The following is a 256,051-nucleotide window of genomic DNA, read 5'->3' as shown; positions in this document are numbered from 1 at the left end:
TCCAAAGAAGAAGAAACAAACTCGACGCTCAGATGAAGCAAACAGTCTGAAAAGGAAAGCGACCGTCAGCCAGGAAAATCAAGAGTTACAACCGGAGCCGACCGTGGACGTCTGGTTAAACTGGGCTGAGCGTTCTTGTAATTTCTGATTATCGCCAGTCGGAGACGCTCAAAAATTGAAATCTTCAAAATTGTATCTTTGAAGTTAAATATATCATAAAGTCATAAATTTACAAGAACAAAACTCACATGAATCCTCTCTGGACACCGACCCAAGAGCGTAATGCACTCAATATAGTCGTCAGCCACGAGCTCGGGGTGGTTGTTTGTTGTTTAAGCCTCCATCCACACAACAAAACAACTGAAACCACTGATTTAAAGTAGTTTTAAAAAGGTACTGAAAGGCACTCTATGAAGTCTGCTTCTTGTGTGCAGAGAAAACTAAATCTGCTCCGAGCTCCGTGCACGCCTGTGTGAGCAGAATATCTCTTTTATTCCCAAACTATTTTCCTCTTTTATTTTTCTCTTTTTAATTCCAAGTTTTTATCGACATATTGATTTACTGACTCGTCCATCTTTATTTTTATGGCACTCCTATGCCTCCATACTGGAGATCCTCTGTAACTTTAGTGGTTGAGTTAGAAAGGTCACATGGGCGTGCACCACAGACGGCTCTTTCACTTCCTCTAGACGTCACGTTCTCTCTTCATCACGAAGCACCTTTGTTTCACCATCAGTGTTTTTACAGTTTCAGACGTACATGTACATTTTTATAGGCGGGGGAAAAACTGTTTACATCACCACAGTGTTTACACCGTCGACTACTACCACCCACGCAGGCAATGTTTCACACACATACACAAACGCACAATCAATACGACGGCTGCAAAACAGGAAGTGGGAGTCAGTAATGAATGGACTAACAGCAGACGCAGTGGCTTAAAGAGTGCGAGCAGCTGCACGAGCAGAAAGAAGGACAACAACAAGACACTTTCAAGATTTTCCATTCCTCCGGCTCGGCTCATGAGCACTTTTTTTCACACAGAACATGATGATGATTTTTTTTTTGAGGAAAATAAGAGCAGCAGTGGCCATTCATTCTTTCCCGTCTGTCCAGCCTACTCATCTCAGCTCCATTCATCTGCAGCAACACCTCCTCCACAGCGTATGAATCAAAGAGTTCACAAAAATCCGTCAGGGACACTCTCCAGAGCTGTCGCTAACATTTGTGCACATTTCTTACTCACGGCTGGTAAAAGGCTGAAAACTTGATCACTGAAAAGAGCAGGTTGAGTTTTCTCTTTTTTGCACGGTGGCCTTGACATCAGGCATTCATTCCTCCATCAGTTGGCAGTCATTGAAAAGAGATACACTTATGGAGGATTATTTAAAAGGCTGCAGACAAGATGAGATTTTATAAAAGCATGCAACCTTTTTTTTTTTTTTGCACATTTTTTCCAGAAGAGGCGACCTCTGAGTTAAACAGAACTAGAAATCAGACGAAATGAGCATCAAAGAACAACTGAACTGCACATTTCAGCTGTCAGGGTATCAATCCTTTCAGCCAGTGTGTTTCAGCACTACGTGTCCTGGAGTTCTGGATGCTGCAAACACACTTTTAGCTGCTACTTTGTGCTAAATACAAGAAAAAGTGCGGCTGTTGTTTGTGTTTATGGTGCAGCCAAACAAACAGTAATGTGATTTGTTGCTGCACACAGTGTAAGAAGTCTTGCACACAACAGCATGAGTTGTTACAGGTGGTTCCCCTGTATAACTTTGGTTTGCACTTCTTATATATAATCTTATATTCTGTATTTGCTCGTAAGATATTTGCACTTTTTCCTACTTTGTGCCGCAGCTCCTGCAAAGCTAGATACAGTATATATCTTAAGAGTTTCTTAACAATGAAGCCAGCCTATGCATTGCTAGCATTAGCATTAACTTTGCACAGTGCTAAAATGTCATACAGAGAATAGTTACAGTAGAGATTCAGGCTGTTATTGAGGAGAGAAATGATGCTGGATTAGATGCATGTTGTCTGTGAATCCCTTCTGCTTCTGCAGGTGATTTAAATCAAACTCTAGAATGGTGAACTCTTCCAAGTGAAGAGTCCTGCATCACGTCCAGGTTAGCTTCTGTTCTGCTTCTGTAACTCAATGCAACGTCTCATATTAGCATTCCTCTTATTAGCATGCTCCTGGGGTTTACTTTACACACTCTAAACTTGGCATCTACTTCAGACGTTGTAAGAAACTGAAACCTTTCTGATTTTAACAAAATTAGGCAACAATAATTTTACATGTTTCAACAAAATCCACAAAAAATAAAAGGTCATTTCTTCCCTATTGTTGCTCTAACTCTGGTTGCCATCGATTCTCCACTTCACCATGGACAAGAAGTCAAGGGCTCATGGGAAATGGGGTTCTTGAAAGACCACCAAGTAACAGAAATATTAAACAACAAGTTTTAAGAAAGAAGAACAAACTACCATCCTTATCTCAACATATGTATCCTTAATGGTACATTTTAACATATCCTAAAGTGTACTGTAAAACAGATGCTCAAACAGATGCTGAATGCTACCTTACAATAGTTGCAACAGGTAAAGCACGTCGGTAAACGGTTTTAAGACACTTTTCACTTTAAATATTTAAAGGATAACTGCGGCTCATTACAGCTCAGATTGTATTCATGTAGCGTTAGCCACTGGGTCTATGATAGCAATGTACTCGGCTGTTTAGTAGCTGAGATCTTTGAACACCTCAGATTTGATTAAATGAAGTCTCCTCCAACGCGAGCCACAGGCCGTCCTCCTGCATGCTGACCTGCGCTCTCACGTCTTTAACGTCTGTCAGCTGAGGTTCACCTCAACACTTAATTCACGTCTCTCTCCTGTTCGGAGCTGCCGCTTTCACACCGCCATGACAGGAAGTAATATGTCTTGACGTAATTGGAATAGCAAATGTCACGTCCTACATAAGGTGAAGTCAATCAATACATGGATTCTGTGTGATTCACTTTCTCTCCGTTTGGTCACATGTGTGGAGCCTGTGTGGGATGAACAGAGGAGGAAGGTGTGTGTTTCTAAAGCAGCAGACAGACGTTCACTCACGCTGCACTGACGGAGCATGTGAGCTAATTAATGAATGAACGACAGCTCCAGAGAAGAATCTGCTCGTCTCTGCTGATGTTGACGTCGTTTAAAGATGCATGACCGCCTGTGTCTTCATTCAGTTAGGAACACAGAACAATTCACACCGACTTTTAATCAATCCCAAACATTTCCTTCTCTATGTTACCAAAGCCAGATATTGTAGACACAGTGGGATCTCAGAGTGATAGCTCAGCATTAACTCCTCCTAATGCTTCTTCTCCCCAGAGGAAGTCCAGGCTGCTCAATATTCCAAAAATAAATCCCATTATTGGCTGGCTGTGATGTATCTGGACCGGCTGCATACATTACAGCAGCTCAGCCACCAGAGACTAAAAGGCAGAGCAGAGAGGCAACTTTCACGTCCTCGGAGATGTTGCCCTTGGACTGTTTTTTTCTGCAGAAACCTTTAAAACATTTTTATGAAATGAAAGCTCGTTTTTTTTAGGGCTCTGAATGGCTGGGTCGGATTCGGGGCGATCTGCAGACGCCCCTCAACCAATTCAACCAGTTACAGGAGTCATTGCTTGTATTTTGATAGATTAGACGCACAGTGAGGAAAAATCATACATACATACGTGTGGTCACAGTTTTTATTAAAGACCTATTTTTAGCTCGCCAACGTCTCGTCTTCGTCATGGAAAAAAAGGGGTATCATAATGTTCATTAACACAATTAACACTGGTATCATTAAACATATCAATCAGCTGTTGTAAAGCATCCTTTGGCCATGTTTAAAATGACATACGGCCCCCTTTTATCGTCTCTTTGAGCGGCTGTGTTGAGGTACCCTTTAGCATCTGCTTAAGCCTCAATTTTAAGGTACCTCTTGTGTTTAAGGGTGTTCTCACATCAGGTACGATCACTTCGTACCGTACCCGAGTATGGTTGCCTCCCCTCTCTCCTCTCCCCCGCCGGTCAGCTTTCACATTAGTAATTTTGTTTCGTACCCGAGCACACTTGCGGTAGGACTCCGAAGCAGAAGGTGGCGGTAATGAACCTAAAAAACAAGGAGAAGAAGAAGAGTATCAGCAACTACGTAACATTGTTTATGTTGTTGTTCCAGTGTAGAAAACTGTGTGAATCACACGATCCCAAGCCTGTACACTGGAGCCAACCTTCGCACTATGACTTCTGTTATTCATATCCATATTATTCATGAGCGTACCCTGATCCGGGCCTGAGTCCCGAATGTGAAAGCACCCTGAATGCACCCTTTAGCATATTGTTTTAAAGGAGACAAGGTCCGACTTCGGAAACGCAGCATTAATACACATGGGTTAATCAGACACAGGTGAGACTAACCAGACAGGTGAGAACAAAGGGTGGAGCATCCAATCACAAAGAAGGAAAAACACACAAAGGCAGGAAGTGATGCAACACCAGAGGGACGTGTGAATACCAAAATAAAACAAGACGATCCCTTAAGTCAGCCTTCAGTGAGAGGCTGCTACTTCGGTACATGGTTAACAAATCAATAGAGCGGGGCGACAGTTCTGGTTGCACATAATCAGTCTTCACCTGTCACCTTTTAACTAGGTGGGATCAATAGCTATAGCAGCGAAATGATAAATGTACATAATTACCCATCAATCACTTAACAGCCTTCTACAGACCTTCACATCATCCATAACTCCTTCGTCTGAACGGTGGCACCGTGCACACACTGAAACTCAAAAGGTCAGCCTCGGTGCTGCCGCCGACTCAGACTACTGATGGCTCAGCTGAAAGCATCCGACTATCAGGCAGTCACATTCAGCCCAAACCTCTGCCTGTCACATGAATACACTGTATATCAGACGTGGACGCAGCCTTAAGTCTGCATCCTGTCTAACGGCCATTCAGTAAAGATTTTCCTAACCAGTTTATGGTCTCCATCTCTATTTTAATCTCCTTTGATACTTACCATTTTCATTTTTAAATTATGGTCCCATTTAGGGCAGTGTTCATTCTGTTCACACTTTTGTCCATGACGAAGACGAGACGTGGACCAGCTAAAAATGGATCTGTGATCATAAAAACTCTGATGACACGAATGTTTTGTTTTCGTTAACGAGACGAGATGAGACTAAAATGTTGGTGGTGGGCTGTCGGACATTTAAAGTCCATCATATTTCCCCCTCTGTGCGTCTAATCTGTCTCTCAAAATACAGGCAGTGCATCCTGAATTGGTTGAGGGGCATCTGCAGATCCCCCTGAATCTGACCCAGCCATACAGGTGAGGATGTCTCAAAGCGGCAGCTTGATAACAATGCACACAAACAGAACAGGTATCACGAAGGTGGTTATGAACTTTCTGTGTTAACTCAGGCTTTCTGCTTCAGGCTCTGTGTGACACAACATTTGATGCTTCTTCTGCACAAAAAGGAGCGATCATCAGCTGTCTGCTTTACATAGGAAGCGAATGAAACTGCTGCTGCAAATAAGGAAAGAGAGGAATGTGCAGACTATGCTGCTGTAACTGCACGGCTTCGTTCTATAGCTTTACATGCAAGTTTATCTTTGCATAGAACCTCTGAGGATTTATATTACCTGTGCAGAACACCATCAGGAAACACTGAAAGCACGGCGCTTTACAGCAGATTAAACTCACTCAGTTAGCCTAAAACAGGTTCAAAGGGAGAAAACATTTTTACTAATATGTGATGACTTTTATTGACTTAAAACGGACTTAAATGTTTTGAGTTTTCGTCGATTAAAACAAGACTAAAAGTGACTAAAATGTGGCTAAAATAAACATTTTAGTTTTCAGACTTAATCTAAAATAGCTGCAGCTAAAAGTCACTACCACACCTGTAAACCAGGACAAAGACCTAACAATGCGTAGCTACCCTGTGCTCCAAATCACTTCTGGTTCCAAAAAGCCAAGATGGCGACCACCAAAAATGCACAAGCTCATGGCTGATGTAACAGTGGCTACGTTCACTTCTTACCAATACTTATATACGTCCATTTTCCATCTCTGCTGTATCTTTTCACCCCAAAGAAAAATCGTCTTTGGATTCAACAAATCCTCCAAAAATGGCACGTTCATGTTCGATTGCTAACCCACAGCCACCCACCGAACGAGCGGGAGTAAGGGCCGGCTAACTGGCTAACTAGCATGGCTAACGAGCATGTACAATCTGCATCCGTCTGAGAGGAATTAAATGTGGGTTTAAATGGTAGCATTGTAGGAATGTAGTCACTGATCAGCAGCATGTGTCTTTAAAATGGTTTATAATTTGCTCTTGCACAGCGGTCCACCATCACACAGGCCTCATAAAACCAACATGGCGAATAAAAGAAGGTGTTTGTGCCTTTTCTACATGTGCACATGACACAATGCGCTGGTTCCCGGGCTCATTAAGTCCTAATCTTGAGCACACAGTCTCTTGAAATCATCCCAGATGGCCGCCTCGTGCGGGTGGAAGAGGGAGCCGGGATGCAGAGGAGGCGGTGAAGGACACTAATATCAAGGATGGCTTTGATCCTACGAGGTAAATCCCTCTCTGATGTCACCGAGCCACTCCACACGCTGACTGTCGATGAAAACACACCAGCCGTGTTACTCAGTCATGCTGCATTGAGCGCAGAGTGGAGCTAATTTAAAAACACACTCAGATGAGGAAAGCATGTGTGATGAGCTGTGTGCTAATCAAAGTAAATACATATTAATGTAGAGGTGTAATCTCTGTTCTGACCTTTTCATACGATCCCACAAGAACAGCTCAATGTTGTTCTCTTTAATCATCACGACAGAAACAGGCAGAATAAGAACCTTTAGAAGGAACGTAGAAACTCATTGACACTGTGTGTAATGGTGCATGATGGGAGAAGAGGTGGGTTACATCTCCAGTTATTAGCAGTAACAGACAGAGCAACAAAAGAAAGACATTTTAAGAAGCGGTCAGACCGTTTAAAGCGATGATGAAAATATAAAAGTTAATGGTGAAAACGACACTGCTGCTGCGAAAAGGCAACAGAGGAAAGGAAACCCTCAGGAAATAATTAATGAAAGCGCAGCGCTTTACAGCCGATCAGTCCCGACCAGGTTAGCTTTGCAGAGTAAGTTACCATGGTGATCTAGCCAGGTTCAAAGAGAACAAGCTGCGTGACACGGAAAACACTGGGTTTAGGCTCAACAGACCCGGTTTACCCACTAATCCCGCTTCGCGGTGCACCCCTGAACTCCTTTAGGTTATTTTGAACGACACCATGATGTGTTCACTGAACTTAAAAAGTTATTTTTTTTAATCAAGCAAAGAAGAAATCAGAAGGGTAATCTTAACAATCTTAACGGGTTCCTGAAAGCGTTACTGTTTGACGACTTGACAACTTTTAATTGTCCTCAGCAGCAGCAAACAGTAGATAGACACATGAGAGACTAGCTGAGTTATATAGTGGAACATTTAATAGCGCCCGTGAAGAGTTGGTGGAGACCAAAAAAAGGGCTTAAAGAGAGTAAATGTTCGGTTTATATAACAGTATATAACTTAAAATACATCGATCCAACAGGATCCGTGTCCGGCGTGTTCCGTCTGTGCCGCGGTTCTAGTCTGTCAGACGGCATGAGCCCTCACCCACAGGAAGCGTGTCTGCTCCGCAGCGCAGTGGAGCGCTGGCCCAAGCAGCTGGATTCACGAGATCACAAGATCGCGGGAGAACTACAGAATCGCGCGAGATTGCGAAGTCACGCGATAACATCAATGTTAAACAGAGCAACACACAAACAACCGTTCAGTTTGCATCTCCGAGGTTGATTATCTGCTCATTTGGAGATCATTCCATGATTTTTGTGCTTCTACCGTGGCTGAGTACACTACTCGAGATTTCAGCGTGTTGTTATGGAAACGGAAAAAACGGGAGTCTGTACCGGTCTGAACATAGTGTTTTATTTTGAAATGACCGGATGCTGTATGCTGTTTTCGTGTGTGACTTCCTGTTTGGAGCGATCTGCTCTGTTCAGCTTGACGCGTGCTTGAAGCGGCCTCCGTCAAAAATAGACCCAGAGCGTATCTTAGCGGAGCATAGCGGAGAGACGTGCCGGAGACGGACTGCGGCGCGTGCTGTGGAATCACGATCATTGACTTGAAGGCACACGGAACACGCCGGCAACGGATTCTATTGAATTTGAGGGTTACTGTTGCTGTGTTGCTGGATTTGTAAATAAGTGACATTTACTGTAGACATCTAAACTTAATAATGTCATACATATGAGTGTTTGCTGCTGTTAGTGCAGTTTTGTTGAGTTGGCCAAAATGAATACATTTAATGATTCAGTTTCCGAGACCTCGTTCTGCAGCAACAAGGACGCGATCCCTCACTGGCTTCCCACCAATTGTGTGAATGCACAGCCAAGCTGAAAGAAATACTGCAGCGGGATTAACAACTGTTCTATCCCAGATCCACCGGGTCACCGCTTCCTTCTTTCACATAAAGACACAGGTTCTCTCTGGTCTTTGTACATCATGGTGAGTGTGTGTGAAAGTTGCTCTACAACTGTTCGTATTATCCATCGGCAGCCTTATCCTGTTGACCTCAGCTCCCAAGAAGCATCTGAATTATTCAGAGGTTCACTTCAATTATTTAATGTTTAATTCCAAAGAAAATGCATAAATTGGGTTTAAAATATTCAAATGCATTAGACCTCCAGAGACGCTGCTGCTGATGTACGTACAGATATTAGACTAAAGACGAGTAAAGTTGGTGTTGCCTTCTATTACCAAGACAACTGTTTGCTCATATTTTAGCACGAACAGTTTTATTCTTTCCTCTTTTTTTACCGTCTACGTATGAACTCTGAAACGTTGCAAATAAGTGTATTTTCTGCAAGTTGGACAGTGTGCAGGAGTGTACCTGCAAACATTACAAGGAGTCAGTTAGCTACTGGGGACAATGGAGGCCAGTGGGGAAACAAAGATGGGCTCAGGGGACGTGCCGCAGTACAGGATTGACCCGCAGCGTGGGATCCTTTCATTCCAGCAGGTCAAAAACAAACTCCTGCTGCTTCAGACGACCAGTTTCAGCCTCAGGTTCACACACATCACCTCAAATCTGCTCGTGTTGTTCTGCTGGGGATTTTGTATTTGTCCCTCCAAGTCATATATTTTTCATTAAGCTTTGTAGCATTTAGAAAACATTCCTCACACTCCCCTGAAACACCGTTTTAAGGCCTTTCATAGGACGTGATAAATTATTGAGCTGAGCCAGACCCTGGAAGTACAGACACAATTATTGGTCGCTCTGGAGGAAGGTTTTCAGCCACTTTATCAAGCTGTAGACCTGCAACCCGAGAGCTGTTGTTCCTCGGTTCCTCACTTTAAGACTCACCTTTCTTCACCTCACCCTCTGCGAAGGTGTGGAGGCAGGAGCTGCATGTTCTCTATAATGTGAAAATGAAGTGAGATGAGCCGACGCGAGGACTCAGCAGCAGAGGGCTGAGCTCTATCTGTGACATTAGCAGACATGTGGGCAGACTGTAAAGACTTCAGCAGGCTGCAGGGTGGCAGAGAAGTCACTGCTCTCAAATGGAAATGTCACCAAGACCTTTGTGCTCACAACAATTTGACATTCAAATCAGTCAATGCCATTTTTCAAATTGATCCCCCGTGTGCCGCACGGACACCCACAGCCACGCAAGGACAGGATGCACACCAGCTGAGAAATCTGACACAATATGCAAGATGCAAAACAAAGGACATATATATTTCTATGAATATAAGTTTACTTTATAGTCTCGTGACATGGCTGTAGAGATGTTATCATTGATTGTTGATCCGTCCAACAGCATAAATATCTGCTGGACACTGCTTCATTTTGACACCTGCAAAACTGACGACATCATCTGCCTCGCGTTCCTTCCGTCTGTTTGGAGCGTCGGCTGCACTTCCTCAAATTTACACTGCACATACGCAAGATGCAGTCTGCACATGAGCAGTAGGGGCAGTGTAGAGGCAGAGGGGATGTGACAGGGTCAACACAGCAGCAGGGACAACAAGGGCAGAAAGTTCTGAAGACAAGCTGATGACCTGAGGACCGTTACGTCCGTGCACGGAGGAACATGTTGGAGAGACGGAGCGAGGCGGAGCAGACGGTGTGTTCAGTCCACCGAACACACAGAAGCTGTTCCTGCTGAGATCTCAGAATGAACATCACAGTAACCTCCTCGAGTGTCTCCATGTCTGTTGTTTACATCCCGCACATATGGTAGTTGCATACTGCCTGAGCTCTCTGGTGCGCCCTCTAGAGGTATCCTCCAGTAACACACGTAGTGTACAGACAAGTAAGTGAACAATTACGTTCATGACGCAGCCGGTTGTGTACGCGAACGCAATTCCATCGATGTATCCTTCATGGCCCAACGCATCCTTGAAACAAATTATCTTTGACATAAAAGGTCAAGTTACGTGACGTTTGTTATGATAGCCAGCTAGCCAGCTAGCTTCCTGTTGCTAGGTGACAGGAGTGGCGTTTGGTGGCGCGAGGGTAAGGGCTGGTGATGCAAACAGGAAGTCCTCCGTACACCAGGCCGTCTCATTTCACTTCGGCCTTAGCGTCGACGCAGGCTACGGATGACTCATCCTTGGAAGGATGCAGCCCCTGAAGCCCCATGAGCAAGTATTTTAAACAGGAAGTAGGTTAGTAAAGTTTTCTGGTTATGTTCAGGCTCTTGGTGAATCTTAGGGAAAGTTTTGGTGTCGTTTAAATATAGAAAAAGTCTCCAGTGAACTGAAACAGGAGACGAGACGCGTTTACTTTTTTAATATATCCAAGAATAGAGCCGAATTGTTGATTCAGGTCAACATGTGTGATTATGTAGTAAAATGTCTTCCTTGCTTCTTGTTCGGTTTCATGTTTGAGGATCTGCTTCAGTCTGTGAAATGAATCAGGGACGTTTAAATGCATTATTAATCCTGTCTGTATTAATTCATGTTTCTAGAGATACACTTGATATTATTTATAAACCATGAAATTTGAATAAACTCGGTGAGATTATTAATTTATCATCGTTTTCAATCTTTCCTGAATAAGTTAGATATTTCTAAAATTAAACTACTGAACATAAATTATTACACACTGTCACAAGTTTACTCTGATGGAGGTGATGCTGCACATCTTGTCCAACTGACAAAGATTGAACGATATTCATGACCTTGCAGAGCCAATTTCTGCGACCTTATTTGAGTGTAATCAATAATAATCTATTCTCAAAGTATCAGAAAACAGAAATGAGACCGGCCGAGCGAGACGTCAGTGAAACACACGATTCTTTCTCGAGTCGTGAGACGAAAAGAAGCCCAAAGAGCAATTAGTGAATTAGTGAATCCCCCGCTGAACAGTCATCTGATTAGCTCGGCCCCTCAGCCTGATGTGATCATCCCGATCATTCTCTTTCATTTCCGCTGCTGGTCATGGACGCCGTCCAGCTGCTGGGAGTAAACACACTGATGTGCTTTTCTACAAAGCCGTGCTCATGATGTGATTAGCATGCTTTAGCCTACAAACCCCACTGTGGAAGTCTAAATGACCAATTACAGAAGGGAAGGACGCCGTGACGGACATATGGCACAAACAGAGGAGAGAAACAAACAGGAACAGCGACACTTCACAACAAGCTAACTGTTTCTTTAACTGTGTTGAGGATGCAGGCACGACTTTCTTTCCTTTCCTTTGTTAAGACGACGCTCACTTTGATAACATCCGTGTGCTCATCCACATGTGGTTTAATCAGAGGGATTCTGAGGGTTGAAAAGATTCAAGGAGTAAAAATGCTCAATTCAAAAGCTTAATTTAATCAGGACTCTGAAAGAGCAGACGAGTGCACGGACCGTCTGCACTGCGGCACAAAGAGCTGATGCTCACCCAATCTCCATGTCCACTCAAAGACTTTAATGAGACCCACAAATGCAACGAAAAAACATGTTCGTCCTTTAAAGAAGTCGTGAAACAATTGTAGTCATAATGAAAAACACTGTTGATCGGAAACAGGAAACGAACAGCTGTCTGACACCAAAGTCTGATGTTTTGTTGACCCAATAATCCAGGCCCACCTCCTTCCTGTACTGACTTTTTCGCTCTATAACAAAGTCAAATTTCTCTCTCCTTTTGGAACCTTTCCCGTCTCTACCAGTCAGCCAATACGATCTGAATCCAGCATCAATATTGTGGCTCAGGTATGATTTCAGAAACCCTAAAATCACTCAGCATTTTTGGACTTCCAGTTCTTCGTCACCGAGTGTTCTTTCACACCTCAAGTCCGTTCGTTTGATCCGGATCAATGTTGCATTTTGCCTCGAGTTTGGTTTGTGTTCACACGGCCGCTTTTACCAGCAAAAGTTTTGATGGGCGAAGAAACTGATCTCTGATTCTGAGAGAGAACAAGAAGAGAAGGAATCGCGCTCTTCAATGTTTTGTTGTTGTTTACTATTAACCGACATCGTTCCACAGCTCAATCAGTTCCATCGTCCTTTAGTTTTTCTCTGAACACTTTGAACACCTCCAAGCATGTGTGAAATAGTTTGCTCAGCCCTTATTTCTGTCAGAGCCCTCACCTCGTCGCTCCCCCACGTCTGTCCTCTACTCATCTTGCAGCCTGTCCGCCACTGCAAGTGTCAACACCCCGTAACAGCCCTCAATGCTCAGTGTTTTGGTTTGCTTCCTGTATTAGATCATACTTTAAGTCTGTTTATGTTCTCACCTGAATCGAACTGGGCCGTGTTCATTTGGAACGAGTCCTGTCTTTTCTGGCGGGCCATGGTCAGGTGGTTTGGTCCGCACCAGAGTTTGAATGCGTGTTCTCACCTGTCCAAATGAAGCGGAGTTTCAGTGTAAAGTCTGAAAGTTTGGACCAAAGCTGTCAGGTGTGAATGCACCCAGAATCAATAGATTCTTTTGAATGGGTTTTGGGTTAAAGGCCTTAAATAAGCTCTGTGGGTAACACCAGCTTATGGGATTTCTTACGCCCTGTTTTACAACAAAATATGTCAGTTACTTGTACATGTTGAAGCTTGATCAGTCCTAAAAAGGCAGCTGCTAAATGAGAATACAGATAATGTGCAAGTCATAAATGTGGAGTTCATTTGCTGAATAAAACTTGTTGGTATTTTAAACTTTTCTTCACCAAGGGAGCTTACTGTCTGGAAACATTCGTGCTAACTTCTGGGGTGGACAACAACAATACGTCACAGCAGCTCTCTGAGGAACCATCTTTTCTCTCTTGCCTAACACGGGGACAGTGGGCGAGACGTCGCATCAAAACAGGAAATACAGGCCTCAATTTCAGAGTTAAGCTTCAATTGAAGTCAAAGAAAGATGAATATTTGCTGAAGTGTAATGTGAGTGTACCATAAGTGCCTCTCTATAAGAGGATGCAAATGCTGTTTGAGGAATAAGCAGCACTTTGTGAAATCATGTTACCCTGACTGAGGCTGTTCTGAGGCCACAAGGCTCGTGTTTCATGTGGCTGTCGGTCGCTCACAAACATACTTCTTTTATTTTGTTAACTTGATATGAAAATACTGATATTAATTCAGAAAAGCTCATTGATAGAACAAATATTAGATATTTGTGTTATGTTTTGTGTTTAAGCCAACCCTTTTTGAATCATCCAATAAAACGTGTGATGGTAAGCAGTGCTCTCAGGAAACGTGACAATTCTTATTATCTCACCATGTATGCGTGATATTACCTCGCCGGCCACAGACAATTTAAACAAACCAAACTTTAAGCATTGGGTTAATATGGAACAGGAGTATGGCTGACCACGCTGGAAGATAAAACATGTTCCGTTCTGATTGGCCAAACTTGAAGGCAGACTGAAAAGGCAGCCGTATGAAAAAAGGGGAGAGATGCAATATTTAGATTTCGGGATCAGAGCGAGCCGTCTGAGTCAGCCTCTCCTTAAAGACGTCATGATGATGCTCTCAGTTGTAAAAATGAAAAAGAGTGAGTTTAAACCTTGGCTCCTGTCTCGCCTCACAGCTGGGAAACATCATCCAACTGTCAGTTTAAGAGAGTTTCAGAGATTGTCGGACAAGGCTCACAAGATAAATACTTGTTCCTGCTGCACAGTCATGCTTGTATTACTCTGACTACCTCAAACGTCAGGTTAACCAATAGTGTTGAAATGAAGTGCTGACAAATGAAGGATGTGAGCGACTTTGACAAGGACCAAATTGTGACGGCTAGATGACTCGGTCAGAGCATCATCATGGGCGGCCAAGGATAATTGACGTGTGTGTGGAGTGAAGGCCGGCCCGTGTGGTCCGACGAATCACGTTTTCTTTTACATCATGTGGATGGCCGGGTGCGTGTGCGTCTCTTACCTGGGGAAGACATGACACCAGGATGCACTATGGGAAGAAGGCGAGCCGGCGGAGGCAGTGTGATGCTTTGGGTGATGTTCTGCTGGGAAACCTTGGGTCCTGCCGTTCATGTGGATGTTACTTTGACACGTACCACCTACCTGAACATTGTTGCAGACCCTTCATGGGAACAGTATTCCCTAATGGCAGTGGCCTCTTTCAGCAGGATGATGCGCCCTGCCACACTGCAGACATGGTTCAGGAATGACTTGAGGAACGACAAGTTCAAGGTGTTGACTCTGCCTCCAGATTCCCCAGATCTCGATCCAATGGAGCGTCTGTGGGATGTGCTGGACAAACAAGTCCAATCCATGGAGGCCCCACCTCGCAGCTTACAGGACTTAAAGGATCTGCTGCTCACGTCTTGGTGCCAGATATCAGATATATATTATGATCATCATCATAAGGCAGGTGCTGTCCCTTTGACAGAGGAAAAGAAGGTTTGGGTTAAGAAGACACAAACATACAAGAGGAAAGTCCTGTGCTTGTTTGCTCCACCCAACCACCCCAACATGTTCCCTTTTCTACAGATTACATTTTGAGCCTGTTTCAGGAGCAGCCATGATGCTGGGTCGGGTTACAAGGATGGAAATCAACGAACAGTACAATGAGAAGAAGCACAGAGGCCATCGATCAGTCATGTCATGTATTCTTACTCATCGAAGGGACACAACTGTTGGAAGTCTCATCTTAAGAAACTGCTTCATTTCTTTTCCTCCTGCACGTCACAGGCTTGGCGTGAAACACCTGCTGGACACGTTTTTGTTCGTCCTGTAACAACTCTGAAAGTGAGTGAAATAAACTCACAGTAACAGCGTCTAACAGGAGATCTGGGAGAGAATTTCGGCTCCCTGTAAAGGTAATAATTGGTTTCCTGTTATTGGTTTCCCTCGACTGTATTAGTGTGTGAGCTGCCTACACGCCAGAGGAATGGGAGGACCTGTCAACGTCTGCCAAGTCTTCTTCTGTGATCGCTGTGTCTCAGCAGTTTTTAATTAAAACGCTGCATTTGTGCCACCAATCCCCGCTGCCTGGGAGAGGAAATACAGGAGAATGAATGACGGCATCCATCCCTGCCGGTACAGCGCTCTGCTGTTTCGGGGCATTTCATTAGGACTGATATGCCACGTTTAAACAGCATCTGATGATGTCATTTACAGAGAAGACAGAAGGTGTGTAAAACAGGAGTTATTTTAACAGTTTGAAGAGGTTGGATTGTGCAGAAATTGACCATTCAGATTAAAAATGTGTAATCCTTCAAACATTTATTTTCCTTTCTGTGACACGCACAAGAAGCTCTCTCCTCCATCACATCAAGTTCTTATATTTTAGGGAAACATGTACAGCACCTGCTGACAGTGTACAGTGTTGGTGATAACACCAGTGTGGCCTGTGTTCACACGCAGACTGACAGGAAGTGCTGTCCTTTGCTCACGTACTGTACAAACTGTGTGTTATATTTATCTGAACACAGAGTGAGACACAGGAAACTTTGGGTTTCAGCTCTCGGCGTTATTCTGGGCTTATCTCGAGATCGAGCTCTCGAATGGCTTCACAAAATAAAAGACAGAGGTCACCGTTCAACAAACTGACTGTATCTTGCTGGAGTCAAACACTTCATAAATACAAACACAAACAATGTGAATTGTCTCTTCTATCAGGTATGAAAGTATTTAACCAACATATGCTCAAAACAAGACACAAAGCAGCCATGTGAGGCTGTACTCTGTTAACATAGCAGCAACCTAGCAACTAATGTTTGCCATGCTAATCTTTTTAGCAGGTAGTATGCTAACATTTGCTAATAAGCATTAAAAACGAGGCGGAGGGGAATGTTTTTAGTTTGAGAGACTTCAGGAGCAACGTGATGAAACGATTCAATAAAACATTTTTACAGTGTATTTTATACTTAAACATTTCTTTTATATTTTGCTCTTGAGTTGTTGTACTGCTACAATGATCGGAGATAATGTAGACATTAGGTTTGTAGTGAAAAACAAGATTTTGTATCCATAAAATAATCCATCAAATAGCCTCAGTATCAAATATAAAATATTTAATTTAAAGCAACTGTCAGGGACTTTCATTTTGTGTGGAAGTGAGGAAGTAACAGTAGACATAATACACAAGCACAAGGACTACAAAATAAAACAGGAAGTGAAACATAATAACAGGCTAAACAGAATATCACACAAACAATATTTCAGTTTAGACTCACAATGCTATGCCTAGCTCTCTCGCTAACATGGCTAACCAAGGCAAACGTTTAATAAAGCTTAAGAGCAAAGCCATTTTGTCCAATATAAAAGGGCATCTGGGGCATTGTACATTTTAAAGAGGCTAATTATACTGAGGAGAGCATGTAGGCTAACCTCGACTCTCGCCTGGTTGTTATGCTCCCTCCAGGAGGTCGTCCTTTACCTCCTGTCTCGCTGTCGGCCATTGCTGCGTTGCACGGCCTTGTTATTTTCCCTGCATGCTACAGTGCTACACAGGAGCCGTGTTCTCCTCTTCTTCTCCTCGTCTTCTCCTGTTCATCCTCACACTCCTCACCTTCTCAGCCGTGTTCGAGTGATGGCACCTCCTGAGTGGGTGAGTTGACCCCCCATCTCCTCAGGAACCTGCCATTAATCTGCCGTGTGAGCGGGAGAGGAGCTGGAGCATAATTGTCTTACATTGTTTAGGACCGGTGGCTCCACGTCTCTTGTCTGTTGATGCTTCATTAACACTTTGTTGACAGAATCTCACTAGTTCAGTGTATAAATGCATCCGAGCAGCTACACAATGTAAAACGGCCCTCATGCATCATCCTGTGGACGTTTTATAAACACAGCAAACCTCTCTTTAGTTCGTGTGACTCATTTTCCCATCACACCCAGGAAATCAATTCCACATACATTTAAAGAACAAGAATGCACCAGATTTATCTCTGAGACGGGACGACAGAAAGCAGAAACGGTCTGCAGCTCGGGGGAGATGAGGTGGCCGACAAACTGAACGCTCTTAAACACAGATGTTAGAAAAGTACAGGAGAAAGAATAATGAGCCGACAAAACAAACAGGGAAACAGATTCATCTATTGTTGAGTCAAAGACACAAACTCTGCCTGCATTTCACCTGCTAATGCTGCAATGCTCCCTGTGCCCGCCATGACCCTGAAGATAAGTAGGTTTACTTCAAGTCCAAAGTATTAGACATGCTGGCGTTGCTAGCCAATCAAAGCAAAGGAGGGCGGGAGAGATTTACGCTGGAGCTAAAGAGGAGCGAGGGGTTAGCAACGCCAGGTTTTCAGCTACCATAGTTCACAGTCACTGTGATTTTAATTGGGATGCTAATTTTAGCTTGTGAAAACAGTATGTGGTGCTGCATTGGGAAAGGCGGACTATGTCTTAGCGGCGCGTTGATGCGTCCTCCTTTTCCCGGGCCACGAAGGATCCATCGGGTGCGTCCTTTGCGGCCCAACGTTTCCAAAGATTCATTATGCGCCAATTCAAACAAGAAGCGAATGTGTTTTTGGTTTGAACTCAATCAATTTATCTTATAAAATAATATTAAGTTCCTGACATCAGTTATGTTAGATCACGCAAGGGTAAGGGCGGGAACAGCTGGTGACTCAAACAGGACATCCTCCGTAGACCGGACCGTCTCATTTCAGTTCGGCCTTTGCGGTCTACGAATGACGCAGCCTCTGAAGGATGCAGCCCCGGAATTGAGACACAGCTCGTGAAAACTGGCTTTAAACAAAACGTACTTACAAAATAGACTTAGACTTAGACAGACTTCTTCTCTTATATAAGAGTGTGAACGCTAAATAAGACATGTGGGTCTGATGATGATATAGGGCCTGGAACTCTTCCATTGTTGCCAGGTGAGCGAAGCCAAGACATCCGTTTGTGCACTCCATTGTTTACAGACCAACTAGCAACTTGAGAAGCGAGAATGAAGTTGTATTTGAGATACGCCGTCCAAGAACAGATGCACTGTTATGTAGATGTTTATAGAGATTAATAGCAAGCTCAATCATCGTCAGATGACTGCCGATGGGCGCTGGGTGGCTCCCCACTCTTACTGTTTTTCCTGCATGTAACCAAAGCCTGCTCATCCGAGCACACTTTGATACCAAAATCCTGTGAAAGTAATTCATTTATGGTGCAGATGGTGTATTTTTCAGTGTCAGTTGGTTATCATTCAGGTTAAGAATGAATGGCAGCTGAATGGTGTCCTATGAACGGAGGAAGGTCAGTCTCGATACCTCAGAATAACCTCGCTACGTGTATAAAAATCAGCACTGAAAAAGGAGAGCGATGACCTGAATGGTTGGAAATAAAACTGCCACTTTATTCTGTATTTCAAGAGGCACATCTGTTGAACCCAGCAGACATTAGTCAAGAGGCTTTCTAGCGTAAAAAAAAAACATTTTCTCACAAGATGGAAAATCTCCGGCATGTATCACAGACGAGCTGCTTCTTCTCACTTTTGACTGCTGGCCCTGGTTCTGCCGTTTATCTGCCACATGTAGTGCCTCCTCAGCTCCACCACAGCACGCTCTCACTGGATCTCAATTAATGTGACGCAGCCGGCCTCTCTAAACAAACCGCACTCGGCTTCTTTGGAGCAAAATGCAGTTTATATTTCCCAGAATAGAAGCAGAGAGTAGCATGTAATACAACACTGGTGACGTTTAAGATGACTGCAGTTACGTAAAAACACGGGGGGGACTGGGGGGCTGAGATGAAAGGTTGAAGAAAGGAAAACACACCAGTTTATCCCAGATATGTCCGTTTTCCACTCCGTAAGGGCTATCAATAGACCGCGCTTTGGGAACCTCTGATTCCTTTAAGAGCTTGTTTTGCTGTTTTGTCTCCATGACAATCTCCCTTCAAACAGAATGCTACAGCCAGCTAATTTCCAAAAATATACACACATTCAACCGAGAGGACAGAGAAGGCAGCCGAGGTCTCCTGGTTCAAACCTCATTTCCTGAGGATTGTCCTTCGTCTCTGTCACATCCCGGGCTTCTATTTGGAGAGGGTTTCAGAAATACTGACTCCCCCCCCGGGAGCAGAGGAACAAGCCAACGAGTTCTACAGTACTGCATATGTCCTTAAAACGCAGGTTCTACGTAGTTCACATACAATTAGTACATACTACTTCATCATAACATTGTGGCTGGAACTTTGAACATCTTGCTCATGGATCAGTCAATCTGTAGTGCATTATGTAGCACACTTTGTAGCACACTCTTTAGCACACTCTGTAATGGACCCTGTAGCGCCCTATGTAGTGTACTTTGTAGCAAACTCTGTAGCACACTATGAAGCACGTATGTAGCCCTCTCTGTAGCGTACTCTGTTGTTCACTCTGTAGCACACTATGTAGTGTACTTAGTAGCAAACTCTGAAGCGCACTTTATGAAGTGCCCTCTGTAGCCCACTCTGTTGTTCACTCTGTAGCACACTATGTAGTGTACTTTGTAGCAAACTCTGTAGCACACACTATGATGCGTGTTCTGTCGCTCACTCTGTAGCATACTCTGTTGTTCACTCTGTAGTGCACTATGTAGTGTACTTTGTAGCAAACTATAGCAGACACTATGAAGCGCCCTCTGTAGTGCACTCTGTACTATACTCTGTAGTGCACTATGTAGCGTACTTTGTACCAATCTCTGTAGCTCACGCTCTAGCACACTATGACGCATCTTCTGGAGCGCCCTCTGAATATTGATGAAGAAGATACAAAACAGAGCTTACCAGAGCTCAGTCAATGTTACACTTCTTCTGCTGCCAAGGTTTGTAGGTCAAAATAGCTTCATAAGTATGTTGCCTTCCATAATAATAAAAATAAAAAATCTGATGTAGTAGAACAGCCTAGTATTTTGGCTTGCTACATTTGACGTACATGTATGGGATATACTGAATGTTTTCTGGCAGCCATGGAAACGGAAACACACGAAAATCTTCTTCTGAGAAAGCACCGTAACCAGGGGTTATCAGAGCTTTTCAATAGAAACCTGCTGCAGCTGGAAGACAGGTTGATGACAGGTGAGAGCAAAAGAGGTGAAAGTGAGCAAAACAATTTGCATTACACAAAGAATGCAAATTTAGAGTATATGTTACTTAAAATATAGAAATATTAGTTCGCACAGCTGAAGACTAAATGAACCCAGAAATCTACAGAGGACATGATTGTTGCAAAGTGATTGTTTCTCATTGGCAGCTTCAGTGTGGAACATGCTGTTGTCCACGTAATCATTGGTTTGTACAAGTTGTACTGAGGGTAGAGGGGTGAAATGGGGGGGTAGGTTGGGTCTGGATGGGGGGGGGGTTACACAATGTAAGACATTATATTGTGAGTCTGTTGTGGCAACCCGGGCAGGAAACAGCGTCCGGCTTCATTGATAGTTCTACAGCATCAGACTGACTGTTATCATTCCCTTTATTACACCACAGGCTGGGACTCGAGTTCACCGCCTGGTCAGGTCACAAACGTGTGCTGGAGCTCGTAGCTCATGCAAGTTTAAAACTTCCTCCACACAGGATTTCACTTCATCCTGTGTGGGTGTGGCTGATCAGGTTTTGACTGACATCTGCCCGGTCCCCACGCACAACAAAGGCTCATGTGACAATCATTGTTTCAGAGTAAATCAGTTGGTAGTTTAGGAATAAGATAACATGTGCTATAGACCAAACATACCTTATACCTGGACAGTCCCACTTTACATGTAAACAGGTACCCACTGCATGATTACATACAGCTTTCTGTAAACCTGTGCCGGTTTATCGACCGAGCTGTGGAGCCTTTTTCTCTGAAGCAAACAGAAGGTGTTTTACTGCCATCCGGTCGTCTCTTCATTAGAATGCAGCTCCATCCTGCAGCTGCACGCAGAGCGGAGAGAGAGGAATGATGAAACCAGAGCTAAAAATAGCCGCCTCCCAGGATCCCCCCTCATACGGCAAGTAAACACTCAGAAAGCCAGCGACAGGCAGCACCAGCCCAGACCTCAGTGTGTGTGTGTGTGCATGCACGGCTCAGTGTGTGTTGGACACTTTGCAGTCCTCCTCGCCCTCCCCTCCTCAGTCATAAAGCAGTGTTTGGTTTGGCGGGCATGCATCATCGAGCTGCTGTACAATTAAAGCCATCTGTGGGGTTTTTTCCTTGAACAAGTCTGGGGAGTGTTAGAGGCTCACAGCTCTGCAGCAAACACAAAGAAACGCTTCCATAAATCAGCCACCGGTCCTCGTTCATGTTTGGAAATGACAAATTATCATCAGATTAAAAAAATAGGGCTTTATGTAAGCACGACAAAAGGTAACACATTGTTCAAGGGCAGACACCTTCATCACAAGGTCTGTTATTACACGACAGGGTGTCCTCTTTTTACACAGTGTGAGCACACAGTGCCAAAGTCTGTGCACACATACAGCCAGGTTAGCTTCCTGCTAATCTCAGAGTCAATAAGGCGTCATCGTAAAATAAGATGTTATGAAAATTTACCTCAGCTGATGGAAAAGATGATTAGATCTTATACTGATGCCACAAAAGAGAGAATAATGTCTCTTAGTTTAAAATCCCTGCAGCTGATCCACAGAGGAATCCAGGCACCAGGAGGATTTTATTCAATGCAAAAGAAATCAGAAGGATGATGTCACCAATGCAAACAACCTCTGAGCCCCACACATCACAACAAATCCACGTGACTGAAGAGGACGACATGTGCAGTTTGGTGAAGCCTCCCTGGAGATGTCGACAGTACGTTTGGACCAGATGAGACTTTGACTCCAACACTCTCACACACTCTAGCTGGACGATGTAGACCGCACATAAAGCCCTCTTTTTCAACCTCGATGCAGCTACACGATGGAAATGGTGATATTGGTAAGATTTGGATCGTTCACTAAGGCCTGCATGGGTCAGGGATTTAGCCATCTTCTTCCTACGTGCACATGATCCGCCATAAAAACGTCCCTCCTGCAACCATTTTGCACCCTTCTGCAACAAAACATTTCTTCCCTTGGTGCAGAATGAGGATGGGTTAAGCCAGGCTTTTCTCCAGCATCGTCACAAAGGTGAAACATCCTGATCATTATAGTACAAGTACCACTGATAAAGAGGCACCTTGAAACATTTGCTTTAATAAACTCAACACAGCCAAATGAAGAGAAATAAAAGGTGTGAGTTTCTCTTTCTCTCTCTGTGATCTATTTGTATTTCGTCTCGATCATCTTGCAAAGATTTCTGAACGATGCATTTCAAGGGAAACTACATTAAAAACCGAGGCTGCAGAGAGCAATCCCTACAAAACATGACTTTAATAATCTGTCAATCACACATCAAAGTTGAGAACAACCTTTACGTATTGCAGTGAAGTATTTGACTTAGCTGTTAATGTTTCGCAGGAGCTCAAAGCCTCAAAGCAAGATAACCAGCACATGCACTGACCTTGCTTTCCCAGGCTGCATCCACTCAGGTGGTTCCACTCACAGCCTGATTAGATGTCTTCTTAGGACTGTTGTATACAAACAGTTTGATTGACATCTCTCCAATCAGTTACACCCACTGAAAGCACTGTTGTGTTTACCGTGTATGAAAGCCTCTTTCTCGTGTTTCTCTACAAGTCATATTTGGGCCTTCACTGAAAGTTGTGTTTGTGTGCTTGCAGACGTTTTCAGAGATATGAGAGACTCTGCATATTTTTTAAAGGTTGACATTAAGTTCATTGAGGCTAATTCTTCAGAAAGAGAGTCAAGAAGCAGCTTTAAACGGTGCCAACACTTATATAATAACAGTGCACAATAACAGTGCAGAGGACATAAAGTCAGGAACACATTTGTTATGGACAGGCGGTGTCATGAGATCATGTCATGGTCCCCTCAGTTACGGTCAAAACTACAAACTAACACAAAATGACGATGATGGGAAACAAGGCATGATGGGAGGAAGTCACTACGATATGTTGGCCAAGTCCCACAGTCCACCCCAAAGCTTGAACTCTGAACCGGCATGGATCTTAGTGACGTCAGGCGTGCAGTGCGTGAAGTCCTGCAGCAAAGTCTGCAGATATGCGGTCTCATGGAAGCTCTAAGCACTCACACACTTCCCAGGAGCGTGCCTGTCTGTGAGAGTGTGGAGAGTGGGGCTGGGCCTTTGTAATTTATTCTTACATTATATATTTTTGTTAATATCTCTCTGAGGAAAGTGTTTAGTGTCCCTGTGGTTTCGTCTTTTTCCCCTGTCATCTTTCTTTTGTACTTCCTGCATCAAACAACCTGCTAACGAGTATTCTGGCGTCCATGTTGCTGTTGCAAAGCACCATTTTTTCAGGATTAAACACCTTAAACTCAAGCATATCTTGTTTAGACTTCCTGTCTCATAATCACAAACAAACGCTTTCCTTTTTCCACCATCGTCTGATCCAACTGACTGTTAAACTCCGACACATCTCCTAAAATGCCGTGTTTACCTTGAAGTTCACGTTATGAGTCTATAAATGGAACTAATCCTCAGTAACACTTCCACCAGGCAGTAAAAGCTGTTCATGAAGCAGTTTGTCATCGAAGATAAACACGAGCGCCGTCCTGAAACATTTGAACATCTCTCCTCTCTGCGTTCACGCAGTGACCTAAAAGGATTCTCTCTCTCTCTGCCCGTCTTTGTGCAGAGCTGCATGTCTGTGCAATAATACAGCCTTCATGTTCTCACATCCACGCTGGATCAGAGATCATAGAGAAACTGAGGGAGACGGGTTTCCATGGCAATGCTGTTTCTTTTTTCCTTCTCCCCAGCTTGACGTCACATGAGGCTCCCCGGTAAACCTTCAGCACAAAGGTGTGTTACACAGAGAGCGGGAGAGGGGATGAATACGGGCTGCAGAGATCCATATTCAGGGTGAACGTGGTGGAGGTGTGAAGCATCTATTGACTGCTGAGGCTGCTTCTCCTCACTGGCCTACTTAATAACACTGTGTGTCTGACGGTTATCTTATCTCTCATGTTTTATATACAACTCTGCACCAAAATAATCACCTCTGAGAGTCCTATCTGCTCCGGGATCCATTCAGACTAAACAGAATAATCCATTTTTACTCTCCTCTCGTGTTTTGCAAAATGATCTCAGCATCGAGTGAAGAAGGAAAAACACTAACAGCTGCTTTAAACTGGTTCTGTTCCTTCAGTGGTGACTTCAATCAGCCTGCAGAGGTTATTTGGTTGTATAAACTGAGCCGTAGCCTACTTTCAAACTCTGTGTGCAACTCTGCCACCTTGTGGTTTCACCTGAAACTTGTGCTTGTTTGTGTTTGAATGTTTAAAGACTTATAGATAGTTTAGATTAAAACTGAACTTAAGCTCTGTAAATATATCGTAATTCTTGTGATATAGTCACATAGATTTAGTCACTAAATTCAGTTTATTAAAGCACTCAGTATTAAAGGGATTGTATGTTTGCCATCTGTGTTATTGGACGAGCTTTACACATGTTTGCACACAATCAAGTGTAGAATAGTGATATATCTTATATTGTATTGTATTATTATTAGATTACATTAGATTGTCTACATAGTAATAATAAACACCTATCAGCCATAACATTATGACCACCTGCCTAATATTGTGTAGGTCCCCTTTTGCTCAGACACAGCCCTGACCTGGGGGGGATGTTTAAGAAACGATCAAATCAGGCCCGCCGCCACGTGACTATGGCTTAGCTGTTGTTTCAGAACCACGGACAGCGCCAGACTGGCACCAAGACGTGAGAAGCAGATCCTTTAAGTCCTGCAAGTTGCGAGGTGGGGCCTCCATGGATCAGACTTGTTTGTCCAGCACATCCCACAGACGCTTGGTTGGATTGAGATCTGGGGAATCTGGAGGCCGAGTCAACACCTTGAACTCGTCGTCGTGTTCCTCAAACCATTCCTGAACCATGTCTGCAGTGTGGCAGGGCGCATCATCCTGCTGAACTACCATTAGGGAATATTGTTTCCCAAAGCATCACACTGCCTCCGCCGGCTCGCCTTCTTCCCATAATGCATCCTGGTGCCATGTCTTCCCCAGGTAACCAACGCACATGCACCCGGCCATCCACACAATGTAACAGGAAACATGATTCATCAGAGCACACAGGCCAGCCGTCATGACGTGTGATATTTGTAACTGTAATCCCTGCAGTGCATCATTCTGTCGTAGATAAGAAGGTTTAATAAAACAATTATAATAAAGGAAAGAGAAGCACAGAGTCATTCTTCTCTGTGGTCCATTTTGGGCCCATCATGACAGGGTGCATACTCCTCAGGTCCAAATTAAGGATCCCAGCAGGTCTGTATGTGGGCGAGGTGCACGCTGGGAAAGGTGTGAGCGAAGGTGCATGTGTGTCTGAGTGGCAGGTGTGTGAAGGAGGCTGTGAGGATATGTGGGCAGAGAGCCACATCACAGGGACACGACCTCTCTGCAGGGCGACTCCTCAGAGGACGAGAGGGTGACAAGAGACCGAGAGCAAATGTATCTGGAGCGGCCGCGGCAGAGACTCTGAGAGGATGACAGACTGTGATGCTAACGCAGTCACTTCCTGAATCTTATGAGGATGTTTGAGCTGTTTACCCAGAAGGTCAAAGGTCAGTCTCACTGTTTAATCATATCGTCCTTATAAAACATTCTCAGGCCTTTGACTCTGTTTGTTGTGAATGCAATATCACAGAAAAGCATGAAGTATGGCACAAACATCCACTTAGACTCAACGAGGCACTGATTACAATATTGTAGTCAAAGGTCAAAGGTTACTTTCCCCTCAAGTCCTTTTTATTCTCTTGAATGCAACATCTCAGAGACGCCTGGAGGGATTGTTTAAAATGTTTCTTATATCTGTCCAGAAGAACGACACCATCAGCGATCGATTCGTCCCTCACTCGATCTTTTACAAACATGTATTGATTAGATGTTTTTCAGACGTCCCTGTGATCTCTGAAAAACTCCTTTTTCCATAATTTAAGAATCATGAAGCTAATTAAGACACATTTGCTAACAAATGTCCCACATTATAAAGTCCTGGCTGGTTCTTGCACGTCCCTGTGAACTCAAGGAAGAAACAATTAGATTAAGTGCTCAAAGGTCAAAGGTCAAGGGATCTGTAACAGCACATCCGTATCATTCCTGTGAAAATTTCCTAATTTAGGGGCTGCATCTTTTGACGTATTTAAAGGCCGAATGCGTCACAGCAGCGCGTCGAAGGCTGTCCCATTTCGAAGGCTCCTTCTGATGCGACCTCCTTTTCCCGGGCCGCGAAGGATCCATCGGGTGCATCCTTCCTGCCCAACGTATCCCGAGATTCAGACTTTTAAGCGGCCGAGGAGAACACTTTGATGTGAAAGTTTTTGGTTTCAACTCAATCGTATAGCTAGAGATCAAATGTTAAATAACTAAAGAGGCCTTGAAACAAATTATCTTTAAAATAAAAGGTTAGTTACAATGTTAGTTATGATACCTGGTTAGCCAGCTAGCTACCTGTTGCTAGGCGACAGTAGCGGTGCTATGTGACGCAGGGGTGAGGGCGGTAACAGAGGGTGATGGAAACAGGAACTCCTCGGTAGAGCACACCGTCTCATTTTAGCTTCTCTTTCAAAGTTTGCAGCTCAAACTGATGTTGTGTAAATGATGTGCAACCTCTCTGTTTATTGTCGGTCTACTTGTTGATTACTAATATATCTAAAAATAAATCCCCTCTCCCACAGTCATACTTCTTTGATTCTGTGGGAAACCCTGATGGATGTAAACTGTGACTTGGCTGGTCGACTGTATTTTTAACCCTGCCGTATATTTTGTTTAATGTGTTTGACTCTGTTTCTGCTCGTCTGTCTCCTCTGTGTGTTTCTGTCTCTTCTCCCGCTCACTACACTCTGTCTCTCCTCTCTCATCCATCCATCGTTGCCTTACAAGGTAACTCCTGCAGCCAGAAACAACATTCTTTTCCTGGGATTAACATAGCTCCTCTCAGCCTCGGAGACTAATCATATCCACAAAAGTTATAAATAACTGAGCCGCAAGAAACGTGGGGCTCCGAGGGAAGACGTCCTGCTGCAGACATGTTAGAGGACCGTAGCTTTAAAGAAGGTTTGTTAATGCGATAAAAAGAATCAGAAAACATGATATGTGAAACAGAAGACGAAACAATTCCCGAAGTTAATCGATAAATGTGCTGTTGGATCGAAGGAAGAAGAGTCCAGGGTGAAAAAGAGGATCAATAAAACGAGACGTCTATATTCACTTTGAATTGAACAATAAATCGATTCCACATGTCAATATCCCAATATGTTTACTCTCATGTGTGGCTGTCACTGTGATGTAATGAATTATTGATTTCAGAAGTTGATCAATGTTGACACTTTGTCCTCATCGAGTCGATCCATGTTTTTAATTATCCCAACAGCGAACCTGAAGTTTCAGGGACTGAAGGACTCGGACTCGAGCACTGATGAGTAGGACTCAGACTCGGACTCGAGCACCGATGAGTAGGACTCGGACTCGGACTCCAGCACTGATGAGTAGGACTCAGACTCAGACGAGTAGGACTCAGACTCGGACGAGTAGGACTCAGACTCGGACTCCAGCAGTGATGAGTAGGACTCGGACTCGGACTCCAGCACTGATGAGTAGGACTCGGACTCGGACTCCAGCACTGATGAGTAGGACTCGGACTCAGACTCGAGCACAGACTGCATTCGGACCCAGAAGACGAAGAGGACTGTTTTGTTGTTTCTAATAATAACATCTTCAGTTTGGAGCGAGGGCTGGCTCCTGTGTTCACCTGCACGCACGTTCCCGTCTTGTTCAGCAACACTTCCTGCCAGGACGCCTACAGAGGCGCCACGAATCATGCGTTTGCCTCCAAAGATTTTACAGCAAATGCAGCGAGAGCAGAGCAACATGTTCGATATGTAAAAGAACCATCGAGAAGAAGACGGGGACGACCTCAAGCTTTAACAGACATCTGTCCAGGATGCTCCCAGAGAAGTAAGGGAGATGTTAAAGTTACCTGCACCGTCAACTAACTGCTAGCTAATGCCACTAGCGTTAGCCACTAAAGTGACTCAGTGATTCTTGGACAATAGTTAAAACAATCAAGCCACATGTAAATGCATACTGTTATTTCTGAGTACTTCATTTGTTACTTTTCCAAACATTTCATGGACAGATGTTTGTGAACAACACTGCAGGTTTTTGTGCTGATTGAACACGTCCTCCAAATAAGTATTTATCTGCAGCTAATCCAGTTTTCTGTGAACACTTTCAGCTGGTTGTTTACTGCAGAGATTTGCTTTCATTCATTTCTAAACTGGAAAAACTTCTTATTTTTGGAGCTGGTTTTGTGCACGAGGACATTAGAAGCACACAGGTGGCTGTAGCGTAAACATTACTGTTGAGTGACACTGAAAGTTTGAGTGAAAACCATGAAAGAAGACCTTGGCCCTGCACAAAACTACCTGGACTGCAGCTCCAAACATCCTCCACAAGAGGGTGCACACTGGCCCGATCTATATCCACCTCTCTCTCTCTCTCCTGTCTCCCTCTAAAAGCATCAGGAGCTGCGGTAAACAAAGAGGCTTTAGAGGTGAATAACCCCAGCTGGGAGAACGTGCTGGCTGGAATCTCTTTGTGTTGTCGGGGGGGTCACAGTGTTTTCAGTGAGCCGGGCGTCAGCACTAACAGCAGCTGGCATGCTCCCGGCTCTTACCGGCAAATCCCACTGAGTCATCAGCGGGCTGCGGCTCTTTGTCTGCAGGTTTAGCTGAGCTCTGTGACCTCTCTGCTGTTCTCCTGTCGGCTCGCTGTCACAGGACTGTCTGCACCCACATTCAGCTGCACCAGAGACGGACACACAGCGGCATGAAGAGCAGGAAGAGGACAACAAATATACAGTGTGTGCATGCACCTCAGGATGCAACTCATTAGAAGTTGACACCTTTTTATTTTTGATGTGGTTGCACGCTCCTGCAGACATTAAAGGACTTATCAGTGCATGTTCAGGCCAATGAATCATGCTCATGTTTGCCACTTTGTGTGTTTGGATCTTTGCAGGGCAGACACGATTAGGGTGCCAATAAGTATTAATAGTTTTAATGAGCTTTATCCTAAATGAACAAGTCTGATATTCTCATGCAAACATGCACTACTGACATCTTTACTTATGACAGTAATGCTTCAAATATTTGTAGTTTTATCAGATGTTCAGAGGGTTTAAAAGGGATTTGTAGTTTCTCTGTTTCATGCATCATTGTGTAAAAGATCAGATTCAATCAAACCGCTCTTGGGTTAATTGCATTCAAGATAAATTTGGTCAAATACGTCAAACTGTAAGTAGAAAAGTTCTGCAGGGAAAACAAACACCTGGGTGTCTGAAGCTCTTTTTATAAGCTGAATATTTAAAATGATGTCTGTTTAAAGTTTGTTTACTTCATACCAGTGTATCTGTCTTGTTTGCTTTGAGAGATGCATCATCACCACTTGCAACTTGTAGCCCTGTTAGATCGAAGCTAAACGAGTTTTTTTTAGCATGCAAATGTTTACATGCTGCGAGAAACATGCAACACCTCTGCACTTTTCTATATATTCCCCTTCATGTCCTAAATGTTTCACTCTCTGGTCTTTGATTCTGTGACGTGTCTCATATCTGGATGTAACAGCTGAGTAACAATTGCAATCCTTTAACTACTGCAAATGATGTGCCACTGTAAAGGATCAGTTAAAACGCTGGACCAGCGTGTAAATGAGCTACTGTTTGGAGCAACATTTTCCACATTTAGCAACCAAACAAAAGGGACTGTACTGCGTGATTTTATCAGAATATAACATCAGATTACAGAAACAAGTGATGTCATATTTGATCATTTTAATTTGCATTTTTACTTGTTCTTTAGATGTTTAACGTGCATGCCATCAGTCATTGCGCCTAAACAAATGCAGGAACGACGTTTAAAGAAATTCAAAATGTTCGTTTTTGGGAAACTTTGTGGTGGACTTCTCTCCTGCAAAAAACTGACTGGTGGTCACGATGTCACGGATCCAAACATGTTTGGCCTGTATACATAAAACAACAGAACTCAGTCAGGAAACATGCATGTTTTCTGTGGTTGGTGCAGCTTTATTCATTTAATTTTACAGCCTTTAAGTCTCAGCATCTCCGCTGTGGAAGGTTCAGTGAAAGCAGTCTATTGGAAGAGATTCCGATTTGATCTTAAATAAAGCAGCACAAAAAATCTTTGTAATTCATAAAACCTCTGAAGATCAGCAGTCAAATACAAAACGAGAACATGTCGGGAAGAACAAACTGAGCACGATCTTTTTTATTAAACTTCCAAACAACAGTTATGAAAAACATGAACTAAAAGGGAGACAGTCTAGAAGCCGTGGACGCGGCGGAAGGAGCCCACGTTGGGGTTCATGGCTGCCCACTCGGTGAAGCGGCGGTACTCTCCTCTCTCCAGCAGGTACTGCCGGCCGCGGTAGTTCGGGAGCTCGTAAAAGATCCAGGCTCCATCCTTCACCTGGGCAGAGTGAACCTCGCTGACGTGCCAGTGGTCGGGCAGGTTGCTCAGATCTTCAGTGGACTCCAACATCTGACCACCGAAGTCTGGACGCTCGTAGATTCGGATTATGTACTGACCGGAGACCTGCAAGACAGAGAGCATGAGTTCAGTCCCGCTCTGCAGAAGAGATGCCCCAGAAGAGAGATGTGTTTTGCATCATGTGAGAATATTGTTGATGATGAAGGAGTGTCAGAAATGTTCAAACAAATGCGTTTACAATGTGTTTGAATTTAGCAATGTCACTATTTGTTTTGCAAAAGGCGTTAAAACAGGAATCACATCCCTACTGTCGCTCCCGTGTGCGACAAAATGAGACGTGAGTTGGACATCAGATTCCCGACTTGAAAGTTGACATTCAAGCCAGAAAACTCTTCAACAACTCAGTGACATAAATCCTTGACTTGTTCTTTGTTTAGGCAACAATCAAAGGGTTAATTTTCAAAACAGATATCTCCATCGTCCATGTTTTGTTTTGTGCATTCTGGGAAATGTCACTCAAGATGCTGCGTGGCTTCTTTCTTATCCTGCATTTGCATTTTTTAAGACGTGGTTTAGGTTAAATGTCGATTAAGTCTCCTCCATGTCTTGCACTAACTGCTGAATCCAAAACGTAACCATAAACAGATAAACAATGCTTTACTTCATACGAGGGGATCTGGCTGCCACCTGCCAAATCCTATAAGTGACGGATTTCCTCATGTTGATAAAAATGTCCTAAATGTTTCGCTCAACTTGTATTTCCTGTTGTAAATCAGTAGCATAGAGACGGCAGGGTTGATGAAGCATTCTAAAACATGTATATTAACACCATCATTATTCAGGTTAACCATATTTACTATCTCTGCAGGCTTCTTGTGTAATTCTGAAGGAACTCACGTTTCGTATGAGCCGACAGGACCGGATGCTGTCGTTGTAGCCCATCCAGCGCTGGTAGTCTGGGTACTCCCCTCTGGTCAGGACGTACTGGTAGCCCAGGTAGTTCGGCCTCTCGTACAGCACCCAGGCCCCGCTCTCCACACGGATGGAGTTGCAGCGGCTGAAGTGGGTGTTTAGCTCGGGACAGTCACTGCTGCACTCATAATAACGACCCTGGAAGTTTTTGTCTTCGTAAAACACGATCTGGAGGAGGAGTCGGATATTTTAAACTATTAGATGATGCATTGCTTAAAAGATAAATAATGCTGTAATATATAAGCATAAATACTGTTCAGATACGTGCTTAAAACTGCACTGCACTTAGTAGTGTAAATACACAACAAATAACTTCACAAACTGTGTAAGAAATCTAGAAAGTCTCTTAATTGTAATTAACAACAAGGTACAAGTTAACGTCGGTCTTCATCCAAACTGAAGCTTCACTTTTGACCACTTCAAACAAATCACATAAGTCAGACGTCCGGCCTACCTTTCCCACACGGTCCATGTTTGGGCCTCACACCAACTTTTGATAACGTCTGTTAATCCCACCTTTCACATACACATTATTGCCTGCAGGCCTGCTGCAGATTTATATATACAGTGTATGTGGTCACACTGAAGTGCACTGCCAGGCTCATCATTGTCATTTTAATTGCCTCAGCATTTATATCTGCACAAAGGCTGATGCTGCAACTGTTTTTAAAAAAAGATGCCGGGCTTTATACAGTGTTTACTCACTCCTGCAGCCGCTGACCTTTTGATCTGCCAATGCCTGATTCCAGAAACACTTTTTATTGATCCAATTAAATTGTCTCCTCTGCAGCTGATACTGAGGCTGAGGGGTGAAGTTGGCTTGTGGCCACATAGAGCTGTGGCACACGCTTTAACATCTATGTAGCAGCAGACAGGTGTATTCAGACTGTCATGCTCCACCCTCTGTCTGACTCCACACCTCAGTCAGCTGACTGCTCTCAGATACGCTGCTGGATGGAAGGTTCCCTTTCTGTATTTATATCAGCTGCTCGACATGTTCATGGCGTGTTTCATCACGTAAAGAGTTTATTCTTCTTACATCAGATAACAGGAAGTTCTCCTACTTGACCACTCATTAATCCGTCAGTCAATTAACAAACTGGTGGGCAATTTAAGAGATAGTTTAATTACATTTTCACATCACATGATACTGTTGCTTTTAGTTAATTCAATATTTTAGGTTTTGGGCTCAGAATTGTGAGATTGTCAATTGTGAGTGTACTCCAAAACAAAGGTTATCAACCTTTGCAGCCCTTTCCTCAAGTACTTCAGTTTCACTTTGCTTTGCTGCGACGTCGGCATGATGCAGTTACTTAAAGTAAATAATTGATGATTTGAATCCAGGTGTGCCTCAGCCATAACACCAAAGACCAAGGACAGATACTTGAAGCACACCACAGGAAGGAGCGACTTCCTGTGGTGTGCCTCAGGGGTCTGTCTTGGGTCCTATTTTATTTACTCTATGTGTATCCCCTTGGTCATGTTAACGCATATAAAGGTATTTCATATCACTGTTATGCTGTGACATTCAGCGGTATGTCTTGCCAGTTGACACTGACAAAAAAGCCATTTTGCACAACAGCCACTAAAGACTTTCTGCCGTTAAAACACATTAAGACTGAGGTCCTTATAACTGCTTCAGATTCCAAGTCTGAGGCTATGGTCTCTTCCGGATAGCAGTTTATTGCTGCTTCAAGCAAAGTATCTCGGGGTGTTGTTCTTGAGGTAAAATGGATCATAAGATTGACAGATGGGTCAGTGCAGCATCAGCAGTAATGCTAGCATTGTACTGGACCATCGTGGTGAAGAGGGAGCTCACCTGAAAGGCAAAGCTCTCAATTTCCCAGTAAATCTACGTTCCAACCCTCACCTGTGGTCATGAGCTTTGGGTAGTGACAGAAAGAATGAATTTGGGGATACAAGTGGTCAAAATGAGTTCCTTCCTCAGGGTGTCTGGGCTCAGCCTTAGAGAGGGGGTAAGGAGCTCAGACATCCGGAGGGAACTCGGAGTAGAGCCGCTGCTCCTTTGCACAAAAAGGAGCAAATTGAGGTGGTTAGGGCATCTGATTAGGATGCCCCTCCCTTTGGAGGTTTTCCAGGAAAGGCCTAATGGGAGGAGATCCCAGGTAGACACAAAAGTCACTGGAGGAATAATTTATCCCACCTGGCCTGGGAACGCCTCAAAGAGGAGCTGGAAAACATAGTTTTGAATAGGGACGTATGGGCTGACTTGCTGAGCTTGCAGCCACTGCTACCCGGCCCCACATAATTGGAAGAAAATGGGTGGACAGATGCATAGCTTCCAAGGTTGCATTTTGTCCCTTTCTTCTGTTGTAAAGTCAAACCTTACAAATCTTGAAGTCATACAACAAGGGTCGTTCATGTTTTTATATGTTCCCGGCTCTGATGCTTTTCCCTTTTCAGTTGCCTCAGTATGTCGTGCCTGGAAAGTCTATGAACGGTCCAAGAACTCTGCAAGGCTGTTGACCACGTCCATCTGGACAACTCGCATATCAACCATCTTATGTTCCCTACATCACCAGTAGATCAAATGAGTCTTCTGCCAAAGGCCCACTAACGCTCCTAAGGCCAACACCAAACATAAGGTACCTTTGAAGTGGTGATCCTGGCACTGTGGAATGCTCTTCATGCACACACCACTGATACCAATAAAATGCAGCTGAAGACTCATTCTTCAAACCGTCCATGTGTCCGTTTGTTGTTATTATAGTGTTTATACTTTTCTCTTCTTTTGTTCTTATTTTCAGCCGTTTGTAAACCACTTTGTGAAAGGTGCTTTACCTCACGGCGACCCTACCGCCCTTCAATTACCATCCTGCAAATGACCACAAAGCTCACTCAACACCTCTGTAAAACATTTACAACAAAAACTGAATATAGGTCGGATTCATTGCAGGACTGTTGACTATATTATTTATAACTTTGAACTTGGATCTGGATGTGCATCCTTCAATCTTAAATTAAACCAGTTTTGTGATCCATGTTTCAAAGACAATAACTTTATCATTATTTTCTTTTCCCTTTCATTATATCATAAGAGAAAAATTGAATTAAGCTTCACACAAGCAATGACAAACATTAGCCTCAAAGAAATTTATTGCAATGCATTACATTACAACAAACTTGTTGACTTTCACAGCTGCATGATTCTCCTGATGGAGCCCACATTTGATTTAAGAGCTCCCCACTCCGAGTGGTGTGGGTAGTCCCCTTTCTCTAGCAGGTACTGGCGACCACAGAAGTTGGGGTGTTCAAAGAAAACCCAGGAGCCCCCCAGGACCTTGCAAGATTGGACTTCCTGTCTGAGCCATTTCTCCTGGACAGACTTCATGTTTTCTGTCAACTCGAAGGATTGTCCACCAAAGTTTGGCCGGTCAAACAGCCTCAGCTTGAACGGCCCTTTGGCCTGAAACCAAAAGAAATGAGGTCAGTTGGTGCACAAGGACAGTGAGTTTGAGTATTTCATGTTCCCGTTTGTTTGGTGACTTACACTTTTGATGATCCTGCAGGATCTGACACAGTCATTGAAGCCCATCCAGCGGCGGTAGTCATTGTAGTCCCCTGGACCAATGACATACTGGTAGCCCATGTAGTTGTTGCGCTCGTACAGAACCCACCAGCCACCTTCTACTTTGACCGAGTTACATCGGCGGATGTAGCCATGCAAGTCGGCTGAGTCGCCTTTGCAGTCGTAGGACTTCCCCTGGAAGTCCCGGTCCTCGAAGAACACAATCTGAAAGAATAGATACAAACAGGATTATACAGTTCTAAATGCCGCGTGTGTCTCGTGCACAATATACATATTAAATCCGGCAACAATAAGAACACATTTTGAGAACTGTAAATCCTAACCTTCTCCATCTGTAGCGCTTAATGTACTCGATGCTTTAACAAACACGCTACTCTTTATAGATGGCAGAGACAATACTACCAAATGCATGGTTAGCAGTGCGTGTAACCGTTATTACAATTCAAATATTCATCTAGAGTCTGCCCATTGTTCTTACTCATTGAATTGCCTTTCGACACACAATGGGTGTTTAGCAGTGCCAAGTATCTAAACCACTGCTCTGTCCAAAACGCTGCAATAAATGTGTTTTGTTTATGCCACTTTATGTAAAGCTCTTATGTTAGCTATAAACTGCTGACACTGGTAACAACTGGAAAGACCAAAAATAAAGTTGCACATTAATTAGATTCACTGCCAGTACTCCTTCTTCGAACCCAAATGCTTTCCAGAACACTAACAAACTGCTGTATATGTTGACATCAAGTCACAACTATACTATTGATTTTAATGTTACCAATTATCAAATGATTTCCATCTGTTACCTTGCACTTATCAATTACTTCAGTTTCCTGTTGTATAAAAAATGTGCCTGCTGACGATCAGTCGACCTCAGGTCAGCCTGTCGTGATCGATTGGGTTGAACAGTTTTACTGTTGGAGATTAATGGACGAGACTAAACGCCACTGTAGTGATAAGAACCAAAACAGACAACAGTGATGTGGGGAAAGAATTACTTTTATTCATTTGAGTGCAACATTCAGGATTCTGGGGAGAGGGACAGGTGGGAGGCAGAAGGGGTCTCGAATCGCAGCCGTCTGGAACTCGGAATTTCTTCAGGGATTCTCGGACTTCGTCGAGATTCCTGAACTTCACCAGCAGGAGGACATAGAGCTCTCTGTATTTAGTTTGCCTTGGGACTTATTCGAACCCAAATGCTTTCCAGAACAAAAGTCGATCAAAGATAAGAAATAAAAAAATACACTGTCGACACGTCAGAACTTGCTCCATTTATTTCACATTTGACGGTTTATCTGCAGCTTATTCTGCAAAGATCGAGGTAGTTTTGGGATGCACACAGGTGTGATAGTTGCTTTTTGGCAACAAGACTGATAAGGCCCACTAAATTACTGAACGCAATCTAACATAGTTGTAATACAAAGCATGAAACTTAAACCAGATTTGTTGGAGAGGATTGTTTTTCTGGAATCTGTTATCAGTTGGTAATACGTTCCAGAGTTGACGACCTATCACTGAAAGTTGGATGTTCACATCCTCTTTGCAGAATTCACATGCAGTTGGATTTCAAAGTTAAAGACACAATAAACCAGCAGGACAAACACTGACACAGTAAAAGCTGTTTGACTTTATTATTAATGCAGTGTACTGGATCTGGTCGATGAAGTATGAAGACGTCTCAAGATAAATCGCAGAGGTGACGTTTCAGAAACCATTTGCACTGTAATAAATGCGGTCGACCAGTGTGTTCACCTGTATGTAATCCAACACAAATATAACTTACAGTTAAAAAAGACCTCCATGCAAATTAGTGTTGATTTGTGAGCCCTAACCACAGAGAACACAACTGTGACTTTTATATGACTATTATGAATATGATTCATCGAAGGGATTCTTTATTTTTACCAGGCCTACTTATTGAGCATTAAAGTGAATAATGTGTGACTGTGCTTAGAGGTTGTGGTGACACAATACTGAAGTATATGTATAAGTTAAAGCATGCATCTAAGTTGTGCATCTAATGTCACATTTCTACTAAATCATTATATTAATATAAAATCACTCGATATGAAATGATTGAGTATTTCTTAACTCATTTATATTTTATTAAGTAGTCATGTTTGAGCAGCGTCTTCATATACTGCTGTAGATTAAAGATATTCTTCTGTTGAACCAGAAGATTAAAAGAGTTTGTCCTGTCAGTTCCACATTAAGATTCGTCATACATTCAAAATCAGGACGTCAAATCTTTTAGGTTCATTTGGGTATAAAAAATTACTATTTGAGTATAAAATTATTGAGTGTATTTCTAAACCCTGTTTTATTTCATGCAGTTATACATTTTCACTGGTATAGATACACGTATTTGTTGTGCTTTGTAATAACTTTGGACATGTGATGTGGAAGTACCACATTGAGAAGTCTGCATAAACTCAGGATCCTTCAGTATCACCATTTTTCATTTGAAATAACTGAGTATGAAATTACTGTTTACAATAATTTGGGTCATTGTATTTTTATTTATTCCACCAGGACCTGTTCCAACATGTTGTTCTCTAACAAACTATTGTTATGTATGTTGACATCAAGTCACAACTACACTATTAGTTTTAATGTTACCAATAATAAAATGATTTCCATCAGTTATCTTGCACTTATCAATTACTTCAGTTTCCTGTTGTATAAAAAATGTGCCTGCTGACGATCAGTCGACCTCAGGTCAGCCTGTCTTGATCGATTGGGTTGAACAGTTTTACTGTTGGAGATTAATGAACGAGACTAAACGCCACTGTAGTGATAAGAACCAAAACAGACAACAGTGATGTGGGGAAAGAATTACTTTTATTCATTTGAGTGCAACATTCAGGATTCTGGGGAGAGGGACAGGTGGGAGGCAGAAGGGGTCTCGAATCGCAGCCGTCTGGAACTCGGGATTTCTTCAGGGATTCTCGGACTTCATCAAGATTCCTGAACTTCACCAGCAGGAGGACATAGAGCTCTCTATATTTTGTTTGCCTTGGGACTTTGGAACATTTAAGGGTTTCTGCAACGTATGTTCAGAGTTCTGGGGGTAGGTCTTCTTTAGGTTTTTAGAACGCTGGTTCCACAACTGGCTTCAACTCATTCAGAGCTCCAGAACCCTGCACGCTCGCTGCTTTTTAGAAGTCTCGAATCCTACGGAAGGACCCCACAGCTGGGGAGGTGGCGCCCCAGTCTGTATAGTTGTGGTACTCGCCACGTTCCAGGAAGTACTGGTGTCCGTGGTAGTTGGGCTGTTCGTAGAGGACCCAGGCACCATCCGTCACCACACAGGAGTAAAACTCCCGGAACTTGAGGGCCTCGTAGACAGATGGGCAATCATCGACGCACTCCGCAGCTTTGCCTCCGAAATCCTGCTTTTCGTAGAATCTGATCTTCCAGGACTTTCCGTAAACCTTGAAGAGTTAGGGAATCAAAGTTGATGAAATTATGTTAGAGTATAGAATCTGAATCTTTTGACCTGTTTCCCCCCCGTCTTTGCTTTGAGTTCTACAAATGGGTTTCTTGGCTGTTTTCCTGGTTTCCTTCAGTAATTGATGTGCATGGGCATGGACATAAAGCACCCTGCTGCCAAATCATGAGCCTTTTATCTCTCCTTTTTCTCTGTTGGCCTTTGACTGATTACTGCCTGGTTGGTGTGCTCTGTGGTATTTTACTGGAGCTGGAAACTCTCCTGCAAAAAATTAACCCAGAAATGTAGAAAAGTCGTGTTATGTCCCAGAATTTATGTCAACTATTACCCAATTTAACTTGATTATATATCACTAATCTATACCTTACCTCAGTTTAATGAAACTGGTGCAACAATATTCTTACAGTAATCAGACATCATTGCTTTCGGATGACTTTCAAAGCGTTGGGTATGTTCTAAAAAGCATGTACGAGTTATCGGCTTACATTTTTGATGGAGCGACATGACTTGATGCTATCGTTGAATCCCATCCACTGTTGTTGGTCAGGGTACTCCCCGGGGCTCAGGATGTACTGGTTGCCAGTGTAGTTGGGACGCTCGTACAAAACCCAGCAGCCACTGTCCACCTTAATGGAGTTGCAGCGACTGAAGTAAGAGCGCAAGTCAGGGCAGTCAGTGCTGCACTCATAGCTCCGCCCTTGGAAATTCTTATCCTCGAAGAATGCAATCTGGAAGAAAGGAAACAGACAAACCCGGGTAAACTATCCTTCAAACACTGAACCAAAGACAACAGTCGCATCATGATGTGCCTCGCTGTCACTGAAGATCTTGAAATCCTTTAGTAAACAGCATGTGCTCCTTACCTTCCCCATTGTTGTTGCTATCGCTTGCCTCCCTCCCAGCTGCAGCTGTGTTGTGGTTTATATCGAAATGCAGAATGTGCAGACGAGGGGAAGCTATTGTCATCTAAATTAGTTTGATTTGCATATCAGCAAAATGGTTTGGTCAAGTTTGATTTCTCTTTGTCCACATGTGATGGCCTCTATCAAAGAATTGCCGGATATAAAACAAAACTTATCAAGGCCAACAGCCATGCTTCATGATGATTGTGTGTATTGTTTTCAGTCGGTTCTGACCTGATAAATGATTATTTGTTTTCTAAGGAGTTCTTTTTTGTGGAAGAAGACACTTGGCTTCATTTTGCTTCTTTACAGGATGAGATTCTTGAATAAGGTCCAAAGCACTCTCGCTCTTCTTAATGTTTGGTACTTCAGCTCCTTGTTCTTGCACCAGTGTGCCACAGTGATCAGAAACCAGTTGGCTGAACAACATGTTGGTTCCTTGTTAATGAAAAGCAACGGCATGCACAAAACTCCAACAAGCAAAGGTCTTCAGGTGAATCCTACTTTGTCTTTAGGTTTCATTGTTTCATGGGATGGCCTGATTCCAATGGGGAATGCTGTGGTTTACTGGGATGAACCATAAACCATTAGGACTCCAGGATGCACCGTAAGTATTACTTGGTGGCATTTTCTTAAAGCATCTGTTGGGCACAGCGTTGAAGCTGCTTGCTTGAGTCTCATTGGAGGATGTTTGTGACGAATGATGGGAAATCAACCTTTCCCGTTTGTCTTTAGATTTTGGGGTAACGTTGTCCATTCTGACCGTTTGTGGCCAAATGTTTCTGTTTTTTATGGGTATGCACCACAAAAGAAGGTGTCAAGAATCATTACACACTTCCCTTTGATGTTTGGAAAGCAAGGATGGGGTATGTTGCCATACTTTCTTTAGACAGCAAGTATCAAGTATCGTCATTGGTTGCACCTTTGCTTGTGTTGTTATTCAGTTAGATTCAGTTCAATTCTATTCAATATAGAAACAGGAAAATATTCGTATGTGACTATTGGCTAACGACAGATTTTGTGCACAGCGATGTGTCTTTTGTACAGAAATCATTGGACATGTCACAGCTGCAAAATCACAGGACTAATGAGATATGATTACAGATGACTCGATCCATTTAGGAGCTTCAGTTTCAGGGTCCTGCCTTGTGGCTCACGGCTGCACCTTCAAGGCTCTCTGGAACTCTTGGACAGAATGGACAAACTGTTTATGTTACTCACTTTGGTTTTAGAAGAAACAAACATACAAACCAGTTATGTGAACAATACATTATAAGAGCATCCAAATGCTTTGGGACAGATTTATAGAGCATAAAAAGGGGATGTAGTAAAATGTTTTCATGTTTTAAAACAGGCTGTTTTTTGTCCTGGTTTGGGTGCATTTGGAAATATTAAAAAAATAGTTCTGAAGACTTTTGCGATGTGTCATCCTTATCCTTAGGATATCCATGGTCTGAACTAGAGACGCAGCCAGACAGAGCATGACAAACTCAGGCAGACGGACCGTTTAAACTGTCATCAAACTAATCTTCTCTACTCCTAGAAATGTGTACAAATCTGCAGCTCCGTTCTTCTCCCTCCTCTCGTTTCCCTTCTGACTTCCACCCATTTCCCCTCCCTTTGTTCTGGATCATGATGGCAGAAATGAAATTAACAGCGATCGCAGAGCTGCTTATTCATCAGCTTCCAGATAATTTGAATGACAAAACCCTGTAACAGCGCGTATAAAGTATAAAAGCCGGCTGGCAGCCGCAGGTCGTTGGACAGATTCCCACAAACACAGATCGTCAAACATGGGCAAGGTATGTACTGAGCCGAGCAGAGAACAAGCAAGTTTCTGTCTTTTCAGTCGCACAATGAAAACAAGGGAAAAAAAAAAAAGCTGACAAAATGACATTTAAAAAGGCAAATCAAAGCACTTTCTGTCTTTTTCTCCAGATCATCTTCTACGAGGACAGGAACTTCCAGGGTCGCTCCTATGAGTGCATGAGCGACTGCTCCGACATGTCCTCCTACCTCAGCAGGTGCACTTCCTGCAAGGTGGAGAGCGGCTGCTTCATGGTCTACGATCACCCCAACTACATGGGGAACCAGTATTTCCTGAGGAGGGGCGAGTACTCCGACTACATGTCCATGGGCATGAGTGACTCCATCCGCTCCTGCCGTCTAATTCCTCAGGTATGCACCGATATGAAAAGACTTTATTTTTAATCTTATTCCAATTCTAAATACAGATTGCTACTTTCTTTTATTTTCTTGCTGTGCCGTTAAATTTGGGGTTACAAAGTAAATGCCTGAAGAGAAAGACTATAAACTCTGCATGGCACTCTCAGCATTGACACTTTTACAACGTCTGCAGCAGCAAAATTGCGTTCTAAATCCTCCGTGTCTCCATCACAGCACAGAGGCTCTTACAGGATGAGGATTTACGAGAGGGAGAACTTCCAGGGCCAGAGCCACGAGCTGATGGAGGACTGTGACAACATCCAGGACCGCTACCGCATGACCGACTGCCAGTCCTGCAATGTGATGGACGGCCACTGGCTGATGTACGAGCAGCCCCACTTCAGAGGCAGGATGATGTACCTGAGGCCCGGAGAGTACAGGAGCCCCAGAGACGTGGGATACAGCGGCATTAGGCTCAGCTCCGCCAGGCGCATAATGGATTCCTGCTGAAGCAGAGGAAGAGAAATATGTTGTTGAATAAAATGAGAGAAGAATCAAACATCACCTTGTCGTAATGTTGTCTTAAATCAAACAGAGGATGGGCTTCTTTTGTGTCTTAGGGGGAATAAACCTGCAGAGTGTTCATCATTTCTCATCCAGCTGAGTTTCACTTTCACAGTTTGATGCACAAACTTCAAACTACAGGCCGGTGAGGAGAGCAGGAATGGTACATCCACATGCACATTGTAATATGAGGGTGAATTCAAACCAAATCTTCCTCTCATGTTGTTGTTTCACTTGTTCTCTCTGCATCTCGTTCTGCAACATAAATCAAACATCGAGTCATCACAGCTTATTTTATTACACACTCTATTTAAACTGTGTTAAGTCATGTAGTTAGATGTTATGACTGTTATTGCATATGAACAGCACAAAGAGCCAAACATATACGACTATATTTCAGCCCATTTAGTGACATTGAGTGCACTATCATACATGCACCTGCTGTCTGTTGTGAGTGTGCAGCCCTGCAGCTCTCATGCAGAGATGGGGGCACCTGCACCAATGTTACACATAAAGCTAAGTGACCACCTGACCCTATAAATTAAATATACATGTTGCTCAGTAGGATTTTCATTAGACTGTTAACACTGTAAATTATAGATACGGTAGTTTAAGACATCAAACAGAAAAGGTAACTGTGAAAACAGGAAACTAACTTTGTCTCCGTCAGCCGGCTCTGTTACTGTTAACTAGTTACATATCAAATTACCACATCTATACAATAGAACTTATAAACAGGAAGTAGTATCATAAAGGCATTTATTCAGTTTAATAATGTTAAACCTGTGAGAACAGTTGTTCACTGTCTCTGGCCCTGTGAGGAGAAGCTCTAATGATCCCGGTCATCCTCAGTCGGGGAGCAGAGGGCAGTCTTAAGCTCGACCGGTATGCATAAATATAATAAATGCTTATAATGCTTATAATGTACTTTAGTTTTGATTAACTGTATTTTGGTTACTCATCTGAGCTATGCATATTTTATCACATAGATATGGTGAATTTAATCTTCCCTTCTTTTAGTTTGTATCTGTCTGAGACCGGACGCCTGCTTCCTGCAACATAATAAAAACATTGTCACTTAAAATGCATCATGAACAAAGCACATTTATCCAACAGAGATGTATTCACTCTGAGTTAGTCTAATGAAACGAAAGAGGATGAGAAAGTTGAAGTAACCCGACTTAAGTTCTAGTATAAGAACGACGGTGGAAACTGCAAAAAAAGCCCTGAATGAAAATGTTACTCAGATTATATTAAGTATGATGTTCGAACAGGAAGAGTAAGCGAGTAGTGGAGCTCGTTCCGCTCAGTAGAGCAGGCGTCCCATTAACAGATTGCAAAGCAGCGGCCGCAGGCTTGACTCCCAGCCCTGGCCCATTGCTGCAGCTCATCCCCCACTCTCCGTCTCTCAGCTGTCAGTAAAGGTGAAAATGTCAACAAAAAAAATAGTTCACCTTACTTAACTTTAAACTTGCACAGAAAATACAACCATGAAAAATGGACCCTTTCAGTGTTATACTGCCGTAAATGTATTAACACTTGTGTTTTACTGTTAGACCTGATCACACTGTATCTAAATGTAACTTAACAATGAACCTAATTCTTACACAGTTGTTTGTTTAATCCATACATGTAGTGGTGTCTATGAAGACATTCATTTGTAAAGTAAGTAAAAATAAAAACTTGAATTCTGGCATATCTGCTGTTGTGTTTTGTATTCACTGTTGCCAGAGATGAGCTGAATAAATATACTTTTCATATGTAGCTACTGTTGATGTTAAACATGATCAAAAAAGAAAATGAATGCAGTGATGTAAGAGGAACACTTCCCTCTGATACGTGGCTGACTTGTTGTCTAAAGTCTCAAAAACATGAAAAAAAACATGAAAGTTGAAGAATCTCAGGTAGCTCTCTCTCGTTCCTTTCATTCCCTTTACGCAAAAAGATTCATTTAAAAGTGTAAAAAGATGAAGCTTAGTTTTTATCTGACCTCTTCTTTAAACAGAAGAGCATTACAGTATAAAAGCACCATATTTTATTAAGTTCAACATAACTTAATGTATGTATGTATCCGACTGACTGATGATGTGAATGGGACAAAGAGTAGAGGCACAAAGAGTCCCAGCTGATCTGTGTCACCCACCTGTCCCCCACAGGACAGCTGGTGTACTTGGCACGGCACCAGATGCATACAGTCTGGAATAATAACCATTTACAGAGCGATTTAACAAACATTATAGCCGTGTATGCTGAGCTGCTGACTCAGATATTCTACACAATGGCTCTATAGATCATTTAGCTATCATGCTGGGTATAAAAGTGGCACGGAGTGCAGCTGGGAGAAGCAGCAGTGCAATCAGGCATCAGGTTGGACACCAAAATGGGCAGAGTAAGAGAACATTTTACGCTCTATTTAAGTACATTTCAGCTCCACAACAAGAATGTTTCTACACTGTCCTGTTTTATTTTCAGATCATCTTCTACGAGGACAGGAACTTCCAGGGTCGCTCCTATGAGACCAGCAGCGACTGTGCTGAGCTGACCTCCTACCTGAGCCGCTGCAACTCCTGCAGGGTGGAGAGCGGCTGCTTCATGGTCTACGAACGTCCAAACTTCATGGGCCACCAGATGCTGGCCAGGAGGGGAGAGTACCCCGACAACCAGCGCCTGATGGGGATGAGCATGAGCGACTGCATCCGCTCCTGTCGCAACATCCCCATGGTAGGACACTCGTTAGTCACTCATGATAAGCCCTCAAACTTTAAATTAAAACCAAAGCACAGGAGGATCCATTTGTGATTATGATCTGCTGTCTCTTCGTCTTACAGCACAGAGGTCCCTTCAGGATGAGGATCTACGAGAAGGAGAACTTCGGAGGTCAGATGAATGAGGTGATGGACGACTGCGACTCCATCCAGGAACGTCTCCGTATGTCCGACTGCCAGTCTGCTCAGGTGATGGACGGCCACTGGCTGATGTACGAGCAGCCCCACTTCAGAGGCAGGATGATGTACCTGAAGCCCGGAGAGTACAGGAGCATGAGAGACATGGGAATGGGTCCCATGGACATGAGGATCGGATCCATCCGCCGAATCATGGACTCCTGTTAAAGAACAGTTTAGGCTCGACTCTTGAAAATGTAATCATTAAATATGAATAAAGAGTTTTTAAATTTATCATTTATGTTGAGTTTTAAAACCGAGAAGAATTTGAAGGTGCTATCACAAAAATCTGAGACAAAATTGCACACATCATCAGCATCCTCTGTGCTGCTATTTTAATAATTGTATCCCACAGCCAGACTTCTTCAACCATTGAAATGTCTTCTGTCATATATGATGCATTAAAATGAATTTCAAACGATGTAAATGTGAGCTGTGAGACTGCATGATTTCCCTGAAACACCTGCGTTAGATACAAGAGACATCATAGTTCATGTTGGGTCAGGTCATACTGTGAGTACATAGATCTATAGCTTCATTAGCATGCCCCTTTTTAAACAAGCTAAATTCATTAAGCACTGATCACAGACACCGACCGACTGACAGCATGAGTTTTAAAACATCTATAAAGTGCACTTAGGTAACAAGGGGGGAAGGGTTGGTTTATTCATTATACACAAAACATAACATTATTGTCTCTTCTTAGAGCCCACATTACATTAAATTATTATTGCCTTATAAAACAGGAAAATTGAGGTGGAGTAATATTAGCTTTAATGCTAACGGTTCTAGCATTGTGTGTGCTGGCTCAATAGGCGAGTATATTAAATAGATTAAAAATACATATCTTTGTGCTATCAACATTTGAATGTTAGACCTCTGACACCTCATATTATCTGTGGATTTGATGTGATTGGCCAGTATGCGGGCTACAGGACAAAATATGTTTGCAAATACAAACAGGATTTGGCTTAAAGAAAGAATAAATCATTTAGGTACATTTTTAATCTCTGCAGACGACTCGTTCATGGAATTACAAACAAGATGGAGAATAAAACAAAAAGAACCATATTGAATCATATTGGTACAATGGATCTTTATATAAATGCATTTATTCTTTGAACAGTGCAATTATCATCGTAACTTTCTGAGAGTGAAGGTCTATGCACGCACCAGGATTGGGTCAACTGTAAAGACTGAGCTAATGTTGTCACGGTTGTGCAGAGGAAGCTCATTCACTTGATAAGGCTCTGCTCAGGGGCAGCTGAGCCTTTAAAACAAAGAGTCAATTAAAGCAGTAAAAAGTTGCAATCAGATTCATACAATATATTTTTTTAACAATGAAAGAGTTAATAAAAGCAATAAACAGTTGTGTTTCTGGTCCAAATGAAGACTTTCTAAAAAAGGGTTTGTGGTTATAAGAATTGTAGCGTCTTCAGACTCCGACTACGGATGTCCTTTAATCCTTTTTGCATATTGAATTAATGATCAATGCCTTGATAAAAAGTAGACACAGGTCAAGTGAGGTCACTGCGCACAGTCATGGAACAAATGTTAAAAACGTATAGAAACTTTTTTTCCCCATAATTGTACAACAGTAAAACACAGCCCACAGCATGCCGGGTTATCATCACAGACACCAAACATATTTAAAAGTGTATTAACGCTCTGGAACATGTGAATCTTTAATTAAAAGGAAAGTGATCCTTTATGACGCTGGTTAGCGAAATAAAGCCAAAGAAAACTAAAGTCATTCATCCCTAATTTAAGGACGTAATGAGTTCCTATAAGCACACGTACCTTATATTCAAAGTCTGTAAAGTAACAGCCTGAAGTTGCTCAGGATTGTGCACAAGGAAAACACTAGAAGTGGACAAAATTGGACGGAGAAAAACGTTATCTAATATGTTTTTAGCATGTACGATACGGCTCCAATAGATGCTTCCAAGGTGGTTCAAAGTTATCACAGTTATCATATTTGTAGAAAACATTCTGGTATTCATTTAACACGTCCTCCAAACCTACGACAGAAAATCACAATTTGTCATCCCCTTGCTTATGAACCCAAATCACCTTTTTGCAACAACTAAGTTCTAGTTTGGTTGAGTTAAAGCAACTTCAACAAATTTTTTATACGAAGAACAATGTACAAGATGACCATAAAGGTTCTGTCTCTAGTAAGTTCAAATTTCGTGTGGTTTGTGGATTGATAAAAAAAAAAAGGACATGAGAAATGACCAGTTACATCTTCCGTATAAAGGGCATCCAACAGTTTAAAAGAGAAGTATTATATATTAAAAAACGCATCCATTCTCAATAAAACCTTTTTTATGTACCTATTCAGATGTCAGATAATTATGTAACATCCAGCTTGATTTTCTTTTGAGTATTATATTTGTAAGTTAATGCTTTTTACCATTTAGTAAGTGACACATCCAATGCCCTGTGGGGTCAGGATGGAGGTCATATTACAGTTGGAAGCTTCCCTTTATTGTCTTTCTGTTAGACAACAATGCAGCATGTATACAGTACATGCATTTCCACCACAGTGGTATAGTGCTAGATAATAACCCTTTAGCGCCCTGACTGCTCAGTAGGCTTCTATGGCATGTTGCTGGCTCAGGGATTTGCACAATGGAAGCCCTACATACTTTTTTCACATTGAGCAAGTATAAAAGTAACCGTTACCACCGACAGGACTACACAGCAGCCACTACTCAGCTCTGAGGAACAAACACAATCATGACCATGGGCAGGGTAGGTACTGGGAATGGTCCATCCAAAAAAATTAAAAATAAAAGGACACTCCAATTTAAACATTTTAAAACTCACTGGTTATTTTACTAATGAAACATTGTTGTGCTTGCAGATCATCTTCTACGAGGACAGGAACTTCCAGGGTCGTCACTATGAGACCAGCAGCGACTGTCCTGAGCTGACTTCCTACCTGAGCAGGTGCCACTCCTGCAGGGTGGAGAGCGGCTGCTGCATGGTCTACGACCGCCCCAACTACATGGGAAACCAGTACCTTCTGAGGAGGGGCGAGTACGCCGACTACATGAGCATGATGGGAATGTCCGACTGCATCAGGTCTTGCCGTATGATCCCCACGGTAAGATATGAATTCCTTGCGTAGTATCTCCATTCGGGTATCTCAAAATGGTTCACGTGATCATTTTTCAAATATTTCCTCTACAGCAAAGAGGATCCTACAGGATGAGGATCTACGAGAGGGAGAACTTCGGTGGTCAGATGAAAGAGCTGATGGACGACTGTGACAACGTCCAGGACCGTTACCGTATGTCCGACTGCCAGTCCTGCAACGTGATGGACGGCCACTGGCTGATGTACGAGCAGCCCCACTTCAGAGGCAGGATGATGTACCTGAAGCCCGGAGAGTACAGGAGCTTCAGGGACATGGGCACCAGCGGCATGAGGTTCCAGAGCATGAGGCGCATCATGGATTCCTGCAACTAAATTTTCTCTAAAATAAAAAAAAGTTACCGACTCTACTCTTCTGACTTTAATTTCTCTGGTTGCTTTGGGTACAGGGTGTCACTGGGGATGAGCTGGGCATCATTTGGTAATCATCAGGAGGCATATAAATAAAATCCTAAATGCATATAACAATGGAATTACACTAAAATAAAATCATAATTGTACAATTAATTTCAAGTGTTATATAAATCTTTCCATTTTACCTTTGATATTTATCAATATATATTTTGTGTTATCCATAAATAAATCTGCAGATATACTTCATCATTCAAATTCCTAAAAATATTACAATTCAAACGACTGTTTCGACTGCACATATTCCACTGTAGGGTGTACCTGTTTCCACAAACTGTACAGACATATTCTTAACCAGGTAAAGTTGGTAAATCAATAAATATTTGAATGATAGTATTTGTGAGTGGATAACAATCATAGAGGGTGTTGGTGAATAAATACAATCACATCAATCCAATTTCTACCTTTTAATTTGATATATTCTGGAGAAACTGGTTTCAATTTGGATTGGCAGTTTACCGAGTTGGACAACAGCTGACAACAGGAAATAATAGTACAGTAGAAGTTGCCAGGCAACAGGGGCCTTATGCAAAGGCACTCTTGGCTTGCATTACATAAATAGCAGGATACAGTACTTTTGGAGGTTGACCTATACTGTGGCATAGAAGATACAGTGCTTATCTTCCAAACTTTCAGCTGTCGCAGAATTTCACATAAATTTCATAATATTGTTGGAATGAATCAATGCAACAGTATGCAACACCGTGGACACAACCAGCAACTTAAATAAACGTATTGGACCTGATGTATTTTCTACCAAGGTTTGTAGTCCTACTCACTAAAATGAAAAACATAACTTAAGTGTAATTCTTGTTGCAACATTACAAACGCTGATTCAAATAAAACATCCATTTTCTTCTGCTTATACAAGAAAGTTAGTCCAGATGTCCATCTCCCTAGCAAAGATTTCCAGCTCCTTCTCGGGTATGCTGAGGCATTTCAAGGCCAGATAAGAAATAATCCCTCAAGCAAGCTCTGGGTCTCTATCTCCTCCCATTTGGACGTGCCCAGAAATCATCCAAAGGGACGAGCCCAGGAGGCATCCTAACCAGATGCCTGACCAACCCCAGCTGGCCCCTTTTGATGCAAATGCGCAGCAGCTCTACCAGAAGCTTCCAAATGTTTGAGTGCCTTATCCTCCGTCTCTCCAAGGCAGAGGCCAGCCACCCTGCCGAGGGAACTCATTTTGGCTGCTTGTATCCACTTTATCATTCTCTCAGTCACTTGCCATGACTCATTAGCGTAGATGAGGGCCGGAACATAGATCAATTGATAAAATAAAAGCCTTACCATCTAACTCAGCTCTCTCTAAACCATAAGTACATGACCGCATTATAACTGACACTGCACCAATCAGTCTGTCAGGCTCAAGATCATTTTTAACCTAATTCTTGAACAAGGCCCAGATATACATAAAACCCTTCACTTGAGGCAGTAACTCCTCCACACTCAACTCCAACCACCCCAGTGCTTGCTGGAGGCCACAGCTTGAATAAGCAAAAAGAACCACATCATCTGCATAGAGAAGAGATGCAATCATGAGGTTACAAAAAAAAGAGGTTGCTTAGCTTGTCAAGGATCTCCTTAGTAGCAAGGTACCAGGTGTAAATGAGATGCTAAGAGGCCCTAGACATTGTTGGGCTGTCTTGGCTGACACACCACTAGTTGGACTAGGGTGGTGGTTCCAATTTTGAATTAGGGGGACCAGAGGCTGCACAGTCATTATCTGGTTATCACAGTACACAGCCACCTGGGTAAAGTTTTTCAGGGTTCCAGGGTTCTGGAAAGAAAGCTCCTGCTGATTGTTGAACCTTGGATATTGGGAACAGTGGGTATTTCCTCCTGGCCTTGGAACAGTGGACCAGCTCTATGCCCCTGCAGGGTTACTGGGGGGGTCATAAGAGTTTGCTCATCCAGGTAACGTGTTTCATGGACTTGGAGAAGGCTACTACTACGGTAGTGTGGGGCACTGAGGCTATTGCTATGAGCCATCCAGTACTTATCCAAAGTAAGAGCTCTATCCATGTGTCCATATCCTCAGCACAAAGTCAAACACATTCCAAATGATCAGTTTCACAAGGTTTGTCCCTCATCCCTGATTGTGATTCAAAGGGAGAAAAGAGGCCAGAACGTAAAGACACCAACATAGCTCATAAATGATACAAACAAGTAGCTACAGGACAGGTCATACTGTAGCTTATAGATCAATCGATCAATCAAATTTTATTTGTATAGCGCCAAATCATAACCAGAGTTATCTCGAGACACTTTACAAAAAGAGCAGGTCTAGACCGACTCTTTGTTCTGTCATTTAAAGAGAGGCCCAACATGAATCACCATGAGTAGCACCTAGCAACATTCGGCAGATTGGCAGAAAAACTTCCTTTAACAGGCAGAAACCTCGAGCAGAACAATGCCAATAATAGTGGTACACTAGTGTGAAAATTAGCAAAAAATAAATTAGCGCAAGAAGCATAGTAATGATAAAGGCTGTAGTAATCGTAATTGTAACAGTTGAAGTCAACAATAGATGAATTTGCTGTTCAGATACAATACCCTTTATACGGTATATCATCCTGCTTTGTCAAGTAAATTTATTAACTTTGTGTGAGTGTAAATAATAAGTCGTGAAAAATGCTGGTATGAGTCAGACATCCCATCGGTGTGAACTGGTAAATTAAACAATAAACAGTAGTTGCAGTCTTGTAATTGAGTCTATGTATGTTAAGGCCTTTGGCCTCAATCTCTTCATTCAAGGCCACCTAACTGACATTTGAGACTACTGATTTAACCTGATGGTAAACGGACCCTAAAGTGATGATAATCCTAAAGGAATAGTCATTATCATGATATTCCATAATAAGTCTTATTATAAACCAATCTTCTTTATGAACACTAATTCAGGGGCAGTGTGTGGTATTAAGTGATAGATGATTGGTAATCAACCTTTAGCATTGGTAAAAACCTAAGCTTGTTGGACCCTTTTGATTCATGGGGATGAAAAAGGGAGGGTATTGTAGCACATGAATTGATCTATAACCAAATACACGACTTAAACAAAAAATATGCTCTACCCGTGCTAAAGGAAAATTCTGTTTAGAGCTTGTGACCCTGTTGGTAAATGGGTAAGCAACTCAAAACTCTATAGGCTTCTATAGTGTGTTGCTGGGTCAGGCCTTTGAACAATAGAGGGGCACACAGTCTTTGTCTCTCGCCAGGTATAAATGACACTTGTTCAGACTGGCAGGGTATCAGTTCAATCAGTTCTATCAGAGATCTGGGAAGCCACTACCATCAACATGGGCAAGGTAGGAATAAATCAAAATAAATCAACATTGATTATTCTACAAATATGTAAGTATGACCATTAAAACCCTTCAATTATATTTTCAGATCATCTTCTACGAGGACAGGAACTTCCAGGGTCGTTCCTATGAGTGCATGAGCGACTGCTCCGACATGTCCTCCTACCTGAGCAGGTGCCAGTCCTGCAGGGTTGAGAGCGGCTGCTTCATGGTCTACGACCGCCCCAACTTCATGGGAAACCAGTTCTTCATGAGGAGGGGAGAGTATGCTGACAACATGAGCATGATGGGAATGAGCAGTGGTATCAGGTCTTGCCGTATGATCCCCATGGTAGGTCTACAGTTTGTTCTTGTGTCTTAGTCTTTGTAGGTTTAATACAGCATCGTTAATGCTTTGTTACATCTATGGCTGATCACATCCAAAACACGTTCAAATATCAATTTGTTTTTATTCTCTTCGAAAAACAGCACAGAGGCCAGTTCAGGATGAGGATCTACGAGAGGGAGAACTTCGGTGGTCAGATGCATGAGCTGATGGATGACTGTGACAACATCATGGAGCGTTACCGTATGAACGACTGCATGTCCTGCAACGTGATGGAGGGCCACTGGCTGATGTACGAGCAGCCCCACTTCAGAGGCAGGATGATTTACCTGAGGCCTGGAGAGTACAGGAGCTTCAGGGAGATGGGCACCAGCGGCATGAGGTTCCAGAGCATGAGGCGCATCATGGATTCCTGCAACTAAATTTTCTCTAAAATAAAAAAAAGTTACCGACTCTACTCTTCTGACTTTAATTTCTCTGGTTGCTTTGGGTACAGGGTGTCACTGGGGATGAGCAGGGCATCATTGGGTAATCATCATGAAGCATATAAGTAACAAACCTAAATGCATATAACAATGGAATTATAGTACAGTATAGAGTACAGGAGCTTCAGGGAGATGGGCATGAGCAGCATGATGTTCATGAGCATGAGGCGTATCATGACATGTACTAATTGTACATTTTAATTTCAATAAATGTTATGACTTTCTAAACTGTGGTGTCATTTTGTTTTGTTAGTATAACCTTTCTAGAAAGACGTTCACTAATTACAAACATTTAAGCATAACATTGAAAGATGGTTGTAGAACTAAAAGGCCTTAAAATCCTGCACCATAATGGCCACCTGAGTCTTAATTCGCTTTTTCTGTGTCACGTCAAACATTTGGCCCCTCGCATTTTGGTACATCAGCTTTTTGTATTACACTTAGGAAATACAGCAAGACATCTTCTGGTAACACACGTTCAAAGCCAAATTTATATATCAACACTACTCACTTGGATTGGTGATTGTTGAATTGGCGATCCCCTTATTTTATATCGAGCGCCACTAGGAGGTCCAAATTTTAATTTGTCAAATACATTGTGTCATGACCAAGTTGGTCTACTTGCGAAACCAGTGACATCACCACTAGTTTCACCTGTACTGTGTTTTTATAAGTTAGCAAATGTGAGGATGCTAACATGGCATAGCAATATGGTGAACATGGTCAACTTTTAACATGTACGCGTTGTAATGGACTCACTACAATCAGAGCCATTGGCCCTAATGAGTGTGTTTTATCTGCAGCGCATGGCACTGGCACTGAGACAGGCAAAGGCTAAATACACTGGGAAGATTACTCAGGTGTATCAGGCACAAGTAAGGCTCAGGTGAGGACAATCAGGGCGGGGCATTTTAACACACAGAAAGGTAATAAACAAGGGAGGAAAGTGTTAAAAATCAGGACAGGTGAGCATCAAAGAATGAAAATGGTCTCGGATCACTGCAATTAATGAAACACAGCCTAACAAAAGGGACATAGACGAGAGGAACTTCCCTCCTCGTGATAGATACCAGGTATCTCACCAAGCCATCAGGAACACCAAGAATAGTGGGTTCATTAGCAAGGACTACACCATCAACAGGATATGATTTAACAATTTATTGATTAATGATAATGATGCTTAGGCATGGAGAGGTCGAAGTTCTTGCAGTTAGCGTTTTGGGGAAGCTTTACCGGGTATCTGCCGTAGCACCCGGGCACGAAGAACCCCCTCAGGGCCCTACGGATAAGAGGACAGAAAGAAAAGGGGCGGGAGGGAGGGGTGCAGGATACGAGAGCGAAAGAGGAGGAGAGGGTTAGGATTGAATTTATCGGAATTCCGGAAGAGGCGCGGTTGAGGTGTGGTCCTCCTACTGAAACTTTGCTATATAGCATCAATTTAAGAACTAGAGGGAAGAAGTAGAAGAAGGAATAAAACAGGAAACCTTAAGCAGAAGGCATGGAGGCAGGGCAGAGGCTGAGAAGAAGCCTGCAGGCAGACAGTCTTGGGGGCAGGGCAGAGAAGGAATACTTAGGTGGATGGCCTGGAGGCAGGGTAGATGCTTAGAAATTAATGGTAAATGGACTGTACTTATTTAGCGTTTTTCTAGCCTTAGCGACCACGCCAAGCTGCTTTTATGCTACATATCACATTCACCCATTCACACACACATTCATACACTGATGGCGGAGGCTGCTACGTAAAGTGCCCAACTGTCAAACAGATATCACATTCATACCCGTTGGCTATGCCACCAGGAGCAATTTGGGGTTCAGTGTCTTGCCCAAGGACACTTCGACATGTAGCCTGAGGGAACTGGGGATCGAACCTCCGACCTTCCGACTGAAAGACGACCGACTCTACCACTGAGACACAGCCATCCCGAAAGAGCCTTCAGGCAGACGGCCTGAGGATAGGACGACCTATAGGCAGGACCAAGGTCATGCTTAATACCTCAGGCTTAGGGGCAGGGAAGAGGCTGAGCGGGAACCCTTAGGAAGACGGTCTGGAGTCAGGACAGAGAAAGAACACTCGGTTAGTTGGCATAGGTGCAGGGAAGGGGCTTAGGAGGTGTCGTCGGGTTGATGGCCTGGGGGCAGAGAAGACGCCAAGCAGGAACCGTCAGGCAGACAGCAACTCTGGAGATTGACCTGGAGACCAGCAATGTCGGAATACCGATCTGGAGGAAGTTGACAGGGGTGGATTGCCACTTAAGGTGTTCAGTGCAGATGGGTAGCCACCGGAGGTGGGAGAAGGGCAGGATCTTTCTGTGGTACACCAAGGCAGCTGAGGATCAGGACATAGGTCAAGGTAGGTTTCTTGACAGAAAGAGACCTGAGCACTACACCAGTGCCAGGACTACTGAGCAGGGAGCTGGCATCACCACTCAGCAGGAACTGGGGACGACTACAGCTCAAGAGGAAAGGAGGACGGCTTCCACTCAGCAGTAAGGGGGGGGCTGCTGACGCTTATTTAGTAGGGTCAGAGGTTATTTTACAAGTCGTAATTAGGAGTTTCAGTATATTTTGAATCTCAACTCCAATATGTAAGTTTGTAAGGGCTGCCCCAACAGCATTAAAGTGGGCGGAGCTTGTATCCTCAAAGCCTCATTTGTTACATTAACATTAACATAACCCAGTACTTGGATATATGGCCCGGAAACAAATACAATATATAGTCAGTGTAAGTACAGTCATTTTGAGGGAAAATCTTCAATTAAAGTGTCCCTATTTAGGATGAATAAGCATATATTTAAATATTAATTAATGTATTTTAACAAACTATAACGTATTCATTTACTGATACATTTATTAATGCATTTATCAACAAATATATAAACCATCTACAGGCAAAGACTGGTGTATAAACAATTAATGAATGACAAGATAGTAAAACATAGTTGTAAAAATGTTTGTTTTACAGAAATAAAATATACATTAAGTGTGTGATAAAACGTACTGAATATCTGTATACTGCTTATTCATAAGGAATATAATATCATGATGAGGTGATGATCAGAGAAAGGGGCAGTAAGAGTCAAAAATCACTATTTTGAAAGTAGTAATGATAGCAACATACAAGGTCATGATAAGTTCAAAAAGTTTAGCATCCAACTTATATGGTTTGTTCGTACAGATATACATTATATACTGGCATGTCAGACTGCTCTGCTAATAGTCATGTCTATAAATTGTCTACTTACCTATCAGAGGGCCATACAGTGTGGTTTGAAAAGTGTAAAAGGGCCTATTGTTTGTCACTCTGTATTGTAACTTCAAAGAATGCTCATTGTATGGCTTCCCTATGGAAAAATCCATTCTAAAGTCTTCTAGGGGATCCAGTCACATGGACATGAGACAAATGCCCCTCAGCACTCTATAGGCCTCTATACCATGTTGCTGGGTCAGGGCTTTAAACAATGGGAGCTGCAGATTCTTTAGGTTCGGTCAGGTATAAAAAGTAACGGTTAACACAGGACCAGCATCAGTTTACCAGCAGCATCGTTCTCTGAAGAACTACCACCGCAACCATGACCATGGGCAAGGTAAGCACACCCACCTCACAAACTATTTTTAATTGATCATCAATTAATTCATTACTTTTTAATTGAAACGCCTACTCACTACATGTTCTCCTTTCGCAGATCATCTTCTACGAGGACAGGAACTTCCAGGGTCGTTCCTATGAGTGCATGAGCGACTGCTCTGACATGACCTCCTTCCTGAGCAGGTGCCACTCCTGCAGGGTTGAGAGCGGCTGCTTCATGGTCTACGACCGCCCTAACTTCCAGGGAAACCAGTACCTCATGAGGAGGGGCGAGTACGCCGACTACATGAGCATGATGGGAATGAGGGACTGCATCAGGTCTTGCCGTATGATCCCCATGGTAGGTTTAATACAGCATCTTTAATGCTTTGTTACATCTATGGCTGATCACATCCAAAACACTTGATGTTCAAATATCAATTTGTTTTTATTCTCTTCGAAAAACAGCACAGAGGCCAGTTCAGGATGAGGATCTACGAGAGGGAGAACTTCGGTGGTCAGATGAATGAGCTGATGGAGGACTGTGACAACATCATGGAGCGTTACCGTATGTCCGACTGCATGTCCTGCAACGTGATGGACGGCCACTGGCTGATGTACGAGCAGCCCCACTTCAGAGGCAAGATGATGTACCTGAGGCCCGGAGAGTACAGGAGCTTCAGGGAGATGGGCATGAGCGGCACCAGGTTCATGAGCATGAGGCGCATCATGGACATGTAAAAACAGCTCTCTAGAAAATGTCTAAATAAGCCAAAGTAATAAAGTTTTTTGACAAAATGTTTTTGCCTGTTGAGTCTTTTAATATGAAATGACTGAAGGATTAAGCAGCCATTCTTCTGTCAAGTGTAACTTTGAGCACACGCACACCTTTATAAAAGAAGTCCCAAAAATAAGTGAAACATTACAGAAAAGACAGTTAGGATACGGTTCTTGTTGCAGTACACAGGATACCGAGACAGCCCATTTACCGGTTACAAATGCTCGGCAAACTACCAATGCACACTGCAGCTTTCTGTCAATGCCAAGAGTCCAGTATGTCACAGTATGCTAATCTGCACCGATCTATCAGTCCGATCTGCCCGTCAAATCTGATGCTATTGCTTGCAGCAGCTCAGGTCCAAAATGTAAGGATTTCTTCTTTGGCCAAATCTAAATAAAAAAATTAGTTTTCACATAATATTGATGAAAAACAGTGACACAGAAGAGAAACTTTTTTGGCAGAGTTCCCAAAAAAGTATCCATCAATTTGGTAATTATCCAGAGAACTTTGTTTTATGGAATAAGTCACCACTAAGTATTAGTATTTTACTCTTTAAAGGACTAAGTGGTTAAAAAAAACAAGGTGAAAAAGGAGTTCTTTAATGGGACAATTTCCTTTATTGACGGAACGCATCGTAACGAAACGGTAGACTTGCAAACAGCCCACATTTTTAATTAATTGAGATTTTCTAAGGAAGGGAATTGCTCAGAAAACGACTAATTTAAAGACAGAAGGTTTATCATTTTAAACTTAAGCCTCAACCCATGTCCAACTGAGGCATATTATTAAAAACACTGACACACCATCAGAAAATACACAGTATATACTATTAAAGATTAAACTGTTTCTGGGAGGCTACTCTCCAGACTGTCAAGAGATTTAGTTTGAATATTCTTGATTCCCAATTGATCAGACTAACGATTTAGATAACCCCTTGACCTTTTACCTTATTGCCATTGTTAGTTCAAAATCAAACCTCAACAACGCTTTGTTGATATTGTTCAGAGTATGAAACCCAACGCTATTGTTGAGCTTGACCTTTTCCTGAACTTTTCTCTGGCACCACCATCAGTCCACACAACAAACTCAAATCCAATTGGCTGAACGATTTACTGAGCACACTTATGTAACCATGGAGATGAACAATTTACAGATTTGCTGTTACTTTAGAAAAGAAATGGGCCCTTAGCCTCTTGCTATTAAACATTTTCTGATTTGCATATTAAAGCTTAAACGAAAATGTCTTTGTTGTATTTGCACCTCCCTCGTACACTATTTAAAAGAGGTGCTGGATTGGTGTTGTATGAGGTGACAACATATATGAAAGTTATTTTACCGCTCACAGTATTTCACACATGGTTAAAGCAAAACCATCTTTTCTTGATTGTTAACAAAGTCAGCAAAACATTTTTGTATTTGCAGTATATTTTTAATCATCCTGTGCATTTCACATTAAGTCATGAGTAAATCATTACTGATTCATAACTTTGTTTGTAAGTTGTTTCTTTTAATTATGAAGCGCATTTTAAGCTTTTGAAATGCTGCAAAACAGAAATGTGAATTAAGACGCGTCTCCATCACCTGGTTTGGATCAAGTAAACTAGACTTGTGAGCACAGTCTGGTCTGAAGGCACAGGTTCGCTTTATGCATGCCTGTAATCCACCAGTGAGAAGAATAGAAGAAGTAGAGGCTGTGAAGCAAAAACAAAGCAAGTCATCTTGGCCATCAAGTTTTACATGCGTTTCACATCAGCTAGTATTGGCCATTGTCAGTGCTGTGCAGAATCAAGGCTATGCAATGAAATGGATCTGCATTACCGCCCCCTTCTCGATTGGAGTGTGGATCAGAGCAGTTTAGCAGACAAAGCTAACCCTAACCCTGCTTATGAAATTAATACTGATGCCTCGATATTACCTACGAAAGCAAACAAGACTATCAAGATTGATAATTTAAGAAAAAGACTAACAGCGAGGAGCAGGATGAGATTTGCCATAAAACAGCAAAGAGGAACGACGTACCTCTTTGTTACCAGGGGTCACCAAAATCCAAACAAACCGAAAATGACTCACAGTAGCTCTACGAACTTACTTGTTTGAGGTGATTCCATTTCCTATTTAGCACATAAACTCTTTTATGAGAAAAAAACACCTCAAGCAAGCACAAAGATTATTTTTTTGGCCTTTGGTTTTATTTATAGGACAGCTGAAGATGGATAGGAAATGTTGGGAGTAGAGAGTGGGGGATGACATGCACCGAATGATTGGCAGACCGGGAGTCGAACCTGCGATAAGTGCGACGAGGACTGCGCCCCTTCCAATTGCTTTTTTAGAGCAATACTTGAAAAAGCACGAATAAATAAATGTAGGATATATGGTTGAGTATTTTTTTGTGTGTGAAATGACGTGACTCAAGCAACACATCACAATTTGCTGCGGAGGGTTTTACAGTCTCAACAGCAAACAATTCCATGTTTCCTTAAAACCTGGAATCAACTAAAGAAAAACTCCCACAAAAAAACTTTGGCAGGAAAAAAGGCCAAACATGAAATCGTAGAATACACAATTTATGACCGATATATTAACCCTGTGTGTTTGTAACAAAATTATAATTCAGAAGTTCAACTAAAATAATTAACCCAATAAAAATAGCCCCGTACAGATCATTAGCACAGTTTTCAAACGTCACGTGGGCCAACCAATTCATCACATTACCAGCATTGTTAGGAATGCTTTCAGTAATGAGAGAAAAGGCCTTTCTAAAGCCTGCAAGGTACTCTGTCCCCTGAAAAATGGACATAACCTCAGCATTCTACGGGGTCAATGGTAATAGTTGCTGGGTAAGGGGTTCTATGAGGGGGCCCACTGATTCTTTACATTTGGTTAGGTATAAAAGGAAAGGGTTAAACCAGGTAGTTATGCAGTTCAGGAGCAACAGCAACAACCCAACAGCAGCCAACATGAGCAACACCAGCATGAACATGAGGGGCAAGGTACTTCTAAACTTCTAATTTTAATAAGCACAAATTACTTATTTACAAAATGTGAGCGTTCTCTCTTGCTACTTTTTTCACAACCAATACAATTCACTTTTTTTCAGATCGTCTTCTACGAGGAGAGGAACTTCCAGGGTCGTTCCTATGAGTGCATGAGCGACTGCTCCGACATGACCTCCTTCCTGAGCAGGTGCCACTCCTGCAGGGTTGAGAGCGGCTGCTTCATGGTCTACGACCGCCCCAACTTCCAGGGAAACCAGTACTTCATGAGGAGGGGCGAGTACGCCGACCACATGAGCATGATGGGAATGAGGGACTGCATCAGGTCTTGCCGTATGATCCCCATGGTAGGTTTAAAACAGCACTCGTCCTGCTGTGAGTCTATTACTGGTGAAAACAGTCCAAAAACTTGATATTGAGATTGTTTTTTATTTCTCCTAAAAAAAACAGCACAGAGGCCAGTTCAGGATGAGGATCTACGAGAGGGAGAACTTCGGTGGTCAGATGCATGAGCTGATGGACGACTGCGACAACATCATGGAGCGTTACCGTATGTCCGACTGCATGTCCTGCAACGTGATGGACGGCCAGTGGCTGATGTACGAGCAGCCCAACTTCAGAGGCAAGATGATGTACCTGAGGCCCGGAGAGTACAGGAGCTTCAGGGAGATGGGCATGAGCGGCACCAGGTTCATGAGCATGAAGCGCATCATGGACTCTTGCTAAATGTTTACTGAATGTTCACTGAATGTATTAAATGCAACTAAAATAAAGCAACTTCTGCACTACTTTGTTTTATGTCTACTTGTATAAAGGAAATATTGCACAGTATTACACCAAAAAATATCTCATGAAATTCAGCATATTTGATTTTTGAGATAACTAGCAACTGGTAGATACCATAAGATGCTTTAAGCTGATGACAAATGTAGCTGTTGACGGGTTGCTGATAATAAGAAAAACAATTTAATCAAAATAACGCTCTGAATTTTCTGAAGCAGCATAAAAATACAGACTAAATATTTTTTATTAAAAGTCACATGATTTACATGTGAGAAATCAAGATGTAGTACAGTATAAAAAATGAAAAGTTAATTTTGCTATCAAGGATATTTAAAGGCTAAAGTAATGCTGAGTTTCAATAACAAGAACTTTGCACATTCATTAATTAGAACATTAACCTGCTAGCAGCTGTTCCAAATAAACGGCCTCCTTTAGTTAAGTGGCCACCCAAGTACAGGTTTCAAACCCTGCATGAACAACTGTGCGACGTATAAGTTGGTAGGCGGTTCAGACTTTACAAAAATATAAGATCAGAGGTACAGTTGTGGTCAACTCAGGCCTGTAGCTAACAGTAGCAGCTTAAGCTAGCCGGTGAATGTTGCCGAAATGCTACAAATCCCGAAGACTACTTTAATAAGACGCATCAAATCACTGAGCTTCAAATTCTGTTTTGTATCTGCTAACAACCACCACAAGCTAAAGATTAGTTTAGAGTGACTTAAAATTGAAGCATATTAATGTTTCCAGGGTCCTATGAGATACGATTGTTAAAGTCAGTTCACTTAATTCTGGTTAAATGTTGAATGCATTCAGCAGTGTTATGTTCTTGACTGCAATTATTAAGTATCATGAAATTTCTGTAAAGTTAGTTAACATCTGTTTGTTCATTCTCTGTGGAAGTGTTAGCTGAGTTTGATATTTGGGCTATATTAGTTAGAGTTATAAGCAAAACGAAATAATGGGAAAAGGCTAGGATTCCTCAAATCCATATGACCTCAAAGGTCGTTTGTCCCCGATTAGCACTTCTACCAATTGCAGGCAACATAACATCACCTCTGTACGACTCAAACATGTGGAATATGCACTTAATGTTGTTACACCATTTTTCTTTGTTAAGTTTAGTCACCAAAACTACTCGGTAAGGTTTTGGAAAAGATCATGGTTTGGGTTTAGATGAAGTGTGTGGGTTACGTTACCAACGTGGTGTTGCAAAGTGAATGTGTTGGACAAATGTGACATCATGAATATAACCTTACAAATGTGAGAATAAAATTTGAATGTGAATTACGAATGTGATTTTACGAATTTGACATTCCCAATGTGATGATACAGATGTAACATTACAGTTGTGATGCTACAATTGTGATGTTACGAATGTGACGTTTTGAACACGTTACGAATGTGACGTTTTGAACACGTTACGAATGTGACGTTACGAACACGTTACAAATAGGTTACGAATGTGACGTTACGGACATGTTACAAATGTGACGTTGCGATCAGATTACGAATAGGTTACGAATGTGACGTTACGGACATGTTACAAATGTGACGTTGCGATCAGATTACGAATGTGACATTACGGACATGTTACAAATGTGACGTGAACACGTTACGAATGTGACGTTGTGAACACGTTACAAATGTGACGTTACTAAAAGATTACGAATGTGCTGTTACGAATGTGACATTACGGACATGTTACAAATGTGACGTGAACACGTTACGAATGTGACGTTGTGAACATGTTACAAATGTGACGTTACTAAAAGATTACAAATGTGCTGTTACGAATGTGACATTACGGACATGTTATGAATGTAACGTTGCGAAAAGATTACGAATGTGACGTTACGAATGTGACATTACGGACATGTTACAAATGTGACGTGAACACGTTACGAATGTGACGTTGTGAACACGTTACAAATGTGACGTTACTAAAAGATTACGAATGTGCTGTTACGAATGTGACATTACGGACATGTTACAAATGTGACGTGAACACGTTACGAATGTGACGTTACGAACAGATTACAAATGTGTCGTCACAAATGTGACGTTACGAATTTGACGTTACAGACATGTTAAAAATGTGACGTTATGAACACGTTACAAATGTGACGTTATGAATATGTTACGAATGTGACTTTACAAATGTGTCCTTATGAACCAATCAATCAATCAATCAAATTTTATTTGTATAGCGCCAAATCATAACCAAAGGTATCTCAAGACACTTTACAAAAAGAGCAGGTCTAGACCGTATTCTTTGTTATGTTATTTAATGAGAGACCCAACATGAATCACCATGAGTAGCACTTAGCAACATTCGGCACATTGTCAGAAAAAACTCGAGCAGAACCAGACTTATGTTGAGCAAACATTACTTCACTGTGAGAAATTAAGATACAGTTCATGTAACTTTAGTTGAACTGCCGCTTGAAAAAAGCACATTGAAACATGCAACTTTAGACAGAAAGAAAGGCTTTGTTTATCTGGTCAACGGGGTCCAATTTCTAAAGTCTTCGAGGGCCCAGTCATATAACAACATGGCACAGTAATAGAGAACTGTACAGTGTTCTATACCATGTTGCTTGGTCAGGGGTTTAAACAATGGGGGCCCACTGGCTCTGTAGGGTTTGGCCAGATATAAAAGCAAGGGTTAAACCAAACAGGACAGCAGTGCAGCAGTAGCAGTAGCCACAGCAGCAGCTCACCTACAACATGACCACCACTGACATGAGCATGGGCAAGGTAAGCTTAAGAATAACTTAAAACACAAATAATTAATACCACAATTTCTAGAAAAAATAGCAATACATAACTAAATCAATGTCCCATTTTTTCAGATCATCTTCTACGAGGACAGGAACTTCCAGGGTCGCTCCTATGAGTGCATGAGCGACTGCGCCGACATGTCCTCCTACCTGAGCAGGTGCCAGTCCTGCAGGGTGGAGAGCGGCTGCTTCATGGTCTACGACCGCCCCAACTTCATGGGAAACCAGTTCTTCATGAGGAGGGGCGAGTACGCTGACTACATGAGCATGATGGGAATGACTGGTGGTATCAGGTCTTGCCGTATGATCCCCATGGTAGGTATTAAACAGCCTTTGTCTTACTATGGTTCTATGGGTGATGACAAAGTTGGTATTGAGATATCATCATATGTTTTTATTCTCTATCAAAAAACAGCACAGAGGCCAGTTCAGGATGAGGATCTACGAGAGGGAGAACTTCGGTGGTCAGATGAATGAGCTGATGGACGACTGCGACAACATCATGGAGCGTTACCGTATGAACGACTGCATGTCCTGCAACGTGATGGACGGCCACTGGCTGATGTACGAGCAGCCCCACTTCAGAGGCAAGATGATGTACCTGAGGCCCGGAGAGTACAGGAGCTTCAGGGAGATGGGCATGAGCCTCTCTAGGTTCATGAGCATGAGGCGTATCATGGACATGTGCTAGATATTTTCACTTTGAAATAAAAAAAATAATTTAAAACAAAACATGAGCCTGTGGCTTCTTTCTGTTCATTTATTTTGTTGTCTTCAATGCTTGAATAACACAAAATCGTATATCATCACATAAACCTTGAATAGTAAAGAAAGCTAGCTAACCAGCTGTGTCGTTGTCTAAAAAACAAATGATAGACATTGTGTTCTGTCAGTTCCAGCCTGATGTTGAATGGCAAATGAGATCTGATCCACTGTATAAGTAAGTTCGTAAGGGCGCCATCCTGTGGTGTTCATAGGATGAAGAACTGAGGGACAATATGTCGTCAATTTTCCTGATCACAAAGTTTTCATATTGTTCAAATAGTGCAAAGAAATACTGAAGTCACTAGTTTTAAACAGATGTACATCTTCATGAGAACTAGTTAGTAGGTGTCATTTGTCAGGTATCATTGACACCCTGCAGCCAAGCAGAATCGATGATTCACTGAGACCATGGAATAAAAAATTGCTCATCTTGTGAAGCTGTTGAATGAATAAATAAAGCTGTACTACTGGAATATTTGTTTTGAAGTTTTGTTCTCATCCCAACCACTTCTATTACTTTGGGTAAGTGCGAAAGGAGAAGGAGCAGTGGCGTTTTGGCCGCTTGTATTCAGAAATCTAATTCTTTTGGTCACTACCCAAAGCTCATGACCAAAGCTGAGGGTTGGAGCGTAGTTCGAGAAGTAAATTGTAAGCCTTGCCTTCCAGGTCAACTCGCTCATCACCACATCAGATTCATACAACACTTATCCTACTGCTGATGTTGCACCAACCTGTCTGTCGATGTCAGATCCATTTTATCCTCACTCTTGTACAAGACCCAAAGATACTTAAGCTCCTTCCCTTGAGGTCGTAACTCACTCCTGATCCGGGGGAGCAATCTGCCTTTTTCCGGTAAAGAAACAATGGCCTCAGGCTTGAAGGTGCTCAGTGGCATCTCGACTGCTTCACACACGGCTACAAACTTCCCCAGTGCCTAATGGAGGTCTCAGGTAAACAGAATCACATCATCTGCAAAAAGGAGAAATGCAATTTTGAGGACCCTAAACGAGCTACCATACTCCACCGTGGCTGTGCCTTGAGACGCGTACATGAAAATCACAAACAAAATCGATGACAAAACTCAATTTGGTTTTACAAGGAACAGAGGGCTCATAGCCATGGCTAGGTACTCCATTCTTATGGAATACCAACCAGAGGACTCCCTAGGGAACACAGTTGTTTGTCTTTTCAAATTCCACAAAACATGTGTCGACTGAATTACCAAACTCCAATGACCCACCAATAGCATTTCAAGGACCAAGCGCTGGACCACTGTGTTTCATGGCAAGAATTTAATCTACATTCTTAAACCTGTATCTAAAGTCCATCTGCTGGAACCCTTCTTCCCAGTACCCTACAATAAACATTCCCATTCGCTTGGCAGTGTGATATCCCAATAGCAGGAGCTACAAAATGGGAACTACCAACTCTGTCTACCACTCTGGCACTATTCCAAACCTCCACACGACACTGAAAAAGCCTGTTATCCAAGACTGCCCCACATTGTTGAGAGCCTTCAGCATCTCAGGGCAAATCTCATCCACACCTGGTGCCCAGCCAGTGAGGAGCTGCTTGACTACCTCCTCGACCTCTGCTAAGGATATGGGATCTTCAAACTTTGCCTCCTCGTCAGAGGACATGTTGGTTGGCTTCTGGAGATCATTAAAACATTCTGTCCAATGCTTGACAATATCCACAGTTTGGATCAGCAGTTCTATTGAATATCTGACAATATGTAATGGTAATGAAACAAATAGGGAAGATGGCCATTAAACAAAGGTAATTGCTGCAGCCTTCATACAATCCATGCACACTTTTAAAATAGAGCAGGAACCTTTGAATGAGATTGAAGGTGACTTGTGGGACATTTTTGTCTAAAGCAGTTTGGTGTCAAAATGTTTGACAACAGAAGAAATTTACTCTCATGAAGATTCACACTGAAAGCTGATTCAGGCATCTTTAAAACCAGGGAGTAAAATCATCCTGATATTCATCAAAGTAATCAAAAAGTGATAGACACAGAATCCTTTTGATCTAGAACTATAGAGCCTGTGGGAGGATGCATAATAACCCTTTCCCATCAGCATTAACAAACAGAGGGACTAACATTGCATGCTCATGCTGACTCATGGCTTACACACAATAGTGCCATCGATTGTTTGGATGTCGCGTTAGGTATAAAAAAGGCTTAAATCCAGGATAGGATTGCTATAGCATCACTCAATGTATCAGCCACCATGCACGGAAAGGTAGGTTTGTGATTTACTGTCATGATGTTTGCACAGTTTTCTCATTGCATATGTTGTGTGGTGCAAAAAAAAGAAACCTACAGGGATGCATCCTTTGGGCACTAGCACCACACTCAGTTTGACAGCTGTTTACATCAGAGTTCATTCATTGACTGCTCTGTTGGATTTCAGATCATCTTCTACGAGGACAGGAACTTCCAGGGTCGTTCCTATGAGACCAGCACGGACTGTGCCGATATGTCCTCCCACCTGAGCAGGTGCCACTCCTGCAAGGTGGAGAGCGGCTGCTTCATGGTCTATGATCGACCCAACTACATGGGGAATCAGTACTTCATGAGGAGGGGCGAGTACTCTGACTACCAGCGTATGATGGGTTTTGGTGACTGCATCAGGTCCTGCCGTATGATCCCCACGGTATGGCATCAAGAAATAGCATATATGAATGCTAACAGAAGCTAAGTTCCCATCTAAATGACTTGTGATTTTGTATTTACATTGTCTTTTAACAGCACAAAGGATCCTATAAAATAAGGATCTACGAGATGGAGAACTTCGGAGGTCAGATGTCAGAACTGATGGAAGACTGCGACAACATCCAGGACCGCTACCACATGTCCGACTGCCAGTCCTGCAACGTGATGGACGGCCACTGGCTGATGTACGAGCAGCCCCAGTTCAGAGGCAGGATGATGTACCTGAGGCCCGGGGAGTACAGGAGCTTCAGGGACATGGGCTACGACGGAATGAGATTCAGCTCGATCAGACGCATTACTGACTCCTGCTAACTCTGCAAATTAAGATAATTTAGGCAAACACAATTTGTAATGTTGATAATCTACTAATTAGATCTAATTGTGTTTGTATATTGTATAATTGGAATGCAAATTTGGAATACAGACTGGAAAAGATCTTAACAGTTGTTGTTGCTCATTGTTTGGTTTCTTTATTCTCTACATCAGCACCCAAGAACAAAGTCCATCATTCACAGCATCATGTGTTCACCTCATAACTTAGGAAACTCTTAATGTAATATTCATAACATGTTGTTTTCTATTAGTTGATATATGGAGAGACATTTTTTGTAGACAAACGTAACCCTACATTTTGAATAGTTTGATGAAGACACAGACGCTTTAAGTGTAGATTTGAGTACAAAAATATTAAGGCTTTTTTCCCCCCATGTGATAATCAAAAATAAATGATACCACAGCTGCAGGCTAAGTTTACTAACGTTTTTATTGGCCTCGCAGGGCCGTTTCTTTGTAACGTAGCAATTTACCATTTGGCTTATTTAGTTGTTAAAGGCACAATCCCTGAGAGGTTGTGCAGCTGACATTCCACCCCACCATCGCCAACCACATGGATGTGTGTATCTGAATGGGGATTAATATTTGGATGCCAACCATGCGGGCTCAGTTGAAATGTGCTGCACACCTTTTATATACCTGAATGGGCTTTTAACAAGATGACCAGGGATGTGCACAGACATTTGGGGGGGGCAGCGGCTCAGGAAAATTTTGTTTGATTCCAAATGAAATTATGAGAATGTGTATATTTCTTTGTTGATACTTTTCTTTGTGTCAATTTGAAAATAATAGTAACATTAAGGCCAGCCAACAGGGCACCTGCCAAGGCTGAGGGCAAAAGGACAGGGGCTCTTCTGCCAGGAGAGTTAAAACTCAATACTCTTTAAGAACTGCTACGGAATATTTATGGTTGATAATTTATTCTTTCAACTGATTTTCCAAAATTATATATTTTAGAGGCAGGAAGTACCGTCATGAACGCATCTGTAATAGCCAGATCTGTCAGTTTCCTGGTGTTTTCATAAATCATATGTAATCTGAGGGACTGAACCAACAGCTTACTACCAACTGCACAGGGGAAGAAAGAAGACAATACGTTTAACTAAGCAGCTAACTAATCACAAAGTATGATCTGAATTTATAAGCAGAAAACAATATTTTTCCACTGCACTTATTTTCTTCTATAATCTGCCAATCAAAAAGTGTATAACCACTCATGCTACTAGGTTGCATTAACACCAGGTATTCAATATCAGAGAGTTATATTACACTCACTAGGCGTGTGAAGTGCATAAGTGTAAAGTGGGTCATGGCTAACAATCTCCACATTATGTTAACGCTGCTTCCCATGATTTTTGACACTAGATGTCAGAAACAATTCCTAACAAACAAAACCTGTAAAATCAATAATGGCTGAGAGTGTGAGGGGAGTCTGTGACCGTCATGTGACCGTGATTCATGGCGTCATGGTCAAATGGTTAAAGAATCAGAATCAGCTTTGTTGGCCAGGTTTTACACATACAAGGAATCTGACTTCGTTTTAACTAGAAGCATTAAAACATTAAATATGAAACTAATATGTTCAAGCTATGTGAGACAAGAGTGCAATGATGACGAGTGCAAAGGATGCTGAAATAATATTATAAAAGAAATATGTTGCAGGTGTTAAATAACATGATGTAGATGTTTTTTAACAGTAAAAACAGAGTGCACAGAGTCACGTCATGAGGGACGTCAAACTCAAACAGAACGACTTAATATCTGATCTTACTCTTTACTCTCCACACACTATTCAAGTTTATTTTTCATATTCTTTTCATACAGTTTGACTTTATAAAGAGTTTGTCTGTCAAATATTTGTTTATATTGAAAATTATTCTCCTTAATATGTTTTTTACAACGTTATATTTTGTTTAGTTAGACGATGGTGAATGTATTGATTTTGATTGCTTAAAGTCAGCTAAGTTACACAAACACATACAATACAATAACATATACAAATATAAACACATACTGTGTTATTTTGGCCATAAAAATTATATTATAAATTATATCTGTGCCTCCATTTTTTAAATATTTAAAATCAGTGTCATAGAAAGACAGTTTTGTTTTGTGTTCAGTCAACAATCCAGAGTCTGACTGAAATACATCCGGAAATTTGAAATAATAATTCTATGAATAATTCATAAAACACTGTTACTTTAAAGACATATATGTTTATATTTATATAGTTTGTTTGTGACTGTTTCAAATCATCATTTTATTAAATCTTTGAAATGAACTCGATGTTTCCTGAATCATTTATCTCTTTTTTACATTTGTTTACACTGTTTAACTTTCAGTCCACGTTGGTGGACAAATGTTCACCTTCTAGTCTGCCTCATTATTTCGCTGCACTGTAGATCCTGTATTGTTCTAAGCACACAGTTAAAATGAGCTTATTGAGAATGAAACTCATTTTATTTGTTCTCCTGTGTTGTGTTGAGTATTGTTGTGCCTAACAGGAACGATTTATTAGAGGTAAAACATTTAATTAGCCGTGTAAAGAAAGGTAGGTCCGTTGAAAACATGTTCTCTGTTGTTCAGTAGCAGAGACAATGCAAAGCAGGGCCTCTTCTCACAAATGCAACCACCGCAAATCACGGTGTGTTGAAGGTCACTTTGAATTGAAACGTACACGGGGGCCTCTGCTCCATGTTGCTCTGTCAGGAGTTTGAACAATGGGGTCATGCAACCTATGGCTGCGAGGTCAGGTATAAAAGCAACAGGGGGACATCGAGAAAACTGTGCAGTCATTTAGAGCCAAAACAGCAGAAACTGTAGCCATGACCATGGGCAAGGTGTGTGCAGCTTTAGCTCCTCATTTCCAACGTTTTTAGTCGAATTCAAGATGAACATGTGAAAAAAAAGTACAATCTGTGTGATGTCATTATAATGGTGTCTTTTTTTTGTAATTTCAGATCATCTTCTACGAGGACAGGAACTTCCAGGGTCGTTCCTATGAGACCAGCAGCGACTGTGCTGACATGTCCTCCTACCTGAGCAGGTGCCACTCCTGCAGGGTTGAGAGCGGCTGCTTCATGGTCTACGACCGCACTAACTACATGGGAAACCAGTTCTTTGTCAGGAGGGGAGAGTACTCTGACTACCAGCGTATGGGCATGAGCGATTGCATCAGGTCTTGCCGCATGATCCCCATGGTACTGTAACCATCTCTTCTACTTCCTGTTCATTTAACTCCTCACTATTAATATGAACAAATCTGTAGTTTGAAGGAGCATTTCAGTGACATGTTTAATCATTTGAATTACAGCACAGAGGCCAGTTCAGGATGAGGATCTACGAGAGGGAGAACTTCGGTGGTCAGATGAACGAGCTGATGGACGACTGCGACAACATGCAGGACCGTTACCGCATGAACGACTGCCAGTCCTGCAACGTGATGGACGGCCACTGGCTGATGTACGAGCAGCCCCAGTTCAGAGGCAAGATGATGTACCTGAGGCCCGGGGAGTACAGGAGCTTCAGGGACATGGGCATGAGCGGCACCAAGTTCCAGAGCATGAGGCGTATCATGGATTCTTGTTATTAGAGCACCAGTGTATAAAAGCGAAATTTTAAATAAAATTTAATGATTCTCTTTTAAATGAATTTCTCTGTAACTTCTTATTGATGGACTTTAAACTCATACAACAACCAAGAATACTAAAAAGGTAATTAGACAACATGGTTACTTGTGCTAATTTTAGGGGCTAATTCCACCATTTACTTAAAATGTGGAAAGGCTACTTATATGTTTTTATCACTAAAAAATACAGAATTAATGTTAGCAGGAGAAATTAATCTATAACGACACACCAGGTTTTATCACTGATAAAACTTTTTGGTAGTTTGAAGTAGATGGACTCGAAGCTTAAACACATGGTGGGATATCTTTTTATTAATTTAATTAGGAAGTAAGAAATATTTAATGCACGCTGACATTGAAAAAACACAAAAATCAGTTGCAAAACAGGCACAGATTTTTTAAATATTATTTTACAGGTGGCACACTTGCAAACTTGCTTGTCTGTCTGTCCAAGCCTTACTACATACTTAAGTACTCTGAAGCAGTCATAGGTATTGTAATAAATTTAAGGCAGCTGTTTTTATATACTATATTGAATATATTAAAAGCAACATAGAGAATAAATATGAATACCAATAATTAGAAACAATGTTATATTTAGAATTCTTATCAATAGATGTTCATAATATCGTGAACATTAATAAAAAAACAATAAAAAAGTCATATGACAATTAAACATGTAGAAGTTGTCAAGACTGAAAATTCAGATTTTTTTGACAACATAATATTTAATTTGTTATAAAGTCTGTCAGCTTGTTGACAAGTAAACATTTTTTATAAAGTCACACATTCTTTTCAAAACATTCAAAACAACTGATTAACTTTCAGTCACATAGCAGGAAAGTTACTAACTCCTCTAGTAGATAAAAAATGAGCAGTATTTAGGAAGATGAGCTTCTTGTCCTGCAACAAAGTAAATATGTGTTGTGTAAAAAGTCTATATGATGGGTTGTACAGGTGTGGTATGACTCACAGCAATGGCTGATGTAGAGGGACTACATCTATGCTCTCAGGTCCTGTCTCCAGCCTCCGCTCACGTCATCCAGCCCATGTTCTTTCCTCCAGTTCCTCCTGCCATTCCCCACCTCTCCAGCAGATGCCCTTTGACTTTCCTTTCCTTTCCTTTCCTTTCCTTTCCTTCAGCCTGTCCTAATTAACCCTGCTGTTTCTTGACCTTCCCTGCCCACCTATTCACCTGTCTCTCCTTCACTCATTAGCCTCACTCAAGATGTAGTGGACTATTTCCTTTGTTTAGATTCCAGCTGAGACATGTCGCTGTGTGCTTTCTGCTGCCTTGATTAGTGTTTTTCCCCCATGATGTTTCTTTGTCCTGAACCCCACTTCATTCTTATCCACCTGCCAAAACCAGCCTGTCAGTTTTCCTGTTCCTGCTGAGCTGCAGCAAAAGACTCTCATGTATCTAGATAGATAGAGCTTTATTGTCATTGTAGTGCAGAGTACAGTACAATGAAATTAGATAGCTGTCCTTCCCGAAGCAGGGATTAAAAAAATAAATACATTTAAATAAGAACCACAACTAAAAACAATATTGCACATTGCGCCCTCTTTAGTATTGCACATAGCCTTGTATTTCACATTTGCTCGTGGAAGTGTTGTTCTACTGTGTTAATGTTCAGGTGTTCAAATGTTCATGTTGATTGCAGCTCCGGCTCTGGCCTGGTGTCCCAGTCTGTTTGGATGATTGCCCTGAAACACCTTCCAGAGGGCAGCAGTTCAAACAGGTGGTGCCCAGGGTGGGATGAGTCCTCAAGGATGCTGCACGCTCTTCTGAGGCAGCTTCCTTCAGGACTCATCTACAGAGCAGATATGTGATTTGTGATCATGATTTGTAGCCAAGGGGACACAGGAGAACTGGATGTTCTATCGAAACACCGCCAAACTATAACTTTATCATTACTTAATGTCTGTAACAATTTTTATTAACATTAAAAGGTAACTTTTGTCGTGACATGATGGAAACTGTTTTTAGCCCTAACATTTTTAGGCAAGAGAACTCGGTTGTTATTTTTATTTTTATTTTTTTCTATCAAATTATTATTTTTTTATTGTTTCTAAATGTATTTTTCCTTTGTATCTTACGTTGTTCATTTTTAAGTAACTTGTCGTTTAGTGAAAGAGAAATGGAACAATTAATTCCACATGTGTGAAGATATTTGGTGATGGGGTTTAGTTACTTATTTTAAGGACAAAGCATATAAAATAAGCAGGTGCTGAACAACCAAGGTTATGAATTACATATCACTTTTATTCACTTAGGTCAAATACAGAAGTCTAGCACATATCGGTGATACGCCTCATGCTCTGGATCCTCATGCCGCTCATGCCCATGTTCATGAAGCTCCTGTACTCTCCGGGCCTCAGGTACATCATCCTGCCTCTGAAGTGGGGCTGCTCGTACATCAGCCAGTGGCCGTCCATCACGTTGCAGGACTGGCACTCAGACATACGGTAGCGCTCCATGATGTTGTCGCAGTCGTCCATCAGCTCGTTCATCTGACCGCCGAAGTTCTCCCTCTCGTAGATCCTCATCCTGAAGGGACCTCTGTGCTGTAATGCAAAGCATGAAAAATGTAAGTAACATTACCAACCATGTGTGTATAACAATCAGAGGGATGTGGAGATTTGATGACTTACGAAGGGAATCATTCTGCAGGATCTGATGGAGTCGAACATCATTCCCATGCTCATCATGCGCTGCATGTCGTGGTACTCGCCCCTCCTCATGAAGAACTGCATGCCCATGAAGTTGGGACGCTCGTAGACCATGAAGCAGCCACTCTCCACCCTGCAGGACTGACACCTGCTCAGGTAGGAGGACATGTCAGAGCAGTCGCTCATGCACTCATAGGAGCGACCCTGGAAGTTCCTCTCCTCGTAGAAGACGATCTGAAACAAAAAGCTTGATTATAGAATGTGTTCGTTTTCAGAGCTAACATTATTTATTTTTTTAAACTTTTTTTTAACATTTGAAAGCATGAGTAAATATCACATTACCTTGCCCATGATGGTGGTTTAGGTGGTTCCCAGTGGATGGTTAAACTTGCTCTGCCAACTCCATGATTCATGGGCCTTTTTATACAGAACCCCAGGGGCCATGATGTGTTGTTATTCAAATGTGCAAAGCTGATGAATTAGCAGTATGACTTTTGCTGAACGGGGCCTATGATAAACAATGGTTCTCCATCCATACATTTCTGGCAGCAGTCATCTGCATTGTCTATTGAAAGCATAAGCTTTGTGTGTGATCCATTCTCAGTCAGAAGGTTCTCCGCATATGGTCTGATCAGGACCGATCGAATGAGCCTGACATCAGGCCACAGACACATGTGAAACCCAGAACCTGTACAAATGTTCAGCTCGTATAAAGAATTTTAGATACTGATTTTTTCTCTTTGGATTTTCACAACAAACAACAACAACAAAACTCCATCAAACGCTCAGGTTTTTTTAAGAGGAAATGTGTATGTTTGGAGCAAAATGACATAAAGTAGGTATTAACTTGAGAGTAACGTTCTGTGTTGTCATATAAATAGCAAATAACTGAACCAGACGCAGCAACTGAGCTCATTTTGTAGGATCAATACAGCTTTACACCGTACACTTTATAATAACTAATCAAGAAAATATAATATATGAAGAGGAATAAAGGGAGGGAATGTAGTTATATCAGAGATGGTTCATAAATTCATTTAACTTGTTTCGTCTCTTGGTGACTGCAGCTCATGCAAGGAGCATCAGGAGGATAACGTGGAAAGAATTGTTGCTTATTTAAAAGGAGTTCAATAGTTTAATTTGTTTTATTGCTTCGTTCTAAAGAAGTAAAGTTAGGAAATTATTATTATTTTGCACAGAAGTGTTGAACAAACAGGATGTTATAAAGCAGCCCTGTGTGTTGTTGGTTGTGACTCGTTTAAAATGAGTTTAACACATGGCGCATTCAGGCTCTCTGCGTACCTGGTTGTGCCCTCTTCTGCTGCGATGGTTCAATGGAACCTGACCGGAGAATTAGTGCCACCAACCGTATCAATGCACCAGATTTATATTGTTTCACGTAACATTTCATTTGGATCACACAGTTTATATGGATGGAAACTTTTACGGTTACTTTGTCTTTCTTTTCTCATCTCTCACCACCGACCACGAAAGCTTTGTAACTGGCCAACAAGTAGACATGCATCTGGTGAACCAAGCCGGCGTGTGCAGGTTTGTCTAAATGTGAAAACACGCTGCAAACTTTATAAAATGTATAATGAACTATTTATACAGCAGCTTTTAAAACAGTGTTTGCACAGACGGTGAGGACGGTGTGACATAATCTTTTAGTTTCGTAAAACACCGGGTTCAGGAATGTCATTCTTTTTATGAGGATTTGGAAAGAAACTTTGTCATCCTCCAAATGTTTCCAATCTAACACAAAAGTGAAAATGGTATCTGGATAAATGTTTAAAAAGTACTGCGGGGCTGCTGCCTGTGCCAACTGGTACTTTTTGTCAGTGGGAAGCCTGTGAGGGATCATGCAGCAACAGCTCTTGTTGGACAGCTGCTTGAAGGGGTCGGGATCACAGCGAAAGCATAAAACTATTAAAAAAAATAAGGCCATTGATTTGCAAGACTGCAGAGCCAAAGGAGTCAGCAAGTCTGAAAACGAGATATTAACTTTTAACGTAAACTGCACGTGAGAGGAACTCCTGCCTTTGTAGCTCCAACAACTATCAGGCTATTTTTCGTGTCATTTATTGGTTGGACAGACGGAGCTAACTTTTTTCTGTTCCTTTACTCAATAGTGTCTGTAATAGTATATATATGTATAAAATAGTACATATATTAATAGTATATATATATAATAGTATGGTAGTGAAGTTGTTAGTATGGCTCGTGGTTCGAACTTGGTTCTGGTGTTTGTGTCCTGAACCACAAGCTGTACGGGGCCGATCAAGCATTTATTTATTCAAGTTTATTGCTATTAATTGAATATTAATTGAATAAAACTACTGTTAATGTCATTTTTACTTTTTTAATGATGATGCATTGAACAGAAAACACATAATTAATACATGGTTCAAGAAAGCTGTGTGTGTTGGGGGGGCGGGGTGTATTGGGTGAACTTGGCACGACACAAAAGTAAAATGAAGGATTCATATTTTTAGTGCAAAACTGAGCAGACGCAGAAAAAGCATCACAGAAGAAAAGAGAGAAGTGTTGCCCACTTGATGGCTGCTTTTATTTGCTTTGAAGCGGCTGCAGTACACTGTGGATGGCTGCTTACCCCTCTTAATTAATCAGAGGTCAGCACGATAAGAAAGTCGTATTTGTCACCCTCTTATTCACAGTAAATACAGAGTAGATACAAGATCTTCAAACCACACAGCTCAGAGTGTTGTTAGCCCTTTGTAAAGCTCCTTCTACTTTCCAGACGACAAATCAATGAAAACACATCCACAAAGGAGGTTAAAAATTCAACATCCTTTAATAAACAAAGTGTCTGATATTTACAGCAAGGTGTTCGATCGATGGCTAAAATTCGGTGACCCTCCTGAAGGAGCCGACGATGGCGCAGGTGGCGCACCAGTCGCGGTACCTCCGGTACTCCCCGGACCTCAGGAAGTACTGTCGGCCTCGGTAGTTGGGGTACTCGTAGAAGATCCAGTAGCCGTTCATTACATTACAGGAGTAGACGTGGCGGTGGTGGAAACGGTCTGACACACAGGGACAGTCATCCATGAACTCCATCATGTGACCGCTGAAGTCGGGCTTCTCGTAGATACGCAATCTGTAGGAGCCTCGATACTGCAGGAGCAAAGCAAAGACGCTTTCATTAACCTAATCTTAAATCAGCGCTCAAACAATTTCTCTGTTCTGACTTTTCCAAATGATAACAGACTAGCTACATTTACCGTCTCCTCTAAGCCACTCACCACTGGTATCATCCTACACGAGCGGATGCAGCTGCTGAAGCCCATCCACCTCTGGTAGTCGGGGTACTCTCCCCTCCTCATGAAGTACTGGTGGCCCATGAAGTTGGGTCGCTCATAGATCATGAAGCAGCCGCTCTCCACCCGGATGGAGTTGCAGCGGCTGAAGTACGAGTGAAGGTCCGTGCAGTCGTTGCTGCACTCATAGCTCCGACCCTGGAAGTTTTTGTCCTCGTAAAAGATAATCTGGTGGCAGATCAAAGTGTGTCAGTAAACTTCGCCTCAGAGTTCAGCTGTGTGTTTCCACATTAAACTGACTCAAAGTGAAATGTAAAAGCTTTAAAGCAATTAAAATAAAATGTAAACAGAGAGGAAAAACAGTACTCACCTTGCCCATGGTCTCCGTTGGAGAGATTCCCCATGTTTTCAGGGCTTTTTATACCTCCTCTCCACAAACAAAGTATTGTTATTCAAATCCCGTCGTAGTTATAATTGAAGGCTACTGGCACATGTTTACCTTTTTGTTAGGAGCACAACATTGGGTCAGAAATATGGATTTGTATTTGAAAAAAAGAGGATAAATAATTAACCGGTTTGGTGTTTTGACTTGCATGGACAAAGGAAAAGACTAGTATGGTATCCACACGTCCAGCGGACAATGGCTGCAGAACAATATGGAACAGCCCTTTGGCATTAAATATGTTGCGTAACAGAGCAGGAAGCCATTCACTCTCCCTTGTGCTCTACCTGAGCAGCCCCTCTGTATGCTAATAAGTAAGTGTGTACTGTGCTGGTGGTCTGTGTGCTGCACTGGATGTAAAGGTTTTATTTGTACATTGTGGAAATATCCTAAATATCTGTATGTTTCCTTTACAGCACGTTTACCTCAGATTCAGGAAACTACGCTCAACTATCAGCTTTGACTTAATGGACTACAATTCCCAAGATGTATCACAGCCATCTTGGACCTTTGAAAGACGCCCCTGTTACTGTGCACTACAAAATGAGTGTGTTCAATAGTTAGAGAAAAAGAGACTCTAACTTTATTTGTCGTGTTTACCAAAGGTCGTCTGTTTGATGTTATAGCATGTGTGGAATGTGTTCCCCTGGTGTCATGGTGCACACGTCTCTGTGGGATGGAACCACATAAGATGGATGATTACATTAGATAATAATATATAGAATAAATAATAAATAAATAATAAAAAGTTTTATATATGAACACATGGACGTATGATGATTAGTGACAGTTTGACGACAGAGAGCTTGTGGTGCAAAGTTTCCTCCTGCAAACAAACAAACCTGTGATGTGAATAATGCTCATAATAATGTTGTTACATATTAACATTAATTAATATTAATGTTTCAATGTTATTTAGGCTGCTACTCATGTGTTTAATCATAGTGCACATGAACATAAACCTTTATTGTAATATTCATTATAAAAATATTAAAATGAGTGTTTTTATATTTAAAGTGTATTTATATTTAAAGTGTAAGGGCAAATGTTGAGGTGTTTGATATCAATGTTTAATTTTATACAGAATAGAAAGTATGTTAAGTTACAGTTTATTTTGTAACAACGTTGAGAAGCCTTAAAATAAAACTTAAAAAACTCCAGGAGCATCTGAAACACGTGCGACTCTGATCTTATTTAGAAATGAAACGTTTGTTTTAATGTTTTTCCCAGAAAGAAATGTTGATATATTTTATCTTTTCTGAAAATATAATGTCAAACTTTACACGGTGTGTGTGACTCTCAAGTGTGTTTTAAGACGTATTAAAGATGAGAAAGTAATTTAGCATCAGTCGCATCTTCAGTCTTTAGTTTTGATTTGTGACTTTGAGGTTGTTCTGCGCTTCGCTTTAACAAACATGTGCTCGTGCTATTTGTTATAATTATGCTTCACTGGATCCATCCTGACTCTGTTCTGTCTCCGTCCAGAATAAGCCTGTCTCACACTCTCCAGTCTGTGCTGTCGCTCTCCGTCCAGAATAAGCCTGTCTCACACCCTCCAGTCTGTGCTGTCGCTCTCCACACGCTGTTTTCTGTTGAACTCTGATCGTATGGATAAATGATGCCACCGCAGAGACCAGCTTATCCAGCTGGGGTCCCCAAATGAGAGGGGGCAACTGTGGCATTGTTTGGTATGGTATGCCAAAGCACAGGGGTGGCTAGACTGCAGTGCACAAGCTAACCAGAAAGCATGAGAGAGAAATATTTCTGCTTGCAGCTGCTGGACCGCACAGTTTTATTTAATGAGAGAAAAAGTCTGAAAGAAATCCAAACAAAGCTTTGTAGTAATCATAGATTTAAGTGGCTGATAGTGAGCTTAAAGATACACAGAATAAAACGTGAATGTTTTATGAAGCAGTTTATTTGGTGAAACAGACAAAGTCAAACTCTGGGAAAGATGAATTTAAATGAAGATCAGTTGAAATCTGTGATTCTCCTGAGGGAGCCGACTCTCGGGCTGACGCCTCCCCAGTCGCTGAACCTCCTGTACTCCCCGGGCCGCAGGTAGTACACTCGGCCCTTGTAGTTGGGTTGGTCGTACAGCAGCCAGTGTCCGTCCATCACGTTGCAGGAGTTGAAGTCGGAGGTGTTGAGGCGGTCCTGGAGGTTCGGACAGTCGTCCACCAGCTCGTGCATCTGGCCGGACATGTCGGGGCGCTCGTACAGCCTCATCCTGTAGGAGCCTCGGTGCTGGCACAGGATGGAAATCTTAATTACTACGTCCTCTATGTTGGAGTGTCTTCTCATGTCTACTCACTGTTTATTTACAGAAAAATAAGCATTTAACGAGCATAAAGTCTAAAAAATGACCTACCTGGGGGATCATACGGCAAGATCGCACACAGTCGCTCATTCCAATCACTCGCTGGTTATCCGAGTACTCCCCTCTCTTCAGGTAGTACTGGTTGCCCATGTAGTTGGGCCTCTCATAGACCATGAAGCAGCCGCTCTCCACCCTGATGGAGTTACACCTGTTGAAGTAGGAGTGGAGGTCGGCGCAGTCGCTGCTGCACTCATGAGAGCGCCCTTGGAAGTTTCTGTCTTCGTAGAATATGATCTGCAGAAGCACAAAGATGTCTCACATTTCTCCACAGAGGTGAAAATAAAGAAATATTCAGTGTTTAACGTCTGCTTTCCTTTACCTTTCCCATGGTTATGTTGGCATCAGACTGTATCACGGCTCAATGCTGTCTCTGAGCCAAGCCACTGTGCTTTATAAAAAAAAGAAAGGATAGCTGTGTGATTGCGCAGCATAAAGTATTGTCATTCAAATATATCTCGCACTGTGATGATGGATCGGGGGATGGGGTGTGTGTGCGTGTGGGTGCGTAAAATCTGTTTATGTATAGACGACTCCCGATGTGTAATGAGTTATTGTTCTTTCCTCCATGTTCATCACAATTTCAGCGCTAGAAATTACCAGCGTGCAACAGCGTGATGATGGGAGTGTGTACTGCACAGCATCAGCAGGATTAAATTATTTAATGGACCTGACACATGATCATCTGTACAATCGATCAGATCAAGAGATTTATTTCTCTAATCTGCAACAAACATTATTTCTGAGGTAGAATCACATGTTGAATATCAAGGAGTTACATATATGTAGCTGCAGATGCACGGTCTCTTTTCCAAACGTTACGACTGAATGGACTATGAAGACTCCATTTTGCATTTGCTTTATTACAATGGTAAGTATTAAAAAAAAGAACAAGTCCAAGTTTTTTGTTTTAAAATGGGAATTACTGAATTATTGCACTGGCCTAACTTTTGCATATTTTGGTGCACAACCTGTCCTGGAATTTTTTTCGTAGGTTGCTTCAACCGGCGGCTGCAACTGCAACGTAACGCCTGCAACATATTCCTTTTGTCCAATCACCCCTGATCAAGCTAGGTCCGCTAAAGTGCTCATTTCTGACAGTGAAAGGCTGAGATTGATATTTTAAGTGTCTAACACCAGTTGAGAAAGGATCCCTAACAGAGACAGAACTTTTGGTTAAAGAGTAAGATGCTTCTGAAACCAGAACCATGACAACACTCAAAAAAAACTGTCAAATTACCTCTCAGAACGAGGGAGCTGCTGGTCTTCGGTTGCCTCAGTTGTAGCCACAAAAACCTCCGCTTAGCCGCCGCCATCTTGTTTGGAGCCAGAAGTGACCATATTTGGAAAAGAAACACTAGCTCTAACTTGGTGATCAAAGTCATTCTGTAATTCAAGGTAAAAACCTAATTGGTCGATGCGGCGGTACACCAGCAACTCCTGTGATCTGCAATGTAAAATGTATTTGTCTGAAGACAGAGCAAACAGCTGTTTCTGGTTAAAGACAAAGCTTCTTCCTCTGTACCAAAAAGGTCTGACCTGTCGGGATCCTTCCTGTAATGTTGTCAGACACTTACAATAACAATCTGAGCCTGCCTCTCTTTGAGTCTACAGACTTTTTACCGATTTCCTCTGAAGGATTTTGTTGCAGCCATCACAGTCCATGCCGTGCTGTCGGCTGAAGCAGTCTGCTGAACAATTCAACAAAACCTTTAGCCGTTGAAAACATGTGCAAGTAGGGTTAAAAAATGCTGTAATTTCCCTTTGATGTTAGAGGTAAGGTCCCTTTCTGAGTCTAATATCAGAGAATCAACACTTCTTATTTGGAATAATAAATATCCAGTATTTTTCAGGACACAAGATTGTCTTTGAAACCTTGAAGTAAAAAGACCAAATATTAGCTACAACAGTCTTCATGCACAGTGCTGTGTATGTCTATCGTCTTATATGCTAATATCTGAGCATGAAGCCCCTCCAAAAACCACCATGCAGCTCCAGCGTCCACCAAAACAGATCAATAGTCCATGATGCGTCTGATGGAGCCGACCCTGGCAGTCCTGCCGCCCCACTCGCTGAACCTCTTGTACTCGCCGGGCAGGATCAGGTACATCCTGCCCCGGTAGTTTGGGTGCTCATAGAAGAGCCAGTTGCCGTCAGTGACGGTGCAGGAGAAGATGTCGTTAACGTGGAAGCGGTCCATGACGCTGGGACAGTCGTCCATCAGGTCCATCATCTGACCTCCGAACTCAATCCGCTCATACAGGCGCACGTTGAATGAGGCGGGCTGCTGGTTCTGAATGAGAGAGGGAAAGCATGACATAAACCATTCTCTGTAAAGCTTCATACCTCTTTCCCACCAACGCGTTGACGTGGGTTTTTCAGACCCGGGATGACCCGCTAATAAATGCCGATTGTCTCTTTTCCCATTGCCAGTGAAGTATCCTCCTGTCGGTCTCTTATCTGCTGTGTCACCGTCTGATGTCACAAACGCGCCGGAGACAGGGTTAGTAACCAGTGAAGATGTTACAGTGGTTAGTTCTTTATTGTATCTATCACTCATTCAGTCTGTTTAACAAACTCCGCGCCGACAAATTTGGAACGATGTTCGGATGGAGACGGGCGGAATTTGTAGCTGAGGAGCCGCAGAAGTTACCGACGGAGCATAGCATCGCGCTGGAAAGGGGGCGGAGATTAGCGTGTCGACACAGGTTTTGTGTTCCCATCGATGCCGTTTGGAGCCGAGGCGATAATTACCTGGGTCTACTGCAGAGTCATGTGACCCGGGTCTGAAGGCAGATTGTAACCTTTCCCGCTAAGCAAAAAAGAGTGTTAGCGGGTGTTTTGACCAGTGGTAAAGGGGCTTCACAGAGCAGCTAGCATGGCTACAGACCTGCTAGACTGAAGTTAGAAACAGCAAGGCTACACATTTTACGTATTTTGAGCTTCAGATTGAACTGTTTTTATGCTAAAATAATAAACATGAGCTTTCACACGTTAAAATCATTTACACAGGGTCAACTCGGAGCTCCCTCCGGGTGTCTGAGCTCCTCACCTGAAGCCCAGACACCCGGAGGGAGCTCCGAGTTGAGTCGCTACTCCTTAACATCGAGAGGAGCCAGTTGAGGTGGTTCAGGCGTCTCATTTGGATGCCTCCTGGGCATCTCCCTGTGGAGGTTTTCCAGCCATGTCCAACTGGGAGGAGACCCAGGGGCAGACCCAGAGCTTGCTGGAGGGATTATATATCCCACCTGGCCTGGGAACGGCCAGGTGGGATAAGGCCTCCTTAAAGTAGCAGTCTTGAACATCTTCGTGTTGTTCTCATTGACGACACCTTTAGTGACAAGTGGTAGCTGAAGGTGTGGTTGAACACGTTGTCTTTTTCTTTTTTTTTGTAACTTTGACTGTGCTCATCAGTCTTGTCTTTGTTTGTTTTGTTGCCATAGTAACAGCTCAGCACAGACTGCCTACTCTTTCTGGCAAACAACCACTGCTGGAAGGTGGAGGCCACTTGAGATTCTTCCTGGGATTGTTGACTCGACACCCAGTTTGTAACACCAAGTTTCACTAACTGGGAGAAGGTGGCGACTAACAGGTGTTTGTTTACCTGAAAATCTCAAGATTAGAACTTTTAACTGAAGTAACCATGTGTCCCATAATCTGTGGTAATGGAGGACGATTAGAACACCCACATCTCATTAAGAATCTTTGTTAGGGATCTCCATCAAGCCAAACCACAGCGTCATGACCCAGTTATTGATCATTTTAAATTGATCAGAACATAATTAAACTGACGTATCTTTAGCTTTGTGGAGAAACGTTAGCTCACCGTGCAGATGTGCCGGCAGGAGCTGACTGAGTCGGTGACTCCGGTCCATTGATGGAAGTCAGGATACTCTCCTCTCCTCATGAAGTACTGGTTTCCGGTGAAGTCGGGCTTTTCGTAGATCATGAAGCTGCCGCTCTCCACCCGGATGGAGTTGCAGCGGCTGAGGAGGCACGTCAGGTCCGCACAGTCGTGGCTGCACTCAAAATGGCGCCCAGAGAAGTTCTTGTCCTCATAGAAGATAATCTAGACGTGTATGTTAAAGAGGAAATGTTTAAAACCTTTCAAAACAAAGAAATATCAACACCATGTCCTGCTTTTCTGGCTTTCCCAGGTTCTAAATCCACTGTTTCCTCTTTAATTTGAAACCATTGATGCTCAGGAATTCAGAGGAAACCCCTTGAGGCCTGTTTACCCCTTCACAATAAGAGCATTCTAGCCACCACATATGAACTGCCCTGTGCCTGTGTGCTGGGAGTTGTGTTGTTTACCTTCCCCATGATGGCCGGTGTGTCTGCCCTGTGCCTTGCCCTGTGTGATCCATCCAGCTCTTTGAAGACTCCCACCTGTCACATATATAGTGAATGTGAAATGCAGACTCTGCACGGCTCATTCATATTGTAATCGGCAGGAATCTTTGGCGTTTGTGCCGCAGTGTTGTCCTGAAGAGATGTTTGGGAGCTGTGATTGTACAGGTGAGAACTGACAGGTTGTTGTTGCAGAAGGTTTGTTATATAAACTAGTCCTCATCACTGAACGGGTTGTTTTATTCTAGTATTTAAAAAGAGCCTTTTGTTTACTGTAGTTTATGTGTAATCCACAGAAGGGAAGATTAATGGCATTAATGTTGTTCTTATGATTATTTTTATTCGTTCAACCTTAAATCTTAAAGATATTAATATTTTCAGATTGATTTATTATCTGAACTGTTTTTTAAAATGATGGTTTTACCTTCCAGTCTTAAAGTGACAGTACCATTTTGTCTTCTGATTTCACCTTTAGACTTCAGAGTCGTGTGTTACCAATATAATAATAAACATTTTTATCAGAGGAACTTTATAGGAACTCTTACATCTGTGTTGACAATGTCTTTAACAGTGAGCATAATCATTTAATTTTGTATTAGTTTTTATTAAAGCTATTAAATTAGGATTTATTTGATGTAAAGTGTGGTACAGAATAATGTGTCTTTCTTTTGGCCAACGTTTTGTCAGATTGAACTTGTGTGATAAGTTCGTCTCTCTACCACTGCCCTCTTGTGGAGCGGGTCATTTTAGTCCATTTAAAGACAAACAAAGTGACTAAACCAAAATAAACCATAAAAAACCTTCAGAAATCTGACATTCAAGAACGGTTGTTCTTGTATAAATTTGCATTCTCTTTTTACTCCTTATTAATCTGGTGTTAAAACATTAATCAGGAGAAAGCTCCTCAGAACAAGGTGCATTTTGCAACGACTCAGAGCTTTTAATCGTTTTACATCGCCTTCATAAACTGATGCTCAACTGATATTTGGAAAAAAATCCATGTTTTAGAGCCATTTCTGGTCCCTGTTCTCTAAAGGTTTAATTTCACTCTTGACCTCATCATTTTATGACCACTTCAAAAACAATCTGCTGATAAGGATTTTGTGATGAGAAGTTTCATCTTTTCCTCTTTGAGCTGCATTAGAAAGAAAGACGTCCCTTCAGGTCTACAATAGATAACGCTTGAGCCTCGGTGTGTTAAGTGTCAGCGCTTGCAGTATTTTATTCAAGCCTCTGATGAGGGTCAGGATGTCAGGCCAAGACCCCGTCTCATCCTCAGGGGAAAACATGCCCTCCAAACGCAGAGAGCAAGAACAAAACTGAAAACACGTGAGCACGGACGCCATTTTATTCAGCGTGTGAAACAGGGCAAAGAGCAGACATTTCACAAGAACCGTTCTTCCGTCTTTAGAGATCCATGAGCCGCCTGATGGAGCCGACGCGGGAGTTGTTGCCGTTCCAGTCGCTGAAGCTCTTGTACTGGCCGGGCTTCAGGTAGAAGTGACGCCCCCTGTAGTGGGGCTGCTCGTACATGAGCCAGTGTCCGTCCATCACGTTGCAGGAGTTGAAGTTGGCGTTGTGGAAACGGTCCATGAGGTTGGGGCAGTCGTCCGTCAGCTCCATCATCTCACCTCCCATGTCGAAGTGCTCGTACAGCCTCATCTTGTAGTTGCCACTGTGCTGCAGGGGGGCAGGAAGGTCAAAGGTCAAGTGTTATCATGTCCTTCAGAATGAGATATCTCTATGTTTGAAAATATTTACAGCCTATTTAAAGGAATAGTTCCACATTTTGGATTACACTTAGCGTAAGGACCAGAAACAGGGGGAAACAGCTAGCCATGTGCTAACATAACAAAAGCTAACAGCTAGCTAACAGCTCGTCTGCAAGCAGACCTAATCAGTAATTGTAAATGACACAATTAATATTACGTATCACACCTTTTCATGCTGAGACCAGTACAAAGGAGTTACAAAGCCAAGCTAGCTGTTTATGCTAAGCTAACTAGCTTCTTGTAGTAGGTAACAAAATCTGCCTACAAGCACCTATAAGATCTGATCTATGAACTGGTTCATCCAATTGTATTAACAATATACTGTATAACTTCTTACTTGTGGTGCTATTAGCAGTTAAGCTAGCAGTTTCCCCCTGTTTCCAGTTATTAAGCTAAGCTAACTAGCTTCTTGTAGTAGCCTAGCCTAGATTTTACTGTAAATTAACTGTAAATATTTCTCAAAATGTACAACTAATCCTTAATCAGTGTTTGCTTTTAATGAGGAAGTCTGTACACGGGAATATTAAGCTGCCACAAGCTGCTAGTTAGCTTAGCTTAAGGTAACAGGGGGGACAGCTAGCCTGGCTCTGCCGAAAGGTAACAAAATCCACCTGTAAGCACCTGTAAGATCTTTGAAGTGGTTTATCTTATTTAATTAACAATATATAATATATTGATTGTGGTGCTATTGGCAGTTAAGCTAGCTGTTTATGCCAAGCTATGCTACACACCATTATTTGGCGCACACACAGACAAACTTACCATGGGGATCATTCGGCAGGACCTGACGCAGTCATTCAGGCCGGCCATGCCCATGTAGTCGGAGTACTCCCCCCTCTTCATGAAGTACTGGTTCCCCATGTAGCTGGGGCGGTCGTAGATCATGAACATGCCGCTTTCCACCTTGATGGAGCGGCAGCGATCAAACATGGAGTGCAGGTCAGCGCAGTCGCTCATGCACTCATAGTGACGGCCTCCGAAGTTTCTGTCCTCGTAAAAGATGATCTGATGGAGCAGAAGGAGTCACATTTAGCTCATTTGTTTAACCTCAGAGAGCCTGAGGTGACTGACATGATCATCTTTATTTAAATCATCAATCTGGACACAAACCTTCCCCATAATGGCTGCTGCTGTTGGTCAAACCTCTTCCTGTGTTTTTCCTCTTAACCACAGAGGTGAACTCCATCTTTTTATACATTCCCCTGTGGGAGTGCTGTCCGCCATGTGCTGTTGTTATTCAAATGAGGCCATGTGTCAGCAGAGACCCTACAGGAGTCTTCCCCTCCTGTTTGTCAGGTCCTCTGTTAGAGCTAACAGACACTAAACAGCTTCTAGCAAGAGCCACGGCATGAGCAGGCGCTGGAACAGTCAGTGCTTTAACTACTTCTGTTTGTTTGGGAGATTTAGATTTTATACAGTGTATAAAAAAGGACATATTCTGTAAAACATGGGCAGAAAGATGGAAAATAAACAATGGTGTGTGAAAGTGTTCTGTGTTGTAGCTACAAACAGAACGCTGTGATGAATAGGAACTCCATTGTTGTTCTGTCAGTCAGTCTGCAGGAATTTGAACAACAGGCAGAAAAACAGGAAAATAACCAGCCTGTGTGAACACCCCAGAATGTGAATGTTTAATCTTTAAAAGAAATACAGAAAAACTACTACAAATATTATATGTTGGATTCTTTAATGTTGTAATTAGAAAGTGTGTGTGGACTTGGCTGGCTTGTATTAATGTTAAGGTCACAATAACACAAGTTTAGACTCATGATCAGGTTTAAAAGAAAATAATAAAATATGTATTTAAAAATACATTTAAGAAGTTTGTAAAGTGTTTGTGTAATGTGTCATTTATTTTATCTGTTAGTGTTTGTTTATATATCTTGCACTATATTCGAGTGGTAGTGTTTACATTGTACTGATGATTGAACCAGTCCAACAGCATCAGTTATTATCATTATTAAAGATAGTTATATTAATGTTGCCATGAAGGTAAGTTTGTGAAATATTTCTTTATTTATCCTTGTATAATGCACTCTATTGTACCCAAAGTTGTCTTTATATATGTATTATTGTGATGTTGATGTTTTTGTACAAATATCTGTTTGAAAATCTGCTCTCACTTTGAGATCCACGTTCACCCCTTTGGAACAAAAATAATCATCACATAAAGCTGCTTTGTCTTTTTCACAAGCCAGTTGTTTAAATCAGAGAAAAGCCAAACATTTATTCACAAGCACAGAGAAAATGTGTTACAATAGCTTCATTTATTTAGTTAATATTAAACAATATCATACTGATATGCCCAATTAAACTCCCACTCCTACGAGACACAATATTTACCACCAGTTTCACAAACTCGTGTCTTTTGGAGGAGAATAATCTGTTGTTTTTTGGTGAAACTGAAATGTTATTGATTTAAAAATCAGTGATTCTTCTGAAGGAGCCGGTGGTGGCGCACGTGGCCCCCCAGTCACTGAACTTGCGGTACTCCCCGGGCCTCATGAAGTACTGGCGGCCGCGGTAGTTGGGGTGCTCGTAGAGGGTCCAGTAGCCCTCCATGACGTTGCAGGAGTAGATGTCGCGGCTGCGGAAGTGATCCTGCACCGACTCGCAGTCGTCACTGAACTCCATCATCTGACCCTGGAAGTTTGGGCGCTCGTAGATGCGTATGCGGTAGGGGCCCTCGCTGGTCTGCAGGGACACGGGGGAGTCAAATACCATGTCAGGCCGCTTCAGCGTAGGGCCACATTTCAAAATAAGTGACGAGCAAAGAGGCTGGACTCTTACATTTCCTTAGACCTCTAAATCTGTGAACTTAAATGTGTAAACAACACAGCTTTTTAACCTTAGAAGGGAAGACGAAAGGAAAGCTCTCAGCTTGAACATTATGGGTTAAAACATTTTAATAAAATGTGCATTTTTGTGCTTAAAAACAAACATAACTAATACAAGGGCTAAAAATTCAGCTAATTATCAAACAATTCACCGAGGCATGATCTGACGTGTGCTCTGTATGGCTGCGTTAAAAGTGTGAGACGTAACATAATTGCAAGATACTATTGATAGTATATTTTGGAAGCATTAAAGCGCCTAATTAGATTAGAATAGTTCTGTATTATGTAGCTCTAAATGTGCATCTGTGGTGTTTCTCTAACCAGGACCATCTTCTTGCACATTTCTCTGAATGTTCAAATGATTATCCTTCAATGTTTTGCTTAAGAAGAACATTTAAATTAACTTTTTCTATTATTTTTTAAAGGAGTTTCAACTCACTTTTCTTCAGCTAATTCCACCTACTTAAGTTGGTGGTGGAGATTTATGTTTGTTAAGAGGATAACTGCAAAAGGAAGTTGTCATTTTTAAACTGAATATTTATGATTCTGTGCTTCATAACTTAAAAACACAGAAAAAGTTGCTTCTCACTCAAAACTTTCTTCACATGCATCATATTAACATATGTATTGTCCACAGAGGCTTACTCATCACAACAGCTCAATGAAACAGAACATGAACTCACATAGGAGAAGGTACGGCAGGAGCGGATGGTGTCGTTGTAGCCCATCCAGCGCTGGTAGTCTGGGTACTCTCCTCTGGTCAGGACGTACTGGTAGCCGGTGTAGTTTGGCTTCTCGTACAGCACCCAGCAGCCGCTCTCCACCTTGATGGAGTTGCAGCGGCTGAAGTGAGGGTGCATGTCAGGGCAGTCGGTGTCGCACTCATAGTAGCGGCCCTGGAAGTTCCTGTCCTCGTAAAATATGATCTAAGCAAACAAAGACAAAGAGAGGTTAAATCTGTCACAATAACAAGAACATCAAATACTGATAATTAATATGCTGTTTAATGTTTGTCTTTTATCATTTCCTTGATTTAAAAGGAGCTCTTGTGGTCGAGCCTTTGCAAACCAAGCTCCATTTCTCTGGATTAACCTCCCACTGCACATTTAAGTCGCAAGATCTAAGAACATCTTTTTCTGCTCTCTCCAGCCTCCTCTAACTTCACCCTGACCTCAGACTGTTTCTCCTAATTGACAAGCAGCTATCCTAACCTAATTACATTTATATGTCCCTGTTTTTAAAACAATTCCAGCCTCAACCTTGCTGTAATAAGTGAATTATTTCTGAGTGCATGCATGTACTTTAACATGCTGTACCAAATAATTTATCTGACCTGTAAGGTGCACAGAAACTGTCTGGATAATGTGCACTTGAAATAAACCTTGCAGAATGTGCTCTGGCAGTGATGTGCTGTAGGAGCTTTTGTAGCATTAATCACATGCATGTCGTATGAACAAAAAAATTACGTGACGAGCAGTACTTCAGTTTTTATTTTATTTTTCCTTGCGTGCTGATTTTCTGCAACATCAAGTTAGTAAAGAAGCAGTTGTATTTCTCCTTCCTGCCCAATTTTAACCAGTTCATTGCACAATTATCATCTCTGGGTGTATCACTGCCTTTTCCTAAAATAGATATATATCATTTTAAGACGTTATTTTTCTATGTTTTATGTCCTGCACTGCACTGGTAAGAATTAGAGGTGTGCCCACATTTGCTACCTGGTTCTTAAGACCATCACAGACAGACGACACTCTCTTACCTTGCTACTCATCCTGCAAGTGGGTGCCGGAGCCAGTCACTTACGGAAGATTGATGGTCTCACATAGCAGGGCCAAAGCTCCTCTATATAAACCTCAATCAAAGGGTTAGCAGATCCCTCTTTGGCTGTTTTTTCAATGCGCTGGGATTTAACGCCCCTGTCATCGCTGCCAAAAGTCTTGATCCTGGGCATAGAGTGAAAAACCCCTGAATCATCAGCGCAAAAGTCCTACCAGGCAAATTACTGAACCACAGTGCCCTTTTTATTGATATGGACATTTGATCCACTAATCCCTCATCAGGTGGATTAATCTTTGTACACAGAACGACAGAGGTCATCACAAAACACCACAGCCTGATAACAAGCTGTTGACTTTGAAAACATAAAAGAAAATGGAGGCTCTATGATTTAATAGTAGCTAACTGATAAATATGAATCATTGCTAACTTCTTAGAAACTACTAGCTACTTTCGGGCATCTGACGGGCACATGCCAGGTGGTGAGGGCGGGCAGACACACCTCATTCAGCCTCATCCTTAACACTGGAGCCCCCCAGGGCTTACTGCTGGGTCCCCTGTCTTTTTAAAGGCAGCAAGATATTGTCTTTGTTCCTTATAGAGATCTGTTCAAAAGAGTGTCTCATCATTCAGGAGATAACATCATTCAGCCTAGCTTGACAATAAGATGCTGATTTTGGCTCTTGTACCAGCTGGTTCCCACTGTGGATTTCTTCTTCGAGTGTATATTGACGGATGGAAAACCAACTTAGAGGAGTGTTACCACCACCAACTGGACTGGGGTGGAACAAGGCGAGTGGATTTAGGTCAAGCAGTCAAGTTTGGGCGCATATGTAAAACAAATTTCTCACAAGGAATCTGTTGAAAAGAATCAGATCATTTGCAAACAAAGAATTTGCAAAAACAAATCATGGAGGGCCTGACCCGGCTGCTGCGTATTAGGTCAGTGTGCAGCATGTGTCTCTCTCAGATGCAAGAGGAAATCCTCAATAATATTGTCCGTCAAGGTTCCCGGTCATCCAGGTAATTCAAGGTTTAATCCAAGAACCAAAGAAGTCTTCAAAGGCAAACCTCTTCAAGAACTTCAGTCCAGTTGCCTTTTGGATTAAACCTTGATTTCCCATTAACTATTGAAAAGATTTGTGAACAGCAGGTTATCCATTACAACAGCAGTCATTTTAACGTCACTGTAAAGCTTAATAAAGATTTGTCTTTATTTTAAGACTTAATCATCACCTACAAATACAGGTAGACTCTTGTTGAAGAAAGTCACTTTGACAGTGTAAAGCAAAGACAGTAGAAGTAGAGAAACTTGCTGCAAAACCAAGCTGCAGGTGGTGCTGCTGGAGGGCGACTTCAGTCCTGCAGAGACTCTAGAGAACCCTCGTAGTGCTCAGTCCTCTCCTCCTGACAGCCATTGCTGTCCTGAGAGTGAAACAGAGAGGAGGTGTGTTAAATGTCTGTTTAAATCCACAGGGTGGCAGTAGTGATCTTCTGTGCACATTTCAAACAAAGAAATAGTTCTGGAAAAGCTTCCTCTTTTTGTTAAATACTCTGGATTAAATGACAGACATTAGGGAGAGCTGAGGATGCTGTGGGTACTCACACTGAGGAAGGAGTGAGACGAGGAGGAGGTTGATGAAGACTGCTCTGAAGCCCGTCCAGGTGGAGCGCCGGTCTTCATCCTCTCAGACAGCCATCTTTTCAACTTTAGACCTTTGAAAGTTTTTAAGGATTAATTAATGAATCACTCACAGTGGTCAGGTGCATTTACTGTATTGCATTTAACTGATAATACTTTGATGGGAATTTGAAGGAAGGCCTTGTATTTTTACATTTTTACAATCAATGTTATTTTTTTGGCCTTTTGTGCCTTCATTGACAGAGAGGACAGCGGAGAGTGTCGGAAACAGGGGAGGAGAGAGAGTGGGGGTGGCATGTGGCAAGGAGCTGAGGAGTCCAACCCGGGGCCGCAGCCTCGAGGACTGTTGCCTCTGTCTGTGGGCCTCCGATTAGCCGCTGAGCTAAACCTGCGCTCCATTTTTACAATGTTCTATCTGTAATTTTACTAAAGTTGAGGATCTATTTATTCAAACTGTTCTTTGGACGCAGGTTTTAGAAAAAAAGACATTTTATTGGATAATTTACATTCTCGAGCATAATAAGGGATCATGGTTTAACAGAGAAAGATAAATATTAACGCCTGACAAAGAGACAACTTAATAAATAAACTTAAACAACATATTTTCTTGTTGCAGTTTCTCAGTTTGAAAAGTTTTGATGTCTGCTAAACATTTCACTTCACTACAACATCCAGGTTTCTACAGTAAAATCTGACAGCGCCATGATAACTACTATATACTACACAGATTTAATTAATATGAGCAAACGTCTGCTTGTGCATGCATCCTGCAGCTCATGTGTTTTTCAATAAAAATGGCAGCAGGACAAACTAGTTTGGAAACCACAGTGTTAGATAATAAAAGATGTTTAACATACACACTTACTGTGCTTCTTGGAGTGGTGCACCGCTTTGTAAGAGCCGAGCATGGCGAACGGATGGTAGGACAGGGTGAAGGGGTAGACGATTGCACCCTGAAGTTAAAACAAACAGCTGGATTAACTTTAAAAATTCGACATCATTAGACACATACATGTGTGAAATATTAGACAGTCTACTCGTACCTTGGCGTGCTGGTTGGGGAATGAAGCAGCTGGTTTACATCTGTACAGAGCCAAGATTTCCTCCACTGGAAGGCTATGCTGAAGCAGGACAATGGTGCAAAGGTTGGCAATACTTCACAGCAGTTTGTCCAGTAAGACTCAACTTTATTCATAAAGCAGCTTTCGTACACACAAGCATGCAACACAAAGTGCTTCACAAAGGAACAAACAGACAGAAACATAAAAATTCACAACAAATAGAATTTTAAATAAAGAGAAAGTAATAACAATAAATTAATATAAATAAAAAATTAAATCACTGCAGCTCAACCAATAAAATGTTAGTACAGAAAACACATGTTGTTTTTAAAGTGCAGCTGGAGCAATTCTCTCTCAGGTGCACATCTGAATTTAAATTGCATTTTTCCTTGTTAAGAATATTGATTAATATTAAGAAACAAAAGGACCCTATTTTATATCTCTACTTTCTTTTTTTACAGACACATTTCAGTTATTTGAGACCATTTGAGACACAAAGCGTTCACATCCTGAAATACATTCTTCATTGAAAAAAGAGAAGCTCCCCTCACACACACATCCAACCTTATAGGACACAAAAAGCTGAAATCATGTATAAAAGTAATTTACCATTATGATCCCAGCAAAGGACGACAGGATCATCGCCTCCCGCTCCAACCGATTGGGGTACTGGGCGCCTCCTGAGCCGCTTGATGCTCCGCTGTGGGTGAGGGGAAATTGTAAAGAAGTTTCATTTAAAACAAACGAAAAATGTGGACAAAAAAATTCAAGGCAAGAATATAATTTAGATACCACAAAGGCAGGAAGAGTTTTTGGGCTACACTAACAAATACCAAAAAAAAAACATTGACAGCAGGAAAACAGTGAAGGATGGATACAGTTTACTCATGTAAAAGACCAAATACCACACTGTCAAAATACTCTTTATCAAGTTAAAGTCCTGCAGTGAAAACGTTCATTTAAAAGAAGTCAGAATAGTTAGAATTGCCGACATAATGACCTCAAACTCAAAGCCAAAACTTCACAATGTTTCTTTTCGTCCAACAAACCAAACCAGTGAATTATTATAAAATGCACAGAAGCAGGAAGTCCTCACATTTCAAACGATGACTTCAAGTTCAGCAGAAAGTTGCCAATTTTCTGTCGATTGACAAATAAAGATTTATTTATTAATCTTTTCAGCTTGTTCGAACTGTCGGGTGTTTAATTTATCACAAGAGATCATATTTTACAAGCTCCTCGTATGATTGTTCTGAAGTCAAAAGTACGACAATATTTCTCTCTGAGCCGTGGAAGAAGAAATGACTCCAGTAAAGTGCAAGTACCTACAATGTTTACTTAAGTACAGTACTCGAGGAAACCTCCTCAGTTAATTCCCCCCCTGCAGGAGAATATAGCTGTTAAGCATCATTACATAATATTATTTTTAGAATGAACAAAGAACAATGATCTATCTTCAGTCTCGGCTGCTCTCTTGTTCTCATTAAACCAGCTGAAAATGTGGATCACCGAAACAAAAGCTCCTTTATTGTGTTGTCAGCTGATTAGCCTGGTTTTTACAGGTACTTACAGATCTGCCTTTATTCTCTTCAGGAGATTACAGCTTAAAACCCAAAACATCCCTTAAAATAACTGTTTTTTATAATGTTACAAAGGGATTGTAGACAAATGATGTAAGGGTATTTACTCATTTAACTGAACTCAACAAATTATGTCAGGCAGCGCTTTGCTGCCGTTTGTAAAGATGCATCCGTCATGAGGTGCGTGATTTTGAAGTAAACTGATTCGTCTCTAAATGAAGAACAGAAGCAGCTCACATGATGTCTCTGTCGAGCACATCCCGGCCCTCTTCTTTGTCCAACCACCACAGGGCGACACTTATGGCCAGGTCATAGTGAGCCTGTAACACAGTTATTCACAGTGTTTCTTCCAACCTTTACTCGTGTTTCTGCGCTATAATTATGAGTCTTGTTCTAACTGCTAACGTCATCACAGAGACCGGCTCTGCTCCAGAGAAGGTTGTCCCTGTTTTACCAGATCATCCAGCATGGTGGACGTCCCCTTCCCCTTCGGATCGAAAGTCTTCTCTCTCAGTTTCTGCCCGATGTAATCGCCACTGTTCAGATTAGACAAAACACAAATATATCAGATGCCATTTTAAAATATGTTTTATATTGTGCTCACATGTGTCTTATGTGTCCACTCACATCAGAGCCTCTACATCTCTCTTCAGCTGCCTCGCCTCCATTTTCTGCACGAGTGTCTGTCATGTAGGACTCCTGCAAAAACAAGAAAACGTACAGCATCTTCCCTTTGGATGGTGAATAAAAGATGTTCTGGTGACATGCTTATCAGTATCCTGGTTCTGATCTTAACAGGATATGATGTTCACATGGGACATGAGAAGCCTGGTTATTCAAATCCCTGTAAAAATGATCATGACAGGATCATGGTGTCTTTATTTCTCAGCATCTCAGCTACGATTCAGTACCAAGAAAGAAAGATCAGAAACCTGAATCATGTCTTTACCTCTCCGGGTGTTCCAAGTCCAGGTGGAATATCCAGGATGTTAACATGTACAAAACATAAGCATGATACTTGTGCCCATATAAATGCACTGCAGTATTCTGAAGTTCTTCAGGTAGCATATCAACACGAGGGGAGAATAATTACACAACCTCTAACTGGGATACTTAAAAACCCAGATCAAAGGCAGATCTTTTTGATTACTTGTATGTATGCGTTTGTGGTTGAGTGTATTTGCTCATGCAGTGAAAATTACAATTGTTTAGAGATGCACAGCAATTTTATTTGCATGCAATGACAGTAATGTAACTACCTCTGAACCAGGTATGAGTCAAAGTACACCAGGCAGCATTTAGGTTTCAAACAAGCCGGATACAATGTTTACATGCACAACAAATAACCCACAGCACAGAACCCATTATAACCAGGATACCAATGTGCATGGACACACAGCTGTTTTTAGCCTTATAATAGGGGGTTCATTTCCTGCTGAGGACGGCGAGGGGCAGTCAGGAGATGAACCTGACGCCTTGCTGAGCCCGCACAGAGAGATACCGACACATACAACTGTACGGTAACTCTGGTCCACTTTCTCTGTAGCTGTAAAACAGCCGCAAATAATGCAAAACCGATTCCATCTCTCTGTTTAAGACACATTTTAATGAGTAAAAACAATGTTTAAAACACATTCAACATGCTGGCATCAGTACTCACCACACAGGAACAGCCCTTCAGTTTACATGATACAAAACCTCAAACATGGCAGGCTGCCGTAACGCTCACTGAATCAGCTAACCTTTCAAAGGAACACGAGCCTTTCACAGGGATGTGGAGCAGACTTCTCAGGTGAACAGTGAATCATTTATGAACAGACCTCCACCACACGTTACTGAACATCACTGTGACATAAAACCGTTCATCAGAACACACAGGTAAGTTTGTAATGTGGGCTGTGCAGGCTGCAGGGCGTACATGTCGAGGATATTTGAATAAAACACTGAAGTGGTGTCAACAACATTAAATAAACCAGTTTAAAATAATTAGCAGTCCATAAAAATAGATCGCTCCAACTTTGCACTGTTTGCATTCTTCTTCTGCTTCTTCTTCTTCTTCTTGCCGTCCTTAAACACCGGAGAACTCAGAAACTTGCTGTCGGTGAATTTATCTCCACGCCTTATTTTGCTGTTGGGAAAATCAAAACAAAAATGAATGAATGAATGACTCAGTGCTGTTCTCTGGTGGGATCAATACTGAAACATTGTTGTGTCCTCACCTGTTGAGCGCCGGCTCCTTGTAACTGACCACACCATGCCGTCTGCGGGTTCTGCCTCCAGCTTCACTGTCTGGAGTTGAGATGGTGTTGGTCAGTGATGATAAGACTCTTCCTGCTACAGAAACACATCAAATCAAGTTAATCAGAAATCAAGGTGAAGAAATGGTTTAATTTTTCTACAAATAAGCACTAAGAAGTCATTTTAAAAAATAGAAACCAAAAGAAAAGGATCAGGTCTCAATTTAGCATCATCGTAGAAACATCATCGACACAGATCAAATAAAAATGCTTTAATCTTTGAGATCAGATCGGAACATCCAGAGAGAGAAACATCTACATATTTGACACCATCTATATCCAGACATTAAATTAAAATGAACACACACTAAGGAATACCCCACCTGGAGAGGCTTCAGTTGTGACAGCAGCAGACTCCTCAATCACTGCCGCCCTGCTCGATGTCTCCCTCCTGGGGGTAGCCGGTAAAGAGCCCACCTCAGTGTCAGCAGTGCTGACGTCTATGGCCAGCCATGGAGGCATCTCATCCGTCAGCAGGTCTCCCAGATTCTGATGCCCCACCGCCTCAACGCTGTCCAACATGTGACTGTGGGAATCGGACACATTAGATGTCCTCGAGTCGTATGGTGAAACTTTGTCTTGTGTTTTCCTGCTGTAGACGACAAATGTCTCCCTGGGATTTCTGGTCTGCAGCTTGGCTGTCTTTCTACACCGATTTGAGCTCCCTTCCTTCTTGGACTTTGACTCGTCTGGTTTTGAGGCAAATAAATGTTCAAAGATGTCGTCCTTTTCACTGGTGTCAACGACTTGTAATCCATCTAATTGTTCTTCATTCCTTCCATCTTCGCCATGAAGAGGTGAGGCATCAATGCGGTCCCTGCGCTCACAAGCTTCATCCTCAGCTCTAAATCCTTTGTTGCTTTTCTTCTTCTTTTTCCTGTCATTCATTTGATCAGCACACTCCTCCCTCCGCGCAGTCTTCTTTCTTGATTGACTCGTTTCTTCTCTCTTGGCCTTTTTAGGTTTCTGAAACTCGGATTCTGAGGTGCAGCCTTGTTCCAGCTGCACTGCTTCACCGTTATCGTGGCTACTCGAATCCTCTTGTGGGCTTTCAGAATCCTGAGTGGCCAGCCAAGGACGCTTACAGGAGCCTGGCGTTGTCTGGATAACGGCTCCATCACTGTGCCTGTGTGGGCTTGATTCTGAATGTTGTGCAACAACTGCTGGTAGAACTTCTACCTCAGAGATGGGGGCTGCTGCAGAGGGCAATAACTCCTGCTCTGAGACATCTACTACAGGTGATGCTCTGCTCGATAGGATGCTCTCCCTGGCGACTGAGACTACAAAAGTTCCTCTGCATCTTGGTTTGTGCCTGCCTCCAGAATTTGTTGTGACCTCTTTTTTCTGTACTTTGTTTGTGACATGTTCTGAATCTGGAAGTGCAATCTCTTCTGCACCAACCGGCACCTCCTCGGGGAGGTCTTGGTCTTGGCCAGCTTCATATTTTCCCTGGATGACTTCTTCTACTTCATTGCGAACCTGTTCCAACTCGGACATATCGATTTCACTTTCACGTGATGGAAAAGTGACAAAAGTTTTCCTAATGAATGAGGACACCCTCCTACCTTTGGTCCTGGTCCTCCTGCAGGTGATTCTGGGCCTCGTCTCATCTGTGTTATCGTCCTCTGGTGGTAATTTTAGACTCTCTCTTGCTTTTGAGAGTCTCATATCAGGATTTGTGAAATAATCATCCACATCTTGAGGGAGAACATCAGCGGACTCTGTTTTGGACTCAGTGGAGTCATGAGGTTGTTTTTTCTTCTTTGCCTTTTTCTGATTGTTGCTGCTTGACTCGGACTTGCTCAGTTTGGGAATGCGAGAGGTAACGATGCTCTTACACTGTGTTTTTGGTGACTGAGGTTCAATAATCTCTGGGTCCCTTTTATCTTCTGGAACATGGACATCTGTCTGTAACAGAGTCCCATTGGGAGCACTTTGAACCTCACATGACTTCCAATCTGCAGAATTCTTCGCTTCACTTTCATCCACATTTAACCCAGAGGCTTGTTCCTTCTTCTTCTTGGATTTTGGCTTGCCGGAGCGGCCCGTTTTCTTTGCTTTAGTTTCTACAGTGACAATCTCAACAGAATTACTGAGCGTCATATCCATTGTTGTACTCAGTAGCACGGTCTTCTCCTGTTTGTTCCCAGTTTCTAGTTCTGGTTCCATGACGAAGCCACTTGAAAGGGGAACATCATCAGAGAGACATGGCTTGGGTTTTTCATACACACCTAAAGCTGAAGGGATTTGGCTGTTCAGAGGACAGAGGACTGACTTCATATCAAACCCAGATTGAGAGATTTTCATTGACAGCCTTTCTACTTCATCCCTCAGGCTGCTGGACGGGCGGCTTGTTCCGGTCAGAGGAGCTTGTTTACTCTGGCTCGAAGGCCTTTTCTCAACCTTTGTGTTATCTGTGAAGAAGTAATTAAAAAAATAAATATTTCAAAGAAACTCCAAACAAGACTCTCAAATGAGGGAAATTCTTAAAGCTACCTACCACTGTAAATATCAGTGGATGGTTGCAGTCTGCTCTGGATATTGAAGACATCTTTCTCAGGCGAATCTGCGGTTACTTTTTCGATGGGAACCAACAAAGCCTCTGAAATTTCAGGCTGGGAAGGACGCTGAGCTGAAGGACTAAAAATAGAAGTTAGGGAGGGTAAGAGGGGTCGGAGGAAGAATTAACACGTGTAATTCACAGCTGCCTAAGTTAAAAATAGAAGTTTCTCAGTTGACAGTCCATATCAATCTGAATACAGTCTTTGCTCACTTTCCCACTGCAAGATTTTCTTTGTTGATGTCACCAGATGAGGCCTTGTTTTCTTCAGATGGTTTAGGAAGATCCTGAGGGTAACAAACACAGTTAAAAGAGGATGTCGTGTTTAATGTGAGATTGCTAGCTATGTTTTTACTACAATTTTAGAAGTATGTGTATCTGGTGGTTTGGTTCATAGTTCCCATTTCTTACTGGGACATAAGTTTAACTTTTTGTCATGGGGTTTTGAATATTTAAACAAATACTGTACTAAACATATTTAATGAGAAAATGCTGTGCTTCTTTTAAGTGTAATTACGTTTAAAGCTTCCATCTTTTGGTCAAATACAAAACAGAAATTGTTAGAACACTTTGAACAGAATCCTTACACTGTCACATAACAAGTCGGCCACCATGTCCAGGTGCTGCAGAGTGTTGCTATGCAGGTTTTTAAAAATTAGGAGCTGTGAGAGAAAACAAAATGGACAGCAGTCAATCAGCAAATCAAACAGAGGATTACTCAGACATTCTGTGCATTATAACCAATATGTATGGTCAGAAATGACTGTCTTACCCAACAGACCTTAATTTTAACTACTGTAAATGTAAACGATTGTAAGCAAACAACAAACCCACCAGTTTCCTGTGCTTGTATTTCTTGGTGGCCAACTCAAAGCACAAAGCCTCCACTTGTTTCTGAAGGAAGACAATCTCCTTCTCCAGCTGCCTGCTCCTCTCCTTCTGCACCTCCAAAGCAACAGCTAACGCCTTGTTGTTGTTCTTCAGAGAGACCTTAAAGAAGGACGAGGTATCTGTGGAAGTCACCCCACGGTATTAATATTAGAATCATGTCAAGTCTTTTCTTCCTTCAGAAAATGTCTCAGAGCGACACAGCTTGTGGTAATTATAATGTACAACAAAAAAACGGTTACATATTGGTCTGAAAATTAGTTCAAATCAATGACAGACTCACTGAGAAGCTTGTTTTTGATCTTCGATGCAGCAGCTGAAGTCTGCTTGGAAGAAGGTAAGGGTGTCATTGCTCTTAAAGGTATCATGGCCAGGTGAAAATGAAGGGTTGTGTGAGTGATTGAATAAATTTCCTAAAATTGAAACAAACATGTTAGTTTCTGTACATCAATAAATTAGCACACCCAATAGCATGCAACAAAGTCATATAAACAAGTACAAGTCTTAATATAATCAATATAAAATAATGGTAAAGTGACTATATTGAATGAAAGATAGGACTATATTAGATTTTGTCAATTTGCAAACTAAACAGAGCAAGCATAGGTGAATAACTTATTGAAAATCTCGAAATAGTTCTAACGTTAGCTAGCTAGCCGAGGTTAACATTAGCTTACTTGTTAACCGTTGTAACCGGCGGTGTAAACTACGCACATTACTCTCAAAATTGGGCCAAAACCTACCGTTGATAAACTCTAACTAGCGGTAGACTTCGCCTCGTGAAAACCAAAATCCTTATAATGATCTTCAAACCATCAAAGAAGCCGTATCATGTCTTTATTAGTTGAATATATTTCGTGGTAAAACGCTGTTCATTCTATTTCAAACAAAAACAAAAGTCCGCCGTACAACTGCGCACGCGCAGGAAGGCGTGTCCTACAATCAGAATTGAGATGCTTCAAGTTTCTTCCCTTTAGTATGTCTCCTCAGGCAGACCGAACTATGGAGCTGTAACACTCAAGAAATGGCATCAATCAAATATTTGTGTTTTGATACAAGTAGTTAAGTTGTTGATTTCCTGATGAAGATGTTTTGGTGACACAGGTGTATTTTAAAGTGGCTGTCCAAGCGGTAAAGGAACGGTTTCTGTACCGCCTAGCAGCATGATGTCCTGAGAGTCTTAATGTAGGGCAAACAAAAAAGTAAATTAAAGGAGAAGAATCAAATCTATCAAACAACTCTATCTACAGCGGCATTAACTCACATTCATTTACTCACTATGTATTTCATTTGTTATTACTTCTTTTCAAATCATATAAGGTATTGTTAATACACTGTTGGAAAGTGTATTACGCAGGAAAAATGTTCTTATAATAACATTTGTAACATTTAACAAGTTTTTTTTTTCAGGCTTCACAGAAATCGCCATAGTACATCATCCTGTACCTGTTCCTGGAATCTCAATAAAATTATCAAAGAATTCATTTTGTGAGCTTAGTAGAGACTGTGTGTGACATGTTCATCTTAAATATATCAGGCTTCATGGTCATGTCAGGTTTTCCTCAAGTTAATAAAGGATTAGTTCTGGTCTAAGAGTGTGTCTGATTCTTGGCATTAAGGGAAGAATTTCATGCTTATGGTTCTATACAGGCTGCAGATCTGCGGAAGTGTTGTTTTGTCTCTTGCTGTTCCTGAAGCTTATGCAACTGTTTTATCTGGGATTGTTTCTGTTGACTAGGGCTGCAGTGGCCAATATTTGACTTTAGTAGGCTTGTCAGTACAATTCAAATGTATGTATTATAAATACAAACATTCTTGTATATTTTACCGTGAAATACCTGAAAGTATCACGTATGACCTATCATGAAAATAAAATTGTTCTATCGATGTTTCTGAGTGTGACCTCTGCTGCCTGCTCTCTTGATCACAACAGTTTGATTCAGTGCAGGTTTCGATTCGTCAGGGCTGCTTGAGTACGGGAGTCGGCTTTTTTCAGCTGTTAGATGTCTTCGCTGTTGGAGTGCTTCATACATTGATGTCAAATTCATATAGTGGACGGGTAATTTGCATTTCTTGTTTGCTGTCATGGCAGTTCAATCATATTCCCCGTGTCAACTGTTCTAAGAATTAAGTTGTAGCTAATTAGCATAAGAGGCTAACATTGGATAGCTTGGCTAAATACAGCTGTCCTACTGTACATCGTCCAACTAGTTGGCTAACGGTACGAAACCCTAACTATATGAACTAGTTGAGTGATTGAGTTGTTACATTTTGAGTAGTTTATTTGGTTGGACATGTCGCACATAGCAAATGGCATATGTCTTCAATAATAAAAAATCTAATAATATTAGCAGCTAGGTAGCTAATCTGCCTAACGTTACAATTGATAGCTAGCTTACAGTCCAGCTGCTAGCTAAGTGAGGAAACATCCAACCGTTTCTCATACTGAAAATCTAAGGGGCTGAAATCTGTCTGCAGACTATCAGCACACATACGTGATAATGGACTTTATCTTGTGTCCATAGCGATGTAATATACCGTATGATAAGGTGCAGGGCTCGGTCCTTGGCTGTCAAATGGTCAGGAGATAGTAGTCACGCTACGGCCTGTTATGATCACATGATGAGCTGGGGAATGTGATGCTGCTACTTCTGCTTTTTCCTTCGCACTTCATCTAAAATGGCATGCGTTGCAAACTCAAAGTCTGTAGCTTTCTTCAAAGGGTAAGTCTAGAGGAGCTTTGAAGGGGATGTTACTGTTGTATACACGGTTAGTAGTGAATAACAAGTATGTAGATTTGAGTAACGGCTCTAGGATAAGCCGACTCTAATTAACCAATCACCCGATCATCTGTTGAGTTCAGCTGTCGGAAAATCCAGTGACAGTTTCAATATGTCCTCGGTCAGATTTCCGTTGTGGCAACAAGTGTGTGTTTTAAAGAAAACATCTCGTGAACTTTTGTTGCTGCTGGCTATCTGAAATCTATTTCCTGTTTAGGGAGGGCAAAAATGTCAGAATATCAGAAAAGAATTCAGAATCCTTCAGTCGTTTCCTTTTCTCAGCTGCGTTGGCTCAGTTTACCAAACACTTTCCTTCCTGTTACTTCTCTTTGTGATAAAAACTGATACGTTTCTTCTCAGTTGAATAGTTATTTAATTGTGTAAGTCATCACATGCAGTATAGTTCATGTCATTGTCAATATCTGCAGTGGTATTGATTTGCATTGACATGGATTGGCCTTTAGGTTATTGGCTGTTTTGGGAAATGAATGTTCTGTGCTCAAAACATTAGAAAAGAAAAGTGTCAAAGTGTTAATGTTACATTCCTCATTTTAGGTTTTATAATATAGTTATTTCCTAAGTACCTTGATTATAGTTTAGTGTATATGGGGTAGTATGTATAAAGACTGCCCCATGTGTTTTTGATTAAGTTTAATATGTGTTAAACTGAGCTTATGAAAGTACAGAAGTTGTTGACAGATACCACAACTGATTTTGTCACTGATATAGTCGTCTGTTCTTGGAAGTGACGACTGACTGAGAGAAGAGCTCAAAGAGCCACAATCTGATGAGAAGACTTTTCACCTTGTAATCAGTTACACATGCTCAAGATGTTTTCTTTTGCCCCTGTAGCAGGACTAGCAGTGAGATGGCTGCTGATGACAAGTCCTCGTCTTCATCCTCGACAGACTGGAGCGTCGAGCCGCCTGTCCTCTCCCCGACCAGCCCCTCCCACCTGACTCAATTCAAACCACTGACCCCCGAGCAGGATGAGCCTCCTCTCCGCTCCGCTTACAGCTCATTTGTCAACCTGTTTCGTTTCAACAACAAAGGTCAGACACACACACACACACACACACACACACACACACACACACACACACACATGCACACACACTCACACACACAAAGAATTTCATGTATCCCCAAATGAGGTAATGGTGATTGAGCCTCTGGCCTACTGATGAAAGCCTTTTGCAGTATATAGTATTATTACAGACTGGGTGTCTGTGGCGACATTCGCGGAAACAAATCACAAGCGGCGCCCAGTTAGTGACGTGTTTTCCATCAGCCAGCAGTGGTTGGTCTGTGTTGTGAGTAAACAGTAATCTACTATGGCTGAATAAACAAAGAAAAGATGGATGACTACAGATAAACTCGACGCTCAGATGAAGCAAACAGTCTGAAAAGGAAAGCGACCGTCAGCGAGGAAAATCAAGAGTTACAACCGGAGCCGACCGTGGACGTCTGGTTAAATTGGGAAGCGTCCTCCCTCAATTGACGTATATCCCCATTAGCGTGCGCTCAAGAGAACGAAACTGAAACCTTTGAGATTGTCAGTTTTAAGTTATGGATGTAACTAAAATGTACCAGTGCTTTGTTTTGCTACTTTTGTTCTTTCTGAACTGTTGCAAAGTGTGAAGGTAATGATGTTACCTTTGGTTGAGGGGTCTTCAGAGTTTGACACAAAATCGAGACAACTGCCAACTGCATCCCCTCGAACACAGTTCTTATAAGTTTGTGGTTTGGGGATGTAAATCTAAAGACTAATGTGGCTATGGAGTGAGTGAGTTACCTGTTTGTTTACTTTTTGACAGAAAGGCCCCATTAAATGTCTGCAGAATTTGCTATTAGCTGTTCTTGTTTGTGATGTGCTCATGAGGAAATAGATCTTTATCGTCATTATAAACAACAAAAGGCAGTTTAGCAGCTCTTTGTCAGCAGCAGCAGCACAGACGAAAAAACAAAACAAACAGGCTAAAAATGCACAGTCATCGTAAGAGAACAGTTCTATATCACATGAAATAAATAATTAATAAAGTGCTTGTGCTGTGATTGCGGCTGGTTGGAGGGGGGGTTGTAGCACTCAGCAGCTCGTGGCCTCGGTCTTTCTTTGGAGTCATAAGAAGCAACGTTTTTATAATATCTTTGTGGATTTATTGACTTTCATTGGATTATATCCTGATATGCTCAGTGGAACTAAAAATATCTGTACGATTTCTGTACGATACGATTTGCCGGAGTTATGACTGAGAATAAGTTAGATTTTTGACTCACTTCACGAGTATCTTTCCTCGTGTCTCTCTCGCTCTCTCTGCTTCCCTTCAGTTCTCCTTTGGGCCTCACAGTGTGACAAACCTTTCATAAGTCAAACCAATAGTCAACCAAAGTTCTGTGTAGGTAATTAAACAAGTGCTTGATTAGGTCTGGTTTATGTGAAGCTGTGCGACCCTCTTCTTACACTCAGTGTTGGCAGATTCACAGCTAAAGGAAGAGCGTTCTGCTCAAACAAAACTGCAATCCTTATTTCACAATATATGCAAGTCAAGGCAGGTCGAGACTCACACATGAACTTTGCAGTGACTCTCTTCATCCTACTATTTACAAGGTTCTGCACAAACAGGCCTTTAAATCTGGACATTTACGGCTTACTGATTTATAAACTGTAACTTGAGTCATTTTTTGTCTTACTAACGCAAACAGTGTTTAAATGTTTGAGACAACAGCACATCAAAGCTTTAACAACATATTAAAACCTGTGGAAAGCGGTGCTTTCATCCGTTTACAGGAGTCAGAGTAATAAACCACTTGTGAAGTCATGTGAGAGAAGCTTTCTCTCTGGAGCAGTGCCGGGAGCCAGTGAGCCACATGACTCGCGTGTTTATCGTCCCACCTCCCTGGACAGCCCGCCTCCCCTCACCGTGGACGTTTTGGCCTCTAACTGACATTTCTTACAGTGTGGGTTACAAGAGGAGCCGTGCACTTTGTTTTTTATCGTATTAGAAAAGATAAAAACAGAAAAGGCAACAGTCACAGTTATGTTAATTATTCTGTACTTTCATGGTGATTATACGGTTTGTAACGTTAATCCTTTGATTGAATTATTTTGGCTCAAAGTAATCTTCTATCTTCTATTTTGTTCCATTTTATAAAAGATTAAAAATCCAAAATATAGAAGAAAATTTCTTTAAAGTATTAAAGATCATAATTACCCAAAGATGTGTTGTGAGGTAACCAAGAAAATAAACAAAATGAAGGTTTGATATGATGTTAAAGTTAAAGAGGAGTAAGGAGACGTTTGATGTTTGATAAAAAACCTATTGCAAACACTCAAAGAAACCTTTGTATATATATTTATATATATATTGAGGTTTTATTTTTTTATAAGTCTGTAATGAAGTTGTGAATTGAATTGAATTAACTAGGTATGCTCGATATTATCGGCACATTATCGCTATCTGCAGATTATGGCTTGAAAATGACATATAGGCAGATCATAGTCATTTTTCTGCTTTTTTTTTACGCTGATAAAACAACGCTTTAATTCTGCCTAAATGCTCGATGATCCCCTAAAAGAGCTTGACGTAATGCTGCGACATTAACACATTATAAGTGTGTGCGCGCACTGCCTGCACCGTGCCTCTTCCGTCAGGTGTAAAGAAAGGTACAAGATGTCTGCGGTGTGGCGGTTTTTCAAAGTTTCCGAAACGGACAGCGAGGTGTGCTCAGCATCGGTCGTGTGAGGAGGGGACACATCTCATTCATTCAACTCTTTAGGAACAATAAACTTCCATCCTCTTCAAATGTTTAAATCTGTAGGTAAGATGGAAGTAGACACAGCCTTAATAAATAAGAATGCAACAACGGTTACGTCTACTGGTGGACAAGGCAGATCATCCATCCCGAGCATTAAAGCCTCACTGACACTTACTCTCAGGCTGTGTTTATAATAACATATTGAAAAGCAACTGAATTTGTTTCTATTCAAAGGTAATTGAGTGGTTTATCCCTCTCTCTCCTTGTGTCTCTGTAGAGGAGGGACGTGCTCCGTCAGTGACCCCAGAGAAGCCAGATGTGTCGTCCCCCTCCCCTCAGTCAGAGAGGAGGAGCTGCTCCACCAGTCCTACCCACTCCCTCCACAGTACGAGGACGCACCGGAAACCGCACTCAGACCACCACAGACGGACCTCCACTGCCTCCGGTAACGCACACACACACACACACGCACACACACACACACACACAGTGCAGATGATGTTATATTTGAAGCTTGCATGTGTGTGATGGAGGGATGTTTAGTCAGAGGAACGTTTGTTTAGCGTCTCTGGTGCTGTTTTTCAGGCTTCAACTACTTTTTCAAGCGCTGGGGTAAGGTGTTCTCAACAAACAATGACTAGTCAATCTTGTAGATTGTTTACAGCTCTTAGTGGTTAAAACGGATCAATTTTACGCTTCCTAAAGTCTCCTGATTATGATCATAATCATGTATAATGACTAAGTAAGTAAGTTGCACAGATACTCGTGTTACAAACAGTAACTCTGATGGAAAATCAACTTATTCTTTTGTTTGCATCAATAATTTCTCTCTTAAACCTAAAAAGAAACCAGGTGATTATCTGCCTTCACACGTTCATTGATCACATTATCTGTAATTTGAATCCCTGTTTGTTGATTTTAAAGCTTCTGTGTTGTATTGAATAAACTAATCAAAAGTCACTGATAACGCCGTCAACACCAAATACTTTAAAGCTCAAGAGAACATTCAAAAACACGGCACCACATTTTAACAGAGACATCCAGGTTATTGTGTTTTTATGAATGAAAACCTGCTGTGGCGTCTGTGCTTACTTTAGCTGCTCGTGTTTTTCATTTAGGGTTAAAAACACGAGCAGCTTAAGTAAGCACAGGTGCTTTTCTTAAGTATTCAACATGTAAGAAAAGTTTGACAGAAGACATTGTTGAACTCTTCTGGAGTCTTGTCCTCTTGTTATTGATAGTTTTGTGCTGGGAGGATCAAATTTCGGTGTAAATCATGATCAACCATAAAGATAAAACTGTTCATTAGTTTATGTAATCATGTATCTGAATAACTAGAACAAACATTTGATGGTTCAGTGTCAGGATAACCCACTTCTCCTGTCTGCTTTTGACTATCTGGCACACAAACAGCTACATGAGGACATCACCTTTGGCTCCAGGAATTGATTTTGTTATTCTAACTGATTTGTAATGATTTATAGATCAAACAACTAATAGAGTAATCTAAAGTAATCTGTAGATTAATTGGTGAGAAATGAATCATTAGTTGCAGCACTAACCGACTGAATGTTTTCAAATGTGTAAAAAGTATTTGGAGTATAATGTTGTCGAGGTTTTGTCGTATTTTATTTCACAGTTGGGTTAGTAATTGTTGGGTCAGTTGTCAAATAATTTGTGAATGAAAGCTGTTTGTTTGTATTCATGCACCTGGATAAACCCTGCTCTGTTTACACAAAGGTAACAGGCAGGAGAGGTTTGTTTGCATTTCATATTTTTATTGCAAAACAATCTGCAAAAAATGGAGCAGATATTTCAGACAGACTTAAAGGGAATGATTCCCGTCCCTTTTATTTAATATTTCAGGTTCTGAATGACTAATAGGTACAAAAAGTTTTGGAAGATTGCTTCAGCCAGAAGCCAAAAGCATGACCACCATCGCACCCTGTTAGCTGCAGCTCTCTATTTACAGATTCTACATAAAACTGTAGAATGTAGAAATCAGAACAGGACAGGAAGTGTTCAGGTTTCTGTTTGTAGTCCAAGTAGTATTGGCCAATCACGTATCAGCAGGCTTTGGCGTATGCAGAAAAAACAGTCCGTGTGGAGCGTAATAGACGACGATTCAGCTTCTTATTGATCTCTATAAAAAGACATCTGCAGCAAGCTCAGCTAACAATCAGTTCTAGATCAAAAGTTCAACTTGAGACACATTTGGTTGATGCTCTGTCACGACTTCCTTGAATGCATCAGAGATCCGCATCTGTTAAACAAACGTCTCATGTTACAGTAGTGTTCTTCTCCTCTTGAGGACAGACCTGACAAAGCTTCATGTTGTTCCTAATCTGCATCATGATGTTGTTCTTTCAGCAAACTGAAGAGCAGTTAATTAAAGTCGATCACAAGAAACTCTGTTTCTGTTTGGGCTTCATCCCGCTGCAGTAAGCCAGAGTGCAGCCTCTGTGTAACTTCCTGTTTACAGTGAGACTGAGACTCAGCACAGACAGATGAACGGGCGCTCCTCCGGGGGATGGGACGAACCGAGAGATGACAGCGTTTATTTAGCAGACACATCTGGAGGGAGGATTTACCTTTGATCTGAACACACGGTCGCTGCTCGAGCTGCTGACTGGACTGTAAACATGCAGCGCAGAGAGAAGGAGGTCTGGGCTGGAAGTCGTTTGTTGCTGGCTAAACCGGACACGCCCGACACGTTCGCTGTTGCAGCAATTACAAAACCTTTTGTACCTAATTGTTATTCAGACCCTGAAATATCTCAAAATAATGTTCAGGTTTAAAAAGACATCCTCCTTTTCAAACAAACTAAAAAATGATTGTATTGAAAATATGTTATGTTGAACACAAAACGATGAATGCGTGTTCAGGCTGTAACATGCGCTCTCATGTCTCTTCTGATTACAGTGGATTGGCCAGGTGAGGGTCTCCTGCACTGTGTGGTTTTACTAAAGAAGCTTTTAGTTTGACTGTAACAACTCGGTCTGAAAGATTTGCTTTACACAAACAGTCTTTAGTGTGTGTGAGTGCATGCCAGTGTGTGTGTTTGATAGTTCTGCAATGAAGCGCTCTCTTTTAGTCTGTTTGGCCTAATGTTTGCCTCTCAGGTACTAATATTTGGATGATGTTTGTCATGACGCTAACCTCCAACACGTGTTTGTTTTATCGACCATGTCATGTGTTATTTTCTACACATTTGCAACTGTAGAGGAAGTTATTCAGAGGATGCTGAAGTGCATTGTCAAATGTTTGTCATCTCGCTGTTAAAAGCTCTCTGATGAAGAGGAAGAACATTTAATAGATTGCTTAAAAACAGAATATTTGACAATGCAGCGATCAGATTTTTAACAATGAGTGATCTTTTTTCTGGTGTTTTGTTTATACGTGCTCCGTGTGGGTGCTTTTGTGTGCCTTTCTGTCCACACGTGTGATTTCAGACGGCAGCAGGAAATCGGATACTCCTCTGAGCAATCACGACCCTCGCACCGCTGTTCAGCTTCGCACTGCGCTGAAGAGGCTGAAGGAAATAATGGAGGGAAAGAGCCAGGTATCAACCTCCTATCTAACACGACCTTATTGTTCTGTACCTTTAAAACAATTACTCTGCTTCATTAAAACCTTTAACCTGCCACCATGATAACAATCCATCAGCCCTTTAATAGTTGATAACAGTATATTCAAGGTCAGCTAATGCAACAAAAGAGCTCAATGCAAAAAACGATGATATGTCCTATTTTGGGATTATTCTGGTTATAACCCGACAGCAGAGCTGAGCAGAATTTGCTGTGTTTTCAGGACAGCGATCTGAAGCAGTACTGGATGCCGGACAGCCAGTGTAAAGAGTGCTACGACTGCAACGAGAAGTTCACAACCTTCCGCCGCCGCCATCACTGCCGACTGTGCGGACAGATCTTCTGCAGCCGCTGCTGCAACCAGGAAATCCCCGGAAAGTTTATGGGCTACACGGGTCAGTTACAAGAATTACTTTATTCGCTTTTATTTCATTCCACCTTTTTTGAGTCCTGTTGAGATATAAAATCTCTTTTCCAGAAATAGTGAGCAGTATGAATAAAAATAGAGTTAGAGGCAGAAAAAAACAAATAAGACAAAATTCATTAAACAGGCAAAAGGAACTCATTTCAAAAAGAGGAATTTCTTGGATTCAGCTCCGTTAAAAACATCAAACAAGGTTTATTAATTGAGTTTCAAGCCTTTTGCAGCTATTCCATGTTTAGCATACAGAATAGTTTGTTCCTGATAGATTCCATATTATTAATCTGTCATAACAGGGTCTTATGTATTTCAGTGGGCAACACCAGTGCCTTCTTTTGGTTCTCACCTTTCTCGGTCCTCTCTCTGTCCCTAGGCGACCTGCGGGCCTGTACGTACTGCAGGAAGCTAGCTCTAAGCTACGCTCACTCTGCAGACTCGGGCTCCATCGGAGAGGACCTGAGCGCTCTGTCCGACTCCCCCTGCTCTGTGTGTGTGTTGGAGCCCAGCGAGCCTCGGACGCCTTCGGGGGGACGTAAGGCAAGCAGGAACATCTTCCTGGAGGAAGACCTGACCTGGCAGAGGTGAGCACACAACACACACAAATACACGCACACACACACGCACACACACACACACACTCAGACCAGATGCTTTAAACACATGACAATTTGAAAACAAACAGAAAGACGGCAAGGTCTAATACAATCAGCAGGTGTTTACAGACCAGAGGAATGTTTTCATAGTTCTAAGAGCAGTTGGAGCATCTAGCCTCAAAAATGGGGAGAGAGCAAGCTCAATTGTAGTAGTGGGTCCAGGACCTGCCAGGGGAACTGCCAGTAGCTAGTGACCTGCCACAACCTGCCAGGCCAGTTATGGTGGCTACCAAACTAATTTTAGTTCTGTTATTAGTTCTGGTTCCTACCAGAACAGACGAATAACAGAACAAATAATAGTCCGTGTCAGTCCCACCGGCAGGTCTCGGTAGCTCCCTGTAGCTGCCCCACCGAGCTTCCCCGAACAAAGTTGCCGTAGCACAAATAACTAATAATATAACTATCATTAGTTCTAGTAGCTACAAGAACTAAATAGTACTTGTGATGGGATTTTAAAGCTTGCAGAACCAGGAGATGAAGAAGACTCAGAGGTCTTAAGTTGAAGAGTTTGAAGAGTTTTCTCTTCTTACTCCTGAATAAGGTTTTATTGCTTTATTGCTTTGCTGTGCTCCCATTTGTGGTGTGAATGCAAAATCAAAGGAAGCTCCCAGAACTGTTTGAAAAACATGGAGTATCCGCTCTGATTTCACGCCTCATTCCTCCCCGTTGTTCTAAACCTCCACCCACCATGCTTACTACTAATCTGTCCCTGTACCTGCAACCAAATCACATCTTGTTTGCTGTTTGTTGTGGAGTTTTCGATTCTCTATCCTCTATCTGTGCCTGCTTTCTCTTTCTCGATTCTGTGTGTAGTTTGTCCTCTGTGCATGGTCAAGCCTCATGGAACAGAACCATGTTAATGCATGTGAAACATATAATATGTGTATCAGCCGGCCCTGACTGCTCCTTAATGCAGAGGAATGCAGAGTAAGCCTGCAGGAAAACATGAGACTCACAGGGTCAGCTCTGACACATGTGATTCTGCAGGCCAGTGTGGAAAACAGTCTAATTAATGAATAACTGAGAATGAAGGAGGGAGCATCTAATTTAGGAGGAACAGCTGCAGTGAAGCATGACTGCAGCACGAGGGCGGCTCTAATCTCCCTCTTTATGTCACTTTTTACATAATTTTTGAGATAATTTTTCTTTTATGCAAGATTTAAGAGCGCGACAGGCTAACTGTCAAATGTTCATCTTGGTTTAAAATGCATGCATCTCTAACCCCGTGCTTCTGTTGCTTCTGTTGTTTTGAATCAGTGTGCTTCCCTGCTTTGTTTCTCTGTCAACCTGCCTCAAAGAAAATCTTGTTTCCTCTCTCTCTCTCTCTCTCTCTCTCTCTCTCTCTCTCCTTGCATAGAAAAACTCCTCTTGGGATGAGAAAGAAGTGAGTCTCGCTGTTTGTTTTATTCATTTTCCACATCTGTCTTTGCTTTAGCTGTCAAAGCCAATGCTTTCTAGCTCTTTAAATTATTTTCTTCTGCGTGCTTACATTCACTGATCAGAAATATGACACAGACGAAGTGTACAGACAACCACAGAAAGAGTATAAATCTAAAACTCTGTGTGTTCGTTAGTATGATTCACCAGGAGCCCCAGAACAGACTGACAACGCTGCAAGAAGACGCCGTCAAATCTCCTGCGAGGAAGAGGTCAGTCACTGCTCTGGGTCTGCATGTAAAGTACAGAGTGCTGCAGCTCAATGCAGTGCAGGTAATCTAAACCAGCTGTGTGACATGTTCGTGTTTTCTCTCTTCCAAAGGTCTGCCAGTGTGACCACCTTGTCGCTGGACCGTTCTGGATCCTCCTTGGTGCCTTCCTACGACAGCTCGGTCAGCCCGCCCACCAGCCGAGCCGTGTCGGGCCCAAAGAGCGGCCCCAAGCTGGACCACAGCGAGGAGGAGAGGAAGATCCTGCTGGTGGCTGATTTATTCTTTCCTTTTGACTGAGTTTTATCTCCTTGTTCAAAGCACTTATAATCAATGTTTCTATAGTAATGCGACTTTGAAAAAGCATCACTTATAGTGATAAACATACAGAAACTTATCACCTGAATCTGTAGCTCTGCTCAGATTTACAAAGATTTATTGCGAGTTTCAGGCCAACAAATTAGAAAAACAGAAATAAGAATAGTCACACACAGCTGCTCCGATCACCTGCACATGTAAACACCGGATCGTATTTGATCACTTCCCACGAACACCCCAAATCTTCTGTTGGAATAATTTCTATCAAAAAAGTGTCAAGTCACCTTTACAAACCGTTACTGAGTATTTCATGCTAACACGTAACTGCAGGACTCGTCCCAGCTGAAGGACTTGTGGAAGAAAATCTGCAACAACAGCACAGGGATGGAGTTCCAGGACCACCGATACTGGCTGAGGACCTACCCCAACTGCATTGTGGGAAAAGAGCTTGTCAACTGGCTACTGAGGAACGGGACCATCTCCACCAGGTAGCATCTCACTGGACAAACACATGACTGACTGTGCTGTGTTGTGTTAACCCTTCTGTTTTTATTCCTTTAAACCGTGATATTTTCTAAGATATTTCTGCCCTTAAACATTTAATTCATTTACAAGTTGAAAGCTGCTCTTATCAGGTGTTTTTCTGCCCTCTCTGATTCTGACTCTTCTGTGTCGCAGGGCTCAGGCTATCGCCATCGGCCAGGCGTTGGTGGACGGTCGCTGGCTGGACTGCGTCACCCACCACGACCAGCTGTTCAGGGACGAGTATGCTCTCTACCGCCCCCTCCAGGTAACAGCCTAATTCAGATATTTAAACACTGGAGCGGTAACCACCAGATGATGCAACCCAAATTGTAGAAGCATTTTTTGACACACTTGTTGGTATTGACTAATTCAGCAGGGTCCTTTCTGCTGATAACACAGCAGTACAGACTAACAGCCTCATTGACTCTTTGTGTAAAGTGAGAGGAGATGTGTGACGTCCTGCTGTCTGATCTGTAGAGTACAGAGTTCTCAGAAACGCCGTCTCCAGACAGCGATAGTGTCAACTCTTTGGAAGGACACTCAGAGCCGTCCTGGTTCAAGGACATCAAGTTTGATGACAGCGACAACGAGCAGATCGCAGATGAGACGGACTACAACATGCCCAGTACGTATCTCACGTCTAATTCTATGATAAATCATGAATCATGGCTCTTTGGTTCTGCTTCTGTGACTGAACATGTCTCTGTCCAGACTCAGCCAGCCCCAGCAAGAGGACGTCCGTCAGCAGTTTCCAGTCGGTGGTGGACAGTGACTCGGCCGCTTCCATCAACCTCAACATGGAGCAAAACAACGTCAACTTCCACATCAAGAAGCAGTCCAAGTATCCACACGTGCCTGCTGCCAATGAGCAGAAAGGTAATTATTACCCCGAGGAAACGCTCCTGTTAATGTGTCATATCCAGCTCTCAACAAGTTTCTGTTAATACAGTTGGTTTCTTAAAGGGCCAGTTCGCTGATTTTCAACCTCAGTCCTAGCATGCTATTATGGGGAGCTAACGCCATTATGGTAGAGAAAAATGCACTTTGGCTCTGTGCCTTTGGAGGACGCTATCCGCTTCTCCAATGGACCCTGGAAAACCATGGAGCTCGCTACACTACACTTCCTCAGTCTAGGACGCTGCCTCCGATGTCATGTCTCTTTTAAAATGGTCAGGTTTGAAATGTAGACTCCAGACCTGAAGATTTTTTTAGACAATGCACCGTCATGTTCTCGTCGTATTTCAGATTCTGTCCGGCTCTGAGCCGTTTAGTATTTCACTCCAGCGTCTCTCACTTGGCCGTTCTTTTCAGAGGGAGAGGCGCAGTGCACGCTGGGTGTTGTAGGAATGTAGAAAAACCACAAGCTGCTTGTACAACTTACTTCACAGCTATGGCGCCGCTTTCAAATGTTATTGCTTCTATCGATTACAGAGAACACCAGCTTTGACTGACAGCGGCTTTTTCCAGGGGTGGACTGCTCCTTTAAGTGCTCTTAAAAGTTTTGACCTCACTTGAATTCAAACTACACTATACTACAATGTGTTTTAATTCTGTTGCCAGTCAGTATCAGTAATGTTAACAAGACTACAGAAAAAGGCATAATCCTATCAGAGAATTGCAGCTAAGTAAATAAACTTTGCTTATAAAGTACCTCTGGAAACCATAGTTACAATGTTAGAAAGTGAAATAAAGGAAATTCTCTGCTCTCGTATTTTGGGATGCCATGTTGCTTAAAGATGCAGAACGAGTTATAGGTATTGTATGTTCTTCCTCTTTCAGCAGAGTTTCTTGTGTCTGAGGATGGAGGACAGAACATTGTCATAAGTGATGCCTTCATTAAGGGTAGGAACTCTGCACTTCCTGATTTATTTATTCACACAACATGCTGACTTGTAGCTTAGCAAACCTACTTCCTTTCATTTCCTGACCTCCCTGCAGAATCTCTGTTTGACCGTCGTGTGGAGGAGAAAGCGAAGGAGATGCTGTTTACTCCGCTGGGTTGGCACCACAGCTCTCTGGACCAGCTGCGGGAGGAGAACGGGGAGAAGAAGGCCATGGAGCGGCTGCTGTGAGTGGACATTACACTAGTTTTTGTGTCTGGTTCGATTATAAACAGTGGCAGCAATATCACTTTAATATTTTATCCCACTTAATCTTTACCTACGGAACAGTCTTTCTTCATTCTTTATATTTGTATGTATGTAAGAATTCTGACTTTATAAATATAACTGTTGATGTAAAAGTTCTGATATTGTTATTATTTCTGTGCTTTTTGTTTCTTGATCTCTCTGTGGACCTTTTTCCTGATGCTGCACATCCTGCAGGTGCATGTGACCGAATACAAAGTAAAATAACTTCCCAGTGGTCATGTGACCTCTCTTAATATGCTTGTTTTGTCAGATCACAAGTCACCAATCAAAAGACAATCAAATTCAAATCATATAAAACTGACTGAAGCTGAAACAGTCAAACAAGCTGAACTTTTGCTCGATAAATTAATGAAACATTGATGATTTATTTAGTGTTGGCAGACGGTTGAATCATCCTTTATGCTCTTTATTTAGAGGAAGATATTTACTGCTGTTCGCAGGGACAGAGTGAATCAGAAGGTGAAACATCTGAAGCATTTTAAACCAGTGTTCAATTAGCAGCTGTTTTAGATTTAGTCTTAAGGTGGAAATGCTTTTCAGTCATTTTTACCCTCTGTAGTTGTAGTCGAAGTTGACGACGACTCAAAACATTTAAGCCACTACTTTTAGTCGAAACGTTTTCTCTCTTTAAACTAATTAAATCAACCTCACACAGGTTCAATCTGCTGTAAAGCGCCGTCCTGTCATTAATTATTTCCTTGCGATGTTCTCCACAGGTAACATAGATCCTCAGGATGAGGTTATGTATACGGAAACTTCTGGAACGTAACGTTACACATGTAAAGCCACAGAACGAAGCCGTGCAGTTGCAGTAACTAACATTGCTCTCTTGCCTTGTTTGCAGCAGCAGTTTCATTCGCTTCTCATTTAAACAGTCTGACTGAAGCAGACAGCCGATGATCGCTGCTTTTTGTGCAGAAGAGGCATCAAATGACGCGTAACACCCTTTTGAGCCTGAAGCAGAGAGAGTTTACAGGGAAGAAGGTTCATAACCACCTACCTGTTCGTTTTGCGTGCGTTGTTGTCAAGCTGCTGCTTTGGGACATCCTCACCTGTATGGCTGGGTTGGATTCAGGGGGATCTGCACGCCCCTCAACCAATGCAACCATTAAATCGTGCATCCCATGTGCAGAGGCTCAGTCCCCCTTTGCCGCGTGTCGTCCCAACTATCTCTCCCCCTCTGTTTCCAAAGCTATCAACTGTCCTCTCTCTATCAATGAAGGCCAAAAAAGAATCTTTAAAAAAAGAAAAAGCTTTTGTAAAGTTTCCGACACTTTATTTAATCGTCTTTCTCTTTACCTCCTCTTGTTCAGCTCGGCGAACCACAGCCACATGATGGCGCTGCTGCAGCAGCTGCTCTACAGTGAGTCTCTGTCTCTGTCCTGGAGGGACATCATCGTCCCGGTGGTCCGACAGGTGGTCCAGACAGTACGGCCTGACGTGCGCAACTGTGATGACGACATGGACATCCGGCAGCTGGTCCACATCAAGAAGGTCAGACACAAGCTCATGACTGTAATCATAGGCCCTCTTTGAAGAGTAAAAGCATTTAAGTAAACTGAATTAAATAGGAAACAGGAAATAAGTAAATTAGACTGTTGGGTTAGAAAAATAATCTCCATTTGTGCATCAGATTCCTGGAGGCAGGAAGTTTGACTCTGCGGTGGTAAACGGCTTCGTCTGCACCAAGAACATCGCCCACAAGAAGGTAAGGGTCTCATTCCTCTGTCTTCTGTCTGTTCGCTTTAGGGATGATTCAGAAGTTCTTCTGAATGTCTTTGAAATCCTTGTCAGTTTGAAACAAACAGAATTGGAATCCTCTTGTTCCGGACTGTGTCGATAATTATTTTAACATTTTTGGCTCTTTAAATCAGCAGTAATGTTGGAAGTGTTAATAAAGACCTGCACCTAACACGTCTCTGACCTGTAATCAGATGAACCCCTACATCAAGAACCCAAAGATCCTGCTGCTGAAGTGCTCCATAGAGTATCTGTACCGAGAGGAGACCAAGTTCACCTGCATCGACCCCATTGTGCTGCAGGTCAGTGAGTCAGTCTGACTGCAGTTAACGAGATAAAAGAGGAAACAACCTTTGTAGCCTGGTTTACAGTCGACCTGGTTTTTCTGAATCTATGACGAGACTCTCTTTGTCTCTCCCTCAGGAGCGAGAGTTTCTGAAGAACTACGTGCAGCGCATCGTCGACGTCAGACCAACCCTGGTGTTAGTGGAGAAGACAGTGTCCCGTATCGCTCAGGACATGCTGCTGGAGCACGGCATCACACTGGTCATCAACGTCAAACCGGTCAGTTTGGTATTCGGGCTGTATGACTCGTGCACTGGCCATCAGATAAGACCTCTTTTGGTCCACTTTGAGATTATCTTGAACAATGTTTTCCCAATCTTTGCCTCTCTTTGGTTTGGTCTGGGCTGCATGGTGGTGCAGTGGTTAGCGCCTCACAGCTAGAAGGTTCCTGGTTTGAATCCCGGTTCAGACGTAGTGGGCCTTTCTGTGTGGAGTTTGCATGTTCTCCCCGTGCATGCGTGGGTTCCCTCCCACAGTCCAAAGACATGCTCGTTAGGTTCATTGGTGACTCTAAATTGCCCGTAGGTGTGAGCGTGACAGGTTGTCTGTCTCTGTGATTGACTGGCGATCAGTCCAGGTGTAACCCCGCCTCTGGCCCAATGACAGCTGGGATAGGCTCCAGCCCCCTGTGACTCTGAACAGGATAAGCGTTCGAGATAATGGATGGATGGATGACAGAACCATAGCAGAGGACTTTACATATTTTACCTTACACCAACTCTTTCCTTTCTCTATGCAGCAAGTCTTGGACAGGGTCAGTCGTATGACGCAGGGAGACCTGGTGATGTCCATGGACCAGCTGCTCACCAAACCTCGTCTGGGAACCTGCCACAAGTTCTACATGCAGCCGTTCACGCTGGCCAACAGTAAGAAGCACATCTTCACTGCTCCTCTCAATATTTACTGAGAGGGTGTGGTCATCTCTTTACGCATTGACTCTTCTGTTCTTTCAGATGAAGCGAAGACTCTGATGTTCTTCGAGGGCTGTCCTGCTCACCTCGGCTGCTCCATCAAGCTGCGCGGTGCTGCAGACTACGAGCTGGCACGGGTGAAGGAGATCATCATGCTGATGGTGTGTGTGGCCTACCACTCACAGCTGGAGATCTCCTTTCTTATGGACGAGTTCGCCATGCCGCCCAGCGTGGCCCAAAGCACAACGTTCCCCTGCCTGCTGGAGGTGGCCTCTGCAGCGGAGGAGGAGGCAGATGGAGAGAAGGGAGGAAAGGAGACGAACGGAGAGAGCCAGGAGAAAGCTGGAGGAGCTGAAGACTCACAGCCTGAGGGGGAAGGTGTTTGCTCTGATTCTGTGGATGTAGACACTCTCCAAGACAAACAGAACCCTAAATTAACCCCTGCTGTCCCAGAGGAGGAGGCTGTTAAAGCAGAGACAATGACCTCCTCGCCATTTTCCAGTCCCCCTGCACCTCATCTGTCCGTCTCTCCTCCGTTCCTCATGGAGGAAGACCAGGAGATGGACTCAAGCACTCTCATCGGGGAGTCTGAGGGGGAGACAGGGGAGGAAGGAAGCCTAGTGAAGGAGGAGTCACTCAATATGGAGGATGGGGAAGAGACGCCTCCCAGGCTGTTCAGAGACCCCCTGCAGGATGACACGGGGATGTTTGTGGCCGAGCAGGTGGCTTCAACTGACGATCACCTGAAGTCCATCTCTGCTGTCTTTAAGCAGGAGCTGAAGGACATCATCCTGTGCATTTCTCCTTTCATCACGTTTAAGAAACCGTTCCTCCTCACGCCTGCCGGCATGCACTGTCCCAGCAGGGATTACTTCCCCGAGCAGGTACCTTTTATTGTTGGTTTTCTGTTTTTTAAATGCATGTTAAATTTCTTTTCATTTTCATGACCAGTTTCTTCTGCTCTGAAGTTTCTCTGGGTCTGAGATGATGTCTCCAGATGTCTTTGTTTGACAAACCGTCTTAAACTCAAACTTCTTTAGTTTACAATGAAGAGAAAAAGCAGAAAAATCTTTATATTTAAATGCAGAAAAAAAAGATTTTGTTTTTTACTTGATTAAAAATAAAATGATTTAGCCGTGTGTCCAAGAGTTCGTCCCCAGCTGCAAATTGCAGGACTATCCGGGAATCCCAGGGACTCTCAGGATTCATTTCTCCTCCGTTGTCGATGTTGTTCAGCACTTCCACTGTGGACAAATTAATCCATTATCTGTTGAAGCAATACATCGTGCTTTAAAGATGAATTTTAATGCTGTTATCTTGAGATCACAAGTTTGTAGTCTTGTGAACCGGAAAAAGGATGTTTTTTCGATTAATTAATCAGAAGAACGTGACCGTAATCTTCCTCTGATCGTGGATAATTGAAGAACTTGAGAATGACTGACTGGTACATTCACAATCAGCTAGTTGATGAATTGCTGCAGCTCCAGACTGTGTTATAAAGTCAGTGTCTCCTGTCCCGTAGGTCTACCTGTCGCCTCTCCTCAACAAAGACTTCAAAGAACTGGACGGGCGCAGAAAGCGGCAGCTCCTCAAAGACTCCGCCCCCTCCTCCCTGGTAAATGGACAGACAAATGGAACCCCCCAGCCGAAGCCCATCGACGTCCTTCCCTCCCACAACCTCACCAGCACGCGCATCGTGGAGCAGCTGAGCGGCAGCCAGGATCTGGCCAAGATGCTGGCCGACTACAGAGCGAAGGGAGGGCGAATCCGGCAGAGGGAACCCACAGACCCGTTCTTCAGCGCTGCAGCTCCCGTCAGTGGACAGAGCAAGGCGGGGGAGGCTGCAGGAAAGCACCCGGTGAAGGCCGACAGTGAAGAGGAGAAGCCAGGCAAACAGAGTGAGATGAGCTGGACCCCCAAGGTGAGAAGCGTTAAAACAAGTTAAAGCTGTAGCGTGGAGCAAATCCCTCATTGTTTGTCTGATGTTCTGTTTGTTGATGTTTTCGTCCACAGTTGGACTGCCTGAACCCCGTCAACCATCAGAGACTGTGTGTGCTCTTCAGCAGCTCATCAGCTCAGTCCAACAACGCGCCCAACCCCTGCGTCAGCCCCTGGTGACCTTTTCATAAGAAGTTACATCATTCTAAATCAAGCACCTTGTTTTTATGAATCTGCGCTCATGGCTTTTGTTTGCCAACAGGATCGTCACGATGGAGTTTTATGGAAAGAATGACCTCTCTCTGGGTGTGTTCTTGGAGCGATACTGTTTTAGGTAAGACATAAAAAGAAGCATGACGAGTTCTGTGATCAAAACATCTTAATGTGCTGAATGTGTGTGAATATTTGTATGCTCGTGTTTACGCAGGCCGTCTTACCAGTGCCCCAGCGCGTTCTGCGAGACTCCCATGGTGCACCACATCCGTCGGTTTGTGCACGGCAGCGGCTGTGTGCAGATCGTGTTGAAGGAGCTGGACTCCCCTGTGCCTGGTTATCAGCACACCATTCTCAACTACTCCTGGTGTCGCATCTGCAAACAGGTCAGCAGTAATTAAAACATAAAATTAAACACTAATACCAAATGTTTCTGGTTCTCTGCTCCGAGTATAAAATGTGCTTGTTTCTGATTTTTCCAGGACTTGTGTGTATGCTTGTGTAAGAACAAATACCACCTACAGGCTCAGTAATCAAAGGCTGTTTCAAACATTTACATATGTGGTCAACAATTTTGTCTGTTTCTCTATCAAGTTTCACGGCTCAAGGTGTTAAAAGTCTGAAGATATTGAACCCTGAAAATGGCTTCCTACTAGGCCTGCACGATATGAGAAAACTCTGCGATGTTATAGCAGAGCTGTAACTCTTAGTTTCTTTGTCTTCCTGCTGTGCTGCATGTTGTATACAATACCTGTGTTTGCAACACGTCCCTCCTGAATCCAAAAAGCTTCTTTTTAATCGCTAAATTAATTAGTTAATCTGAGAGCAGCTGACAGCTGCTTGGGTTTAAGCTGGTGTGAGAGCACAGGGCTCCATCCAGTAGATCAGATTTACACGTGCTGAGTGAGAAAGCGTAGCTGGTTCACATAAAATATCATCCCTACAATAAATTGAGACTTTTGTGACGTGTTTATTGCGAATGCTCAAATTGCAATAATGATGAAATTGCGCTTCATTGTGCAGCCCCGCCTCCGACCCACGTTTTTCTGGGGTAAAAATGGCCGCTAAAATAAAATGCTTATTGAATCTGATTGTCACTCCGTTAGACTGATTCTCTTCCTCTTCTTGAAGGTGACTCCAGTGGTGCCTCTGTCCAACGACTCGTGGTCGATGTCTTTTGCCAAATATCTGGAGCTTCGCTTCTACGGCCACCAGTACACCAGGAGGGCCAACGCAGAGCCCTGTGGACACTCCATCCACAAAGACTACCACCAGTACTTCTCCTACAACCAGATGGTGGCGTCCTTCAGGTTAGTGTCCTCCATCCTTTATTCAACACCAGAATAAACTATAGATAACAACAATGTATTTATAATAGTAAAAATCCGTCCACTTGTTTTTTCATTGATCAGCTGTTGGATATTTGTGTGAGATGTTTAGGATGGTTGCTCCTGAAAGCACCTTTCTATCTACAAACGGATTCCCTGTCTCTCTCCCTCTCAGCTACACTTCCGTAAGGCTGTTAGAGATCTGTCTTCCTCGTCCCAAGATCTTCATCAGGAACCAGGGGCCTTCTAAAAACAACCTTCAGCAGGACCTGAAGGACTTCGCTCTAAAGTAAATGATTACTGAATCAGTACATCAGTCTTTTTGTTCCTTAGAGAAGGGAAAGGCTGAAGCATAAGACAGCGTTCTGTATCGATAACATGATTACAGCAGCTTCTTTCAGTGTAGTTTGTGTCCTTTGTGTCACCTGAAAACATCCACCTGTACACAGTTTTCCTCTGCTCTCCCCTCAGAGTGGCTCAGGTGTACTTGGCCATAGACGACCGCCTCACCTCCCTCAAGACCGACACCTTCAGCAAGACGCGAGAGGAAAAGATGGAGGACCTCTTCGCTCAGAAAGACGTACGTGTTTCTTTCCCCAGTGTGTCAGTATGAGTTATCTGTGAGGCTCATGGTGCTGCGTCTCTGCGTGCAGATGGAAGACGCCGAGCTGCGGACCTGGATCGAGAAGCTTCAGGCTCGACTGCAGGCCTGCGGGTTAGATTCTCCTCAGCAGCTGCAGGCGGTTCTGGAGTCTCTGGTGATGAAGAAACAGGGTCTGTGTGAGATATTGCAGTCCTGGAATAGCCGGTGAGTATCGCTAGACACTTCATGATTAATTCAGGATAGATAAACCCGGCTCTTGAGCTTCTCTGCTCTCTGTTGCCTCATCCCCTCACAGGCTGCAGGACCTGTTCCAGCAGGAGAAAGGCAGGAAGCGTCTGTCTGTCCCTCCCAGTCCAGGCAGGCACAGACAGACCAACGCCGACGACAGCAAGGTCTGTAGCATCATTAATTACATGCAGAGTTTCTGGGTCGCTGTCAGCATTTTTTTTTAGTTATTGTGCAATCAATAACTGAATGCTTGTTCGGTTCATTGGTGATGCAAAGAAGAAATCGCGGCCAATCAAAAGTCTGAAAAAGTGTATGGCCGGAAGACGACCTGATTGGCTGCAATGGCATCGAGGAAGGGGGGAATCATATGTGTGGACTGTTGGCGAACTGAAGTTATTCCTCAATATCATATGTGTGTAAACATGTTCAAAGTCCTGTTAGCGAGGTTAGAATGAGAAGCATCACTAGACGACACAAGCCAAATACGGCGTTTACCCCATCTACACGTCTCCGTGGAAACGGGGTTTCTAAAAGTCTTCACCCTGGAGGTTTACTAAAGATCTGTTTTCAGTGACCTCAAACGGCGTTTCGTCCACAAATGCAGAAAAAAAGAATCTGTGAAAAAAAAAAATAACTGTGTGTGTCAGCCCTGTGATTGACTGACGACCTGTCCAGGTGTAACCCCGCCTCTCGCTCAGTGACATATCAAATATTAACAGTGTCACCTTGATTTATGGTAACCCACCTGCTCCTGCAATTCAACAGAGTGCCCTGGATTCCTCCCCCCGTAACCCCTCACCTGTGGTACAGAACGGGGAGAAAGGTGAGCTCTCAGACTCCATCCTGGTTTTATTGTTATTGGATCAAGTTGATGGTGTTGTAGCTGATGAGTTGTTTTCACCAACAGAGGACCGTCACCTCTGCCCAATGCCCTCCACCTCCTCCTCCCTGCTGCCGTCACCTGGAGACCCTGCAGCTGAACCCATCACACCTGGTCCCTGCTTCTCAGAGCCGGACTCTCTCAGCATCCCGGAAGGTAAAAACAAACACACCTTCATGTCCTGTAGTTGACAGTGTCTCTATAATCTGATGTCTGTTAGATTCATTCTTGTGTTGTTCTTCTCAGATGTGTTTGACGGACACTTGCTGGGCTCCACTGACAGCCAGGTGAAGGAGAAATCCACCATGAAAGCCATCCTCGCCAACTTCCTGCCCGGCAACAGCTACAACCCCATCCCCTTCCCGTTGTAAGTTAAAGCACTTCAATTTTCTCTGAGAGAAATTCACCCTAAAACATTTTTATCTGTTGCTTAAAAGATAAGTTAAAAAACATAAAGAAAGCAAGAAAAGGTATTTAATTCAGGCTTTAATGGTTTGTCTTTGATTGTCATGTTGACAGTGAACCTGACAAGCACTACCTGATGTACGAACACGAGCGGGTTCCCATCGCAGTGTGTGAGAAAGAGCCCAGCTCCATCATAGCCTTCGCCCTCAGGTGAAAACTCCTCTCCTGTCTCAGTTCAGCGCTCCAATATGGCCTCAAAGTGTAGTTTAATAAACGTCCTGTTTTGTGTCTTTAATTTCCTTCAAGCTGCAAAGAGTATAAAACATCGCTGGACGATCTCTCCAAGGTGTCAAACGCAGGCGGGGATGAGACTCCACAGATCGTCAGGTGAGCAGGATTCACGTCATCTGATGTGAATTCTTTGAATCATTTCATCAATCATCATCAATCATCATCAATCATTGTTTCAATCAACATTTAAGAGTTGATTGAAACAAATTAACAATCACCAAAACAGATTGTATAAGATTAGTTTGAGCAAGGTTTCCAACACTTTCACCATGAAGCTGAATCGTGAGTTTCTTAGTCCTCACAGCCACCATATTTCAGAGCCCAAAATCTGCTCATGAACAAATCCAGAGCCAGCATTGACGCCCGTATGTCCGGCCGGGCATATTAGAGAGACTAAAAACAACTAAACATTTTCTTAAATACTCATATTTAAAACTTCTCCCCCAAACAACTCCACTCTGCATTCCCTCTGGTACCTAGAAATACAGATTTCTTTCTTAATAGTTAGACTCTCACACAGAATAAGGAATAAAAGCGTGCGGTATAATGACTAGTAAAGAGCCGGTATGCTGATCATATGAATGTGTTGTGACCACGGCATCTTTGCTCAAGTCTCAAGCAAGTCTCGAGTCATTTTTTCTTGGACAAGTCAAGTCGCGTTCTTAGTTTAGGCAAGTCAAGTCCCTTTTTTTTCACCCAAGATGCAGCACTCTTACCTGTTGTCCGGTCTTAATAAAGAGGAAAGACAAGGTGTTAGTAGCCCGTGTCATACTGATATCATTGGCCAATTTATATAACGTGTTATCAACGCTACAGTAAATGAAATTCAATCCGCTAACGCCACGTTACTGTCTGTGCCGACAAACTATCGCTGACTAACGTTAGTGGACAGATTGTATGTGGCTAACGTTAGCTAACATCAGCCCTCACAATTACCGTAACGAGTCTTCAAATGACGAACAAACTTTGATGTTATAGTCTGGTTTGGCTGTCGGTCTTACATCCAGCAGTTTGTTTCTTTCCTTCACATGTGAAATTGTTGAATCCGAAAGTGACGACTCTCGGGACAGACGCAGCCATGATGATGGTCTGCTCCGAGACCGTGTAGAGTAGTAACGAGTACGACTGATGAGGCTTCTCTTTGGGGACTTTGATGTTGCGTGTTGCCATAGCGAGGAGTTTGACTGACAGCCAGTCATCCAATCATGACGATCACATACCGGGGAGCTTTTTGAGTCGTCCAATCATGATTCCCAGTTTGTGTTGCGTACATACTTGATAGTTAAACAGAAACTTGACAACATTGAATTGTATAATTTTATATTTAACAGCTAACATTCAAACTTATGAACACACGCAAGTCACCCCAGTCATCATGCCTCAAGTCAAGTCGAGCCTCAAGTCATTTAGTTTTTGTCAAGTCGCAAGTCATCAAAACAAGTCTTCAAGTCCAAGTCACCATGACTCGAGTCCGCATCTCTGCTTATAAGACGATAGTCAATGGAGAAAATGTGTTCCTTAACTGATCTCTGCTGCATTAAAAATGTTTTCTTTGTCCTCTTCAGCGGTGTGGAGAGTCGAGCTAAGAGCCCAGCCAGACCCAGCGAGTCGGCCTCGTCCCAGCAGAGCCGCAACAGTGTGGACACTGATCCCCTCAGTGAGTGTTCAGATCCTTTGATTGAATAACTTTATTGACGCACTAAGAAATAATCCTTGACGTGACATGCTTGTCACCGTCTTGTGCAGAGGATGCAGACTTGGGAGACAAACAGAAGAAGCAGACCCTGAATCCTCACATTGAGCTACGTGAGTGTTTCTTCCTCTAACTTTTATTTACACTCAGAGAAGTTACGGAAGTTAATCTGGTCTGTTGACGTTGTTGAATTTGTAGAGTTCTCAGACGCCAACGCCAAGTTTTACTGTCGGATCTACTACGCCGAGGAGTTCCACAAGATGCGTGAGGAGATCATGGAGAGTCCTGAGGAGGATTTCATCCGATCGCTGTCACACTGCGTCAACTGGCAGGCTCGGGGAGGGAAGTCTGGAGCTGTTTTCTACGCAACAGAAGGTAACTCACTCCACGACTGCTGCAGCCAGAGCCACAGGGACAGTTAAACAGACGCTGAACATGTTAAGCTGCATGACTGGGAGACGTTTCCTGGTTAAATGTGGGGGAGGTTTAGAATCAAGATACTTGTTATGATATCCTGCTGATAACAGGAATCCTCTCCTCTGCGTCCTGTCAGATGACCGGTTCATCCTGAAGCAGATGCCCAGACTGGAGGTTCAGTCCTTCCTCGACTTCGCCCCTCACTACTTCACCTACATCACCGGAGCTGTGCAGCAGAAAGTATGTGCATCATAAACAAAAACTTTATATATGTGATTCACTGGCTGAATTAAAGTAGCTAACAGTAGTCTTGTTCCGCAGCGGCCGACTGCGCTGGCAAAGATCCTCGGTGTTTACAGGATTGGTTACAAAAACTCGCAGAACAACACGGAGAAGAAACTGGACCTGCTCGTCATGGAGAATCTCTTCTATGGACGCAAGATGGCTCAGGTTAGATTTATAACATGCTGGGATGTTACTATTGGTCTAAGAACAGGCTGTCATTAGAGAAAACTAAGAAAAATACAGTCTGGAAAAGGTAAATCTGTGACTTAAATCTGGTCACAGACAGTTAACGAATAAGTATTTTAGGAGAATGTAGCAGATTAAATCTATAACATCTTGCAAGTTAGCAAACTGTCACATTTAGCAGGCTATCTGAGGGTCCTAGAAAGTCTTAAGTGTTTGTTTATTAGTTTTCCTCCGGCTTGACGCTTGAATATTTGCAGACAAGACATAACACGTATGAACAGCTGCTTCAGCTCATGCGAGTCTGAAGATGATGTGAAGGCTAGAAGAAGGGGTTAAGGGTTGTTAGGACCTCATATTCATATACTCTATTTTAATCTTCCTATTAAGCATTTTTCTTTCGTTTAATAAAACATGCAGAATCCCGTAGCGTCCTTATTCGTGTACTTGTTCCCTCTGCAGGTGTTTGACCTGAAAGGCTCCCTGAGGAACCGTAACGTGAAGACAGACTCGGGGAAGGAGAGCTGTGAGGTCGTCCTGCTGGACGAGAACCTCCTCAAGCTGATCCACGACAACCCGCTGTACATTCGCTCGCACTGTAAGGCCATCCTGCGGGCCGCCATCCACAGCGACGCCTACTTCCTGTCCAGCCACCTCATCATCGACTACTCCCTGCTGGTGGGGCGGGACGATGCCACCGACCAGCTGGTGGTCGGGATCATAGGTGAGGGGACGTCTTTTGTTTCACCTGTTTTTTGATCCTTTTTCTGATGTTCTTGTTACAAGTTTACGCTCTCCTCTTCTCTGCAGATTATATCAGGACGTTTACCTGGGACAAGAGACTGGAGATGGTCGTCAAATCTACAGGAATCCTTGGAGGTCAAGGTTAGTTTGAACCTTCGCCTGTACTGTTCTCCACATCCCATTTGCAACACGTATTTGTCCAATTGTATCTAAATCAGTCCAAACCTTAAAGAGAAGGGTCTCATGTGGAACCATTGAGGCTGTAAGAAGTCATTTCCTGTCTTTAATGTGTGTGATGTGTTGTGTCATGTAGGGAAGATGCCCACTGTGGTCTCCCCGGAGCTCTACAGAGCTCGATTCTGCGAGGCCATGGACAAATACTTCCTGATGGTCCCGGACCACTGGACTGGGCTGGGCATGAACTGCTGAGCGGTGCGTTCAATGTCCATGGGCAGTAACACAACCAGAAACACACTCCCTCTCTGACTCTATGCATAAACATCCGGTATGTGATCGCTTATTCAGCCCGTCTGAGACCAACAAGCACACTGGACGCTGTAAGTGTTTGACTCTGGTGTGAATCCCGACCAGTAAACGGTATCATTCCACAGCAGCTCCACTCGACTGCTGCCTTAATAACACAACTTAAATCAGTTTTTATCAACGTGGACTCATTGTCTATTCTCAGATTATAATTTATCCCCTCTGGATGTTTTTTATTTTATTAGAGTCTGAATGTTTCAAGAGGACCTGCTGAAAATATTCACTTTATTCTTTATAGTTTGGTAAACAAACTAATGTGTGTAATTTAAAGTTTGTAAATGTACAGAGATTATGTAAGTATTAAAAGATTATTAATGCTGATTTGTTAAAGTCATCATGTGTTTGGGTGTTTTTTTGTGTGTTAAAGAGGCAGAAATGATAGAGACAGAAAAAGGATGCAAAGACACTTAAAGCTCTCGTGTACGTCAAATATTTGAATGATCGTATCGGTCGAGGCATGTGCTGAAACTTTATTTAGAAGAACATGTGATGATTGTTTAATAGTTAACTCCACATATTTGCTGTTTGGAACTTCCCAAATGTGAGTATTTATTATTATAATTAATATAATTTAATTTCCACGTAATTAATTTTCTTTACTGTGGAGAAGTAAATGAATGTTCTTTGATTTAGTTGTAAAAAAAGAAAAACACAAAAGTAGCTTCAAACAGATTTTTTTAATGTACAATTCATATAAAACGAACGGCAGCTGACAAACAGCCCTCAGCATGTCGTACTGCATCAGGAACTGGTATGAAAATCATCAGACACGTGACGAGAGCGATTGTCAGGACTGGTGAAGATCATTTCGGTTAGATTAAAAATAATAATAATAATACTGGCTGACAGATTTAGTCTCAGCAGACCTTCAGAATAAGACTGTGCTTGTTAACATCATGTGCTTACGTCTCCGTTACAATGTAACTGCAGCTAACAGGGGACTTCAATTTAGACTAAAATCATCAATATACACTCATAATTCTTCCTCCACTGGAAATAACATGAAACTAATTCTTCGACGTCACCCTGCGAGTTCAAAGTTCTGATGGAGATAATTTCATACAAAGCTTTACCTCAACTTTATATACAAATGCAATTTTATATCAGTACCTAACTAACACACTCTCACACACAACTTAAAGGACCAGTCTGGAGATATTCTATTGTTTTCTTATTGTCTGCAAAAAGACCAAAACCAACGAGACAAGAATGTTCTTCATCTTTGTCATAGAGCTGCATTTTGGTCCAGAAACATGGACAAGTTTTTTTTATGACTTGAGTTTCTGAGTAAATCCCACATAAAACGTCCTGCGGCCCTAAATACTCACTAGAGCACTAGTTGTGTATTAATCCGCAGCTGAATATAGTCCCCAAGAACAACGTTTGATAAAAAACTACAGTGCCCGGTTGTTTTAGGAACTAAATTGCCGTAAACTTCGGTGTATAAGACGTACTTTTAATACTTTTTTAATGTAAAAAGTGGACTGCGTCCTGCAGAGGTGTTTTCTTGTGTTACGGTATTTTACCCAGACGAAGCCGCTATAATCTAGCTAACGCTTCGTCACGGACATGCGCAGTCATGACCGCAAGTGCAGCCGTTACGATCACAACAATGAAACCAACGTTAACGTAGGCAGATCAACTACCGCGCCGTTAGCTAGCAGGATTGCAAACACGACACGTCGAAAACAGATGGTAGGCTGTAATTTAAATGTGTTTAAAATGAAATAAATGTTGAAATGACCTGTATACATGTGTTATTAATAAATAGCTACTTCTGCTACCCCCGCAAAACAGACTTATATTCCGGATTTCACGGTAACCGTTTTTGAAAATCAAAGCGTGTTTGAACTGTTTTTGTCCTCGTGAGAAGACTTTGATTTGAGAGCCTAGAACAAGCTGAGGAAGTAAGAACAGATAGACTGACATGATGATGCTTTTGGTCTTTTCACGGGAGTTGTTGACAAGAAGAAAACTAAATAGAAGATCTCCAACCTTCAAGGAAAGAAAACTGAGGAGTGAGACATCATTTCACTAAAAAATGGATTCTGCATATCTCTCATGCAGAGCAAACTTCTCAAACTTTGTCATTCAGTGTAACAAAACCGCCCACATTATGCTCGATATATTAAAGAATCAGCTCATCCGAGTCGTGCATATAGTAGTGTCCAGATCTGCCAACGTTTTTAAGCTGAAAACTATTTAAAATTGTATTTTGCCTTTCCAAAACCCTGCAAACAGATTGAACTGAAAACAATGAATAAAAAAAGCAAATAAAGATGCAAATAATGCCTTAATTTAACTTTAGTTTTATTTACCCTGTTGTTGTGCTTTTTTTTAACTGGTGAATTTCCTATTTTCTCTAAATCAGCTGTCACTGACTTGTTTAAAGATCCACATCTTTCTTTTCGAACATTTCCTGTTAATTAAAGGCAAAAATCCTCACGTAAAAATGGTCTATGTTATTGTTGGATTGATGTCGGAGCGGACGTCTGAGAGGCAGACATCTGAACACGTCGACTCCTCCAGAGTTCAGTGAAGAGAGGAATTATTTAGCAAATATTCATGAACTGATTCTTTAATTATCATAAACTACTGAAATTGTGAAATAAACTTAATCGACATCAAGGCACTGGACACGTTTGAGGACAATGGCACATAGCTGGTAGGTAGACAGACAGGCAGACAGACAGACAGGAGGAGAGACAAGTGGTGAAGGCCCTGTGTTACTTTACATTTAAGTGCTGGCAGTATTTGTACCATCATGTAGGAGATAATAAATACCACAATGAGCTGAGGAGCTAAAAGAGCTTTCATAGCTTCAGAAATTTGGTCTTTGTGGAGAGTCTGGGCTGGTTCGACACTGAGAGACACCCAGGTGGAAAAGATGTGGGACACAGGGAGGATCAAACGGTGCAGGAGGCATTTCTGGCCAACACACATGAAAATGCAGAAATCTCAGACTTGATTCACATCTGCACAAACCCTGTTTTCAATATGGGGTACATCTTAATTCCCTCATTGACTCAATGCTCGGTGCGCTGACCTCGGGTCGCCTGGAAGTTGTTCCGTGTGTATCGAGCCGTTAAAGGAGGGGAAAGAGGATTATAGCCAGGAGAGATCTGAGATTAAAGAGGAACATTTACAAGAAAAAGACTCAGATACTTTATGATACTGAGCTGGTAAATGTACCGACTGAAACACTCTGAGATAAAATCAGAAAATTTACATGGAAAAATGCAGATTTAAACAGATTAAAGCTGTAAATGTTTGATATTAAAACACAGCTGTTCTCTGAAATTAAAGTGGTAAATTTACTCAATTAAAACACTGATTTTACTAAATTAAAAAATCTGATTCTCTTGAATTTAATTGGTTATTTTACTAGAAAAAACTTGGATATTTTCTGAGATAAAATTCTGAAAAATTAGGGGGAAAAATGCCGATTTTAACAGATTAAAGCTGTAAATTTTCAAGCTGCTTAATTGGAGATTTGAGTGGCAAATTTAGCAGATAAAAACACAGAAACATCTCTGAATTTATGACAAGAAAAAGCTTAAACATGTAGAAAGTGTTTCTACCTTAAAATGATTCATCTGCATCCTTATAACCTAGATGATAGTCGAGATCTCTTGTGTCCTATCTTTGTTTTCCGAGTCTCTCCTCACACAGACGAGGGAACTGAGATGTACCCGTCTTTACCCTTTCTCCTGGTGAATATTTAAACATCTGACTTCTCTTTGCAGCTCATCAAAACCTAAAAGCAAAATCCAAATTTGTGCTTCAGTTGTTAAAGATCAGCTCTGAGTACCTGTTTCCTTCAGTTCATGTTCTTGAGTTACATTATTTAAGTGTGGAAGTCAAATATTTGGTACAACAACAAGCCGAACTCATAAAAAGGTTAAAATTACACTCAAGCTTTCTTAATTTTCTACTTCATTTTATACAAACGGTTAAAAATGGCTTCTTTTTAAGACAAAACGAGTCTCGAGCAGAGACTGAAGTACCGAGGTCGGTTTGGATTTAAGCACCCGTGAGAAGAAGGAACAAACCGTGGTGTGAGTTAACACGAGCATGCAGACCCGAACCACAACGGCTCCAGATCGAATTGGTCCTCTTCGTCTTCGTGGAGCGACTCCTTCAGCTGCAGGCTTCAGTCAGTCGGGGCAGTTTGGCAGCTCCGCCCAGTGTTTCTAGAAAAAAAGGGCACTAAGAGAGAGCGATTCTGTACATGATCCCCAGAACATCCAAGCTGTTTCCAAACCAAGTCTCTACCCTCCTCCCTGAAGAGCCACGTTAAAAAACTGCATCACTTCCTGGAGTGGGGCTCGAAAGGTAAAAAGTTCCGGTGCACAGCTCGAGGTAGGAGGGTAGAGAGTCGGTTCGGAGGCGTCAGAAGGTCTCCGAGTCCTCCGAGTCGTTCTCCGTTGTTCCCTCGCTGGAGGGTCCGGAGGGGTTCCTGGGGCTGCGCGGCGCCCGGGGGCCGATGCTCGGGCCTTTCCCCCCCTGGTGGGGCAGCTGCCTCAGCAGGGCGCCTGGGGAGGGAGCCCCGGAGCTGCAAGGGGAGCAGAAAGGCATCATGGTAGCCAGAATGAGAGCCAGACAGTCAGCTACCTCTCTGCTAGGAGCACAAGCCAGAGCAGGCGTCAGACCTGAGGTAGAGAGACAGAGAGAGAGAGAGAGAGAGAGAGAGAGGAGGAGGGCGAGACGAGGACGTGGAGGAAGCAGAGAAGGCGAAGCAGAAGACAAAGGAGGGACGGAGCAGCATTCCGTTAGTGTTCAGCCAGCTGACAGAGTCCACAACATGGAGGGGGGGGCACAGAGAGACAACCACATATAATGAAAGCAAACAAGCAGCAAGAACACGTTTAAATCAGGGTCCACGCTGTCAGCGAGCGGAGGGAACTTCTCTTTGTGACTTTATAATCATTTAGTGAAAGTTATTGTGCATTGTTTGAATTATGGGATGTTTTCAGGGCGTTCTCATCGCCTGGTTAAGACTTTCACTCTCAGACAATAAGCAGGTAAAAAGAAAATGGCCTGTCGTCTTCTGACCACTCAGGGCCCCTCGAGGAACTGCAGCTTTACACTTTCAGGCCCAGACGCTGCCCCTCGGTCATGCTAGCAAAAACAAGATGCTGTGAGTTAATATCACGAGCTACTTTTATTCACTTCCCTTTCTCACCATCAGAGTCTCTGAACTGTGTCACAGCTCTGGGGATGAAAGCAAAAGATTAGCTTAGCCACATTAGCTTTTCAATTCAACGCAAAAGACATTTATAGATGTGGTTTTTGTCTGTGATGTTTTCCATGAACTAACTGCTGGGGGTCAAGTTGTATTGTGGGTAATGTAGGCAAAGAAGAAGACAAAGAGGAAGAATTTGTTGTGAAACAGAGACGATATCTTTAGTTATGCTACATGAATAATGTCGTCTGACTGCCTGGACCTACGAGTAGAGGCACCTACAACCTACAACCTACACCTCTCATCTTCTGTCATCTCTCTACTGACACCATCAAAAAGAGGACAAAAATACAAAATGAGATAAAAAAATCTCTGATGTATACTCCACAAACACACCATCAGTTTGAACCCTCATTTAAACACACATATCTTTGCAGCCCACATGAAAAAACACTCAAATTAAACATGAGTCCACTTTAGTTCATGCTGGAAAAGAAAACATTCATGCTGACTGATGACCGAAGCGTGCAGCTACGACCTGGAGGAGACCAGCTTCACCTACCGTTCTCATCCACCGTCTGAACGTTGGCTCCTCGAGACAGAAGCTCCTGGACCGCCTTCTTCAGACCGCTACGAGCTGCCAGGTGGAGAGGACTGACACAGACAGACAGACAGAGGTTTCAGTCTGACATATCTCCTCCTCCTGCCTCGATCTCTCCTACCTCCTCGAGCTCTTCCCTTTCAGCTCCCACTAAACGAGGCTCTAGGCTCCTCTTAGATGGTTCAGATACTCACGTTTGCAGAGCTGCATTCGTTGCATTAATGAGCGCAGTGTCCGAAAGCTTCTCCAGGATCAACATCACACACTCCTCCTTCCCCTGCGAGGAAAGGACGTCACGTTAGAGCGACAAAGACAAAGACAACTTGTTTCTGCAGCCCAGAAAGTGAAAATCAGTTACTGCAGGTCTGAAGTCAAAAACACTCTTACGTTACTGCATGATAGATGCAGGGCCGTGTTTCCGTCTTTGTCTGTTAGACTGAAGTTGGCACTGGCGTCAGTCAACAGCACCTCTGGAGCACAAGACACAATCATCAGAGTGATGCGCACACACACACACACACACACACACACACACACACACACACACACACAAAACATAAATATATATGAATGAATCCAGTTTATACTCTCAAAGAAGTTACACAAATAAAACAAATCTGTGTACCGAGGGCTCCCACTCTGCCCTTCTCAGCTGCCATCATCAGCGCTGTTCGACCTGATTGGTCCGCAGCATCTACAGGTGCATCATGGGAAAGGAGCAGCTGCACACAGTCAACATGACCCGAGAACGCTGCAGCGTGAAGAGGAGTCCTGCAGGAGAGAGGAAGGAAGGAAGGAAGGAAGACTTAAAGAAGCAGTTAGGGCAGAAACAAAGACACGCTTTCTCTGCTTTAGCTTGCTTCATGCTGTAACGCCCCCTAGCTGCAACACACTGCACACACACACACACACACACACACACACACACACACACACACACACACACACACACACACACACACACACACGTCTCACCTGTCCTTTGAGTCTTTACAGCCAGTGATGTCTGAGCCCATCGCCTCCAGCAGCAGAGATGCACACGGCTCGTGGTCGTTCACCCTGTTGGATGAAACACAAACAGGATCGGGATGACATCACGACACTCTCCTGGGAAACAAAAAAATGCCTCAAAAAATAAACAGGAAATAAGTCTGAGAATGTTTTGATCGTTTCATCATTTATTAAGCAAAAAAATATTCTTTTTCAAGCTTCTTTAACTTTCCTTCCTGTTCTCTGCTAAATACTAAAAACAATCAACATTGAACATTGTTGGATTTTAAACAAATGCAAGTTGTGATGCTCGTCCTGCAGAATCGAGAATCAGCCTGTGGAGGCCGTCAGAAAAGCAGCGCGAGGGACTAAAGAAACACTGACGATACGATTCCAATATTTATTCTTCTACACAAACACAAAAGATATAAAAGCTACCTGCTCGTAAGAATCAAAGTTTTTAGTGCGTTTGTGGGGTCAACAGAAAATATCGACTCCCAAGCTCACCCTCTCTCTCCGTCAGTACCAAACCCCCAAAACAAACAGGTGAGCGCAATCGATACAATCAGTGCCATTAATGCCAAAGTACCGTGAACACGCCCACCACCAATAATAAAGTCACAGTAAACAAAACTATCAGAGAAGACAAACAGAAATGATCAGACCTGAGTTAATCGTGCTGAAAGTGTGTGTGACTTACACAGCACAGTGCAGAGGCGTGAACGGATTCCCGTCAATACAGCGACATCCTTTCTGCTCCAGCAGCACCTCCACACACCCCTCGTGACCTGCACGCGCACACACACACACACACACACACACCAAACATTTAAAACAATCGAAGGCTTTGTCCTTTGGGTTTGATTTAAAGTCAATCATACTTCAGAAATGCAAATCTATGTATTTAAAGCTCATGAGAGACTCTGAAAAGGATCTGAGGGTCTGAACACTTTATTCTTATAGCCTCACAATAAACACAGACTGCAGGTATCTCTGAGTGCATGTCAGGGTGCGACACTGACCGTAGTAGCAGGCCCAGTGCAGCGGCGTGTACCCCCCGTGGTCTCTCAGCGGGGGCAGGGACGGCGGCTCGGAGCAGGCGATGCCCAGCAGCTCGCTTAGCCAGGAGGCGTGGCCTCGAGCCGCCGCCAGGTGGATGGCAGTACGACCTCGAGAGTCACCGAGCAACACGGAGGCTTCCTGCTCCAACAGACACTGGATGCACTCCTCCTGACCACACAGCAGCTGAGGGGGTAAAGACACATGAAGCGCACTGCTGGTTTAAGGTTTGAACAGAGACTCTCATTCATTCTTCATTTACAGACCGAACAAGGAAATCAATCCTGTTTTATTTGTTGATCTCAAAAGTTTAAGTTTACCTCATCTTTATTATAACAACTTAAAAAGTCTATATTTGTTTTGGAGCACATTCAAGTCCTCGTAAAGAAGAACGAGGAAGTCATAAACACAGCAGACAGAAGGAGCTGAAACAATCAGCTGATCTCTCACCCCGAGGTGCAGCGCTGTCAGACCGTGCTTATTAGCCACGTTGACGTTTGCTTCCCGCTCCAGCAGCAGCGACACGGCGTCCACGTGACCTCCGGCCACCGCCAGCATCAGAGGAGTCCTGCAGACAGGGACATGTGAGATAAAGACGGGAGACACGGGAGGAAAAAATAAAACAGCACGAAAGAGGATCACTCACTGTCCCTGAGAGTCTGCAGCATCTACGAGCTCGGCACCGTCTGATTCGTCCAGCAGGAGGCGCACACACGTCGTGTGACCGTTCATCACTGGAGGAGGAGGAGAGAACAAGAAACAGAGACAGAAAGGGTTATTAATAGTCGTTTAGATGACACATCGCTGCACTGAGAGTAGATTCTGCATCAACAGAGCTGAGTGAAGTAAACAGGAGCAGAGAACCAGGAAGAGTAGCCACATTAGACTTACCTGCCAGGTGGACAGGTGAGCGCCCATGGTGGGTGTCAGTGGTGCGCGGCGACGCCCCCTGTCCGAGGAGTGTGTGAACACAGTCAGTGTGGCCTCGGAGGGCAGCCAGAGCCAGGGGGGTCCTCCCTGTCTCGTCCCCCTGGTCCACCTCCCGCTCCCCCTGCAGCAGGACCTCCAGAGCCTGAGCGTGGCCGTGATACGCCTGCACAGAAACACACTCTTTAATACACACCAAGAAACATTAGACACATGTATTGTGTATGTAAATGTTGAGGACGCACAGCGAGGTGCAGCGGGCTCCGAGCGTTGGGAGACTCAGGGTCTTCTTGGTGGCTGTCGTCTCTGTCCAGCAGCTGCAGGAGGAAACCAAAAACACATCAGAAAACAAAAACTGCTTTTTATTAATTTATTTAAAAGGATTTTGTAAAAAAAATTTAAACACAAATCAGGTCGAAACTGGAATGTGATCGTGTGTTGAGCAGAGAAAATATGATCAGCCAACAGATGGAGAAAACGCCTGCAGTCAAAATCTAACAATGCAGCTATTTCCTCTATGCCTGTGTGTGTGCGCGTGTGTGCGTGCGTGCGTGCGTGCGTGTGAGCGTGCGTGCGTGCGCGTGCGTGTGTGTGTGTGTGTGTACCGACCAGCTCCAGACAGTGCCTGTGTCCGTAGGCTGCAGCGTAGTGGACAGGACTGTATCCCTGCTTGTCTTTGACAGACGCCGTCGCTCCGCTCTGCAGCAGGAACTCCAAACATCTGCAGCAGAAACACAAACACAAACTTTATTCATTATTTCAGATCTTCAGTGTGCGGATAAAAACCTGGAGATGCTCTGTGCTGTTCTCAGGAAGGTCCTCAGGCACAGAAACACGCAGACTAACATTTAAACAAAAAGTAAACGAAATATTTAGGAGACAAAACAACAACACACACACACACACACACACACACACTCACTCTGTTTTCTGCAGACATGAGAAGACATAATAAACTAACACTGCCAGAAAAAAATAATAATAGTGAGTTAAAAACCTAAACAGGAAGTAAAAGCGATTAAAACAAGAACATCTGAAGGAAACACGTAAAGATGTTTTGATGTCACGAAGAGAAGAAATGATTGTGTCTGATGTTGCTTTAAACCTGAAATTATTTATTACTGTTATAATAATAATAATAATAATAATTATTATTATAAGAGATTGTTGTGTCTATAAAATGTCACGATACACAATACGTTCACGTTAAGGAAACTGAAACCTGAAAAGTTTGATCACTTTAAATTACAATTATTATAAAAGTTGGAAGTTATAGTAAAAACATTTTATGGAAATATTTAATACATTTTCTCATGAAAAGTGTTTAAAAATTTAAAAACAATTTATCGTTATTTTCATTTTCTTTACTATCTAGCAATTTATCGTTTATTCCTTATGTTTGTTTTCTGTTTTTTCGTAACGTAAACGTCATAAAATCAGATTAAAATTAGTTATTTTTATGTTTGTTTCTCTTTAAAATTAAATCCAGTTTTTTATGGTAAGCACTAATTTCATTTAATTCTGTCAGCTTTGTTTCTCTCAGTGTGAACTTACAGCGCTGCCTCTTTCTCCCTCTCCGCCTGGACTCCTTCGCTCTCCGGCTCCAGAGCAACGCGACGCCTGCAGGGGGGAGAGATGAGGGACGAAGGGGGGGAGAGAGGGAGGGAGGAAAGAGAGGATGAAGTCATCAACAGCCTCCTTTGTGCACTGACACAGGTAAGCAGATAACCAGCAGATGTCTGTATGATGCCTCTGATCCTGTCGGCCTTGTATGACTCTCATCACCTCAGAATCACCTCCAGTTACCATGGAAACAGAAAGGTGTGAACCATGGGGGTTTCTATATGTGGCAACAGAAGACAGACACCCAGATTCACACCAGAGCCGAGGTGTGAACACATTCCCACGTCCTCTCGTCGAGTGACGCTCAGTCAGAGGATTTAAAGAGACTCTCTCTTTCATTAACAAACAATACAAAGGACTCCGTAAACTCACCTCCTGTCCAGGTCAGAGGCGGCGGCGTAGTGCAGAGCAGAGCGCCCCCACTGGTCAGTGGCGTTGATTGCGGTGCCACAAGCAACCAGAGTCTCCAGACACTGATAGTGACGGCTGGCTGCTGCGTAGTGGAGCGGGGTCCTGTGGAGACAGCAGGAAGTCAGGAATTAGCTCGCTCACTTGGTAAATTTCAGCAGCCATATTGTCGGGATATATACCGCTTATTAAGTCCAGGGTCACAGGGGTCCTGGAGCGCGACCTTTCTGACACTCAAAACATTAGACTGTCCTGGTCAGAGGTGTTAGGCGTGGATGAATATGAGATGTAGCGTTTTGACAGGTAGCAACAAAAAGGAGCCGATCCACGTGTCGCCTCAGAGGAGGACGCACACTGTCAGGTTAAACACCACTGTGCTGAATGCTGCAGCGTTAACAGGAACTAAAGGACTGAACGATGTGTGGACACTGTGTCCTCCAGTGAATGTTAGTTCTCTTGTTCTTCAAGGCTCAGAAACTGTGATGACTTAGAAACCAACTCCCGACCTGTTATTAAGATCGATTCGTCCGCTTTGTACCAACAGGCGTGTTCTGTGCATTCCAGCGTGTCGAGTCAGACCGACCTTTGATATAAGTGACGCATTAAATAGCTGACTCAAATAATTAAGGAGAACATGGCCCCCCCCCACACACACACACACACACACACACACACACACACACACCCTGCCTGATCTTCTTACGCCTGTTCACACACATAAGGACTATGAAGGCGCCCAACCCAGCAGACTGCAGACTGCCTCTGAATCACAGCTGGTCGTAAGCTGTGGATGTTTTACAGTTAAGGATGCAACAAAAAGTACTTTTATTATGAAAATCCTCCAGTTTATCTTCCAAATTAAAAGAGTTATAACTTCAGTATTAATCACACTTACTGAGTTATGGGTTCATGTTTAAGTTGTAGAAGCGACACGGACATTTGTACGTGTTTATTCATATTACGGAATAATAAAACGGACAGATTAATAAGAAGATATTATTAATATGACACATTAATCAGCCAAAGTTTCTATCAGAGTTTGTTATGAACCCTTGCTTGAATGTTTATGTTTTGTTCATTTATACTAAATATGGGACCAAAGAGCGATCACTGAAATGAGATTAAATACTAAATTAAAACTCATTTTGATTATTTAAAAAGTTATGAAATTGTGTTGAAAATAAAACAGAATTTAATCATTTAAATAATATTTACTATATCACATGAAATCAGAACAAAGGTGAGATATTTACGGTTTGATCTGATCTGAACTTTAATGATTTTTTCGATATGCGCTCGTTCTAAATCTGATTCCTGCTCATCTTATTTACAGTTTCCTTCCTTTCAGATCCGATCTCATTATTTTAACCTGCTTACAACAAGATGAAGTCAAGTGTGACCCGACAGTGATGCGCGCTCTTACCTGCCGCAGTTATCCCTCCTGTTGTGGTCTCCTCCGCTGCTCAGGAGCAACTTGACACACTCCACGTTTCTGCAAAGAGCAGACGGAGAAATGACTACAGAAAGTGGTTCCAATAAGACCGTGTGAAAGTAAAGAGTTTAAAGAGAAACATTTCAGCTTTAATCCCCAAAGAAAAAACTAAATGTTGCTCTTTGATGAATGAGATGATTAAAGGATCATTCTGCTTTGGGAACAATATGGTCTCGTTTTCCTTATTTCATTGTTTCATTTTATAGTTAAAAACTTCTCTTTGCAGAGATGTGGGAATTTTTGGACACCATTAATTAGGCGACAAACATGAGCAGCTAGATTATCCAGCAGGTTTTAAACAATAGCTCGGGTCAGCCAAGATAAAGGTGAAAGGGGAAAATTACCCAAATCCTCCTTCCTACTTGCCCTACTTCTGCACGCTCAGTTTTCTTGTGAAATGAGTGATCATAACCAATTTTTCAGGTGACCTCAATTCCCGCTCCACCGCCACATTAAGTGGCTTAGATAAACTTTGTGTTTGTTGCCTGGTCTAATTTTGTTGCAGGTAAAGAAACGTTGTTGAAAAGCCGAGAGACTCTTTAATAAACCAGAATCATCCTGTTTCTTTGTCCCTTCCGCTTGAAGAGATGCATGTGATTTAAAAACCATCGAGGCTCACCCTCCGGCAGCGGCGGCGTGCAGGCACGTCCTCCCCAGAGTGTCCGGCGTGTCGATCTGGAAGCCTGCAGACAGGACCGAGTCGTTACACATTATGCTAAACCTCCGACCTGAAGAGGGCAGCGCAGGGAGACGGAAGGGAGGCCAGACAAGACACAGCGGCAGCAGCCACAGAGAAAGAGAAAGACAGACAGGACAAGGAGGATTGAGAAAGACAGGTGTAAGTGCGACAGGTGAAGGGGGGAGGGTTAGGTGAGAGTGCATGATGTCGGCCATGCGTGCACAGGAAAACAGAAACACATGTAAGCTACTTGTTAAACACAGAAAGAGCTCCAAGGGCACAAACATACGACTTATATATGAGACCAACAAAGGAAGAGAAAGAGCTGCATGGACCTTTCAAAATAAGAGCACAACTACCGATTATCTGTTGATTTGTCATTTATTTATGCAAGTAGAAAGAAGATTGACAATCTGATCTCTCTGAAATGTACTTCTTATTTTACACGTGTAACAGCCCAACCCTCTGTTTTTAATGTAAAACACACAGACGCACATTTAACAGTTGATTTTGACCGTCATTCGCATCAACACGTTTCAGAGGTTCGTGATTGGATCCAGGAGGTTACCAGTAAAGAGTTTACAATGTCTGCTTTATTTTACCAGCTAAACAATTCCCATAACTTTAAAAACAGACGCCAAGTCTCTGATAATTTAATGTTTTATTTCTGGGGAAAAGTTTGTCTTACTTCAGTTGACCTGTCTCTTTGGTCAGCATGTGGATATCACACATGTCCACTATTCTCCCTCTGGAAAAACTGTCGAATGACCTCAACTAGTAATCAAGACAAAATCCGGAGGCTGCGGAAACCTTTGCACTTTTTCTTAAGGAAACTTTGACTCTCTTCTCCCTGGAAATCATGTTTGCTTTATCTTTTTGTGCTTTCCATCTACGTTTGTCATGTTCCTTGTCATGTGTTGTTAATGCATGAACCCTTTTTACAGTGCAATTCCACCACAGTGCTGTAATGAAGCTTCACCATTATGCCGCCCTTACCATGTTACATTGCACCAAGCAACGCCAGTGTAAACTGCCCCAGTGTGTTTTTTACAGAGTGGTGCACGAGGTGTAAACAAACAGTGCGTGTGTTACACATACACACACGGCGCCGTTTTGCATCTGTTACGAGAGCTGTAATAATCCCGCCTTGAACTGGCTGTGTATAAGGGGCTATAGATGTAACTGCGTATGTTGGGACATACTTATTTACATATATTTATATATGTGTATTTTCCCTCTCCTCTCAATAAATTTGACTTCTTTATTCTGCAGTATTAGTTGTTGGTTTGGGGCGGGGTTTTGTAGTTTTCTCATTTTCTACATCTTATTTTTTTCTTGTGTTTTTTAAATTAAGAAAAAAGAAGTTGTTTAGTCTATAAAACATCAGAAAATATGATAAAATGTTGATGAATGTTTCCCAAAGTTCAAGATGTCGCCTTAAAGGTCTTTCTTTGTCCACATCTCAAAGATATTCAGTCATAAAGGAGGAAAAAACTATAAAATATTCACATTAAGAAGCTGGAATCTGAGAATGTTGCCCCTTTTTTATTATTCTAATTAAATCCTTTGTGATTAATTTAATAGCTGACATGTAATCGTGTATTTATTGCAGCGAGTTAGATGAAGAAGTAACCAAACGGGGAAGGTTTCAGGATGACACTTTACTGTTGAGACTTTGATATTGAGTACAGCCGTGAACGCGCTCTTAAACCTGCTCTTTGTTGGCGGCAGATGCACCTGACCTTTTGTTTCTGCGTCTACCCCATAAATGTTTTGTAACATCACAGCCCGTGTTGTCGTCTTGTGCCTTTGCTTTTTACTCCTTTATCGTCACAATTTGCAGAATATTCACGGTCATTCAGCTGCAGTGTTAAGGGGACTTCCAGCTCCTGATTTAGTGCAACACATTACAAAAAGCTGAGGCTGCAAACAACGGTCTAACCGTACGCGATGCTGCAGCTGCACAGGGACTGAAGCACATGTAAATGACTTCTTTGTTGTTTCATTGCAGCAGCTCAGCAGAGCCACATGAGGAGCACAGATTCATCCTGCTCCACGCCTGCAGACACAAGCGCCAGGACCTTGTTAACCATCCAAAGAGATCTGGAGCCAGTGAGGCTTGTTGTCTTTTCCCTTTTCCCTACTTCACGTTTGTTTAATAAACCAGTCTCTTCTGTAGTGGTAAGTCCTCGCTCAGAAACCGACTAAAAATACAGGGGATGAGTGGAAATACAAATTATTTTACTGCCAAAAGCAACAGGGAAACTTTTTTAGATGTAAACAAGATATTAACTACCAATGTTGATTCTCTTAGAGGAGAAACAGACAGAAAACACTCGTATCCAGAGGGAAAGTGTTCCCATCAGAGAGTAATTAGACTCAGCAAGGCCTTGTCTGCTGCTGGGACATTGTGACTTGAATTTGGACGGAGCTGAATATGTGAGCTTGTTGAGGAATTCACCGATGGGAGCAAGAAAAACAACCAGGCCTAAACCTCGTCATGTTAGTGCGAAACAGAATCTGAATCAGCACAAATCCACATGGTGCTAATAAGATCAATAAATACAGATCAATAAAGTTAGAATTTAATTTTTAAAACACTGTTTTTTAATGAGTTCATGTTTTGGAGTAGTTCTCATTTTGCTTATAGAAAGTACAACCGTCACTAGCTAGCTAATCAGGCTAACTTTTGCTTTTCTTGTTCATGGTGTTTTAAGAGGGGGCTACATACAGATATACTGAGCTAAAAGAGTGGCGCTAATGCTAACAGGTTGCTCACAAAAGCAAGTGTAAAAGACATAAAGTTGCACTATTCTTGTATAATAAGAGTGTGCAGCTAGTTAGTCAAGTACGACTGTTGCAAGCTAGCTAATCAAACTAACGTAACCAGCTCTGGCTAACTCTCTATGTTCCCAGCTGTTCTTTTGTTTATGTTCAAGTTTTGCCTTTCTTGTTCATGGTGTTTAAAGAGGGCTACATACATTTATATCAAGCTAAAAAGTGACGCTAATGCTAACAGTTTGCTCATAAAAGTTTATAGCTAGTCAAGTACGACTGTTGCAAGCTAGCTAGCCAATTAAGCTAACGTAACCAGCTCCCTGAGTTGGTTAAAAACATTATTTGTGTTTATGAAATTAATAATTTTGTAAGTTGTGTTTCCGTAAAATGAGCACTTTAGGGCTATATTCATCAACCTTGCTAAAAGGCTGAGGCTAATGCTAACGGGAGGCAAAAGGTTAGCATCCAGAAGCTGTTATCCATGAAAAGGACATGGAAAAAGAAACATTGTTCTTGTATTGCAGTGTCAAGGAAAAATGTAGGATCAGACTTATTTCATGCTAACATAGACTCACTTGGTCTATTAGCTTTCATTTATAAGTTTTAAGTCTTTTTTTTTTATAAAGGAGTAACAAATGTTTGGCAAAAGTAGCAATATTATGTCATATATGCTGTCATGTAAACTTCCTTAGATCCAATAACAAGCAGAAAAGTTCCACTAACGTTAGCCTAAATTCTGGTAGCATCTGTTGACACCAAAACAAAAAGTTGTTTGTTAAGAATATGCTAAGTTTTAGCTCTTGAAGTACTGCTGCAGGCCGTAAGCTAGTTAGCTGGACATGCTAACAATTGCAGCTTGTTTTCGAATAGATAACTGGACAGTTGTATTAGACTATATTAGTTGTAGCTATCTGTACCCAACAAACTGGCAAATGATTATACATTACTAAGAAGTAGTTGTAGTTATCGGTTAGCATTGTGTGCTACCTGAAGACAGCAGCTTCCGGCAGCAGTCAGAGTGAGCGTTCAAGGCAGCCAGGTGGAGCGGGAACATGCCGTGGACTCCTCGTCTTCAGAGAAAGGTGCAGAAAGGAAACTATTGTTTTTTTTTGTTTCACTCGACAACTTTGACAATGTAATTTAATTTCAGGCGGACAAACGAACCTTGTGCAGTCTGCTCCACTGGTGATGAGCGTGTTGATGAGGAGTTCATGACCATAGCGGGCAGCAATGTGAAGAGGAGTGTTTCCGTCCTTGTCCACACTGTCGATCTCCCCACCTGAAATAAAATGTGAAGTTAGTTTGTGTATTTTTAAGCGATGCCAAAACAAACAACAACAGTAAAGAGGTCTCACCATTCTGGATGAGGGTCTGTGAGCGAGTGAATCGTCCGTGAACAGCAGTCATGTGGAGCGGACTCTTCCCGTCACGACTCTGAAGAGGGTTGAAGAGTTATAAAACATTTCAGGTTTAATGCTAAACACAGCACAACATGCTGATATTTGGCAATTCAAATAGGTTACACTGGCATGACGATGTGCTTACCATGAGCCTGGTAACATGCTAATGCTAACAATTTAATTAATTAATTATTCCATACTTTACCTTAATGGAAGCATGCTAAAATTTAGTAAAGTAAAGAGCTAAATGTATGGTATCCATATTTTGACCCTTAGCATGGTAATGCGCTAATATTTTAGAAGCTAACATTTAACAAGCTAACACTTAAAAGCTAAGATTTCTGTTTAAAATGCTAACCTTAGCATGGTACCACAATAATGTTGAGAAAATTAACAAGCTAATATTATCATGTGAGCTTGCTTAACATTAGCATGATAACACACTATTAAGTAATTTCACATGGTAGCATTGTGTCGACATTCTTAGCCTTTGCATGCTAACACGCTAATGTTCATTTTGACATGCTCACTGTAAAAATGGTAACACATTGATGTTCATCAACATAACAAGCTAACATTATCATATTTACATGCTTACAGTTATTATGTTTACATGTTACTATCAAACGTGTTAGCATGCTAATGTTATCATCATGTTATAAACCTTTAAAGTGATTTTATGGGACACCGTGGTTGCTAGCAGACTGCTAGGAGATCTGGGTTTTGTGTTAGATGGAGGTCTTTGCTTGCCGTGTTGAGGACGTCCCTTCTCTTCCTCTTATTCAACATTTTACACACCATTAAAATGTATTTTATAAAATCTGTAATCAGAAGGAGGAGCTGTGTTGTTGTACCTGTACGTTGACATCTGCCCCGTTGTTAACCAGAAACTCCAGACACAGCGCTCCATGTGTGGAGGCGGCAGCAAAGTGCAGCGGGGTGAAACCCTTGTTGTTGGGCTGGCTGACGTTTGCGCCATAATCGATCAGCTCGCTGACGACGGCGTCCTGACCGTTAAAACACGCCAAGTGGAGCGCCGTGTTCCCAAACCCGTTGGACTCATCGATCTGTTGGGGAAAAATACAAAGACCTGTTGTTACGGCCAAAGAAAGGTGTGTGTGTCAGTGTTTTTGTGCTTTTGCAAGACCGAGACGATGGTTGAATGTGTGAAGGGGCTTTTGTGTTAGTGTACAGGAGGAATTTGTTAAATGTGGGAGTTATTATCCTCGAGTGTGAAGCAGGCTGTGAATCTTTGTGTGGCCTGACCTCCACAGCCAGGTTGAGCAGGTGCTTGACGACAGCAATCTGTCCGCTGGAGGCCGCCGTGTGGAGGGGAGTGTACCCCCGTTTGTCCTTACAGCTGATCTCCGCCCCCTGACTCACCAGCAGACACACCACATCCAGATTGCCTACAGGGGGCGCAATAGAGCACAAAAATCAATGGGCAAATTAAAGAAAAAGAGGAATCAGCTGTTAGAGGAAGAAGTGTGTGGAACAGGAGGAACACCAAAGTGAGAAAGCGACAATGTTTTGGTTTTATTTGAAAAAAAATGAATCTTCCATTTCCTCACACATCCTCTCCACTACATCTGACAGTAAGATATTTTGCACAATGTGTGCTTTTAGATTCAGTACCTGAAGTGTATCATACACCTTGACTTTTGTAGGTCTTTGATTTTCTATATTTAATATTTTTACACCTTAATATTCTGCTTAAGTAACAGTCTAAATACTTCTTCCTCCAGGATGCATAATCATTCATAAAACACCCTTATCATTTCTGTAACTCGAATCATTAAACGTTCCAGCGATTTTATATCTGCTTTTAAAGTTTAAAGTTTATGAACTGTAAAATGTCTCGCCATGAGACACACTGCAGTTTAAACGTCTTAATAACCATACCGAGTTTTATGAGCCTGTTTAGATACAAAAAGCTTGTTGTTTAAATCTATAAGCTCTGTCCTGTGCGCTGAATACAAGTCATTCTGCCTTTAAAATCACACAACAGTTATCGCTACTTGGCGTAAAAATACAACAAAAACCCACACAGCTCGAGCTCTAATGAGAACATCCCTCGGCGACTGATATGATTCATTTTCCACGCACTTAAATAAAGGCGTGACGTGTCCTAAACAAACTCTTTCTTTGTGTCTCACCCATGAACGCAGCCCAGTGCAGCGCCCGGCCGTCCTTCTTATCGAAGGCGTTGATGTTTGCTCCTTTAGTGAGGAGGAGGTTCACCATCTGACGGAGAGAAATCAGAGGGTAATGTAAGAGGAATATATTTGTGTTTATGTGTTTATACGCGTGCAGCATGTGTTTGTAGGGGCGAGGGGCTTTATGTAAGCGTTGTAAACACGTCTCATCTCGGCTCAGCTGTTGCATAAACACTCAGGAGAGACGGTGCTGTGCAGAAATAGAAGAATGCGTCCGTTCGGCCGCCTCTCATTGTTATATTTAGATTCAGAATATTTGTGAATGATTCTATTGGCGATGAGGAGAGTTTCAAACAGAGCAGCCCACTTAATAACAACAGTGATACAGCTGCACTCGCCCACCTGTTCAGCCACAATAGCACAAAGGACGGTTACATCACAGCCTGTTTAGAAGTGAATATATTGAAGCAGGAGAAACACTGAGTCCCTGCAGTACCTCAGTGTGGCCGTTGAGGGCGGCGTGATGTAGAGCGGTGCGTCCCCCGCGGTCCGACACGTTGACGCTGCTCAGCAGCGGGATGATGACCTCGGCGCATCGCAGCGCGTTATTGGCTGCAGCGACGTGAAGCGGCGTCTGCCAGTTCTTGTCCCGAGCGTTCACGTCAGCAGAGTGACGGATCAAAACTCGCACCGCCTCCTGAGGAAGACAATCAAAGAGAGGGTTCTTTAATTCATAAGTAACTTATAAATTTACCACATGTAGGAGCAATTTCATTTGTTTGTATTCATTCATGTTTACACCTCCGACCTCCTGGAGCATGATTGTTTTGAGATCATTGGTGAGGGCTGTACGGGAGGTTCCTTCTTTAAACACTCAGAAAGATTTACCTCATTTACTACTGACAAATGACGCTGTCTATTTATGCTGGCACTCAAGACAGTTTGTGCAAGCATGGCCGCCCGTAGGGAAACTTCTGCAGTAGCTGATTGAAACAGAGGATATGGGTGAGACGAAGTTCTCTTTGAGTCATATCAAACTCCTGTCCAACCCACTTCTTATTAATAACGCTGGAGTTTTTAAAATATTTCTTTGCCTACATATATTGTTTGTAATTCACACCAACAATTTTAATAAAATAAATAATATAACCATATTAAATGCACAAAAAAACAGCTTCATAACTAGACTACAGAAAAACTTCATATATGGCTTCAAGGAGAAAAAGTACCGCGACATTGGGACTGAATTATAAGAAAAAAGTCATGTAGCTAATAACCTGTGTTTAGTCATTCATGTCGAATGATTACAAAAGTCTTGTTTTATAAACCGTACGAGCATTTTTAGTGTGTCTGAGGAAACACAGCACATGAAGAAACCTGCCGTTAAAAAACTGTTTATGAATATCTATTACATTTTAACTCTTATACTTTTGTACTGATATACAGTAAAACTATAAAAGCAGTTTTTCTACTTGTCACAGATCATTTCTACACTGAAGTGTTGGTCTGAATTAATCTTCCACTGCTGTGTAAAAAAACACTCATTTGTTTCTTTTCATGTTTTCTGTTTACAAACATTCTTTCATATGTAATAGTAACGTTTATAGTTAAATAACTGTAAAATGAGTTGCCAAAAACTCATATTTGATGAATCATAAAATATTTTATGAGCTATTTTAGTGTCACAAAGCTTCTTGTTTAAGTCCAGTTTATGTGACATGTATTCATATTTACTTTTAGCGCCGTGCTCACTCGGTTAGTCTCTCAGGAGATCTCCTACAATAGATTGTTCACAGCACGTATGCATGTGTGCTGCTGCCTGTTATGTAAATTAGAGGGATGAACCTGTCACCATCCACAGACACACACCTCGAATGTTCCTACAATGCAAACTAACCTGAACACACCACAAAACTCCTCCTGCAGGTACTCCAGCGATGCAGCGTTACCTGTTCTGTCACTGGGAGTGATGATGTGTATGATGATGACCCAGATTCACAGAGAGCACAAACGTAAAGCTGAACAGGTGTGTGTGTGTGTGAGTGTGTGTGTGTGTGTTCACGAGGTGCAGCTCAGCTCTTTGACACCTGAGAACAGTGGGGACCGCTCCACGAGCTGCTGGAGCTGTTGTTGTTTTTAGGAAGAAGAAAGCTTTGGTGGATGTGTGTGTGTGTGTGTGTGTGTGTGTGTGTGTGTGTGCTCTCACCTCGCTCCGGGACACCACAGCGCGATGGAGAGGGGTGAGCCACATGTTATCTTTGGCGTTGACTCGAGCCCCTGCAGAGGAGAAGGGAGCAGAGAGAGGGAAGGATAAACACGACATCATCAAGTTATCGACCAATAGCTCAGAGCTGCAGGCATCAAAGTAACACACAAGTTTAATCAGTTAACATAAAGGCAGTCCGTCCAGGATTTCCCTGGCTTTGTCTGTGACTGTTGCGGCCTAACACGCCTGATTACAGAACCTTTCTGAAAAAGAAAGTGAAGCCATCTCTTGGCTGAGCGAGCTGTTTGTGTTCTGACATCACTTCCGCTTGATTTCCGTCTCAAGACAGCAAATAAAATGTGTAAAAACTGAACAAACTAAAGCACATTAAAGGCTTGAGAATCGACACGCTTTTATTACATTGACGCTGTTCTACTCATCATTTGGGCTGCTGCAGTATAAAAGCTTTGAATAGAAACGGGGGGATTATTATCTCACTGTACAAACACAGCACTAATGCAGAGCCTCTGGTTGGTGGGAAGTTAGGAACACAGCCTCTGATTGGTCAGTAGACTCAACACGAGCCATCAGGAGGTAGCTAAGTGGACGGCTAACAGCTTTCAGCACAGAAACACGGATAAATAATCAAGAAGAAATCGAGTGTTGCATTTATTATCATGGATTGATTGTGTAGAGTCTCCTTAAAGAGACGATCACACGGATCAGCTGTCCGCTTCACAGCAGCGTTCCAAACAGATTACTGATACAGTAAAAGATGCCCTCTGACAACACAGCAGACCTCAAAGGATCAATAAGTTGTACATCAAAGAAGTGAGTTTGGTGAAATCGGGTGATTGGTCTAACTTGAGATTTGATTTGTGTAAATTCGTGGGAACGCAAAATCGCAACTTCCTGGAGGGACGACAAAAGACTCTGAGAGAAACGTTTAATGTTGAATATGTGAAAAAATGAATTCTCCCATCAAGAGCAGCTCTATGGTATGAACAAACTATTGAACGTTGATGATGCAGCCCCTGAAGCTTTAAACTTTATAGGTTGTAAAACTTCAGTCATTACGCTCGTTGGAAAGGGGGTGAAACGGAGGTGAAGAAGAGACGGAGGTGAGGAACAAGTGAAAGTATTTTACCAGAGAGGATGAGGAGCTCCGTGATCTCTGCATCGCCCAGGAAGGCTGCTGCGTGCAGCGGGGTGCGCTTCTCTGTGTCCTGAGGGAGGAAGGCCGACAGTTAGTACTTTGTTGAAATATTGAGGAGGTGATTTTAAACTTGATCAGAAGCTGCACTTGTTCAGGGATGTGCTGTGGACCAGGACCCATTGGATAACTTAGTCTGGAGCAACTCCAATTCAACACTTTCCCAAAGGTCCTTATCGCTAACCTCTGGCTGCACAGGGAGCCTCCAAAAGTTAGAAACTAAAGTCCTGCATGAAATCTCACTTCCTGAGAATTCAGTTACTGTGTCGAAGAGTTGTTCTACTCTTATATGTTTATCATTAGATCATTCTTGCTCGTGCACTTTGCTTACATTGCACATAAATACTGTGCTTTAATACAGCTACACTCCACCAGTTAAACACTGCATGTGTTAAACAATCCACGGCTCCACGCTGACACTGAACAGAGGAGGCTGTGATATCAGCTCACATACGATGAGCTGAGGATCAGTGACAGCAGACGTCAGTGTCAACACATCTATTGTTCTACTGAGTCAGCTCTCACACACACACACACACACACACACACACACACACACACTCAGCAGCCTAACATGTCCATGTGACCGAGCTTCTTCAACAAAAACACATGGGAGACGCACGATGACGTTTGGAGTCGTCCTGAAGCCGTCACCAGGATCCAGCAGAGAGGACACCAGCCCTGCAGACCGGCCCACTTCCTGTGCTGCCCTCCTACACATGTGTTCTGCATCTGGACACATGTGATGTAAATAAACACGCACTCTGAACTTTGGCTTCACTGGCTCTTGACCTCCTGCCCGCTCTCTTGGGTGCTGACTACAACAGGAAGTGAGCGGAGAGAAGAGAGACGACTGCAACTGAAACGGATTCTTCCTGCAGGCTGAGAGCACGGCCAGGTTGTGAAGAGATCTTTTCTCGTTAGTTCTAAAACAAAGATGTTGTAATTATCAGATGTGAATGAAAGTAATATGTAGCTACAAATCAGACAGCCTGATAACGCTGATGAACACACCTCATGAGCTTCATACGTTCTTAATTTGTATCTTTTGTATTAAAAATTTGCGTCATTCAGTTTAAAAACATGTATTTCCTGTTTCTGTCACGGCTCACGAGGGTTTCTAGGGAAGGAAAAGCAACAACAAAGATTAACACACTCCAAAATAGGAGGGCAAAGATTAGTCGACAGAATCGCTTGTTGATAATTAGTCGGTTACGTCATCCTGCATGTGTTTCATGCTGTGTGTGGACGTAACATCGTGTTCTGGAGCTGAGTTGCTGAGGGGTGAGCCGTCTCACAGCCTGACTATCTCTGCTGAGAGCAAACCAGTGGCCGAGAAGCGACAGCTAAACAAAACACAGCAAAATGGCGGCGGCCGATGAAACGCCATCAGGTCCTAAAACTTGTAAAGTCTGGGAGCATTTCAGCCTCAACCCTGCAAAGAGAAGGATCGCCTGCAGGATCTGTGAAGCGGAGCTGCTTTAGTAGTCTGTAGTCAGAGTATAAAGAGTCCTGATACATTAAACACTTAAGAGGCTTCAGCCCGGTCCTGAAGACAGATCTGACCCTCTGTTTGTTTGTGTGCCATCCTCACCAGAGCATTGATGTCTTCAGACTTGTATATGAGCATTCGGATCTCCTCAGGGTCTCCGCTGAAGATCGCCTGGATGAGAGGAGGCTGCAGGAGGAGACAAGGAAATTAATTAACTCGACACATGACCAGGAACGACATGAAGGGCGCTGTGATCGATTTAAACCGTCAGTGAGCTCAGACGTGACCAAAGGAGAATATTTCTGGACATTAAACAAGAGCATGATCCTTCCCACGGTATATCGCTCTGTGTGAGTGTGTGTGTGTGTGTGTGTGTGTGTGTGTGTGTGTGTGTGTGTGGAGGGGCAGCTGCTTGACTTTAAGCTGCTGTGTTTACAAAAGCAGGAGCTCGCAGCCTGTAGCTTACTATCCACTGTATACAGAAATGTTCTTTATTACCAACAACAGGACGTATTCAAAACTGGAGCTCACGTCTCAGACGCAGACAGGACAGAAATATTTGCTGCCACACGAGAAGCTGTCGTTAGAAGATACAGATCATAAAAATAAAACGTCTGAGCAGAGAAAAAGCTGTAATGAAGGGCGCTGCATGGAGGTCAGGCCCATATTTTCTTTCCCAGATCACAGATTGGATGTAAATAGAGGCACTAGACACACACACACACACACACACACACACACACACACACAGAGCAGCTATCAGTCCATCAGCTCCAGCAGTAAAGGTTTTAAAGCAACAGAAGACGACATGGGTAAGTTAAATGGGTGCAGTCAGCTTCTTCAGGAGGACAAACACAAACATCACTGTAGTCGTTCTGCACGTCCTTCAGTAGACTTTACATTACAGCTAACAAACTGAAAGCTGCTTTAATCAACAACGACAGTGTGAAAATAATTGTCTGTAGGTTTAAACTGAGTAAAAAAGTTGACGAGAAGTAAAATTAGCGTTTTCACGTGACAACAAGGACAGAAAAGATCAAAACATTCAAACACAGAAGCAAAAACAATCACACAAGTGACGCCACATGAGCGATAAACGTTACAGTAAAGTACGGAGGTTTAAAATAACCTGGAGATGTTAGTGGTCAACATTCTGTCAACACTTCAGCTCACTGTGTCACTACTGGCCTGAAGAGGTTTTGGAGTGGTTATTCACTCTTTCTCTGTTAAAAACACAAAACCAGCTCGGCCTGGGGAAGAGACTGACAGACTGAGTCGAGCCGGTTTTGGTAAGAATTTCACAGCAACGGCTGCTACGGCAACAGCACTGAAGCCGCACCTGTCGGCCACCACGCCCCGGTCAGTCCCTGGTGCTCTGAGGAATGTGGGGAAGAAGTACTGACGAAGAGAGGTGCGCAGTGCTGGAGTAAATGACCTGACAGGCACACTTAAAGCTGCTGTGAGGAACTTTCTGTTTGGTTGATTTTGGCGCCCCCTGTGGACAAAGCCGTACCTCTTATCTCCCTGCTGATTTGTCCCGTACATGCTTAAGTGGTGGTTTTTACCAATCTCCAATCTTTGCCCTGAAGGGTTAATCACTGCGTCTGACACCTACACCCCCCACCAGCAGGGTCAGGCATTAAAACTAACTAAATAGAAATAATCTTGTCGCTGATGGTCTGGTTCACTTTTGTAGCTCATACAGAGTCATTACAATTCATTTCAGTCTGTTTCATAACCAGTGAAAAACTCCCCATAGTAGCTTTAACTTGCATGCGGCTGTGGGGCGGCAGCGTATCCGAGGTGATAAACACTCGGCGATCCCACTCCACTCCATGACTTCTTTGTGTTTTAACATATAAGCTAAGGTTTATATTCACCACGTGGTCGCTCTATGAACGAGTCTGTAAGGCTCATCTCTGGAGAAACACGAACAGCTGAGGATCTACGTCAGCTTTACTAACGGGCCTTACAGCTTATGTGAAGTCGGGTTCTGTGAGAGGCCTAATTCTCCCAATATTTCATCCCTCTGTCTCTGTTGGACACGTTGCATCTTCTCTATGCTTTGTGACCCCCAACCTTAAAGTTCAAACTACGCCTCTGCTGATGTAGCTGCAGAGTTATTTGATTTAAAGATCTTAAATATATAGAATTCTGATATTAAATGAACAAATAATATTGTTGAATTTCGGTGACGTACACCATTTAACATCAGAAACACTAGTGTGCATGTAGTTAATGAGAACAACATGTTAAATTCAGCCTGTGGTCCTTTCACACCAGGTTGGACGACTATAATCTGCAGCACTGACACACATGAAACACTAAAATCAGACGTCGAGGCCTCTGCAGGGACACAAACGTAGCTACAGGTTAGATGTGTTTGTGATGAATCAGACGCGAATGAACAGTTGCAGGCCTCACTTCACTTCCTGCCGCCTCCTGCCTCACTTCCTGTTACACGGTCCGTCCTTCTGAGAAACCAGAGAGAGGAACCGCAGAGCAGCGTTTCACTTCTGCTTTGAGAAGGGAGCACACATGAACACACCACTTCCTCATCTAACTCTTTTCTAGCCCTGAGTGTGATACCAGTGTAACGCCACGTCATCCTTACATTATCCTCAGGTAACCAGGCGGCTGCTCGAAGGTCTTACAGGTACCTGAGCTCCGTCCTGAGAATTGTGGTTTATGCTCCTAGTTCTTCGTAGGAGACATGACGTGTTAAAGCATCAATAATTTATCTGAACGCACTGGTAGGTGAGATTTTGTTAACCGAAGACAGAGTCAGGCTAGCTTTCTTTAAGCTAAGCTAAGCTAAGCCAAGCTAAGCTAATAACCTCCTGGCTCTAGCTCCAAAGTAAGACAACCATCACATGAGAGTTATCATATCCTCCTGTACCTCTCAGCGAGAAAGAAAAAAACAGACTATGAAACTTTTAGAGGACAAGATTGACACCACTCTTGTGTCTGTTAGCTAAAGATGGAGCCAGGTGAACAGGTGAATAGCTTAGCATATCACCTGCTTATTACTATAACATAACACAGCCGTACGAGCACTTTGCTTAAAGGAAAAGTTTTGGGACAAGCCGGTTTCTCTCAGGGGCTTTGAGGACAAGTTTGATACCATGTCTGTTTGGTTTATGTGGAGCTGGAAGAAAGGAGGTGATTAGCTTAGCTTAGCACAAAGACTGGAATTTAGGGTACACAGCGAGCCTGGTTCTGTTCAAATTTCAAGAATACTCCAACAAGCAGTTCATTATTTAACAGGTATGATGTCTAACACAAACAGTGACATAAAATCAACCTTACATTCAGTGCTACCTGTAACGACGTATTTCTTAGCAAATAGCAGACAGGTGTAGTGACAGGTGCAGGAACAGATACAGCACTACGTCCCTTTAAAGCTGCAAACTTTCCTTTTTAATTTAAATTCTGTTTGTCACCAGATTCAACAAATATAATGTGTTTATTAGGGATTTATTTTGCAACATATAAACCAGGAAGTAAACAAACTATGAATCCGATCGGACATTTCAAACCAGCTTCAGGTAGGCCTACTCGACGTTCTGCATTAAAGAAATATTACAATTTGAAGTTCAACAGCCAGCTTTATGGAAATATAACCCAATATGACCAAGACTTCTTTGACATGTTCGGGATTTAAAAACTTCCACTCGAGGTCAAACTTCGGATAAATGTGTCACTTATTCTTCCGTCAAACGTTCCCTTCTTCGTGCAGAGAGAAAATGTTTTAAACAGCCTAAAAAAGCAGAAAAAAAGCAAATTAAGAAATTCCATGGCTGAAAGGAGACAGAAAACAGTGACTGTCTTCCTCATCGTTTTCTCCAGGTGATTAGCCAGTTAGCACGTTTCATAAGCCAAGTTCAAAGCTAATAGTAGTGATTCAGGTTGACTCAGTGTTTACTTGAGTAGATTGATAAGTGTGAGGGAGGACGGACACGTTTAAAGCAGAGAAAGTAGTGAACGAGGCCCCAGCTGGACCGAGAGACAAGGGGGGGGCTGAGTCTTTAGAAAAGCAGCCAGCGCTTGGCAGCATATGGCCTCTTTAGCTATGCCTTTCTTTCTAAGTGCTCCTCGTGCACGCGCACGCACATTCTTGGGAGTCTACACGCACAAAAAACTCAGCTGGCAGCGGTCCCGCGTCACAGCGCTGTGTCTGTGAGCGCCGTGGGGGTTTGGGGAGGCTGGTGCTGGCACGAGGAAGGAGCGGAGATTTAGGGAGTGAGAGCATGAATGAGAGCGTTTCCTCGAACACAGAGCAGCAACGACACGCCGACAAAACCGGTTTCTATAGGCTCATAAATAATATTTTTTATTTCCTTTTGTTATTAAGATTGTATGATATGTAAAGGTTCTCAAATAAACAATATAAAGACTTATAATCTTAGGAAACGAAAACGAGACAGGAAGTCGGCCTGCACCATCGGAAAACTGCAATATGTGATTACGTGGTTCAGTATTGAGATAACGATATGAAGTGTGATAAATAAACAAATATCAAAGAGTGCATATTAGCTGTGAGCCTCACTTTCTTTCTCAGTCAACCCAACTACATCTAGAGGTTTCTCCCTCTCTCTTCCCCTTTCTCTCTCTCATCCTACACAAACTTCCTCCATCAGATTACCTCTGTTTTCATTCCAAACACACAAATGCTAACACACTAACATGCAACACACACACACACACAGTATGCCCGTGTGCTCTGCAGCCATGTCTTCATTTCCTGTGATGCCTGAGGTGACAGGCCTTGAACTGCCACATCTCTTCCCCCTCAGGGGCAATGACACACTTCTGCTGCCCTCCTGTCCTGTGGGTTATTATTCCCTCAGTCTGCCTCTCACTGTGCTTTTAGTGCAAAAAGGTTTGAATGTATCACCTGTCCAAAACAGGCACGGGAAACAATCGAGGAAACCGGTGTTAAAAACAAGGATGAAGGAGGAAAAACAGGAAATCTGATTAGCACACATGCGCGCGTCCACTACAGACACGCACTCGTGTCCATACACACAGCAGTGTGTGGCGGGAAGTCAACAACTTCCTGTGCTTCCTTTGTGTAATGTTTGCTCTAAAGATGATGTTTCTACTCTAACAATCTACACGTAGGTAACATGCATGACTCTTTTACCACCATCACAAACACAGAGAAAATACTTTTTACAAGGAAATAAAACACATGCTTCTTTTAAAGAGTTGCACAAAACCCTTCTGCCCTCATGTCCTTTTCACCAGGTCGACCTTGACATACGTGTGGACCAACTGATGCCCCCATGCTCAGACAAAGACGCCCTCTTGGATGCCCCGATGGTAGATGAAACATGATAAAGCGCCCTCTTGACTCCCCTTTCAGAGGAGAACATGCAATTCATTGTCTTTATAGAGGAGGAAACATGATGCAGTGCACCAGTGGGTCTCCTTAAGTTGGAGAAAACGCTATGCAATGCTCTCTAGGCAGCCCTCCTATTGGAGAAACAGTGCAGGGCCCTGTAGGAGGCCATTCTAGTGGGGAAACCCGATGCAAAGGTCTTCTACTGGAGAAAACATGATGCAGTGTGATGATATGTATCATTACAATGAGGGAAATGCAATTACCGCTAGGGTGACCTTGAAGCAGAAAGAAGGCCATGCAGCTCCCTCTGAGGGAGGCCATGCAGGGCCCTCTGAGAGGAGAAGACACCCATCCATCTATTATCTATACTATTATCTATACCAGTGGTTCTCAAAGTGTGGTCCTAGGACCCCTGGGGGTCCGTGAAATTATTTTAATACATTTATAATTAATTATAAATCCCCACCCACATTTGCGTTGGACCAATAGAGACTGGCCCAATAAGTCTGAGAAGCCCTGATCTAATGTAATGAGGTCCATCTTATTTGTCCAAAGTGAGTGTTAACATCTGACGTTGATTTGAGGACACCGGGTCACATGACATGGAAGCTACGGAAAAAAATATATACATTTTTATCCGCAAATATTTAGGGGAGTCCAAGGTGGTCCCTGGAAAATGGTCTCCCCTGTAAAAGGTTCCTGGTCCCAAAAAGTTTGAGAACCCCTGACCGCTTATCCTGTTCAGGGTCGCGGGAGGGCTGGAGCCTATCTCAGCTGTCATTGGGCGAGAGGGGCGGGGTTACACTTAGACTGATCGCCTGTCAATCACAGGGCTGACACACAGAGACGGACAACATTCGCACCTAAGGGCAATTTAGAGTCACCACTGAATACCTCCGAAGTGAAATAAAATGTTTTGTTAAATTAAAAAAAAAGCAACAACCTCTCGGGTACCCGTCCAGTAGAGAAAACTCGACTCCTAAAATTGGACACAATGTGATGCAGTGCTCTCTACGACGCCTCATGGTGCAAAATGCACTGATGGGTCCTTGAAGCGGAGTTTCCCACAGTTCGGAGCTTCTTCACCTGAAATGCTTCCTGTGATCTGATTCCCCATCTCGAGCAGCTGGTGCCTTTTTCAGCCCCTTTCAGCCCCTGCACCTCAGACAGCCTATCACCATCTCTGTACCTGAAACACCTCTTTGTTTCAGGACTTACAGGTAATCACACCCACTAAAAAGCACTCAAACATGCTGATCATAATTCACCGCTACAGGTTAAAATAGATTCCACAATATTTGCATGAGATCCTCTCTTGATGATAAAAGACAACAGAAGAAGAAAACGATCTATATGCCGCTGAGCCGTCTGCTGCACTGAGGCATCCAGTTATCAGGCCTCATCAGCATGTTGTCTGAAAATTACAGGAAGTCCCTCAGTTCTTCTGAGTTACATAGAAAAAACATCTTCCCTTCCTTGAAGTTAACAACAGATCTGATATGACTGCAACCACAAAGCTCGGTCGGATGGGGATTTCTACCTCTACGATCAGCGTGCCGAGCCTCCTCTGATATCTGCAGTCTTTTTTTTGTTGCCTGCAGGATTCAGTCGAGTAAAAACGGTTTAAACTTTGAACGTGTTTGAGTTTACAGAAGTGAGATCAGAGAGCAAGACGGCTCCCAAGCGGAGGTTAGGGACCTGTAGGGTGATCAGAAAGCTGGAGGTTAAACATCACCTCATTTAAAAGTCATGAAGCTGATGAGAGCTGTCCCAGGATTTGCTGCTTTTCTTAGTATAAATTATTGTGAACTAAATATCTGTGAGTTTTGGGCTGTTGATCAGACAAACTGTTGCATCACTTTTGGGCAACGTGGAAACTATTATGGAAATTGTTTCAATGTTTTGGGATCTTTTATAGACTTAAGAGGAAGTGCTGAGCAGTTTTATCAATAAGGGAAAAGTGGAAAACAGTCATTGTTTGCACCAAAGATATTTGATCTTCAAAGTTCCCTTTTGACCTTTGAGCTTTCCAGCATCACGTTGTGTCCTTCTGCAGTTTATCTTAAAGTTGCACAAACTTTAAGAGATTTAAGAGATTTAAAGGGATAAACTCTCTTGAGGAGCATCGCTTGACACATCATGTTGGATTATCTGTGCAAAACAAGATTTTTGCTTTGATGTTTTGACAATTTTGGAGTCATGGATCAGAGGAAAATATCACTATGTGTGAATTTTCAAAGATGCATCCTGAGAGATGCAACAATGAACCTTAAAGACGCGTAGCAGGTGAAATATCTGGACCTGTTTAAAAGTCTGATTCCTGCAGTCTGAGTTTTGTTTCATCCGTTTCTTCCTCGATCCTTTAGCTGCAAATAAACGAGGAAACAAGTTGGACTGCGCCTCTTTCAGGCGTCTAGTTTTGGAGGACAGAGCTCCTTTCTGTGCACATATTTTCCTGTATTATTCCTCTCAGGTGTTTACATAACTTGGAAACCAGATAGGCATGCCAAGCATTAGTAAAATGCCTCGTAATGTGTCGCTGATCACTTATGGAATGTGCAAACCACAAGAACTTTAAGACACACAGTCTTGTTTATGTGAAAAGTACGGCAAAGTGATGAACTTTTTTACATCGACATATAATAATAGGGTTATTACTTTAAGATATGTTGTAAAAGGAAGTGTAAGAATCCCCTGACCAAATGATTCATTCATTCTGTCATTGTGTTCCTTATTGATGGAGTTATAGTGAAAATAAATCTGAGGACTTCCTGAAACCTCTCAAGGAGTCTGAAGCATGAAACATCGACTTGTTTCAGATTTTAAAGCATCAGTAAATGTGCATTTATCTCTGGTTATATGTAAATATTGAGGCCACGCACGGTGCAGCAGCGGGGATGCTTGCGGAAGGAAACTGAGCAGGAAGTATCAGCGAAGAAGTGGGCTGTCCTAATTTTAACGGAACACCGAAAATTAGAGCCATAAAAGCCAAAATCAGGACGCGTTCAGCCGTCCAGTTCAGTGCAGCTTTATGGCTGTATTCTGTGCACATTCTGCAAAGGAAAACGTTTATTTATGTGGTTTTAAGTTTGATAAATGCTCGAATATGCAACACAAAGACAAGCAGCGATATTAAAAATACATTTCCACCAAACAGATATGATGAAGCCTGTTTAATGCTAAGCTAACAGCAGCTAGCAGGGTCTACCTGGTCGGCCAGTTTGAGAACAGCCATCTCTGGGTCAGCTGCGGCGTCTCATCCACTCCCTCCCCGGCCCCGCTGCACCATGCACGGGGCGATGCTGCGCCGCTCCCCCGCTCCTCTCTCCGCTCTTCCCGCGGGACTTCCGGCGGCTAAATGCACTCACAGCAGGCTGGGTGATGAAGAGGATGAAGGCCGAGCACCAGGGCCACCACCAGCCCCGCTCCGGTGACGCTATCTGCGGCGGGTCTGCTGAGCCGAGGCGGCCGCTCGGAAGCAGGATCGGCGGGACCCTCCGGTGTAAACAATCCACATTTATGGCTCCTGGTTCCGCTGCTCCTTCTGCACGGAGGTCCCGGGAGTCTCTCCGACCCATACACCACCTCCTACACCCACTGAAGCCTCCTCCTGCCCGGTCTGCAGAGCCACAAGCCTCCCGGAGCGGCAGTCAGGCTGAACTCGGCTGAACGCAGATCGACACACAGGAAGTTGGTGCCTGTCTCTCCTCCTCCTCCTCCTCCTCCTCTCAGATGCAGAAGTGGAGGAGAAGCTTCCTCAGCATCAACAACAAGCCGCAGCTGCCCCTCGCTGCTGCCCCCTGCTGGATGCACGCAGAAGGACACAAACACGTAAAGCTGCAACATCACAAAGTTATAAAACAATACAAATAAATTGACTTTATTTGAGGCCTTTTTAATGCAACTTTACACTTCATTATATTTGGACTAAATTCACTTTATTTTACATCAGTAGAATAACAAATTCAATGTTTTTGCGCATAAAACATACACATAACTTTACATACATATAAATTAGTTTTGTTAAAATTAAAGGGCCCAACAGAAACTGACAGGATTCATTGATTAACAAGAAAAAAGGGACATTTTTCTGCTTTTAATACCCAAATATATAGCCCAGTTTTATTACAGTAACATTAAGTAACAAGTGAAGAATATGAATACTTCCTCTAATACAGTAGTAATCAGATGTTGTGGATGTGAAAAGAAGTACACACCTCTGTGAGAGACGGGAGCGATGTGGGTTACATGAGGATTAGGTCTGTTTTCGCATTTTTTAGCCACTTAAAAAAAGCTCAGTCGTTATTTAAACACTGAATTAAACTGAAATCAGGTCAGGGCCAAATTCTCTCTGGTTTAATATGAAGGGCTTGTTCGGTGCTTTTACCCCCACAAAGCTCTGTGGGAATTTGTATGTTGGATTTATGATTTATTAAGGATAAATAGCCATGATCCTGGACTTTCACAAAGTATCTTAAACCTGCACTTTTTCTAATCTCCAGCAGGGGGCGACGCTACTGGTTCTAAAAAGAAGTCTGTTTAGTAATAGTCTGACTTCTCTCTTGATTTATTCCCTCGGTAAACATTTTCCTAAAGAGTTTTTGGTCTCAATCTCTAGTTTTAAGTCTTCTTCAACACAGCATGGTGATCATTTAGTCACTGATGCTCCCATTTAGAGTCACAGAGACCAGGAAGCAGGGGAGGGTTTAGGGCGGGGCTACCTGTGATTGACAAGTTGTTACAAATGGCACCCAAAAATGACACATCCGTTTAGATGTACTATTTTTTTATTAAGAACATTTACTTTGTAGACCTTTTGTTTCTGGCTAACCAAAATTATCATACAAACTAATATCTAAGTAAGTATGGATGCACCTTGCTAACAAAGCTAGCACTAGCATTAGCTGATAACTTGCAAACCTAGCTCCTCTCAAACGCACTCCTCGTGTCCAAATATGGTCATTTCCAGCCCCAAAAGACCAAGTTGGCAACAGACAATATGCCAATTTAAAGGCTCACCATGTTTACCCAGCGGCCATTTTTCTCTCACGTCACACATGCTGTGAAGTTGTGCTGCTTCCTCGCTTGCAAACTGTATAAACGTTGTTTTTTGTTCAGCATCTAAAAAGACCTCGAACAGTAAAAATCCAGATCGACATACGGTCAAATTTCAAAATAAAACATAATTTGTAACCCATTAGCTACTGAGAGCAGAACAACAGGTTACGTGAACATTCAACAGATTTTTGGCAAACATTGTGGTTAGCTAGCTAAAATTAATTAGCTAGGAATCTCCACCTTTGGTGTAGTAAAGTGTAATACTATAAATGGTTAACGCTAGCGATAGCTGTGATAGCTGTGAAATATTAAATTAAATGTTGCCCGATGTCCTTCCAGATTTTCATGATGCAATTTTTCCAGTTGAGGAACCGCTGAAATAATCAGGACTCAAACTATTCCCTATGGTAGTACGACATTACTGGAGCATGTAGGCTTCCTAACCTGAGTGATTCCACGATACAATAAAACACAAACTTTTCCCGCCTACCTTTGGAAATATTTATGATTTTTTTTTTACAGAATTTAGCTGACAGCTACTGGGAAGGAATCAACATGTTAGAGTTAAAGCAGATTTTATGTGATTTCTTTAAAATGTGTAAAAATCTCCAGATCGATGCTAAGGAAGTATAAATTACAGCCTGTGTCCTCCTGCATCAGTGCTGCTGTCACTTCAAGCAGACGATGTTTCACTGCAGAAACATTTTTTAATCACAGCCGTCTCCCCGCGGGCAGCTTATTATTAACGGAGAGATGTGCAGTTTTCCAGGTTTCCTCCCAGTGTTGACTCAACAAACACAAAGCAGCAGCAGCAGCGGCTCCGGCGACTGTTTTTCATGCTTCACTGTTTTCATTCAGATGCATTCCAAAGGTTATAAAGAGGAAGCTGAAGAGGCTGCTCTTCATGTCTGAGAGGTAACAACAACAGCAAAATATTTCCAGCTCAGGAGGATTATTAAACACGCCAGCAGAATGCTAATCTGTAGTTCAGACTGGAAAATGATGTGAAACAGTCATTCATGTTCGCCATGGGATGAACTTTAAAGACTTCTTAAGCAGTTCATTCATCTTGTGGAATATCTCAACTTTTCCACATGGATTGGAACAACATTTAAAACACACATTCACGACTCCCAGACGATGAATCCTAAAGACGTTTTCTGACCTTTGATCTGTAGCACAATCAGCCGGTTAAAAGTTGTATTTGTCTATTACAAAAAAAATTTAACCATGTAAAAAATGACCATATTTGGAAGAGAGGGTGGATACACGGGTTAAGCTCGGTAACTAAGTAACTAAGCCCATGTGAAACCTAGCAGCTCCCAGCTGTCACTCAAAGAGGCCACGCCCCTAATGCTGCATCACTTTAAGCCTTAATATAATGTAAACAGGTGAGCTGTATAAAGATTCTCCCCGTACAGTTGTCATGAAGAGAGAAATGAGCTATAGAGACCCAAACTGTTTTTTGTACCAGGCTGTAAACATGTTTATTTCTGCTGTAAAGTTTAACATGGGGCTCTATGGGGACTGACTCACTGCTGGAGACAGCCTCAAGTGGACACCAGAGGAACTGCACATCCGCGTTGGCTTCATTTGTCAGCCACAAAGGTTGTTGCTTGGATTAAACATTATATCTACCATATTATTTTAATATACTTTACTGTCTAAAAAGAAAAAAATGGGTAATTTAACACATTTTTGGGCGGATTCGATTTTAAACTATAAATTTAAACGGAAAAATAACGACAAATACAGCGTAACATTTTGTTTGTTTCTTGTAGTTCTTGTAATTGTCTTTTCTGTTACTATATTTTCCTTGTCTACACTATGCTTGGGATTAAACCTGATTCTGCTCCTACCATGTGCATGTTAGCATCTTCGTTAGCATGTTAGTTCAGCCTCTCAGCGCCTCAAGCATCACATGATAAATGCATGTAGTCCACAAATTAGCCTCAGAGCAAATCACACACAGCAGCCTGACAGGGTGAACATGTGACCCGGGTCAGATTAACCCTTCGCTCAGCCAAACGTGGGAAAATATGATCCATAAATCCTCGTTTATACAACTCCGACAACAACACAGTCTTAAAGTTTTTATTAAACACACACAGGAACAAATAAGCACAAACATGCATCTAGTTTTCAAGGAATATCCCTCTGCTGCAGCCTCACACACACACACACACACACACACACACAGTGCGTTCCTCCTCAGATCAGCAGACCCAGAGTCTGGCAGCAGAATCTGGGTCAGAGCGCGGCCGTGCAGCAGCAGAAGCAGTGAATGGAAGAGAGGATGAGTGGGGGAGGTTTTTCTTTCCATTGTGAGTCTGTGAGCGTTCATGCATGTGTGTGTGTGTGTGTGTGTGTGTGTGTGTGGGAGTTTAGATTTTTTTAGTGCAAGTGAATTCCCAATTTATCCATCAGATGTGTGACGGAGGGGGGGGACACACGAGGGCTTTTACATGGAGTCTGATGGAGAAGGGAGGCAAATTTTCAGTTTTTAAGACAATAAGCAGAAGTTGCAAGGCCTTGAATTTAACCCCTTTTAAGACACCTACTTTTTAATTTAAAGCTCAAAGGAGAGGAAGGGAAAGGTTTGCAAGGTCTAGTTTAGAAAAAGGTTACAAGGCTTTAAAGTTAACACATTTAAATCCACCTTTTTTTTATTTCATTTTGGAAAAAAGCTGGAACAGAAGAACTGTGAGGCCAAGATGAATGTATCAGGAATCATTTGAAAGGCAACATGCTTCAGTTTTTAAAATGTGCTCAGCTTAGACATAACACGTCATCTTTGAGTAGCATTTCCAAGGCCATGCTTTATGTCAAAACATTGATAATCACAATGTATCTTCTACATTATGTAAACTACATCTGTGCAAAACTTTAGACCTGTGGGCCAAACTTTAAAGGAGCTACGGACGTTTTAATTTAAGGTGTCACTATCGTTCCCTGAGCACTAACCCTGATCCAGCGCATGTAAACCCAGCTCCTCGTCTGCCTCCATGATGTCAGACTGAGTTCATCCTGAACGAGGCCACCAGCACATCCATCCCCCATCCTCCCTCTGCGTTATCTGCATGTTGTGTCTCAGCAGGGTGATAACAAGGAGGAGGGTTGTTGTGATGGCGAATCCTCACAAATTTAACCCTTTCACCCGAGGAACTCGCATAAGATGAGAGTTTAGATGAGGAAACTGAGAGGAACTTGTATTTTACAAAGGTTCATTCAGTTAATTCAATGTGTTGTTTTTATTTACACGTGGTAAAAAGTACAATCATTTAAGTAGTATCACTGGAGTACTGGTACTTCAGGGGAGACCAGGGGCAATTGTAACACATTTAATTCCTCCAAGAAACAAGCTAGAGTGATGAAACTCTCTGCACATGCTCAGTAGGATTCTCTCTCTGCCTGCTGAAAAGGAGCGAAATAACTTCATCACAGCATCAACAAGGAAACGGATTTTGAGGTATGAAAGTTATTTTTTGGTCGCACAGTATTTCTCTTCTGCTGTCTAAAGTTTAGATGACTGTGAATTTAAACTGAGATCAATTCTGTCTCTAGGCTAACGGTTAGCAATAACATGGACAACCGATGCTGCATAAGTGTTGCTAGCTAGTATGCAAGGTTCTATCATGGCTGCCTAATCTGGGGCAATGTAACACTGCGACTTCTTTCATTAGATTGAATAGAATAGTCTCGTTTTTATTATTTAGAATGAAGCAATAGCTTTATGAAGTAGTGCACATACGTTTGTTTCTTATGATGGAAAATGTGAAAAATGTTACGACCGCCCCCGGTCTCCCCTCCTGAAGTCTTTCCTTTCATGCTACTTTTTTCTTCTACTCCACTGTGTTTATTTGGCCTCTCTTTATCTTTATGAAGAGTTTTTAAGATGCGAGGTTCTGGTATAAAATTAACTTTTCTCAAAGATGTTCATACATATACTTTTTGCTATGAGTCTCCGTGTGCTGAAATTAAAGATGTAAAACTTTTTCTATGCACCCTGAAGAGTTACTTCTCTCCAAAGCCTCCACAAATAGAAATAGAAAATATAAATGAATACTTTTAACGTTGGTTCCGATGTCGACATGTCCAAAGTTAGCAGTTTACAGTCAGAGAAGACAAAGAGAGTCAGCTAATAGATTCATTCTTTGTTTTTGCTTTTACACCGAATTCTTTTGAAGTGCATAAATGTAAACAAAACAAATTTTCTCGCCGAGGGGAAAAAGTAGGAACAAGTTCCGGATGAACGTTTTGACCCAAGCAACAAAACCGACGTCCACATTCGCTCCATTTCAGATGCTGCAAACCGTTTATTCAGCGTTGTCTTTTTTTCAGCATTGGCAATTATACAAAACAAGGAAACCATTATTAAGTCCACAATCTTAAACATAAAATGGAAAAACATTACCTAAACACACCTGGCTGCAGTTACCTGGAGCCTTGGCTTTATGCACCATTAACCAAGGCTCCACCCTGTGTGCAGTGTCTTAATTATAGTCTAATGCAAAACAATCTGTGTTAAAGTGTGACAAGATAAAATAAAGAAAATAAAAACTGTATTTTGGCTCCAACTTAAAAAAAAAAATCTCATTTAGTTGAAGGTTTGTACTCAGATGTCCTGCGTCTAGTTTGAGATGAAACGTTAGTGAGATAAAATCTGACCTGAGGACACTTTCATAAACATAAACCGCTCTCACTTTAATGCTCACATTATTCAGTGTTTATTTTATTTCACCTGTTATTGATGCGGAAATTAAATGAAGGTTGAAAACAAAACAAAAACAGAACACTAAGAACAAACAAAAACATAACTGTTACCCGTTTTTTTTTTGGATCATATCACCCCTTTGCATTAAAATCTACGAACCCTGTCACATTCCTCTGTATGCTTTTCCAGGTTGTAGCAAGAAAAGAAAAACACTCACTGACACACAGAAAGCGACTTTTATACACAAACATTTTATTTGGTTAAATAAAGCATCAACCTAATGAGAACAGAGGAGGTGTGAAACGAGGAGGGGGTGTGTGTAAAGGGAGCGCAGAGGCAGATCGATACAAACAAAACACTACCCAAATATTTAAAACATCGTGATGACGACTGACTCCGTTATTCCATCAAGGCCCGTCTGATCTGACCTCGTTCTTTCCTCACAGGGAACACTCAAAAACAGAGTAAAAATAAAAAATACATACAGACTCTACAGTGTCCCTTCTTTTGTTTCTCCTAGTTTCATGCTCGTTTTGATTTACCGTCAGTACAGGTGGCATCAAACGGAGGCTGAATGTGCTAAAGTAAAGACCGACTCAGACAGTGCAGAGGGAGAATTGAGGACATTAATTTGTATTTACAAAGAGTACTCGAGCTCGTAGCGGACGTACATGTTCTTCTCGTCGTTGTAGACTTGCGGGTAGTGGGCGATGAGGGCGTCCTGCGAGCCGATGTAGATGGAGTTGTAGATCTTCCAGTAGACGTCTCGGACCTTCCTGGCCGGATGGAACAGACCCTGCAGAGGACAAGGACACAATAAAACCTTTAGTGTGAGCTCTTACAGCAGAGCATATAATGAACATTTGAAATGTAAAGGTTTTCATGACACACGTGTTCCAGGTTGTCTTTACCTGTAAGCAGTACTGCAGCATGCGGCAGGGTCCGATGGCGACCCTCAGACCCTCCAGGGCGCCCATGACGGCCTGGATCACGTGGGGCGACGTCTCAAACACGTTGGGCCAAACGTAGTTGAGCAGGTGGTTGAGGGAGTCTTCACAGCCGAAGCCGTAGACGCCCAGAGACATGTGCTGAACCACGGCGCTCGCCGTCTGTCTGTGGACCAGGTCTCTGCAGGACGAAACGATCACGTGGTCAGACTCAATTTCATAACGTAGTGGAAATTATAAACCAGAAGCTACACGTTGAATTAACTGATAAACACGACAAGACAAGAGGATTGCACGTCATCTTTCTCACCTGTCCATGAGCGCGTCCTCCAGCAGCGGTGTGACGGCGTAGATGTAGTCTTTGCCCATTTCTCCGATGTACTCAAACAGGAAAGAGAGAGATTTGAGCACGCCGTTCTGCACGTTGAGCTCGGGGACTCTGTATTCATTCATGAGCGCCGGCAGCACGGTGAACGGCGAGCAGGTCTCAGCGACGATGGCGATGGCCACGGTGGTGCAGACTCTGTTCTGACGCTCCTGGACCTTCAGGTTGTTGAGCAGAGTGGCCAAGACATCGTGAGGGCTGCGAGGGAGGAGGAGGAGACAAGTGGTGGTTACAAAACAGGCAAAATATTAAACATTTCAAATTATAAAAGAGACATTACATGCTTTTAAATAAACAGCTCTGGAGACACCCGAGAGGAGCTGCCAACTGGTGAGCTCACCTGAGAATTACATACCTCCTAGGGCTTTTATTTTTGCTTTTTTTCTTATCAATATCCATATTCATCAACATTTATGTGAAGGAAAACAATGTCCTCTAGCCCCAATCGTGAACAGCACTTCACCGTGTCCATAATATTGTATTTTCTTTCATTTGTTGTCTCTTCTACAAACTGCTGACACAAAAAAGTGCGCTGCATGCTTAGGTAAACAGGGCCGTTGTGCAGAGAAGACATTGTGCTGAGGTAAAGAGCTGTCTGAAGTCGTTGACAAAAAACTAAAATCCAGCGCACACTTAAACATGTTTATTTAATATGTAGGACTCTTAAGTGGTGAAAGTCATGGTACTTCTGACCCCGTCTGCAGCAGTGCTTAGCTTAGCTTCCGTGTATGAACTCCGCACGGCTTCTCCAGGCAGGAGGCGTGCTGACTGTTATCAATAGTAAGTGTACTACGTACAGTAGATAAGTTCCTCATACAACCCTACTTCAAACAAAACAAACTACCCCATAAAGATAATTTAAATGTCATAGAACTGAATAAAAATGTTCAATACAAAAAATCGTGGCCTTAACTTCTACAGTGAGAAAGGCTTTAATATGCATTTATATTGACTAAAAAATGTGCAACTTTTCTATCAACACAATGTTTTTATCAATGCAATTCCTTAAAAAACTGTAAATTGCCTCCTTTATAATAAACTAAACTGAAAGCTGCAGATAATCTGAACAGAGATGATAAACCGATGAGACTCGACACTTACCCGATAGCTTTGGCGATGTAGCCAAACGTGTTGACAGTAGCTCTTCTGATGGCCTTTTTGTGAGCCTTCAGCAGCTCCAGCAGCTCAAAACAAATCCTCATCCACTCTCTGGCTGACACGTATTCAGCACCCCTGAAATACAAACAAGAAGTTAGAATAAAGGCTCTTAAAGACACAAAGAGACAAACTTCTTTTAATTTATATCTGAGAGTTTGATTTGACTGACCTGTCGGCGATCCTGCCCACCAGGTCGATACAGTTCTCCTGCACCTTCTCGTGTCTGTTCTTCAGGATGGGGGTCAGACGAGGGAGCAGGTCTTTGATGGGCGGGGTCATCTTGTGCATACCTGCGATGAGAGGAAAAGGTTTTAACAGCTGCCCAGATCTCTTGAAATCTGAATGAGCAATAAGACAGGTTTATCATTTAAATGCAATGATGTAGGGGGCTTACCGATAACATTGACGATGGCCTTCAGCGCTCCCAGGATGCTTCCCAACACCTCGGGGTACTCCTCTCCCAGGTACTCGTACAGCACCACACCCAAGTGACCCATCAGCTTCTCCTGCAGCGACAGAAAAGAAGAACATGCGTTAGTGTCTAAAATAAGTTATATAGCTGTTGGGTCTTTGGATCTATGTGTGCATTTCTCCGTAGTTTACCTCCTGGCAAGTCTTCATGACCACAGCTGTCCGCGAGATCAGATCTGCGGCCTGCTGACGGACTTTAGCCGACTTGTTGTTCAGACGCCACAGCACCGTACCGCAGATCTGAGGCAGGTAGGGCTTCACACGCTTCCCGAGGGCGTTCACCACCGTGCCGAAACCATTCAGCATCACTGAGTCCTGAAGGCAAAGAACAAAGGATGAAATAAACAATACAAAAACATCCTACACAAGTGCAACATGCGTGCACATTTCATACTATCTGCTGGTGTGTATTCTGCCTCTCACCTCTGTCGTCTGCTCCTGGAAGGCGTACAGGATACCGTCGATCAGCTGCTCCTCCAGCTTGTGGTCGATGTCGGCTGCACCCAGGTTGCCCATGATCTTCTCAATGGTCTCCATCACCATCTTTCTGTACTGCTCCGCCTCGTCTTTCAGGTCATCAACGATGCGAGAAATGATCTCTGCTGCTCCCACCTTGTTGGCCAGCTCCACCGTGGTGTCCACCAGCTGTTAGGAGAGAAAGACGGTTCAGTATGTTTGCTTTAGAAGTTTAGGTGTCTCAGAGTCCTGTCAAAAGCACTCACGGTTTGATTTGATGTCAAAGAAACTCCTTTAATATACTTCTGATAAACCGAAGTATTTAAATCTGTGAAGCTAATGTGCATAATCTGCAGAACCCAGTTCTCGAGCTCTTGCAGGGATCAACACAACAGTTGCTGTTCATGGCAATCAAACACTTTGCTTATCAAAGCGATAAACTACATACAGACATAAAAACACAATAAAATATGAAGGTAAAAATAAAGTTTGTAACCAACGGGTGCAGATTGAGAACAGGCCAGACATGAATGTCAGGTCTGCTAGCTCTCGTGTTGGTGTTAATCTAGCGAACGACTAGCCCTGATCGGACCACGGACTGGTTGAACAGGCGAGAATAGTTCGCAGGAAGTAAAGTGCATAATCAGCTGATAACATGCAAATCATTTGGGTGACAGTGGGTTGGATTCTGTTGATTTTAACAGCTGGCTGAGACTTCTGTTGTAAATGCACAACACAGGGTTTCAGGACAGGAGCAATTGTGTGCATAAATATGCCCATTTCACGTTAACAAATCCTTCCTTAAAAAAGATCATTTAAAAAGGAACAATGCCCGGGCAACAAGAAACAATAAATCAGGCTCTGGTTGCCCTTAAATGTTTGTTCAAGGAAGCCCTGAAAAACAGGGACCCACAATTAAAGACCATAAGCATTTCTGAGGGACAGAAAACCCTTCATCATTTCGTGTTTGCTTTTAGCTACTAGAACATGATCCTCTCTGTGTCTGCTCACCTGTCTGTAGTTGCGTCTGTCCAGAGCCATCCTGTGCTGCCAGAAGTGCTTGAAGAAGGGAGGCAGGATCTCAGTCTTGATGTAGTTTGCTTCCACACCGTCTGTGCCACAACACTGCTTCACCACCTATGAGACAAAAAGCAAAACACGCACAGGTCAGAGAGGAAACAGAGATAAAGTTCAGACAGGTGAGATGAGTTAGGAAATGTAACCAACGGGTGCAGGGCGAGAACAGAGCGGGAACAGAGGCCCGCTCTGCTAGTTCTCATGTTGGTGTTCATCTAGCGAGCTACTAGCCCTGATGCAGCCATGAAGAGGTTGAACAGGCGAGAATGGGTCGCAGGACTTTTGACTTTGTGTTCACATCTCTCACCTTGAGTACAATCTTTTTCATCTCCTCGTCGGGGGACTGGAACTCTCTGATGAGGATCAACATCACCTCTCTGGTGTAGTAGTTGGCGTACTCGGCGTCCATCAGTGGGATCAGGTAACCGATAGCTTTCAGGAAAGCAGCCAGACCCTGGTGACAAAGAGGGAAGATATAAAAGGTAAATAAAAAGGTAGCTTGTAGACATAAATAATAAGGTCTGTGTCTGATGCTCCCAGCAGAGTTTTAATGGTGTTTCTTTGACCTCTACTGACAGCAGCAGCCCCTTTAGAGGAGACAGGCAAATATTCAAACTGCAGCCACGTACAGGCTCAGTGCTGGGTGTGGATCTGGCAGTAAATACAGGAAGGTATATCCTCCAAAAACCTCACAAAGTAACTTTCTTTCATCTCTAATACATAGGACATCTTACCTTTCCTCTGTGCTGCCTGATACCCTTCCACAGCGGCTTGAGGACGGAGTCAAAGGACTCGATACCGTACGGAGTCGCAGCTTCAGCGAGAGCAGCTATAGCCAGGGCACTGATGGTCCTCACCTTCTGCTGCTCGTCCACCAGACCTGCAGCATCACACAGATACAGAGAGTCAGAGGTTGAACATATTTCAATACAGACATTATCTATCTCAGAAATAAATAAGAAGTTGTAAGTATGACTGACCGTGTTCGATAATCTCCACCAAGCTGCGGAGATGGGGCAGAATGGCGCAGCCCATCAGGATGGCGATCTGCTGCACGATCTTGATGCCTGTGTGCCGAGCCTGCCAGGACTTCTTGCTCTTACACACAGCTTTCAGGAAGGGAAGGAGGGAGGGAATACCGAGAGCGGAGGCCACCACGGCGAAGGCTCGGGCTGTGGTGTTTCTCACGTACTCGTCCATGTTGTCGATATCGGGTCGCATGGTGGAGATCATGGTGGCCAAACCGGCAGCCTGAGACGGACAGGAAGAGGACGAATATGTGAGTCACTGCATCATATCAAACACGAACAAAAGTACCTCCTATAACAATTAAGTTGATGTTTTTGGGACAACTGCCATTTGTGCCCCAAAGATGTCTTTTCAAATTTGAGGCTGGACTTATTTTTATGTCATCAAAGAGGCACTGATTAATTACTATAAAAGAATAAATAAAAGTAAATATCTGACTGTAACCAACGGGTGCAGGTTGAGAACAAACGAGCATGAATGTCAGGTCTGCTAGCTCTCGTGTTGGTGTTAATCTAGCGAACGACTAGCCCTGATCGGACCACGGACTGGTTGAACAGGCGAGAATAGTTCGCAGAGGAAGCAAAGTGTGTGTTACAAATACACATTAAGAATAAAAGAAGTACCTTTGCCAAGTTAGAGATGATTTCTCTGCCTTCCACTCTGGCGTAGTAGTCCTCATCGATCAGCAGGGGCTCGATCACCACCAGGATCTGATAACAAACAGAAGAGCAAGTTAGCAAGTTCCTCAGACACAACCCATTAAAATAAGGTGTTTCACACTCAGCTTACCTTGTGCACGTAAGGACGAACCAGGTCGTCCAGCTTGTAGAGAATGCGGTCAATGACTTTAACCAGCAGGTGGCGCTCCTGGTCCTCCAGGGTGGGTGACATGAGCAACGGCAGGATCTGATTGAACAGTGGGCCCGCTCCAAATTCACGAGCCTTGTCTGTGATCTGACGCAGAGCAGCCTGAAACAAAACAGAGACGTTAATATCACATTGATTGAGTCGGTCATAAGTTGAAAAGGATCTTAAACTCTGTCGGCTTCTCCCAGCAGATTATGAGGGTCCACACTTCCACCTCTACTGAAAGCAGCAGCTCCTCAGAGAGGAGATTCTTTAGCAAGCAAAGATTCACACTGTAGCCACGTACAGGCTCAGTGCTGGGTGTGGATCTTGCAATAGAACACGTTTTGTGCTTCATGCAACTACAAGCTACATTTATGACATTAGAAGAAAGGGGCAGGAGGAGCACAAGTGTTATCAAACCTGGGCCCCAATTAACATTTTAGTTTGGGCTCTAAATAACTAACACAGGAGCACAAATAGGTCCCAAAAGACTCCAGTAGACTGTTCAGCAAAACAGACTGTAATGGCTGCAACATAATCCTAATGCTGATTAAAAATAATTCCACAAAGAGTCCTCGTTTTGGCTGCTAAAAGGCGAGGATTGTAATTCTAAGTGTCAGAAAGGATCCCTACAGCAGTGTTTCTCAACCTTTGAGAGTCGAGTGTGTGTGATCTGCGTGTGCAAGGGCACAGTAGAAGGAAAGACATAAATATACCGGTCCGAGCCTGATTTATGTAAGAACAATGACTGAAATCCACTGTGTAAATAGCAACACGCCTGCCTGCAGGCGCACCGGGCTCTTAAAGGGAATGAGAGCTGACACTGACTGATTGATCACGTTACACCCAAAACACACCCATGAATAATCAAAGGACTCCAACCTCTTTGCGCCTTGTGCCTCACTTCGCGCCCCGATTGTGCGCCGCTTAACTAGCAAAAGTGGGTTGCTCTAGATCACTTTGCGCCGTGTAAATAGGGCCCGCTGACTCTCACAAACACACCAAATAAAAATCTATTCAAAGGCAATTTTCATCCTGTCAAAGGTGATGTAAGCTAAAAAAAAACAACTACCTCGGTCTAAGATGTGTTAATTATGTAAAATCTGTTATTACCCTGGTCGAGAACCACTGCACTACAGAGATAGCACTTTTTGTTAAAGATGCTTTTTCAGAAGCAGCTGTTACATCTCTCTCTCCACAGCCAACAGACTTCAATGACACTAGCTGTGATTTTAAATCACAGATCCTGGGAGTTGCTGGTCAACCGCTGCCATGATGACAGGTTCATGTATTTGAATTGTTGTGTTTTAAAGGCTATTTTGGATTCAACAAAACACAGTGGGAGACCAGTTACTCTCTTGTTGTACAAGGTAAAAGTTTTGTCAGTGGAGTTTGGTGGTTTTGACGTGAGCAAAGTAACAGCTATATCTGGTTAAACTTGAGGCATCTCACTCCTACAAAAGCTGCGTCTCTGAAGGGATCCTTTCTGTAAGGTTGCTATTAATTACAATCTGAGTAAAAACAAGAACTTTTATTGGAACGTACCAAAGATGACTATATATGGATCGTTTCATGGCTGTCAGCTAAAGCAATCTACTGGAGTCATTCAGAGCCCAAAGTAAAGATATTATTGGATAACGAGGGAACAGATTAGGAAAATAACATCAACCACAAACCTTCCTCATGGGCGGTGTTCCGTTTTTAATCTTCAGCAGCAGCTTCATGATCTTCCTTTCTTTCTGCTCCTCGGGGCTCAGCGTGGACTCATCCACCTCCACCTGACACACACAAACACACAGTCAGCCATCAACACACGTTGACCTTCAGACTGTACAAACATTCAGATGTTGGTTTTACGTGTTTTACGTGTGATGTGCATAAATGTGATGCTCACCAGAAGTTTGTCAAAATACTGGATGTCGTCAGGTTTGAGGAAGGGGAGGTTTCCTGAAGGCTGGTCGTTCATCTGTTTTGTGGTGCGGTCCTCAACCTGCATGTGGAAGCCCGTCATGCCTCCGATGGGAGTGGGCGTGGCTGACAGCTTACGGGCCGGAGTACGGATGGGAACGTAGCCTGCAGGTGGAGGCAAGACCTGTGGAGTAGAAACATACACGGTTAGCACAACTTTTATCTGGAGCTCACTCATGTTTCTGCCACCAATTAATTAAATGAAATCACAGAGGGGGGCACAGACCTTGTATCCTTCTGGGAACATGGCGTCAAGCTCCTCGTCTGTGAGAGGCCGGTTCCTCTCGTCAATTTCCCTCTCCCACCTCCACGCCTGCAGCTGCTCTGGAGTCATGCTCATCAGGTGACCTGGGGAAAAAAGAAGAGGAACCGATTTAAAAAGAGCATGACAACATCAACTAAAGTACAAGGAACAAGACCGAAACCGAGGAACAAATACCATTAAAATTCTTGCTGGTTTACCTGGTGTTGGGGTGGCCATGTTCATAGCAGGTGTTCCTATGGGAGTCTTTCCAGGGGTGAGTAGAGGTGTTGAGGATCCCATCTGACTGGCGGGGGTCTCATCCCACCGAGACTTCCTCTTACTGGCGCCTGGAGTCGGAGTCTCGCCCACTGACTCGTCTCCTCTGTCTGTGCGCGGCGTTTCAGCCCAGCCGCTCCCGTGTCCCGGGGTCTCTCTTTCTGTCTTCGGCGTCTCGTCCCAGCGGTTTTTGCGTACGCTTCCTGTGGCTCCACCATGACCAGGTGTGGCGTGGCCGGGTGTGTCCCTGCCAGGAGTGGCAGCGCCTGCAGGTGTGTGGCTCGGAGTGGGGTCCCACATGCGGGTGCTGGGTGTGGCCCCTGGGGTCTCACTTCCTTTAGCACGGCCAGGGGTTTCATCCCATCGGCTGTTTGAAGGTGTGTGTGCGGGGGTGTGTCCTGGAGTCTACAGGGACAGAGAAAAAAAGAGTGAGACAGTTTATAACTTGAAATTATTTCCCCTTCGTTCTTTCAGACATAAAATCTATACCCGATGTGAGGTTCTTAAGTGAATCTTAAATCTGTAAGAGTGTGAAACAAGTGTCTAACCTCAGCAGAAGAGTCAGCCTGGTCCCAGCTTGATAACTTTTTGGGTGTAGCATTTGAAGGGGTTTGGTCGGCTGTCTGGTCCCAGCGACGCTTGCGTTTTGCGGCAGCTTGACTTGCAGCGGACCCGTTGACAGCTTTCAGGTCCCCAGATTTGGCCTTCTCTGCCAGCTGCTGACGAATCTCCCTCTACGAGCAAAAATACACAAACGTTAGGAAACAAGATAAAACTGTAAGAACAAGGGTCCCGGATACTCAGAGTTAAATTTAAGACTATTTCGAGACCTTTTTAGCATTTTGAAGCAAACTGAACTGCCAACTTTACTGCCATAATGGCATTAAGTATGAAGTATTATTTAAAATGTATATGGATTATAAGTCCAAGAAACTAATTAGATTGATTGGAGTGAATCATAACAGAAAGATAATTCAGGATGTTCTACTTCAAGAACCATGTATTTAAAGTACTGGCTGCATAACTAAGAAAGTAAAGAGCTAAAACAGTAAACAGAACTGTAAGCTTCAATATAATACTCGTATTGGAAAAAAAAAAAACGACGCAAAAGACAAAACTGATGTCTTGTTTTCTATCCTGACAACTGATCTTGAACTTTTAAGACCCCTGTATAAAAAGTAACATCTGAACCCCATCTGGAGATACTTTTAGGAGACAATGTTCAGACACTTGCCTCCTCTTTGGACAGGTTCTGCTCCAACATGACGTCCACGTACGACCTGACCTGCAGCTTTGGGTCCGGCGTTTTGCCCCCTGCGCGAAAGAGCACGAACAAGAACAGAGGACACTCATCAGTATACACTCCAGGGACCCCACTCATTACAAACACAGCAAGCACAAACACAGCCAGCTAACCCTGACTCTCTTTACCAAAACATAAAATTACAGTCGTGTTTTCTGTTATAAACAAAGTCCTACTTAATTACATACAAATATACATGTCTTTCTTACATACAGTCAAAGCATTCTAATGAAAACAAGCAGATACATAGAGAGAAGAGCTGAGGTTGTGTTGCTTTCTTTAAGTGGATTAAGAAGTTATAGCCATCACTGATGCAGGGGTCCTGGGCTGTGCTCTTCAGAATACGTACACTTTCAGTGCCAAGGGTCCTTCTGCAGTCAGACTTCAACCGGCAGAAAAGAAGCCTAGAAAATTTCTCTTTACCATTAGTAACACTTTGGAAAAGGGTTTGAACTCACACACAACAGAATACCACCTGTGATGCATTGATTTACGGCACTCAAAAAAAAAACAAAGTATCTTCTTGGGGCATAACCACAAGCTAGAAAATAATCATATTTGACCCTGTGGTCCTGACTCCCCCCATAACTTATACTAGCAAATGAAAATAAGGTCAATATTTGTGGCTGACATTACTGCAGAACAAAAGTATAAACTTTGGCATTTAAATGAGGCAAATAAAAAATAAGTCTATGACATGCCAGAGCCAGGCTGATTATTATTCAATCATCATATATTCAGATCTTTACTTCCTTTTCGGGTCAAAGGTAAATGATGAATAAATGTAGTCAAATATTTGGGCAGTGATTGTCCTTCGTGAATGCCTGGAGAATTGTACCTAAAATTTGTTGAAAGCCAAATGGAAAAAAGGCTCTTTTGGGGATAGAGACTTGTTGTAGCTGCATCTGATTCCCCTCACAGACCCCAAACAAGCAGCCAGTGGACCCTGACCAATCTGACAAGTGCACAGATCTCTGTGTTCCCCATAACCTACACAGGATGAGTTGCTGCACCCTTAACAGAGTGCAGTACAGGACTGGCAAAGCAGTACTGCTGTAGGAGAGAAATTAAGGACAGTTAGTATGGGCCTGTGGTATTGTTGTACACAATTTTTCTTGATAACATATTTCTATTTTACAGGGAGAGTTGTAAAATAAAAATATATTTACACAACAAGTTTGTACAAAGAGCTCTCTCTACATGCAGGCTTCAGATAAGCCCTACCTCGACCTGATACACTCAGGTCGTTTTAAGCTCATGTTGTCAGGGGAAGTGAAGATGCAATAAAAATGGAAACTAGCTGACTCATATCTGTTGTTGTTGCATGTTTCTACACTTGCGATGACATTTCAAGGCCCAGTTTTAAAATTATTTATTTATTCAGCTATAAAAACATAACTTGAATAAGCCTAGAAATGATGATCCTAAAGAAAATCTGACTGTAACTTAAAGAAAAGAAACTTTAGTCCTGCCCTGAGGCCCCAGAACTCTACAGTTTTACAAGCCCACAGGGGTAGTTAAGCTACCACAGGAAGCTTAAATTTCTGCCCAGAGTGAGAGAAATTAGGAAGACAAAAAGGAAGACTGAATTATAAATTCAGTTTCTGATTTTTATGTTTTTAATAAAGCCATAATATTGTCTTCAATGCCTGACTTTGGATCTAAAGCTGGGTCTTAGAACAAACAGGTTTTTGTTTATCAGTGTCTAATCTCACTATGGCCTAGCGCAGATCGCTGCCAGGTGAATTACACCAAAGCTAATCATCAAACTTAGATCCCTTTTCCTTATAATCTAGGTCAAGAAGCTACAGCACTTTCCCATCATAACCTACCATGTTTATCAAATGGGATTGTTAACCCTTCGACTCACACACAAACCATCTGCGACCCACGTTTATTAGGTGAATTACCCCCTTTGAACATTCAACACCTAACCACCTCTCCCACTGAAAAGCGTGGTAACCCTACATTGTGTTTTGACTTTTTTTTATTGCACAAACCTGAATAAAAACTTTCATTCTGATCATTACAATCATCACAATATTTTTACAAACCAAAATACTGAAAATAGACAATGAGCCCACACTAACACGAGTTGCAGAGTTGATACAAATGTAAGTCAGATATCAGGAAGAAAACGTACAAAATGTTCTTGGACCACAAAGGATTGACCACAGGGAAGGCATCATGTCTGGGAGGCAAGCTATTGCATTGTGGTCGAAGGGTTGAACAGCAAAACTATGGGCATGAAACCACTGGTAGTCATGGAGGGGTCACAATAAAGTGAACCGTGAAAAGGGGAGAGGGAAATGAGGAAGGTGTAATGAAGACAAAAAATAGCAAAATTTACCATCTGCAAAAGGGTCGAGACGCTCAGGTGAGATGATCATCTGTCTGCGCCGGGCTTTGTATTCATCTTCCCGCTCTGCAATCTTCTGTGGACGATGCTCTGCAAATGGGTCATACTGCAAAAAAACAAAGAGGGCATAGAGTGTGAGTTTATTTCCAATTCAAAAACAAAACAAAGGGATGAAACATAACATAACATGTATGACACCATAAAACAACACATACTTGCTCGTCTGACTGAGGAATGGCATTGAGTATTGCCACTGGTGCATGGTACCCTGGCTTCTTCTGTCCCAACAAGCTTGTTGATGAGTCTTCTTCATCATCCTAAGGAAAGAAAGAGAAACAAGAGTCTAGTCAAATCTCGCCAAGACGGCAAGACCCTCCTAGCTCATATGCAACAGGACAAGGGGAGCAATCAAGCCCCCCTAAAAAAACTGTGGAATTGCAGTAAAATGAATGTAATGCAACTACCTGGAAGAGATGATTGGCGATAAATGAAAATGTATCAATGGCCTGAGTAGGAAAATACTTACTTCCTCCTGTTCATTGGCAGCGATGGAAGTGACATATCCAGCAAAGCGGCTGTCGCTGCCTCCATAGATCTCCTGATCGTAAAATCCAGTGGAGTCAAGGCCCACTCCCTGATCTCCTTCCTCCAGCAGGGTGGCCTTCATCCCCTGGATCTCCAGGATCTGGGCCTCGATGTCTACGGGGTGAAAAATTCCATAATAAATAACCAAAACATCTGACTACACTATTCAAAACATTTATTATTCATGCAAAAACAGGTTGACACTAAATACAGTTCTTAACGTAGTGCATAGCGGCTCCATGAAACCACCGGATAAACACGGTGCGTAGTGTGTTCGTGTGGTGTTGTTAAATGAAGCTATTGCTAACTTGATTAGCCATATGAGAACAATATAAGCATTCAAGCACTTAGCAAATTGCGATAAGCTTTAAATATTTCTACATAAAAGCATTTCACTGACGTTTATTTTGAGCAGGTTGAAGAATCTGGAGCCGACGTTGAATACATAACAACAAAACGCTTAAAAAGCGGCAATTAATGGCGGTTGCTAGCTAGCGAGCTAAATAGCTAGCAACCAGCGCCATTATCTAAGCCGTCCGCGTTGCGTCGCACCGTGGCCTGCTGCTTATAGCGTTTAAATCAACACATTATAATAAACATGGGTTCCAGACATTGCAACATTAACTGCATCATTTTCTGACACACAACTTTATTAGATGTGGTCTGAAAATAGAGGCTATATAGTAATATTTAAGAAAATATTTACCTTCGTGCGTTTTGGCGATCTTCGCCATTTTGGTGGTGGTTGTTCGAGTCTGAAACCGGAAGCGTGTTAATCCAGACTTCCGCCTCCGTGCAGTTGTTCTCAGATCTCTATACAGATGCTAGCTTGTTAATTGTTTTCTCACAAGGCAAACAAAACGTAGACTGTTCAAAACTGTTTTATTGTGTTAAAATTTTTTGATGTCTTACTGAAGGAGTATATTACAACGTATTGTCAATAAATTATATTAAGTTATCTGAAGTTCATTTTGCACAACGGTATATTAGTAAACTATTTTATTGTCATCGGTTATATTTGAAATTATAATCTGAAAGTAACAATAGAAGTCAGGAAAACATAGTTATGTAAATATTACAGTTAATTACATTTTAAATTTTAGTTATAGGGTGTTCATGTTCTATACTTATTCTTGGCGTAGTTTTGTAAATGTGCTCCATTTTACCACTATTTATTTATATGTGTTTATAGGTGTTGGGGTGGCCTTTGCAATAGATTTAAACAGTATGATACTACAGCATCAAATTCTCCTTCTTCTTGTATGGAATAATTATTATTGTTTTTGTTAGAGCAAATTTTATGGTCCATAGATATACTTGATGATAACTACATTTTGAGGTTGATATTTAATTTAGCCAAATGAATGTTTAAATTTAATGCTGTGATCTTATTTTAAGTACTGTATGGTAGAACCAAGTAACCCCTGGGCATAAGTATAATTTTTACTTAAATACTTTAGTGTTTCTATTTTATATTTCTATACTGCAAAGGGAAATATTGTACATATCAAACTACTATATTTATCTGCCAACTGTGGGAAATTTTGAGATTAAGATTTTAAATTCAGAATGAACATTCTGTACAAAGTGATGCACCACAAATTCCCAACACCGAGCATATATATCTGTATAATTAAGTATACAGTATAGTGTGTTGTTAATAGTATCAAGCTGGTCTCAGGCAAACTGTCACTCCACTTTGAAATTAACCCTTCAAACCACCCTAAGCAGAATTATGATAACATGATTTTAGCCCTAAAATAATCGACCCAAAATATATAGATGGTGAGCATGTAGAATTTGATGCTAACGACCCCACAGGGATTGTGTGAATAACCTGAAAGCTCACTGATCCTCAATGCACTCAGGCTGACAGAGCAACACGAGCCAACACATCTCGTGACATTCCTGCTTGTGCGCGTTCATGCATGCTCGAGACACAAACGTCAGTAAACGTCAGTTAACAAACTACAGAACTGGCCAATAAAAACTCTCAGCGACGATGAGTCCTCCAATGATAAGTCGAGCTTTGTGTAATGCGTCACGCTAGGGGCGGGACAAATCAGAGGGCAGTGACGCCTGTCAATTTGGCGTTTGCGAGTGAAGAAATCCGTCAAAGAAGGGACGATGGCGAGAGGTGGTCGGAGCCTGAGAAAAGTAGTTGAGTGCATTAAACAGATACCTTCAACAGCCAACAAGGAACTACCGACGAGGAGAAACGTAAGGTAAAGTATTTCATCGTTTATTTCACGACTGAACTTGGAAAGTGAAGGAAAAGACACACCTCAGAGAATAACAAACAGCCAGCTACGGTAGCTTAGTTTGGTACCAAAGATACTTAAGTAGAATTGATTTTGTTAAGTGGTAAACATATTGTAGTTTAAGCTAGAATATCTACCACCTTAGCTAACACGCGATTGACATTGCCTTGTAATAAAATATTGATGCAATTAAAGATGCTAGCTCGTCAGGTAAGGTATGTCTCAGAGACAGGTGACACTTTGAAATAGACATTATAAGCTAGCTAGCTAACAAACGTTATCGTATGCCCTGCACATTGTTGTCATAAAAATTGCATTTTTCGAAACCTATTAATTCCTCCAACATCATTACTAGTCAGCTGGACCTGTTCTCACGTCAAGCCTGACATTTGACTAGTGTTCTCTACACACATCACATTATGTCAATAGGTCATTGGTTGACGCCTATTTACTACATGTCAACGTAGATTTACCACAATATAAAATGCTCAGTTGCACATTTTAGTCCTATATTCAAAAGTCTAGACAAGTAAAAATACTGATTTATTATCATGTAATTGTCCTACACCTTGACATGATCAATCCTGAGCTATTTAACCACTTTACAGACCATTAGGTAGTGTAATCTCTGACCAATACATAATATTTATTGAACTTATAATATGATTGTATATGTACTGTAGATAAGTAAAAAGTACCACATTTTCCTGTTAAGTCTTTTTAAGTGAAAGTGAAAGTAGCAGAACATTAAAATACTGCAGAACAGTAAAGTACAAGTGTTAAAAATGTACTACTTCCTAAAACTTATTCAATTAACCTTTATTTTAATCCAGAGGAATCATCATGTGCATGCCCTCATTTCCAATGATATACAGAATAGAATTAAAAGGAAAACATACATACAGATGAGTTAAAATAATCACAACATGTTACAAGAAAACAAATAAGCAGAGTAAAGTTAATAACAATTGCATTCCATAGCGAAATAGCTTGTAATCATTGTTTTAAATTTACCTACAGGGACAATTGTGTGGAGTTTGTAGTAGTAGATAATTTCCACCACAGCAGCTGAACCATTCAATGTATCCAGGAGTATTATGTTATGGATATAGCTTTATGTCAGGGTGTTTGTAACCTATAACAGCTGCTGCAATGGTATGGTGTTTTGCATTATCTCTTGACATCCATTTTTATCTGGGGTTTAAAATCCTACAGAGGAAAAGTAGCTGACAGGTGTTAGCTAAGATAAGACCACTGCCATTTATCTCCCAACGGAGAACAATTGTAATCCAAGTTAGTGTGGCACAATGTTTTGGAAGGTGGCAAATATAATGTATTCCTGCAAACGCTGAAAATAGCAAGCTCCCTAAAAATTTAATTTGGCTTTGTTTTGACCAACGGTTTCCTCACCTTCATGGTTCAAACATTGCAACTTTAAACTTGTGAGAGCTTGCAGCATTCAGTGTGCAAACTACCTATTTGTGCATCTGATTATACGCTGAGTTTGTCCTGTATCTGCATACTTGTTGGTTAAACGTGCATGCTGTCCTCCGTCTTGGCTCTGACGTCCAATAACTCAGTCACGACCCTCCATATCTGCACGGACTTGGCAGTTTCAGGTCAGGGCCATGTGTCAGCTGTATCACATTTCACGTAGTAGTGAGCGGACTCTCATTAAAGTGACCTGTAACAGACCAGGAGCTTTAATCACGTCATGAGAAGCATGGAATAGCTTTCATGGGTTTAAGGGACATGGATATAATTGTCCCAGCACATTAAGAGGTTACATAACGGCTAGTTAAATCTGCCCTGAGACCTTTGTTGTGCTTCCAAACCATCCGATGCCAGGGACATCGTGGAACAGGATGCCACAGGTGTTGTGGGTGACAGCCGGGCACAGTGTACAAATCAAACAGTGTGACATATTCAACTGCAGTGGACAGACGCAGTGACTTTATGTCTATGGCGTCTAGAGGTTACAAGCCAGTTTTTTCCATTGAGGATTAAAGAGTCCGTTTCATTCATGGTGTCGGGAAGGATCAGGTCACGGTGACTCCTGATCACTGAAGCAGCACAGTTTTAAAACAAAATAGAGCTACAACTGATGATTACTTTGATGAATGGATTTTATTTGATTGTAATCTTGTAATTTTCTTGTCATTATTTTTGAAGAATTTTCCTAAATTATGTTACATAAGTTTTTTTTTTTCTCCCTAAGCTGGAAAGAGTTCTGTTGTTTGCACCTATGGAGTCATGACCTCCTTCCGGAAACATCTCCTGTTTTCTTGTTAACTGGATTTCATGCAGTCTTCTGTGTGTGAAAATAAGTAAAAACAAATCAAAGATTTAAAAACACATTTACCAGAGGCCAAAGTGACCTCTTTGTCTAATTAGTCGAACCCCAACTTGTAACAGCCGAAACAAATCCAAATATTTGCTTTACACAAACCAGGAAAAAGAAGATTTTTGTCATTTTCTGATAAATAATAATCAATTGTCAAAATTGTTGTAACTTAACCTCTTTAGATTATCCAGACGATTGATAACCAACAGCACACTGTGGGGACTAACTCAGCTGGGGGAGACGTTCTGTAAATATCTTATCTTCTAAGTGAGACGATAATACAGCCACTTCAATAGACCAGTGTTATCTATGAAGACCTTAGACTATGTAAGGACCCGACAGCAGTTTAGGAATCACAATCAGGTTTCAAACATACTTTAAACGGACAAAATGAGACTCTAAGGCTTCACCTGGACATTATGCTCTCTGTCATTGAAGTCAGCCCACCTGTTGCAGACTTAATGTTAACAGCGAATCACACACCGGCTCTGTGGGCTTAAATATTTACTCTGTCTATCTTTCCAGGACTTTAATATTTAATATATCAGACAGTTCGTTAAAGAGTTACTTAACCTATTTCCTGACCTAATTCTGCGACTCCTCCCTCCAAGGCCCAGACAGACATAAAGCAATGTACGCACTGACTTACAAAACAGGGCTGAGCAAGCCTTACAGTACACGCACCACTGCAACCAATGTTTATTTTCTTGGAGATTATTGTGTCATTTATTCGTCTGATTAATCAATTAGTCGTCTGGCCTATAAAGAAAATAAGAAACTTCAGTCTCATCACATTTAAGAAGCTTGAATCAAACTTAAGTTTGACTTATTTCTAAAATATTTACTGCAACCCATTTTTAAAATAGTCTCAGTTTAATTTCATGATTAAAAATGAATCGACTCCTCTTTGCAGCTCTAACTATGTGGAGACGCTGCACAGTATTAATAGGCATCCAAGGCTGGTAGAACATTTTGTGCCCTTGACCTTGTTCCATCTTTCAGCGTACTGGAGCCTGTACGTGTATCCCATTTAATTTGATGACAAATGTTTGGCAGGTGTTGCAATAAGGTTTCCATGTAGAGTCTCCTGTTACTCAGAAATAAGGCTAATGTTGCAGCTTGTTAGTTTATATGTATTAAAAGTAATCAGCACAGAGCTTGATGTTGATTTACATCTTAAGAAATTAATCAAAATAAAGTTTCTGTCCCACTTTTTGAGGATAAAGATCTGGAGTTAGAAACTGTGTAAATACAGGTATTCATGGTTTCTGAGGGTTCGATATATTGATTCATTCCGTCACTGTGGCTGTCTGACCCAGTTGGTGTCTGTATTGTTTGTTTTGTGATCAGATACCTGTCGTCATGTGGGATCCTGATGACGCGTTTACCTCCGCTGATTGGTGCAGCCATGCCGGGCCGAGGCGTCACGCTGCCCACACGCAGCTTCTTCAACCTCGCCGACTCCCTCTCCAAGAAGAGGGAGTACTCGGAGAGACGCATCATTGGGTGAGTCTATGAAGTTATTACTCAACTAATTAAAGATTCATTCAAGCAGTAATTCATTGGATTAATGTTTTATAAATTAAATCAATCAGTTTGGTTTGAAAAAAAGGGAAGAAAAAGTGATAAAGGTTCTTAAAGGTTTTCAAAAATACATGTTGAAGACTCAAAGTGCCTCATTGGTCAATCCAAAACCCACAAATATATTGGATTTATTCTGATATAATACAGAGAAAAGGAGGTTGGAAACCTGTGCCATTCACGCAGGAAAACATACTGAAACAATTGATAAATTATCAATTACTCTTGATCAGACCTAGATCAGAAAGAAATGTTCATTATTAGCATTTTTATTTTAATTATTTATTTATTTAACCTTTATTTAGACAGGTTATGCCCTCGATACACTGCAAAAATACAAATACACTGCAGTCCCTGCAACTGGTAAACAACTGGTAAACAACTGGTAAACAATCTCAGCGTCGGCCGTCACAGCCAGAAGCTCCTGAATTTGCAGACATCTTTGCTGCTGTCGTCTTGTAAATGATCCTTCTTCTTAAACCTCGGACGTTTTTAATCATCCTGTTCTGTGTCGCTCTCCTGGTTTCACACCGGTCACGTGATATAAACCTCATCACCCCGCCCACTCGCTCCTTGCTAATGAGTATTACGTGCTGCGTTCACACATCGGCTCACCCTGACTTCTTGCGGACATTTTACCAGGAGGCTGGCAAAAAGTCGGAAAAAAGTTGGGTGAAAAATGTTGGCGGTTCGTGTTCACACATGCAGCCCACCCGGACAATGACGGGAATATTCAGGAGTGCAGGGCATTTGTGAAAGGTGCTTAAGATAAAGGGGTCACATTCTCAAGATAGACCTGGTCAAGACAACACAAAAGTGGCAAATCAGATTTTAAAATACTATTTAAAGGAAGAAACCCCCATAGATTCTCTTTCCAGCTTTCGTGAAAGTACATAAAATCCCTGAGGGAAATCGAAGTAGACAGCTTCAGGTATAAAGCATATTTTTAAACCGTGCAGCAACACGTCTAGGGGAAAAAAAAATCACAAATACTGCTATTAATGCATTTTTAAAACCCTCTTAAATGCAAAACATTCTTTGTTTCACATCAAAGTCGGGAAAAAAACAACTTCCCAACTCGTTTAGTAGGATCATCTCAGGAACATTTATTATTAGGTTTAAATTTAGCTCCAAACGTCCTTCTAAATTAATTATACAAATGCACTAATGGTGCAAAATTTCATAAATCTCAAAAACACTGATCGTACATTAATGAATGAATAATTGTGAATGCTGGTGCCCTATCTGAAGGTCTTTCTGAGTCTGTATGACGCACCAAATGTCCCCTCTGTTCCACAGAAAGGTCATAATCACTAAATCCGCTTGTATAAATAGACCCAGGCAGCAGCAGCTAGTTTCCCTCAGCTGGAGCGATGAAGTTATATAACAATAGTGTGGGAAACTGTCTCATCTGCCTTTTATTTTCTTTATATTTGCTTATTCTCCTCCTCTCTCGCCTTCTTTCTTCCTCTTTCGACTCCTTCCTTTTCCTCCTCTCCCTTCTGACCCAGTTCTTCCTTACTGGGTCATCAGCTCTGTACCGTGCCAGTTGTGTTTAGTGTTTTGTGTTATGTCACAGTTGATGCTGACCTCCTTTCTCTTCCTAACGTGCACACTGGGAGCTCATGGCTCTTTTTCCCCCCTCTGCTTGCCTCCTCAGGTATTCCATGCAGGAGATCTATGAGGTGGTGGCCGGAGTGGAAAACTACCGCCTCTTCGTGCCCTGGTGCAAGAAGTCTGATGTGGTGTTTAAGAGAGCTGGATTCTGCAAGGCCAAACTGACTGTGGGCTTCCCTCCTGTGGTGGAGAACTACACCTCCCTTATCACTTCAGTACGCCCCCACCTGGTCAAGGTAGGGTACTGCCACTCAGCACAAATGTTTTAAATGCAATGGGCGTTTTGAAGGCACATTTTTGTGTTATTTGTGTGAAGTTGGCTTGTGCAAAGGTCGGATTCGGCAAACTCTCTCAGCTGCACCAACTTGTCTTAAATCTCTCGTTTCAGCCTGATGAGTTGTGTCGTTAGCTTATCATTCTGCCTTGTGTTGTTGTTTTCTGCTTATTCTGTGGGCAAGTTTAATCCACAAAAAATGAACAAAACAACAAGGACAACATGAACTTTCACTCTGCAGAGCTTCACCTCCTGCTCTCAGAAATAAGCAGACAAAATAACAAGTTTTCCAGAGTTATATGTCGTATAAGCTGCAAATTACGTGTCAGGTCATTAGTGCTGCACTGTGACGGTCAAAGACATGAAGAGGGAATAGTTTCTCTTAAAAGCAAAGCGGCCCGAGATGAAGCTTTAGTGGTTTTATTATTGAAGTATCCTTACAGGTGTTAAACTTGTCTTTTTGCAGACACAGTGTTGTATCCACCCTGCATCAGCTTGTTTCAAGCCTTTATTCAAGCTTTAAGATGTTTACACTCTGCTGAATGTTAAACCAAAGACTCTACACAAGTCCATCACATTTAAATACAATTTTGCTGCACATTTCCCCAAAGGTCAGGAAACACTTTCTATTGACTGAGCCACCAGAGTTTTAAAAGGTTATAAGTGCTAATGAAGTCAGCTCAATTTTCTTGCTTTTTGCAGCAAATTAATTACAATGAATATGCTTGTTTGTGTTCAGGCGTCCTGCTCCGAAGCTAAACTGTTCAACCACCTGGAGACAGTTTGGCGCTTCAGTCCTGGCCTCCCGGGTTACCCTCGAACCTGCACTGTGGATTTTGCTGTAAGTATTTAAACGTTACAAAAAAAGAGGGAAAGACGGAGCTTTATCTTCGGCTCTGTGTCTGTGAACACGTGTCGATTCTCCCACGTGTCTGAGCTTGGCATGACTGCAGCTGCAAGTGTTGTATTTCACATTGGATCAGTTTCAGCTCACACATACACTGCAGACGTATGGTGTGTATATATACACAGCTTCACATTCTCCTTCTAACTTTATCCTCCCTCCTCCTCCCTCAGATCTCCTTCGAGTTCCGCTCCCTCCTGCACTCACAGCTCGCTCACGTCTTCTTCGACGAGGTGGTGAAGCAGATGGTGTCGGCGTTCGAGCGCCGCGCCTCCAAGATCTACGGAGCGGAGACGGCCATTCCTCGCGAGCTCATGTTCCACGAGGTTCACCACACGTAGCGCCCCCTGCTGCACCAACACAGACACACAAAGCCCGACGCTAGAGAGAAAGAAACAGAGACTTCCTGCGTTCAGACTGAAAACTGCAGTGCCTTTTCTCACAGCTAGTTCATTCCCGACAGTTTCCTATCTCATGTTTTTTAATGTGGATCCACCTGCTCAGTAACTCCTGAGAACACATGCAGACTTTTTCTTCGTTACCATTAACAGAACATAAAAATCGCGCACTGCTCTAACCACCATTTTGCTAACACTGCTAGCAACAAACTTTTCATTATCACATCAAGACAGATACCGATTTTTAGATTACTTAAATTGTGCTGTTCCAATTGGACTCTGCAGAGGTGCTCAGAAGTCGGCTTTCTTAAACAAATAACTTGATTAAAGAATATTGAACATTAGGGGTGGGAATCACAGGGTAACTCACGATACGATACATGGACAACGCTCGTATCACGATACAGCGATTCTGTGATAACTGACGTATTGCAAGACAATCGTATAACGATAAACGATATCTGATTAACTTCTTCGGCCAATTAGTTTCCAGTCACGTTACCCTTACTGATGGCACAAGCGCCACCACGAGGGGTCGTGACGCGGTGACGCGGTGACGCGGTGAGTCAAAATCGCAGGGAAATCTGTTTAAAGCTCCAAATATTTGCAAATGAAAATATCGATATTTGGTAAGAACGATAGACTCCTTACTGCGCAGAGAGGACTGTGAAATAAGACGTTATATTTTCTGCAAAGAAAATAACCTTTTTTATATCAGTGCTTATTGGAAAACATATGCATAAGTGACAGGCCCGATATATCGGTTGGGAATATTTTTGCAAAGCACTTTTACAATTGACAGGACATAGGTTTACATGCTTACAGATTTTCTACTTTTATCCCTAATATGACAAAATCAGACTGATGTGGGTCATGTGAACAGTTCAGGTGTTTCTTGTTCCAAATCCAGCATTTTGTGTTAAAGGAAGCTGTGATAAGCAGCGCTAATCAAGGTTTTACAGCAGTTTTAACACAGTCTCTACCCGTACAGATGCAAACAAACCAATAAGACTTGCTTGCAGCTTGCAAGGCGGGGGTTAATCGCTGTTGCACGGCTGCATGTTGAAGTAATGTTAATGGAATATTCATCTTCATTGTCCGTGTAAAACACTTGGTGGGGTTATCATCTTGTGAACGTCGTCCCTCGTTACAAAGACGGAGGTTACTCCTTCTGTTGTGTTCTCCAGGAGTTGAATCTCTTTCCACTTAGTTTTTCAGTCACCGCAGCTCTGTGTCAAAGATTTCAAGATGAATAAAAGCAGATTTTTATTGTATATATTGACAAACACCTGTGATGGGAAACAAAGGAGGCCGTCTGAAGCTGCAGGAGGAAGGGAGATTTTTTAGGAGGATTTTAGCAGGTGTGTAAAGAGGATGAGATGAAGCTACAGGATGTTGTGTCGTTGTGCTGCGCGGATGGGCTCTAACATCATCGAGTAAATAACGACTAATAATTAGAGCTGTTAAAGAAACTATAAAAATGTGTTAACAAAACTCTACAAACGAAACAATAGAAACATGATGCAGGTTGGCAAATACACAAATCTCTCATTTCAAATAATAAAATGTGACCTCTGCAGACTTCCACATTCTGTACATTATAAGAATATATTATACAAATTAAAGGCAGAGGCAGAATCGTGTGTTCCAGTTACAGAAACGACTGCAGTTAGATGTACTAAACGTACTGTTACGTATCAGGAAAGCTCTCAAAGGTTGTTCATGTTTCATTTAACTTTATTTGTCTGCAGGAGGACGCTGTTATGTCTTTCCTTTTTAATGTTACAAACGCTCAGCTCTCAGCATTTTAAAGGGAGCAAGGCTGGATATAAAGAGTTACTAAATTATACAGCAATAAGTGTGCAATATCAGCAATATACTGTAGGTGTTATTTTTATAAATGCAGCTATACAAGCATTTAAAAACCCCGTGTCATTTAAAGGTCCAAACTTTGTGTCCAGACAGAGACCAGGTCACACCTCCACCTGTCCTGTCAGTCATAACTCCCTTTAACCCCCCCCCCCCCCCCTCACACAGTGCCTTCAGGCCAACCGGCAGCATATTTATCTTTTATTTTACAGCATTATACTCATTTAACATATTTATTACTTAGTTAAAGTGTAAATATTGGTTTAAAGATCACACAAAGACGTGTACACTGCTTGTAAAGAGAAATGTGTTTGTGTGTTTGACGGGACAGGACTCGACGTGTAAATGATGTTTGTGTTGAAAGACTTCAGAAAGATGCATGATTTATAAAGTATTTTTTCTAAAAAGTGTTTTTTGTTGTTTTTGGGTGAATCATTTCTCAGCTCAGCGATGGTTCGAGGCCCCGGTCGAGTGGACAGAAATAGTGACATCATGTGAGCGGTAAGAATAGACGGACGGACGGTCGGTCATGAGGTTTTAAAATGTCACTGCAGCCAAAGGGCAAAGTTTAGTTTGAATGTGTTTAAGTCTGCGTATTGGACATTACACCAGCAGCACTGTGTCAAACAGGAGAGATACATTTTCATCTAATTAAAACAAAGCACAAGGTTTAAGTACAACTGCCCTGTGACCTTTGACCTGCTTTGTTAAAGCTTTAAGTTGATAAAGTTTTAGGGAGAAAACGCAGGACTTAAATCCATCTCGGCGTACACAAATGACTGACTGAACAAGACATCTGAACAATTGAATTTATTAAATAAAAAGAAAAGAAATCAGCACAAATCAGCGTCTACATCTTACAAAACACAAGCTGATGATGAACACACAGCTGTTCGCCACCGTGCAGAAGAATTATGACCTGGAACAGAAACACCGTTTCTCTGTTTTACATCAGTAATAGTGTATTTTCTCTCGGTTAATGTACAAGGGAAATGAAGATGAATTAAACACCACGTAAACACCACAAGTTTTCAAATTTCGACGAAGTAGCTGAGACCTTGAATGGTCCAATTTGAGCCTTTCCCCTCCCCGGTGTCTCAAACAATCAGCTGTTACGTTTGGAAATTAATATTCAGCTATGAGGGGCGTACAACGCTGAATAAAAAATGATCTGCATGTTTCAAAATGTGTCCCAAAGACTTAATAAAGCCTTTTAATCTCAGTAAACAAAAATAAAATCTTACTTTTTTTAAACAGGCCCTGGTGGTGTTAAAACTGAGTTTTTAGGCACTCTTCATCCAATTGTGAACAAGGGAACAAACGGGACAAAGTCACAGAAAAACTTGCTCAAAGTTCTGTAAGAAAACTGCTTTAATTAAATCAAAAGACAGATTTTATGTCACATTATTTTAGCCGGGAGAAAGAAAACATCAGATACATATATATATATAAAAAAACAAGAATTAACAGAAGACAGAAATAAAGAACAGAGACACAATCCTGGCTATCTTTTGTCGTCACACCCTGCTGTAATACAGAGCATCTTTATGTGTTTACTACGTTAGTTTCTTCTTTTGTGTGCAGATGGCTGATGGGTCAGAGTTCATTCCTCCAGAAACAAACAGGAAGTAGGGGGGCGGGGGGGACGACCATTTGCAGCTCCATCACCTTCAGTCAGTGTGGGCAAAGTTTGGTGGAGGCGGGTGCAGGTTCTTGGAGGTTTTTTGTCCCTCAGCAGCCACCACCCTCCTCCTCCTCCAGCACCACTCTGCCTATAAGTCTGTACAGCGAGTCAGGAGGAGCGCTTTAGAAGCCCATGCCTCCCATACCGCCCATTCCTCCCATTCCTCCCATGCCGCCGCCTCCGGGCATCTCCTTCTCCTCCTTGGGGATCTCCGTGACGACAGCCTCGGCGGTGGAGAGCAGGGAGGCGACTCCTGCGGCGTCCAGGAGGGCCGTCCTGACCACCTGTGGAGGGAGGAGGTCAGAGGTTAAAGCACTTGTGTTCTGATTTCTGTCAAGTCAAGTTAGCATATAAAAGAGCTGCAATTCATTTTTATTTTATTATAGAATTATCAAGCAACTATTTTTTTTAACAGATTATCTTTTTGCCATTATTGAGAGGAAAGCTGGAGAGAGACAGGAGCGTGGGGAGAAGAGAGTTAATTGTCAATAATTAGTTATGTCACTTCAGAGAGCTTTACAATCTGTGCAACAAGTATCCTCCAGCCTGATGTTAATCTAAAGATCCACAGAGAGTGATTTCTGTACCTTGGTGGGGTCGATGATGCCCTTCTCCACCATGTTGACGTACTCTCCCTGCATGGCGTCGTAGCCAAGCTCAGCTGATCCCTGCAGGATCTTCTCCACCACCAGAGAGCCCTCCACACCGGCGTTCTTAGCGATGGTCATTGAGGGGATCCTGAGCGCCCGCCTGATGATGTCCACACCTGATGATTGGAACGAGGAAGACGGGAAATCAGATCCATGAAGGTGACGGTTTTCACTTTATGCACATGCATAAAGGGCTGGTGAAATGTAATTAGCCAACCTACATAATTTACAGTACATGTTACTCATAAATCAATTTCAGTCTGCGCCCTTTTATTGAATTTTATTAACACTGGAAAACCAAACCCCAAAGTCTTATAAGAAGGTAACAGACGGCCACCAGAACAACCAACATATCAGTGTTTACACATCAACGTGCAGAGTTTAGTCCTCACCAATCTTCTGGTCAGAGTTTGCAGTTTTGACGTCATCCAGTGACGGGATGCAGCGCAGCAGAGCGCAGCCTCCTCCCGGTACGATTCCCTCCTCCACCGCTGCTCGTGTGGCGTTCAGGGCATCTGTAACTCTGTCCTTCTTCTCATTCACCTCCACGTCGCTCGTTCCTCCGATCTGGAATAGAAATTATTCATCACAGCCTTGCAGATTTACAGTGAGCAACATAAAGTAGTGTCTGTGTTTGTGTCTGCGTCGTACCTTGAGCACAGCGACTCCGTCAGACAGCTTGGCGAGCCTCTCGTTGAGCTTCTCCTTCTCGTAGTCGCTCGTCGTGCTCTCCAGCTGCTCAACGATCTCTGCAGCCCGTTTCTCCACGTCAGCGGGGTTTCCTCCTCCCTTCAGCAGCAGGGTGTCGTCTTTGGTGATCTGCACCTCGCCGATTTTACCAAAGTCGTGAGCCTGGATGTCCTCGAGAGCCAGACCCAGAGCCTCCTCTCCAAACACCTGCAGAAAGGAAAAGATAAAAACATGAGTGCATGTCCTTTGTTACATTTACTGATATTAATTGAAAAAAAGCAGCTTGCTAAGTTTATTCATCTTCTCCCTCTTCGGTGGCAAACAGCTGTAGTTTAACACCCTCTTTACAGCGACTGATCCACAGACGGCTTTCATAAATAGAAATCTCTGGAGTGACCAGCTTTGTTTAAACGCTTCCTGAGCTATTGAGGCGTCAAAAAAATTCACTTGAGTTTTGAGAAATAGAAGAACAGTAATCATGGCGTTGAGTATTTTCTCAAGCGTCTCTTTAAAGACAGATTTTAACATCAGAGGTTCTCACACAGAAAGTTACTTGAGGTTGAAAAGTGGACTTACAGTGCCCCCGGTGCTGACTGCCATATCCCTCAGCTGGTTCTTTCTGTTGTCGCCGAAACCTGGAGCTTTAACAGCCACAACCTGAAGCCCGACCTTCAGCCTGCAAAATAAGATGTCCAATATTCACTACTTCTTATCCAACACTCTTCTTTACTATTATTTGTCCCCAGTTTAATCTTTAGGGGATCAGGAAGTAAACAGGATATACCTGTTGAGCACGAGCGTGCTGAGCGCCTCTCCATCCACATCCTCGGCCACGATCACCAGCGGTTTGCGGTGCTGGTTGGCGATCTCCAGAGCCGGCACGATGCTCTGCACGCTGGAGATCTTCTTCTCGCTCAGCAGCAGGTAGGCGTCCTGGAACTCAACCTTCTGACCTGCAAACAGAGAGGACAGACTGAGCATGAGGTTTCTTTAATGTGTAGTGATGTACAGGGGAAATTATATTAGCCAGTATGAGCAGCTTTACCTTTGGCAGTGTTGATGAAGTAAGGGGAGATGTAGCCACGGTCGAACTTCATGCCCTCAATGATCTCCAGCTCATCGTGCAGAGTCTTCCCATCCTAAAATAACATGCGTTCATTACTTCTCTCCTCATAAACAAACCCCAGACCAGTTAATCCTTCTTTAACAGTAATCACCCTGGTTTATACCCCGGAGTTATTGGGTTATCATAAGCCTCTTATGATGATACACAAGTTTGTTCAGGAAGTCAGTAAGTTCACATCATTGTCTTATTCTTTAAAAGTAAAACATCTTATCCATCTTAATTTTCATCCCATATTTGCAACAAATAACATGAAGGAGACCCAGACAGGGAAGGTGCGTTTTCTTTATAGCTTCTGTTTGACCTCAGTGATGAAGGTATAAATCTTTCCTCCTGCCAACAACTCGCTTTAGCTGCTGATATTTTCCACTTCACTTTCCCTCTTGTAATCTGATCCTAAACTAGACGAATCATCAGGTGAGTTACACACAGTGCTAACATGCTTTGCTTGTAATTAGTGCTAGTTAAGAGTCTGGGATCTCTAACAGGCCTTGCAAATAAGCTAAGGCAATACATGGTGTGGTGTCTATCATCATTTATATCTGCACAAATAAAACATCTAAATAAACCTGTAGAAAAGATAAACTTTTGTGAGCTCCCATTAGAGGAAATTCACTTGTTAACAGCAAGAAATTATACTATTAAAAACAATAATATTGATACGATGCACACCTTTCATCCATCTACATATGCCTTTGTTTGGTTGCACAGGAAACACACGGTGTGCAGCATATTACTGTAACTCGATGCAGAAGGAATAAATTGCAAAAAATATACAATTATATAAAGGAATATATGTAAGGACACATATAAAATATATATAATACTTAGAAATTATATGGTGTCCTATGGGACTCTTACCTTGACAGTGATGACTCCCTTGCGGCCGACTTTCTTCATGGCGTTGGAAATGATGTTCCCGATCTCCACGTCTCCGTTAGCTGAGATTGTAGCGACCTTTAAAGACAATAACGAAGATTTCATTGTTATTCTAACGTTATAAACATCTTCTTATGAACTTCAAGAATATACTCCTAACGTGGGTTTACCTGTGCGATCTCCTCAGGTGTGGTGACCGGCTTTGAAAGCTTTTTCAGCTCATTGATGACATGTTCCACGGCCATCATGACTCCGCGACGGATCTCCACGGGGTTGGCGCCCTTGCTGATGGTGTCGAAGCCCTCCTTGGCAATGGCCCGGGCCAGCACTGTGGCGGTGGTGGTGCCGTCGCCGGCCTCCTCGTTTGTGTTGTTGGCGACGTCCTGCACCAGCTTGGCACCGATGTTCTTGTACTTGTCCTTCAGGTCGATGCTCTTGGCCACCGTCACGCCGTCCTTTGTGACCTTCGGGCTGCCCCAGCTCTGCTCAATGATGACGGTGCGACCCTGGAGGAGAGACAGGAAGTGTTGAGATTAAGGGGTCTTGTAGGGTTTGGGGATAAACGGAAAGGGAAATGATAAAATTCTTGTTTATAAAGATGATAAAGTTTGGACTTCTTTTACTTGATATGGAAAGATCTAGCAGACTTTTAAACAGCGATAATAGGGTCCAAATTACATCTTGGGTTTATACCAAATGAGTTAATGGAACTAAGTAACTACACCTCACATTACCTTTGGGCCCATGGTGACGGCCACAGCGTCAGCCAGCAGGTCAACTCCTTGCAGCATGAGAGCTCGGGCATCAGCGCCAAACTTCACATCCTTAGCGTAGGCTCGTGTCAGGTGAGGAGCCAGCGCCCGGCACACTGGCCTCACCTGCTTCATGACTGTTGGTAAACGGAACATCTCTGTGGGAAGAGAAGAAAGCACATCTCAATTAATAATCAGCAAAATTATGAATTTAATGCTTTCTGTAAGAGCTGCAGGGATCTTAAATGCACTAAAAATAAACCATGTGATGAGTGGAGTCAAAGAATGCCTAATTATTCTCCTCCCCAGTTCACAGGAGGACAGACCATCTGTTATAAAAGGTTAACTGTGCCCCTTGTGGCCACTAGAGGTATGACACGCTACCAATGAATGAATGGACATCCACTTATGGGGATGGTCAAACATTGTCAGAGCTCTGCAAGTCACCTTCAACAGAGAGGTTCAAGTATAACCAAGAGAACATGTCAGAGAGAGACGGGGGATAGATGTGCTTTCACAAAAACACACTAGATTATTACAAAAACCGATACGTAAGCAGGTTTTAAATGCTTCTACCGCACGTTTTAAATAAGACAATATAATTAAAACACTTAAGTACATATAATCCCATTAAGGCTGCAACTACATAAAACGTATAGTCTGTCAGAAATGCTCTCACTTATGTACTGTATTTTATCAATTAGATGTCAGAAAATAGAGTGAAATGGGTATTACAGGTTCCCAAACAAAAAAGTGCCATCTTCATATTGATTCTCTGTCTCTAACCAACAGCTCAACTCCCTGACTTATTAAATTAATATTAATCTAAGAGAGACAAGGAGCAACTTCGAACATTTAAGAGGATTGAAAAGGACATTTTGATTGATAAATGTCTTTAAAAAGTGTTACATTCTTATTAGTTATGATTAGGTAAAATTCCCCGTGGCTGTATCCCAAACCCCTCAGGAAAAACTGCCAAGTATGCTTCCAAATCGTGTCTAGCTATCCCAACACCATTCATTTTCCTACTATTTATCATATTTCATATATTAATAACGAAGAATCCGATTTTAATTCACAGTGGCCTTGATCGTGACTAGGTTATTAATCTCCAATTCAGTTCCTGGTTACCCCACGTGTGCTCTTCGGGTCGTGCGTCACAAGGTCATATTGTAAAAGCATGTGCGGAACTGCCTCTCCACCATCACTGCTCAGCTAACGTCTAATCATCACACTGTCATCAACCCTCTGATCCATAACGGCTCAATTCTTCTGAAACTGACGACAAATTCTTACTAATAAGACTCTTCCTGTGCTGTCATTCAAGTTGTGCATAGCTCTGTGGCAGAGAATGACTTGAATCGAGAGAGATTTCATCAGACAGGCACGAGACACGGCATTCATTACTGACTTAATCAAATTTGATATCCGTCTGAGATTAAATCAATAGTTTGTAGCTAGTTCTACAGCTAGCTAACAACTACTAAAAAGATCTAAGCATGTATGTCCTTGCAGTTATTGAGAGAAGTCTGTTAGCTACGAGTTACTTAAGCTAGCTATCCTGAAAAGTCTTTGCTAGCACAAAATCTACCATGAAAAGCCAGCGCTTGTCTAAATAACATAGAGCCTGTAATATCATCTTTATAGCTTTAAAGACTTTGTAAAATGTAAGCACTTACTTGTGAGGTAAAAAGCTTGTGCCTGCTACGAGGTGCACGTCTGCAAGACGGAATGATATAACGCCTGGACGTTTGAGGACAGCGGTATGGTGCAAGACAAGTGAGCTGCTGAGATGGGACTGCACATGGCCTATCACATCCGGGTAATTCACCGGTGCGCCCCGGACCATGTATAACAGCAAACAAGTTTAAATAACTGCCTTATTTTAACGTTTCTAGCTTAAAAACTCACAAACAATAAAAATGTATAGGTAATTTAAACATTTAGTTTCACGCTCCATAAATAAATCATACTTTATTATCATAAATATACATATCGCGTGTTAGTGCTCGATCCCGGGCGGACGATTCTAGAATTTTCCCGTGTGCCATTGGAGGAAAAAATAAAGGTCAAAGTTGACATTGTGCAATATTGCTTCAGTTTAAAATGTATGAAATAGAGAGAAATTGCTCAATAATTCAGTTTTTATGTCGCCTTTACATGTTTTAGTCAGATTTAATCACATTTATATGTGGGAATGTGTGTTTTACTCTCTGTGTTAGCCGTTAGGTGTACTAGAATTTTTTGTTAGGCAAGGGGCAAGTAGTACGCATGCGCAGAATCGTTCTAGAGATTTCCTCACGTGGATTCCCCCTCAGTGTGTCAGATCCACGCTCAAGAAGAAATCGGGGTGCTGCTTCATATCGGCTCTCAGACCTCTTACTCATCAAGACATGGTAAGACACTTTGTTCAAAACAGTGGGTGCTTATTGCAAAAACTGAGTATAGTGCTGTGGTCAGCCAGCGAACAATTAACAGGCTGTATATCGCTGCTAAGTAAACGTTAGCAGCTAGCTAATTTTATGTTAGCTACCTATAATGTCGATTCACAAGGTCAATCAGTTCAGAAGCCGTGAGAGAGGAGCCGTATTAGTTAAACACAGGCGTGTTTGTGTCATTATATGTTATAAATGCTCTCAGAGGAGAAAACGGAGGATGTGTTATGTGCTTATCTTGCATATGCACAAAATCGCTGTTAATTTACACATTAACACATACTCCTGCTCTCTGGTTGAGACTGAGTTTGTTTGCCGTCATCAAACGGGCATCAGGGATCCTAGAGATGTGCAGAGAAATTCATTTTATAGTTAACTGATCGTGACATTATAGCTGCAGGAGTCACGTGTGTATGAATGAATTGTAAGTGATCCCAAAAGTCTGACTGTTATTCAGACTACTTTGGACAAAAGATATTTCAAGCTGTGTTGTTGTAACCTGTTTGTTAGATTAATCTGTCGTATTGCACTTTGCATGCCCTTGGTCTGTGAAATACTACATTACATACACGTTTAAATCACTTCCGGCTTCCGCTACGTAGACTGTGACCTCATGATGACCAACGTGCAGCATTTGTCTCATCGAGACTAAATCCCTTTAAAACGCAGCGTGAATAATCTTCTTTGGCAACTTATTTGTGCTATGACAGACTGTAAATGTTAATGCACCATTAAATGTGTTAAATAACCTGATTTTAAAACGGATGCTGTGAGGAATTTACACAGTAAAATGTACTGCTAGAAATACAGAGTGCATGAATCGAAGACAAGGATATTATATATATATAACAAAAATTGCCCATAACGTTGCTAGTTGATATAGTTTACTTTACCTAAAATTAAATCTGTACCTCTGTTGAAAGTATAAAGTGCTAAATTTTGGGATCAACTGATATACATAGGGGAACACTCAGCAGTTATTATAACAGTTATTGCAGCTGAAAAGTAGAAAATGTGACCTTATCAATCATAACCATCATCTTATCTTATTAATCGTAGTTCTTACCTAGTTATACAGTATGAAAAGATTACTAAAATATTATGTGTATGAAATCATCCCCAAAAGTTGTTGGTTTATTTTATATATCTTGCTTAAAGATTAAACAAACAATTCTGCTTAAAAACCCAGTCCTTTTATTAACAGTATAAAGTCCAGCTTTTACTAATCTGATTTAACTTAATCTTCATTTTGAAGGCTGTGGTTTGTGGTGCAGTGGATTTATTGATTTACATGCTTATTATTATAAATGAGTTGGACAAGTTATTAGAAACACAATAGTAAAACAAAAAATCATGCAACTGACAGGTTATTCATCAGCATCTTATGCAACTTGTACCCCACCACCTCATAAAGTACAACACAGAACCCTCTGGAAACCTGGACAAACAGGCCTCATCGGTTATCTGAAACAGTTGAAAACCTGGAGGACGTTTCCTCACAGATCAAGGCTGTTATCCTGGCCTCATGTTTGTATTTTGCAACTGTGACCAAGTCCCTGAAATACCAAGATGCCTCTATCAGGAGTCCTTGTCAGGAGTCCTTGTCCTTCACTGCCTCAGGTTAAACAGTCACTATGAAAATGTTGCTCCACCTCCTTTTTTCCTCTACTGGATCTGATCAGTCAACAAACCCCGGACCTGTCCTTCTCCCCACCCCCACCTTTTTTAACTCTCAGACAACCTTCAGCCAAGGTCACTCATACATCTGCTGTTATCAGACTGTTAGCAGCTGCTGCTATAAATCTTGCTAAGCTGCAGTCTTTCCAAATTCAAGTGCAGCTTGTTGCTTGAGACATCGCCTGAATTATGTGATTTAATAAAGAAAACCTGACTCTCGTTACTTTGAGCTTTGCAAAAAAGACATTCTCAAAGGCCGCCTGTGTTCATTTATTGTTCAGACACTGTCCTTACTTAAGCTCTGCAGCCTCACCCCTCCTCTTTTCCTCCCCCTTTCCTTACGGACAGCCATAATAACTGTTTAATCATTCCTCTATTTAACCAGAGGATTTTTCTTTTCAAAACATTTAGCTGAACTTTGAGCTTGTGCAAAGTTGCTGCTGTGTTGGCTTTGCTATTACGCTGCATCAAATCATATAAAGATTATGTGTGTGTTTGCAAATTGCGAAACCCACTTTAAAGTCAGTGGGGTCGAGGGTCTCTGGGTTTGTTCAACACAAGCTCTGACTCAACACAGCAGCTTCCATGAGGTTTATCTAAATGTTACAGAAAGTATCATGGTTTTATTAAGTGGTGTATAAAATTTTATGGTTCTTATTATCCGTTGTGGTTGCTTGCAGGCCTTTAGAAAGTTCCTCCCCTTGTTCGACCGGGTGCTGGTGGAGCGCTTCACCGCAGAGACGGTAACGAAAGGCGGCATCATGCTGCCAGAGAAGTCTCAAGGCAAAGTGCTGCAGGCCACAGTGGTGGCAATCGGACCCGGCTCTGTCAATCAGGTAAAAATGTTACAGATACTAGTATTGCACTGAGGCTATGAGGAATGTAGGATTTTATAGTTAAAAGACCCTTGTTTGACTTTTCATCTGATGTTTTATTTCCAGAAAGGGAACGTGCAGCCAGTCAGTGTGAAGGTTGGGGAGAAAGTTCTCCTACCTGAGTACGGTGGAACTAAAATCAGTCTGGAGGATAAGGTGCAGTAAATTTGTCTTTTCAACTCAATCAGTTAACATTTGTTTTTGTGCCTTCCTCAGTTAATTTCCTGTTTTCTTTCCTCCAGGATTACTTCCTGTTCCGTGATGCAGATATCCTCGGTAAATACGTCGAATGAGTCTTCATTTATTTTTGTCGCTGTAGAAGTCCCTGTCATCCCCGGAGAGAAGAAATTAAGTCGCCTCATTCATGTCTGTTTTTTCTTTTTTTTTTGTTCTATGTTATTCCAATTGTAAATAATTCTGATCACATTTTGTTACAATAATAAAGGTGAACTGTTGGAGTTTTGTCTCAAACTGTTTTTTTAAGTGAAGCCATGTAAGAAGTTTGGAAAGGAAGTCTGTCTTTTGTGGAGCAACAAACAACATCTAGAAATTCAAGCAAGATTGCCAGCTACTGCTTTCATCTTTAGCTTTAAACTTTTTGAAAAGGTTTTTAATGAAAATACTTAGTTGTTTTAGTACTGTTAGCTGATAAAATAATTTAAGGGTGTTGAATATATAATTTCCTCCTCTGAAGTAAAGTGGAGTACAAGAAGATGCATACAATACTCAGTATGAGTACTTCGAGTAATTCAGCATAATTTGCCCCCTACTGCTCCACAGATCAAGAATAAATTGGCTTAAATGGAAAAGGAAAAATACTACATTTGTAGTTTAGTACAGTTTTAAGGTGTATTCAGATAATTTCCTTAATAAAAGTATTAATACCACACTGAAAATTGGTTGCATTTTACGGTTGAACAAATTTTAACTTGAACTGATTGGTAGCTTTATCTTGCATCATATTCTATAGGATCATCATGTGCTTGTGTTTTAGAAGGCCTGTTTTCTTGAACTCAGAAAAACAGCCTTATTGAAGCTTTGTGACCAAACATTTCCGGCTAATTCAATGGTATTCAAAATAGTTTATTTGGCCTAAGAAGTAGGTTAATTTCCCCAACAAAGAAAGGAACACCTAACCACTCCTAAACTGAAATAATGTCTTGCTGCGTTCAAGTGCTCCTCGGATGCTCGGAGTTCCCAGATTGAAAAGTAGTTCTTCCGACTTCGGTGTGTTGAGGAGCTTTAAGACGGATATTTTATTTTTCAGGACTAACAAGGTAACTCTATGTGGGCAGCAACTAACGGCTGCAGCCTATTCAATTTAACTCTTGACATTTGAAAAAAGTAAATTTTCAATCCGAATATCTAAAAAGTGTGACCATAAAACTAACGTTTACTTTGGTTCACCATATTCCTTTGAGAAATGAAGTAAATTCTGACAACTCGGCAAATCAGGTAATGAAATATTCTCCAACTCGTTAGAGCCTTCATGTTAAATTTCCCAGTCGGAAATACATTTTCCGATTATTCCGACACCACGTGAATGCAGGTGAATCCGCCGCTACAACCCAGCGGTTGACGTACATCCGGGTATTCTGTCGAGATGGTCATGGCGGAGGGTACTGCAGTTCTCAGGAGGAATCGGCCTGGAACCAAGGCAAAGGTGCGTTTTTAACCTGCGGGAACACACGAACAATACTTCTAATAACCCCTAAGACTCTTTGATGCTGTCTCATTTGAGTCTTGCTGTTTAATTTCACGTCTTTGTCGAAAACTTTGGTCGCAGACAACATATAGGAAGGGCCTGACCTGGAAATGGCCAGCGAAGCTAATGCTAGCTGTCGCTCCGTCTATTTCCTGGAGTAACGTTATCTCCAATGACTCTTAGTTTTTCTGAGGATACATCCCGGTGGACTCATTGTTTCGTGATTAATAATGGCTGATTTTGTGAATGACGTTCGCACAAGATCCTCAAACTTACAATTAATCTCCTAGCGGTAAAGCTTGTTAGCTGTTTGCTTTGCAGGACGTAGTCGCACCCAAGCTGACGTGATTTAGCTAAACAGCTAGCGTCAAGTTAGAACCTAGCTGTGAGTATTTCATATAAACGAACGGTTGCTAACTTTAAATGAGGTATCCCCTCTGCCATGAAACTTTAACCGCATAGCTGTGCTAACTAACGTTAGTTTCTTTTACTCTATATTTTATTATTTGTCATATGAATTATATCGATAGAGTTGACAGAATGCTGCTAGTTAACGTCAGATGACAGCTGTCTAACGTTAGCCTTGTTTACGCTAACCAAGCTAGCTCTGTCCACTTGGAATGTAGACTAAATCTGTCCTTCCTCCATGTATAGGATTTCTACAATTGGCCGGATGAATCATTCGAAGAGATGGACAGCACTCTGGCTGTTCAACAGGTGTGTTGTCATGGTGTGTGTGTGTGTGTGCCTGTGTGTGGCCCACCCATTTGGTCATTTTTACACTGCCTGAAGTGCTACAATGTTTAAGCACATAATTTAAGCGGATGTATTTGCTTATTAAACTAAACGTATTGATGGATCGCTGCTTTTATAACAAGTAATTTGATGATACATAACATATTTCCAGCACTAAATGTAATCTTAAACAAAAGTTAATCATATCAAGGGCTGGGTGGTATTTTATCGGAGTATAAACAATCAGTTGTAATCTGAATCTGATGGCCAAGCTAGCAAAGGCATTCGTATTTTGAGTTCAGAAATGTAAATAACTGATGGTATAACATTTTAACAACAAAGAAAGACAGTAAATGCTTAGCTTTTAAGAAGCTGGAATGAGCAAATTAATTGTGTTTTTGCTTGGATAAACAACTGAATAGATGAATCTATTTATCAATATATATGGTGATCATTTCCATTTAACTGACCACCCGTTCCAATTCTTTTACAATGCCTTAATTGTAAAAGCATGATGACATTGCTTTACAGTAAGGGCCTTATAATTGTTTTAAAAAGAGAATGACCTTGAGCATGCTGAGCCGGTTGATGATGCCATGGCTTATAGTCATCCACCAAGCGCCCTCTACCATCCTTTATCAGTCTGTATGTGTCTTTACCTTTGCCTCAAGTTTTCATGGTCATAATATGTGTTGTGAAAACAGTAGATTTTGACGCAGTCACTCAGTTTGTAAAGTTAATTGCCTGTCATGCTGTACTTCCTGCATTACTGTGTGTACAATGTCACAGCTTAAAAGATGTGCCTGTTGCACTGTCACCAATATCGTTGTCCATTGCAATGTTTTACTGTGGGTGTTTTTCCTGTTATTTTATGGCCATATGTATCCCCACCTCAACAGTATCTTAAACAAACTCATATGGAGTCCAGGACGTGTTGCTACCTCAAATTTTGATCTTGCTTGAGGGATTCCGATGTGTCCCAACACATTATTTCTTTGCCCATATGTACACTGAGACAGCAGGAGGAATGCTGCTGTAATCATTCCTCCTGTCCATACTTGTCATAAAGAGATCCCTACCTAACACTGTTACAATGTATGCTCCTCATTCTCAGGAAAAATGCATTCCTAATGCATGCTGAGGATTATATCAGAGGCTTCAGCAGTTGGATTAAATTAATAACTTATATAATTTTCTCTTTGTGTTATTGTCGCTCTGCTGCAGCTCTGCTGCAGCTCAGCAACAAAGCCCAAAGAGGGAATATCACACTGTAACTTTGGAAAATATAACCTCTTTAAGAGAGGTTCAACTGTGGGCCTCATGTCACGTGTAAATGTACCCAATCCTTATTTATTCGGCACTAACAGTGGAATAGTTATTGGATAACCAGCGTATTACTGCCATATGAAGATATAGATCCCTTTGTCATGGCTGTCATGGCTGAGGATTTCTATTAAAGTGTTTAATCGCTGTCTTTCAGTACATTCAGCAGAACATCAGATCAGATTGTTCCAACATCGACAAAATCCTGGAGCCTCCGGAGGGTCAGGACGAGGGCGTGTGGAAGTACGAGCACCTCAGGTAAGTTCAAAAACACAACCACAGCTATACATACATATGTTCTTGAGTGTCTTATCTTTACTTTATTGATTTTCTCCATTTGAACACAACAATGTTAACGGTGAAATAAGCAGCGTTGGAGCTGGAGACAGCTGCAGGCTCCATATGTTGAATTTGAGGACATTTTGGGGTTAATGGAAGGGATGGGTTGATGATTATAAGAGGAAGAGTGGGATGCAATAGATAATCTCAGCCCTCAAATCACCGGCCTGACAATAGTGTTTAAATCTTACTTAAAAAGTGCACATAATATTTGCCCCGTTCCTGTTTGCTGCAGCAGAAATCTAATAGGATTACTTGCTCATGCTGATGTAACTGTTCTTTTGTTCTGTTCTGTTTGTAGGCAGTTCTGTCTGGAGCTCAACGGACTAGCTGTTAAACTGCAGGTAAGTGTCTAGATCACCAGGTGTATTTACTCTTTTATATTTTCAATATTTTCAATGATTCAATCGAGAATTCGGACAGTTCTTGAATGTAAACCAAACTTGACTGGCAAAAAAATAACCTCAGGGTGTTAATTCTTATAATACTGGAACGTTTATTCATATTTTATACCCTTTACTACTCTGTTCTGCAACTGGAGCACAATTTACTGCAGGATAAAATGAGCTTCATCGTATTATATCCTGCAGATTATTCGCTCTTGGGCATTAGAAACTTTCCCATTCAGAAACTAGTTTGTAGTATAGGTTAATAATAGGCTGTTGTACTCAGAAAGAAGAAATGTATATATGTTAATTATGACTTAATGTGAAAAATAATGGCAGCTGTAGTGATGCTCTTTTTTCCCTCCGTCAGAGTGAGTGCCATCCAGACACCTGCACCCAGATGACCGCCACAGAGCAGTGGATCTTTTTATGTGCTGCCCACAAGACACCCAAAGAGGTCAGTCGGTCTCCCTTAAAGGCTGCTTTCACATGTCCAGACCCCTCAGCATGATTTGTCTCCTCCTTACCTTTTACAATTTTGCTTCTGCATCCTCAGTGCCCTGCCATTGATTACACCAGGCACACGCTGGACGGAGCTGCCTGTCTTCTCAATAGCAACAAATACTTCCCCAGCAGGTCAGTCATGTTTCACAGATGTATTAAGTTCACACTGCAAACTTGTTAGGAGACAATTCAGGCATTGGAAAAGAATCAAGAAAGCTTAAGAGGAGGTCAAACCCTGCATACTTTCATAAAAACATCACTTAGCTTGAAACACACTCATACTTTTATTGCCATCTTGGCTGCAGTGGGTGTTTGTAGTGCTATGAAGTGCTGTGAGGCAAAACAAATAATTCCGTTTCTGTTATTTTACACAGCTAATGTCTGATGTGTCTTTGCAGGGTGAGCATCAAGGAGTCATCAGTGGCCAAACTGGGCTCCGTCTGTCGTCGCATCTATAGGATATTCTCTCATGCCTACTTCCATCATCGCCAGATATTCGACAAGTATGAGGTACGTGTCACTCATCCATCCATTTCTGGCTGGAAGGTTTTTTAGGTACAATTACTTTCTTAAAATCAAACTTAATAGCAACGACCAGAGTGTATTGTAGGTACTTTTCTGCCCTCTGTAGGCAGACTTTAGGCAGGAAAGCAAACTGTAAAACAGAGAGAGCTTGTAATGCTTTATTTTGTGTCTAATTGGGGTGAATATTTTACCCCCCAAAGTATAATCGGAATCTGTTCCACACAAGATCTTAAAATATGCAGATGTTACTCTGTCGGAGAGACTGAGTATACTCAAGAGACGCTGCAGGAAGTTGTTATTTTAGAGGTTGTCGCTTATAGGAAGCAACTGTGTCTGTGTTTGCGTCTGTTTCTTTCTGTATTTAAATTACATAGGATCTTAATGTACAATTGAACACATTAAAGTATGGGCTTTAAAAAAGTAATTTATTCTGTGCCCTCATCGTTCTTTTACTGTATGGATGATCTGCTGAAATTTTAAGTGTTAATTTTACCTGAAGCAAAAAGGTAAAAATTAGATTGAGGGAGACTGGAGAGGACTAATAAGAACTTTAGTCTGAAGACTAAATCTGTAATAGCTGCCAAAATTAACACTGGAGTCTGCAGAGTTTCAGTGTTGTGACGTGTTTTTTGTGTGTACAGAACGAGACGTTCCTGTGTCATCGGTTCACGCGCTTCGTCATGAAGTACAACCTGATGTCCAAGGACAACCTGATCGTTCCCATCCTGGAGGAGGAGGTGCAGAACACCTCGTCAGCCGGGGAGAGCGAGGCCTGAGAGACCGCTGCTGCCATACGGGAGACGACACATGTAAAAACACACACCACAGAGGACACACACACACACACACACACACACACACATACACACATACACACATTATACACACACTACAGTGTATTAAGCCTCCATGTCCCTCCACCTGCGTCACCTGTGTCTATCTCAAAGGAAGTAAAGAGGAGCAGAGTTCAGCCATGTCTGCGGGTTTTATTTCCTCTCTGTTCGTCCAATCAGATCCACCGGAGTCGTTTCCTGCTCTCACACTAAAAAACCCTTTTTTCCTTTTTATTCTTCTTTAAGCAGCTGGATTTGCAAAAACTTATGTAATCATGGTGACCTGTATTGTTGACAAAGGCACACACTGACAGCCTCCCCCTCCTCCCCCCTCCCTCTCTGTATATAACCCCCACTCCTCCCCCCTCCCCTCTCTCTTTTAATTCACTATCATGTTTTCTGATGGTGCTTCACTTCCTGTCTCTGCTTCTGTTCTCTATTCGCTTGTGTTGCCTGTTTTTTGGGGGGGTTGTCTCATGAAATGGATCACCTAATTAGCCTGCTGACGTAATAATGCTATAAACACAATGTTTTAGGTGTGTGGCTCGTGTGGTAGTGAACAAAGACAAACTTAACCTCTAGCTTCGTACGTGTACTAGCAGTCAGATATTCTTTCTCGGAGTATTTAGGAAGGCTTGTTGGCTAACTCTGATCCTGCTTTGTGACATGCCCCCGTTTTAATACTGTATGAAATGTGCCTGATATTCCCCCTTCTCATTCACAAAATATTAACGTGTCTATGCGCAGAAATTGAGCTGCTGTAAGCCGGTTTGTAACGCTGTAAACATTCGATGAGTAAAAACGAGGACGGTGGAATATCAGCTACATTTATCGGAGCACAACCTCCCCTCTTTACCCTCCCCCTCATTAAGTTATTTTGTGGGAGGAGTCTTGTCAATCCAACCCACTTTTTTTTTTTAATGGACTAAAAAATTTTGTTACTGTTGACATTTTCATGATGTCTGTTAATAAAAAAGACCTATTATTCAGATGGATGTGTGGACATTTTTATTTATTTCCATCCAAATGTTTGGTGAATTTTTCATCAAAAAGTATCGTTCATGTCGAGATTAATCCGGACTGAAATGAGTCAGAAACACTGTTTAAGGGCGCTTTCACACCTAAAGTCTGTTTGATCGAATCAAAGACCAAGTTGTTACAAATTGCATTTTGCCTCATGTTTGGTTTGTGTTCACACGGCAGCTTTTACCAGCGGACCAAAAGTTTTGATGCGCAGGGAAACTGCTCTCTGATTGGTCAGAATTTCCACGTGGGAAAACTCCCTGGAGTAAACAAAGCAAGCGAGCACACCGATCAATCACACTCAACACGATCGCGGACTTTGATGTTTTGTTGTCAGTTTTTTACTTTTAACCGACATTGTTCCACAGATCGATCAGTTCCATCTCCGTTTTCTGGTTTGTTTCCTGTATTTGGTCCTACTTTAATTCCGTTTACATTCTCACCAGAATCAAACTGAACCATGGTTTGTTGGAAACGGACGGAGACCCGTTTTTTCTAGCTGACCATGGTCCGGTTGTTTGGTCCGCACCAGAGTTTGATTCCGGCGTTCACAACGACCTAAACGAACCGCACCGAGGGGACAAACGCTCCAGGGTTCGGTTCAGTCGGACTAAACAAGGCTGGTGTGAACCCGCCCTAAGAAGCTGTAAATCAGACAGGAGTCACAGGCCATGGGAAATGAGTCTTTAATATAATAAAAAACCACTAACAATAATCAAAGGAAGCAAAATGTACAACTCTCCAAGAGGAAAGGCTGAAATATTAATACTGACATTAGTAAACCCTGATCAAGGAGCTAAAATACATCCATTTTTTTAACACTGGAATTCCTAAAATAAACTTCAGGTGCATTCGATCCCTTTCCTCCAATAAAAGCAAAATACCATGCATCATAACGAGCTGACATGTCAATTTTAATGCTAACATGTAAGATATTTACAGCTTGTGTCCCTTTACCAGCATCAACAGAGGACTCCACTGATCTAGCATCGTCCCTCCAACATCTTTTTTAACACATTCTTTTTCCTTTAATACCTTCGCCTACAATACCCACAATGCAACTCAACCACAGACGGTCTGGTCAGAGATTTGGGTGTGTGATGTTGGTCCACACTCCCAGACTTTCTGTAAGTTTAAAACGTTCAGACCAAACCAACGCTCAGACGTCTCTCTTTAACCACCCAATACTTGAAACAACCTTCACACATATGCAGCAACACTTTCAAACACCTGCGAACACACTTAAAGGTGTCAAATCGGTGGAGCTTCCTATTTAAAAATACTTATCTGAAGAACTTTATCCATTACAGAGAAAGTACCTTTTAAACTGTAAAGCAGCAATTTGCAGAAAATAAAATAAATGTACACGAAAACCTCGGCTGAACAAATATTAAATAATACTTTAAAAGGTATGCATGATAAAATACCAAGCAGATTAAACATCAGGGAGGATGATATGAAAGTTTATCATTCTGACACATCTCCAGTTTAAAACACTGAAAAGTCGCTCGTCTACAGAACCTAACACCGTCCTCAGAGAAGTAATACTGATATCGTAATGTGCTGATTCACCGAGTCCTGCAGGGTTAAACACTGAATCAGAGGAGACCGAGACTCTCCCTCACATATTCCCATCCAGCCTCAGAGGAAAATACTTTGTTCAGACTGCAGGAGAGTATGCATGAGAAGCTTCGCATGACAAATCCTCTCACCCTCCCAAGAATCAAGTTGCAAAGCAGAACTCCTCTGTGGCACGAGACCAAATTGGAGTTTGTGTTGTCCACTAACGGCAACCTGGATTATACATCAGTGTTAAAGGACACTATGGATCTGATTTGGCTGAGAAAAATTGGAGTCTGATTTCAAACTACCTCTTTATGTGGGCTGTATCTAACTTCCAAAATAAAGGAATTTTGTGTGTTTTTACGCTCGCCAAACTTCCTAAAATCAATTTGAATGCAGTCTGGATTTGCATAAAAACTACTAAGTGAGGAGAGGGCTGTAAGGTAAACAACGCCTGAGTCTCCTGTGTCACTTGAAGGGGATCGACGTGAAAGGTGTTGAAACTAGGAACGCACCGATCCAACGCTGACTCAAATCGCTGCATCACGTTTGGCTTGAAGAATGAAGGAGGGACTTTAAGTGTCATCTGTTTGAAGCTGCTTCAGGTTTGATACGCCAACAAATTCAATGACTGCTTGTGAAATCTGCAAAGTTTTTGTTTAACAAAGTTATGAAAGCAATGTTTTAGTCAGAGCTGATGTTTCCCTACATTTAAAAATGATCCCAGTCTCATCTACAGAGTGAGGTATGCATCTTATTAAGTAGACGCTGGTATTGGATCAGTAATCTGCTGATACCCGAGGTGTCTGTATCAGGACGTGTGAAACTGTGAATGAATCGTATTACTAAAGTAGAGCCCTTTTCCCTCATCTCACCAACATGTTCCCATCACGTGCAGAAACCTGTGCTTTAAGTGTTTGTGCTTTGTAGTTCTGTAACAGTTTTCCATGAACACCTGAAAAAATCCCGTTAGAATGCATTTAAATATGAGTAAAGTTTCACCTCCCGACAGATCTGTATAAAAGTTATGACACCTGTAAATAACACCTTCCTCTCGTTATGGCTTCATTAAAAACGGTTTAAAAAGTGCCGAGTTCTTCTACATTAAAGTCTCTGTTAAAGGAAAAGTTCACAGACACGATGAAGGATGAAAAAAGTCTGTTCAGTCCGTAACAACGTTTTAAATCCTCGTCTGCTGAATCCGTGTGTCGTCCCGCTCACATGCAGGTGACCTCAGCTTTCCCCTCCTCCTGCTCAAAGCCCCCCTCCTCCAGGTGGGACAGGGCGCTGGGATACCCCCCTCCGAACACCGGGAAGCCCCCGATGCCCCCGGCGGTGGGAGAGAGCTCCTCTGAGGGGAGCGGGCTGCTGACCGAACGACTCACAGAGCGGCTGGAGACGTCGCTGTGCACAGGGAGAGCCTGCAGACAGAGAGCAGGGCACGTTAGACCCACTCAGAGAAAAGTAACTAAACAAAAAGTTTTATTTAAATAGGAAACGATGTCTCAATAAACCAGTTTAAAGAGGACAATGTTAAATGTTAAAAGGATGTAGCTTCATATACTTATACTGCAAGTTAATGCCACTTCACCTTAGTCCACCAGGGGGCGGTGTAGACACACAAATTAAACGTTCCCTGCAGCCACAGAAAAGCTCTTCTGGGCAACATTCACAATTTGCCGTCTTTTTGCAGGACAACTTATTTACTTAATAATTCATTATTGGGTTCGTCTCAGTGTCCGACAGTCCCTCCTGCTCTCACCTGGCTTCTCTGTTGTCCACCTGCCTGACTTCTGACCGGCCTCTGCAGAAACACAACCTGCTTCGTGGCCAAGTTTCCATCACTGCAACACAAACACAGAAACATGTTCAGTTTTAGAACAGGATTATAAATCCTATACAGAGCAGACATATCATTAACAGTACTATGGATCAGAGTGTGCTGTATCTACCTGTCATGTCTGATGATGGGTGTGGGCAGCACACAGGTGAGCAGCCAACCAAACTCAGCCAGAGTGTGAAGCAGCGGCCCGTAGTCCGTCTTCACATTAGAGCCCTGAGAGTGAAACACAATATATTCATATGTTAGAGAAAAGATGTCTGGCGAGTAGTCAAAAGGACATTGGATCAAATGCAGAATTAAGCTCCATTAGGCCGGGAACTTGTTCCATCTGTTGCCTGCTTTGTTTTGTAACTGTGTAACACAATAAATAAGGATTCAAACAGGTTTTGCAGCTGCAGATTTTGGTTAACTCAACCAATCAGAAAGGTCAGCGCTTTAAGCCTCAGCCTAAAGGTTCTTGTGCAGCCCAGAGAGCAGGGATTCCTGTGGTGGAAATTAGCTCCTCCAAAGGTTCCTATTCCCTCTGTAATGTTCTGCAGGTGGAAATGCAGCTTGTTGATTATTAATCCAGTGGTTCCTTTTCTGACTGGTTGATTCCTTTAGGTTTGGAACCACTGGATTAGTGGTGTCCGCTAATGGAGTTTTAATTGTGCTGGCAGCGCCCACGACCTCAATTTCTCACTGGCGCTTGCTGTTGCTAGGTTACGAAAGTTGTCTGCCGGCACTTCCGCTTCCCTTGGTGACCATTAAAGCTGTTTCAAATTGCTCTGCATACTTAATATTTTCATTCACTGATATTCCTGGAATTTGGATATTGTACCCTCAAAAAAACGAAAGGATTAGCTTCTCCTCCGCCATTTTTGTTGACAAAGTTGATATCGTAAGTCCTGCCCCTTCTTGATTTTGATTGGTTGGTGAGGGAGAAGTGTCAATGACGAGCGCGGCGGTGTTCCAAAAGTTGAACTCAGCTGAGAGCAGCGACAACAAACGGCGAGGGCGTTTTTGCGTTGAGGACGCTGAACTGCACGTGATAAAAACTCGCTCCACCTGCAGCAGCTACAGCAGTAAAAACCTGCTCTAAAACATTTTCTAGTACACATTGCAGCTGCCATTAAAAAGTTGAGCCTTGCATACAGCATGCATATGGGAATGCACTTCTTCGTACTAACAATGCACCTTGACCTTTGACCCTCTTGCTCATACATCCATCACAGTCTGTAGCAGAAAACTGAATATTGTATCTTCTGCTGCAAAGACGATTGTAGGTCAGAATCTAAAACTCATTTTGACTCTCACACTTCAAACTGTGACCTGATGTAGGAGAACATCCGGGTGTTTTTACATACGTGTGCTGGAACATACTAAATCTTTTTCTGCCGCCTGACATGCTATGGATGGTGTGAGTATTGGAACGCAGCCGATGTTAATCTGCTCAACTGACCCTTCAAAATAAGACCGACTCTCCTCTCTGCTTCATTTTAATACGTTGCTTTCGTCAGAATGAGGTCATGCACGATTATTATCAGGCTCTAACACACACACACGGAAACACACACACTGACCTCGATGACGGTCCACTGCTCGACCACGATGGTGTCGTTGGCGGGAGGAGACGTGCTTCTCTCCTCGTACACAAACAATCCCTCCAGAGACCTGGGCACCGGCTCGCCTGGAACACAGACACATTTCTGATCGTTACTATCAAACACTGTTCGATCACAACTACAGCTGCAGCAATCCGTCCTTTTTTGTGTCATATATGAATTAATTTCTAACTAGTTTATAATCAATGAATTTCAGTCATACTTCATGCCAATACGTTAAACATCTGTGGTTTATTTTTGAAATAAATATTTAGACTAAATAAAAGAATAAATTAATAAGAATAATGTTGGTTTTTTGCCTCCATCAGAGTGAAACTGAGTGAAAATGAAGCATGTGGGATAATGTCATCGGGTTGATAATGACCCACTTATTAAAGTAGGTTCAGTTTCCCCCCGTGTGCATTAAGGAGGAGGAGTTTAATGTGTGTGAATGTCGGTGTATAGTATTTCCATCCAGAGGTTTTGGAGTTTATGTGCATGTCTGAGACTCTGCAGAGGAACAGGAAGTGAGGTCGCCGAGGTCAGGAAGACGTCTCCAAATATAGATGAGGAGGACGGAGAGAGGAGCCAAAACAGGAAGTGGCTGATTTTGTGTGAATCTTTGTTTTATGAGAAAAGATAATAATGCAGAGAGGACAGAGACTAATCCCAGCGGCCCTTAAGGATGTTTTTGCTCCTTCTTCACTTCCTTTATTTACATTTTTATGTCTACAGAAGATTTAAAAGGCTTAAATTGTATTTCAACTGTCTGGATGAACTCTCCTGCTGCTTCCAGCTCCTTGAGGCTGACCAGTGCCCAGTTTGATGAGCTGTTAGCTCGGATCAGTACCAGGATTTCTCTGATGGACACCAACTACCGGCGTTCTGTTTCAGCTGTGGAGCGCCTGTCCATCTGTCTCCGCTGAGTGGCAGTTTCACTGTATCTAGCAAGTCACACGTGGGCTGAGATCTGGCTTACTACAGCGCGATGAAGCCAAAACAAACAGATGTTACTGAGATTTAAATGCATTAAACTGGGCAAAAGAATGCCGAAATAACTACATCATGATGCAGATTTGTAGGAAGAAAAAATGTATGTTTAGTTTGGTCTGTCCGCAAGACAATAAGCATAAGCAATGTTTTTCTGAATGGAGTTTGGAGTTTGGTCAACGCACCTCTTGGCGTGTCCCAGTACACAAACGAATCCACCAATGACCAGCCTTTGCGGTAATATGCAGCCGTCAGCTCCAGCCAATCAGCTTCCAGGGCGCTGACCACCTGACCCTTCCTGGAAACGCGCATGGAGAGCGCCCCCTGGTGGTACTGACAGGCCAGAGAGTCCAGAGGAGCACAGCCCGGAGCCCAGGAGTGGAAGAAGACCAGAAGCCTCAAGTCTGGAGGGAAAAAGGAAAGACACAACATTCAACTTATTAACCAAACTTTATTTCCTGTTTAAATTTTCTTTACTTCCTGTTTAAATGTTCATTACTTCCTGAACTTGAATGTCTTGTGAGTGGATAATGTGTCAGCAGGTCTGAGGTCTGGATCAGAGCCTCAAACAGATCACAAACGTACATCTAAAAAACTCAATCTGACCGGAGGTGGTCTCACCTGGACTGTAGGTGTTCTCCTCCAGCTCTCTGTCTTCGGGCGGCGTACGAGGCGGAGTACGTGGAGGCGATCGACAGCCTCTCTTTGGACTGTGCACTCTGCCGTTTGTGATCCCGCTCACCTGCTGGAGGACCGAGCCGACGAATCGAACGCCTCCGCGGGCACTGCTGTTTACCTGCAGGACGGAGAACCACAGAGAGAGACACGCTGTTAACATCTAACTCAGACTTTCACAATAAAAGACTTTATTTCTTTCTTGTCTTGGTGCTATTCAACTACAAAATAACTGGATGTGAAAAAATGTATGAATGTGAAATTCTTCCAAATTCTTTTTTTGGCATTTTCAGTGAGAACATGTGCGAGGGAACGCAAAATGTCTCAGTGAAAAACACCTCCTGTCACCATTAATGTGCCAGTTTATGCGTTTTACACTCAGACAGGATAAAAACATGATTTAATAACTGAATGCATCTGATGAATCTAAAAATATTTGATATTTCGATCAAAACGACAGGCTTTAGGTCGAGATGAAGCATTCTGTACAATCTGTAACGGTGTGCCACAGGGGTCTATTCTAGGGCCATCACTATTTCCATTCAATGTGTAAATTCTCTCGGCCATTGTCCTGCTTTGTTCCTCTTTTGTTTTGTTTGTCTTCCTGTTTTATTCCATTTTACTACATTCATTTTATTGTTGGGATTTTAAGTTTTATAGAGCTGTCAAACTTTAATTGTCTGGTACTTCATTTATCTTAATGATGGAAAAGTAGAAAAGACGCAACTCTTTACTTTTTTAAGGACTTCAGAGTCCTATAAACATAAAAGTATGTCCTCAAAAGCTGAAAATATCAAGCATTTGACAGAATTAAAATTTAATGACTTAAAAGTTGTTTTCTTTTCATGATTTTGGAGGCCTGAAAACGGAAACGGAGTATTTTTACGGAGTCCCAAAATGTTGATATTACTTTCTTTTTAGTTTAAAGCACAAGCAAGTCTTGAAAAAAGATCAAATATTAAAGGTATCACTTTGAAGAGGATTTTTAGAGGCCTCGTGAGCTGAAAGTGCGCAGTATTTTATTTATTTTAGGGGCTTGCAGTGTCCTCAAAAAGGTAAAATATGTCAAATTTAACTTATTTTCAGGATTAAAGGGTCCTGAAGAAGTGGCTAACTCCTTATCCTTGGGGGTCCCCAGGTTGGACACCACTGGTCAGGAGTATTATTTATTTGTGGGGTTAGAAAGATGCAGGAAATACCACTGACCCTGTCGATGAGCGCTCTGACCGTGTCCCCCGTCAGTGAGTCTCCAGGTAACGGCCACTCCTCCACCTTTAACATCGGCACACTGTGACACATGGACGCCATCTGCTTACTGAAACACACAGAGAGCAAGAGACAAAAACATGAATCAGACCGCCAAACAGGCACGTTCAGTTTGGTCAGTGGGGAGTTTGTGGGTCCGTGACACCAAAAACCTCCTGAACCCGGCCAGCTGGAGGGTTCATAGTTCACTTGTAATTGTCACAGAGCTGCAGACACCAACACATAAATCATTTATGGGCTCAGCAGGAGGTGGCGACCAGCAATTACAGAAAGAGTAAACAACTATTTAGTCCACTGAAGTGATGACGGCTCCTACACGATATGCTCGTGTCTTTTAGCATCAAGGTGAGGGAAATAACTCATCATGTTTATGACATAAAGACACCATTATTAACATTAATAAATCACCTGTAAAGCCATTCCCATCTTATGAAATAAAAATTATCATCACAGTTACAGTCTCCTGACCTATCAAACCTCAGAGATCAGAGATACTTCATCGTCATTGGCTGCTGTAGGACCCCCTGTTGTTGGGTGGATTTATAGCCAATGGGAATCATGGCAGACACAAGACATAGTCCGACTTCCCTCCTCCTCCTCCTTCTCCTCGCACGACAGTCTGACCTCCTACCAGTTCTTTGCATTAAATATGCAGCTGACTTCATCCATCATTCATCTATTTACTAGACAGTGTGATGGTGAACATGTGGACACGGTGGGAAACATGGGAGCTTGATCTCGACCTCTCAAAGCACTCGATACTTTTGATCAAAACTACAAGCATAGGTCAGGATGATCTCACAAAACTCATAGAACTTAAGCAATCAGTAACGGTGTGCCACAGGGGTCTATTCAAGGTCCATTACTATTTAGATTAAATAACACTTTAGTTCAAAGTAATTGAACCCTGGTTTATTTTTAATCTGCGTTTGTGCTTTTTTGATTATAACTTAATTAATAAAAGAAGGAACTCAGAGAGGACATACATTTGCCAAGGATATATTCAAAAGTCAGACCCGATTTTACTACTTGTTCATAAGATGGATCCAGCTCTACTTCAAAATATAATGGGGTCTTCCCATAGACTGAATTAACAAAGTGGAAGTAGTTTCTGGGTCTTAAAACACACCTCAGAGAGTCTCACGTAGCTTGCATACAGTAATCTTCATCGACCACTAAAAGCATTCAACTACTTAAAAAACACTTCAGGCTTTAGGTCAAGATGATCTCACAGAACTAGAGAACTAAGCATTCTGTACAATCAGTAACGGCGTGCCGCAGGGGTCTATTCTAGGTCCATTATCATTTCCATTCTAGATAAACAACATTTATCTTCCAAATATTTATACGTCTTTATGCAGATGATACAACTTCTTATCCCTCTGACTTCTCTCCACCCAGGCTTATCTTCAGTCTGCTTTATTTTGTGACTATAACTAAAACAACAGAGGAACTCAGAGAGAGCACACAGTTGCCAAGACTTATTCAAAAGTCAGATCCACTATTATTGCCTGTTTATGGGTTTGATCCAGTTACAAAGAACATTGAAAAGAAGAACACCCCTTAACTTTTGGGTATTTGTAAAAGGAACAATTGAAAGCTTAAAATAAAAAAAGATAAGAGTGTTGTGTACCTGGGTCTGGGACGGGCGAGGATGGCTCTGTAGAGCAGGCTGAAGGGCAGCGAGCGTGTCCGACCCACAGACAGGATGATGGGGTGCAGGGCGGTCAGGACGTAGCCCTGTGTGTAGTACGGCTGCAGGGCCTGAGGCAGCTCGGAGAGGGAGGCCACATACTGCACGGTGGGACGGCTACCTGCAGGGGTTGAAGGGATGAAGAATGAATGGGCTGTATCGGTCATGGCAACATTCATGTAAGACAACGACAAACCTAATCTTTAGAAATAAGTGCCCTCTTATTCCAAACTTTGCAGACGTGTTTTCAGATCGGTCTGTATTTGTCAGGAACACAGCTTCAGATCCAGCACGCTTCTGTCTGGGAAAGTTTCCTTTTCCTTACAGTATAATGACTTTAACATCATTGTTCCACTGCTGCTGCTGGAGAGAGGAAAATACACACACACACACACACACACACTCAATCACACACACACGCGCGCTTCAGACGATGATGACATAACGTACCGTTTATTTTAATTTCAGTTAGGTCATTTAGAGAGTAAATAATCTTTAATCTTTTGTTGTCACATATGGAACCATTTATGTAGAACCACTAACATGGAGTCCTTCTACACTGTGGAGGAAGTACATTTACGCAAGTGCTGCATTTAAGTTCAAGTTCAAGGTATTTTACTGAGTATTTCCATTTTATACTTTCACTCCGCTGCACCTCAGAGAGAAATATTGCACTTTTACTTCATTACTTTTGTCCGACAGCCTTCCTGTCCCATAAAAACCAAATATGGAGATTGTGAATATGTGTAATAAACGGATGGATTAAGTGTTCCTTCACATGTCTGGTATACTTTCCTCTCCCAAACGGATCCTGTGATTAAAACGTTTAAAAACACTGAATAAAGTGGTTTCATGTTAAAAGCATTGTTCTCTGGAGGCAGCAGGCTGAGCTGATGCTCACTTTAGCTCTGACTTAACTCATCAGGTTAAAGGAAACGACTTCACTGGAACACAAAGACAGCTGTGACTTGGAAATGTTTTATTTGTCATACCAACAGCCGGTGCTTAAGGAGAAGTCTTAAAGGTAAAACATGAGACTCACGCGAGCTGATATCAGTGTGCTGCTGAACTGATAAAAAAGGAACAAACAGTCAAAGCTCTGTATTAAACAAACAGAGGTTTTAGTGTGATCTGTCTGCTCAAATGTTCTCCATTCCCTCCCCAATAAGAGGTAAAAAGAAGAGTACAGTGAGCGCAGAGGAGATGTTTGTGAGCTGCTTGTTTCTCCCAAAAAAGAAAAAACCTTGGCTGGAAATCCCTGTGACCATCACCGTACTTCCTGTGTCCACAAAGAGGGGCTGTTCACAGAGGGGGCTGGCACACACACACACACACATTAACACACACACATACACTCACATAAAGTCTATTTAACACATTTCAAGCTTCAAACACTGTAAATCTTTCCTTTTGGATGCGGCAGGATTACGAGAACGAAAACTGGGTGCAAGACAGGGAAAGTCTAAGTGTGTGTGTGTGTGTGTGTGTGTGTGTGTGTGTGTCAGAGCGTGCATTCCTCATTACAACCCCCCACATTCTCACAGACACACACCCCGGGGATCGTGGAGACCAGCAGCGCTCACTGGTCTGTCTGGCTCCATTATGAGACTAAAGACCAGAATGAAACCACTCAAACCAGTGCGGTCAAACAACGCTCCAGTTTACGGCATTCCTGCGGGTTCAAACCAAACACACACACACACAAACACACACACACACACACACACACACACACACACACACGAGGTGAATTTAAATTTAACTTTTGCTTACGTAAATGCTGCAGCTGTGGACGAGCAACTTTTAGGACAACTTCCTGTTCTTTAGGGTACCAGAACCCCTAGAGGTAGTTTGGAGGACTGCAGGGGGTACGTGAGATTCCTCTTAAAGGTTGATTTAAAAAATATCAGTCATGAATAGTTCCTGAAATAATTACACTATAACAAGTTCAATAGAAATGTCAATGGAAGTTTGATAAACTAAATTTTTTTGTGTACATTTTTATAGAGGCAAATAAGAACGGTGCTTGTTAAAGAAGCACTGCTGCTTTAGAGGACAAAAATGTGCATCAGTTGCAGCGCCTGGAGAGTCTCACACCAAAATACAACATGCGACCACACTGCAGCCAACAGCTCCCAGTAGGACCATGATGTCATGCACACACACACACACACACACACACACACACACACACACACACACACACACACACACACACACACACACACACACACACACACACACACACACACACACACACACACACCTCTAACCGAGGCTTTTGTTGCTCCTCTCCTCCCCTGCTTTCAGCCTTCACACCCCCTCCCATCCTGCTGCCACTCGCCCCATCAACCCGCACACTGAGGCCTCTGTTCAGCAGTGTGTGGGAGAAAAGAGACGAGGAGGAGAGGAAGAGGAGAGGGCAGGCAAAGAGGGTAAAAAAAAGGGGGGGAGGAAAGAGGATCAAGAGGTGGGAACTTGCAGGATAAGGGGGAGTAACAACTGGAGGGCACAGAGAGGGGCGACAGAGCTTGAGAAAATGGGAGGCGAAGAGGAGGGAGGGTTAGGAGATGTTTTTATGAGCACGTGTGAATGGGAGAGAGGGCGAAGGTGTGAAAGGAGAAAGTTTACCCGGCAACAAGGAGAAAAGGAAACAAGAGTAACAGGAGTAGGAAGAACAAGCAGCTCTGTGCTCGCTAAATGCTAACGTCAGGTTGCTAACATGCTCGCGTCATATCGTTTTGACTTCTGAAGCTGTTCAGAAGTTGCTGAAATGTTCCAGCCTGTAACAAAGAGGTGGATTGACAGATATTTAGGTGATCATTCGAGACATTTCAGATCATTAACTCAACATTTTGCTAATCAAGACGCTTCTGATGTGAGTGCAAAAACTAGATAACCAAGTTCATGTTTCCAGGTTTGTTGTGCCTCGCACTGCCCTTCAAAAGTCCTCTAAATTTAATAATCAGAATACTGCCTGTAATCTGAAATAATCCAGCAGGAACCATCAGATTCCCAGATTAGACAGAGATTACAGAAGAACGCACTCATCCCTGGAAATAATAAAGAGCACAGGCAGGTCACAGATACACTTTCACAGATCACAGATATCTCTGTGGAGTGGAAGACGGACGCAGTTTAACCCACTTTTCCTCCGTCCACTGCTGCCTGAGTTCATGAAGACACGTCACCTCAGGTTAATCCGTCTCTACACCCGCAAATCTCCTTTACATGGTCCCCTTTATTCATCGAGTCCTGACCCGCCGTCACTCTGCATCCATCCTCATCCTCTTATCCTGCACTCCCTTCGTCGTCCACTTCCAGTCTTTCAGTGACTCGGCTTCATGTGTAGTGAAGGCTGGAGTCTGCCCTCAGGCTAAAATTCATACACGAGTCATTCATAAGAGGGAACAGTAATCTGTTGCTTAAACTGAGCTATAATGAAACGACCGTGACGTGTAAAAACAACAAACAACCACGTTTTCTTTCACAGCGAGTTTATAGCCATGCTAGCAGCTCTGTGAGGCTCTGCTTTAGCAACATGATGCTTTGAGCTACTAAGTGCTAACATGCTAATGTTTGGCAGATACAGTATAATGCTCAGCATGCTAACTATCTTACCATAGTATTTTAGCATGCAGATATGTGCTAAGATGAAAAGGCAAAGGATCACCATAGTCAGTGATTCATGAACAGATGTCCAAGATTTCATGGCAATCCTTCAGACACGACATTTAGTCGTGCCAAAAATGGTGTGACGGCACGGTGGTGCAGTGTGAGCGTGAAAGGTTGTCTGTCTCTATGTGTCAGCCCTGTGATTGACAGGTGACCTGCTGGGATTGGCTCCAGTCCCCCCACGACCCTGAACAGGATCAGTGGTACAGATAAATAATGGATGGATGGATGGAAAGGTGGTGGACCAGTCAACAACAGACTGCTAGGTTGGGGGGGTAAAACACCTGAACAATAAAAACTGAATCTTTTCACCTCTGGTCAGCAGAAAACAAAACCAGGAAATTCTCAGGTTTAACCTTTAATCCGCCAATCACAACAATTCATCTGATATGGGACATGTGTTAAAGAACCTTGGAGGCATTTATGTAAACAACCAAGATGGCCGACGCTGGTGTGGGCTGTCTAACTCCACTATGACGTCAAAATTAAACAAACCTGGACTGTAAATCAGATTAGGAGAAAAGCTGAATGTTCTGGTGCCCGTCTTTTCACGCCAAATGTCCTCGTATTCCCAAAGACCCCAATTTATAATCCTCCCTCAAAATTTTAAATACTGCAGGACATAAAGTTAGTTTAATTGTCCATTTTAAACACAGACCTGGTACTTAAAGATTCCCCAACTATGTTCTCAAAAAGCATTTTAAGTTGGTGAAATTTGGGTGCTGGGAAACAAAATCTGATTTAAAATGTGTTGGATTAGGAGGAACGTACTCGGAGCAAAGAGTGACTTCTTAAACCCGACGAACACAGACGCCGTTTCTCACTGCGCTGAGCCTCGACAGTGAGGAACACAATAGGAGGTTTGAAAAGAAAAGATCAATAGCTGTAAAGAGTCCACATGATTTCTCGCTCTCTCGTGCTCGGCTCGGGGAAGTATTAGCAGTTAGCCATTAGGAGCTTTGATGTGCTGCCTCTGGCTCCAGTCTCCTCTCAGTCGGAGTAAAATGAGGCCAAGCTGACCGGGAGAGCTGCTGAAACTGGTGCGCACAGCTATGGGAAGAGTGCGTGTGTGTGTGTGTTTCTATATTCAAGTGTGAGGAAGCGAGGCAGATTAGAAGTGAGAGTTGAATGTGTGACAGTAACTCAGTGTGTGTCCCAGAAAGTGTTTCATCATTTCAAGGAGAATCAAGGCCAGAGAGACGGCAGAGGGATGGATCCATATCACGGCTTCAGGCCTCTGTAGGCTCCTTTTATTCTCTGAAGTAAACTTAGAAACTGATTATTATAAACATTCTTCTATATTTGTTTGTGTGTAAATGTATATAGACTATATTAATATGTGTAAGGGTTTGTCTTCTTTGCATTTATAATTTAGTTTTCCTTTTTCTCTGTAGTGCAACATTTATATACTTTCCTTTATATTATAAACTTCTAGTTTAAGATATTTGAGCATTTGTTCACATGTTTCTGTGTGTTAATGAGCAAAGAGGATCCTAAATGTATTTCATTGTGCGATGCTGTTTATTGTAGAATGAGATTAGAAAGTGAGAAAGACATTAATGTGAACTTTGTGTCTCTTAATTAGTTTTTGGACAGTCTGCTTCTTTAAAATATTAAAATGATACCCCTACATACAGAATCAAACACTGCTAATAGATTACTCATGAATACACCTCATATAAAAGTCAGGGTGTCGTCAGCATAAGGTCAAAATAAGAGTTACACTTCTTATCAGGGCTGCTGAAAAAGTTGATTATATTTCATTTTTCTGTGCCTCAGACAAAAGTCAGACAAAAACCTCGCTAGGTTTATTTCTAGGTGCAAAACGTTTCTTGGCGAACAACTGCTGATCAGAGGAATTGAGGGATTTGGTTTCTAGTAGTTAAATTACAGTTTTCTTTAGAAAAACAAAAATTATAAACCTTATCCACAGCATTAAACATCGGTTAAATTGTACATATTATTAAACCTGATATAAAAGTCGTGGTGTCGTCCACATAAGGCCAAATACCAGAGCCAAAACTTTTTTAAATCATGGCATCTCTCGTAAAAAACATCAATATTACAGGAGTAGATGCCGACCTCATCTTGCTTCCTCAGGGTGTGGCTATGAAGAGTCAGGATGAGGTCGACAAGGATGACTGCCCTGATCTAATAAAGGCAATTTAAACTAAATCCTTGTCTCGGTGCAAGTGTGCCTGAAGAAAGCCCACTGGCTTCCCTCCTTTGACAGTTTAGCCTTCAAGAGCACCTGGCATTCACCTGGAGGTTAACAACCAGTTACCGTGAGCACCTCGTATCCCTCTTTTTCTTATTCTAAATTCCATTTCATTTTTCTGTGCCTCTGAAGTCAGAAAAAGAAGTTTCTAGATTTGTTTCTCAGTGCTTTAAAGAAGTCGTTCCTTGGCTCAGTCCTGCCAACAACCGCTGATGAGCAGAATGTAAAGGTGTTGTACCCTGTAGCTACGTGCTGGTTTGCGTGCATGACATACAAATAAAACTGGGACAACTTAATAAAACATTGTGCAGTTATTGACCACTAAAGATGTAGCAGTTTACCTCTAAAGATCAATCTAACAAACATTAGGTGTACTCATGAGTTCGCAGACTGAAAAGGTCAGCAGGCGTTGGAACTTGTCTGAGCTGAATCTGTTACAGAAAAGCAGTTCAACAAGATATTCAACAGGAAAAGTATTCAGACTCTCTGAACTGTACGGCATCTGTGGGCCAGGTGTTCATCAGGAATGTACTGACAGGTGTTATTAATGCTCCAAAACGAACACGACTACTGACGCTTCACACCTCCTTATAAAACAAATTATGAAACAGTTCAATCAGAGTATCAAAGCTGGGCAGACACAGAATGAGTTCGTAGGTTGAGTGAACTCGTACGTTTTAATCTACCTGTCTTCTGCTCACTCTGACAGTTACTACAGCTTCTCTGGTTTGTGTTGCTTATTGAATAAAAAGTGTCAAACAAGATAGCTGCATCGGAAACGTTCACAAAAAGAGAAAGGCAGCTATACTTCATATTAAACTGAGAAGGTCGTTTTTTTATCACAGCAGTGTGAAATACGACTTCAGTCATATTAAAACCTCTGAACCAGTTTTCGTCTTTCTCGTCTGACAATGATTAAGCCTTCACTTTCTGGATTTCCAGAGTAAGACTTCCTCTTCCGTATTCTGGTCAATTGTTTGCAGTCCAAGAAAAACTTTGAGACACGCAAATGGACTTTAAGCAGTTTGATTAGCAGCAGATCCTCGAAGTCCTGTAAGCTGTGAGGTGGGGCCTCCATGGATCGGACTTGTTTGTCCACCACATCCCACAGACGCTCCATTGGATTGAGATCTGGGGAATCTGGAGGCCGAGTCAACATCTTGAACTCGTTGTTCCTCAGACCATTCCTGAACCATGTCTTCAGTGTGGCAGGGAACATTATCCTGCTGAGAGAGGCCCCTGCCATTAGGGAATACTGAACTTGGTGTGCAACAATGTTTAGGTATGTCGTATATGTTAAAGTACATCCACAAGAATGGCTGGACCCAAGGTTTCCCAGCAGAACATTGCCCAATTCCAGTTCTGATGCTCACGTGCCCATTGTACCCAGGTTCCCGGGTACTGACCGCTGCAGACCGGGAACACCCCACTTGAGCTGCAGTTCTGGAGATGCTCTGACCCAGTCGTCCATCACAATTTGGCCTTTTCAGAGTCGCTCACATCCTTAAACTTGCCTGTTTTTCCTGCTTCATCAACTTCGAGGACAAAATGTTCACTTGCTGCCCAACATATCCAACCCACTGACAGCTGCCATTGTAACAAGAGAATCAATGTTTTTCACTTCACCTGTCAGTTGTTCTGGCAACAAACCAGGCGGCCTGACCTCAAACTGAATCTCAGACGGCACCAAACATGGCAGAATTTCACCCAAAAGTCACCATGAATTGCAACTTTTTCCAGGCTACAACAGGCTGAATCCAGCCAATGTGCTCAAATTAAAATGTAATAATAAATAAAACAAAAACTATCTTTTAACCACACTGCTGTATACCCAACAAGTCCAGTCAGTCCAGACATTTCATCAAGCTTTACACCACTTGAGGCCATGGTTGAGCCAGTCTTAGGACGAGCATGGGTTCCTTTTTGTGGTATTAATATATTTCAGGAAACATTTTTGCTCTGTGGCGTTTGATCACAGGGTGTTTTTTATTTTCCCTGGCATGGCCAGAACACCTCGGGCAAATTTGGGAGCTCATCAAAAATCCTCTTTATCATGGCGGTGGTTTCAAACTGGAATGCAAACCCTGCAGAGACTCATTTATTTGAAGAGAGAGCAGTCTGCTTTAAATGAGGTTTAACAAGCCAGGACAACGCACAGATTGGCCGAGTCTTTTCATCTCCTATTTGGCAGGAGGAAGAATCTTGGCCGACTAAACTGAGGTGACGAACACAGGTCTGACTGAAGTAAACAGTTAACAGTTTTTTCCTCTGAGCCGTCACCAGACTGCACATGACTACTACAGATTGGAATCACTCCGCGGTATCTTTAGCTCTGCCAATTATGGAGCCTTCACACTTTGAGGAAGATGCATTTTTGCACATTTCAAGTGAGCGACGATTGCACGAAAGCAGGAAGACGGAAAGCCAGCCTTTTTTTCTGCACAGGATTTCTGTTTTTGTTCCTCTTTGTAAAAACTTCCTTGGCAATCCAATCACACAACAAACAGCTGCAGACTGAGAGAGTATCAAAGATCAGAGACACGTTTGCACGGGGTCGAGGATTCAAGAGACCGAATTCAGATCAATTTTGTGATAATTTGCAGGGAAAACGTGTCAGATCTGTAAAGCATGTTTGGTGCAGGACAGACTCAGATGATCCGCCAAAACAACCCGGATAAGAATTTAATATTTGTATCCCAACTACGACTCCCAGCAGCCACTGCAATGTTGTGCTGTGGCTAAGCACAAATGGCAAAGACTGCTTTATATTCTTTAGATAGCTTTTGGGAAATAAAGGACCAGTCTCAAGTGGTATTGAAACTGCTGAGAGAGCGAAAATTATTAAATATTTCCCCTAAAACAACACAAAACAATGTGTGCGCATAACTTTTGGTTGATTTAGACCCCTCTGATTTATTTTGTGACCCTTTTCGAGGGCGAACAACGGACTGATCTCCTACATGTATCTAACCTGGCTGAATCCACCTTGATCAGTTGCAGCAGTAATCAGTAAAATCAACCAAGTACAGGGGGGGACATTTTTTGCATTTTGTTTTGAAATGAGGACTTTTACTTTGAAAGCTAAAGTACATTTTGCAGGTAATACGTGTGCACTTTCAGTCAAGGAAGATTTAGACTTCAGGACCAACACCTTTCATCACTTCCCCAAAGGTTCAGATCTGACGTGACTCACAAACACACGCTGTCTGAACTTCAGTATTTATAAGTCTGAGCTTGTGACTCCCTGCTGATGTCGAGACCCTCAGCAAACTTTCCAGAACTCGGCAGCACACAGCGGAGAAGCACAGTGTACCCATATGATGCTTATGTGTACGTAAATGTTGATTAAGATGATTAAGATGTTTAACAGGTCTTTATTGCTCTCCATCCAGGAGCTCAACAAACTTTGCTTTTCTCCTCCATTTTTCGGCTTTTTCAGGGGAAATGTTGTTGCTGCATATAAACAGAGCAAACAGCCGGTGGGCGTCCATGTTTGTTTGGTAAAAAAACACACTACCTCAGAGCTCCGGTCTTTACGGAGCAGGGGTTCAGAGTGTTGGTTAGCGTGTTCGCTCACTCATAAGGTTCGTGTTCCTTCCTGACTGTCAGAGAGCAAAAACACATGTGAGAGTTGGTGGAAACAATCTTTCTGTAGTCTGTCCAGTCTTTAAAGCTTTAGTCTAGTGTCATTTTAATAATATGCCAAATTAATATTCATATGCATCAGCCAATATTACCAGTCAATCATAACAATCATGCAACACGATCAGATCTTTACGTTTGGACTGGATCCAGGCTGAAAGTTGGACAATCCTGAAGTCATTAGACGGCAGGATACGTTCTTCACCTCTCTGACCCCCCTGACTTGGAAAGCAGCTCTCTCCCTCCGTGATTCATTATGTTGTCTGCCTGCTGTTTACGTGCTCGGCTCCCATTCAGAACTTAATCACCATTTCCTTCCAAATAGGTCACACTGAAAACAGACAGTCTGAGGACCAGATGAACGGATTATCCCTAAAAAAAAGGCAACGCTCGGCCATCTGAGATCAGCACACATGTTCAAATTAGACTCCACAGCACAGCAGGTGGGGATTTCTCTGCGTTCTGCTGCATGCTCACACACATGGGAACGACGTGTGTGTGAAAGAGTGTGTGTTCATGTGTGTGTTGATGGAAGGAGGGCGACTGGTGAAGGCAGGAAAGAACCTTGTGTGACCTATTTCTAGATAGGCTGAAGTGGGAGCTCTGTTACTAGGAGAGATTCAGAAAGATGCTCATTTGATTTAAAATTCAACAGTGAGAAATCTATACACATCTTTAAATCAGTTATATATGGATATAAGTGCATCCTGTCTGGCCGTGCAGTCGATATTATCACTCTCCCAGCATGGTAGGAAAATACAGCCCCTGTGTGAGTAATAAAGTGATTCTATGTTCAAATAAAACTACAAAAAACAGGCTGTGTGTCGTTTACGACCATTTTAATGCCACATAAACAAAGAGGAATGTGTTAGTCAAAGGACAGAGGCCTTTTAAATGGTAAACACAAGAATAATACTTGTTGAAGGTCCAGCTGAAGGGCTGTCTTTGTGTTTTAGCTCCATGAAGATCTCAGTAGTGTTAATAGTTTCCTTTCAATAAACAAACAAGTAAAGCAACATACAGAGCATCATTTTCCCTGTGTTATCTTCTCTTACTGTTTAGTCAAATAATGTCAGAAAAAACTAAGATATATGTGGAATTTCTTATCCGCTGACTTTACTCTGTAACTATAGTAAACTAAATATCTTTGGGTTGTGCAGAAAAGAGACATTAGAGGACTTCTTCTTGGGCTTTGTGAAGCACCTATCGACGTTTTGACCATTTTATGAGCAAACATCTAATTTATTAATTAAGAAAAAAATCGACTACAAAAATAATATTAATTGTTGTAGCCTTAATGCTCTAAAAACATCCAAACTCTTGACTATTCCTGATAAAAATCTAATTCTTTAAAATTTGCATTAATATTCGATCATGAAAGCTGCGCATGCGCACATTGGAGACCATAAACAAAATCAAAACAGAAATAGGACTACATATTTTGTGTCGTTTATCTTTTTACCCACTTCAGGATGAAAACACATTCATTAACTTTGAATAAGTCTATAAAAAAGTTTAATATAAAAAAACATAAATTGTTTTAGCACCTAATCTAAAGGTGGGTTCTGGAAAAGCTCCGTGTTATCTGTATTTCAAATGTATTCTAAACTATTTATCTATAAAAAAAAAATAAAGTGACAAAAGAAGATGATTTTCATCCCAACGTGGTATTAACATCCATTAAATATCTCACCCTACCTTCCAGACTGAAGTCCAGCAGCACATACTCGTACACTGTTTCCGTCTTGGTCTCCACTTGTGGTCTCTTCAAGGTGGAGTAGATTTTCCCGGGGCTGCTGTCCTCCGGGTCCTCCAGTTTCCTCAACCCGCAGCCCATGGCCTCCGAGGCGGGGACAGAAGCTCACTCAGCTCGGTGGGAGAGCACCGGAGCAGCCGCTCTGATTCAGCTTCTCTCGTGCCTTCAACTTTAACGGGACCGCTCCATCCCTCCACGCGCTCCCGGTTAATCCCTCCGAGTGATCAGAGATAATCAACGGCTGCACTGGAACAGAAGACCCGCCGGTTGGTAGAGATAATGTGATTTCAAGACGCGGTTGTTTCTCAAAAAAGTGTCCCGCTGATGTGGCTGCAGGTCTGAAGCGTGGAGAGGAGGAGCAGTGTCCCTGGAAGAAAACTTTCCAACCAAAATCAAGCTAGCAGGATAATACTACTTCCTCTCGGGTTTTCAAAATAAAATGTACTCAACGCTGACTATAAAAGTCTGAACGGTCACTCCGTTTTAAACATGAAGGATTCAATCAGTGCTTGATGAAGTATTTAGATTCGTTATCTAACTAAAAGTACTTACAGCACACTGTAAGCATAGTCTTTAAAATCTAAAATGAATGCATTGAAATTGTTACTTAAATAAAACTATGTCAGCACAAAACAGGACATTTACATTATATGTAGGAAAATATTTAAAGTAAAAGAAGAAACGTATCTCCATTTTACTGTCCTGTAAGATATTCTAAATGTTAATTAAAAAATGGTTGAGATGGAGCATATATATATATTTTTTTACTATTTTTCATAGGACTGCAACAGATGATTACTTTTATTTGATTTTAATGGATCTTTCTACTGATTATTGATGATTTTTTTTTTCTACTGATAAGTTTATAGAATTGATCATCTATCGTTTGATAAGCAATTAATATGTGCCTTATTTTTGTCCTTAATAAAAAATACCATATTTTCCCCTATTTGGTAAATTTTAACTCGGTTATTTAAAATTAATAATTTAACATAAATTATTACTGAAATTATGGCTATCTTACTATTTCCTGACATAATATACAGATTAAACATTCGACTGATTAAAAACCTGATGATATGAAACTGACTGAAACAGCTAATCCACTCAGTCCATTTTCACTATGACCAGCCAATGTCTGGTATTATCACTTGATGAAATCAACCAATCAATCAATCAATCAATCAATCAATCCATCTTATCAGCTATGACTGACGCCCATTATCCTAACCACTGATCGTAACAATTCGGGCTTCTTCTTCGCTTTTAGTTTGAAGACAGATCTGTTGAACATCCGGTCTCAGAGCGAGTAACGGTCGTTAAGTGATGTGAAAGTTTTTAGGAGTAAAAACTAACCAAACAATGTTTTCATACAGTAGCAGAGTCTATTTATGCTCGAGATTTTGTTTTATGATTCTACTTATTAAAAGATCAGTGATAAACAGAACATTTAAAACCTGACTGAGTGAAGCTGTTCAGTTTAAACCATATAAACATGAAACTGACAATTTAGTAACTGAAGCAACTGAAAAGACAATGAACAGTGGACATCAAGACATTTGTTCATATATCATAGTGAAACAATATTTTATAACCAATTATGTTGCTATAAGTCACAAAAGTGAATGTTAGCATTCAACCAATTCCGAGCTAGCGTTACTACCGTTAGCTAGCGTACATGATCCTAAACTGGGAATTAGGGGCCTTTTACGTATCTTCTAACACAATCAAACAGTAATGTTAGCTAGGAAATGATTGAATGCTAATGTCTGCTTTTGTCTGTTGGAGCTAATACTTTATGAAATATTTAGTTTTACCTTGAAATAAGGCCCAAAATGTAAGTAGAACTGAAGGTTAAAAGTCTTGTTAAGTGACTATTGAGAGTTTTTTTTTATTATTTGGCTCTCAAGTTTAAACATGTAAGGTGTAAGGTTAGGGTTCATAATAAATAAAACTGCATAAAACATGTAGTGAGACACAGATTAAACACTTCCTTAATCCACATGATCAACTTTTAATTTATGTTTTCCAGCCTAAAAAGCCCTTTATATTTCTGTCTGTCCTCCCTCCTCCTGTTAGCCAATCCCCTCCTCCTCCTCCTCCTCCTGCTCCTGCTCCTCACTGACATAATTAAGAGTAATTCAGTGAATCAGTGAACATTTATCAGCGCAGTCAGATTAACTCTCTTCACCTGTGTTCTCTGTAACACAAACCTCCTGACTGCTCTCATGTTATCTTTACATCTGTAACAACATCCGGACCATGTGGCATCAAGCAGTAAGGTCGAGCCTGTGACCCCCATGCACACGCTCTAATACAGCTGACCTTTGACCTCTGTCACTCACTGATTTCCACTTAAGACCATTAAGAGTACAGAGCTGAGGAAGGATGCACAGCATGCGGGGTGTACTCACTCCATCTGAAGTCCCTCATTAGTGATGGAGAGCTCATAAAACTAGAGATCTGAGGTCGGTCACACCTGACCGTCTCTTCTACCTGCAGCTTTACTTCATTCATCAACAGGAGAACTTGCAGTTGAGTCTTTGTCTCCTATTCTACGTGGCTGTGCATGATTGTGTAGAAAAGAAACAGCAATGGTTAAACACATTTTGGTTTCTGAATTTGCAGACCATTTTCTCCTCATCAAAATCATTTGGACAGCGGCGTTAGCCACTTTTAGCCACCGTATCTCAGACTGCAACATAACTAAAGAACAGTTACACTCATTACTGCTGTTTCTGCTCAATATTTCACAACTCACACACACACAGAAAACACATACACAAACACACACCAGAGCCAAAGTGGCAGCTGAGGCGCTGGGTCTCTGTAACGCCAGCTGCAGACCCTCATGCAAAAAAAAAAAAAAACACTGCCAGGTGCTGCCTGTCAACATACACACACACACACGCACACACACACACACACTTGGATGCATTTCAGCGCTCTGCTAATTGCTCATCTGGTCCCATTGTTCAGGATTTCAGAGATAATTGTTCTTCACATACGTCATGTTACTTTATATACGAGACATTGATGATTTAATCACATCAGAGGGCTCCGGTTGGTAATAAAATGATTTATTCTTGTGTTTTCTGTTAAAATAAGTCATATTTAATAAACTGCAGCTCCGCGTGTCACGCTTCTTTTGTGTGAATGAATGAGAGGAAGAGGAGGAAGCAGCTGGATGGATGAGTTATTAGAGGAAAGGAAGAAAGCAGTGGAAACCCTTAAAAATATGCACCATATTTACACTGTGAGTAAATATATCTCTTTGTTATACGGAAAGTTTGTCCACCTGCTCGGCTGCTGCGACGCGAACACCTGCAGGTCTGCTTCATCTCATTTTGTTGACATGATAAGAAACTGTTTATAATATAAAATATGTCTTCTTATGAGAAGTTATGTGAGCAGATTAATGACCATGCATTAATAAACATTTCAAAATGTCCTCATAACTGTTTAGGGAGCTATATTATAGTGGCTTTTAAACAATTTATTAAATCAATAAATAACTTATTGATGCTTAAAAGCTACACCTGTAATCCTTGGTGGAGAGTTAATAAGTACATGTAGTCCAGTACTTAAGAACAATTATTAATTGTTCCATGTGTGTCCCGCCTCATGTGTCAGCCCCGCCCTAATTAGACTCACCTGTGTCTTGCTTCCTCTTGATTGCCTGTGTGTACCCTGTGTGTCTCCTCCCTCTGGTTGCCAGTTCTTTGTGTGTTTTTCCCAGTGAGTGATTTTTGTGTCGTCTGATCTTTTGACTTTGCCTTCTTGCCTACCTCTTTTGGATTATCACCCGTGTTACAAACCTGGACTGGACATTAAGCTCTGCCTTGTGCTTTTACCTGCCTTCAGTAAGTCATGTATTTTTAAGTGCATCACCTGATTCCATTGGTTGTGTCAGATGCTAATTTTAGAGAGAAAAAATGTACAAATACAAATATGGCTACCGGTATACTTACGTTTTATGCTGTTATAGTTATATTATTTATTTTTATTTACCTGTGTTTAACCAGGAGTAAAGCTTCATTGAGATTAGGTCACAAATACAGTCAGACATGAAAACACAAAATGTGACAGTTGAAAACAAACGTTCAAAAACATCTGAAGACAAAAGTACCTGCATCAAAGTCATTAACAGGCCGGGAGCCAGGTCCAGCCCTCAGAATGTTTATTTTCTGTTAGTTATTGTTTTCTGCCAGGTTGGAGTCGGTGTTGTTCCTCCTGTGTCTGAGGTTCGACGATCAGCCGGAGCCTTCTTTTCAGCACCCTGGAACAGGGAGGCTCAGAACTCCGATAGCTGAGGCACACCTGGTGAAGATGTAGTGAGTGAGCCTTCAAAATACAAAGGCAGCAAGCCCCTACATTTTCTTTTCTTAGTTTCCCACAAGTTTCAGGATACTCCCTGCCAAATTTCATACCTGAAGACTATTCATGCAACTGCAGTACCTTCATATGTGACGTCATGTGGCTAAAAGCATCTTTCAAAAGAGGCCGAGACCAAACAGCCCTGAGATGGGAGGGGTCATTATCATCTTGTAATGGCTCAAGGTAACAAAAATAACATCCTGTGGGTTGGACCTGGCTCCTGGCTTGAAACCAGCTCCTGATCATTCAAATAGCAGCAGTTTTGCAGCTGATTTAAGCGCCCTTTCCCACCTCAGTGAGACTTCAGTGGAATAAGTCGTGCATTTGTTTAAAATTACATTTCTAGGCTAAAACAGTTTTATGAAACTCTACAGTTTACTAACTAACACAGTATTCCTACACTGTGGGATTAGTACTTTTATTTAAATAAACTTCTGAGTACTGTCTGTATATAGAAGCTGGATATTGATGCACAGTTGTGGACCTGGCAGCAGACATGAGGTCACTAAACACTAACAGACGCATGTCGGTCGTGCAGACGCTGTTTTGGGATAAAAGCGCGCTTCAAAAATAACTGCAGGAAACCGCTGTCCTTCAGGAGCTCCACCCGGCTCAGACGCGCTGGGAAGGAAACCCGGGGCCTCCTTCAGCAAACACAGAGCTCGGGAAGGAGAGGAAGGGGACAGTTTATAAAGCAGTGCATTAAACACTCAGGATGACCTCTGACCTCTCGATGTCTTCCTCTCAGCTCTCATTTACAATCTCATAATTCTCATTTATTCTTAATGATCAATTAGTTGCATAATATACTGAATATTTCTGGTACTAATGCAGATAAATGTCTCAACAAGAACCTCGACGTCCTTCCAAGATGGTTTCCTTTTAAGGGTTTCCCTCAAGTTTCTCTGATACATCCTAAAACAAGGTTTCACATTGAATGATCTGACCTCAGTAAATAAAGTGATAAATAAACACTAATAATAAAACAATATAACAAAATTACAACATAAATGTAATTGAAATAAAGTCTCTAATCTCAGGCGGACTACATCTTTAATTTAACTCCAGCATGAGCAGGTGATGGGCCATGAGCTTGTGTTGATTTGTTTGGTGATGGCGCCCTCTAGTGTTTAACAGTGTCTTTTATTGTTTTTATTGCCTTTAACTGGTTTCTATCTCTCCTATTGCTTTTACAGCTCTTATTTGTTTTTGCATTATTTCCTTTCTTCATCTCTTTTAGGTATTTTATTTTATTTCATTTTATTAACTCTTTCTACTTCTTCCTGCTTCGTCCCCGTGGTCTTAGTTGTGTGGGTTCTCCTGCTGCCTTTAGATATTGGGTTTTGTGCTTTGCTTGTTTTGTGAATTGCTGGTTTTATGATCTGCTTGTTCTCTGCTTTACTTTGTCTGCTTGGCTGTCAAAGCACTTTGTAAACTCTTGTTTTTAAAGGTGCTATATAAATACAGTTATTATTACTGAGGGTGAACAGTTTGTGTTGTGTCTTGACAAAGTGTTTTGTTACAAAATTTTGACTTTTCTTTCTTTTACCTCAGTTTATCTGTGCTTTGATACTTTACACATCTATTCTACAACAATTAAAGACAACCTCTCAGAGGAGTGCTCGAGCCAAAATCCAGTGAGCATAAAAGATTTAAAAAGGTATCATGTGAGTTTATTTCTAGTCTGCTTACATTTTTTTTTTTTAAGTTTATTGATCGGTAAAAGAATTTCCCCTCACAAACTCTTGCATCTAAAAAGAGGCCAGCAGGCAGTTTGTTGCAGAGAACGGCACCATGGTGACTAAATGCACCTTCAGCTTCTTCATTTAACCTCCTCCTGATGTTACTCATAGCACTGCTTTTAAGGTGTGGGAAACAGCAGCTGTATGAGCACGTCTGAAAACCTTTGGAGCGATTATGAGGACCTGAAATCACTGGGAAACGGGTAAATATTGTCTGAGCGTCCTCCAGTTGAAAAACAGTTTAGTGAACAAGGTGTACTTTAGAGAGCAGGTGTGAGATGCTGCTGTCACTCTGACCCAGCACAGACGTTTAAAAACACACTCTGGGGTGTGTAGAAAATCCGTTCATGCAGCCTGGTCATCTGTATCCAGAGTGTGTGCAGTATTGACGTCCTTGTGGCCTTGGCGTGTTGGAGCCCTCAGGTGTCCTCGGCGTGTTGGAGCCCTCAGGTGTCCTTGGTGTGTTGGAGCCCTCAGGTGTCCTTGGCGTGTTGGAGCCCTCAGGTGGGCTCAGTCTGCAGCAGAACAGCTTCTTGTGTTGGTCTGAAGCAGATATTCACGCTGATGGAAAGTTCACTGACTGTAGTGTTTGTGTTAGTTACGTCTCCTCTCACCGTTCCTCCTCTACTCTGCTACTCGGGAACAGAACGCAGCAGGAGCCCCATTTGTCCACAGAGCTGTCAATCATGAGGCCACGCCCCCTTTTTACAGCATCAAATAACTCATTAAAAGTAAACTTGTGATAAAAATGAACACTGGGACATAAATCAGCAGGATAAGAACTAACTATAATGACAGAAACCATGTTTGAGAAAAATGTATTTGACGTGTATTTTGATTTTATAGTTTGACTCATGTCCCATCTGTTAACATGGAGGAGGCGGGCTTTATGAGCTATACTGCAGCCAGTCAGCAGGGGGCGTCAGAGAGGGTTTGGCCTGAATAACCTTGATCTTTTCCTTAAACTAACAAGAACTTTTGTGCCTGAGCTTAATGTAACTGGGACTGTTTATTTGCATTAACACGTATGTCACCTGACAAAGCCTCCCTGACTCCATCCTGTCCTGAATGTCCAAAACTCATAAATACAATCACTTTAAATGACACGTAAAAAGCTCATCATGTGCAGCAACAACATGCAAAATGTCCTGCAGTGCTTTTTATGCACTGTTGATGTTCACTGGTGTGCTGATTTAGAGTCTGAACAAAGTGATGATTGCACGTCTTAACACTCACTCGGCTTGTGTAAACACTCATGAAAGAAAGGGCTAATGTTTTCAGCCACCCAGGCAGCAGATCACTGTGGACTGTTTTACTCAGAAATGTTTAATAAAACTGTCTTCACAAGTAATTTCAGAGTAAATAAAAGAGAAAGTTGCTCCATTTAATATATCTAATGTGATCCAGGAAGGACACGAAGGTAAACAGAGACACGAGGAGAGTTTAATGTTTTTAAAGTCGATGTTTACACGACTCACAGTTTGTAGAAGACGATGACCTGTTTTTCAAGGTCCTGAAGACAAACCCGACTGAGAACAGCATGCACCTGACCACACTGAACATTTTACACATTTACACACACACACACACACACACACACACACACACACACACACACACACACACACACACACTAAGCATTGAACCGCTAAAAGCCCTCTGCTCTAACTTTCTCACACCCGGGTGTTAGCGTAGCATGAAGGCACGAGTTTCAGCAGAGGGACATTTGTAGACGAAGACTCATTCCTCCTTTCTGCCCAAGATAAAAATAAATCACATTTGTCTGTTTTATTTTTTACAGAGCTCTTTTATTCCACTGTCAGACTAGGTCACACCTTTCGTGACTTTGCAGCAGGGCAGAGTGAACTGCCGTTTAAAAGTCAACAAAAAGCTCCGAAAGAAGCTGAAAGAATTTCCAGTTTTGATATAAGCAACAAAAACTCTCAAAAATTCGTTTTCTGTGGCAGAAATTTTGCAATATTTTGAATTTTTGGATTATGCACAAATTTAAATTTGTTTTTCTGCATGCAACTCATCAACATTCTGATGTCCCCGCTAAGAACACCAAGCTATGACCCATAACAGGACAAGTTTTCTGCAGAAAAGCCAGGCCGCGTGATGTTACATAAACCCCTTTCCCCCTGAAATTAACGCGTTGAAGCAGGTTTTCCAGACCCACTTATAAATACAGATTGTCTCTTTTCCCATTGTCAGTGAAGTATCCTCCTGTCCGTCTCTTTTCTGCTGCGTCACCGTCTAACCATCTGCATCACAAATCTGGAACGATGTTCGAGCGCTGCTCCCGACAGGAGACGGGCGGAATTTGTAGCTGAGATGACGAGGAGTCGCAGAAGTTACCAACGGAGCATAGCATCGCGCTGGAAAGGGGGCAGAGATTAGCGTGTCGACGCAGGTTTTGTGTTCCCATCAATGCTGAGGCGATAATTACCGGGTCTACTGCAGAGTCACTTGACCCGGGTCTCAATGCCGACTGTGACCTTTACCACTAAGCAGAAAAGCCGAGTGTTAGTGGGCTATCCAGTGCGATACCAGGCGTTCAGGGTGCCAAGTGGGAGTGAAAAGGCACCTGACTCCCTACCTTCAACATGCTGTTATTTTAAGGTAAAAAGATGAATTATTTAGCTTTAAAGTCATGTCAATTATGTATTGATATTCCTGTCACTGAACCACCATCTGTCAGAGTGAGTGCTAAAAGGTTTCTTCACTTCCTTGAGATTTAAGGGAAATAAATGATGGGAGAAAACCACTCGTCTGTCACACCTTATAGGGGACGTTGTGATCAAACCTGTGCCTTCTGCTCGTATGGGGTGTGAGGACGACTTAAAGGCGTGGCCTGGGCTATTTCACTTTTATCGATTTGTTAATATTTAGCCACTCTGTTGATTCTGTTGCTTCTGATGGTGTCACAATGGACAGTTTACCTGCAAATCAAGTTCTAAAACAGGCAAAAAATAAAGCGGACACTTCCTGTGTCTCTGTCTCGCTCGCTCTACCACCCACACTTACGCACTCAGCTGTTCCCAGACAGAGCGACGCTTCTAGTTTAACAACAGTTTATTAGTATCAGTTTACCACATTAGCTAGCTTTAGTTTGATTAGCAAGCTTTCAAGATGCTGGGGGGTGGATTATGTTACCTTTCGGCAGAGATGCTAGCTGTTTTAACCTGTTTGCAATCCATGCTAAAGCTAACCAACTGCTGGAGGTAGCTTCATATTACTAGACATGCATTTATCCTCTCTTCTGGGCGTGCAAGCTAATTAGCATTCTTCATAACATGTCTAACTTGTCCTCTCAGGTGTGAGAGGCTGTGTTTTCCCCCCAAAATATTTAGACAAGAGAAATGCAACCAAATGCTAACTGAGAGAAAGGAACTATTGGAGCTTGCATCAGTGAATTATGCAAAGTATCAAAGGAATGAGGTGGATATTAAAAGAAAAGAGCTCATGAAAATAGAATAAAGAGGATTGTACTGTACATGGTGTTAAATAATAAGTAAAAAGTGTCATTTTGACGCCGAGTCTTCACCTTCTATTCTCGTCTTTTTTATCTTTATGAGAAAATACAAACACGACGGATTCTCTCTCTCTCTGCGAATGAACGCCGAGTCCACGAATACTGACAGAGAGGTGTTACTGCTGAGCTTCATGCACTAATAGACCTCACCAGCTGACCACATTCCTCAGCTGTGTGACTCAAGGTCCACACACACACACACACACACCCACACACACACACACACACACACACACACACACACACACACACACTGCTCGTATCGGCACAAACGGGAACACCTTCAGAAAATAATTCAGGGGATTCAGAGAGTTTAAGTCTTGCCCGCCTTCAAAGTGTTTCCATGGTGTTAAAAGTTCATGTGGGATTTAAGACTCAGGCTTTTTTGGACACACACTCGCCTCCGTCCCGGCCTTTTGGGATAAAAGTTTATTGTTTCAAACATTTTTTTAGCAGGGTTTAATTTTACACTTCAATTTGTTTTATATAACGGTGCATTAGAGGAGTGTTTCCAAACTTCAGACCATGTACCATTCTTTGGCTAACCTCCTTCCTCACTCTCCCACGAATCATCTGGTGCTTCCTGTGATTCCCTAGAATACAGACATTATTAGGCAGTTATTTTATGGGGAAGAAATACACATTATGGAGAACTCTGGGTCATTGTCCATGTAGAAAAACATCCAGCGAGCCAGCGAGCTATGGAAGATGCAGCCTGCAAAATTGTCCGGATATACTATGAGCGATGCCAAAGAGTGGATGAGATCGTTCATGTGGTGCTACTTCTCTCTGATTCTCTCTGGAACACAACCAGAGTCACACGCCACTCGGCCTGTTCGCTAACGCACAAAGCAAATCTGGACATCGTCTTGGAGAAAAGCTGAAACTACCCGATATTCACTTGCTCGCTCAGCTGCATCACATCTGGTTCCTGAGGTGTACGTATGTGGTTTTGAATGCTGACTCTTAACAGTTATTAGATCATTTGGCACAGAAGCCCTTGTTCCCCTCAGTTATCTCAACATGTTAGCTTCATGACATTTGTCGCCTAGCAACAGGTAGTTAGCTGGCTAACTAGCTGTTATAACTAACCTCGCGTAACTTAACCTATTATAGCCCCTTTAGTTTTTTAACGTGTGTATCTGCAGCTATTCAATTCAATTAAAACCAAAAACTTACATTTGAAGTGTACTCCTCGGTCGCTTGAGAGTCCGCCATCTCGTTTGAATTGGCGTGCAATGAATCTCAGGATGTGTTGAACTGTGAAGGATGCAGCCCATGGATCCTTCATGGCCTGGGAAACGGAGGAAGCATTTTTCAGCCGCATCTGAAAGAGCCTTCGAAATGGGACGGCCTTTGACCCACCGCTGTGACGTAATCAGCCTTCACATACGCCTTTCGAAGGATGCAGCCCCTGAATTGAGACACGCTCGCGGAGCTGCTCGGATGCTGTTAGCCTCTTTGTTTTGTTTCATACAAGACAAAGTGATGCTGAAGCATCATCATGTGCCTGAAGGTTATAAAGACTACCAGAATTCAAGTGTGTGTGTGTGTGTGTGTGCGCGCATTAATCCACCTTCCTCAGTGTCCTTGAGCAAAACACTAAATCCCTGCCAGCTCTGTGGGTCCTGCTGTCTCCCTGACCTTTGACCCCAATGGAAGAGGCCCAGGAGAGAAATGGCAATTTTGCCCCAGCAATGAATAATGTATCACACTTTTATTACAGAACCCACCAATCTTTACCGGTCTGCCTGTCAGTCGAACCAAACCTGACTGGACAATAAGGAGAGGTCAGAGGTCAGCTGAGCACCCCAGACGTCTTTATTTACCCCGATCCAGAGGATATTAAGACGGTCTGTCACCGAAGCAACCATTTCTTTGAAGCCACACTGTCTTTGGAAAGTTAAAGACTCTTCAGAACACTCCACTTTGAGTGATTATCCAATTAAAGTCGACTACAGCTGGAGATGGTTCACTTCCTGTTTTGAGCGCACCCACGATGTTCGTTATTTCTGAATCTGCCGTTGTTTGTGTTTCTCCTCTGAAACTTGCTGCACAGATAGCCGGCTGCAGTCTGAAAGCTGCACTGGACAGCTCCAGGTGGTATATTCTGGTTTGTGTCATGCAGGTCTCCGGACTCGGGATGTGACGTTTACACATGCAAACACACAAACAGGCTCCTTCAGGAAGCAGAGGTCCTTCGTCAGAGGTTGTGTTGGGACATGTGGTCATGATTCTGTATTTTCAACACCTAAATGCTGCATGTGTTGTTAAATTGGTGGAGATGTGTTGCATCTGTTTTCTGCGGTTGCAGTGTGGTGAGCTTTCAGGGCCGCCGTAGAACGGAGGTGAAACTAACAACTAGAGAGGGCAGAAAAGATGTTTAATTGACGATTCTCCTTTTCATCTTTTGAAAGTGTCGTGTTGAAAACATTTGATTTCTCAGGGGAGGAGGACTTTGTTATGTAACACTCTGGATTCAATGGATTTTTTTCTCAAGGTTTTCTATTCATAAAATATCACTGCTGTGTATGTTGTGATGCTTTTCCATCTGTTTATTAAATGAAGCTGAGTCTTTATTCACTTTTATGTAATATTTGACTTTGTGTTCAGCTTCTTTTGCATCATATCAGGGCTAAAACTAATCAATAACCAAAAGATCCAAACTGTTAAATTAACAATATATCAGAATATTTCTATCATAGCTTCCAGAGAGGACGTGTTCAAGTGAATGTGAAGGTTTTAAATGCAACCAAAGGACAAAACCGAAAGATTCTTTCTAGTACTCTGATACTCTGAAAGATGCTTTAACAACTGAAATGTTTCACAATTTAGCTTCAAAAGTTACTTAAACGGTTAAATGAGAATACAAATAGTTGCTGATTAATTTTCTGTTCATTTAAATATGAAATAATGAACCAAATTATTCTTTTTTTTTAAGCAAAAAACAGACTCCTCACTCACTTCACTTTCCCACCTCGTGCTCCCAGTGCTCCCAGTCCCTGCTCCATGCTTTTATACACCTATAAGCAGCCTCCCTCCGCCGCTGGGACTCGGCTCTCCACCAATCAGCTTCTCTGACTTCATCCAAATAACCCAGCGGCCGAGCGCATTCGCCTCTCCGTGCGTCAGTCACTATTTCTGGGCAGCGTGAGGGAGGAGCCGGGCGGAGGGCTGAAGGGAGGGGTGGCGGGTTAGAGGCGGTGCGACTGTCAATTGTGTTCCCTATTCTCGTCAAAAGTCGCCTGTTTGTTGCTCCGAGTGCAACCAACACGACCCCGGTGTGTGTGTTCAGTCGGAGCAATACGCTCCGAGGTGACACATGGACGGATCTTCTCTTCTTCTGACGCCAGCGGAAGCGCAAGTTCGCTCCTGTCTGCACTTTGACATCGGTGTGTTTTGGGGAGAAGAGGAGTAGCAGGGTTTCGGGTTGCCTCTTCGCGAACACTGGATTGCGTTCAAACCTCTTTTTTTGCACCAAATCCTCCTCGCTTTCGTTATTTCTCGGTACGCACTGAAGCTTGGAGCGTTTTGGATGCGCAAACTGATCCCGGAGCCGCCTCGAGGACACCCGAGACAGTGTGGGAACCGTGAAGACTTGTTGCGCGCATCCGGGGAGCGCACCAGTCCGGCTTTCATCCAGCTGTACCTGCGTGTGGAGCTCTGATTTCAGCACAGAGGGGTTCACTGGAGCGGGAGTGCACTGTGGATGTTAGATTAGACTCCCAGCCTGAAGTCAGCACGGCTCGGTGCGCACTCAACATGAGAATCTGCTCCTAATTAACCAAATTGGGGTGATTTGTTTCCTCCAGTCGACTGTCAGAGCTGCTGATGCTCCAGGAAACCAAGAACTCATTTCTCCTGCTTTAATGGCATCAGCGCACAGCCGAGTCAAACTTTATTCGGGTCACATCCTCGCGAGTTGATTATTTTTCTTTTCCAAGTTCTTTTCTCTCCTCGTCCACGATGTCTGAGCGCGATGGATATGGAGACAGCGACGGAGCGCCGGAATTCATCCCACCGAGAGCGTCCCGGGGCCGGCGGAGCGGAGTCATCCTCCCCGGTGGCGGCCAGGACACCGACACCATCCTGCTGGAGTCCGTGAAGGCGGCACCTCGCCGGAGCAGCATCATCAAGGTAAATAAACCCGTCATGCTGCTTGTTTTGCCTCCATTATACGTGTAACTTCTCCTCGAAGGAATGTGACACAAATACTAAAGTTTTCTGGTTTAAATTTGTTCAATTTGGCCACATTATGTTGTAAACAAACGGACTTCACCAAAACATTCAGGTTTTGTTTCTGCAAAATGTTTCAACAAGTGACAAATCTCTGAAAGAAAAGTAAAGATACAGAAATGTTCACTTTAGTTTCTTTCTACCAGCTCAGCTTTTATTTTGGTGATCCGCCCCCTTTTCCTTTCCACACCTTCACCTTCATCTCTCTCCAAGGCCACTTGGTGGTTTTGACGCGCGTGTGACAGCAGCGCGTCCTGTGGCACGCGTCTGCAGACCTTCCAGGCGCGTCACATGTGCGTAATTTTCAAATTCCTTCATCTCCGTGTTTCTCCTCTTTGACTGAAGTAGACATACCACATTCTCAGATGATGGGATAACCGTGCGAGCTGAACTAATAAGTTTTGACTCATAAGCAGTGGCTCTGTCTGTGACACACTTTGCTGCCTGGGAATTCATATGAGCTCTTTAAGGATCAGTTTTCCTCCTTCTTAAAATCAGCTGTAAGCTTTATTTTTAAGGATTCGATACCATCCCGGGAAAGTTGATTCTGAGGGAATACTACAATGATTCTCCTGCAGACAAAAAAGGAAATTCAGGATATAGGACATCCTAACTAACGTGTAACTTGGAAAAGGACGGTCAGATAGAGTATAGAAGTGCCACATAAAAGTATCCCCCTACCTCCTTTTACTACTTTTTCTTTACAGTAGTTTGGTTCAGTGGTTCCTAAAAAAGATGCTCAATATGGATCGTTTCAGCCGATACTGATTACTTATAACTACCTGCTTTTTAGGTCCATATGCACAGGATAAATTCACGTTTTTGTATGTTACAAAGGAGTTCACAGCCTGTAGATTCTGCACACAGGAGGTTCAGAAAGGCTGAGATGTTGTGAGCAAAGTTGGAAGAGACCCTGATCCAAACTTGGTGCCTTTTCATCCTTCAGAAAAGTACCTGGTTCAACATTTGCAGAGACATTTCAGCTCAGCCTGTAGACTTTGCATTGTGATGACTTCACTGATTTTGGACAATCATTTCTCAGTTGTTTGCAGTTCAAGTTTTCCTGTTGAATGTTTTGAGGACATTTCCTTTTTACTGCTTTCCAATGAGGGAAATGTTTCTGCAGAGCTCGGAGTGTAAAACATATGATCTGGCATCTTCATGTCTTATTTCTACGTCCGTCTTTTTCTGAGCTTGGTGCAGAAAAACTGTTATATAGGTCCATAACAGATAACGTTACTGATATTCACCTACATGTTTGTGACATGTTCCTTCTTCCACTTCTGCATGACAAATCAAGACAGGAAGAAGTTTGCACGGCGTAAACACACAAATAACAAGCCCACGATACAGGCATAAAATATATCGTGATATATTGTACCGTAACCCCTGTACCGTGATGGTATCGTATCGCCAGATTTTTACGGCTTTGGCCTTCAAACTGATATTTTATTGCACCATCTGAGAAATTAACAAGGGACTTGTTTCTCACAGAAGGAAGTTGACCCGAGCCTATTACCGCTCACAAACAACTGGTTTATTTAGTAAGAATGTGTTGAACTTATAAGATTATCACATGTTGTTTCAGGTGAAATCCTGAGTTACTTTTACTGCTGTGAAATAAATTTAGACGAGTGGAAACTTGAAGTGGCAGAAAATAGAAATACAGGTGTGAAGTAGAAGTTCTTAAATCCAGTACTTGACCCCTCACCTACTGACTGAGTGACGTCATGGTGACATCATCCTTTTCCACCCTCACCTGCGCTCAGGTTGCAGGTCACCGACCCTCCTGACAGAGGATCGTGTTTTGGGATCATTTCCTCCACATATCCGCTCACCTGTCCACCGCAGGTTATGTGTCACCTGCGTTCCGAGGTCGTTCAGCCGAGCAGAAATCAGGTGGGAGGATTTCTGTGAACGGCTGAAGGAAAGATTGGCGCTGCGTGACCTTCTCAGCCGGTTTCACATGTGATGATAATATGGCGGCTCCATATTTCATGTCGGGGGGGAGGAGATGAGTTTCTGTCGGGCTCTGGTCGTCCGCACTGAGAATGAGTCAGCCCAGCGAGCCCCATCTGGAGAAGGCAGCTGAACAGAGACGCCTTTGACTGCTGCTGGGGAGGAAGTGGATGAAAGGATGGACAGATGAGGGGAGTGATGTCAGTGACAGGCACGATCAGCTGTGACAGTCGGGGATGGGTATCAAACCGCAGAACCTTCCAGATGTGACTGAATATGTCAGGATATCAATAACTGTCAAAGACTGAGTGATGGCACCAAATTCATGGTCTGATGATGATGATCTGGTCAAGTTGAAGTTACTGTCTCAAAGATGAGTCAAATAACCTGAAGATATGATCAGAATCTCTGATGATTTTAATAATGTTGACCCGATGAAAACAGATCTCTAGCAATATATCATGTTTGCATAATCCTGTTTTATATTGCGCTAAATAAAAACCATACAATACAGAGCATAACTTGCATAACCAGTGTAGACACATATTCAGTTGTAGATGAAATACCATTGCAGTTGGCTCCTAAAAATGAAAATACACATTTTCTTAGATTTCTATCCTCTGAAACATTTAGAGTCAATATATTTTGTGTTTATTAAGAAGGCTAAATTTGTATTTTGTTTATGAAACGTGCGTCATCAGTTATTATGGTTTATTGACTTACTTATCCTTTTAACTAAGTTTGTACAGATTCTAGGGATATGAAGCATTTAAAAATACTCAAATAAAATCCGAATAAGAAAAAGTACCAAAAAAGTCTCTGGTGAACCATCTACTGCAGAGTTCACAGGGTTAACAACATGTTTGATAACTTATTAGGTAAGCAGAGCTAAGTTACAACAGCTATCGTTAGCTTTTAACAAACTCCTAGCTTACATTGCTGTTAGATAGTTCGCTAACATTATTGTTTGCTAGCCAACATCACTGTTTGCTAGCTAACATTAAGCTGACTATGTTTTACTTGCCTTAAACTGTTAAACTGACTATGCTTGCTAACTGTGCGCTAGCTAAGGTAACTGTAAAATCGCTAACGTTGTAAGCTTGCTAATATTACCATTTGCCAGCTAACATTACTGTTTGCATGTTAACATTACTGTAAGCTTGCTAACATCAATGTAAGCTAGCTGACATCAATGCTTGCTAACATTACTGTAAAGTTGCTAACATTACTGTGAGCTGGCCAAGATTACTGTAAGATCGCTAACCATGTAAGTTTGCTAATATTACCGTTTGCTTGCTCACATTAGCGTTTGTTAGCTTGCTAACAATAATGTAAGCTTGGAAACATGACTGTTAGCTTGCTTACATTACTGGTGGCTTGCTAACATTAATGTAGCCTAAGCTTGCTTACTGTGCTTGCTAACCCTGCTCGCTAACATAACAAGCTTGCTTACATTACTATAAGCTTAGAAACTTTACTGTTAGCTTGCTTACATTCCTGTTAGTTTGGAACATAACTTTCCCGTCGTGTTGTGTGGTCCTAGCTAACAGTTTACTCATGTTAGCTACAAAGTGGTTGAATAAACCTGTTAGTTGTGTCTAATTGTAGCTTATTGGATATCAAGTAATTCGTTTTAACTTTGAATATGGCTCCTAGTCCCTCATTATATGGGCAGAAGTGTTTATTTAGGGAAGATGCTAAAATTTCAAATTTAAAGCCTTTATCTTTATCGTCCAGTACCGATGACATGCAGACTTTAGCTGCAACATTTTTCCTTCATGGCCGTTTGTAAAAGACCTTTACAGGTAAACAAAGAGGGGACTGCTTTGAATGAAAGGTATTAGCAGTAGAAACGTAGCGAAAGGGCGAGGTTCGCTCCTGCATGGCTCACATTACTATGACAACACAGAGGCGGCCACACATAAAATGTTACCTTCTGCCCACACATACACACATAAACACACACACCCCTGTTTATTCAGCTCACCTCATCAAAACACACACACATGCAGGCAATTAAGGCAGTCCTTGTTCAGTACTCTGTAATTATATCCTCAGCTCGAGAGCCAATATTTAGTTAATGGTTGAGTTAATTCACCTCATCATCATCGTTATGAGCATCAGCAGAGTGCTACACACATCCGGATGTAATCAACTTTTCTGCAAGTTACTAAAAACACAACTAAAGTTACAGTTACTTATTTAACAGTAATTAAAATACATATAAGCTGGAAAAGTAACAGCAATAACAATACTTTTAGATGATATATATATCCGTCCTTTTCCTTCCATATTGGTGGCAAAGCTTCAGTGATTAGTGGATCCATTAAATGACGGTTAATTAATCTGGAACTCTTTTGCTGTTTTTTAATTGTTTCAGTCGTTTGTCAGATAAAAACAGAACATTCTTTCTGCAGCTCCTCGAATGTGACAATGTGTTGCTTTTATTTGTGGCAGTTAAATGTGCTATATTCAAGATTTAAACCTTTTTTTGACCTCTGAAAAATTCTAAAATGCTGCACTGAATTATTAATTGATGAATCTACAAATAATCTTCAGATTATAAAAAGGGAGAATAAAATGTCAGTTGCAGCTCTAGTTGCTGGCTTTAATATGGTCTACTTACTACTTAAGACACATTTACAAACCTATTTAAACAAATGTATTTTAAGTGTGTTTAAACTGTTGAACGCATCAGCCGAACCTTTAATGTTTGATCTTTCTTACCTTTGGAGGTAACTTAATCCCACTTTTTTCGACTTATTTAATCAAATAATCAAATAATTTTCGGAGCAGTTGCTCATCTTTTGCTCTGATTATTCACCCGGGCGAGCTTCAGTCCATCTGAGCCTTGAAAGCGCTCCAACAGCCAGCGACCTCTTGACCCCTGATGCCAGAAATAACTCTCCCCTCTTCTCTGGTTTAATAAAAAAAAATAGTTAGTGCTTGGCTCTTGAGAAAAGGCCTTCTGGTGCTCCTTGAGGATGTTGAACTGGAGTAAAAACAGATTGGGAACCAGTTTTTTTTGTGTCTCTGTATCTCAAACAAATTATGTTGCAGAATTGGGTAAGCATCTTACTAATGGAGAAGTGCAGCTTGTAATTTCCCCTGTTTAAACCAAGAATTCCACCCAGAATAACAGGAAGGGAGAGGAAATTATAAATCTGTAATTGTTTGATTATTCCTCCTCCATCTTTCAGGCTCGTTTCCAATCATTCATGCTTTGTTATTCAAGCCAGAGTCATAGCACGAGCTGTCAGAGTGCTGCTTCATCACGTGTTGAGAGCGAGTTAAAGGGACGTTAATCTCAATCAAGTTAAACACATTAAGCTCAGGCTGTTATATTAATTTTCCCCCGAATACCAGCAGCAATTAGCTTACAGCATTACTGCGTGAGAGGCCAGAAGGCAAACATGCCACTCTTACAGCCGGTCTGCAGAGCCTGGAGTAGGATTAACGCTTGAGCCTGTATTGCATTGCTATTAAGACCGATAGCCGACCCACGTTAAACGACAGGATGCATTTCTACATGTACAGTCGGAGCCTGAACAGTAACAAAAGTCTATTTTACCCTAATTATAGAAGGTTATGCATTATTTGACCGTTTTAATCGAGCTTTATTTTCCACCCTATTTTAGTTTTTACTTCACAAATGACTTGAATGTGCTCACCATATTAAACATGAAGCGTCGCATGTAAAGTATGTGTTGAGACCAATGACTGTAAATAAAGATGGCCGACGCGTCTCCAACTCCTCTCGTTGCACAAAAGTAAATCTTAAAACTCCTCCGGAGCGAGCGCTGCCACCTTGCTCATCTGTATCCAGAGTGTGTGCAGTAGAGATCGCTGGTGGAGCCGCAGCATCGACGTCCCGCCCCTTCCTCTACCCGACACACCTTTACCTTGTGTCCTTGGCGTGTTGGAGCCCTCAGGTGTCCTTGGCGTGTTGGAGCCCTCAGGTGTCCTTGGCGTGTTGGAGCCCTCAGGTGTCCTTGGCGTGTTGGAGCCCTCAGGTGTCCTTGGCGTGTTGGAGCCCTCAGGTGGGCTCAGTCTGCAGCAGAACAGCTTCTTGTGTCGGTCTGAAGCAGATATTCACGCTGATGGAAAGTTCACTGACTGTAGTGTTAGTGTTAGTTACGTCTCCTCTCGCCGTTCCTGCTCCTGTTCTGCTGCTCGGGAACAGAACGCTGCAGGAGCCCCATTTGTCCACAGAGCTGTCAATCATGAGGCCACACCCCCTTTTTACAGCATCAAATAACTAATTAAAAGTAAACGTGTCAGAAAAATGAACACTTGGACATAAATCAGCATGATAAGTACTAACTATAATGACAGAAACCATGTTTGAGAAAAATGTATTTTGATTTTACAGTTTGACTCATGTCCCATCTGTTAACATTGAGGAGGCGGGCTTTATGAGCTATACTGCAGCCAGTCAGCAGGGGGTGACAGAGAGGGTTTGGCATCTTTTTATACAGTCTATGGTGGAGACCCTGCTCATGACAGGTACGCGAGCGGTAGAATGGAGGGGCCTGTACACAAGCGAATCAACAACACGTCGACGGACTCAGGTTTTCCAGGATGAGGCTCGGGGGACGGCACGGTTGGCTGTTCGACTGACAGGCTGCCGTGTTGCCTGACTGCTCGCCGTTCGAGGGCTGAAGGACGGCGTCTCCCTCCGTCTCTCGTCCTGCTGTCGTGTTCGCAGAGTGGAGAGTTGACTGCCGGGCTGTTTGGTTTAACCGCTGTGTCCATCGAAGATTTATGGGAATATAAATGGGAATCAGAGCATGATCCTGGATTATCTAAATCCTTTTCATGACAGGAATATCGTAAGGCCGAGTCCTAAATCATCCTCTCACACTTCCCCTGTAATAGACACTCTGTAGATGAGCACTGAGCAGTAAATTGAGATTTCAGACACGTATTTATCATCATCATCTGATCCCTGACAGTCGAAGAGTCACATCAATGAAGTCATTTCTGTAGCAATACAAGCTATGCATTGAATTCTGGGATTTGGAGTTCATAGGAGAAGTATTGCTTATGACATGTACACGAATATTTTGAATTTTAAAGTATTTGGACATCAAATGAAAAAGGGTAAATATAATGCAGACTAAATCGGAGGTCAAACAGTATCTTTTGCTTCGGAAAGATCCTCACTGAGTGAAATGAGCAGGAAGTAGCTAAGTAGCTGCCATAATAAGAGCTGGTTGAATCCTCTAAATGCTCAGGAAATCTGCTCAAGGCCTCGTTTTTTCATCCACTTTAGCATAATGTACACTGGAACATCCTCTATAACAGAGAAGGAGATAATGCCGACCCACAATTCCTTTCAGCAGCAACATGTAAAGCAATGCACGTCAGTAACATTCACCATAGAACAGTAATGAAGCCTAGCCTAAGTGCAGTTGGATTCTCTTCGTACCTGGTTGTTCTTTCCTAAGTTTGCTTCACATCTGTCCTCGACCTCGTGACCTTTTTACATCGAGGTCGAGGAAAAGTGTTTAAAATCAAAATCAAATGTTTATTTTGATCATGTTCACCATCTTTGTTTGTGTATTACCATGCTAACATTAGCTAGTGCAACCAAGGCTGTTATGAGTGTCATTAGATTTCCAGGTGTTCGGTCATACGGTGACCTGTTGGCAACGCTGCTTATCGTGCGGCAGACAGAAATGTTTGTATCAGAAGTGACGGCTACTCGTGCAGCTGTTGTTGTATGTGAACAGAACTCTCCTCAGTCAAAGAAGACGGACAAAAACAGAAAACATTTATTGCACAAACACACAGAAACACGCCACACTAGCAGCTACACTGGAAGCAGCTCTCAGTCACAAACGTGCCGATGAGCAGAGTCACTCGGGTTGGTCTTCTTTGAGTTAATGTCTGAACAAAATGTGGTGCAAATACTGAGATTGATCCGCAATTGATGGTAAATGCAACATGCTAATGGTGCTAATTGAAAAATGAAAGGATTAGCATGAAATAGAATTAGATAGGAAACTTTATTGATCCCAAGTTGGGTTAAATTAGCTTGTTACAGAGTCAGAGGAAGGACAGAGTGATCGAGCAATAAATAATAAAATAACAAACAACTACACTTATAGCAATAATCATTTTATTTGCAAATTACACCTTTTGCTTATTTCGACAGGACGAGGATGAGAATGTGGATAAAGATAAAAGACTGCAGAATCCAGCATCATTAGGATTCATCCTCAGGGCACCATAAATAGATCTGCACAATGAAATGTCCATGCTCTAGTTGTTGAGATATTTCAGTGTTGAACTAACTGATGTTGTGCAGCTAGCTCGGCGCTAACGACTGTTTTGCAGCTGCAGGTTTCCCACCGTTTATGAATCCTCGTGAGCTGAGACGAAGCTTAACAATCCATGAACGTTTAAACATCAACGGTGCACAGATGTGTCTCTTCGCCATCAGGGACAGTCCTGGAAAAGTCCTGGAATTCCATATCAAGGCTGCAGTGGGAATCCTGTTTACGTCTGAGAGGAGCCTCTGAGGTTATTTTGAGCCTCCTTCTCCTCTCCTGTCTGCACTCCTCGCTCCGAAACTCCTGTTTTATTTTGTCTTTTTTAAACCTCCTGTTCTCATTCGGAAACAGTTTTTTATTGTTCCCGCTTTGTCCCATTCGCTCTAATTCCCCGTCCCCTCCCGCTGTGCAGACAAGTGAACAAGGATTTGTTGACAACACACTCCTGGAAACCGGTCAAAAGTAATGACAATGTGTCCCCTGTGATTTGATGTGTGTGTGTGTGTGTGCATGCAAAGTAATTAGGGCCACTGAGGGCCCTCTGTCTCCCAGTATCATTCTCCTACTGGTGCCACGTCTCTCCGGGAACACACACCACCTCACCACAGCTGCTGGTCAGGGGATTATGTGTGACAGAAGCACACGAGGCTCTGAAACACTTCATGTTACTGTTTTATGACACAATTCAGTACAAAAACACCACAAAGTGCAGCTACAACACAGGAAGCTAAGTGAAGACAGCGTGCATCTGATGAGCTTTGTTTTGGCTATGGATCAGTTTTGGACACGCTCCTCATCACATGAAATATTTGTCTATGTTTAGGTGTTGTTTTTCTTGTTTAAGTCACTTTTGGAGCTTTTGTACAGGCAGTTTAATTTCTTTAAAATGGTCTCATTGGATGCTAAGAATGTAAGTCTTAAAGGTGCGTTCAGACCAAACACTGAACAAAAATTCGCCTTCTTACCCGCACACATGTGGGTGCTAGAGAGACAGCCAATGCACGGCTCCATTCATGTTTCTCTTCCTGTTAACATGTTTGTCTTGGAGAATCTTAATGCTCTACCAAAAAACAAATCTCTTAAGTTAAGAACATTTCCAGTTTGCAGATGCGTTCATGCCTATTGTCATGAAACTTGACCACACCTTGAGACGAGGACAGACTTCTCACTAGCAGTGTTGACCCACCTAATAAGCATCTAAAGCTACCACACTGTCCCTGTGTTCTGATGTTTTAAGCCTTCGCTTGTTGGCTAACAGTATCTGCAGAACATTTTCCTTGGTTGGTGTCAGTATGAAAGTTTGTGCAGTGTGCTAAGGTTCAAAACAAGATGTGTGTCCATGCCTGCAGGTGAGAAGAAGACAATAGCGAGAAAGCTAACGTCAGTAACTTTGAAGCTAAAGTTAGCAGCTGTTAGTTTGCTGCCTGGTTATTTATCAGCAGCCAGGTTTGCATCA

At 42.3% G+C, this 256,051-nt stretch overlaps 28 protein-coding genes across 49 annotated transcripts in view; 13 read left to right on the top strand and 15 right to left on the bottom strand.

The window, feature by feature from the left end:
* Positions 1-30,876: 30,876 nt before the first annotated feature.
* Positions 30,877-32,848, bottom strand: LOC138592099 (gamma-crystallin M2-like). Of its 2 annotated transcripts, none has more exons than XM_069662720.1 (3): positions 32,738-32,848; positions 31,942-32,184; positions 30,877-31,149 (listed from the first exon to the last, which is right to left on the bottom strand). In XM_069662720.1, exons 1-3 carry the CDS (start codon positions 32,846-32,848, stop codon positions 30,877-30,879), a joined length of 627 nt encoding a protein of 208 aa, XP_069518821.1. The 2 variants fall into 2 exon arrangements, with proteins under 2 accessions (XP_069518821.1, XP_069518823.1); XM_069662722.1 differs by lacking the exon at positions 32,738-32,848 and adding an exon at positions 32,471-32,488.
* A 2,322-nt stretch (positions 32,849-35,170) lies between these two features.
* On the bottom strand, positions 35,171-35,898 carry crygs4 (crystallin, gamma S4). Its single transcript, XM_069663586.1, has 3 exons — positions 35,890-35,898; positions 35,528-35,770; positions 35,171-35,443 (listed from the first exon to the last, which is right to left on the bottom strand). Exons 1-3 carry the CDS (start codon positions 35,896-35,898, stop codon positions 35,171-35,173), a joined length of 525 nt encoding a protein of 174 aa, XP_069519687.1.
* Positions 35,899-38,721: 2,823 nt separating this feature from the next.
* LOC138592395 (gamma-crystallin M2-like) lies at positions 38,722-39,886 on the bottom strand. Its single transcript, XM_069663188.1, has 3 exons — positions 39,878-39,886; positions 39,500-39,742; positions 38,722-38,997 (listed from the first exon to the last, which is right to left on the bottom strand). Exons 1-3 carry the CDS (start codon positions 39,884-39,886, stop codon positions 38,722-38,724), a joined length of 528 nt encoding a protein of 175 aa, XP_069519289.1.
* A 1,823-nt stretch (positions 39,887-41,709) lies between these two features.
* Positions 41,710-42,592, top strand: LOC138592396 (gamma-crystallin M3-like). Its single transcript, XM_069663189.1, has 3 exons — positions 41,710-41,718; positions 41,855-42,094; positions 42,317-42,592. The coding sequence occupies exons 1-3, from the start codon at positions 41,710-41,712 to the stop codon at positions 42,590-42,592; spliced, it is 525 nt and encodes a 174-aa protein (XP_069519290.1).
* A 2,434-nt stretch (positions 42,593-45,026) lies between these two features.
* On the top strand, positions 45,027-45,756 carry LOC138592392 (gamma-crystallin M3-like). Its single transcript, XM_069663185.1, has 3 exons — positions 45,027-45,035; positions 45,119-45,367; positions 45,475-45,756. The coding sequence occupies exons 1-3, from the start codon at positions 45,027-45,029 to the stop codon at positions 45,754-45,756; spliced, it is 540 nt and encodes a 179-aa protein (XP_069519286.1).
* A 2,574-nt stretch (positions 45,757-48,330) lies between these two features.
* Positions 48,331-49,065, top strand: LOC138592279 (gamma-crystallin M3-like). The gene is made up of 3 exons (XM_069663026.1): positions 48,331-48,345; positions 48,458-48,700; positions 48,787-49,065. Exons 1-3 carry the CDS (start codon positions 48,331-48,333, stop codon positions 49,063-49,065), a joined length of 537 nt encoding a protein of 178 aa, XP_069519127.1.
* Positions 49,066-52,454: 3,389 nt separating this feature from the next.
* LOC138592278 (gamma-crystallin M3-like) lies at positions 52,455-53,213 on the top strand. Of its 2 annotated transcripts, XM_069663025.1 has the most exons (3): positions 52,455-52,469; positions 52,555-52,797; positions 52,935-53,213. In XM_069663025.1, exons 1-3 carry the CDS (start codon positions 52,461-52,463, stop codon positions 53,211-53,213), a joined length of 531 nt encoding a protein of 176 aa, XP_069519126.1. In that variant the 5' UTR covers positions 52,455-52,460. The 2 variants fall into 2 exon arrangements, with proteins under 2 accessions (XP_069519126.1, XP_069519125.1); XM_069663024.1 differs by lacking the exon at positions 52,455-52,469 and having other exon boundaries at positions 52,522-52,797.
* A 3,731-nt stretch (positions 53,214-56,944) lies between these two features.
* On the top strand, positions 56,945-57,582 carry LOC138592421 (gamma-crystallin M2-like). Its single transcript, XM_069663226.1, has 2 exons — positions 56,945-57,202; positions 57,310-57,582. Exons 1-2 carry the CDS (start codon positions 57,008-57,010, stop codon positions 57,580-57,582), a joined length of 468 nt encoding a protein of 155 aa, XP_069519327.1. The 5' UTR covers positions 56,945-57,007.
* Positions 57,583-60,537: 2,955 nt separating this feature from the next.
* Positions 60,538-61,341, top strand: LOC138592420 (gamma-crystallin M3-like). The gene is made up of 3 exons (XM_069663225.1): positions 60,538-60,612; positions 60,720-60,962; positions 61,066-61,341. The coding sequence occupies exons 1-3, from the start codon at positions 60,538-60,540 to the stop codon at positions 61,339-61,341; spliced, it is 594 nt and encodes a 197-aa protein (XP_069519326.1).
* Positions 61,342-64,125: 2,784 nt separating this feature from the next.
* LOC138592353 (gamma-crystallin M3-like) lies at positions 64,126-64,869 on the top strand. Its single transcript, XM_069663135.1, has 3 exons — positions 64,126-64,155; positions 64,251-64,493; positions 64,594-64,869. Exons 1-3 carry the CDS (start codon positions 64,126-64,128, stop codon positions 64,867-64,869), a joined length of 549 nt encoding a protein of 182 aa, XP_069519236.1.
* A 2,311-nt stretch (positions 64,870-67,180) lies between these two features.
* LOC138592354 (gamma-crystallin M3-like) lies at positions 67,181-67,977 on the top strand. Its single transcript, XM_069663136.1, has 3 exons — positions 67,181-67,192; positions 67,364-67,606; positions 67,702-67,977. The coding sequence occupies exons 1-3, from the start codon at positions 67,181-67,183 to the stop codon at positions 67,975-67,977; spliced, it is 531 nt and encodes a 176-aa protein (XP_069519237.1).
* Positions 67,978-70,823: 2,846 nt separating this feature from the next.
* LOC138592394 (gamma-crystallin M3-like) lies at positions 70,824-71,590 on the top strand. Its single transcript, XM_069663187.1, has 3 exons — positions 70,824-70,838; positions 70,959-71,198; positions 71,312-71,590. The coding sequence occupies exons 1-3, from the start codon at positions 70,824-70,826 to the stop codon at positions 71,588-71,590; spliced, it is 534 nt and encodes a 177-aa protein (XP_069519288.1).
* Positions 71,591-73,918: 2,328 nt separating this feature from the next.
* LOC138592393 (gamma-crystallin M1-like) lies at positions 73,919-74,650 on the bottom strand. Its single transcript, XM_069663186.1, has 3 exons — positions 74,642-74,650; positions 74,282-74,533; positions 73,919-74,194 (listed from the first exon to the last, which is right to left on the bottom strand). The coding sequence occupies exons 1-3, from the start codon at positions 74,648-74,650 to the stop codon at positions 73,919-73,921; spliced, it is 537 nt and encodes a 178-aa protein (XP_069519287.1).
* A 2,511-nt stretch (positions 74,651-77,161) lies between these two features.
* Positions 77,162-77,968, bottom strand: LOC138592080 (gamma-crystallin M2). Of its 5 annotated transcripts, none has more exons than XM_069662701.1 (3): positions 77,948-77,968; positions 77,563-77,805; positions 77,162-77,434 (listed from the first exon to the last, which is right to left on the bottom strand). In XM_069662701.1, exons 1-3 carry the CDS (start codon positions 77,954-77,956, stop codon positions 77,162-77,164), a joined length of 525 nt encoding a protein of 174 aa, XP_069518802.1. In that variant the 5' UTR covers positions 77,957-77,968. The 5 variants fall into 5 exon arrangements, with proteins under 5 accessions (XP_069518802.1, XP_069518798.1, XP_069518797.1 ...); XM_069662697.1 differs by having other exon boundaries at positions 77,162-77,427; positions 77,556-77,805; positions 77,939-77,956; XM_069662696.1 differs by having other exon boundaries at positions 77,542-77,805; positions 77,948-77,956.
* Positions 77,969-79,990: 2,022 nt separating this feature from the next.
* LOC138592234 (gamma-crystallin M2-like) lies at positions 79,991-80,727 on the bottom strand. Its single transcript, XM_069662953.1, has 3 exons — positions 80,719-80,727; positions 80,387-80,633; positions 79,991-80,259 (listed from the first exon to the last, which is right to left on the bottom strand). The coding sequence occupies exons 1-3, from the start codon at positions 80,725-80,727 to the stop codon at positions 79,991-79,993; spliced, it is 525 nt and encodes a 174-aa protein (XP_069519054.1).
* Positions 80,728-82,410: 1,683 nt separating this feature from the next.
* Positions 82,411-84,719, bottom strand: LOC138592233 (gamma-crystallin S-1-like). 4 transcript variants are annotated; one of them, XM_069662949.1, is made up of 4 exons: positions 84,711-84,719; positions 84,223-84,465; positions 83,462-83,473; positions 82,411-82,680 (listed from the first exon to the last, which is right to left on the bottom strand). In XM_069662949.1, the coding sequence occupies exons 1-4, from the start codon at positions 84,717-84,719 to the stop codon at positions 82,411-82,413; spliced, it is 534 nt and encodes a 177-aa protein (XP_069519050.1). The 4 variants fall into 4 exon arrangements, with proteins under 4 accessions (XP_069519050.1, XP_069519051.1, XP_069519052.1 ...); XM_069662950.1 differs by lacking the exon at positions 83,462-83,473 and having other exon boundaries at positions 82,411-82,689; XM_069662951.1 differs by lacking the exon at positions 83,462-83,473 and having other exon boundaries at positions 82,411-82,683.
* Positions 84,720-86,153: 1,434 nt separating this feature from the next.
* On the bottom strand, positions 86,154-87,556 carry LOC138592316 (gamma-crystallin 2-like). Its single transcript, XM_069663072.1, is given in 2 exon segments — positions 86,154-86,426; positions 87,281-87,556. Coding segments are annotated over 2 exon segments (549 nt in total).
* A 1,380-nt stretch (positions 87,557-88,936) lies between these two features.
* On the bottom strand, positions 88,937-91,126 carry LOC138592318 (gamma-crystallin M2-like). Its single transcript, XM_069663074.1, has 3 exons — positions 91,115-91,126; positions 90,039-90,281; positions 88,937-89,212 (listed from the first exon to the last, which is right to left on the bottom strand). The coding sequence occupies exons 1-3, from the start codon at positions 91,124-91,126 to the stop codon at positions 88,937-88,939; spliced, it is 531 nt and encodes a 176-aa protein (XP_069519175.1).
* Positions 91,127-92,487: 1,361 nt separating this feature from the next.
* On the bottom strand, positions 92,488-96,082 carry LOC138592317 (uncharacterized protein C2orf80). The gene is made up of 8 exons (XM_069663073.1): positions 96,042-96,082; positions 95,869-95,950; positions 95,652-95,734; positions 94,444-94,534; positions 93,817-93,894; positions 93,639-93,726; positions 92,738-92,847; positions 92,488-92,556 (listed from the first exon to the last, which is right to left on the bottom strand). Exons 1-8 carry the CDS (start codon positions 96,080-96,082, stop codon positions 92,488-92,490), a joined length of 642 nt encoding a protein of 213 aa, XP_069519174.1.
* Positions 96,083-97,029: 947 nt separating this feature from the next.
* Positions 97,030-101,555, bottom strand: sgo2 (shugoshin 2). Its single transcript, XM_069663658.1, has 8 exons — positions 101,443-101,555; positions 101,106-101,281; positions 100,859-100,933; positions 100,485-100,558; positions 100,212-100,351; positions 98,035-100,125; positions 97,634-97,748; positions 97,030-97,542 (listed from the first exon to the last, which is right to left on the bottom strand). Exons 1-8 carry the CDS (start codon positions 101,525-101,527, stop codon positions 97,401-97,403), a joined length of 2,898 nt encoding a protein of 965 aa, XP_069519759.1. The 5' UTR covers positions 101,528-101,555; the 3' UTR covers positions 97,030-97,400.
* Positions 101,556-103,142: 1,587 nt separating this feature from the next.
* pikfyve (phosphoinositide kinase, FYVE finger containing) lies at positions 103,143-130,032 on the top strand. Of its 3 annotated transcripts, none has more exons than XM_069662975.1 (42): positions 103,143-103,218; positions 104,792-104,991; positions 107,973-108,140; positions 111,148-111,257; positions 111,506-111,677; positions 112,077-112,284; positions 113,931-114,005; positions 114,116-114,272; positions 114,651-114,808; positions 114,999-115,110; positions 115,323-115,470; positions 115,557-115,721; positions 116,625-116,687; positions 116,784-116,913; positions 118,309-118,489; positions 118,629-118,703; positions 118,930-119,037; positions 119,159-119,299; positions 119,820-119,946; positions 120,034-120,875; positions 121,514-121,912; positions 122,005-122,105; positions 122,192-122,263; positions 122,357-122,528; positions 123,274-123,452; positions 123,646-123,759; positions 123,942-124,050; positions 124,124-124,278; positions 124,370-124,466; positions 125,068-125,125; positions 125,210-125,338; positions 125,429-125,549; positions 125,702-125,797; positions 125,894-125,974; positions 127,444-127,535; positions 127,625-127,684; positions 127,770-127,946; positions 128,125-128,228; positions 128,310-128,438; positions 128,919-129,180; positions 129,267-129,341; positions 129,514-130,032. In XM_069662975.1, the coding sequence occupies exons 2-42, from the start codon at positions 104,808-104,810 to the stop codon at positions 129,627-129,629; spliced, it is 6,222 nt and encodes a 2,073-aa protein (XP_069519076.1). In that variant the 5' UTR covers positions 103,143-103,218; positions 104,792-104,807; the 3' UTR covers positions 129,630-130,032. The 3 variants fall into 3 exon arrangements, with proteins under 3 accessions (XP_069519076.1, XP_069519075.1, XP_069519074.1); XM_069662974.1 differs by lacking the exon at positions 103,143-103,218 and adding an exon at positions 103,829-103,882 and having other exon boundaries at positions 116,628-116,687; XM_069662973.1 differs by lacking the exon at positions 103,143-103,218 and adding an exon at positions 103,829-103,882.
* Positions 130,033-130,405: 373 nt separating this feature from the next.
* On the bottom strand, positions 130,406-163,004 carry ankrd44 (ankyrin repeat domain 44). Of its 7 annotated transcripts, XR_011308205.1 has the most exons (29): positions 162,508-163,004; positions 154,055-154,138; positions 152,395-152,473; positions 151,248-151,318; positions 149,538-149,738; positions 149,042-149,129; positions 148,152-148,294; positions 147,740-147,952; positions 146,841-146,919; positions 146,650-146,764; positions 146,473-146,555; positions 142,648-142,756; positions 141,960-142,028; positions 140,501-140,641; positions 140,060-140,125; positions 139,115-139,226; positions 138,751-138,822; positions 138,470-138,671; positions 138,225-138,312; positions 138,029-138,146; positions 137,542-137,764; positions 137,220-137,307; positions 136,505-136,588; positions 136,155-136,300; positions 135,917-135,999; positions 135,724-135,806; positions 135,491-135,582; positions 133,796-134,395; positions 130,406-133,500 (listed from the first exon to the last, which is right to left on the bottom strand). XR_011308205.1 is itself a non-coding variant. In XM_069662681.1 (28 exons), exons 1-28 carry the CDS (start codon positions 162,532-162,534, stop codon positions 134,136-134,138), a joined length of 3,219 nt encoding a protein of 1,072 aa, XP_069518782.1. In that variant the 5' UTR covers positions 162,535-163,004; the 3' UTR covers positions 130,406-134,135. The 7 variants fall into 7 exon arrangements, 6 of the variants coding, with proteins under 6 accessions (XP_069518782.1, XP_069518783.1, XP_069518784.1 ...); XM_069662681.1 differs by having other exon boundaries at positions 130,406-134,395; XM_069662682.1 differs by having other exon boundaries at positions 130,406-134,395; positions 142,648-142,711.
* Positions 163,005-169,303: 6,299 nt separating this feature from the next.
* sf3b1 (splicing factor 3b, subunit 1) lies at positions 169,304-182,934 on the bottom strand. Of its 3 annotated transcripts, XM_069662558.1 has the most exons (24): positions 182,885-182,934; positions 182,120-182,292; positions 181,809-181,910; positions 181,585-181,699; positions 179,166-179,245; positions 178,480-178,665; positions 177,874-178,336; positions 177,638-177,759; positions 177,338-177,535; positions 177,120-177,221; positions 175,384-175,563; positions 175,218-175,304; positions 174,546-174,816; positions 174,300-174,445; positions 173,873-174,019; positions 173,500-173,625; positions 172,456-172,677; positions 172,165-172,347; positions 171,956-172,067; positions 171,731-171,851; positions 171,505-171,636; positions 170,329-170,601; positions 169,983-170,199; positions 169,304-169,867 (listed from the first exon to the last, which is right to left on the bottom strand). In XM_069662558.1, exons 1-24 carry the CDS (start codon positions 182,910-182,912, stop codon positions 169,709-169,711), a joined length of 3,945 nt encoding a protein of 1,314 aa, XP_069518659.1. In that variant the 5' UTR covers positions 182,913-182,934; the 3' UTR covers positions 169,304-169,708. The 3 variants fall into 3 exon arrangements, with proteins under 3 accessions (XP_069518659.1, XP_069518660.1, XP_069518661.1); XM_069662559.1 differs by lacking the exons at positions 181,585-181,699; positions 181,809-181,910; positions 182,120-182,292; positions 182,885-182,934 and adding an exon at positions 179,584-181,573; XM_069662560.1 differs by lacking the exons at positions 169,304-169,867; positions 169,983-170,199; positions 170,329-170,601; ... (15 more) ...; positions 178,480-178,665; positions 179,166-179,245 and adding an exon at positions 179,309-180,287.
* A 1,326-nt stretch (positions 182,935-184,260) lies between these two features.
* Positions 184,261-193,798, top strand: coq10b (coenzyme Q10B). The gene is made up of 5 exons (XM_069663674.1): positions 184,261-184,403; positions 188,134-188,289; positions 190,025-190,217; positions 190,995-191,096; positions 191,333-193,798. Exons 1-5 carry the CDS (start codon positions 184,306-184,308, stop codon positions 191,498-191,500), a joined length of 717 nt encoding a protein of 238 aa, XP_069519775.1. The 5' UTR covers positions 184,261-184,305; the 3' UTR covers positions 191,501-193,798.
* A 423-nt stretch (positions 193,799-194,221) lies between these two features.
* On the bottom strand, positions 194,222-200,969 carry hspd1 (heat shock 60 protein 1). The gene is made up of 11 exons (XM_069663309.1): positions 200,884-200,969; positions 199,187-199,362; positions 198,623-198,958; positions 198,435-198,530; positions 197,496-197,589; positions 197,235-197,403; positions 197,027-197,126; positions 196,412-196,657; positions 196,153-196,327; positions 195,698-195,876; positions 194,222-195,394 (listed from the first exon to the last, which is right to left on the bottom strand). Exons 2-11 carry the CDS (start codon positions 199,358-199,360, stop codon positions 195,233-195,235), a joined length of 1,731 nt encoding a protein of 576 aa, XP_069519410.1. The 5' UTR covers positions 199,361-199,362; positions 200,884-200,969; the 3' UTR covers positions 194,222-195,232.
* A 530-nt stretch (positions 200,970-201,499) lies between these two features.
* LOC138592692 (MOB-like protein phocein) lies at positions 201,500-211,530 on the top strand. Of its 3 annotated transcripts, XM_069663543.1 has the most exons (9): positions 201,500-201,600; positions 203,997-204,152; positions 206,551-206,613; positions 208,112-208,212; positions 208,595-208,637; positions 209,050-209,136; positions 209,236-209,315; positions 209,582-209,693; positions 210,350-211,530. In XM_069663543.1, the coding sequence occupies exons 1-9, from the start codon at positions 201,598-201,600 to the stop codon at positions 210,482-210,484; spliced, it is 780 nt and encodes a 259-aa protein (XP_069519644.1). In that variant the 5' UTR covers positions 201,500-201,597; the 3' UTR covers positions 210,485-211,530. The 3 variants fall into 3 exon arrangements, with proteins under 3 accessions (XP_069519644.1, XP_069519643.1, XP_069519642.1); XM_069663541.1 differs by lacking the exons at positions 201,500-201,600; positions 203,997-204,152 and adding an exon at positions 205,790-205,854; XM_069663542.1 differs by lacking the exons at positions 206,551-206,613; positions 208,112-208,212; positions 208,595-208,637; ... (2 more) ...; positions 209,582-209,693; positions 210,350-211,530 and adding exons at positions 204,258-204,347; positions 204,434-204,649.
* A 703-nt stretch (positions 211,531-212,233) lies between these two features.
* On the bottom strand, positions 212,234-232,786 carry rftn2 (raftlin family member 2). Its single transcript, XM_069663271.1, has 9 exons — positions 232,411-232,786; positions 221,118-221,298; positions 219,425-219,533; positions 218,165-218,339; positions 217,729-217,947; positions 216,533-216,639; positions 215,080-215,183; positions 214,890-214,971; positions 212,234-214,548 (listed from the first exon to the last, which is right to left on the bottom strand). Exons 1-9 carry the CDS (start codon positions 232,547-232,549, stop codon positions 214,345-214,347), a joined length of 1,320 nt encoding a protein of 439 aa, XP_069519372.1. The 5' UTR covers positions 232,550-232,786; the 3' UTR covers positions 212,234-214,344.
* Positions 232,787-246,088: 13,302 nt separating this feature from the next.
* Positions 246,089-256,051, top strand: part of plcl1 (phospholipase C like 1) — an 81,522-nt gene continuing 71,559 nt past the window's right edge. The window contains exon 1 of the mRNA XM_069662876.1: positions 246,089-246,259. Coding sequence (XP_069518977.1) covers positions 246,089-246,259 — 171 coding nt within the window. The remainder of the gene's footprint in view (positions 246,260-256,051) is intronic.

The sequence above is a fragment of the Semicossyphus pulcher genome, unplaced genomic scaffold (genome assembly GCF_022749685.1).
Source record: "Semicossyphus pulcher isolate SPU_LCO1_2020_fin unplaced genomic scaffold, fSemPul1.0.p SCAF_15, whole genome shotgun sequence".
NCBI lineage: Eukaryota > Metazoa > Chordata > Actinopteri > Labriformes > Labridae > Semicossyphus > Semicossyphus pulcher.
This window is presented reverse-complemented; position numbering and strand designations above follow the sequence as displayed.

Excerpts from the sequence above, each read along its gene's own strand:
- pikfyve (XM_069662973.1), top strand. The coding sequence starts at position 103,839 with ATGGCATGCGTTGCAAACTCAAAGTCTGTAGCTTTCTTCAAAGG. Across the intron at positions 114,006-114,115 it reads AAATCTCCTGCGAGGAAGAG|GTCTGCCAGTGTGACCACCT; the intron begins GTCAGTCACTGC and ends TCTCTTCCAAAG. Across the intron at positions 121,913-122,004 it reads AGATGAGCTGGACCCCCAAG|TTGGACTGCCTGAACCCCGT; the intron begins GTGAGAAGCGTT and ends TTTCGTCCACAG.
- LOC138592692 (XM_069663543.1), top strand. Across the intron at positions 208,213-208,594 it reads TGGAAGTACGAGCACCTCAG|GCAGTTCTGTCTGGAGCTCA; the intron begins GTAAGTTCAAAA and ends TTCTGTTTGTAG. Across the intron at positions 209,316-209,581 it reads AACAAATACTTCCCCAGCAG|GGTGAGCATCAAGGAGTCAT; the intron begins GTCAGTCATGTT and ends GTGTCTTTGCAG.
- sf3b1 (XM_069662558.1), bottom strand. The coding sequence starts at position 182,912 with ATGGCGAAGATCGCCAAAACGCACGAAG. Across the intron at positions 175,564-177,119 it reads GAACACCGCCCATGAGGAAG|GCTGCTCTGCGTCAGATCAC; the intron begins GTTTGTGGTTGA and ends GTTTTGTTTCAG. Across the intron at positions 174,446-174,545 it reads GGTGGAGATTATCGAACACG|GTCTGGTGGACGAGCAGCAG; the intron begins GTCAGTCATACT and ends GTGATGCTGCAG.
- crygs4 (XM_069663586.1), bottom strand. Across the intron at positions 35,444-35,527 it reads CCTGCAGGATCATCAAAAGT|GCCAAAGGGCCGTTCAAGCT; the intron begins GTAAGTCACCAA and ends TTTTGGTTTCAG.
- LOC138592394 (XM_069663187.1), top strand. Across the intron at positions 71,199-71,311 it reads CTTGCCGCATGATCCCCATG|CACAGAGGCCAGTTCAGGAT; the intron begins GTACTGTAACCA and ends TTTGAATTACAG.
- LOC138592392 (XM_069663185.1), top strand. Across the intron at positions 45,368-45,474 it reads CCTGTCGCAACATCCCCATG|CACAGAGGTCCCTTCAGGAT; the intron begins GTAGGACACTCG and ends TTCGTCTTACAG.
- LOC138592278 (XM_069663024.1), top strand. The coding sequence starts at position 52,522 with ATGACCATTAAAACCCTTCAATTATATTTTCAGATCATCTTCTACGAG. Across the intron at positions 52,798-52,934 it reads CTTGCCGTATGATCCCCATG|CACAGAGGCCAGTTCAGGAT; the intron begins GTAGGTCTACAG and ends TTCGAAAAACAG.
- ankrd44 (XM_069662681.1), bottom strand. The coding sequence starts at position 162,534 with ATGGCTGTTCTCAAACTGGCCGACCAG. Across the intron at positions 136,589-137,219 it reads ACGCCTCTGCACTGTGCTGT|GGTGAACGACCACGAGCCGT; the intron begins GTAAGTCACACA and ends TTCATCCAACAG. Across the intron at positions 134,396-135,490 it reads TCAGACGGTGGATGAGAACG|GTCTGACGCCTGCTCTGGCT; the intron begins GTAGGTGAAGCT and ends TCTCTACCTCAG.
- LOC138592279 (XM_069663026.1), top strand. Across the intron at positions 48,701-48,786 it reads CTTGCCGTATGATCCCCACG|CAAAGAGGATCCTACAGGAT; the intron begins GTAAGATATGAA and ends TTTCCTCTACAG.
- LOC138592421 (XM_069663226.1), top strand. The coding sequence starts at position 57,008 with ATGAGCGACTGCTCTGACATGACCTCCTTCCTGAGCAGGTGCCACTCC. Across the intron at positions 57,203-57,309 it reads CTTGCCGTATGATCCCCATG|CACAGAGGCCAGTTCAGGAT; the intron begins GTAGGTTTAATA and ends TTCGAAAAACAG.
- LOC138592318 (XM_069663074.1), bottom strand. Across the intron at positions 89,213-90,038 it reads CCTGCCGTACCTTCTCCTAT|ACCAGCGAGGGCCCCTACCG; the intron begins GTGAGTTCATGT and ends GTGTCCCTGCAG.
- LOC138592353 (XM_069663135.1), top strand. The coding sequence starts at position 64,126 with ATGACCACCACTGACATGAGCATGGGCAAG. Across the intron at positions 64,156-64,250 it reads CTGACATGAGCATGGGCAAG|ATCATCTTCTACGAGGACAG; the intron begins GTAAGCTTAAGA and ends CCATTTTTTCAG. Across the intron at positions 64,494-64,593 it reads CTTGCCGTATGATCCCCATG|CACAGAGGCCAGTTCAGGAT; the intron begins GTAGGTATTAAA and ends ATCAAAAAACAG.
- hspd1 (XM_069663309.1), bottom strand. The coding sequence starts at position 199,360 with ATGTTCCGTTTACCAACAGTCATGAAGCAGGTGAGGCCAGTGTGCCGG. Across the intron at positions 197,404-197,495 it reads CTTCATCAACACTGCCAAAG|GTCAGAAGGTTGAGTTCCAG; the intron begins GTAAAGCTGCTC and ends CTCTGTTTGCAG. Across the intron at positions 195,877-196,152 it reads AAACTCTGACCAGAAGATTG|GTGTGGACATCATCAGGCGG; the intron begins GTGAGGACTAAA and ends TCCAATCATCAG.
- coq10b (XM_069663674.1), top strand. The coding sequence starts at position 184,306 with ATGGCGAGAGGTGGTCGGAGCCTGAGAAAAGTAGTTGAGTGCATTAAA. Across the intron at positions 184,404-188,133 it reads CCGACGAGGAGAAACGTAAG|ATACCTGTCGTCATGTGGGA; the intron begins GTAAAGTATTTC and ends TTTTGTGATCAG. Across the intron at positions 191,097-191,332 it reads CCTGCACTGTGGATTTTGCT|ATCTCCTTCGAGTTCCGCTC; the intron begins GTAAGTATTTAA and ends CTCCTCCCTCAG.
- LOC138592396 (XM_069663189.1), top strand. Across the intron at positions 42,095-42,316 it reads CCTGCCGTCTAATTCCTCAG|CACAGAGGCTCTTACAGGAT; the intron begins GTATGCACCGAT and ends TCTCCATCACAG.
- LOC138592099 (XM_069662720.1), bottom strand. The coding sequence starts at position 32,848 with ATGTGGCCACAAGCCAACTTCACCCCTCAGCCTCAGTATCAGCTGCAG. Across the intron at positions 32,185-32,737 it reads AGGCATTGGCAGATCAAAAG|ATCGTGTTTTACGAAGACAA; the intron begins GTCAGCGGCTGC and ends CTCCTCCTCCAG. Across the intron at positions 31,150-31,941 it reads CCTGTCGGCTCATACGAAAC|GTCTCCGGTCAGTACATAAT; the intron begins GTGAGTTCCTTC and ends TCTGTCTTGCAG.
- sgo2 (XM_069663658.1), bottom strand. The coding sequence starts at position 101,527 with ATGATACCTTTAAGAGCAATGACACCCTTACCTTCTTCCAAGCAGACT. Across the intron at positions 100,352-100,484 it reads GAAAATCTTGCAGTGGGAAA|TCCTTCAGCTCAGCGTCCTT; the intron begins GTGAGCAAAGAC and ends TTCTATTTTTAG. Across the intron at positions 100,126-100,211 it reads ATCCACTGATATTTACAGTG|ATAACACAAAGGTTGAGAAA; the intron begins GTAGGTAGCTTT and ends ACTTCTTCACAG.
- LOC138592420 (XM_069663225.1), top strand. The coding sequence starts at position 60,538 with ATGCAGTTCAGGAGCAACAGCAACAACCCAACAGCAGCCAACATGAGC. Across the intron at positions 60,613-60,719 it reads GCATGAACATGAGGGGCAAG|ATCGTCTTCTACGAGGAGAG; the intron begins GTACTTCTAAAC and ends ACTTTTTTTCAG. Across the intron at positions 60,963-61,065 it reads CTTGCCGTATGATCCCCATG|CACAGAGGCCAGTTCAGGAT; the intron begins GTAGGTTTAAAA and ends TAAAAAAAACAG.
- LOC138592234 (XM_069662953.1), bottom strand. Across the intron at positions 80,260-80,386 it reads CCGTATGATCCCCCAGGTAG|GCTCCTACAGGATGAGGCTG; the intron begins GTCATTTTTTAG and ends GCCAGCACCGAG.
- LOC138592393 (XM_069663186.1), bottom strand. Across the intron at positions 74,195-74,281 it reads CCTGCAGAATGATTCCCTTC|CACAGAGGTCCCTTCAGGAT; the intron begins GTAAGTCATCAA and ends TTTGCATTACAG.
- rftn2 (XM_069663271.1), bottom strand. The coding sequence starts at position 232,549 with ATGGGCTGCGGGTTGAGGAAACTGGAGGACCCGGAGGACAGCAGCCCC. Across the intron at positions 216,640-217,728 it reads GTACTGGGACACGCCAAGAG|GCGAGCCGGTGCCCAGGTCT; the intron begins GTGCGTTGACCA and ends TCTGTGTTCCAG. Across the intron at positions 215,184-216,532 it reads AGCAGTGGACCGTCATCGAG|GGCTCTAATGTGAAGACGGA; the intron begins GTCAGTGTGTGT and ends TTTCACTCTCAG.
- LOC138592080 (XM_069662696.1), bottom strand. Across the intron at positions 77,435-77,541 it reads TGAGTGGCTTAGAGGAGACG|TATCGAGGCTCCTACAGATT; the intron begins GTAAATGTAGCT and ends TTGCTCCTGCAG.
- LOC138592354 (XM_069663136.1), top strand. Across the intron at positions 67,607-67,701 it reads CCTGCCGTATGATCCCCACG|CACAAAGGATCCTATAAAAT; the intron begins GTATGGCATCAA and ends GTCTTTTAACAG.
- LOC138592395 (XM_069663188.1), bottom strand. Across the intron at positions 38,998-39,499 it reads CATGTCGCTCCATCAAAAAT|GTTTACGGAAAGTCCTGGAA; the intron begins GTAAGCCGATAA and ends TAACTCTTCAAG.
- LOC138592317 (XM_069663073.1), bottom strand. The coding sequence starts at position 96,082 with ATGGAGGCGAGGCAGCTGAAGAGAGATGTAGAGGCTCTGAT. Across the intron at positions 95,735-95,868 it reads CCACCATGCTGGATGATCTG|GCTCACTATGACCTGGCCAT; the intron begins GTAAAACAGGGA and ends ACTGTGTTACAG. Across the intron at positions 93,727-93,816 it reads TCCCCAACCAGCACGCCAAG|GGTGCAATCGTCTACCCCTT; the intron begins GTACGAGTAGAC and ends TTTTAACTTCAG.